General features: G+C 34.9%; 2 protein-coding genes across 4 annotated transcripts in view; both read right to left on the reverse strand.

Moving 5' to 3' along the window:
* Positions 1-30,634: 30,634 nt before the first annotated feature.
* Positions 30,635-171,518, reverse strand: LOC128863944 (ATP-binding cassette sub-family G member 1). The gene is made up of 8 exons (XM_054103373.1): positions 170,817-171,518; positions 88,281-88,486; positions 61,441-61,558; positions 48,279-48,468; positions 34,294-35,172; positions 34,047-34,215; positions 32,243-32,343; positions 30,635-32,169 (listed from the first exon to the last, which is right to left on the reverse strand). Exons 1-8 carry the CDS (start codon positions 170,861-170,863, stop codon positions 31,669-31,671), a joined length of 2,211 nt encoding a protein of 736 aa, XP_053959348.1. The 5' UTR covers positions 170,864-171,518; the 3' UTR covers positions 30,635-31,668.
* Positions 171,519-187,647: 16,129 nt separating this feature from the next.
* The window catches only part of LOC128864957 (ATP-binding cassette sub-family G member 1), a 128,250-nt gene continuing 27,539 nt past the window's right edge, over positions 187,648-288,358 (reverse strand). For 2 of the 3 annotated variants that reach the window (XM_054104768.1, XM_054104769.1), the window contains 6 exons: positions 282,918-283,880; positions 204,946-205,254; positions 200,637-202,009; positions 200,454-200,554; positions 194,199-194,487; positions 187,648-194,120 (listed from right to left, as the gene is read on the reverse strand). In XM_054104768.1, coding sequence (XP_053960743.1) covers positions 193,909-194,120; positions 194,199-194,487; positions 200,454-200,554; positions 200,637-202,009; positions 204,946-205,254; positions 282,918-283,357 — 2,724 coding nt within the window. In that variant the 5' untranslated portion in view covers positions 283,358-283,880 and the 3' untranslated portion in view covers positions 187,648-193,908. Of the gene's footprint in view, positions 194,121-194,198; positions 194,488-200,453; positions 200,555-200,636; positions 202,010-204,945; positions 205,255-210,777; positions 211,690-282,917; positions 283,881-288,358 lie in introns of those variants that run through there. The other variant, XM_054104766.1, reaches the window with a different exon arrangement.

Here is a 288,358-nt window from a genome sequence, read left to right on the forward strand (position 1 = left end):
CGTATGGATGGATATGTAATGGGTGTTTTTTGCAGAAGTGCGGATTGAAAAAAAAAAAATTTTTTCGTTAAATTACAAAACCAATCAATGAAATTAACATTAGTTTGGCTTTATTACCATGTAAATGGTGTGGCATTTAATGCAAATGAATAACACTGGCCGAAAGTATTAAGCGGAAATATTTTAGCAGACATCAGAGTATACTTTCCAATGACTTTCGTTATGCTGAATCCAAATTAGGTGCCAAAATTACTCTGGTTGCTCCATTTTCCGAAATACTTCAATCTGAAAATATAGAATTTTCCAAAAATCGATTTTTTTTTTACAGATTATTATTCTTTATAGTTTTAGGCGTAGTTTTAGTTTTAAATTTTTTTTTCATAAAATGTTAATATAATCCTTCAAGAATATGTCAAAAAAATTTTAGAACGTAATTTAAGTATTTCTTATATTATAGATCATCAACTGTGATGACTTCATTCTTTGCGTTCAAGCGCTGTGATAGGTATAGTTACGTTGTATTCAAACTTTAGACGCGTTTTTCTTAAAACTATATTATATTTTTCGAATTGGCGTACACAATAACTCGAAAAGTTATTGACCGATCTCTCTGAAATTTTGCACACTTTTTTTTATGATATTACTTTCTATGTGAATTTACAAGTTTTCGAAAAGTTTTCCAAAAAATAATTTTTTCGAAGTAAAAATAGTAGGAAAATTCGCCCCAAAATTCATTTTTTTTTTGAAGCATTTTATTCCGCGAATTTTTTTTCCGTTTTTGTTTAATTCATATAGAAATTATGACATTAATAAACAAAAAAATAGTATTGTATTTTTTGTATTCAGGTCACTGACGTCGATGCTATAATGCCCGCCCATTGAGTAGCCCCGCTGCGACCTTCCTGGAAGAATTGAGTGCACATCCGATACTTTAAATTATTAAAATAAAAAAAATGTATTGTATATTAATTTAATGTATAAATAAACTGTATGCCAATTTCGAAAAAAATATATTGACTTATTCATTTTAAATAATTTTAATTAAAATCAGGAAAAATATGGCCGTTTACAGGTATCTGTCCCCTTGAACCAGTTCAATCGGTTCAGTAGAGTGCGAATCCACCGCGTAGACAAAAATATAAAAAGTTATGTTTTTATGTGTTTATACAATTTGGTTGATATGGCTACCTGCGCCTTGTATAGACTATCCAGTCCGCTCATTATTGTACTTATATAATTTTTTCAACATAACCGCCATTACCTTTTGAAACCCTCACTACAGATATCCACATACATACCGCGAAAAAACTATAGCACCGTGAACTTTTGATTAGTCTTGACAACTTTTCTTTTGTTTTTTTTTCGTTTTCTTTATTTTAGTTTTCTTAAATATTTTTCAAGTTGTAATCGTTATTCAATATTTATAAAAGTGTGAGGAATTAAAAAAAATAAAATAAAACAAAAAAAATTTTAATTAATTTAGTATGCAGTTTTATAGCCCATCAAATATTAGCAAAATTAATGCAACTTTGAAATACCTCAAATTTCTAGCTGATTTTTAATGATTTTTATTACCGATGGTGCTGTGCATTTTCTCCATATAAAGGGTGGGTAAATTTTGAGGGCCGATGTTGAATGTAAACCATACCTAAACGTCAAATGTTTTTCTGTATTTGATTTGACTTTTTTCAATTTCAGACTAACTCAATTTGAACAATGGAAAAATACACAATCGAGCAACGCGTTAAAGTTATTCAGGCTTATTATGAAAACGGGCGTTCAAATCAAATGCATATCACACACTTCGTGAAGAAAATCATCTTCAGTGATGAGGAACATTTTCACCTCAGTGGATTCGTCAATAAGCAAAATTGCCGCATTTGGCCGAATGATAATCCAAGAGTTATTGCCGAAAAACCAATGCTCCCACAAAGAGTGACTGTTTGGTGCGGTTTATGGGCCGGCGGCATCATTGGGCCGTATTTTTTCCAAAATGAGGTCGGTCAGGCAATTACTGTGACTAGTGTTCGCTATCGGGAGATGATAAGGAACTTTTTGTGGCCCGAATTGGAAGATATGGATGTGGATGATATGAGGTTTCAACAGGACGGTGCCACTTGTCACACAGCTAACGAAACAATGGCTCTTTTGAGCGAAAAATTTGATGGCCGAATAATCTCACGTCGCGGCGATGTCAATTAGCCGCCAAGATCATGTGATTTGACACCGTTGGACTTCTTTCTTTGGGGTTATTTGAACGAAAAGGTGTACGTCGATAAGCCAGTAACAATTCAAGAGCTAAAGGATGAGAGAATTCGACACATTAACGGCACAGAACCTCAATTATGCCTCAGCGTCATCGAAAATGTGGGCCATCGGAGGGAGGTGTGCCACCAAGGCCGCGGCATCCATTTGGCCGATATTTTGTTCCATACGTAATTCAGCCATACAAATATTATCATAATAAAGAGAAATGACAATAATTTCCTAAAAAAATTGTATTTTATTCAAAATGAACACCGGCTCTTAAAACTTAACCACCCTTTATAAAACAAAATTGAATTCTTCCGGAATGACAGCCTTTGGTCATATACAAATTCGGTTCATCTTCGTTAATCGAATGCTTTTTCTCACCGATAAATATTTTTTTTATAAACAATTTAAGGTCGAAATTTTTAGTCAAATATTCATTTTTTCTTTTGAGAAATCGCCATTTTGTCAAACAAAATTAATTTTTCTTATTCCTTCGATTAATTACTAGATTTAACATTACTTTAACGAAATCTGTTTGATTTTTAATTTCAGAGAATCCAGTACAGAGATATAGGGGTCAACACAAAACGTCTTTTTTAAGAGAAGCTCCCGGAGGTCACCTGTAGCCCCTTTCCAAATCAATATTTTTACTAATACTAAGTCTTAAAATACAGTTAAAAGATAACATAATATGTGTAGAAATTTTTGGAAAATTCGCTTTTTTCGGCCTTCTAACTGTATATAACTGCTTAACTTAGATCCGTCTGTCATTGGAACATAATTTTTCATAGTGTTGTATGGAAACTTGAGCGCTTAGGTGATGTATCCTAATTTGGAAAACCAGAAAGTCTTGAATCAGTTGCCTGTAGTGCTCATCTTGCCAGTAACGCAGGCTCTATCGTACGAATACCCTTTTGTGGCCCTTTGTTGCTCCCTGGAACCATAGGAAATAATGGATACGCATGAATACAACCTCGGTTCGTGAGTCAACAAAAACGTCCAGTTTAGTTTATTCACCACTGACTCAAAAGCGAGTCTGGCCACTATAAGTTCCATCCAAAAAAAAAACACCCGTTATGTAAATGCGTATAACAACGATTTTTAGCCCTGCCCATACATTTTGGGATATTAAAAGATAACCAACTGCGTCAATAATGAGAATTGCCTTGCATGTGTGTTTGTGTGTATCTTCGGGAAGCCAGGTGTAGATTTTCAATATCAACTGTTGAATAGACGTAAACTCTTAACCAAAATCTACAAATGGAAAATAACTAAATAGAACCGGGAACTACCAAAAGGGCTGGATAATTATATGAATATTTTACGTATATGCTAATGTATGTATAGCTGTGTGCATATGTGTGTGTATATTTGTACGACTATTAAATGGGTAGTTATGCAAACCGAATGGATCATTTGATGCAGACATTATTCTCTACGCTTTCCAGTTTTGTGGTCTGAAGTTGAAATGCAAGAATTAAATTCATTCCACTTTATTTTTTAGCATCAGAACATTCGTTTGATTACTACGCTTTACTTACCAATGAATTTGCACTAAAAATAAATATACTGCTTTTATGGGGTATAACCAGAAATTATGCAACACCATAGTTGGAAGCTGATGAGAAGTTGTTCAAGAAGCTGAAATAAAATAGAACAAGGCTCGGAAAGAGTGATAATATAAGCAGTTGCTATCATGGCAAGAATTATATAATATTTCAACGTTTTTTCCACTTTTTATTAGAAATGAATTAAAAAAAAATTAAATAATATGTAAGCATTCGTATTATATTAGGTTGGGGAATAGTTCATAGCGTTTTTATATTTCCTTTTATTGTATATGTATAAAGTTATTCCACCGTTTTTGCTGAAAGTACCAAATATACTCACATGAAAAGGAGCAAAATGGTTAATATGTTTAGTAACATAAAAGTGTTATACAATTGTTTGATGCTATATTCTCCTATTTTCGCAGAAAGGACAAAAAATACCCTTATGCAACAGATGTAGAAAGTTAAAATTAAAGCAAAAAATAAAACTGTTATACACACATGCAAAGGAGGTAGAGAATTATAATATTAAAAAACTGATATGCAGCCCTGATGTGCAAAAAAACCAAATGTAAAAGAGATAGAAGGTTTATATATACAAAACTGGAACTGTTATACACTTATTTTATGTCTTCTATTCGCTCAAAACTGACAAAAAATTTAATATGCAAGGGAGGTAGAGGGTTTATATGTACATGTATACAAAACTGAAACTGTTATACACTTATTTTATGTCGTTTTTTTCTAATCGCTCTGAGCTGACAAAAAATATTAATATGCAAGACAGGTAGCGAGTTCACATGTGCAAAATAAAACTGTTATATAAATTGTTTATACTTCCTTTTTCTATTTTCCTTGAAAATAACAAAACAAAGCCACTTGCATAAGAGGTAAGAGTTAATATATTTAAAAAACGTAAAAATGTTAATCAGCTATTTTGTATTTTATTAATAAATTTTTCCTAAAAGGACAACAAAGAACCAATGCAAAGGAGTTTAAGTGTTCATATGTATATGCAACAAAATAAAATTGTTATATATATAATTGGCACATACACCTTTTTTTGGTGTTTGGCCGAGCTCCTTGTTATACAACTATTTTATACTTTATTTTTCTATGTTTCTTGAAATTACCGAAAACTCTTACATATGTTTATGCATCCATGTTCCCCCTATGCAATATGTTAAAAAAATAAAACTGTTATACAAACATTTTATGATATATTTTCTAGTTTTTCCGAAAAGACAACAAATAACCATATGCAGAGGAAATAGAGGGTTTATATGTATGTGCAAAAAATAAAATAAAACTGTTCTACAACTGTTTTATGTTTTTGTTTTTCTATTTTTCTTGAAAGGGCCAAAAAAAACCATAAGCAAAAGGGCGAGCTGAACAATACATTCAGAAAAATAAAACTGTTATACAACTATATTATGTTTTATTTTACTAGTTTTTACGAAAAGACAACAAGTAACCATATGCAGAGGAAATAAAGGGCTCATAAGTATGCGAAAAAAACTGTTATACAACTATTTTACATATATTTTTTTCTTTGAAATTAAAAAAAGACCTATGTATATGAAAAGGAGGTAAAATTTAATAAAATTGTTATACTCATATGCAAAAGCGGTATATGATTAATATATGAAAAGCACTGTTACCCATATTTTTTATGTTTTATTTTATTTATTTTACGTAAAAAACTAAACTGTCATAACAGCTATTTCATAGCCATATGCAACGGAGATAGAGGCTAACATTTTTAAACAATAAAAGTGCAAAGGAGTGTTAATATGTTCAAAAAAATAAAACTGTTAAACAACCATTTTATGTTTTATTTTTCTATTTTGCTTGAAATTATCAAAACATTGCCATATTCAAAAGAGCGAGGGGGTTAATATGTTAAAAAAAAACTGTTATACAACCGTTTTAGGTTTAATTTTTCTATTTTGCTTGAAATTACAAAAATTGCATATTCAAAGGAGCGAGAGGGTTAATATGTTCAAAAAAAATAAAACTGTTATACAACCGTTTTAGGTTTAATTTTTCTATTTTGCTTGAAATTACCAAAAATTGCATATTCAAAGGAGCTTGGGGGTTAATATGTTCAGAAAAATATAGCTGTTATACAACTGTTTTATATTATATATATTTTTTTTTAAATATCCGTATAGAGCGAAGGCAGTGATTTAATAAGTGATTTAAAAAGAATACTTCTTATGGCTTTCCACCTAAAATTGTACCTCAAGTTTAGGTTTCTTAAATTTTTAGCATAGAAAGACATATTTTTCTTCCAGGAGTGAATAAACTTTGTTAAAGAACAACCAGATGTAAACTTTAAAAATGATGTATCACAGATATGACTAGCAATGCTTTGAATTTTCGTGCGCTCATTCGAGTTTTTGGCTCTTCATGAACCTTAAATTTTTCAGTTGACGGATTGGTACTCCCTTTTAGATCATAAGCAACCCTATTCGTCACATTCTTTTACCAACCTGCTTGGATCATCTCAGTGGCATGAAATCGGTCAGTAAAAATATTAAAACATTTTTGCAAGCTGCATTTTGTGAAAATCTGAAAGTATAAGACATGTACTAATACTTTTCCGGCGAAACAAGAAAAAGGAAGAAATCTATGACTGTTTAAAACGGAGGTACTGCTTTCGAGGAGAAGACTCACGCTAAATAGTTGGCTACCGCTGGCGCTTGACGCATGCATACTTCATATATACACAAATACATACATACATATACATATGTATATTACATATATATAAGCAAGATATCTGAAGCTCGTTTTTAATAGCCACATCTTGCATTTATCTATGCTCTTGCATACCATAAATATCACTATTTAATGGGATACATATATATATATATATATATTATACTTATATATGATATGTAAGTATGTACGCATCTCACAGGCAGGCATATAAACGACTAGAAGTGCTTTTCATGCGAATTAAAGATACAAAATGTATTTCAAATCCATTTTAATCACATTATTATTCTATTTATAGTCAGTTCTTTATCAAGTGCCATTAGCAGCAACATATTCTTTGGTATTGGTTGCAAATATTCCCAGAAAAATATGCGCTATGGCTGAACTTAATGTTGACTTGGAAGGGGAGCATTCGAGTTCTTTCCTGCTTTTTAGTTATTTTCAACTTAAAACCACTTGGGGATAGGCAAGCAATACCTTTAGCTGCTGAACTCAAACTTAACCAGTTCTGTACCGATTTTCTTCTTTGCGTTTTTCCAACATTTTTAATTCTATTTTTACTTCAAGCTACTTCAGGCTGCTACGCTTTTTACGTAGTTATCTACCTTTACTCTTTCACTGCAGCCTTTGGGAATATCTTTTACTTACACACACGCACACACACACCCATGTAGGTATTAAAGACGTTCACATAACAGTCCCGAAACTCGTTCACCCATTACAATTGCCTCTGCGTCGTCTTCCTTGCATTTGTTTTTATTCCTCCACATTCAAGCACTAATGGGCATACACACTACACACTCGATCATTTATAGGCAGCCATGTATGTAGGTATGGGTATATGGCTCAGCACGTCATTTGTATTCAATGCGTTAGCGACAGTGGTCGAAGTTTTGGTTTTTTCTTGTTGGTTGTTTTTTTTCTTTGTATTTCGTTTCTCTTTTCTTCCACATGTAAACAATTACTGACCTACGCCAACATTTTGCTTTCTTGACAAATCGACTTTAACAATACAACAACTAGCACTGGTTAGTCGAAACTTGAACTCCGTGGCGCATATTTTTAGCGGCTTATTTTTTTATTTTGATTTTGGTGTTTCGGCATCTTTACATACTTATTTTCTTTCTTTTTGGTTGCACTTTTTAAATATCATTGAATGATATTCGAGTAAAAAGTAAAAAAACAGATATAAATGTATATTCATATGCGTAAATATTACAATTAATGCAATCGTAATACAATCACCAAAATTATTTCATATGCTCGCTAGACTATTTCACTTACTATACAAATATTATACAAAAATTACGAAGCACCATAGTTAAAGAAAATTTTGGGTTTGAAAATGTTTTTTTGTTTCATTGATAAGTGCATCGTAAAGTAAGGCAAATCTTTTCCTTCTGCATATTGAAGAATAATACCAACTATGTCTGGAGAATCACGAGCGATTTCAATATTTTACGTGCCATGCCCATGCCCAGCTGTGGCTTTGCTGATTCTATTTATAACTGTTAGGAATGAGACATTAAGAGCTTTTTAGTCTCTTTTAGAAAATGCCTAGAGTATTAACGGTAAGGTTTTAAGGGGCGTGATATCGAAACACAAAAAATTTTCTATCTGCATGACACCCTAATAACCTTTCTATATTTTATCTTATATGGAATATTATTTTACAAAAAACACTTACTTACGTTTTTTTTACAAGTTCTGTATAGAAAAAAGTGAGTATCGCTAAGGCTAAAGGGAACGCCGAAGAAGTAAAACGGATAACTGAGCAGAAAAATAAGGCATTTTTAGACTACAAGACAGGTGAAAGCAAAGAACGTTACATTGAACAAAGAAATGTAACCAATAAAATAATAAGAGAAATAAAAGAGCCGCCAGAGGGAGTCTTCCTGGTCTCATACGCCGACGACTGCACGATAATGGCGTCGGGCAATTACATTGATGGTCTATGCTTCAAGGTAAACGACTACCTCACCAGCCTTTCTCGCTTCTTCACTGCGAGGAATTTACAACTCTCCCCCATTAAATCCACGCCGACTCTTTTCACCACCTGGACAAAGGAGGTCAAGCTACAACTCAAGGTGAAAGTCGATGATACACAAATTACGACGGTTAACAACCCCAAAATATTGGGAGTCACCTTTGACAGCTTGCTCTCTTTCTCAGCGCATACAACCGCTATTGCAACTAAAGTACAGAATCGCAACAAGGTTCTCAAGTCGCTCGCCGGCAGCACTTGGGGCAAAGACAAAGAAATGTTGCTGTCGACTTTTAAAGCAATTGGCCGACCGGTTCTAAACTATGCTGCGCCTATCTGGTCGCCTGGAACCAGTGATTCGCAGTGGACGAAGCTTCAGACCTACCAAAATACTGCATTAGGGACCGCTGCAGGATGTGTTCTGATGTCATCTATACAACATCTACATGATGAGGCCCTAATGCTGCCTATTAAGGAGCATAACAAATTGCTCAGTAAGCAGTTTCTGCTAGGGTGTTACCGCAGGCCTTGCAGACACCTGCTCGAGCCTGAGCCACCTCCCAGGCACATCAGGAGGCATCTCTTCAGCTACGCGGACGAGATCTCAGACAAAACCAACATACAGCTACTGGATCGGACAGTGTACAGACAGGTCATGAACGACATTCATCGGGAGACTTTCACCACCTTCTTAAGCTCCCGACCTCCGAATGTAGTTATCGGAGTCCAACCACGACCAATCGCAGACGAAGAGCTCCAACTTCCCAGAGAGTCCCACGTAACCTTGGCACAATTACCTTCTGGATACTGTAGCAGGTTAAACTCCTACTTATCCAGAATCGACCCCGACATTCTAAACATATGTCCGGCATGTGAAGGCACAACGCCCGACACTAACCACCTTTTCACAAGCCCCATTAAACCCACTCATCTAACCCCTCTCCCCTAACCCAACCCATCGAAACAGTTATTTTCCTGGGCCTACCGCTAGAGGAGCTAGACGAAGACGACCGGTGATTACGCTACACTGACAGGGCAAAGGTAGTGCTACAACAACAACAACAAGAAATAAAAGAATCGTACTGGGAAATTTTTACGAAGTCCATGGAAAGTGATATGTATGGTACTCAAAGGAAGGTATGGAAATTGTTAAGAAACCAGAAGATAGAAGTGAATGAAACAATAAAAATGCACCCAATACAAATTTTTAAATGGGAATCATACTGTAAAGAGTTATACGAAAATGACACCACATTTTTTGATTATGAATCTAGAGATGTATATATAACTACTACGGAAGTTGAACTTGCAATAAAAATGCTCAAGAATAGAAAATTCCCTGGCCCTGACGGTATTGCAAATGAAATGCTTAAATATGATGGAGAGTACCTTCATCAAGAGATTGCACATCTCTTCAACATTGTATTGAGAAATGAAAAAAATACCGCAAGAGTGGAAATCAAGCGTTATGATACCAATTTAAAAAAAAGGCAAGAAAGATGATCCACAGAATTATCGCGGTATAACCTTGAAAAGATCGGTTCAAAAGCTTTTCACTAAGATTTTGTTGTCGCAACTCCGTCCGTACTTACAAGTAAATAGGAGCAGCAAGGCTTTCGTCAAAATAGGTCCACAACGGATGGTACATATATTTATTTTACAACGAATTATGGAAAAGTCAATCGAGTTCGATAATCCTGCTTTTATGTGTTTTGTTGATCTTAAAAAAGCGTTTGATCGCGTCAAACTTGAGGATGTACTGCAAATATTAAAAGAAAGGAAGGCGGCTCGACAAATCGTACAAGTTGAACTCAATACCACGTGCTCAACAAAAATAATGGTAAATGGTAAATATACCAAAAGTATAAATTGCGCTACCGGAATACAGCAAAGTGACTTAAGGCCTTAAGTCCACAACTTTTCAATCTTATTATGGATAAAATTATCTCAGATGTAAGGATATTAGCTGGATTCAAAATGAACAATGAAAACATATTAATAATATGTTTTGCAGTCGACTCTGTTTTGGTAGCTGATTGCTAAGATAATCTTCAAAGGCTTTTGCATCGCTTTGTTATAACTTGCTAAAAATACAATATGGAAGTTTCAACTGAAAAAACTAAAACTTTAGTAATATCAAAGGAACCTAAAAGATGCGAGTTGGAGATTGACCGCCATATGATAAAACAAGTAATGCAATTTAAATATTTGGGTGTAGATGTATCTAGCAATCGAGATATAATAACAGAGGTGCGAGAGAAATGCGCAAACGGTGCACGGATATCAGGGTGCCTGCAAGAAATCGTGTGGAAAAACAAGTACAAGTCGATTTGTCGGGAGGCAAAAAAATCGCCCATTGCTCTGTGAAAATCATATTCTAGGGATCAAAATAAGAAACTTTGCCGAAGGAACCATACTTCTAAAACGAATTCTGATGTCCCCCAATTTGGGTCGAACTTTTTAGTTTCTTATCTCATGTAAAGGCCAAAATTGGTGATATTTTGAAGTGATTGTATGGGGAACCCCCCAGGGGAGTTCCAGGGGGCGTGCCACTGGCATGGGTGGATCGGTCGTCAAAAGTTAGTGGGGGTCGGTCATACATTTGGATTCGATTGGAGCACTCTAAATGGGTCAAAGTGGGGTTTTTCGTTCGACCCAAATTGGGGGACAACAGAATTCGTTTTAGAGGTATGGATCCTTCGGCGAAGTTTCTTATTTTGATCTCTAGAATACGATTTTCACAGAGTAATGAGCGATTTTTAAATCTACCCGCCCTAAAGTACATGAACATGGAAAGTAAAACACGAATCTATAAAACCATTGTAAGGCCGATATTGACTTATGGAATAAAAGCTCGTGCAGAAAACATGAAAACGAAACAACTGCTGCGGACTACTGAAATGCATGCATTTGGGGTCATAGCTGGGTAAACTAGACTAGACCATATAAGGAACGAGGAGATAAGAACACAGACAGGGGTGACCGACATTATAAAATTCATAAGAGCCAGAAGACGAGCATGGAACGAATATGTGACAAGAGTTCGAGATGGGATACCAGAAGGAAGAAGACGAACAGGAAGAAGAAAAAACAGGCAAAGCCTGTAATAAAAGATAAAGAAGAAAAGGAATAATTTAATTAGAACACTGGCTACTAGGCCGTTCAGTGCTTCAGGGTTTTGTTCAGTAATTTTTACAGTATTACTTAGATGTTCATTACAGTTCATTTAATTTTGCTTTAATGCCAGTTTATTTCTCTGGTTTAAAGTAACAGTAGAACCCTCAAATATAATATAAGAAAGAATTTATGTACCTTTCTTTACTTTTTTTATGGTTTTACTATATGTTGTAAGTGTATGAACTGAAATAAAATAAAAAACAACTTTTTTGGGGGGAAAAATATTTTTTCAACTTAATTTTTAGTGTAAATTTATTAAGTTTAAGCGCATTTTTTGAGCGCCAAAAACGCATATTGACTCCAATTGATGCGATTGAGCCGAGCATTGCGCTAGAAGCGGCCGCAATACGCGGAGAGGCATGAAAAAGTGATTCTACAGCATAACAACGCTCGGCCTCACGTTACCAAACCCGTTAAAACCTACCTGGCAACACTGAAATGGAAAGTGCTACTCCACCCGCCATTTTCTCCAGATATTGCGCCGCCCGATCATCACCTGTTCCGATCGATGGCACATGGTCTAGCTGACCACCAGTTCCATTCATATGAAGACATCAAAAAATGGCGTGATTCGTGGATAGCCTCAAAAGATGAACAGTTTTACCGCGACGGTATACGAGATCTACCAGAAAGATGGAAAAAGTAGTAGCCAGCGATGGTCAATACTTTCAATGATTCACTACGGACGAAGGACCAATGGGAATAATCCAAAAAATTTATCCAGATCATTGCAGCAACTTTAAGTGTCGGTACACACAAAAGCTTGTCCAAGATATCGTAAACGAACAAGAGCAAGAAGAAGTTATACTGAAAGAACATTTAAGAGACCATAGAAACGCAATGGAAAACAATGATGAACAAAATCAAACGATTAATAACCAACTGCACAGTATGCAAGGAAAGCAAATACGAAAGGCACCCTAACAACCCAAAAATAGCAGCAACCCCATTGCCAACCTTCCCAGGACACACAATCCATATAGACATCTTTTTAACAGAAGGGAAGAGAGTTATGACTGCATTAGATAAATTTTCAAACAGGAAAATGACAACATTGGTATTGTAAAGCCTTCTCTTTGAAATAAAGTACCTCTAGCTTCTGTAAGCACACCGGTATAGCCAAAACCTTTGTTCGTAATACAATTATTTTTGTTTTTGCCGCCAAGAGCTATACAAAGTGTCAGCTCATTTCGCATTCTCAGTCAAAAAGCTTATATCAAAGTATAGCAACCCACTGTTGGACCAACCGCTTTGGTAGGTAGGTAGGGTAGGCCTGGCAGGAACTTATTACTTACTGTATGGGATCCCTCTTAAACTAGCTTTTATAAACAAGCTTAAATTAGTTAATCCATCCCTCTTATACGCATAGATCTTGAGCCAAGCCTCTTCTATTTGGAAATTGCATTTTCTAATGTGGAATTTCAATTAAAAGTAAGTCCGTTGAAGCTGTGGCAAAATAGTTACGCACATTCTGAAGGTGCCGACAGAAGAATAATTCCAGCATAGTTTCGAACAATGACAGATTCACATGGAGTATTTTAGGTAATGATAACTCTTAATGCTGGTAAATGCCAGCACATGTCATTCAGTAGACGCAAAGTTAAGATTGATTTCGATTACAAGTTGGGCACTACCAACCTCAAAAAAATTTATGAAAAGAAAGACTTGGTGGCCATATTAACATCGAAAAGTCGTTTTCTAAACATATAGACTTTATGATTACCAAGTCTAGATCTATGCTTGCCTTTGTAATAAGGAATTCAAGGGAGAATCCCCGCTGAGGAATTTGTATTTTTCTCTTGTGAGATCAAACCTCGCATATTGCAGCATTATTTGGGATATAGAATGAATGGGTTCATTAGAAATGCGAACAAAAATTTCATCGGTAATGTTTAAAAGGGACATAGTTACGAACCATATCAAATGTCACTTCTTCCTGGAGCTAATACTTTTTGATTGTCCCACTCGTAACCTTAGACTCAGCAATATGTTCCATTTACCTTATCACAAGACCAATTTTAGTCGAAGACTAAAAACTTAATCTGGAGATACACTTTTTGAATTATGACTAATGTATCTCACAGTATTGTTTACCATATATTATATTTAAGCTGTAGTATTAGTAATCTATTTGAGTGGTGCTTTAATTGATGAAAGAATGAATAAGTTAATACAGCGAAAAGTTGGTTACGGCATATGGTATTTGAGGACGCGCATACATGTGACAATAATTCCCCGAAACCATTATTTTTCTTTTTGATCTTTTTCAGATAGACGGACTACAACTACTTAGATAGGAGGACTACAACCTAATCCAAGAAATCATGCAATTATAGTCACTATATATGCAAATCACACCGATTTAGAAATATTTAATTTTCTTGAGTGCCCCCGTTCATTCGTTCATGAGGTTCGTCGTGAATTTGAAACATCACTCGGCAATGAATTTGTTGCAAAACGCAAAAGCAATAGAGACGATCTGGCACTGTCTGAACTGCAAAATTTATTCACCAAGTGCATGCGAAAAGTGGCGTGGAACCTTAAAAATCGATGAGAACCTTTGCGAGAGAGCTTAATGTTTCTGAGGGTCTCATTCGCCCAGTTGTCCTTAAAGACCTCCGATATAAATTTGACGTAATGCGCTGAAAACATTTTTTTTAATATCAAATTTATTACTACGCACGAGGTATTTTCAAAAAGTATCGCGAATATTGTGTTTTTTTCAAAAATTATTTATTTATTAATTAATATCTATTTTGTAAAATCCCCATGAAATATTATGGACTTGTGCCAACGTTTTTTCCAATCTTCGAAGTACTTCAAAAAAATAATTTTTTTTTATCTTGTTCTGCTTCTCCTTCGATTCCGTCTTTATCTCGTCAATCGAAGCGTAGCGTCGTCTTTTCATGGGCCTCTTCAGTTTCGGGAATAAGAAAAAGTCACAGGGGGCCAGATCTGGGGAATACGATGGCTGTGGTATTATTAGTGTGTTGTTTTTGGCCAAAAAGTCGCGCACAAGCAACAATGTGTGAGCAGTGGCGTTATCGTGATGCAAGAGCCAATTTTTGTTCCACAAATCCGGGCGTTTCTGGCGGATTGCATCGCGCAAATTACGCATAACTTGCAGGTAATATTCCTCATTGACCGTTTTACCCTGTGGCAAGAACTCATGATGCACAACGCCCAAGCAATCGAAGGAAACGGTAAGCAAAACTTTTACATTCGACCGAACTTGGCGCGCTTTTTTCGGTCTTGGTTCGTGCGGCAGCTTCCATTGAGATGATTGAGCTTTGGTTTCCACGTCAGAACCATAAATACGTAACCAGTTATGACCCTCTGGAGCAAATTTGGGTCGTCACGGACAGAGTCTAACATCTCATTAGCAATGTTCATGCGATGCTGCTTTTGTCTCATGCCCAAATCATTGAAAAAAATCGAATGGCAAGAGAAAATCGATATGCCTAGGTCCTCAGCAACTTCTCTAACGGTGATTCGACGGTTGGTCAATACCATATTCTTCACTTCAACATTTTTTTCGTCTGTTGTTGAAGTGCTAGGGCGTCCGGCACGCTTTTCATCGTTCGCATCTTCTCGGCCTTCTGAGAACATTTTGTACCACCGATAAACGTTGCTTTGGCCCAAAGTAGCTTTTTCGTATGACGCAGTCAACATTCGGAATGCATCCGCGCACTTAATTTCGTTTTTCACACAAATTTTGAAACAGTTTCTTTGATCCGCAAGCAAAGCAGCTGTCAACAAGTAACTGAACATTCAAAATGGCCGAACTCGTCGGCATGAGTGAGAGACTTGAGTACCAACATATCGCCGCAAAAAAATCGAAATTCGCGATGCTTTTTGAACACACCTCGTATGTGGCGTAGTTGATCGTGGAACCAATAAGCATACTCAAAACACCATTTATTTTCTGAACACTGCAATTCATACCGTTATAGTCAATATGAATAAGGGCTTTTGATTCGAGCGTGCAATCGTTTCTGAGTCCAGATCGAGGAGGTTATTGCAGCTAATGGGAGTTTTATTGAATGATTTGTATAGGGTTATTCAATAGGTGCGCTTCAACTTTTTTCCAATAGGGAGGACGAACGACGCAATATTTTTTATTTTTCGCTTGTCATTTGTAAACTTCATTAGTATACATTTCATCATGGAACGCTACACACTTGAGCAACGATTGCAAATCGTGCAAATTTTTTATGAAAATAATCGTTCTGTTGCTGCTACTTTAAGAGCATTACGGCCATTTTACGGCCCATTTAACAAGCCGTCCCGTTTTGGGGTTATGTGAAGTCATTGGTCTACAGTAACAAGACGGCGACGATTTGTGAGCTCAGAGCCACTATTGAACGCGAAATTGCTGGAATTTCGGCCGATTTATGCAAAAGAGTGGTCGGAAATCGGGTTCAACGATTGGACTTCGTAAAACGTGCACGCGGAGGTCATGCAAAAGAAATCGAATTTCATACTTAAATGTATATGTTCAAACTCAATAATAAAAAAAAAATTAGTTAAAAAAGTCAAACCGTTTGTGTTTTATTCAAAAAAGTTCAAAAGTTGAAACGCTCTTACTGAAAAACCCTATATGTAGAATATAGTAAGTTAATATTGTGTGTAAGTTGTCCTCAAATACCGTACGCACCCTGTATAGGGAACGAATTATACGTAAATATGAATTTACGGGAATAAAATCAAATGCCTTACATCTCCAGTCTAGTTACTCAAAAGTTACACCTCGTGTGCGCAATGAATTTCCAGTTGAAACTTTGTTCACTGATTGGCCCAATAAAAAGTAAAAAGTAGTCAATTATAAGAACCTTTGAAATCTGTCTCACTTTATGACAGCCAATTTGCAAGTTGAAAGCTGTCAGAGAAGAGCCACTAATATTTAATTATAAATAATTAAGTAGATAAAGTGAATTAAATTGTTAGAAAATGTGAGTGAGTGCATTTATAATCGCTAGAAAGTACAATAAAGCAATAATTGAATATTATTAGAAATTGCTTCCACCAATTGAAAGTAATACCGCACGCCTCTAATGCGATTTCGCATCTATAAATTAAATGTAATTGGCACGGAGAATTCATTTTATTCTATTTCACAGTAATAAAAGGTTTGTGAAAAAATGCGAACCACCTGCACGGAGTCGCTGAATAAAACTGCATACTACAAACTCCATTCTAAAAAAAACCAGAACGTTTTATATTTGGAAATAGCCAGTGTATTTCTGTGGCACAGATTTTTTATCAATCAAAATATTCGCCTTCTTTTGCGATACAAATTTCATAGGTAACTAAGTTATCGAATGAGCTTTCTTTGCCCTTTTTAGAGATGTTAGGTAGGATGATGATGGTGGGCGATTCCATGGATTCATGATGCCAAATTCAGTTTTGGGAGTACTAAGTAGTCGCTGGCAGACACATTTCAAAGTGGCTGGTGTCGAGAAGCATTACGCAGAAATTGTACAGCTTTTTAGCCTAAAACTACCCGAAATACGGACTTGAGGCAGTTCACTGAGCAAAAACCAATGCAAAAGGTGATAAGAGGTCGTAAATCGCGATGGGTCAGAAAGGACAAAGAAAGCTTAATTAGAGCACCGTTGGAATGGAACCCTCAAGGATACAGACGACCCGGCCTTCCGCGAAATACCTAGAGGCGTTCTAACATTCGCGGCCTCGGTAGTCGGGCACTAGCCTGCCATCTGAGAGATTGTGGGTTCGAATCCACATAAAGCACGGTCCTCGCACTCTTCCTACTTCCCTTGTTTCTAAAAAAAGTTTCATTCCTCAACCCCAAAAACCTTATCCTTCTAATCCTTATTCCCGCACAGAAAGTCAGCGCATTACTTGCATTGTGACCGCTAAAAGAAGCAAAAACCAAAGAAAAGTACACATTTACACATTGCATCAGTGGCGCCAGAAAGAGGAAGTGGGCAATCACGGTAATAGCGCAGACACACCAATATTTTGCGAAGTCCTCTACCATCTGTGCGATCCTTCTGCCAGAAAAATGTGACACACAGATTTCGCTCCTAAGCAACGACAGGTGGACATTCCCACCATTTAGGATTGGTAGCGGCAGGCTAATCACCCAACCTATCAGAAAGCAAAATAGATTAACGAAACCCACACAAGACTGAGTCTTGTCGAGGCCCTATGCTCCCGAGTAGAGTTAACAAGAAAAAAAAAAAACCCAAACGTGGGATGTCGCTAAGAGAACAGTAGTTAATATAATAAGATATAAATGTTTTGTGAAGCCCTATTTTCCCAAGTGGAGCAATGAACAAATTTAAAAAAAGTAGTTGCAGGGAGTCAGGTCAGGTGAATACTCATAAGTGTGGGCCAATGAGGCTATCTGCTAGTCTCTCTACAAACATCTTATTTTTGTTAAGTGATAAAGGTATGCAGCGACTGCTTACTCTGGCGGCACATATTTTTTCAAACACAATTCCCTTAGAATACTAAAAATAAATAAGCAAATTTTTCACTCCTGACTTTTCTTGAAGAACATACAGCATCTAGACGCATAGTTTCGGACTCATATTCACAAATCCATGTGTTACCATCAGTAACGATCATTTTCAGAAATTTTAAGTCCTTACATCAGCATCATTAATTCCTTTTGCCCCGAATGAAAGATACGACCTCCACAAAAGGTTTCCATCGAGTACGGCCCTTCGCAATGACTTTAATTTCCTTAAATTACTTTACTATTCCCTTTTCAAGCGTTCTCTTCCATGTGCATCTACGCAGACCTTGCCGTCAGGGTCTTAACAATCCCATTTAACGATGTTCTTATAAAGCTCAACTACTATAGATCGATTTTCCGCTTGTCTGTCAGCTGATGTGTCACAAAATTTGAATAGCGCTTAGGAAAACCTAAAGGCTCGGCATGCTTGAAACACTTTTCGGAGATATCTTCAATTTCTTTCCAGATATTTTCGTAGACGATTTCTTATATTTCTTGTGCTTAATGAAATCACTCACTGCCCATGCTTTCTGGTGATAATCCACTTTGCGGCTGGCCTGGACTTTCATTGTCACTAAGCGTTTCACTAATCGACTGAAGATTTTCCGACGGGATAAAGAATTTTTGCCATTTACTTTTTGAAGCATTTGTCACATCTCATTAAAAGATTGAAATGTAATTATGAACACCTGAACATTTTAACATTTTCCAAGCACTTATAGGCCGTCTCAATATGTATATGTACTATCTAACTTTGGTGAAAACCAGACAGTGTCAGAGAACCTACTATTGCCATCCAAGATATATGTACATGAAAGAAGATGCACACAGTAGATTGTCCTTGATGCCTATGGAGACTATAAGACGTCCCCATGGAGTGTGGTTCATAATTAATCCTATCAGGGCTCATAGCCCACTCTTTCTTTGTTTAAGAAGAAATTTCGCTACTAACCTTTCGGACCTTTTCAGCCAGGGCCTTGTGAATTACTATAACAACAACAGCAATCTTTTCAATCGGAATACTATTACTACAACAATTAAAAATAACAACAACAATCTTTTCAACCGGACTACTGTTACCAGAACAGCCACGGGATGCTCCTTGATGCCTCCCCTGAAACACTTTCACAACGAAGTTGCCATGACCTCGATTAAGGAGAATAGTAAGCTGCTCAGCAAACAATTCCTGACAGGGTATCCTATCCGGGGTATACCGTAGAAATCACCTTTGCAGGCATTTGCTAGAGCTCGAGCCACCTCCCAGCTAAGTCTGGAGGCATCTCTTTGGCTCCACCGATGAGATCCAAGATCAAACACGACTGCAACTACTGGATGGGACAGTGTACAGACAGATATTAAACGACATTCACGGCAGTTTCTTACTACCTTCCTAAGCTCCCGATCCCCGAATGCCAATAAGGGCGAAGAGCTGCAGCTGCCGCATGAGATCCGCGTAATTTTGACTCAAATTTTAGCAGGTTAAACTTCAACCTATCCAGAATCGACTGAATATACGTCTGGCATCTGAATGCACTGCACACGATACAAACCAACTATTCACATGCCCTCTTAAACCCATTCACCTAACATCTATCTCCCTCAGACCCCAGTCCGTAGAAGCAGCATGTTTTCTGGGTCTACCGTTAGTTGAGTTAGACGATGGTGATCGGTGACTACACCACACTGGCAGGGCTTAATGAACTGCTACAACAACAAGAACAACAACCTTTTCAGGGAATACTTTGATGATTTGCAGGTGAGTGTAGCCACCTTTATTAGCTTTATTAATGTCAGCTTTGATGTACCCGATTGTTTTCACTATGCTTGGCTCTAAAGTTGCCTCTGATCCAATTGAACGTTCGCCAATTCATCTGCCAGTACCCACGGCTGCCGGTTTTGCGCTAGCGGAACGACCCGGAACAATTCGGCCAAGGAGTGTCATTCCAGCAGCGCTCCCCGTACATATGTATATGGGGAATGTTTATGCTGCTACAACAACAACAACAACAACAATCACCCACATAAGTTCAAACTCATTCCACCTTTCAAAGGAGTTTAGCCTTAACTTGTCTTCCTGGACTATTTTCGAAGTCGTGCGAGTGGTTTCTAAGCTCCAATGGATTTTGACTTACTTATTTTCGGAAAGATGTTACAATAACTGAAGTTATTTACATTAGAATCGCATACTTCGAATACAGAATAAAAACAGTTCGAAGGGAAAATAAAAAAAAACGCTCTCAGTTCCTTAGATTTAAAACAATTTTTTTTATTTTGTTCGGATAGAGGGTATTCTTACGTACCCAACACCTGTATGAAATATAATATTAGTATGCCCTGATATCAGTCCACAGACCCTGCGTACTCTTTATTAATTTATGAGTCACTCGCTAATTGCATTCGAACTACAAAGTAACAAGTTGTCAGTTCGTACTTTGCACTCGCTCGATTTCGTGTGCATTCTGTTGCCCAACATTTCTATGGCGGAGCATCAGCAATTCGTGCGGATGCCAAGTTGTACTTAGGCACTTCTAAGTAATTGTAACTGATTGTTAAAGGATAGGTAGCACTGCTGCATATACACATTTACCCAAATACATATTCGTATGCATGCGTGTATGTGTGTATGTATAACACACAATCTTTGCTGCAGGCATTTGTGATGAATAATTCTATTTGAAATGGAAAGATCAAATCAAGGTTATGCGGCTCACATACATTTCAGAGCATTTGAGTAGTTCGACTAGTTGAATTACATGAAACAAAGAAAGGGCTGAAGGGGAAAAAAAGCTAGTCTTTCTTCTAATAAATTCATAATACACTGCGCTATATAACTATGGTACTGGCACTCATTAACAAGTTTTGACAATTTATTCGCTTCGTATTAAATTTTAATAATTTTTTTATAAAAATGTAGTTTATTCTCCAACAAAAATTTTAAAAGAATTACATTTATGTGGCTACAAATTTATCACTTACGTTTTCAATTAACTTTTAAGAACTGAGTATTTTCCTGTGCAATGAAATTAAGATTTAATTACTCTCATACCAAAGCCAGGTAAGCCTCCAGATATGATTTCCTCCTATTGGCCAATAAGTCTAGTACCTGTGTTATCAAGAGCTTTTGAAATACTTTTCTTAATTATTATTATTGCACAGAAGAAACTAATTCCCACACACCAGTTTGGATTTCGTCCACACCATTCGACCATTGAGCAGGTCAATTCTGTCTATAGTTTCGCTAGAGAAACGCAAAAAGACAGAATACTGCTCATTTGTCTTTTTAGGCATAACAGACAGGTACATATGCGTGCGATACGGTTGTAATGGTCAAAACTGATCTTGCCTCTATTGCTTCATCTCTACTGAAGCATAACCTCGACAAAGTCAGTACCTGGTTGAATAAGTCGCGTATAAAAGCCAACCAAACCAAATCAGTACAGACAACTTTCACGCTCCGTAAAGACTCGTGCCCTTCGGTAACTTTAAGGGGGGAGCCTGGTTTATGAGGTCTAAAAATTGCATCTCTTTGCGATTTTTGTTTTTTAAGGAAAAAATTAATTTAGCACTGCAAAGCTTTTTCTATCTCTTAATGAACATTTAAAAAGTATAAAAAATTTTTGTACTGGTTAAAATAAGTTGAAAAAATGTTTAACATAGAAATTAGTAGAGCACTGCAACGCTGGAGTTTCCAACTGGCGTACAAGATACACCTCGTAATTATTATCTAAAGCAAAAAATTCAAATGGATTTCTAATTATCATGATTTTTTATTCTAGATGAACTAAGAAAACTGAGAGAAATTCCAAAATTTCAACTTTTTGGAGGTTTTAAAGAAAAAAATGTATTTCTATAAAAAAAAAATTCACTTCAACTTGGTATAAAAATATTGAAACATTTTTTTTAATCTATTTTATTAGTTCAAATAGAAGAGAATTTAATACTGAAGGGAACAAGCTATGATTCATTTCAAAAGGTTCATTAGTTTTTTTTCATTCATGTACACCAATTCAAAGAAATCATAAAAATGAAAAGTCGAGAAAAGAAGATAAAGTTTGTACTATAGCTGTCCGGTCACAGCGTAACTACCTAATGCTCGCCTACCTTTGGCTTTGTATCTACGGAAATATTGAGAATTAGGCTCTGTAACTTTGTGTGAATATTCTGAAATATATTAGGAATCGCTTAAAACGAAAAAAAAAAAATTGATTTTTTTGACCTTATAAACCAGGCTCCCCCCTTAAATCACTGGCAAATACCTCAAACTGATCAGGCAAACTACCTGGGTATTCAACTCGCGAGAAGGGTAACATGGCTGCCACATACATACATATATACATGAAGCGTAAGCAACTGGGCTTAAAATATGGCTCACTTAACTGGAAATGGGAAGCAATGGTCTATCAAGGACTGGCATGCTAAAAAAGAAGAAGATTATAAATTTTTATTTTGTATCATATATTTTTAATTTAAATTATTTATATTTTCATAAAAAAAAAAAAAATTAAATTAAATGAGAAACAAGTAAATTATAAAAAATGCTAGTAAGTCCTTGTGCTGCAGTTATATTATAAAGCGCAGTGCATGTGCTGAACTCCTGACTATTGAGTTTTGTAGGAAGTCTTTATTAAGCTGGCGACTCTGTGTTACATTTTTTCATAAATGCTCGGTTTAAAACTGAATCTGAGTGCGATATCTGAAGCAAGTTTCAGCTTTGCTGCTCTCATTGCATACTCTTAGGCGCACTACTCATTCTTACATAATAGGACTATGAATAAGTTCGTTTCGGTTTTACAACAGATGGCGTAACTTGATTATTATTCCATCGATCCACATTTCCAAACATTCATTGGAGAGCTACTGTCGTAAGGCACAAACGTCAGTATAAGTTTTTTATTTGAAGCGTAAACAACAATATTTTTACCACACTTGAAAATGTCGAATTTCGTGCCAAATAATGTGTTTTTGCGGGGAATTCTTCTTCATTATTTTAATATGAAGAAAAAAGCAGCCGAAAGTCATCGTATCTTGGTGGAAGTTTATGGTGAGCATGCTCTATCTGAGCGAACGTGCCAGAAGTGGTTTGCACGCTTTAAAAGTGGTGATTTTGGCTTGGAAGACGAAGAACGCGAGGGTGCGCCGCCAAAGTTCATGGATACCGAATTGGAGGAATTGCTCGATCAAGATCCGGCTCAAACGCAAGAAGAGGTTGCAAAAACTTTGGGAGTTGATCAATCAACCATTTCCAAACGTTTAAAAGCCATGGGAATGATCCGAAAGGTAGGCCATTGGGTGCCGTATGAATTGAAGCCAAGAGACGTTGAACGCCGTTTTATGGCATGCGAACAACTGCTTCAACGGCACAAAAGAAAGGGTTTTTTGCATCGAATTGTGACTGGCGATGAAAAGTGGGTCCATTACGACAATCCAAAACGTCGGGCAACGTATGGATACCCTGGCCATGCTTCAACATCGACGTCGGCGCAGAATATTCATGGCCTGAAGGTTATGCTGTGTATCTGGTGGGACCAGCTGGGTGTTGTGTATTATGAGCTACTGAAACCGAATGAAACGATTACGGGGGATGTCTACCGACGACAATTGATGCGTTTGAGCCGAGCACTGCGAGAAAAACGGCCGCAATACGCCGATAGACACGACAAAGTTATTTTGCAACATGACAATGCTCGGCCACATGTTGCACAAGTGGTCAAAACATACTTAGAAACGCTCAAATGGGATGTCCTACCCCACCCGCCGTATAGTCCAGACCTTGCGCCATCCGATTACTATCTCTTCCGATCGATGCAACATGGCCTGGCTGACCAGCACTTCCGTAATTACGATGAAGTCAAAAAATGGATCGATTCGTGGATTGCGGCAAAACCGACCGAATTTTTCACAAAGGGAATCCGTGAATTGCCAGAAAGATGGGAAAAAGTAGTAGTAAGCGATGGACAATATTTTGAATATTAAATTTGTAACCATTTTACGTCAATAAAGTTTCAAATTTCGAAAAAAACCGCACGAACTTATTCATAGTCCTATTATTTGCGATAACTTAAGTGGCCCATAGACAGAGTGATTTATCGAGCAGCTGATTGAAAATCAGTTGGTTACAAAAGTGCACCGCTTTTGGTTGGTAAACTATATTTTAATCGGCAGGATTTAGTTGACAAAAAAGTGTAATAAAAAATAATAATTTTCAGCGCAAGTTTATCAATTTGTCGCAATGCCTATAAAATACGATAATAAATATATTTAGACCTCACAGGAAAGTAGGGACACTGAAACTTAGAAAATATTGTGAATGCCGGTACTCAAAACCATAATCTCCCAGGCATTATCCGATGAAAGGGAGACATTTTCAGAAGACTAAAAGGTCGTTCGTAGGCGCATTCCTAGCGGCCGTAAGATAAGCTAAAATTTGCTTCAAAATATTAGTCTATTTAGTGTAATTTGTAATATATTTTTGAATATTTATATAAAGAAGGTAGTATATTTTACAAAGAAAACTGCTAGAAATCTTTATTTACGCATTCAACGATTTAATGTTAAATTCGCGCCTTTTTGTTTAGATATGTACGAACTGTGTTTTGTAAATCGTATGATCTGTAGAATTTGTCTGTATATTCATTAAAGTCCAGAGACATAGTCTTTTATGACCGGTAAGGTAAATTTTTAATACAAATTTGTCCATTCGTATACGCCAATTCTACTAGGTTAGGCTAGGTTATGGCGGTAGTCGGTCTGTACGACCAACTTATTTAGTGCGTAAAGGTCCGTTGTGATACCACTGTGCGACACGAGAACCTCATATATTTTTCTTCGTGGTGGCTCTTATGAAGCGCAGGATTGGTCCCATCCCAACCTAGAAAACCTGCTCCGAGTTTAGCTAAGGCTAGATAATTGCAAAGGATGTGCTAAACTGTTTCTTCCTCATCTCAACAACTTTTATAATATTCATGGAAGAAAACTCGTGGTCCCGATGAATGCCAGCGAAATAACCAATAACCGGTTATAAAGGGTGGTTAAGTTTCAAGGGCCGGTGTTGATTTTGAATAAAATACAATTTTTTCACGAAATTATTGTCATTTCTCTTTATTATGATAATTATGATTATTAGTATGGCTCAATTACGTATAGAACAAAATATTGGCCAAATAGCCACCGCGGCCTTGGCGGCACACCTCCCTCCGATGGTCCAAATTTTCGATGACGCTGAGGCATAATTGAGGTTCTATATCGTTAATGTGCCGAATTATCTCATCCTTTAGCTCTTGAATTGTTGCTGGCTTATCGAATAACCGCAAAGAAAGAAGTCCAACGGTGTCAAATCACATGATCTTGGCGGCCAATTGACATCGCGGCACCAATGATGCCGCCGGCCCATAAACCGCACCGAACAGTCACTCTTTGTGGGTGCATTGGTTTTTCGGCAATAACTCTTGGATTGTCATTCGCCCAAATGCGGAAATTCTGCTTATTGACGAATCCACTGAGGTGAAAATGTACCTCATCACTGAAGATGATTTTCTTCACGAAGCGATAAGCATTTTGATTTGAACGCCCGTTTTCATAATAAGCCTGAATAACTTTAACGCGTTGCTCGATTGTGTATCTTTCCATGGTTCAAATTGAATTAGTCTGAAATTAAAAAAACGTCAAATAAAATGCAGAAAAAAACTTGACGTCTAGGTGTGGTTTACATTCAACATCGGCTCTTGAAATTTAACCACCCTTTATAAGCCGCGACTATCGAGACACCCTCTCTTTAAAGGCTAAGCAGTTACTTTGCCATTTTCTTATTTATTTGCGGCCATAGTAGTAATTAGTAGTTAGCAGTTACTCATGTGCTTTCATCCCTCCGGAACTTATCGGTCTTTTAGATAATGTTATTTTTAATGTGCCCGTAGCCATAGGCATCCCAATGGTACTTCTAGCACTTCTATCAGTTGAAGGGTAGTAACTTCCCTGGCTAGCGCATCGGCTTTACAATTTCCCTCAATGTGTATGTGCTCCAGAACCCAAATAAGGCTGGCCTTTACTTTACTTATAGATACGTAAATTCTACTAAAGGAATATGCAAAAAAATTGCTTGCCGGAGTCACCTATTTTGTATCAGTACAATTGAGAACCTAGCCGTTGCAGGCCATCTCAGCGGCTCTTTCATTATTATGAATACAATGGTGCCCCGGCATCCAAGGTAACACTTCACTGACTAGCGTGCACTGCTTTGCGAAGTAAGTTTTACCAAACCAAGATATCCTTTTCCTACCTGGCTATAGTTCGCTAGCCGCCCAAATTAGTTCGTAGCTGCAAGGCTCGCGACGTCTGTCGTTCTGGGCGATAAGATACGCATACGTATAGTAAAATAATGCCGTTTTCATTCCCAGACATTAGGGCCCATTAGCGATGAAGTCTTATCTTCCTTATAAAGTAAACTTATAATTATTTTTTGATTTCATGAAAATGTTTTCTTGTATTAAATAAAGTCTTAGTTTTTATAACGATCAACGTATTTATTTTCTTCACTACGCACTCCAATACCTCTCGTCCTCAGCAGTGTAAAATACAACTAATGCTGATTCGGCCACTTCAGCATTGCTGTCACTTCAGCATTACCTGTACGTATATGGGAAAAGTTTATTTTGCTACAATAACAATTACCACAGGAGCAACAACGATAAAAATAACAACATTATAAACAACAACAACAACAATAAAGCACCAGCAACAACATTAAAACCAACAACAATATCAACAGCAAAACCAATAACAACAACAAATTCATCAAAACAAAACCGACACCAACAAAAGTGACAACAACAAAAAACAACAACAACAAATTCTATTGCTGCCTTCTTTTCTAGCATGGTAAGCCAAGATTCTTCCACGACAACTTCTTCAATATTTTTTCAGCCAGTCTCACTGCTATTTTTGCCTGACGCCTTTTAGAATAAAATGTAGACTCCTTAAGCAAAGTTGAACTCTTTTGAATACGATTTAACTATTTATGTATTGCCAGCTCTCGCTAGTCTTAATTTGAGTTTTTGGTCATCTAGAGATCACCGGAGGCAATGTAGCCGCTTAGACAGGCTGATGACTTCAAAGGAGAATTAGATTCGCTCCCTAGCCGTTGTTACAACAACATGAACATTTACGATAAATGCTTTGGGGAATGCAGTTGGAGTGACAGTCCTTGAGCTGATATAAATCCGGGTCGTTCCGGAAACCTATAACCGGCTGTCGTGGGAAAGACGAAGTCCTCCCTCTTCTACTTAGCTGGCTTCCTGCGTTCGGCTACAAAGTTGTCAAAGTTAAACAGACCGAAGAGAACATACGACTTCTTAGCGAAGCTTAATACTGACCTTGCGACCGTTCCACCGACAGGCGATCCGACATTACGATACCACGGGTATACTCGTTTGTGGGGATGGGAATGAAGAGTAGAGAGTTAAGCACCTCTTATTGAGGAAATTAGAGTTTAAATATAATTCTTGTCTAGCCACATCCTACACACTTTCCCAATTTTATTAACTGGGCAGTTGTTATTAAACTAAAAAATAAAAAAGAATTATAATTGGCGCTTACACTTCTGTTAGGTATTTGGCTGAGCTGGCTGTGTCTTGATGTTGTTCCATAAAAATGTAGGGACCTATAGTTTCAAGTCGACTCTGAACGGCAAATATTTTTATGAGGAGCTTTTTCAAGGCAGAAACACATTTGAAGGCTTGCCATTGCCTGTAGAGTGGCGTTCACTATTTGAAAACATTTTTCTATAATGTTTGCTGTTTCATGCACGGAGATTTGAACCAACGTATTCCCAAATGGTAGTCACACACCAACCCATTCGGCTAAGGTAGCCGCCGTAACAACACCTCAAATAATTATTTTTCAAATGAATGTCCGAATGTTGGGCATACAGGCTGTATAGTCAGATCAGCACTCATTTCTAAGCAACAGGCTTTCGCTACATTAAGCCTCGTCAGATCATTGAATAGATTGGGGATAGCTTGATTGCTTAAAACTATAATGCGAGCTAAAACCAGATTTGGTTGTTAGATTGCCGTACGTTCTCGCCATTTCTACGCTGCTTGAGATTTCGTTAATAACTTTACCAAACATCTGAACTCTTTGTTGGATATTCTTTTTAAAATTTTCGGTTAGACACCCGTATCTGGCATTTTTCGTCCTGTTCGATGGTCCTTTTTAAAAGATTATATAAAGGGTGGTTAAATTTCAAGAGCCGATATTGAATGTGAACCACACCTAAACGTCAAGTTTTTTCGGCATTTTATTTAACATTTTTCAATTTCAGACTAACTCAATTTGAACCATGGAAAGATACACAATCGAGCAGCGCGTTAAAGTTATTCAGGCTTTTTATGAAAACGGGCATTCAAATCAAAATGCATATCGCGCACTTCGTGATTTTTTAGGTCAATTTAATCGTCTAAGTGTGCGTACAATCGGAAAAATTGTGCAAAAGTCTGAGCACACCGGGTCTGTAGGAGATGTAAAAACATCAGTGCATGCTCGTACAGCTCGTACTGCAGGAAATATTGCTGCTGTTCGCAATAGTGTGGTTGAAGAGCCGTCCACCTCAACTCGTCGTCGTGCCCAACAATTGCACCTCTCACGCTCGTCGTTGATGAACATTATGCATAAAGACAAGAACTAAAACCTCTTGACCATTTCAAGCGTCGTCAATTGTCAGAATGGTGGCAGGAAATGGCAACAGTGAATGACCAATTTTCGAAGAAAATCATCTTCAGTGATGAGGCACATTTTCACCTCAGTGGATTCGGCAATAAGCAGAATTGCCGCATTTGGGCGAATGATAATCCAAGAGTAATTGCCGAAAAACCAATGCACCCACAAAGAGTGACTGTTTGGTGCGGTTTATGGGCCGGCGGCATCATTGGGCCGTATTTTTTCCAAAATGAGGCCGGTCAGGCAGTTACTGTGAATAGTGTCGCTATCGTGAGATGATAACGAACTTTTTATGGCCCGAATTGGAAGATATGGATGTGGACGATATGTGGTTTCAATAGGACGGTGCCACTTCTCACACAGCTAACGAAACAATGGCTCTGTTGCGCGAAAAATTTGATGGCCGAATAATCTCACGTCGCGGCGATGTCAATTGGCCGCCAAGGTCATGTGATTTGACACCGTTAGACTCCTTTCTTTGGGGTTATTTGAACGAAAAGGTGTACGTCGATAAACCAGCAACAATTCAAGAGCTAAAGGATGATTTAATTCGGCACATTAACGGCATAGAACCTCAATTATGCCTCAGCGTCATCGAACCATTTGAACCATCGGATGGAGGTGTGCTGCTGAGGCCACGGCGGCCATTTTGCCGATATTTTGTTCCTTGAGTTATTGAGCCATACCAATATTATCATAATAAGGAAAACCTGCAATAATTTCTTAAAAAAATTGTATTTTATTCAAAACCCTTACCGGCCTTTGAAACTTAACCACCCTCTACATAATTGGCGCGTACACCCGTTTTGGGTGCTTGGCTGAGCTCCTCCTCCTATTTGTGGCGTGCATAAATCGATAAACAATTCAATTTTAGGAAGCTACCTGAAAGCTCAAGTCGTTAACTATAATACAAATTTGTTTAAGGGGTTATACGCAGTTATGACTTTCAAAAAAATCGATTTTTTATTGCATTTTTGTAATGTACATATATTCAAAAGTATACGCACGAAATTTGAAGTAGATCTAAGCAATACTTTCGGAGTTATACCTAAATATGTAGAGATGCCTCGGCACGTTTTAAGGTAGGTATTGAAACTTTAAACGTGTTTTTTTCAAAACAGCATTTTTCAAGTCGGTGTACACGATATCTCGAAAACGGCTTGTTTGATCGGTCAACCGTTTTAACTCAATCTTTAAAGATACATTTTCTAGTAATTAGTCGTTCCTTTTGTAAATCTGATACTTATTTTCCATTTTATAATCAATTTACGGCCAAATTTTAACGTAAAAATCGAAATGATATCTTTTAAAAGCTTCCCTTTTTTTGAAAATTCACTATTTTGATTAGCCGAACGATTAATTACTAGATAATCTAATATATTAACAAAATTTGTTTGGTTTTTTGATTTCAGATAATCCAATCCTGAGTTACGATGTACACCGTAAATCGTCGTTTTTTAAAGGAGGTTCCAGAAATCGCCTGCAGCGCGCTCTATAATCAACATTTTCATAAATAAAAAATTTTGTTACGTTCTTGAAGGATGCTTTTATAACCGTCAAAAATTTTCAAATTAAAATATTCTGAAGTTTCTTCAGGATAAATCCTTGACAACCCGTCTTTTATTTGCTTCATAACTGCGTATAACCCCTTAAATGCACGCCCAAAGTCGAAAAAGCCAGTCTTTCCAGATCCAGGGTAAATTTACCACCTTACTTTCTTGTGCAGGTGAATGAAAACGACTGAAAAACTCTTTTTTGTTTCCACAAAATATATATAATTTTCTTTTTAATAAACAATACTCGTACTACACAAAAATTCCACATATTTTTAATTGCTTGTAAAGCTCTTTAGTTCCTATAAATACTCTTAATATGTATGATTAAATATATCTATCACAAAACACCATTTATAAAAAAGTACGCAGTAGAATACCTCGTAAATGAGCTGGCAACAGATTTTGATACATTTTATATTTCAGTTTTCCTAGGCAAATCTCATTTACCAATTAAATACCAATTTTCCTGCTGTTTTAATTGGAATAAATATTTCGTGTCGCATTAAGTTTTTTTTACAAGTGTATATATTTGTCATTAATAGTAAATATTCAAAAAATTACAAAAAATATGTCTCCAAAAGTGTATTCAGCACATCAATAAAAAGTGATTTTTCTAACAAATTTTTGTTCAACTTTCTTTTTAGCTTACAAAAGCAGCCAATTAAATTATTTACATTAACTTTGTTTTTGTAATTATTAAATATTACTTTTGATTTTGGTCTGTGTTGCCATTTGATATCAGCAACTTTGAATCGTTTTTCGTTTGTGTGTTGTTATATTTGTGTAAATATATACAAAGTATTCATTGCTTATTCTATGATATATGGTTTAGTTTCGACTCCAACAATTGTTCATTATTTTGTGTTTAAGATTTTATAAAAAATTGGCGTATTGGCATTGGGGATGCATTTGAAACGTTTTGTTCCAAGTACTTATGCTCCCTTACAATTTGTGTGTGCTGCTGACCAAATATTTTTGTCAATTATAATCGTTTAACCCATTCCACGCAGCTAGTAAAGTTTAACCTAATTTATGCTTATAAAATTGTACATACTCGTACAACAAAATACATCACTTTTCGTTTACATACATTTTATCACTTATTAAAATAGTGTGGAAATAAAAACATTTTGCCGAGGATTTCAAATGCTTAAAAAATATTCCAAGCATAAGAAATCATAGCAGCAACGGAGAAAAACGAAAAAGAAACCTAAAACTCTCAAGCATTTATCGTGTTGTCCTCAGCTTCCAGCGCAAGAAGAGATACGCTGAAACACGTAAAACCACAAAGATCACGATCAGCGCAACAATGTCGAGTGTGAAGTTGGCATCGACCATATCCAATTCCTCCAACGTGGTGAGCGGCGACTTGAAGTGACAGTAGGTCTGGAAGCACTTTAGCTTCTCACGGCCATAACCATAAGTGGCCAGAGCGGTGCCTTCGAAACCGTAACGGATGTAGGAGAGGTAAGTGATCCAACGCAAATAGATGGGTATCGCATCGAAGGAAACGAAGAAACCGGAAAAGAGCAGGAAGGGCACAGACATGACGGGCGCCAAGAAGACACCGTTTTGCACATTCATAGCCGCACCAACAACAAGACCCACCGACTGAGCAACGAATGCAATCATCAGGCAAGCGGCCAAGAACATAGCATAGCGGAACAGCTCCCACGGTTGAGAAGTGAAATAGTAAACGATGCTCACATAGACGACGCAGAATATTGCCTAAGAGGAGGAAAAGAGGGGGTTATGTTTACTTTTGAAATGCTGGAAGTTAATTGAAATGCGTGAAACTTACTTGAAAGGGCAGATCAGCAACAGAAATGGCCAGATAGTAGGACTTGAGCGAATACCAACGATTGAAGTTCTCCTTAAGCAGCACCGGCATTTCAAGAGGGACTGCAGGTGAGAAATAGGTAGCGGTTGAAAAGAAATATGCATTAATATATTTTGAAGAAAAAAGTGACGGCCATGTGCACAGATCACTCGCATAAATTATACAATAATATAAAATTAAGGGGTTGTATACAGTAAGAATTTTCAAAAAATTTATTTTTTTTTAAGAATATATTTTTAGAATTTTCAAAAAAATAATTTTTTTTTAAGAATATATTTTTCGAATATTTAAGAATACACACAGAAAATTTAATATCGTTCCGATGAATATTTTCAAAGTTACATGCACGATTGAAAAGGCATTTCAGAGTGCTTGAAAGTGCAAGACAAACTTTAAGGGGGTATTCTAGTCTAGAAATTTGAAAAAATCGAAAATTTTTTTTTTTCAAAATTTGATAGTTTAACTATTCAAAAATATTTCCCTAAAAGGATTTTTCAAAATTCGAATTATTTTCGAAGCTACAACTATTTTAGTGACGCGACAGCTGGACTGGTTTGAGCGGTCGGCGAACTTTAAACGTGTTTTTCTCGAAACTACTTCTTTCGATACGGTCGGCACGATATCTCAAGTTCTAATCAACCGATTTGCTTGAAATTTGTCATGAATATTCCTTAAATATATCTCTATCGTATGAAGCTCGAAAAACTGGAAATTTCAATTTTTTAATATGTGTAAACAATTCGAGAAAGCTTAAAAATAAGAGAAAAATCGATCTCAATTTTTTGAGTAGCCGCCATTTTATGGAACAATTTTTTTCCGTTTTTTCTGGTTCATACGATAATGACATTCATATTAATTAAGAATTTGTATTTTTTGTTTTTCAGATGACCACAAGGGTAGAAATCGTGACGACGGGGACACTACCTTTTTTCCCCCCCTTCCACTTCAAGGACGCATAACTCCATGAAAATTCATTTTTTTTTCCAAATTTATTTTGTGTGCTCCTAATATATGAATAAATAAATGATAAAAAAATGTATCGTAAAAATATCAATAGCTTTTTTTTTATTCATCGTCAAAAAATGCTCGAAATTCGGGCCTCTAGACTAGAATACCACCTTAAACGCGTTTTTCTCAAAATGGCGCCCTCAGAGCCGGTGATCAACATTACTCGAAAAGAGCTAGGCCGATTAGTCTCAAATTTTAACACGAGCTTCTTCAATATATTTTTTAGTAGTTAATCGAAGATTTTTTCTCATCAATAAATATTTTTTTATAAAAAATTTAAGGCCGAAATTTTGGTCAAAAAACGATTTTTTTTTGAGAAACCGCCATTTTGTCATTTGTTGTCAAAAAAAAATTATTTTGTTTATTCCTTTGATTAATTACTAGATTTGACATTACTTCCATGGTTTGGTTTTTTAACTTCAGAGGATTCAAGTTCAGAGATATAGAGGTCAACGCAAAACGTCTTTTTAGAGAGAAGCTTCCGGAGATCCTTTCCAAATAAATATTTTTACTAATACTAAGTCTTAAAATACAGTTAAAAGATAGCATAATATGTGTACAAATGTTTAGATCAATAAATTTAAAAGTTTTCTCAGAAAAAACTCTGGAAAACTCTCTTTTTGCGGCCTTCTAACTGTATATAACTCCTTAAATTGAAAAAAAAAATATCATAATTTCTTTTAATTATATTTTAATTTTTGTGCATAATTTGCCCACATGCCAATCACGCAGAGGCTGAACGCCCATAGCTACTCACATGACAGAATCGTTATGGTCATCGAGGTGTACATCAAGAACAACATATTGAAGAACAGGAAACCCAGGTTACTCAAAACTTTAGCGCCATCATTGCCAATGTCGTAGTAGAGTGCGCCGATAAGGAAGCCAACCAGCAGATGAGCAAATAAACGCAAATACATAAGAGTCTGCAAAGAACAAACGTGCAAAAAACACCAACACCATTAGTATATGCCTGAAAGTATGCAATGTCAGTGCGCACTCACCCAATCACGATAACTGAAGAGCAACGTACGACGCAGCACTACCCAGAACTGATGGAACTGCGATGTCGGATAACGTTCGGGCGAAGTGATTTCCTCCGACAACAATGCCGTTGTGCAATTATCCGCCTTCTCCACATCGATCATCGCATCACCCTTCTCATTCGTGCTCACCACAGGTACAACAGCACCGGTGGTGGTGCCTGTCGCCGCTGTGGTCGTCGACACATTCGAATTCTTCACAATATCATTGACCAGATTACCATTCAAAATACCGTTATTGAGCGTCAGATTCTCTTCATATTTGCCGCTGGTCGTATTCGTCGAGCTCGCATTCTTATCCAATATCGCCTTCAAATTGTGCACCTTCACCAAATCATTACGCATTTTCAGGCCTTCATAGTCGGCGACAGTGCGTATGTCCTTCTTGCCATTGTCGATTGCGTCGACCAATTTGCGTGTGTGATCGCCATGCTCACCGCAAGCCACCTCAATTACATAACTCGCCGGATTGTGATAGCTGGGACATTCCAAGCCGAGCGTTGACAAGAATGGTACCAGTTGTTTGGTGCTGCCCTGGTAAACACACTGACCATCGGCTAGAGTGTAGAGTTGATCGAACATCTCGAAGAGACGCGCGGACGGCTGATGAATAGTGCAAATGATGGTACGACCGCCAGCCGCTAACATCTTGAGCAAGTGTATGCATTGGAAGCAAGTCGAACTGTCTAGGCCTGAAGTGGGCTCGTCGAAGAACATAATCGGTGGGTTGCTGACAAGTTCTAGAGCGATGGACAGACGTTTCTTTTGGCCGCCGGACAGATTGCGTGTTAGGGTGTTGCGGTGTTCGCTCAAGCTGAGTGTGAGTAGAATGTCATCGATCTGGAAGGCAGACGAAGAAGGAAATGAGAGGGAGTCGTACCATTTTTTTTACTGAAATTAAGTGCTTATAAATCTATATTTGGTGTATGGAGAGGATTAGTAAAAATAATGCGTGATTAGATAGATGTTCGACTTAATGCCAAATTAAGGTGCGGTGCTGTTTTTGGGTCAGCGATGATCCAGTTTAAGTAGGTAGGTAGGTCTGATGGCTGCCAATATGACACACTCAGACCTGTCCTACGTCCGTTGTGATGCTACTGAAACTTCTTCCTTACACTGTGGGGTCCCTTTTGAATCATTCTGCGGGTTTTGTAAACGAGCTTAACTTCGTTAGTTTAAGATGCGCTGTTTCTGCTACATCTGTCAAAAATGCGTGTAAAGCCTTCATCTAATTAATCCTTCACATTCTTCATTAAGGAGATGTCTTATAGTTGACCCAGTTTTAACTTTTTTCAGTAAATGTGCGAGAGGGACCTTCAGTTTCAAGCCGACTCCGAAAGGCAGATATATTTATGAGGAGCTTTTTCATGGCAGAAATACACTCATAGGTTTTGCCATTGCCTGCCGAGGGGCGATGGCTATTAGAAAAAACTTTTTCTTAGTTTTGGTGTTCCACCGAGATTCGAACCTACGTTCTCTCTGTGAATTCCGAATGGTAGCCACACACCAACCCATTCGGCTACGGCGGCCGCGAGATTGCCCATCGATAATGGGCCAAATTTTCCATTCAATAGAGGTTAGTATAGTGAAAGGGTTTGAGAGAAAGATTCAGCGGAAGATTTTTGTACCTTTGCATGTTGGCGACGGCGAGTATCGTAGGTGATGAAACAATGAGCTGTATGAGCTTTACGACGACATAGACATAGCGCAGCGAATAAAGATCCAGCGGCTACGTTGGTTGGGTCATGTCGTCCGAATGGATACAAACGCTCCGGCTCTTAAAGTATTCGCTGCGGTACCAGCTGGTGGTAGCAGAGGAAGAGGAAGGCCTCGTTTGCGTTGGAAAGATCAGGTGATGTGTCCCACGCCAACGCCGGTTAGAACGAGAAAAAACGACATATTTAAACTCGGTCAAAATCGCGTAAGCGGTTATCGCGCCATTCAAGAAGAAGAGGAATGAATAGAGGATGGTGGACGAAGTTCATCAAGACCACGGAAAACTCTTTATGCCATTTTGTGTGAGGTAATTTCGCGGTTTATGGGCCAATGGCGCTGTATCTGCTTTTAAATACATTAACAATGTCGAAATTTAATATTATATTTAAACTGAAGGCTTGCGGCATGTACTATAGGGGGCACTGAAACTAATTCGAAATATTTGTGATTACATCAAAGATCATTCCAGCTGTCGCCTACGGCTATAGTAAAGATTGAAGAAAGGCAAAATTTCCATTAGCCGGACTTCCCAAACCTTTCGCAGCACAAAGTGCCGCTTAGAGGTAACACTGGTTATTATAATGGAAACTGGCGAAATTGATATAATTTTTAACCCTTTCATGCCCAACAATTACAGGTATCAAATACTATTATAGGATATTAATTACAACTAGTCAATTACATTTCGTTTTTGCAAAAATTATACAGCAGTCTCAGCAGAAAGCAGCTGTAAGCTGTCCCACGTTAACAACCAATCACTTACTGCTTCGTGGTAATTTAATGGCTTTGAACAGTCTAAGTATATACGCCAAGCAATCAATAAATTTTGTAAAAAAACAAAAATAAGAAAAAAATTCCCATGAGAAATTGTGCAATGCATGCAGTAGCTTATATTTAATTTTCGTGTTTCTACAATTTTATTTAATTTTCATATAATTGATTTAAATTGAGTTTCTCATGGAGTGAGCTCCATATGGAAGCCTCTTCCAAGCACATTTTCAATTCAGCATATTTGCGACAAGGAACGTCCATATATGGGAGGTAAACGTGGCACCTAGACACCACCACAAGACATCTCGTAAAGCGTCAAAATTAGCAAGTTTTTGTCGATGTACAGGTAAGCTATAAAAACACCCCACACCAATTTCTGACACATTTCTTTTTTTTTCATTTTAGAGGTAAATCATTTATTTTGTAATGTCGAAAATTCACGTTCTTCGGAAGTTAGGAATAGCCATTGACTAATTTGCCCAACAGCTTAGTTCGACTACAAATTTTATGCCTGTAAGAAAAATCAAATACAATTCCACTTTCACTGAAGTTATGCGCTATCCATACAGAAGCTTGCAGGATAATTAGGAACCATCCAAAACAACTATCGGAAGCAGGTATTTTTTCAGATAGTCAAGCAGTCATCTTAGCTTTAAAGTCACCTACTATATAACCAATTCAAAAATCGTCAGACAATGGAAAGAAGAACTTAATGCTTTAGCGTGCAAATCATCACTCTCATCGACAGACACTCTTATCTGCGTGCCTGGCCATAGGAATATAAGGAAACAGTATTTCACTATCTGTGTGAGTGCCTTAGTCTGGTGCTCTACGACATAGAATGCTGGGGGAATTATCGAAGGATAATTTGAAAGAAATTGTAGAAAAGCAAATAGACGACATAAGCAGATTCATAGTCAAATCAAGATGTTTCGACTAATAAAAAGTAGTGGCTCTACAAGTGGTGTATCAAAATGGCATCTTTTGTGCTAATTTGGTCTGGGCTGTGCCACTCAGACAACACCACCTTCCAGGCAGACAACTGGACAGACACGCATAGCTACATCAATTATTCCCACCGTTGGTCACATTTAGGTGTACACTACATCTTCGAAGTACCAGAAATAGGTTAACCAAACCATTGACTAATAATACTAAGCATTCAAATCTCTTACATCGCCTTCAAGGTAGGATCCTTACGAAAGCATAATCACATCTAAGCACGCCATTGAGTTATTCAATCATAAAAATATTTTTCAAAGGCATTTTACGGAATTGACTTTAGTTTTTGTCAAGACTTTGCATATATGCACGAGTATATTGATATTCTATCAACGGAAATCGGGTATCCTGAAGTAAAAGGTTTAATTTGGGAAAGAGAAAATAGTCGGTTGGAGCCATATTAGATGAATATGGTGAAAGTGGGTCCTTGATCAGAGAATTGCATTCACCATGATGACCTTAAGAAAACGGTGTGTTTTTCTTCCCCAAATGTGACTTTATCCGGCGGTAAAATATATCTTTATTCCTAAGTGAGTCTAGTGAGTCCCCTGCAGAGGCCTCCTCCCTGCTACAAAATCACTTACACACTTTGGAAACTTGGCTCAATAAATGGAAAACTAATATTAATCATGAAAAGTCTATTCATGTTACATTTACACTAAGAAGAGAACAATGCCCTCCAGTGTATTTAAATGGTCATCAAATTCCTACTAGCGACACAGTCAAGTACTTGGGAATGCATCTTGATCGACGCCTCATTTGGAAAAATCATATTAAAGCTAAGCATCAACAGCTTAAAAATAAAACCAAAAGAATGTACTGGCTACTTGGTGGCAAATCTCAACTTAGTCTAGAAAACAAGGTTAGATTGTATAAAGCTATATTGAAGCCTATATGGATCTACGGTATACAGCTTTGGGGAACTGCTAGTAAGTCCAATGTGGAGATTTTGCAACGCTACCAGTCAAAGACCTTGCGAACACTTGTTAATGCACCTTGGTTTATCACAAACGAAGCCATACACATGGATCTAGGTATTCCATTTGTTAAGAGAGAAGTCTCAGTATATTCTAAGAGATACATTGAAAGATTGCCAAATCATGTAAACACAAATGCTATTTGCTTGTTGGACACAACCAATGAAATTAGACGATTAAAGCGCAATCATGTCACTTGCCATTCCTTTAAATTTGTCAATTTAATAATAATAATAAAAAAACAAAAACAAAAAAAAAACAAAAAAAAAAGAGCTAAATATGAAATTGTTAAAATGCTCCATTAAATTTTAAAATTCTAATATAAGTTATACATGAAGTAAGTTATACAATTTTCGAGTAAAAATTAAATCTAATAACATAAAATATGCATAAGAATTGTAAAAAGAAAAAATTCTATAGTTTTCTATGTAGTTTTGCACCAGTGTAAATACTATGCTGTCATTAGGTAATAAGATCTCTTTTGCTGAATATCTGTATTCTAAGATAGATTGCAAATAAAGTATTTCCATTAAAAAAAAAAAAATTCCTAAGGCTGCCTTACCTGACAGTTTTCACAGTTTTTCTTATACCAGTTTTCTTAGAGCTGATCAACAGTCTCTGACAATCTTAAGAATGCCTCTGAGGTTTTGACTATATTCATCTTAAAGAAGTGAACTATCGCATAATAAACTGTATTGTTCTCGTAATTAATATTTATTCTCTCCGAGCAGTTCACGAAAAAGGTCTAACGAAATCAAGCCATGGCTAAGTGGTATCGGAAAAAAACGACTTATAAGATATTTACCGAACTTTGTGTGCAAAATGATGGGCTATGTGACATGGCGTGCCATTCAGTTGTTGTTCTTGTAGCAGCATAAACATTCTCAATGCAATTACGAAGAGTGTTGCTGAAGTGACAGTCGTTGGTCGGGTATTAATTCGAGTCGTTCCGGTAACGTAGAGCCGACTGCCGTGGGAACGTTAATTTAAAGTTCACTCAAACTCATGACTTCAATCTGAGCTGATTTAAATCTCAAAACCATTAAGCCCCGACAATATTATTATTTATTCTCCTGTCCGAAATTCAAAGAACAATCAAAGAAAATCATAGATGATTTTATTTTTTTGATGATTTCCGATCCTTTTTTGTGCAGAATGTACATACGCCTGTATTCACTCCTATTATGTGCCACGAATTACCTAGTTTTAACTATTTTTAATTTTTTTATTATTATAATTTTTTGGTTTTTTTGTCGTGAAACAAAAACCAAGTAAGTCAAAGCTCCGAACTTTGTACAAAAGTCGGAAAAAATTCGAAAGTCTTTTATTGGAGGTTGAATTAGTTTTAAAGGCGACACACAGATGGCGCTATTTATCACTTTATCGCATTGGCAATACTGAATATATATTCATGACAAAGCCTCATCCCTAGGCTTTGTTTATCAGTATCTGTCATTTCGCTGAAGTATAAACAACGCAGTGTTTTCGTGCTCCAAGTATGTCAACTTTCGTGCCGTCGAAACGCAATTTGCGGGAAGCTTTGCTTTTCTGCTTCAATTTGAAAAAAAATACAGCCCAAGCCCGTGAATTGCTGCAGGAGGCCTACCCAGACCATACTCCGTCGATTTCAACATGTGAGTACTGGTTTCGACGATTCAAAAGTGGTGATTTTCACACCGAAGACAAGGAGCGTCTTGGCCAGCCCAAAAAGTTCGAGGACGCGGAATTGGGGGAATTGGTAAACGAGGACTCGTGCCAAACCCAAGAAGAGCTTGCTGAATCATTAGGCGTTGATAAATCAACCGTTTGCAAGCGTCTAAAAGCGATGGGAATGATCCAAAAGCAAGGACATTGGGTCCCGTACGAGTTGAAGCTGCGCGACGTCGAACGGCGATTTTTTACGTGCGAATTGCTGATCGAGCGACAAAATCGGAAGGGTTTTTTGCATCGGGTGATGACTGGCGACGAAAAATGGATCCACTACGATAACCCAAAACGCAAAAAATCATGGGGTTTGCCCGGCCACGCATCAACGTCGACGGCCAAGCAGAATATTCACGGCAAGAAAATCATGCTCTGCATTTGGTGGGATCAGGTCGGCGTCGTATATTTTGAGCTGCTCCAACCGGGCGAAACAATCACGGGGGATCGTTACCGACTGCAATTGATGCGTTTAAGCCGGGTATTGGAAGAAAAACGGCCGGAAACGGTAAAAAGGCACGACAAGGTTATTTTGCAACATGACAACGCTCGGCCGCATGTTGCTCAACCTGTCAAAAAATACCTTGGAACGCTTGGCTGGGAAGTGTTACCCCACCCGCTGTATAGTCCAAACATAGCTCCCTCCGATTATCATTTGTTCCGGCATATGAGTCTCGATTTGGCGGACCAGCGGTTCTCCTCGTACGAGGCTACCAAAATATGGGTTGAGTCATGGATAGCCAAGCAGCGGCCAGAATTTTGGAGAAACGACATCCGGAAATTGCCCGAAAGATGGCCAATACTTCGAATAAAATATTTTGTACCGTTTTTTCACAATAAAGCCCCAAATCTTCGAAAAAAACCTTTAAAACTAATTCAACCTCCAATATATGGAAGAAAATGTTTAACACCTCAAGTAAAAAATTGTGGAAAATCAACGCGAATCATGAACTACCTAAAGCTTGGTTGGTTAGAATGGCGATTCATCTAGAATCCAACTAGCACTTAAAGCTTACTCGTTCCTATATTTATATTGAATGGGCTATGAAAATTATGTACATATCCAGAAAATTTCTAAAAATTTTGAAAAAAAGTTGCATATTTTAATCAATTATCTTTTGAAATATATTAAATCTTTTTTTTTAATTTTGTGCCACGTTTAGAGCTTTGAATTATATGGTTGTTATTGTAGAATGCACTATCTCTCACTCTCTCTCTCTCTATTAGCTTCACAGTCTGTGGTGGATCATAGCTTCATCAACAATGCACTGTGCTTCCATAAAACATAAAAGAACTTAAATACAAAAAAAAACAAAAATTAATGTTTGATAATTCATCGTGCTCCAATTATTTTGTAGACAGTTGTAGGTCTGTATCTATCGCGATTCAGTTGAGTTCTAGCACAAATAACCATTATTCGAAAGAAGTTAAAAAGAAGCTCAGCGCAGTAGTGAAGAGGGATACACAAATTAGCATATTAATCTATAAGACCGCCAGCGCCGAATGGGTTGGCGGGAGAATACCACAATGGGTACAATAATAAGGGGACGCCGATCGTGCTACCGCTACTTTGCTCTCAGCGAATTCGACAGAACCGCTGAATGTGTAACGTCGCACTCGTCTCTTGTGTGTTACTCCTATCTTGTTTGTGTAATTTCTTCTTCTTTTTTCATTCTAGTTCGCATTTTCACAACTCTCTCATGCAACTGCTCCGAAGGTGACATCACGCACTCTCTGATGGACGTAATCTTGTCTCTCTCATTCTTGCGTGACTACCATTCGGTAGTGCCCAGGTTCGAGAAGCCCCGCATGAAACTCCTAATGATGGAAAAAGTTTTGTCTAATAGCGGTCGCCTCTCGGCATACAATGGGAAACATTCGCGTGTAATTCTGCCATGAATAAGTTCCTCATAGAAAATCTTCTGCCGTTCGGAGATGGCATACACTGTAGGTCACTCCATTTGTGAAGAACAAACATCAAGAAGACGCACAGCACAAATAGGAGGAGGAGGAGCTCGGACAAACACCCAAAAAGGGTTTAAGCGCCAATTTCATATACATATATCTATGAGTATATATGTATACATATATGATCTAATAAGGAAATGTATGTAATTTTGCTCCATTAACTACATTGTTTTATATATTTTGTACGTGATCTTCCTATTCTGAGAATTCAGTATTTATCCAAGCCAATCTGATTGCCATCTTATCATACAAATATTGTCATCAAGCCGCAGTCGTCGCAAGCCGTCGACATTATAATTAAATTTTTTTTCGAAAAAAAAAAAAAAATCATAAGCGCGTGCTATTCACAAAATTGCATGTACATGAAAATAGTCACGCAAAAGCTTTAAGAAAAATAATGATTAATGCAAAGCCTAAAAAGACAAGAAAAAATATAATAAAAATAAATTTATTGCTTTGACTTGCAGGTAATACGTTGATTGATTCAGAATTGATCATAATACACGTCTGCTCTCAAAAATATTATAGCTCACAAAAATTTTAAAATACATACATACATACATACATCTTTCGCAACAGGCCTTTAATGAGGAAATATGTGGATAAGCAGAGAATGTTCATGGGTATTCTCACACGTTACTGCAGATTGGCTAGCAATCTGCACAGGATTTGGATATGTTCGACTGACTTCGGTCGAATGCGATGCTATAGCGCGAAGAAGCATAAGATATCTCGGCCGAAAGGAAGGCACAAACGGTCAGTAGAACCCACCTCTATCTTAGGTTTATTAAAAGAACCTGGTTTGGGTGAGGTGCTGTGATAAGCAGAGGGCACAAAGGACTGTGTCGTAGTGTAAATCTCAGTTTTATGCATCTCATTTATTTATTCAGCAAATATGCAAATCGGTCTAGTGCGCGTGTACACTCTTTTACCAGATATTTGTACAAAAATAATTAAAAATCTCGGATAAACGAAGAAGCGAATTGGTATAACTGTGATTGAAAGAGCGATAGACTCATTTGGGCTGACTTTTACGATTTTTGCAATGAAAATTATAGGCAACGCTATGTAATTGCGTGCGTAGGTAAAATATAAAAAAAAGATGTAAAACTTTCTAAAAAGAGTATCGAATACTTTACACCCAGTGCACTTTATAGAGAAATATTGAATTTTTTAGCTTTTCAAGAATATCAAAGAAACGACTCGAAATGCATAGAACTCATACGACAGTGGATAGAAATTCTAGGACAGAGGCAGGCAAAACAATGTATACTTCTTTCTATAAGAGCGTCAAGTAACAGCATCTTAGCATTTTAGGTCCACGAGAGCAGAGCAGTTGAGAAGAAAGTGCTGAGATGATTCCACCTCATTCCCCAGACAGCTTTTGAAGAAAATACTTGAAGCAATTCCAAGTCTCACCGCACGGACTCCTAACAGATAATGATCGGTAAGGATACCCCTTCGAGATAATTCGAGAGCTGCGGCTTTGTTAAAAGTTCCCTCGATCTAAGGGGAACTAGAGGGATCCCGCGACTTTTCACATAGCCGCTGAGTTTACGTGAGGCACATCTTTCAAGGAAAGGGCACAGATTCTCATGGTCTATTCTCAAGCACCTCATTTGGCGGTGAAACCGTTTCGTTGGTCCCCTGTCTAGCCAGCTCATCAGCCCAGCAGTTGAGTTGACTCGTAAATTCATTGGTGATACAGAACAGAAAGCCTAAAGGAGTGCTAAAATACATTAGAAACCTCTAATTATAGGCCCGCAGTCAAGCACAGCATTATGACCCAATAAAATTAACTAAGAGGGAATATAAAATACGTGAAACTCTTTACATAGAAATACAGACAGCTCGGATAGGCATCTGTTACCCACAAACCTGAAATGTAAACGGAAAATCAGCTGCTTGAGTGAATTGAGTTAAGCGCTTAGTGGAAATAGGCTATAATTTTTCTCTCTATAAAATCACTTGACAAAGGGTATCTACCTAGCTGTGCATTTTATAAGCTATTAAAAATAAAGCTTTAAATTCTTTATTGGCAAAAAGGTTAAATGCCGCATCGCATTGGCTGGCGGTGCGCTGGGTATAAAAACCAAGATTCTGACTGACTCCAATTAAAAACGCGTGGGGACGCAGGAACGCGTCATCAAACGCCATAAGCAACGCGCTCAAGCAAGCGTGTTCAAAATAATCGTAAATATTTTTATTCCTATTTTAAGTGTGAGAACTGGTTTTTGTTTTTTTTTTACTTAGTAACCGGACAAGTATAAAAGCATGCAAACTTGCGACAAAGGCAGCGCGGAATAAATGTGAATAATTTATATAATCGTTTAGTTGTTTAAGATATGCCAAAATCAAATTCGTCGATTTGCAAAACCAAGCAAAAAAATATAATAATAATATTACGAAAAAAACCATGCAAATACGAAATGTTTAGTATGCAAAATGCTGGAGGCAATTCGGCAAAAAAAAAAAATCGAATTAAAAACGAACTTTGGCCGGTAAATTGATTTTTTTTTATTTCATGTTCGAAATGGAGGAAGCGGAAATCTTAGCAGACGGAAACTTCTAGCAAAATATTTATAAAAAATTGTCGTAAGTAGAATGAATTTGCAGAATTTCAAAGGCTAATAAAAATATTAATTTCAAATATAATATAATAAATACATATCGATGTATGTATGTATTCTAGACAGAGAGTATTTTTAAAGTATATTCTCGTTTATGCTTTTGGAGTATACCAGACACTTCTTTCATGCTGGCCGGAAGTAAATGAAGTGACCGCAAAGCAGTGCTTTTCTGCTAGAGAGGCTTCCTTATTAATAGCAGCTGAGCTCTTCCTTGTCATGGGATAACACACCATCAAGTAGGAACTTAGAAACAAAGAGGTAAGCTTAAGAGCCGTGGGCTAGAACGTCCAAGTCTTCCCCTCTTTTTTCTTGATTGGCGCGATAACCCCTTACGTGATTTTGGCAGAGCTTAACAAAGCGCGCTGGTCATTTCCTTCTCGTGTTAACCGGCGCCAATTGGAAACACCAAATGAAACCAAGCCCTTTTTCACCTGATCTTTCCAACGCAGAGAAGCTCTTCCCCTTCTTCTGCTACGCCCAGCTGGTCGTAGAATACTTTCAGAGTCGGAGCGTTTGTATCCATTCGGACGGCATAACACAGGACAAGCTCTTACTGGGGGGGCATAATCAAACGAGTTTCGGGCAACTTATAACCGTGAGAACCAACTGAGAATGTTCACGGTCATTTGCACAGATCACTAAAAATTTCCCAATTATTTGTATAGGCTTGGTATATAGTTTACTAACTCTTGTCTTTTCTTCGGTAATCCAAACTCTTTGGGAATTACTCCTTCTCGAATGTGATGCTACAGCAGGAGGAAGAATAAGATATCTCGACCGGATGTGGTCCAACTCAGCTGTATCTTAATTTGTGATGAGTAAAGGGCACAAAGACCGTTAGATCGGCGTTCACAAGACAACTGCGTAACTGGAGTGACCAGCATTTAAATCCGGCTAAGGACTGCGCTTCAGCAGCAATCCCCGTATATGTGTGGGGAATATTTATGCTGCTACAATAACACAAACAACAACACCCACAACAAAAACAACAAGCACACCATCAAAAATCACGCCAAAAGCAACAACCACTCCAACAACAAAAACAACAACTACAACTGTTTAGTCGAAGTGCAAGCCTCATTTTCATTCATTCTCACTCATGTATTTTTCCCCAACAGCGCAAGGAAATTGTTATGTTTTTGAATACTTAAGTATACAACTTTATCTACTCTTAATTCAGGGGAGAGTAAAAATGATTAATTTAATTTTTAATTTTTATTTAATAGGACTATGAATAAGTTCGTGCGGTTTTACAACAGATGGCGTAACTTGATTATTATTCCATCGATCCACATTTCCAAACATTCATTGGAGAGCTACTGTCGTAAGGCCCAAACGTCAGTATAAGTTTTTTATTTGAAGCGTAAACAACAATATTTTTACCACACTTGAAAATGTCGAATTTCGTGCCAAATAATGTGTTTTTGCGGGGAATTCTTCTTCATTATTTTAATATGAAGAAAAAAGCAGCCGAAAGTCATCGTATCTTGGTGGAAGTTTATGGTGAGCATGCTCTATCTGAGCGAACGTGCCAGAAGTGGTTTGCACGCTTTAAAAGTGGTGATTTTGGCTTGGAAGACGAAGAACGCGAGGGTGCGCCGCCAAAGTTCATGGATACCGAATTGGAGGAATTGCTCGATCAAGATCCGGCTCAAACGCAAGAAGAGGTTGCAAAAACTTTGGGAGTTGATCAATCAACCATTTCCAAACGTTTAAAAGCCATGGGAATGATCCGAAAGGTAGGCCATTGGGTGCCGTATGAATTGAAGCCAAGAGACGTTGAACGCCGTTTTATGGCATGCGAACAACTGCTTCAACGGCACAAAAGAAAGGGTTTTTTGCATCGAATTGTGACTGGCGATGAAAAGTGGGTCCATTACGACAATCCAAAACGTCGGGCAACGTATGGATACCCTGGCCATGCTTCAACATCGACGTCGGCGCAGAATATTCATGGCCTGAAGGTTATGCTGTGTATCTGGTGGGACCAGCTGGGTGTTGTGTATTATGAGCTACTGAAACCGAATGAAACGATTACGGGGGATGTCTACCGACGACAATTGATGCGTTTGAGCCGAGCACTGCGAGAAAAACGGCCGCAATACGCCGATAGACACGACAAAGTTATTTTGCAACATGACAATGCTCGGCCACATGTTGCACAAGTGGTCAAAACATACTTAGAAACGCTCAAATGGGATGTCCTACCCCACCCGCTGTATAGTCCAGACCTTGCGCCATCCGATTACTATCTCTTCCGATCGATGCAACATGGCCTGGCTGACCAGCACTTCCGTAATTACGATGAAGTCAAAAAATGGATCGATTCGTGGATTGCGGCAAAACCGACCGAATTTTTCACAAAGGGAATCCGTGAATTGCCAGAAAGATGGGAAAAAGTAGTAGTAAGCGATGGACAATATTTTGAATATTAAATTTGTAACCATTTTACGTCAATAAAGTTTCAAATTTCGAAAAAAACCGCACGAACTTATTCATAGTCCTATTATATATTTTTTTTATATTTTTCATTTTTTTTAATTAAATTTTTTTTTATTGTGGTTTTTATGTTTTATTTTATATTTTTATTTTATTTAATTTAATTTTTTTTTAATTTTTTTTTTAATTTTTTTATTTTTAATTTTTTATTTTTAAGTTTTATTTTTAATTTTTTTATTTTTAAGTTTTTTTTAAATTTTTTTATTTTTAATTTTTTTATTTTTAATATTTTTTATTTTTTTTTAATTTTTAATTTTAAATTTTTTATATTTTTTTATTTTCAATTTTTTTTATTTTTTTATTTTTGTTTTTAATTTTTTTTATTTTTTTATTTTTTTCTTATTTTTTAATTTTTTTTTTATTTTTTTTTCTTATTTTGTTTATTTAAAAAAAAAAAATTTTTTAATTTTTTTTGTATTTTTTATTGTTTATTTTTTATTGTAATATTTTTTATTTTAATTTTGAATTTTTTTATTTATTATTCTATAATTTTTTTATTAGGTTTTATTTCCTTTTTTTAATTTATTTTTTTATTTTTTATTTTTAAATTTATTTTTTATTTTATCATTTTGTTATTTTAATTTTTTATTTTTGTATATCTTTTTTTTAATTTTTTTTTATTAGGTTTTATTTCCTTTTGTTTTAATTTATTTTTTATTTAATTTTTTAATTCTCTACCTACCATTGAGTTCTTTTCCGCTTTTGTAAATTTCCTGCTCAGTTTCAAGTTCGTGGCCACAGTCATTGCCTCCTGGACGGTTAAATTGCCGTGCAATTGATTATCCTGCATAATGTAAGCGGATAATTTACGGAAAATGCTCAGATTACGTTCGCGTCCATTCATCGTGACGACACCTTCGATGTTTGTGGTTCTAAAGAAAGTAAAGAGACAATTTATTACAAATGGGAAAATAATGGTATTTTTCTTGCTAGATGTGTTTTATATGTATGTATGTGCACACGTAAATATAACACTATATATGTGTGAGTGTATTTGAGAAATCCGCACAAGCTAAGATTTATAACTAAACACTTTGCATACATAAGTAGTTTAAAATTGTTATTTTGTCTATTAATAAATCAATTGGTAAGAGCAATAAATATTTCTAAGCACATTTGTCAACATAACACGTGCTTATGGGTAACTACATACATACGTCTGTGTGTAATTAGTTTCGACAGAGGCGATTAAATGTTGCAGGAATTTAAATGCATGTCTTATTGCATATCATTTTCGGATAGGTCACGTTTTAAAATGGAATCTGCATAAAAAATTGTCTGTAGTGCAAATAATCATGACAGGTGAATTTAAAAGCCTAAAAGTGTTCAGAACTCGATCTAATTAATAATTGTTAAACTAAGCATTTTAGGCGAGTAGAGTAAATTGGTATTTTTATTTAGAATTAAGTGGGAAATGTTTTTTAGTCAGTTTTAAGTTTCCAACTCAGTTTTAATTGTTCTTAAAGTAATAAAAGGCAGAATTTCTCGAAAGTTCTTGTGTTGAAATTGCTTTGAGTGATTTTTATAAATTTTTAAAATACCCATAAAAACGATCTCATTACATCATTCGATAGAGTATTAAATGTGAGTTAATAAATGATGTTACAGAAAACTCTAAAGTTAAGAAAAATCAATCGATGCTTGTAAGGATAAGAAGAAAAAGAGTGAAAAGAACAGATATATCCCAAAATGGATCTCTGATACTACTTGATAGCATCATTCAGTGCAGAAATTAACTCAAAAGGCAACTCATCAGCGATGGCTGCCTACAGAGAGGCGGCGAAGCAAGTAAAGAAATCGGGCAGAAACGTTAAGAGAAAGTTCATTGAACAATATAAGTCAGCTTTACCGCACAGTTGGCCGCTTAGCCAACCAGCAGAGTAGTAGTAACCGATAGTAGTAGGAGTGACTAGCCAATCAGAGATGTGAAGGGTGTTTTACTGACCTCCAATCATGGCTAGATCCGTAGATGGACAGAACATTTTGAAGCAATTAGCAGCATTGCTCTTAGCAGTGAATCTAGCTTGAATCGAGTAGTAAAATAACAACATCCTGCCATAGTCTAGCGGAGATCACGGATGCCATCAAGAAGCTGAAGCTCAACAAAGCCGCGAGCGAAGTCGGCATACAGCCAGAACTATTGATCGCCAACTCGCAAATTTCAGCTGAAATTCTTCATCCCCACATCACGGTCGGCTGGGACAGTGTAAAGATGCTTCAGTCGCAAGGCGATTTAAGTGACTGCGGCAATTGGCAAGGAATAACTCTGCTCAACGCTAACTATTTACAAAATTCTAGCCACGTTCATACAAAATATACTCCAATGTATCGAACGCTCCTTAAGGGACGAACAAGCTGGAATTGGAAATACCCCAAAATGATCAGGACGTTGATCTTAGACGATTGAGCCGAGTTCATCTCTTTCAACGCAAACTAGTCCCCAGTTCTATATATATATATATATATACATATATAACTAACATAATCTCAGTTTTTTGTCCGCCCATCTGCTGATTCTGTCAAGTTCGCTGAGAGCCGGATAACGGTCTGTTATTCGTCACACCTCCTTAATTCTTTTCACCACGAGTGTGGCCAATATCAGACCGTTAGCCGGCTCTCGGGGTATTTGGAAGAAACAGTTGATTGGTTCATGTAACCGGGGACATGACAGAGGTTGGCCTACGAAAAACTGAGAGCGTTGAAAAAAACCAGCACAGTCTACGTTCAGGTTGCTTCGTTGTCGTCTGAACAACAACAGGATGGGCGAGTGTGTGAAATGAGCGGGCAAAATTCTGCTGAGGAGCTGAGGGAGAGGAAGGCCTCTGAACAAGGACTGGGCTTCATTTGGTGTCACCAATTGGCGCCGGTTAGAACAAGAAAGAAACGACTGGCGCACTTTGTTAAACTCGGTCAAAATCGCGACTGCGGTTATCGCGCCACCCAAACAGAAGAAGGTTACCATAAAGGCCCATGGTGTTTGTCTGCGCAAAATTGCGTCACCGAGGCTTAGTGCACTAGAAACGCCTAGTTTACTGAGGCGGCAGCCCTTGGTCGGGAAGAACCCGAGTAATTCCGGTACGTAGAACCGGCTGCCATGGGAATGCAGAATTCACTACCTAAGTCGTATTTCTTTATGTCTTGAAGTCATACAGATCTCTTGAATACTCCAAGCTGCTTTTATATTCCTGAATTTTGCAGTTTTACAAAAAAAAAGTGGTTCACCAGAAATTTGAAACGTATTCGCCGATGGGAGGTTCACGCGTTTCGGAAGTGTTGAATAAAGTCTATTGTTGGCTAATTTTTCCAGCGCCCACAGATATCACATGCAGAATCTGGCGGTTATATGACCAATACTTAGTCTGGTGCCGAATACTAAGTAGAGAAGAGTTCTATGGGAGATGAAGAGTTCTGTGCAAAATACACCGCTTTCCGTTCGTATCTTTGAATCATAGGTGTGCACACTCTTTGGAATTTCCGAAATGTTACGTGTGAATTTTATAAATGTATGCATGTGTGAGCTTATATAAATAAGATGTATTTTTATGGTAAACATTTCATGTTTTTATTTGGAGGCACGTGTCGTTTATGCCACTCCAGATCCAGAGCGCAGCCACTGAGAGAAATGTTCTTAAAATACATATGCATACTTATTCACATGTATAGTACATGCATGTGTGCGTGCGTGCGTGCATATATTAACAATGCACTTATTTCTCCGCAATTCTTTGTTCGAAGCTCATCTCTTCATATAAAATATTATCAACATTTCATGCGTCTTACTTCCAAGAGGTAAATTTTTTCTTTCATTTTCCTCTTACAATCCAATTTACACAATCTTTGCGTTATTTTACTCATTCCAGCACAATTCAAGTTGAAAATTTCACGCTAACAAGAAGAACAATGCAGACATAAACAAATTTGCTGGAAATGTTATTTTTGAGGTCAGAGAAAGTCGCTGCTTACGGTGTAAAAAAAATGTAAAAAGCGGCAAGAAAAAAATAGATGCAGATCTCGCATTGCTTTTATTTTGGATGCTGTTAGTTTTGCTAATATATATAAGAGCAAAAAAATAAATCATATTTTTCTATTAGAAAATGATACCCATATTTCGATTTACCCTGTAATTCTACAGAATTGTATTTATGTATGTGTGTATATTGCTTTTAATTTCTGCAAAGTGCTCTGATTTAATCAGCAAAAGGTGACTGGGTAAAGGTGAAGCACGTTGCAAAAACAAAAACAATAATAAAATAAGCACTGCGCGTTAAAAATTCTAATTTAGTATGAACTTTTTTAGTTGTTGTTTTATTTTGTGCACTTTGCTTATTGTGGCTGTTGGCAACTGGTGCTAGAGGGAGGGAATACGCAATTCCGTACGTTTATAAACTTTTTTTATGCATTTTTTGTTCGTTTTTTAATAAAAATAAAAAAGAAAAGACAAGAAATTAATAAAAATAAAAAAGAAATTATGAGGAAGAAATATCAAAATGAGAAAAAAATTCTCAATAAAACCAGTATTTAAAAAAAAATTGAAATTACATTTTTTTACGAAAATAAAAACACGAGTTTTCATAAAAAAAATGCTGTTTAATCGCGGAGCAATGTTGCTCGTCTGAGAAGCCGTAGAGGTTCTACTTGTGGTGAAGTAGAGACCGTGGGAGCTAAGTGCATCAGATTGCGGGAGAAACATGCGGCCACAAATCTTATGGACCACTCTCTAAGCGTCTCAAGATCTGAGCAGATCTTAAAGGGGGCATCATCCGTCGCTCTGATTACAGCTAACCCATGGATGATATAATTTCCAGGATTGCTCTTTTACTATGTTGAAAAAGAAAATTGCGAAGGGAACTTCGGCAGCCACGATTCAAGAAGCAACTTTAAGATGGGAAAGAACCAGCTCATGAAGGATCGCAAAAATCATGCTACGCAAACACAATGTCAGGTTACAAGCTATATATTATCTCTTCCCAGGAAAGAGTGTAAACTTGTAGTGAGGCTACTGACGGGACACTGTCTTACTCCATCGTACGCGGCCAAACTGAAGCTAGTGCAGAATGAGACATGGACAACATGTAACGAAGTCAAGGCAAAAGGAACTCTGGAATACCTACTCTGCCACTGACCTGCACTTAGCAAAGTACGAATAAACTGCTTGGGTTTTGCATCATTTTCAACATTAGAAAGTATGCAGTTTAAAAAATTAGCAGCCTACTTAAATTAGCCAAACTGTGTATTAAAGAAAAAATATAAAAATAAAATTTTCCATACTAACACTTAGTATCACGATATATCAATTTCTGGCCTATGTATGATCTAGAGCATCAACCAAGTTTAACCTAACCTAACTTTTGACTGCCACGTCACAGGCGATTCGGCAGTCGAATTCTGCACGATCATTTCACATATATTCACACACTCGTCCAATCAGCCGTTGTTCGGAGGGTAACAAAGTATGATTGGTTGATTTCTTTCGTATATCACTAACACAATCTCTGTTTTTGTGTAAAAACATCGCAAGTGATGTCAGCCCATCAGCGGATTTTGTTAAATTCGTTCAGAGACGAATAACGGTCTGTTAAAGAGCTCACCTTTAAACTCTTTTCATCATGCCTCTAACCGATGTGGAGTTTGGCTGTAGGCGCCTTTGGCAAACGCAGCAGGAGTAAATTTTAGGTTCACGGTTAGGCTATTGCCAGCACTAAGGAAAAGTATTGGGAACAGTTTTGCTGCATGGAGCTGCTCCAGTGACGATAAGCGAGGAGTGAGGTTCAGCGCAATAGACAAGGCTAGTTCACTGGAGCGGCAGCTCTTCGACGGGAAAAACCAGAGTCAATCCGTTACGTAGAACCGCCTGCCATGGAAATAACTGTTCGTAACTACTAATTAGACTATGACAAGACTTCAAGATTAGTAAATAGACTATAGTTTATAGTAATAAAATTTGTATACGCCATATGTGGGCTGTGTGCCACTGCACGCAATGCTCCCTGCAATACTTACTAAGATACAAAGGAAGTGAAGTATCGATATATGCCAAGAATGATAACAACTGAATTGCGCCCTTCATAGAGTGCAGTTGCATGGGAGAGTTGTGAAAATGCGAATGAGATTGCAATAAGAAGAAATTGCACAAACAACACACGAAAAAATTGCACAAGTGCGACATCACACACACAGCAATTCTGTCAAATTACCTGAGAGCAAAGTAGCCTTAACACGATTGGCGCCGCCTTAGTCCCGATTTATGCAGGGAAACATTTGGAAAGGAAAAAATGTATTCATGGAAGAAGAACGAACGGGGAAGAGAGAGGGGATTTTGTTTCCCATGCTGGCGACACTCTTTGTGCTCTTATTCGTATTTTGAATATTAAAGAAGAAATTGTGTCTCTCTGTATTGTATTGCGGGACTTATTATTCACTCCATTGTGGATATAATCTATACTCAAATGACCAGCCGGAGGCTCAAAGCGTGCCATCTCAATGATGAATTATGCTATCAAGCGAGAGAGCATGGATTTTATCTTACTCATTCATCGAAACCATAAACCAAACATTAGAAGAAGAGCAAAACTTAGTTCTACGAGCTTTTCAACGTTTACTTTGTTTTTTTGTATTGTATTTTAATTTCGGAAAATTTGGATCTTTGTTGACTTGCTTCATGCGCTCATTAGCAAATTCTAGCTGCCGTCGCCACATAAATATGTATTACATGGGTTCAAAATAGTTACATATGTATGTGCGTATGTGTGTGCAATATAATAAATATTAATTTTTTCATAATTTTTACAAATATTATTATCAGTGTAGCAAAATTTTCCAGTAGACTTACAGCAATAAATAGTTGAATAAATAAGCAAACAGCAAAAATGTAAGTGTCATTTAACAAACAAGTTTAAAGTCCAAACTGACCATTGTTTTTGTTTTTTTAGCGTGACATGAGCTGAAAACGCGTACTACGCAAACAAAGGCAAAGTGAGTTTGGAATGTAAGAATACACACACACACATGCACAACTAAATACGATTTATTGCATTTGGAAAAGAAGCATTCTTGACTGCTCGAGCAGCGGAATCAGCAGTAGCTGGCCTTGCTGGAAGAACGTCATAACTCAAAAAATCGAAAATTGGAGAAAAATGGCTTCAAAATTTTCAATCCACTATGCCTCCCCCAGTAAAAGTAAAGAAAAGTTTGCATCTAATAAGATACAAGTAATTTTCATAGATACCGCGACTAATTTTTTCAACAACATAAAAGTAGAGCTGGTGGCCATTTTCTGCATACTTATCTAAACATTTTTTTTTTTTTTTTTTTGGATTATGACAGTCTTGCAAATGCCTACAAATGCCCGATATGCACATATTTTATAAACCAAATATAGAATAAAGCCGAGTCATGGGCAAACAAAAGGCAAAGCTAGACTTGTAGAGACTAAAGTGAATTACAAATTATGTGAACGCTTTTGCTTATAAATATGCATGCATGCATGTATGTGTAAGTGTGTGTGCTTTTGTGTTTGCATAAAATTCTTGTTATCACTTAATGAATCGACCGGCAATAATAGAAATATTCAACTGTTGGCAGACATGACGGGCAAGAAACAGTAAGGAGGTCGAATATATTTAATTGGATGAGAGAATATATTACACAAGTAAAGGGTCTTTCGAAAGTAATGCCTAGATGTTAGTAGTGTATAGGAGATCAACGATGACAAATCAAACGCAGAAAGTGGCAATGGATAGTTCACACGCTTAGAAAACCACCCGATAGCATCACGAGAATAGCACTGGACTGGAACCCGCAATGGAGCAGAGGTCGTGGTCGGCCAAAGATAACTTGGCGAAGGTCGATGTTGCGTGAGCTAGCAGGTGCCGATGTCACATGGGATGGGGCAAAAAAAACAAAAGCCCAGAACCGTGTTCGATGGAAAAGTCTTGTCGAGGCTCTATGCTCCCGACGGAGTGAATAAGGCTATAAAAAATATTATATATACGAAATTAGTCGATCTTTAAGAAGAAAAAATCGGACAATTCGTGATTTGTTTGGTGAAAATAATCGTTCGAATAAGTCGATGATTCAAAGACTGCTGAAAAAATTTCAAGAAACTGTTTCTGCGAAGATAAGAAAAAGCACTGGGAGACCAAAAACTGAACGTTCTGTTCAAAGTATTGCTGCTGTAGTGCAAAGTGTTGCTGAACAACCTTCAACAGCTATAACTCGGCGTTCTTGACGGTCTCGAAAATGAGGCATTAATGAATCGACTTTTTGATTACCTCACCTGTAGACGCACCCATGGCTGACATTTACTTAGATGATGTAATTTTTCACATAAAATTATTAAGCGCCCTATTTTGAATCAAGATGGTGAAACCTAAAGGAATATGAATTTTTACATGTTCTACTTTAAAACAGCATCTAGACGCGTCTTTTGAAAGACTTTTTATATATACATTTTGCTTTTTTTAATTTTTAACTTTTTTTAATTTTGGTGGACTCTTCAGAGTCACAATAAAACCTAATTTAAATTTTTTTTAATAGAATACAGGGTATACTTTTTTGGACAGTTGTGAAGGAAAACTGAGCGAGGAGATTAAATAATACCGATCTGTAAACATTTTATGACGAATTTACGGAAATTTTTCATGCGGATTCTAGGGTAATTTTCAAAGTATTGGCAGCACAAAATCCTCACATTTGTGCAATGTTGAATGAAACTGAAAAAGATCCAAACAGATCAACTGCTGGCGTCATCACAGGTGTTATAACAGTCACTGAACTATGGGCACATTGGCCAGTAGAATGGGTATACTTGCCAGTGACTTCTGCAGAAGCTGTGGAGATGACGAAGAAATTGAGTCGGTACAACACCTCCTCTGTGAATGTCCTGCTCTTCAAAGAAGCCCTACCAAATATTTTGGCGATTATTTCTTTGAGGACCTGGGAAATTTACAAAATGTCTCACTGGAGGGATTAGTTGCCTTCTTAAAAGATTTAAGTGGTTTAAGCAACTTAGTTAAAGGATGGAAATCAAATGCAGCTATCACAATGGGGCTTAGGGCAAGACTTAGACAAGACTCTCTGTCTTAGACAAGCAACTTCTCTAACTTAACCAAACTAAAGCTAATGGAATGAATAAAAACGTGTGAAGAAGCCTGGCGCTTTATTTATAGTTCTGAAAAGAAGCGCTAATCGATACTGTGAAAGAATCCTTTTCCATTCCATTTGAATGAGTAAATCCAAATTGAAGGTAGTGACGATTATTTTTTACGATATTCATGGGATTGTGCACTTTCACTAGGCTTCTGAAGCTTAAATTTTTAGAGCACATTACTACTCATAAAGATGAAACCTGTATTCGCGGGACCAAGAGTCAAGTGTGTTGAAGCTCTTAAAGGGTATGCGGCAGGCACCCTAAGGGGACTTGTAAAACTTGCAGCGCTTGTTTGGAACAATCGAAGCTTAGAATGAAGCATTGTAGTGATAAAAAAAGTAAATATGTTTTTGTTTGTAATTTATTTATCATTTATTTTATTATTATTAGAAAGTTTGAAATTAAAAAAAAATTAATATTTTTTATCATCAGTCTTATTACTCATAACTCATATCGTGCAATATAAAATTCATATGGCTCACAATTTTTCTAATTAACCCAGCTTGATGCCATATGGTAAAGCACCTCAGATTATATAACCGCCACCGCATATCATCTCCCACTGGACCAAATACGTCGAAACAATTAAATCAGATAGACGATTACGATCTACAACGCACTGGCAGTGCTTGATGCACCACAATGACAACAACAACAGCAACCATAGTGCAATTAATAAACGAGGAAAACATGGCTGTTGTTGCAGTTGTAGCCGGATATAAATCCGGCTCGTTCCGGCAACGTAGAACTGACAGTCGTGGGAACGAGGAAAGTAGAGCCTCCCCTTGGGCTTAAGTCGTTTTAGTTCCGAAATAAGTACCATTTTTCTATTGTGTTATATATAGGGTCCGCCATATAACTTTACGGAATTAAAAATGCTATAAAAAAGAAACTACTCAATATTTTTCCAAACTGTTTTTTTTATTTTAAAGTACAATCCTTCCGGTTAATGATGGACCACAACTTCATTCATATGGCTGCCTCGGCTACCATACCAAGGTCTTTACGCAAAATTCGTCTCAATGATGTCTCCGAAATGTCCAATTGTTAAGAACGACGATGAACTGATGTTCCTGGTGATTCATGAACACTCTCGGCCACAGCAGCAATATTTTCGGGTGTACGCGCGGATTTTGGTCGGCCACGCGTTGGTTTGTCAATAAGCAACCCAGTTTCTCTTACTTTTTCGCAAAGTAACGCACATACGCTTCATTCGGTGCTTTTCTTCTTCCCATTGCCGTACGTAATTTTCGTACACATTCTGCAACATTACCATGATTTTCAAAGCAATGTCGCAATATTTCCCAGCTTTTTTGAGCGTATACACAACCATTTTCGTTCAGCGGAAGAATAAAACTAATTTTCTGTCAAATCAGATGACAGCTAAGTGTTACCATTCTTCAATTAATACCTAGTTCAAATCCGTAAAGATAGATGGAGGGCCCCGTACAAGTGTCGGTATTTTCTTGCGAAATTAAAGGTTTCTGAGCGAATGAATCTTTTCGAATAACCTTCTTGCAACCGAACGACTCCTCTTAGTGGTTTACGACGATGGTGAACCAACGTTTTCTCAAATAACATAAAAAAATAGTACAAAAAATAAAAAATAGAAAAAAAAGAAAAACTATAAATTATAACTAAATTATAAATTATAAAATTATAAGTACCATATTTCTGTTCTCTTCCATATCAGTGTCGGTATTTTTGCGAAATTTACCTATTTTTCTATTTCATTTTGGGCGCAAAAGTTTCTGCCGAACATTTTTTTCAAATAACCTTTGTGCATCTAAACTCTGTTTAGTAAATTTTCCACGTTAGTGTACCAACACCTTCTCAAAAAAAAAAAAAAATAATAATCATAAAAAACAATAATAATAAAAAAAAAAAATTTTTTTTTTTAATTATAAAAAAAATCGAAGAAATGTTACCGATTAGTGCACTCTTTGCTCGTCACCCTTAACATACATTATTCATTATGGAACTTTGTCTAAGCCTCGTGGTAATTTTCTAAAATAATAATCAAGCTGTTTGTTGCTAATTACTTGACTGACTGATTTTCATTCTAGAATAATTTCCTATAATTAAAAAGTTAAAGTTTTCCTAGTTAAAGGGTATAAACGTGAAAAAATTGACTTTCAAATAAATAAAATAAAAATTTCCTATCAACTTAACGAGGGCTAACAGAATTGACCTGAATTGAAGTTGTCGCTGCTAATTAGTTGAGTAGCTTTTTTACATTCAAGCGCTTGAAAAGTACTTCTACGCGCATAAGTTGGCTCTGGAAAAATTGTAATTGCTTCGCGCACTGACAACTCGTGCAGTGCTTGAATTTGACCGATGGACTTTTAGACCGCTGCTTATCAGCTCATAAAAACAAAGAAAAAAAAGAACCAAGTCATAATTATATACATACATACAATACATTCCTCAGTATATAATTATTTGCAAACACCCATCGCTTTGATGAAAACAGCTGTTGTATGCCTGCCTTTGTGGTGGTCACCAAATCAATTTTATTTTACTTAAAAAATGGAATGCGAATTGGTCAGCCATAAGAACGTATGCACGTGTGTATGTTGCCACACGTAGCTTGTTGTTGTTATCTATTCTTCGATTACCTACGTATTGGCGTGGACTCGATTACCTACGAGTATTTTTTTCCTAATCGTATGGAAACATGGCATTAATATACTGCTCTTTTATGGCTTGCACAAGGCTAAGTTAAATGAATTTATTGGCACTGGCAAGCCAGGCGGTCGGTTAGCTTTCTTCCCTTTGCTTGATAATCAACCGGCAGGGGCAGGCGACGATTTATGTTGGCAATTTTTTTACAGCGTCGCAACAAAGTTTCTTTCACTTAACAGCGAAAAAGTTTTTAGCGGCATTCTTAGATTTTACTGCGCCAAATGTCTTTGCTTTACGCCGGTGAGGTTATAAAAGCTGGAAACTTAAAACATTTTTGTTTTTGTTAAAATTATATTAGAATGCTGGAATATTGAGTCATTTCATAATTATTTATTGGTATTACTTTGAACCTTTCGAAAGCGCACTAAAGAAATATCTTACCTCAAAATAGTCGGCGGTTAACTAATTCAAATACTCATTGGAACGAATCGTAAATTTCGAATTGTTCCAGATAAATAAACCGGATATTAGATTTTTTCCTAGAAAATGCTTGAAAAGAATGGGATTAGAAAAGGGCAGATTACTACTGCAGTACCAATTGAAGGAAGTCTTCAAAAATGGCATTAAACATACAAAAATGTCAGTACCACTGGATAAACGCCCGCCTATCTGTCAGGTGTCTGACAGCTTGATGATACCACAACAAATTTTTGTCATACTAAGTGACAGTCACAGTTTTGGCGGCCGTCGTAGTTGAGTGGTTAAGGCGTAATTACCACCAATTGCTGCCAGATACCTACTGGGAGCATGAAACACTCGTTCCCACGAGAGTCGGTTCTACGTTGTCGGAACGACCGGGATTTATATATATCCGGCCAAGAACTGTCACTCTAGCAGCATTCCAACAAACATTTATGAGGACTGATTATGTTGTTACAACAACAATACAAATCACATAAAACATGAATTGAGAAAAAATTCCAATAGCGATGGCAAGCAATGTGCAGTAACTGTAAAAAATGAGAGAGTAACTTTTTTGTTTTTTGTCGGCACAAACTAGCAAAAGTACAGCACTTGGACCACATTTAGGCTGTTCTGCTGCACTCGGGTTCCCTTTTGAATTTTTTTTAAATCTACCTGAGCTCCGAAGAATCTGAGTAGATCTTGTGACGCCACTTTTTAATACATCAGTGCCAAAGACCACAAGCGTGATTCGAGCGAATGCCGGGTAGACGCACAGAAAGTGGTTCGCCGTCTCATCCTTCTTTCCACATGCTGGGCGGGGTTCCCTGTATGAGATGCCTACCTTTTCCATGTGCTTCGCCCATAGAAAGTGGCCTGTCATCAGTCAAACCACCCATCTGCAGTCCCTTCTGCTTAATAACAGGAGGATTTGCGGCAGTCGGTCGGACATGACAGGTAACATCAGTTTTGTCCAAGACTAACTTAGAAGTACTTCAGTACTGCTGACAGATATTTTTAGTGGGCACTGTAGACTCGGTAAATGGGCGAATGATTTATGTAGCTGTTGCGTTAGGGATGTGGAAACTTGGTAAATAGTACAAAAACAAGAAAGAAAACCAAACATTCCTTTAAATTTTTTATGTTAGAAAACTTAAGCGAAAATTTGGGGAAGAGTTTCAAAAATCCTTCGGTAAGAGTATATTCGCTATTCTTAAAAATGTGGAAAATTTTAGTGGCCTGTAGGACATTTTTGACCCCAATTAAGGCCGCAGAAACGGAAATCTATCAGGTAATATAAAATAAAATATTACCCTACAGGACCTTAAAAAATTGTATTTTATTTCTCGCGAAAAAGTGAACCGAAAGCAAGCAATTTTTTACTTGTATTATTTTGAATAAAAAAAAATTAATAATAATACTAAAAATAAGCTGAAGCTAACAGATTTTTGTTTTAAATCATCGAACGCTCTACTACTAATTTGTATGGCTATACATTTGTTTTGTTATATTTTTGTCAAAGTATTTTTTACAAAAATTTTATGACAGAAATTTGTTAGTTCTGCTAACCAAAAATGACTGACTTCTAAAACTTAATTTTAAAACTTACTTGTAGCCGGAGAGTATATTGAGCAAGGTACTTTTCCCAGCACCGGATGGTCCCATAATAGCTGTAAGCTCGCCGGAGCGCAAGCGACCACTGACGCCTTTGAGTATAGTTTTGGCATCTGAAATTGTCAAAAAGAAAATAATTTTTTTTAAAGGCTCCATTCCACTTTTGACTCAATTAAAATTAAAGAATTTACTGGTAATTGAAAATAGTATTTACAACAACAAGTTTATATATCTATTTCTTCAGATATTTGACACATAAGACAGTGAAACGCCATTTTTTTTATAATAAATGCGTTACTGCAAAATGTAAGGAAAGTTTAGATGATAGGCTTTTTAAAGAGTTTGTCTGAAAAAATAACAAAAGTTGACTGTAGTGCTCAGTATGAAAGAGGCTGTCCAATCTAAACCCCATTGCCTCTAAAGTGTTCCGATTCTGGCATCATTCGATGGAATAATCCGCGAACAAAAGCAATAAATTATTTTTTAGTTTAAGTAAGGAGGAAATAAATAATTTTGGTAATACTGTAACATTTTTTTTTTTCATTACAAACAGTATAAATTTTCTCGACGCAAGGAATTTTGAGTACATCGCGCATTTCGAGCGGTGATACAAAAGGGTTGAGCCACCCATACTGGTAATGAAGCAACCCAGATTTTCGAGAATATTTCAAGGTTTTACTTGCATAGCAAAGAAGATACTTGACGCGGCTAAGAAAATGAGGCAGCATCTAAGAACAAGCGCCGTGAAAAGTAAATTAAGGAAGTGGGTGAGAATTTGAGGTCATTTAGTTTTATTAATAGATAATCTTGTGCTTGATCAAAGCTTTTTATTTCTTTTAAATTAACAATATGACGGCCTCAGGAAATATTTTTCAGATTTTCGTGAAAAAAAAACCGACAATTAATTGTTTAAAAAAATCGAAATTGTGAAAAAAAATCTTTCGATCCGGCACAAGTTTTTTATGTTTTTCAAAAGCAGTATAAACTTTATTGAAACCTACCAAACTTAAAAATCGCTTGGTTACAGTGATCACCAGTTCAAAAAAAGTAGTTTTGAAAAAAAAACGCTCTAAAATTTTGCTATCGATTGCCGATTTGCCCGAGCGTCCTTTGTTAATGGTTGAATGACTCGAAAAGTATTTGTCGGATTCACTTCAAATTTTCATGAAATATTTTTAAGATATTATACTTTAAGAAAATGCAAAAAAAATATTATTTTTGAAAATTCTGACTATCCTGACTTACTCCTTATAACAAATAAAAAAGTTTAAATTATTAAGGTTTTTTGCTTTAGTCACGTATTTCTATATTTTTTCCTTCTTATGAAAATATATTTGAGCCCACAATCCGCTTAAGGGCTATTTATTTAATTAAAGTATTATACCTTTTTCATAGCTAAAGAGCCATTCTAGTTTTGGAAATAATATGCAGAAATAATTTGTATACAATGCAAATTTTTTTAATGATGTGAAAAATCGTAGATTCAAAAATTTATCAGGTAGATAGTTGGAACTGTCAGGGCTTGGCTCAAATCTTATTGATGAGTTTTATTGACCAAAAATAGAAAAAAAACGGACCCTTGGACTAACATTTGAAAAAGAAAAGCAAGCGTACAACAAAAACAAATTATTTTTAAATAATTTTTAAAATTTCAAACTTTTTAGTCGGAATTTCTGAAAAAATTCAAGTATGCAATTTTATAGCTCATTAAATTTCGGTGCAGTAAAGTGCAAGTTTCAAGTAGGATAAAAATCACACTGATTTTTGAGCATTTTTTCCAGTCGCGGTCTTGTGATTTTTTTTGCATTTAACGCCTACTCCAAATTTTTTTTGGGTATGGAAGAAAACACTCAACACCGTCAGCAGAAAAATTGTCAAAAATCAACGCAATTTTCGAACCATTTGAAATTTGCACTTTTTATAAAAAAATTTAAAGGTCTATAAAACTGCATATCCGAAATTTTTCTAAAAGTTCTGAGTAAAAATTTTGAAATTTTTGTGAAGATGTACCGAATTTTAACAAATTTTATACAAAGTTTGAAACTTAGCTTTATATGTTTCTTGTTGTAAAAGGAAATGTATTTCTATACAAAAATAATTAAAATTATAAAATAAATAGTTAAAACATCCCAATATGTGGTAGTGTACGCTTTCTTTGTATGTTGACTGTGTACATACATAGGTTAGGTTAGGTTAGCCTGGTAGGCAATAAGCCACGCATATGTAGACCTTTTGGCCCCTAGCGACTCCACATGGAGACCGACCTCTATGAATACTGAAAGTAGACATCATGTGGAATGTCAGCGCTTTTGGCGAATCTAAGCAGAGCTGAGAGATCTGCTTTTGAGACGTCCTCCAGACCCTCAAACAATGGGGCTCCCAGGCATTTTAAACGCGTTTTTAATAATGCCGGACAAACGCACAGAAGGTGTTCTAAAGTTTCCTCAACATCCTCTCCGCATTTCATGTATTTCTCCGTGTTAGCAATCCCTATCCTGTAAGCATGTGCAGCCAATAGATTATGACCTGTTAGCAAACCTATAATAGTTCTGCAATTCTTTCGCGAGAGCGTAAGTACGAATTGAGTCAGTTTTTTGACGTTAGTTCTACACATAACTTTTGCTGTTTTGCATGTGGTTAGATAAGTCCACCTAGCTTCCTCTAGTTTTTTCATGTAGTCATCCATTTCGTTGTATATCTACTATTTCGTTCCCCATAATGGCTTTGTGACCGGGTACCCAATAGATATGCAGCCAACTGTATGCGGCTAGCCTTTCTATGGCCTTCCTGCTCCGTTGAACATTTTTGGACTTAATAAAATATGAGCTTATTGCTTTTATTGCTGCTAGAATGTCCACGTATATATTAATTGTTGAGTTCTTTCTTGTTCTTGTGTAGGCTAGCTCCGCGGCTTTCCCACAGCTAAAATTTCCGCTTGGAAAATACTGCTGTGGTCTGGCTACTTGATAGGCTCCTTATCCCTAGTTTTAAGCAGTAAATGCCCGCTCCCACTCCGTCTCAAGTTTTAGAGATGTGAAAAGTCCTATATGTATGTGGAATATAATTTTGAAATTTTTTTAGATATACGATTGGAATTTTAGAACCCCAAAAAAAAAACAAATGTAGCTATAGCGCGAAAAATCTTCTTACCAATAGAAATTACTTATGACGCTCTACGTGCATATACTTGAGTCAGTTCATGCATCGAATGGCAGATTAAACAAATTGCGCAAAATCGCCTTTTGAGTACATTATTAAGCGATTCGAGATCGATATATTTAGCCAGCTGTGGCATTATTAACAAAATTTGAATCATCAGCTATGATTTCTTTGTGTGGCAAATTCTTAATATAAACTTTTCTAACCTCTCTTTACTTTTGCATTGCAGTCTTTTTCCAGTCTTCCACTCTTCTTTGCGGCTGCTTTCGCAAGTGTTAATTAAATGCCTTCAGCGCCGAATGCATGCGTATTGCATGTCTATTTTTATGCACAAAGGTCCGTCCATATGTACGTGAGCAAGTCTGTCCCATGGTATGTATGCGGCGATCGTTAACCCCAGTGACCATTGGCTTTTAACAATTTCGTGCTGCTCAATTAATTGTGGCTTTTGATTTCGATTGAACTAGCAGAATGTGGCACAACTAAATACATACACATAAACTGCGTTTGCTTGCATATTCTCGTTATGTATGTGTGTGAGTATGTAAAATTTGCTGAAAATTTAAATTAAAATTAAATGAGGTGACTATTTCGCAAACGCTCGGTAAGCAATTTTTAATGTCGGTCACAAAAGTAGAACATTCATACTTTTACCAACTTTTTTTGTTTGTCTTTTTTTGTCAACAAATTCTTGTGTAGTTATAAGCTGATTATCGCCTTTTAATTAAACTATACATAAATTCGTGGCTATAGATTAAGTAATTTATGACCTATTTGCCACCCGGCAACTCTCTATACGCACACATATAAGGAGATACTAAGTAATTGCATGCGATTAGAGTGGAATTGTTGGTTGGCACATTTTACTGCTCCTACTTAAATAAAAATATTTGTTGCAGATATAATCCGATTTAGTAATGATTATATTGAAGTGTCATTATCAAAATATTAACTTACACTTGGCTCAAAAAATAAGCCCTGACCGAATCAAGGTTGCATTTTCAGCAGAAGTGCATTGACCTTAGAGTAGAAAAAATAGACAGAGTAGAAAAAATAACAAGTCTTCTTGCGAAAAGCAATGCATTCAATGTGCGAAAAAAAAATGTTTTTCATGCATTGTATTTTAGGGTTTAATAGTAGATTAAAGTAGATTTTTAAAAAATCTTACAAAATACTTTTATATTTCTACAGTGATGATCTAAATTAACTATCATAGAGTAGACGAGATATATGGTTGAAGTATATGAGCCTGAATCTTCTGTGATATATTTAGTATAAATATTAAAATACGTCTGCGCTACCTATGAATATTCATCAGTAGAAGAGAAAATTTGCTTCATCCTCTATCGTGCAGAGAAATCCACTGGTGGGATTCCGGTGAAATTCGAACTAGTAAAACTAGTAAGGGCTTCTTTTTTTCCATATAAGTATAAGAATACTCGTATTTACTCGTACGTAAGCCAATATTCGAAAAAATCACGAGGCTCGAATCGAACTAGCAACATATAATATAGTATGTATGGTACTGCTGTATAAACCGAAGTCATCGCACGACATCAGTATTATGCAAGGATGATAGATTTCCATGTTTGCTATTTAGCTATGGTGAAAAAAAGTTAGGGGAAACTTTGTTGGGAGATTCTGCAGCCGAATTCATATCACACGTATTCACACACTCGTCCAGTCAGTCGTTGCTCAGATGGCAACGAAGTGTTGTCATTGGTTGATTTTTTTTCGTACATCACTGACACCATCTCTGTTTTTTCGTAAGTAAACCGCTTCATGACCTAAGTTACGTCAGCCCATCAGCTGATTCTATCAAACTCGCTCATAGCCGAATAATGGACTGCTACGTAGCACATCTCTAAAAATCTGTTCACCATGATTATTATGGGCGAAGAACGCCTACATCTATGCTTTAATGCCCAAAGTACAGAAAATAAGAAGGTATACAACACTGAGGGCGACGTTCGGGCGAATGCATACAGTATGGGCAAGTTTGCAAATCTCGAGGCGTACTAAACTGCGAATATTCAGCGCGTGTGTGTTAAAGCTGTATTGTTGTAAGGAAGTGACACATGGCTGGTCTCCAACACCATCGCACAGAGGCTACCATCTTTCGTCAACAAATGCCTCCGCATCATCTGTAGAATATTCTGGCAGAACACCTATGGAGATAAACCAATGAGGAACCCATCCTATAGCAATCAAACGTAGAATGTGGCGATGGATATGTCATACGCTCAGAAAACAACCAGATAGCAACACGAGAATGACACTAGACCGTAACCCGCAATGGAGCAGAGGTCGCGGTCAGCCAAAGATCACTTGGCGAAGGTCGATGTTGCGCGAACTAGCAGATGCCGGGGCAAAAGAAAAGCTCAGGACCGTGTACGATGGAAGAGTCTTGACGAGGATTTATAAAATAAAAAATAAAAAAAATACTAATACGCCCCGTCCTTGCATATGAGGCAGAAATATGGACCTTGAAAACAAATGCGATTCATCATTTCCTGTGCTTCGAAAGCGGGGTCAAAAGGAAAATATATGGTCCGATTAAAACAGTTGACCGCCTTCGCTACAATCATGAAATTGAAGAAATTCTTCAAAGATAAACTGCAATACGTTTTATCAAAGCCCACAGTGCATGCCGAAAGAGCGAAATACTAGGAAAGGTTTTATTTTAACATCCATTGGAGGAAGAAAAAGAGGGCTCCCACGAAAGAGGGATTGTTAGATGACGTCGAATCAGATGTTAAGGAAATGAACGTGCACAACTGGATAGAATGAAGTGGCGAAAATTTTTGATGAAGCTATGGTCCACTACGGACTGTGATGCTAAGAAGAAGAAGTAGTAAAGGATTTACAGCAATACCCGTAAGGTATTTCGCATAAAACTCTAAGCTTTCATTGGGTTAAAACAACGATGTACAAAATGCATGGGTGTGGCCAACTTATTAGTGGAATAATAACTGTAAAAATCCTTGGAAACATGAATCCCTTCATTAATATGAATTTGTAAGTGAGCGATAGATTTTCTGAAGAACCGTAAAAAGGCGTTTTTTTGTGTTCACTTCAAACCAACGTTAAGGGTAAAAAAAAATTTTTTTCTCAAAACCATTGCCCCATTTATTGTGGGGTTATTAGTTGCTGAGATATTAACGATCAAAGATAAAATGTTTTTTTTTTTTCGAAAAATGCGGATATCTCAGAGAGAAATGATCGAAGCGAGTATTCAAAAAAAGCAAATTGAAGCTAAATAATCAAGCTAGTTGACTGTATGGCTAGTTTTAGTCGGAAAATATTTTCCAAGCCCGTGCAATCGAAAAAAAGGAAAAAATTTCGAAAATTTGTGTGGCGCTCTTTAACTGACGATTACAAAATAACTGTTAAGTAAAAAAAAATGTTTGCTCAAAACTAGAAATTTAAAGCTTCAAATTGCTTTTTGTCGGAACTCTGTGCGACCATTTTTCACCGAGATACAGCTTGTCAAAAATAACTAAGAAATTTAGGAAATTTTTCTGTTCCCTTAATTTTTGAGAGAAGTGTATTATCCTTCAGTCAGAACCTTAATAGCCGATCCATACCAAAGTGCCGATTATGATTCGCTCTCCGGCGGTGCTTATGCTATACATAACAATAAAGGCTCGATTCGATCTCGTTGTAGTCCTACACAAATTTTTGTGTGAATGAAATCGAACTTCGAATGGCATGACTCCTGATGTGAGTGATACAACGCTACAAAAAAAAACCAGAGTTCAGGTATTCCACGCACTTCCACTTAAATGAAAATTCATGTGAAAAAAGTTATCAGATTTTAAGTGTTCAAACCCAACTGGGTTGTCTATTCGATGCTATGAATGCGCCAAAATGCATTTGAGTCACGTAAATCACACACACACATAGATGGAAGTTTAGCCGCAAAAGTTCAATCACATTTTCCAAAATCGGTTGTAGTTTTTTGTTGATAAAATGTATAACATTTGCACGAATTTCCGGATATTTATTTCGACGCCGCTGGTAGCTGGTACCTTAAGCGCTGCTAGTTTGTGCCGGACCTTGAGTGGGGTTGATGATGTCGTCACATCGGTCATATCGTGACGTGCTGGCAGCCACATAACACACATGACATTTTTTTATTTATTTCCAACAACAACAAATAGAATATTTACGAGCACTTTTTATGCCAGCGTTGCATGCGATTTTCTCACCAAGTAGTTGATCAGGTAATTAAATGGCTTATTGACTAAAAATAGCTACAAATGCATGTATGTATATGTATGTATGTATGTAACTATTTACGAGTATGCTAATTATGAACTATACCATCCATATGCGAAAAATAAACAAATATTCGTACGAGTGTGTGGTTGGTTGTTTGTGTGTACTAAGTTTCGGCTTAGTGCGTGCCGTGCATTTCTATGGCAAAATTGATTTCAATTTCTTTCACTCTCATTTGTGTGTGCGGCGTCACTATATGCGCGTCACCAACAAACACCGGTCAATTTAAGTGAATTCGTAAGTGTTATGAAAATGTGCTACGGGTAAAAAAAAATTAAAAAAAAAATAAATAAAAAATAAAAAATTTTATGCATGAACGTGTTATGTGTTTTTATTTATGGCTGTTACCAAGTGCACAGCTGTGGTGACTCTGTCTGTGACATTTGCTTTGGTAATTTAGATTTGAACAGTCTAACTTGGGTCACGCTTTTTCACGCCTACTAGATGTTATTTGAAAAAATTATTACTAAAAAAACAGCATTTACCTAAAAAGGCAGATAAGTGTAAAGTACGCGCAGTGAGGTGTTAGGTTTTTATGACTACGTGCGGAAGTTTAAGGGAGAAGGTCTATGCGCCTTTTGTGGGTTAACTATCAAGTACGAACCTCTGAAATTATTTTTATTTTAAAATTTATTACATTTTCCCAATAATATAAGTAAAGATAGTATAAGTTTATTTAATAATAATTTTTAGAGGTCACTTAGGCCTTAAATTTTTTTCTTCTTAATTTCTGATTAATTTCCTGATATTTGTCGGAATTTTGTATGCATAAAAAGGAACCGACTACCCTAAAATTTGGCTTAGTTGAAAAGTTCTGATACCTTTATTGTAATAAGGAGTATATCCACAAAGGTTATGTGAGCGATTTCAGTTATTCAAATATTTTTGACATTATCGTCAATTCTTCTAAAAATTTGCCTATTTGTGGGTTTGAGTATAATTAAAAATAAACTGAAGAAATTTTGAATAATATTTAATAAGTTTTTAGACTTACTCAATGTTAAAAATTGTAGTAGAAAATTTTTTAAAGTAAAATATCAGCGATGTGTTTTTTGAAATTTGCTGATATATTGTTAAAAAAAAAATTCTACCCGAAAATTTTTAGCTAAAAAATATAATTTTTCCCCAAGAATTTTTTCCTAACATATACTATCAAAAAAATTGTTGTCTTGAATATTTAAAGCTAAAACATATTGTATAATTTTTCCCTTATACCTTTTTAAAAAAAATTTTGGTAAAATATAATTTATATCAAAAGGCTTTTTCCCAAAAATTGTTAACTTAAATAAAGAATCTTTCAAAAGACACGCCTAGATATTGCTTTCAAGAAAATAAAAAATACTTTTTATTTTATTTTTTAGAATAAAAACACTTTGTATGAAGTAAAAAAAATATACTAAAGAAGCAATTTATTACATAAAAATAATACAAAATTTATTACAAAAAATAAAAAAAATATTCAAGAAATATACCTACTAAAAAAATATAATTTTCCCCAAGCAGAAAACATACTTGTTTAAAGAATTATTTTAGTGAAAGCAGATAGTCTTTTTAAAATATTTTCACTAAAACATATAATTTTTCTCAAGAAGATAAAATATACTTTTTTAAAGAAATTTTGGTAAAATATAATATAAAATATTTTGGTAAAATTTTTAAATAAAACATCCACTTTTTTCCAACAAGAAAAAGCACATTTAAAAAAAAAAATATTTAAAAAGTTGTCAACCGAAATAGAGGGTCTTTCGAACGACGTGCTTAGATGTTGTTTTAAAAGAAAATAAAACACATATTTTTACATTTTTTTTTAAATTTTTTAGAATAAAAAATGACTTTGTATTCATTTATAAATTAAAAAGTAAATATTCATAAATAAAACTTTTTTTTAAATATACTAAAAAAAAATTATTTTTCCCAAATAATGAAAGATACCTTGTTTAAAGATTTATTTTGGTAAAATTAGGTAGTTTTAAAAAAAAAGGCTTCCCGTAAATTTTTTATTAAAACATATAAGTTTCTCCCAAGAAGATAAAATATACCTTTTTAAAGAAATTTTTGGTGAACTATAATTTAAAAAAAGTTTCTTCCCAAAATTCCCAACCAAAATAAAGGGTAGATGTGAATAAAAAATTAAATACATATTTTTATACAATAATTAAAAAAAAAATTTTTTGTAGAATAAAAAACACTTTATATGAAGTTTTTTTAATAAAATATACTAAAAAAATATAATATTGTAATTTTTTTCTCAAGAAAACATGTATTTAAAAAATAAAAATATTTTGGTAAAATATTCTTTTAAAAAAATGTCTTTCCGAAAATTTTTAACTAAAACATATAATTTTTTCCCAAGAAGATAAAATATATCCTTTTAAGAAAAATTTGGTAAAACATTTCTAAAATTGTCATCTACAATAAAGGGTATCTCAAAAGATGCGCCTAGATGTTGCTTTAAAATAAAATTGAGTATATACTTTTAAAATTTTGTGTTTCATTTTTTGGAATAAAAAACACTTGGTATGAAGATTTTTTTTAAATGAAACATACTAACAATATGTTTGTTTTAAATTTCCTCAAGAAAAAATAAAAAAAATTGTTGGAAGAAAAATTTTGGAAAAGAAGTTTTTTGTTGAGAATTTTTTGCGAGATTTTGTTGTTGAGAATTTTAAAAAGTTGGAAAATTTTTGAATGAAAAAAAAAAAATTGTTGAAAATTTTTTATTAGTTTTTTACTATTTTTTTCCGATTTTTAGGAAACAAACTTTTTTGTCAAATTTTGTGTGAAATTCCCTATTGCTGAGAATGCTCGTAAATGGAAATAGGAGTTTCTAGTCAACATCTTCACGACATAGTGCAATGTTTTCATTGGACCGAGCTGCACGAGTGTGTTCGGACAGTTCTCTTTTTCTGCGTTTGGGCTTATCCTTTTGCCTAAAATGTCTTCAATTTCCTTTTTTTGTGGGATCACTGTACAGCGAGCAGATGCGCGAAAAGGTGACTAAGAAATTCAGGTCAGTTCCGAGCCGTTTCTCTGGAACTTTTTTAATAGACACAAATTAAAAAAAAAAAACTTTTAATAGACAAAAATTAAAAAAAAAAAATTTTTGATAGACAAAAATTAAAAAATGTGACTTAAAAATGCACGTCAGTTCCGAGCCGTTTCCCAGAAAAAAAAAAAACTTTTAACAGACAAAAATTAAAAAAAAACTAATTTTCAGTAGGCAAAAATTAAAAAAAAAAAAATTTTAATAGACAAAAATTAAAAAAAAAATAAAAAAAAGCAAATTTTTAATAGACAAAAATTAAAAACAAAAACTAAATTTTAATAGACAAAAATTAAAAAAAAAATTGTTGAATAGACAAAAATTAAGAAAGAAAACATTTTTAATAGACAAAAAAATTTAATTTTTTTTAATAGATTCAGATAAAAAGAAAAATGTTTTAATAAACTGCTACATACATACACAAAGATATGCAAATATTGAAAACAAAATGAAAACAATGGAATTTGAACAATCAAAAAACTTTATGCATCAACTGAAACGACATATTTTGCTGTGGCGTACCAAACATGGCATGTGGTGTTTTTCCCCTCTTTGAATTAATCACGAGAAATATCTAGCAACAAATAATCTATGATATTTATTTTGTTTATACTAAACAAATATTCTAATGTTGGCAAAGCTGTCATTCAAAACCTTTCACCATTCACCTTCAAAAGTGTAAATCGATAAACGTTGATAAGATAAAAGGTTCAGAAAGAATAGCAGCAGGTTAAGGCGCCATCAGACGCAGCAAAGAAAATTTGTTTACCAAGTCGGTTATAATCAGAAATTTCGGAAAGCAATTGCTGGAGCAGTCCACTATGAATGTAAACTACACTTTGACAGTAACTTTTACATCCAAAAATAGACTTTTTGGTTTTACCATTTTGCTGCTCACACTGCGATAACAAACACTTTTCAGCAGTACTTTTTGCAAAAGTTCGATCGCACATTTTACGATTCCTCATCTGTTACCAAAGGCATTTATTTTCCTCTTAAAAAAAAACGGGTATAATACAAAAGATAAAAGGAAAGTTTGTTTAGGTGGAAAACTATTTATAGCATGGCTTAGGAGCTTTGGAGGCAGAAAATTGCGAATATTGTAAAAAGATGAATTGACTTAATTATGTGAACACAAGTGTATGTATGTGCGCTGATTTTTATTCCCTAAACTATTTAGTGGCTTTACATTTTTTCTTTTATCAATTACATTGCTAATCACCGATAAGATAACACAATTTATATGGTGTAATTTTTTATATATTTTCCATAACTATGCGTCATGAAAAATGTGGTTAAGGGCGAGCAATTTTTGACTAAAAATTTACCAGCACAATCAAAAAAAGAGACATATTTGAAAAAACGGAAGTTCATTAAAATATTTAACAATAAAATTTGCATATTTTTAATGCCTACTCCTACTCCTGCACATCTGTTCTTCTAACTATTGGAATGCGTCGCGTGTTCGTTAATTAAAACAATTGAATAAAGGCAATCATGAATATTCGAAAATACAAGCATTTAGTAGCAGATACGAAACAAAAGAAACAATTTAGAAACACCAAACGAATGCAAGGCATATCTGGCAATAAATAGAGGTAGACAAACACTTTTGAAAACTATGCGAATAGCGAATAAAAAAAAAAAATACAAAAAACAAAAACCAAATCAAAACAGACCGCAACCACTTAGAGCCATTCAAGATGCGGAAGCACAATGCGTTGAATTCCGATATCAAATAGCCAACATTTAATTTGACTTGGCAAATTGGAATGCTAAGCAGCTAAGTAAACATAAAAAATGAAGACAAAAACAAAAGAAAAAACGCGCTGAGATTGAAGAGACTGTGTGCACACGCAGGGTGAATTTGGCAATAATTGTTGCTTCGAACGTCAAACAGAAACAAACAAAAAAAACCAAAAAAAAACTTGCTGAGTTTCGGAGCCAGACAAATTATTTATGCGATTTTTGGTAGCGCCGCAGACAAGTAAAAATTGCAAAGCCGGTGCTCGTTTGTTTTGGGTGTGAAATTCGCCTGCCGGTAGTGTCGATTCCTTCCTTTCCAATCAAATGTGCGCAAGTTGCGGGCGTGTGCGGATATAAATTTTGCATATGTACGTATATGTGTGTGTGCATGTGTATTTGGTTAACCTTTCGCTCGCGATATGGCGAGTGCCGCTGGCAGTTTGCAACAGGCCGATGATCAATTGCTATGCGCTGGGTTGAAGTGATGGCGAATAGTGATGGCTGGCAATATGCGCAGAAATGTTTAGATTTGACAGATTTTTTGGTGTGTTCTTAAGTGATAGTTAGGAATTTCATATGTAAATAAATTATTAAATAATTTGTGTAATATTTTTTTTTGTTTTTATTAATTTATTTGCGTCTATGAGCAGATTTGGTACGAACATTTGAACTTATACAGATACGTACAAAGTAAATTAATGAGATGCTCAATTAAAATTTGAGATGAGATCATTATTAGATTGAATTTCAATAAAATTAAAGTTTTTAAATATATTTATTTTTATTTTTATTTTTTTTCCTCGAGACAAACATAATTAGCATATTTCCAATAAATTCAAATAAGAATTTTCTGCAAAAGCTATTTAATTTAATTTTTCGTGTTTAAATATTGTTTATTAAATTTTTTAAAGTATAGTTGAGTCTACAACAACAACCATGTAACTCAAACTCCAAACTTTGCACAACATTTACAAAAAATTATTGAATTTAATTTAAACCTCCGAGTGTATTTCTGCCATGAAAAAGCTCCTCATAAAAATATCTGCCGTTCGGAGTCGGCTTGAAACTGTAGGCCCCTCCATTTGTGGAACAACATCAAGACGCACACCACAAATAGGAGGAGGAGCTCGGCCAATCACCTAACAGAAGTGTACGCGCCAATTATTTATTTATTTTTTTTTTAAGTTTATTGAATTAAAAAAATGTATTAAATTAAAAAAAAAATTATTAAATTAAGAAAAATTTATTAAATTTAAAAAAAATTTATTAAGTTTGAAAAAATATATTAAATTAAAAAACAAATATTAAATTAAAAAAAATTTATTAAGTTTGAAAAAATCTATTAAATTAAAAAAAATGCCATAAAAATGATAAATTATCTGTATAGAAAACTTAAAGGTATGTAGTCTTATCGTAGCAATTTTATTACAATAAAGTTTAAGTTTGAAGTTGCTCAAAAATGGCGTTGAATTTTGATTTTTTTTTTATACAATATTGAGATTTTTCTTTCATATAAATCAGAAGCTCGGAAGCCTTTTGTATGGATGAAAATGTTCAACACCTCAGCGAAAAAAATTGTCAAAAATCAACCCAATGTTCGAGCCACTTTAACTCGCACATTGTGCCACTTAAGTGGGCTATAAAACTGCATACTAGAATTTTTCAAAATATTCTGAAAAAAAGTTGGAAATTTTAAAGAATTTTTTTTTTAGTTTGTAAAATTTTTATGAATTTCGTGCTAAGTATGGAGCTTCGAATTTTATAGTTTTTGCTGTAGAATGCACTATACTTTTATATAAAAAAATATTTAATATGTAAAGAAATAGTTAAAACCTCACTGGTGTATGCATTAAAATTGCAAATTTCGTACTGACCACATTTATAATTGCCAACATTCAACCTGTGATTTCTAAGACTCTAGAAATTCGATTGATATTGCATTTTGAAGGTTTTTTTTCTACTATTAATTCCAAAAAAAAAAAATTTTTTAATTCGTATATCAGCTGTAATTTTTGTAGTAAAACCCCTCAGAAGCGTTGTGAAATTTTTTTGTACCATAAACCAGTTTGATATGCGCCTGAAGTTGTAAAATTTTTTATTTTGATTTCGTGCATATTAAATATTATATTATATTCACTTTTCCTCTATTTCCTTTGCCCGAAACAGTCCTGTCAGCTTCTTCAAGACCCGCTAGCGGCCCTTCAGTCTACAGCTTCGACTGACTTGGCACTCAACTCTTCTTCTCTTTATTTCGATTTTTAGTTTGGGAAACAGACAGAGGTTGCACGGCGACAGATTCGGTGAATGAGGTGGTTGATGGTTTAACTGTGAGTTGCTGCATTTGACTAAAAATCGCTTGGCAGACAATGCGAAATGAGCTGTCACTTTGTCTTGCTCTATTATAAAACTAAATACTTTCCCGACGAAAAATAAAACGACAACGACTCAAATGTAAACTATCTTTTGATTACTGAATAAACTCACTAGTTAAGCGGTAGGTAAAATACTTAACTGAAAAGTTGTACTGGGACTACCACAAGCAAACAATAACCGTTCGTTGATATAAACAGGCTTAGATTACTGAAGCACTTGATCAATCAAACTTCGATACCGAATTTCTACTGGGATGATACCGAAGAGAATATTCTAGTCATATGTTCAAAGCCGACTTTTGCATCATAGGCATATATATTAGAAGGCATCGTCTAAGCTCTCTAAGTATTGAAAAACGTACAACCCTCTTTGTACTTCACAACCTACCAACAGGCCTTGAACTACATTCACGGAAATCCAACTGAGCATCCTAAAACTCCTAAATACTCACACAAACTCAGGCGGCCGCCGTAGCCGAATGAGTTTTTGCGAGATATACCAGCAGGGTTCAATAGCGGCGTTCCGGCTCTACATTACCGGAACTACTAGGATTTAAAACCGGTCATGGACTGTCACTCCAGAAGCGTTCTGCTAGAAACGCAACCATCCACTACGGATATTAAGCAGCAAAAAATGTTTCCTTATAATCAAAAGATGTTTAGGAAACTCTCCCTAAGGATAAACTGAGACTGCTCACGGACATTCTCACAGATCATTGCAGATTGCGCAGTTAACTGCACAGGCTTGGGATATGGTCAACTGTCGCTTGTCTATACTGCAACCACCAATCCACAGAGACCCCAATATATCTTCTCCTTGCATGTGACGCTATAGCGCGGCGAAGATTGAGATATCTCGGCCAGATCCAGCTAGAAATACATATACGCTTAGTCAAACCCAGCTCTATCTTAAGTTTAATAAGGGAATAGAGGGCACAAAAAATCATGAAGTCGAAACCTCAAATTTTATTCTATTCTATTCTAAGCTTTCACATCATACTCAGACATACTCAGCATTGGACCTTTGATCCCCACTAAGGATTACCATAATGAGCTTTTGACTTAAATTTGCTGGGCAATGCCTAAAATCTAAGTTACCCATACATACACACTAAATATTAGTATATGTATGTGTGTAAATATTGGACTCAGAAAGAAATAAATTGAAATCAACTAAGCGGCTAAATATAATATTTGCTATTCATTACAGAAGATAAAAAAATATATAAGAAATTAAAAAAATAAATATAAAAAATTAGAATTAAATAAAAAAATTAAACAAAATAAAAAAAAAATAATATAATATAGAAGAAAAAAATAAAATAAAACAAAAAATAAAAGATATATAAAAAAAATAAAAAAATTTATAAAAAAAAATAAAAATGCTAGACTTGCCATTGAAAACTTTGAATTAAATAAAAATTTACTTACGCTATAAAATAGTGCTTTTAAGCTTCAGCCTTTCATTGAGGCATAAAACCGTTTTAATTATTTAATTTCAAGCCATAACTGCAACAAGACATTTTAAGTGAGTATTTAAAAATTTTAATTTATAAGCTCACCAGCTGTTACAGAGGCCATCAAAATTTGCAGTAATAGCTTAAACGCATTTTACAAAAAATTTCAGTGTTAATAATTTTGTAAGCTTGAAAAAAGTGGTTCAAACCATATAAAAAAATGTAGCGAGAAATCAAGGTTGTGCTGCATAAAGTAAAAATAAAACAAACAAAAAGAATGACCGCGTTGCGCCAAAAATTACCAATACGGCACGGTTCTAAGCTGCCGATTGCAGAAATAAAGGCAATCAGCAGCGGTGCGCGTAAATCGGCGTCTGTGCTTGAAGTGCATAATCGGTTGTTAGATGCCCGCTGGCGCACTACATGCACACTTACAGAGGATTTTCTTGCCTCATTCAACCGCTCACTGATTTTGGTGTGCACCTACAATTTGGCACGCCACAGCACCGCAACACCGTCAGTTTACGTGCTCAACTGGAAAATCTACAAACGAAGCACATTGCCTACGTCAAGGCCGCTAAGTTTTTGCTATTATTGTTGAAATTCATATATGTCTGCGCATATATGTACATACATATGCGTATATCACCCTCTATTCCCATTAAACCCGAACTTTTTTATAAAAAAGACTTGTTTGTGATCAATTTTTTTTTATTTTTTACTAATCAAAATATTCGTCTGCTACTTTGAAAACAATTTCGCATGATTTTCTTTTCAGAAATATTGTTTAGAATGGTGGTTATAGCGGATTTTATTCGATTCATGACCTTTTGATTTTATCGCCACATGAAGTTTTGGAATAGATAATAGTCACAGGGTGCCATAAATCAGTAAAATGCCTTGAATTATATAAAGAAATAATTTGCCTTTTCAACAGAAATTTATTCACAGCTCTTGATTGATAGATGCCTCGATGCATTCTTGTCGTTTGTTAGCTGGCGTGGCACAAATCTTGGACTAAGCTTATGAAACTCTATGGATTAGATCAAAATGCGATAAAAAATTGTGTCAGGAAACCCCAGTTACACTTTCTTATGTCTTTCATTTCTTATTATCTGTAATCTTCAATGAAATCAAGGGTGATAATCCACTCTATGGGTGACCTGGCTTTTTATCATCAATACTTGCTTTTCTAACCGACTGAAATGGCTTGTGTTGCTCCTAAATTTCTGCATGGGATAAACAGTCATTACCATCAGGTTTTTGATTTCGGATTTCGCATGTTTCAGTAAAAGATTTACCAAGTAATACTCATTTTTCGATCAAAGTACAAAACGACCAGCAAAGTTTAGACAATAAATAATATGGGCTTACATCTGCAAGGTGGCGCAAAATTAATTCTCCAGTTTGGTTTGGAATTACTTTTTTACTAAATAAAAAAAAATAGTTTTGAGTGATGGAAATTTTTATTTCGACCCTTATGCGCCCCACTGCTTGTCTGTTTGTATACTGCGGCTGTCTTGAGTGTCAAATATGCTTGACTTGCGACGCCATTTGAAAAAATTATTAATTTTCCGATTGGGTGATTAATTTTGTGCCACCTTACGCTTACTTATTTTTTATTTTTTTGTTTTTTTTTTTATTTATTTTATTTTGTTTTTTTATTTGAGATGCACGCCATTTGCAAAAATTATATAAATCTTTCGATAGGGTGATTTCTTTGCGCCATCTTACTTTTACTTATTTATTTTATATTATATGTTTCTTTTGTATTTATTTAATTTATTTTTTTTATTTATTAATTTTTTGATTTTGATTTTATTCTTTTTATTTATTTATTTATTTACATTTTTACAATAGTTTTTGTTTTTTTGTTTATTCATTTATTTTTTTTTTATATATTTTTTTTATATTTTTACTTATTGACTTATTTTTTATTTATTTATTTTATATTTGTTTTTATTTAAGATGCAAAAATTATAAACCTTCCGATGGGGTAAGTAATTTTGCGTCACCTTACTTTTAATTATTTATTTTATATTTTATTTATTTATTTTATATTTTCGTTTGTTTTTATTTAGTTTTTTTTAATTTTTCCTTTTTTTAATTTTTTGTATTGTATTTTTTTATTTATTCATTTTTGTGTTTAGTTTTTGTTTTTTTGTATTTATTTATTAATTTTTTTTTATTTTTTTAGTTTTTTTTTTTGCATTTATTTTTTTAAAATTAATTTTTTAACTTTTTTAAATTTTTTTTATATATTTCTTTTTATTTCATTTTTTTATTTTTTATACTATATATTTTTATTATATATTAAATTTTATTATATATCTTTTTTATGAAAAGTTTCGGTTTTTTTTGAATAGACGATGTACGTAAGAGCAAATACATTTCTTGTTGGTTTTAGCAACTTTGTGTTTTCCATACATATTCATATTATTGTTGTAATTTTCAAGTTTCTATTTCGAAATGCGTTTATGATGCACGCAGCAATTTTCATACAGCCACGCAGCCAAGCTGAAGACTCAAAACGCGAAGCACGAGTATCTATGTTTGTTTTTTGGTAATTTTTTTTGTTGTGTTTTTTGGTAATTTTTTTCATTTTATTTAAAGTAAGTAATTGCAAAGATCTTACAACTATTTGAAAGAAAAAAGGTGGGCTTAAGCAACACTTTGTCGTTTTGCATTTACTTGGTAATTTTGTGGCATAAATCTTCAAATGTTTTGCAGATAATGCACAACTGGCTGTGTTGGCTTGAATGCTAAATGAAACTTGTGTTGACGGCAAATAATGACAAAAGTAGTTTAGTATTTTTGGCGATAGATATTTGTTGTTAAATGTATGTTTTGTTGTTGCCCGAAATCCAAGTCATGGTCATATATTCTGTTAATTAAATTTGTAGTTAGTGAGTGCGGTTGTAAAAAATGTGCTGGCTGTCGTAGTAGCATAGAATTACGCTAATTAATGGTTGGGTAATTGGGTGAATATACGCAAGCTCCGAGCTTTGCTCCGACAACAGTCGGTTCTATGTTACCGAAACGACCCGGATTTCTGTCCGCCTGGTGAATACCGTCCTGGGGAATAAATTATCGAAAATTAACGAGAATTTTAAGCCACTTTAAACTTGCACTTTTAAATACCCAATTTTTTAATTTTGATGTTTGATTTTTTTTTTATTTTGATTTTTGAGTTTTTTTTTTAATTTTGATTTTTTACTTTTTTTTAATTCTGATTTTTCAGTTTTTTTTTTAATTTGGTTTTTGACTTTTTTTAAATTTTGATTTTTGATTTTTTTTCATTTTGATTTTTGATTTTTTATTATTTTAATTTTGATTTTTGAGTTTCTTTTTTTTAATTCTGCGCTTTAGAGAAATTTTGAGGAAAATCTGCCGAGTTTTTATAATTCTTGTACAAATGAACTATATTCCTTAGAGAAAAAATTAAAAAAAAAGGTTTTAATAAAAATAATTGTAATAAATAAAATTTAATGAACATTTTTTTTAATAAAATAAAATTTAATAAAGGGATTTAATAAAACAAAATTTAAATAAAAAAATGTATATATATACATATATAAAAAATCGCATTGCACGTCTCCTTAGATATGCTTGTATCTATGCACATTTTTGTTTGTTAACGGAATTGCTAGCGAAAATCCACATTCCAAACAAAATTAATTTGTTGTAATTTATATAAGTGCCGAGTTTATAAATTTTGTAGGTTTAATTCAAACTGACGCCAAGATTAATTATTGAATCTGCATAATAAGTACTGTTATGTTTGTTTTCTTAACTTGACCCAAAGGCGTTGCTAAACTTGCTGGTTATATTAAAGTTTTTTGGAATACCTCTTTTAATGCTTTTTTTGTTGTTTTTTCTTTGTTTTTTGTTTAAACAGGTTTTAAATCGATGTAAAAATGCAGAATACTGACTTAATTGAAGAGTGAAGAATTTCAAGAATTTACACGATAATGAATTAATTTATCATAATTTTTTTGGTAAAAGCGGGTAAGACAGAGGTGTAGCAAAAATTAAAAAATGTATGCTCGAAGTTACTTTTGTTATCATACAACTCAGGGCAAGTAAGTTCATGGGTATTAGAACTAAAAAGTAAAAATTAAAAGTGAAGTATTCAATAGTCAATCAAAAATTTGTTTGCGTAAATTACTCAGTTCATGGAGCGCTTAGCTAGAGCGTAAAATTCTCCATATGTTCGTCCTGTTTCCTTTTTTCAGAAAAAATCACTCATAAAACGAATATGGTGAGAAAAGATATTGATTAAACCAAGACGAATTTGGTACAAGTGGCGGCATCTGCATATATCGCACCCTAAATACAAAAGGGGCACAACTCAAAATTTTTCACACTCGAGCTTGACTTGTTTACAGTAGCACAGAAAACAAACTATGTGACATATCACGCTGAAATTTGCCATGTAAGCTTATAACAGTCCTACCAAAAAACAAAAAATTTATTTTTGCCATATGTCATCCGCCGACCCTTTTATTGATAACGTCTCGTTCATATTTGAGCAGAAGGTATGTAAATGAAAAAATTATATTAAGTGAGTTATAGAAAAGAAACTAAAAGGTTCGACCCAAATTGGGGGACATCAGAATTCGTTTTAGAGGTATGGTTCCTTCGGCAAAGTTTCTTATTTTGATCCCTAGAATATGATTTTCACAGAGCAATGGGCGATTTTTTTGCCTTCCCACAAATCGACCCGGCCTACACTGTATGGGGAATGAGTATACCGATATATTAACCACACTATGTCCAATTTTTAGGTAGGTTTGATGCAAGTTCATTTAGCCGATTAGAATCGATGGCGTTCTATGACATTATCGATATAAAGCTAAAGAGATACGGCAGAACGTCAAAGCGGTTAGCCGAAAGGTAATGGTAATAAGCTAATCGAATGGAAATGAAGATAAATGATGTATGTAAAACCAGACACATTTGGTGTAGTTATGCGTATGTAGTGAAGGGTTTGCCGTGGGGTTTTCACTTGCCTTTAAGCTTAAAAATAGACACACGCCAATTTATCGCTCAACAAGTCACATCAGAAGCATTAAAGCCAAGCCAAAAATACTGATGATTTGTTTTACTATTTTTAAATGAATCTTGATCATGAATCTTCTTGAATAATTTCAGGCTAAAGGGCAATTTATGTTATACTTTTGAAAACATTCAGCGCATTTACTTATTCCGGTCTCACTCACCTTATGCCATTCTTGACACTTTAATTAAAGCAGTCTTTCTCAGTATTTTCCATCAAAAGTACATATATACTTGCACATACATACATTTGTATAGATATACGCTTCTAATTCCAATTAAATGCTGGCAATTGACAAGTATCGCTTGCTTTCAAAGCGTTTCATGCAAGGAATTATTAATCTATCGCAATTCATTATATTCCAAAACACTTAATTGACGCATTACAACATTTATTTATATCGCTTCGTAATTATTTCTGTAAAAAAAAAACTGAGTACAAAGTCGAAAGTGCAAGATTCTGCGTTCCAATAAAATTAAACAACAAAAACAGAAACTGATTTTAAGTGCAATGTGATTGGTGTAAGCACTTCGACAAAAGTACGTGTATAGGTTTAAATAGATATCATAAGGATTCATACTATATACACACATACATATATCAATCGAAAATCTTATCAGAGGTTCAATCAAGGTGGTTCTCCAAGATTGGCACAAGCAATCGTAAGCAATCGGTGCTTATTATATTTCTATAAACGTCCCAATAATGGCGCTTGCTACTCCTGTATCATACTCATCAGCATTTCCCCCGCTTTGGAGAACAAATTCATTCATGGAGTACATAGCATTCATTTGAAGCTTATTTTTAATTATAATTATAAAGAGTAGATAATAAAAATAATAAATCATTTTTGTGACTTATAAGTCACACAAAATAAGTCACTTTTGTCTACCCTTTTAGCTTTTCAATTAACACCTGAATTGGGAGCACTCAACTGCAACACTTGCAGCGGAGAAATGCTAGCCGCATTTCACAAGCTCAGGGGCATGAGTAAGTAGGTACATACATACATATGTGTGTGCGTGTACATATACAAATGAACAACAGCGTTCAATGGACTCTTGCTGCTGTGTGTTCGTTTAGTTAAAAAAAGGCAATTATGTTAAGGTGTGGCATTCGCACAAAGGAGGCTCCAATATGAATGTATTGGGTAAGGGGAGACGTAAATGAAGGAAATACGAGCTGGAACGTAACACAAGAATATTGGAACAAAGCTGCTTACAAAACTTAGCAATACTGAATATCTTTATATGCACATATCTACATATGTACATTTTTTCTTCGCATCCCCTAAAAAATGCGGTAACATTTTTTCTATAGCCTCAAAATTTCGATAATAAATTACCGATATATGCATACAATCAAGCCATATAAGTACCACAATTGGCCCGTACATTCTTCGTTAGCTTCTCCTCCAGTTCTCGGCATAATATTTTGAAGGCACGAAGCTCCACATAATAGCAAAAGCAATAATGATTTGTGCGAAACTTGCAGTGGTGTGCATAAAGCTGTTGTTAGCTAAGGTTAAAATCATAAAACGAAGTTCGAAAAAAAACAAGTCTGTTTTTCATTTGCTCACCCTCATTAATTAGGTTTCTAATGCGGAAATTTCAAATTATCAGCTCTTTGTTGACCCCATTGACATGTGCTTTATTATCAACTCTTTAGATTACTTGTAATATTTTGCATAAGGCACAATACAAATGTGTTAAATGTTTAATAATGACATAAAAGTAGTTATTTTACTATTTTTACAGACGTTATGCACAAACGTATTTGATTGCAAATCACAATTTACAGCGAGTAATGCGCATGCAATCTTGAGGTTAAATTGCAACAGTATATATTATAAATTGGAAAAAAAAGAAAAAAAATTGAACGGAATACACATTTTGCAAAAAGTATTAAATAAACCTCTAATTAGAAATAAAAAATAAAAAAATTATTCACGTCTGGCTTACATTTGCAGAGTTGTTGTATTTCAGGAAGGTTGTTTAGAGGTTGAGCTGGCTCATGAAACTTCTTGATGTACAAACAACTATACATACATACGTTAGTGCGCAAATGTTATCAATTTTTCACACCAAGCGCTTAAAAATAAGTTTTTATTAGTTTGCAATAGTTTCAGTTCCAGTTTTAATTAATTAGGCTGGCTAAGGGGAGGGAGGAACTCATACTTTATTTAATTGTGTTCAGTTAAAGGAGGTTAGGTATGCCATTGAGGAGAGGAATAGAAAGGGGGACGGACTTCGTATGTTGTGGAGTAGCTACTTTACTACCTAGAAGACTGATTGAATAGAGAGAGAGAGAGAGAGAGAGAGAGTAGTAATCAAATAAACACCTAGGCATAATTGTAATACATTGGAACTACCAGGCAGGGCTTAGGAGTATACATATCAATCCAACTATTAGTTTCATAAGTTTTGTGAGAGTGAGTAATTATGATATGAGTGAGTCATTATCATTTAACAATTTAAAAAAAAAGCTTGATCGCCTAGATGACCTAAGCTGCCACACCTAGGGAGCTTTTAGTTCCTACGAAGTTGGCTTAGCTGGGAATCTCAATTGCGTATTTGTTTTTCTCGAACTGAGTCGGAACTACACAAATTATTACCGCACTCTCTGCGATTCTTCACCCATTTGAGCATTGGAAATGCAAGAAAATTAGCTATTACAAATTGTTTTCCAAAATATTTTGAATATTTTAAAGGTTTTAGAAATATGACTAGAATTTATATCGGCCCCAAAACTCTGGGTCCAATTAAAGCAGTTTTTCACCATTAATTGGCATGAGTTTAGCGGTCCTCATATTCATTACAGTCGCCCTTCGGCAGGCAATAAACAATCCGCGAGTGTATTTCTGCCATGAATGAGTGTATTCCCTATTCGTGGAACAACATCAAGAAGCACACCACAAAAAGGGGGAGAGCACGGCTAAACACATAAAAAGAGGATGTATGTAGGTATTAAATTTATAGCGGTATTCAACATTTCTCCCTTCAGAAAATTATGCGGAAGAACTGTAACAACTATTAAGCGAAAGGTTGCGTTATTAGAAAAAATAAGCTTGCTTGCACCTGAAATCAGCTACAAAAGCTATAATATCAATGGATCAGAGCTTTGATAACTTTTCGAATCAACGACCTCCCCATACTTCGCCACTTTTTAACTGAGCGGAGCTTTACTATATAGTCTTTATAAAATCTGACGAACCACACCTAAACGTCAACGACACCGTTGGACTTCTATCTTTTGGGTTATTTGAAAGAAAATGTGTACGTCGATAAGCCAGCAACAATTCAATAGCTAAAGGATGAGATAATTCGGAACATTAACGTCATAGAACCTCAATTATGCCTCAGCGTCATCGAAAACTTGGACCATCGGATGGAGGTGTGCCGCCGAGGCCGCGGCAGCCATTTGGCCGATATTTTGTTCCATACGTAATTAAGCCATACCAATATTAGCATAAGAAAGAGAAATGACAATAACTTCCTATAAAAATGTATTTTATTCAAAATCAACACTGGCCCTTGAAACTTAACCACACTTTACAAAGCAAGGTTTAAAAGTTGGAATTAGTATTTCGGCTAACAGGGTTGGTGGTTGCCTTTGAAAGCTTAAACTATGCGAGCAGCGTCTGGTCGTATATTTGCATAAAGCCATCAATGAAAATAGATTTTGCTTTTCAACAAAAAAAAAAAAAAATTTAGAAAAATATAAAAAAAAAATAAAGTAATAAATAATAATAAAAAAAATAAAAATTCAGAAAAAAATTAAAAAAAGTACAAAAAAAAAAGAGAATATAAAGAAAAAGAAAAATAAAATAAAATAAATAATAAAAAAATTAAAAACAAATTTATTTAAAAATGAAAAAAAAAATTAAAATAAAAAAAGAAATAAAAAAGTAATATATATATTACAAACAACTAAAAAAGAAATATTAAAAAAATATCAGAAAAATATAAAAAAAATTAAAGCTTTAAAAAAGTATACAAACAATTAAAGAAAAATATTAAAAAAATATCAAAAAATATAAAAAAAATATCCAAAAATTTTAAGCTTTGTTCATATATTTTATTGCAGAAAAATATTTTAAGTATGCGTTTTCAGGCAAAGCAGGGGAAACCATCATACTCTTAATTTTTTTGGGAGACATTCGAGAAATCAAAAGAGCAATTCACAATTACATGCGAATGACCTGCCATCACGCCATTAGATAATTATGTTGGCACATATATGTATGTATATACACATGTATTGTTATTGTTTTACTATGATAATTTGCACATTCAAGACTGCCTAGTTGTGTCCACCTAATTTTGAACTGCCCTAATATTTTTTAGGAAAAACATTTATTTTGCTTTTTGGTTTCCACAAAATAATCCTTATTTTCTCTGCAAAAACGCACTTTTTATTCTGAAAATTTTCTCAATTATATTTTAATTGAATTCAGCAAGAAGCCAATAAGGCAGGCATAAGAGAAACTGTGCGATCAGTAAACGCAGCGGACTGCTAAAAAGTAATAATTTGCGCGTACCCTTCTGTTAGCTGTTTAGCCAAGCTCCCCTCCTGTTGGCGGAGTGCATCTCGAAGTTGTTCGACAAATGGTTTTTATCTATCGTTTCTTTGAAACTTCGCTGTGAAAGTTACTTATGACGCAGAAAGAGTATTTTATTTTAGGTTAATTTAAATCAAATCAATTTTTATTATGAAATCACATATCTCCGAATTTGATGAAACTATACCAAACCTACTAAAATTAAATGTATTTTTGTTGTACTAAAATCATAAACTTTCCATTGAAGAAAAAGTGGATTTACATACATTAAACCTCTATCAAAATAAGCGTATCAAATATTGGCGCGATATTTATGGCAAACAAACTAATGTGAATGAATAATTCGTCGTAACGAAGTATAATACAAAAAAAAGAATAAAAATAAATAAACAAAGGAAAAAACCAAACACACGTGGGGATGTTGACAGATAACAACAACAGCAGCAGCAGAGCATACGCCAATTAGAATATAAATTTATAAGCAAGAATAACCAGTACAAATGAATTATAATTATTGCACTGGGGAAATATCACTGCTAAAATACTGGGTGCCCCTTTAGGCAAGTTGGATTTGTTGCTTTGGATTTGTTTGAAAGTAAAAAGCTGTTTGCTAATTTCTCCAAAATTGCTCTTCTCATTTAACCCAAAATCGTGCAAATGTGCGCACTTTTAATTGTATTTAATGAATTATCAAAGTTGTGCTCTAAATCGAATAAAATAATTTTGCAACTGTCAAAAATTTGAAAATATTCTCCTACTTTCCCAAGCGGCTTCAAAATGTGTAACTCATGTAAATGTAGCTTTAAGTTTAAATAAGTAAATATTTCTGAATTGGAAGGAGAACACAAGGGGTCCTAAAGTGCGACTAAGCAGTTACTATGTGCCAAAATCTTCTTTTCCCCTTCGCCAAAGTGAGCACCTTAAAGGGTCCCTATGTAACAGGTTTTTGTCTTATGTAGAAATTCTCACATAAATTTTGGATTTTTTCCTCTAAGTATCAAAATATATGAGCTTATTTCGCTTCATTTGCACTGGCATGCAGAGCATTCTTCATGAAAAAAGCATTTCTAATACTCATCTAGCTGCTCGAAGGTGTGTAGTAGTGTGCAATATTTATTTCTTTGTTCAATCTCTGTGTCAAGTGGTTTAGTACTTACTGCTACGATTGCCTTCCTTTACGCGATATGTAAGATCGTGGAATGCCAAGTCCACCGCAGGTCGTTTGGGCAAATGTTGCAGGGTTTTCGGTTGGGCCGGCACGATTTGTGTCTTCAGAATACCGACTGGAGCAACAGCGCCAGCTACATTGCTGCTGCTTTGTGGACCGCTACCGCCAGCTGGCACAATGACCACTCCGCCATGCCTATTGTCGTGGAGTAGATTTTTAGTGACACTGTCTTGTTCAACCATTTTTGTTTTTGATTTATTTAGCCTCGTTCAATGCAAAAATATTATAAAACGATCTGCGAAGGCATTAAAATGCGCAAGAAAAATGTACACATTCAGGTTCTAAGTTTCTAGCACTTGAGGTTTATGTACTTATACACATACAACACACACACGCGCATGCATTTAAGTCGCTTTACTAGTTTTTAATCTTCATACAAGGCGCCTGCTCGTTTGGAGTGATTATTTTCATTTACGTATTACTTTTTGATCAATCACTATAGGGTTTCGCTTTTGCAAACAAACAAAAAAAGCATAATTTCCAATTGAGATTTTTACTTATTTAACAAATTTCACTACTCTGCCATTTTTCTACACTCTATGCGTTGCACTTCAATTCCCCTACTACGCGACTCTCCTTTAATAAATAACATCAAATATTGTACCGGCGGCAGTTTTACACCGCTACGCTTTTGTTTGCGCTCTCAATCTGGCAGTCGCAGCAGCAACAACTTTTTAGATTTTCTCCTCTTAAGTAAATTAAAAACAAAATGTTCTTTCCACCTTTGCGGTGCGATCGCGACTAATTCGAAAACCAAATTGGACCCAGTACAAAAGGCAACATACAAAGGCAGTCAGTTAGCACGATACGAAAGCAAATGCAACAAATAAAGCAATGACTTGACTTTAATAAAACCACAATACCAAACGAAAAAGCAGAAAAACATAAATGATGAATAAATGAACACAGCTACAAATGCGTCTACACTCGGCTTGCGATGACAGCATGTCGTCTCACAAAAATACCAACAACGTCGTAAATGCCAATAAAATAATAAAAGGAAAATAAAAACGAAAAAAAAAACATAAACAGTATTATATTTTTTATGTATTTCTTGCTTTACTTTGCTACGCTCACGAAATTGCAAGTTTTGTACTCTCTCGAAATATATTACACTCGCGCAAACTTTGCTGCTCGCCTTTTCACCGATAGAGTAGTTGAAGGGGTGTTTGCTCAGCACTAAATTTCCGCATGAGTTCCAATGCTGTGCTGTATGTCTTCGTCGATATGTTTTTAAGTGTATTCGTGAGCGTGGCCGTTACTGTCTCTCGCAAGAAATTATATGCACAATTAAAATTGTTTTTATTTGCAAACAAATTTAATTGAAAAGAGACGTTTGCTTCATCATTTGAATTATAAGCGTTTTTTAATTAAAGGAGAGGAGAAAATCTGTAATGCATCAATAAATCTACCACGTTTTTCGCAAACCCAGCATTTCTCGATTTCGCTACACAAACAATTAAATGAACCTTTACACTGCCTGGAATAATTACGAATCAGATTGGAAGAAATATTTAAAAAACTTAACAAAAAATATTAAAATACATAAGTTTCTTATTTCTTTGCTTAATAGAAGCGTACCATCTCGTTACAAATAGATTTTCCTGCTGGGACGCTCAGAAAATAGGAGTATAACCAACCCATACTCACAAAGCCAAAAATGTAGCTATAACAAAGAGAACACCTTCGGCGTCTAGTATACATTTCCAGCTGTGTATTCTAATTTCTTATTCTTCTATTGCGTTGGCAACTCTAACTTGTGTATGCTTTTATGTGTACGAGTGCTGTCTGCATTTCGCCTGTTTTTTACACTGTTGCATTTGCTTTTGTTTCCTATTTTCATTTTCATTTTTGTTTTTGCTATTATTTACAGGCATTCAGTTTATTGCTCTCTGCTTGATTGGGAACCTCAAACGCACCCATTTGCTGCGTTTTCTGTTTACGATCTCAATTCTAAAACACTACAGGGGGTGCTTCTACATATTCTGTGTGGATGAGTTAATTTTTCTGCTTAAGTAAGTTGCGTTTTAGTAAGTAGGTAGTTTGAGATAATAGAGACCAGTTTATCAGTGCACGTCTGTTTTCCCATTAAGCTAATAATGTTTTCTTTTCTTAAAAAAATAGTCCACTAATTAAAAAACCTTCATTAGGAAAATATGGTCTTATGCCTGTGACGATGTTGCGTATGTCTTATGAGAATAGAACAAGAAAAATTTAACACCTTCACAAATTAACTATTATATAGATATTTTTTAATATTTTTAATAATATATGCAAAGTGGCGCAAAATTGATTTTGAGCGATGAAAATATCTTTATTTCGATCTTTACACACTCCACTGCTTGTCTGCTTGTATACTGTAATTGTCTAGTTCACAAGTGTCATATATATTTGACGTACGGCGCTGTTTGAAAAAATTATAAATCTTTCGACACAGTAATTAATTTTGCGCCACCTTGTATATACTGCGACCTGACGGTATTTGAGGGCATGCATATATGTATGTGGCTATAACTTCCCAAAACTGTTGTTTTTCTTTTTGCTCTTCTTCAGATAAGACAGAGAGGACTACAACTTAACTCAAGAAATCAAGAGACATGCAGCTATCGTTCATATTTGTGCAAATCACACCGATTTGGAAATCTCTAATTTTCTTAATTGCGCCCACTCATTCGTTCATAAGGTTCGGCGTGATTTGGAAGCATCAGGCGGCGATGCAGAATCTGTTACAAAACCCAAAAAAAAAAGAAATGAGAAATATACTGACACTGTCCAATCTACAGAATTTATTCAACAAATGCAAGAGTTCTATGACGAGGACTCTTCAAAATAAATGAGATCCCTTGCGAGGGAGCTTAGTGTTTCTGAGGGTCTTGTCCGTCGAGTTGTGCAAGAATACCTCACGTATAAACCTTATCTTACGCGTCGCAGGCAGTTAATGGGGGAGCAAACTCGAGAACAGCGAGTTATCCCATCAAAACGCGTTCTAAAGAAGATTAAACAACATGAAGTGCCTAAGATGTTATGTTTTTTTTTTCTGATGGAAGACATTTTGACCAAGACCAAACGACCAACCGCAGAAATGATCATAATGACTGATGGCAATTTTGGGTCATGTTGCAACTGCACCACTAAAGGAACTTAAAACAGTCAAGTGATACACAACATTTTTTCCTGCTACAAACTTTCGTTGAATTATGGAAAACCAGGGCAAGCGATTCATCCTTCACCAAGACAACGCGAGCTCTCACGTCTCGGCTCACATAAGACAGTATTTGAGCACTCAAAGGATCGAAATAAAGGATCTTTAGTCTTACAGCCCTGATATGACACCTAATGGTTTCTTTTTGCTCCCGAGCTTGAAAAATAAAATGCGAATTCAACGTTTGTGAAAGCTTGAAGAAGCTGTTGAAATCTTTAAACTGCTCATTTTGGAGGTGCCTGCTTCTGAGTGGCAGAAGTACTTTGAACATTGGTTCAAGCGAAGGCAGCAGTTTGTTCGTTTCCGAGCAGAATAATTCGAAAAACAATAAAGCCACTTTCATTATTATTTTACTGTATTTTCATTATTGAATGTAACACATGGGCTGACAAGTCGCGTCCTAATACATAGATGACACTGGTTTTATTACTTTCACCTCTTTTACTAGTACTAACCTTAAAAAGAAAGCTGTTCTCATGATATTCTATTAATTAGTTCGTGAGTTATTGTGCTAAGAGTGACGCCACTTTTGCTATTTTCAAAATAATGGAAAAAAAGAATTTCGTGTTTTAATGTTAGACTGCATTTTGATGGGGCAAAATGCCGCTAAAACGAAGCAATGGCTTGAAATATTGTAAAACGATCGTCTGCTGACGGATGCTCAACGCAGTGGAGGCGCTAAAAACACATCAGACCAGAAAACATCAAGCAAATCCACAAAAACGTTTTGAATGATCGAAAGGTGAAGTTGCGTGAGTTAGCTGACATCGTAAATATATCAAAAGAACGAATTATATTGCATGGATATTTAAGTATGAGAAAACTCTGTTCAAAATGGGTGCCGCGTTTGCTCACTGTTGACCAAAAACAGGACAACGCACCGTGTCAGAAGTCAATCAAAAAAAAAAAACTACATGAATTGAACTTCGAATTCCTCTCAGCGTATTTGCCAGCTTTGGCTCTCAGCAACTACTGGCTGTTCGTAGACCTAGAAAAAATGCTCGCCGATAAATTCGCTAGAATGAAGAGGTTATCGCTCAAACTGAGGCTTAGTCACGGTAGGTTTGGTTATGCAAATGTTATAAGTACATAATAAATAAATAAGAGCATTTAAGTTGAGGAAGATTGTGTTAAAAAAAATGTTTAATTTAAAAATTCACATTTTTTATTTAAGCTTTCTTACTTTTAAAGTAACCTGTAGTACTATGGGTGTACATTAAGGTGGGTCATCAAAAAATAAAAAATACGCGAAATCAAAATCATCTCCGTATATCTTTGCAAGAAATTATTTTTCATTTTTCCCCAACTTAATTATTTAGTTGCAGCTAAATTTGCAGAGAGAGATACTGACAGCGAACAAATTCTTAATAAAAAATGTTAACCAAACTAAATTCAAATAATGCGTACCAGGTAAATTTAACTCTTAACGATGCTTGCAGGAAATGTAAAGAGCCGGGTACAAAATAAACCCTGGATCATGTTGTTGTTGTATCAGCATAAACAATCCCCATACATACATGGGAAATGTTGCTGAAGTGACAGTCCTTGGCCCGATATAAATCCGGGTCGATGCGGTTACGTATAACCGACTGTCGTGGAAACGAAAGCATCTCCTATGCTGCTGGCCGGCTCTCTCAAAATCTAACCTGGGTGCTCTTAGTTTTGCGTCACTGAGCTGGAGCTTGGCCGGCACCTAGAATTCGCGAACAGTACGCGCATCTTGAGCGGGGCTATGAAAACATGTCCTACTGATGCATTGGGTGCGCTCCTGAACATACCACCGCTTCCAATCTTGATTTGGGGGATACGAAAGGACATTTAAAGATCTTAGAAGACTTCCTACATAGCCCCATTCTTCATAGGGATGATATACTATCATCCAAACCAATACTCTTCAGGAACTTCCAAGTTATAATTAATGAACGCACAGACTGGAGACCTAATTCTATCACTTTTAAACCTGGCTCCCAGCTATGGTTTACTGATGGGTCCAAATTGGAAAATGGTAGAACAGGGGCAGGAATCAGTGGGCCTAAATTCAAAAAATCGATTCCGATGGGACTCTGCCCAACAATATTCCAAGCAGAAATACATATGTGTGCGAGAATGGCTTAGCAGGAAAATGAGAGGTACTCACATCTACATACTTTCAGATAGCCAAGCGGCTCTAAAAGCCCTTCTATCAACAACTATCACCTCTAAATTGGTAAATGATTGCCTAAACCTTCTCAACACGTTAGGAAACCTCAACATAGTAACACTAGGCTGGATTCCGGGACATGAAGGACATTAGGGAAATGAAATGGCTGATGACCTTGCAAAACAAGGAGCAAATATGCAACTTACTGATCCTGAGCCTTTCTGTGGACTCACAAAAAGCCACATTAACGAATTCCTTAGGAAATGGGGAGAAAGAAAATTTGCTTCACACTGGCTAAACTGTGCCGGTCAGCGTCAAGCCAAACTATTCCCAAGTCCCAACAAAGGAATATCTGACAAACTTCTCTCACTAAACAGAGTAGATCTGCGTCTTTTAACAGGATATCTTACAGGTCACTGTAGCCTGAGGTATCATCTAAATAATATTGGTCTATCTGAGACCAATGTCTGCCGCTTTTGCGAAATGAACATAGAAAGCTCAGAACATGTGCTTTGTGAATGTCCTGCGTTGGGCAGACAAAGACTTCATCACCTTGGTGGTATCGTAGTATCTCCATGCAATCTTTGGAACAACAAACCTAAAATTGTGCTAAAATTTTTAAAAAGCCTAAAACTCTAGGGTTACAAAAATAGGCCTTTCACATTAGATCAGCTCTGGTCGCAGTGCGTAATGGCCTTCTAATAATAATAATAATCTTGAGCGATTCATATTTTCGCTAAAAATATGACTCTAATCTGGTATAGCTTTGGAGCAAAATGGTCGCTGCGTGGCTTTGGCCAGCCAATAAAACATAACCTAACTTGAATAAAAATAAAATTAAAAAAAAAAAACTACAACAACTCATAGCATATTTTAATGTAAATAATTAAAGCAAGATATAGCAAGATATAGTAGTTTATTGATATCTTGTGACTTTTTTTATATTTTTTATAATTTACGATTTTTTGTCCAACCCAGTTCTCGTGATTCCTGCATTAACAATTTATTGCTCTCAATATTTCGTTAGATTATTTTTAAAGAGTTTTGTTGCAAATCTCCTAACCTCAAATTTCTCTAAAGTTGACGCCATTTACAGGAAATCAATTTTGCAATAAATGTTTTTTCCATAAAAAAGTTCATCTTTATAGGTGCTTACAAATATTGAATATTCATTACTCTGTTCGAAGCCAAAATCACTTGATGGGAGTCATAAAATATACCCAGTTTTATGATTTGTGTGCATAAATATGAATATTTTTTCTTTGTATGCAGGATGGGGCATCTTAATGTAAATATGTATGTTTGTTTGTACATTAAAGTGAATCGTAATGCCAGTGGATGCTGAACCTGACCTACAGATGCAAATGCAGTGGGTGAAAATTATGAAATATTATAATAAAGCAACTACGTAAACACAAACGGTAGAGTACATCTAAATGCATACACCCACATACATATGTACATAGATACCCATGCATATATACATAGATACCCATACATATATGCATAGACACCCATACATATATGCATAGATACCCTTACATATATACATAGATACCCATACATATATGCATAGATACCCTTGCATATATACATAGATACCCATACATATATGCATAGATACCCATGCATATATACATAAATACCCATACATATATACATACATATCCATACATATATGCATAGATACCCATGCATATATACATGCCATATATCATGTGTATGTTATCAGCTCAAGTTTTACTACCGTAAGTATTATTTTATTGTTCGCTTAACCCCAACGTCGGCTATACTCATGCCCAGTTTGTGTATGTGTGTGCATATAAACGTATATAAAGGGTCATTATTTTGAGCGAATATCTATGAGAAAACAAACTAACTCTAACTGTTTGCTGAATTTTGTCAACTTTTCAGATTTTTCTTTGTCGGTTACTACATTTATTACTTTTTAATTGTGTCTGTGTGTGAGTGTAAGTTATTATAAATTTCACGAAATCGCAATCCGTTTTAATCCAATAATTATGTAAGTCTTCTTAAAAGCACCCTTTATTTATGGTTCAACACAATTACCGCGTAATCGCTTTTTATTGTGTCAGCTGCTAGACATTTCCGGCTTGCACAAAGTTCACGCAATCAAAAACATGCAAGGCAATGCAAATGCATAATTACTAAAAAGCGCTTATGCAACACGGCAAAGCGCAAATGTGTTGGTATAGTTGCTAATCGGCGCACTCTTGCAGTCTCGAATGCATGCTTAGAACTTAATAACATTTTTAACACACTTTTATTAGGTAGGGTTGTATGTATGTATGTATGTATGTATGTATGTATGTATGTATGTATGTAACGGAATCTTTGAGCTTAATTTTCACTGGCTTCTAAAAATCTGATCGACTTGGAATTTTGCACACCTATCAAGGACCGATGACAATGTAATAATTTGATAAAAGTTTTCCATTATCCTTATTAGGATTGCCAGGATTCATATTTTCCCTTTTTACCTGTGGACAAAAAGTAAGGTGAATTTGGTTGTAAAATGAATAATCTTTATTTATTCTTGTAAATCAATTTCATCCCCTTCAAAATAATCCCCTCTCGATGAAATACACTTATGACAACAATTTTTCCAATCCGTGAAACATGCCAAATAGTCCATTTCCGGTATAGCCATCAGCACCTTCTTCGATTCAGCTTTTATCTCCTCAATCGACTCGAAATGCGTTCCCCGGAGTGGTCTCTTGATTTAACTCTAATTTCAATTATTCTATTTGTATCTTAATTTTTGTTATAATTCTGTTCTGAGGTAGTTGACTATGACTGATCGTTTGATTTGCTATTACTTTATTATAGGTCTCTTTGTCATTATTTATTACTTTTTATACTTTTTAGTTCGATTGGCAATAAAAGCGTGTTTTTTAGTTTTTTTTAAACTATTTTTTTATTTATAATAATTTTTTTGCTTTGATCTTTTAAGTAGAGTTTTAAGAATTTTTTTCATGCTTTAAGGGGACTTTTAAGAATCGCGAATTTGAATTTTGAATTTTTAACTGCGTTAAATAACTGTTACACTATGACTTATTGACAAGTTTTGCGTATTTTTGTTTTTTTTTGTAATTTAATTTTAATAAATTTTTTATGAAATTACAGTTCATTCTCCGTCAAAAACAATATAAATTATGTTGTAGTTACAAGCTTTCGGCGGATCTAAACAAAAAATTCAGAAAAATTTCATCACAATTTCCGACTTTTTGAGAAAAATTAATTAATTTTTTGAGACAAATTTCATAGTCCATTGAATTTTGTATAAGAAGGAAAACTAAAAGCAAAAAAATGTTCAAGAATGAATGCGATTTTTGAGCTACTTTAACTTTGCACTTAGGTGGGCTACACCCCTGCATACTCAACTGTTTTTATTTTTCAATCCTGAAATTTTTTGAATTTTGTTTGTTTTTAATTTTCACAAAGACAGAAACTTGGATTTATGTATGTATATGTGTTTTTTGTAGTAGAATTATCTTGAATGCATGAATGAAGTTGAGGTCTAACGCTCGACTTCATGGTATTTTGTGCCTCTCTACTTATGAGAGCACCTCATCCAAACCCCTTATTAATCTTAAGATCTTATTAAACTTAAGACAGAGCTGGTTTGGTTTGGGCATACATGCCTTTCATCTGGCTACATGCGGGCGAGATGTCTTAACCTTCTCACACTATGGCGCTGCCTTCAAAGAGAAAGTGTATTGGAGTTTCCGGGGACTAGTCGCAGAAACGACAGGAGTCAGTGGACCATATCACAAGCCTATGCAGATGACTGTCCAGCCCGCAAAGTCTTCTGAAAATGCCCATGATCATTCTGAATTTATTTTACGGAGGGTTATGAGTTGCTCAAACCTATTTTTTATTATACTCCCCGAGTAAGGACTTCGTCTGGTGTAGACCAATAGTTCGGTGGCATCTCTTAGCCAGCTCTTAATAGCAAGCATTGGGCTCTATGTTGCCTCATAGCAAGAAAGGGCTCGAGTCCTATTAGTAACGAGGTCGCAGGCTCTTTAGCTTTAACACATCCACTACTTCGTTCCCAGTTATACCCCGTGTGTCCTGGGATCCATATGATGTGGATGCGATGGTGCGTTGCTAACTATTCAATTTCTCGATGCATTCAAGAACCAGTGGGGGCTTAATCTCACAGGATGACAGTGTCTTAAGTGCCGCCTGAACAACGCTCATAACGGCAGTTCGTACATTCCGGAGGTTTCTATCTAAGTTGATCTCTGCACATAGACCGATTACATATACTTCCGCTTGGAAGATGCTCCAAAAACTATCCATCGGCACATATATTCCAACGCCTATGCCTTCTGGTACCTTCGAGCTGTCTGTATACCTCTGCAGGGTACACACTTGGAGTTTCTTTTCAAGTGCAGGTTGTACTGGAGTTTACTTTATCATCCAGTTCAATGCTGAACTTCTTCTCAAATTTAATAATTTTACTGATATCATCCATGGATAGCTGGGCAAGTGGGAGCTGCAGGCTCAGCGAATCTACGCTCTTAAATGACATTACTTTTCCTTTACCCAAATTTGCCTCACGGTACGCTTGGTTGTTCGAGATGTCAGCTCGAGCATCACCTCCATCGCAGTTATAGGACAGGTTCGCATCGCCCCCGTGATGCACACGCATGTTAAGCGATGAAGCTTAGTACTGACTGCTGCTCACACTGTCGGAAGAGCGGTCCTCGATACCCACGCTACCGCTCCATATGTTATCAGCGGCCTAATTATCTTGATGCACATCCATCTAGGGATTCTTGGGCTACAGCCACAGAATTTTCCTGCTGACCGTTTGCAGATCATGAGAGTCTTCTTTGGCATGGAAAAGGTTGCGTCAGCATGCTTTTTCCAGTTAAGTTTGGCGCCCGGGACAAGGCCAAGATACTTTACTTCGTCGAGCAATCCTATAACAACCCGTCCATGTTGATTTCCCTCGTTTCTGGTTTAATGAATTTAATATATCTTAAAAAATTTGTAAAAATATTTGAGAATGAAAAATAAGTTGTCAAAACACGTCAATTAGTTTCGGTGCTATAGTTTTTTCACTTAGTTTATATGAATATGAGTTTTAATATTATTTCGAAGTATTTTGTTTTAAAATAATGGTTTTGGAAGTCTCTTAACTCCAATCAGACAGGTTCAAAGAAGTCTATTAAAGTGAGCGTGATATCTGTGGATTGTAACCCCAACTTTATTTTTAAATTTCGTCGTTTACGAAATTTTAGTTATTTGCACGTGCAATCAATGGGAACCTAAGAAACTTCTCTCAATTTGGCGACATAAAAAGACCAGTGAATAGATGGAGAAGAATAGTTGCATAGTTAAAAATCTTAACTTTCAAAATTTTTTGCATTCATATCGATAAAAGTTTCCATTTCTGATGCAGAGAACGAAAGCGTATTTGGTAACAAATATATGTAAATTTAAAGATAATTGTGATTAAATAAATATTTATTTAAATATACATGGTGGCGCAAATTTAAACATTCAATTTGGGTTTTAAATAACTTTTTTACCAAATATAAAAGAAAACCGATTTTGAGTGATGGTCAACTCGCTCCTGTTTGTTGTTGTCGTCGTTGTTGCTATTGTTGTTTTTGCAGTTGTTGTTACTACTATATACTACTACTACTACAGTTGTTGTTGTTGTTGTTGTCCTTGTTGTTGTTTTTGTCACTACTGCTGTTGTTACTACTACTACTACAGTTGTTGTTGTTGTTGCCGTTGTTGTTGTTTTTATCACTACTGCTGTTGTTACTACTACTGTTTGTGTTGTTGTTGCTGCTGCTGCAACTATGGTTTTTATTGTTGTTGTTACTACTACAACTACTACTATTGTTGTTGTTGTTGTTGTTGTTGTTGTTGCTACTGTTTCTATAGTTTTTACTAGTACTACTACTACGGTTATTGTTTTTGTTGTTGTTGTTATTTTTATTATTATTGTTTTTGTAATTGTTGTTGTTGTAGTTGTCTATTTGTCTCCTGCAGCTGCTTAGTTCAGAAGTGTAATATGATTGATGTACGACACCATTTGCAAAAATTATAACTCTTCCAATAGGGTGATTAATTTTGCGCCACCTTGTATATGCTAGGGACACATTAACACTTAATTCCACTTCAAATTGGCAAAAGATCTGCTACACCTGCGCATCAACATAACAGTAAGATCGATTACATTAATTTTTCCCCCCTTTTTATGACACAAAAACTTGTTTTTAGTTTAAATTTTGCAATTCAAAAATAATGCAGAAGAGCATGCACGTGCATACATACATACATTCATACTACTATAAATACGTGTGTTTTTGAGAAAATCGTGGCAACGATTAACCTTGGCAGTGAACCCGATCAAAAATAGCGGGTTTTGTCTGTTGCATCAAAATAACTTAAAATCACAACAATAAAAGACAACCAAAAATAAAATGGGCAAAGCGTTGTTGTTGAGTAAGGGGCAAAATTCGACGAAGTCGAGTAAATAAAATATGAAAAAAAATGCACAAAGATTCAATAAATATTTCGCCGGTAAATGGCAGCAGCTGAAATACATACAGGAATTACATACATATTTGTGTTTGTATTTGTATTTGTGTTGCAGGTAAACAATACTTAGCATACTCGTTTGTAGGTATGAAGAATTGTTGTAAAATAAAGAGTATTGCTAAGTTATGCAAGAAATTGAATATCTCAATCGGCTAGGCTTTCAAAATTTTCAACAAATTTATTCTTTTTCTATTTCTATTTCTATTATCTTCTATTTTCTCGCTAAACTATTGATTTGGCAGTACTCGTAATTTCGATTTTTAAAAATATTAATTGATTTATATGTTTATGTTTCTGCCAACATTTCCTTGACCTTTATACATAATACATACATACATACATATGTACATACATGACAATAATACTATAATTTGTTCTACATTGAACCTATCTATCTGCGTCTACAAGTGGCTATAGCTTCTTAAGCTTTTTTCTATAGGAGCGTTGATAACTCGAGAGTATTATCAATTTCTTTTGTCAATGTGAATGTACTTTTCTGCTGATAAGCAGCTCAATGATAATGTGAAAGAATATTACATTTACGTTCGATTTTCGATTTTTGAATTTTGTGTATGTATCTGTTTCACGCCGTTTTTGATTGACGAAAACCAACAACGAACCACTTATTGCTAATTAACTTTATATTCATAGTATGTAGTAAGTTTTAGTAGCTTCAAACTAGTGAAAAGCTGATAGCCGATTAGGTGACAGTACTTGTTCCCACAATATTCGTTGCTACGTTGCCGGAAATACTTCGATTTATTTCTGGCTTAACTATTATAAGGGGATTTAGCACTAAAACCTGAATGATCTATTCTGCACCTTTAAGGGGACAGATACCTGTAAAATTAAAAAAAAAAAATTTTTTTTCATAAAATGTTAATATAATCCTTTAAGAATATGTCTTAAAATTTTTAGCACGTAAATTTAAGTATTTGTTATGAAGGGTGGTTAAATTTCAAGAGCCGATGTTGAATGTGAACCACAACTAAACGTCAAGCTTTTTCCTACATTTAATTCGACATTTTTTAATTTCAGACCAACTAAATTTGAACCATGTTAAGATACACAATCGAGCAACGCGTTAAAGTTATTCAGGCTTATTATGAAAACGGGCGTTCAAATCAAAATACATATCGCACACTTCGTGATTTTTTCGGTCAATTTAATCGTCCAAATGTGCGTACAATCGGAAAAATTGTGCAAAAGTTTGAGCAAATCGGGTCTGTAGGAGATGGGAAAACATCAGTGCATGCTCGCTGCTGTTCGCGATAGTGTAGTTGAAGAGCCGTCCACCTCAACTCGTCGTCGTGCCCAACAATTGCACCTCTCACGCTCGTTCTTGATAAACATTATGCATAAAGACTTGCATTTACACGCTTACAAGGTGCAATTGACTCAAGAACTAAAACCTCTTGACCCTTTGAAGCGTCGTCAATGGTCAGAATGATGACAGGAAATGGCAACAGCGAATGACCAATTTTCAAAGAAAATCTTCTTCAGTGATTAGGTACATTTTCACCTCAGTGGATTCGTCAATAAGCAGAATTTCCGCATTTGGGCGAATGATAATCCAAGAATGATTGCCGAAAAACCAATGCACCCACAAAGAGTGACTGTTTGGTGAGGTTTATGGGCCGTATTTTTTCCTAATAAGGTCGGTCAGGCAGTTACTGTGAATAGTGTTCGCTATCGTGAGGTGATAACGAACTTTTTTTTCCAGATTTGTTGGAAAAAGCAGTCACAAATTGGAGTGGTCGAATGGACCATGTAACTCGTATCCGCCGTGCACATATACCGGATTTCATATTCAGAAAAGAAATGTCATGAAATTATCTACGATTATTATCTAATAAAAAAAAAGTATTTGAAAAATATTTCTATTTTGTATTCATTTTAGGTATTCAAGCTGTTATTAAACTGATTACTGTTATGATTCAAAGTTCGTTGAAAGAGAGAAATTGTGAAATTTTTATTCACAACTTTTATTTTGCTCCTTCAAAACTGAGCAGATTTTTTTGTTTCACCTTCTTTTAGTCGAAACGCGGTGCGGCGTGCATAGCATTGAACTCCCAGCACCATAATTCTTCTGTTTTACACAAAGTGTTCGGAGAAAGCAACAAAGTGTATAGTTTGAAACTAGTTGCCTAAGTCTAGTCTTGACTAGTCTCCACTTCTTACTACCGGGTTGACTTTACTTACATATAATGTATGCATATTGAGTTGTCATTAACTGCTATTCACTAAAATTTTATACATTTATGGTGCTAAATTTGATAAGTTTCGTACCTTTCACACAGCTCATATTCACGCTAGGTTGGACTTTGAACAACAAAATTCTATCGGTAATGTTTGCTGGTTGATAAAAATCATTAGAGAACTCATTTAATAATGTACATATGTATGTACTTATATGTATGAATGCATGTACATATACAAACACATACGTACATCAACATTTTATTGTATGACGGTCTTTTTTTCGAGCATTTGCCTAATGTTTTACGACTAAGTGGATAATTATCGACAATCCTTATTATAGTAATTAGCGATGTATGAAAGGTGTTCGCGAAATTTGGTTGGCGTCGAGTCGAAAGTTCATATTTTTATATTGATAACTATTGACTATTATTTATTGATTGGCAAAGGCGGGAACTTCAGTGGTTTTATGAACAGAAACATTCGTTAGTGCTTTCTCAGTTGTTTCTTGTCAAAGAGGTTAGTGACAAATTGACGTTCATGACAAATTTACAATCCAGTTGGATAATAATGAATTAACTTAAAATAAGCCCAGTATTTGCTCGCCTCCTGCCTAATCTACACGGCACTGATTTGGGGTAGTTCAATAAATAGAAGAGTTAAATGTGGAAAGAAATAATGAGACATCAATTTTTCAGAAGCCTTTCAATCAATATTTTCTTAGCAGCAGAGGGGATAGTAGTTTATTTTTGTGGTTCTGGATAAATCAAATCATATTTTCAATTCATACTTAAGGTGGCCTGAAAAATTATATTTGTGGTCCGATTGGATTAATGCTTTGGATATATTTTAACTATCATCTTCATCATCGGTTCCTGTTTCTCCCACTGGAGAATAGGGTCTTTAGTAAAACACTTCCAGCTGGATCTAATTTCTTCAAGAAACTTGATTTCGTTCCAAGTTTTTCTTGAACTTTCCACTTTCTTCTGATCCGATTTCCTCCAAAACATTTTTGGACGGCTAACCTTGAGAACAACTTGTGGATTTCAAACCAGCACTTCATGACAGATTTCATTTGCGTACTTGCATATTTTAACTATAATTGAAAATCAGATTTGTACTTCTACCTCGTCTTATTTTATACCCTCTACTCAGCACAGTAACTCATCCAAACACAATTCCCTTAATAAACCTAAGATATAGTTGGGTTGGGCTAAGCGTGCGTGACTTTCTATCGGTCGCATGCCTTAACCTTCCTCGCGCTATAGCGTCGCATTCGAGAAGCAGGTGTGTTAGAATTTCCTGCGACTGGTCGCAGAAAAAACTGGAGCCAGCTTACCATATTCCAAAATCTCTCACAAAACAGTCGACAACCTCCAAGGTAGCCGCACATTTTTTAACGATATGGCTGAGAGATTTCTCCTAAAGGTAACATGGGTTCCTTGCCATCGCAACATTGAGGGTAACTGTAGAGCCGATGAGCCGCCGAGACTCGGCACCAAATTGAGCGCTGAGTATATAGACAATGACATAGAGATACCCTTACAAACATGTAAGCTACTCATCCTTGAAGAAATCGTAAGGAAAGCAAACGAAAGATGGCGTAATGAAGCCACCTGCAAAATCGCCCGTCAACTATAGCCGATTCTCAATGTTAAACGCACAGAATCTCTGCTAAGCAAAATAAGCACAGTCTTAGTACACTGATCTCAGTCATAACGGGCCATGACTAATAGGTAGACATGCCCAATGAATGGGTGTGCAAACACATGACTTCTGTAGAAGTTGTCTAGATGAGGAAGAGGAGGAGACGGTGTCAGTTTGTGCCATTGTACCCTCTATCCAGACGTAGAGTTCTGATCTAGAGTTCAGTTCTGCAGAAATCAGAGATATTCTAAATTTTTTTACAAAGTAAACCCTGGTTTTAGCAGAGAGAGATGCCAAGCGGCATCACAATGGGCTATGAGTCTGAGTGTGTGCCACAGGACAACTGCTTCAACCTAACCTAACCTTACCATAACCCAAGACTGTGCAGATGAGCACGCAATATGCTGCGATCTGTGAGAATGTCCGTGAGTATTCTCAGTTGATCCTTCCGGAGGGTTATGAGTTGTCTGAACCTCTTTTGATTATACCCTTCTAGTAAGGACTTCGCCTGGCATAGCTCCATAATTTGGTACCAGCTCAGGTCTTTTAGCCTTAGCTCTTCACTTCTAAGTTTCTCCTTGATGGCGTGTTATCAGATAGCAAGGAAGTGCTCAGGTCTTATTAATAACGACGCTGCAACCTTTATAAACAATGCAACCACTATTTAGTTTCCAGTTATAGCCTTGTGTCGTGGGACACATATGGGCCGGATGCGATTGTGCATTCCTAGGAAGTTGAATTTCTCGATGAACTGGAGGATTGCTACTAGCCTACATTTGTTTTTTTGTTTTTGTTGTGTTGCTACACTCTTCATTTGAACATATGGGAAGTTTCATTTCAATCTGCCAATTCATTCTTTGTTTACAAGCCATTTCGTATCGACGTGTCACAGTATTTTCTACAATGGGAAAAATCAAGCATCGTGCTTTGTGGAAAGTTTAAAAGCTAAGGAAATTTAAGAACGAATGTTGAAAGTGTAGAAGCACTTTTCGCCAGCAATTAGTACAGTAGAATAATGGGCTGCTGAATTTAAAGTTGATCGTATAAGCCCTGAAGACAATCCACTTCAAGGAAGTCCAAAACCTGCAGTAACACGAGAAACCGTAGAAAAAATACAGGACATCGTATTGGAAAATCGTCGAGAGACTGAAAGAGATTTGGTGGAAGCTCTAGGCATCTCATTGGGCAGTTGAAGCAATATTTTGACGGAAGTATTTCGTTTCAGAAAGCCGGTTGCCGCATTCGCTAGCAATGGAACGAAAGTCGCATTCGAATGCGACTTGGGTCTATCACTATAACTCTAAATCCAAACAAGAAGCTAAAGAGTGGTATGAACCGGGTTCTTCGGCTCCAAAATGAGTTCGTGTCTAGAAAAGGGCCAGGAAGTTGTTAGCAACAGTTTTTTTGGGTTGCGAAAGAAATTTTGTTTGTGGATTTCTTGAAATCAGGTGAAACAAGAAATTCTGAATATTATTGTAACCCTTTAGATCAGCTGAAAGAAAAGATTTGTGAAAAATGACACAGTTTGCAAACGAAAAAAATCATTTTCATCAGGACAATGCAGCGCCGAATGTCTAAAATTCATGAATCAAAGTTCGAATTGTTGAAGCATCGTCTTTCATCTGTTTCCAGACCCAGAAAATGCATGCGTGGAAAGCGTTTTTCATCAAACGATGAGGACCAGTTAGACACATTTATCAGGGGTGCAAATGTAATCAGTTACGTCACAGCACAAAGGATTCATTGATACGATCACATTTTACGAATGAGCAACGATAGAATTCTAATAAGGATCTTCGATACAAATCCACAAGGCGACAGAAGAAGAGGCCGATGACATCCGATCAGAGAGAGAGAGATGACATCGAAGGCGACTTTGGAGCTATGGGCATATCTGATGTCAAACGAAAAGCTGATGACCGAGTGACGTGGAGACGAATTGTAGCGGAAGCAATGGTTCACCACGAACTGTGGTGCTGTGATGATGATGACGATGATGAGGAGGTCATAACAGCTGTGGAATCGTCTTTTGCAGCTCTTCCAGATGCTTACTTCAGGGATGGAATTTCCGAATTAGAATCTCGCAGGAAAAAGTGTATTGATGTTCAGTGAGACTGTACTGAATAATAGAGTTTATTTCAAACCATTAAACTATTTTTTTCTTAACGAACCGCAAAACTTATTGAACAACTCAGAAGTGTTTCATAATCGAGTACCTACTACGCCAGGCCATAAACCACGTAATTACACTTGACAACCCCTCGCCCTAATTATTACTGTTTTTCTCAAAGTTCTATCGCTGAGTATAATAAGCGAAAGTAATATTATATATTTATACATATGTATATTAAAATACATAGATTTGTAACTGTATTGCAAGCACCCAATTTATCATACTTTATTGATCGCTTGTAGTGAAATTGCCTTTTAATTGCTGAAGGCGCTGCTGTAAATGCTTCGTAGGGCGTATTTTCAATATTTCACAATGATTCCCATGTAAAGTATGTATATATATTAAATATATTTATCATATATATATAGCTATACTCGTATATATTTGCTTACATATGTAGCCATTTACACGCTCACAAGCTTCACATGACTAATTTTTTCTAGGCTGCCTTTTTCAACGCCCGAGCATTCACTGATAGTCGATAGTCCTATACTCACGAGAATGTGCTTGTTGAAATGAAATAATTAAGCTTGAAAAGCGGAATTAAACTTTGAACGCTGCGTTGCATTTGCCTGTGTGTGTGTGTGTGTGTGTGTGTGTGTGTGTGGTCAACTACGTTTCGAAATCCAAGTCTTGCAAGTAAATACTCATACAAAATATTGCCCATGACTGCCTGAATCGTAGCGTTTGATTCACTCCACATGAATTTCTTTGTTTTTATAAAGTACGAACATATGTAGATATGTATGTATGTCTGTATGTATTTAAGCTGGAAATATAATATTTTATTTTATTCCTTATCGCTGCAGCGGCCAAAGCAAAAGAGTGCGATAAAATATTTCCATATTGCGACTGTTGAAACTCAGGGCTGAAATTTGAGCTAATTTCTAATTGAATTATGCGATAGTGGTGCACTAACTACTCGAAAGTGATGTTGACATATTTTTTTAATTTTCAAATGGTCACTTAATTATCACAATAAGATACTTGAACTGAATTTGTAAAATTTTTCTTATACATATATTTTTTAAATGTTTTCAAACAATTTTTCGGTTCCATGGAAGGTATCTCTAAAAGGCACCTCCGAAGGTACTCAGAAATTGCCATTGCTGCCATCCAACTCGTTTAAATTTTTGATATTCATAATATTTTCTGATTAGCGATGGTTAGAACTACTAAACATGCTTTCAATGCTTTGATTCCCAGAACTTTGAAAGTATTTAAATCGCTTTCAAGTTGTATCGGCCTAGATTTTTCTTCAACAAAGAACCACTTCAAACTGTTACTAAATGAAGTGTTTACCTAAATTTTAAGTATTCTCTAATACTCTTTCTCTCTAAATTAGAAGAAAGTTTACCTTTTAAAGTATAAATTATAAGTTCAATTTATTTTTTATTGAATTATTTAACATTAATCAGTTTTTTATAGACTTTAAGAAATACTGCACTTTTTAAATTATTAAATGAGTAAATAAATAAGCGAAGCTCATACGGCTTTGCAGAATGACGTTGAGCAACACCAGCTCCGTTAAGGTAGGAAATAACCTCTCCGTGCCATTCAATACCGTTCGAGGTTTCAGACATGGCGATCCACTGTTATGCAACCTCTTTAACTTCGTGATAGAAGGGATGCTTCGGAAAGCAGGTGTTCATCGAAAAGGCACTATTTTCTACAAATGTGTCCAGCTCTTTGCGTACGCCGATGACATTGACATTATCGGCCGCTGTAAGCGAGATGTCACCGCAGCATTTTCTGCTATCAAGAAGGAACCATCACGAGTGGGTCTGGCGGTGAACGAGGGTAAAACGAAGTATATGCTGTCTACAACGCGGAACACATGGCGTGTAGAACGCACGTCATTGCGGACAACTATTCCTTCGAAGTTGTGTCAGAATTTATTTATCTTGGCACCGCCGTTAACAGCAACAACGATATCAGCCTGGAGATCAAAAGGAGAATCACTCTTGCTAATAGGTGTTACTATGGTCTAAGTAGGCAATTGAGTAGTCGAGCCCTCTCTCGCATGACCAAACTGACACTTTACAAGACGCTCATCATACCCGTGTTGCTTTATGGCGCAGAGGCATGGGTAGTGTCACAAAGCGATGCAGCCGCTCTTGGGGTGTTCGAGAGAAAAGTTCTTCCTAAGATCTTCGGCCCTGTGCACATTGGCGAAGACTACCGTTCAAGAATGAACCACGAGCTGTATGAGCTCTACGCCGACATTGACGTAGTTCAACGCATCGCCATCCAAAGCCTGCGTTGGCTAGGGCATGTTGTGCGTATGCATGAAGAAGCTCCAGCAAAGAAGGTGTACGAGGGCGAAGTCCAAGGGAGCCGACGCAGAGGAAGGCCATTGCTCCGGTGGAAAGACCAGGTGGAGGAAACCCTATGCTTGGTGTACAGAATTGGAGAACGCGCGCGCGGAGCAGAGGCGCCTGGAGAGAGATAGTGAGGTCGGCCGTAACTCGGTAACGGCTTGTTATGGCCACCTAAGTAAGTAAATAAATAAATTGTTGAGATATTGGGCTTTTGAATAGAAGCATAACAATTTGAAATTCCGATCAATTTAAAAATCAGATTTTTATGATCAGTGATGCGACATTAAACTGCCTTCCGTTAAACTTCCGCGCAATGCGAAAAAAAGACTGAGCACTTTAGGTAAGGACAGACTACAGCCGCGGTAAAGTCCTGATTAACATGTTGTAGCTTCCCGGACAGGTGGACTATGCAGTCCTGCCTATACTTGCCATTACAACGTTCACGTCCCTCCTACCCTCGAAGGAAGAGTGGGAACTAGACGAGGTAAGACAGGGCGAGTTAATTCTTGTATACAAAGATGGCTGAAAGCGCGAGGGCAGGGTGGGCGGAGGTGTATACTCCGAACATCTGGGTATCTCCTACAGTTTTCAGCTCCTCGACTATTGTAGTGTCTTTCAGGTACAGTGTCATGCGATACTTGGATATGATATCTGCATTTTCACTGATAACCAGGCAGCGATAAAATCCCTCAGAAAGTAGTCGACAACCTCTAAGGTAGTCATGAAATGCCGCACATTTGATGGTAACATGGGCTCCTGGCCATTGCGAGATTGAGGGGAAGTGCAGAATGAACTAGCGGAAATCGGTACAAAATTGACTGATGAGTACATAGACAATGATATAGACCTTTGCTAACATGTAAACTACTTATCTTTGAGGAAATTGTAAGAGCAGCGAATGAAAAATGGCGTAATGAGGCCAATTGCAGGATTGCCCAATAGCTGTGACTGACTCTCAATGTTAAACGCACGGAACTTCTACTAAGACGAGATAACACAGTTTTAGCACACTGATTTTAGTTATAACGGGACATTGCCTAATCGGTTGACAAGCCCATAGAATGGGAATGCAAACGGAGGACTTGTGCAGAAGTTGTCTAGAGGAGAAAGAGGAAGAGATGATCCCGCACCTACTGTGCCACTGTCTCGCTCTATCCAGCCGTAGACTCACCATTTTGGGTAGACAATCCTTTAATGAATTGAAAGATCTGAGCTCTGTTGAAATCAAGGATCTTAATAAAATTTTTGAAAAGTACACACTGATTTTATGAAAGATAAGGACAAGTTTCCCATACACCATCATTAGGGTGTCCCAGGCTACAAGGGGGAATTTTTTTTTCGGAATTTCAATACGCATACCCTTTATTTTTTTTCCATTTGACTCTAAAAACTTAAATATAAAATATTATTGAGATCGGATGCCATTAACCCGTGCCGACTTGATGTCAAACTTTAAGATTACAAGTTAGTATGAAAGCTATAGGCTCACAATAGAGAAAAGTTTAATTGAATATTTAGATTAAGTAAATAAGTAAAAATAAAACACATATTTCGTATTTATTTTCTTTTTATTATAAAAAGGACATCAATCATCGAATTTTCTATTCAAAGTTTGCTTTTTACAGTCGGGATATACCTGTCTGTGTTCTTGTACGCAACGTAATAAAAATTGTTTTTGCTCCTCTTGAACAGTGATCAAACCATGGAAGTCTTGCATTAATTTAACCGCTCTTTCTGCCGTATCATTAACTGCTTTCAGTCCTAGCAGCTTCTTTTTAGCCTGTAGAAACGAATCATCATTTGACCACGAAGAGGGGCACTTGTTCAGAAAACTGTCGTCAATCTGGAGTCGATTAAACAGGAACTTGCTTTCGACAGAGACGATGTCATCAATGTTTTTCTCTGAAAATAAAACAGATAGATCAGTTATCAAATATACCTATTAGCAAACTTAGTAAAAGAATAAAATCAAAGCTTAATTAACGTACCAAAAAGTGGGCCACAGAGTTCTTCTTTGGATGCAATGTAACGTTTATTGTGGACTGTTGGGTTTTCTCTAGTTAAGTTAGCAATCACTTTTACTTTAGTTTCTATATCGACATCATCATCAAATAAAGCCAGAATAGATACTTCATCTGTCAAATACCACAAATGCTGGCAAAACTTCTGCAAAGCTGCTTTTGAAATGCTTTTGTCTATTGTTTCTTAATTTTTCAGGGCCTTCAAAAAACACAAATCCTGATACGGCGCCTTTACTGCCAAAATACATTGGAGCCAGGGTTTTACGTAGGATGTCACGATTAACAGACATACGTCCAACAGAGCTGCCTTATCCTTGTTTGAAATTCTGAATTGAGAGCTAAGTAACGATATTTTTAATAAATAAATGGCTCTCGCCATCCATCAAGCCTGGTGCATAGCACCTGGAGGCCGAATCTTAAATTCCTTCGCTGAATCTCCGCCATGAAATATAATTGAAAGCTCAATTAATTCGCGATAGGCATCTCAAACGATTTCTTTGGTTAATTCAGTTTTGTACAATTTTAGCAGTTTGTCAATTTCCGAAACATTAAAACAAGATAGCTTTTCTGTACAGCTTTGCATTTTCTCGGGATCGCCTTTAAGTAAACGTGATGACGGCAAGCAAAAATAAGCATTTCTCTACCCAGTTTTTTTTCGAGAAGCACATATGCTCCATTTATGTGGCCTGTGTTAGAAGCAGTAGTATCACAACAGAGAATCTGCACTTTGTCTTAAAGGTTCCAGTTCATAATAGCATCCCAAACTGCGTCTGCCTGTTCCCTTCCTGTCGAGCTATCCAATTTCGGAACAGCAATAATTTGTTCTTTATTATCGTATGTAATAACTACCGGTAGGCGTTCTTCTTTACTTTTACGTGAATCTACAACTGGCAACAGTTTTCCGTCCCAGTGGACAGTTACCGTGTCCGGGACCTTGTTTTGAAAATCAATTTTTACAGCTTCAGCCCGTTCTTTTCGCATTTCCGTACGAACTCTATGGATAGAGGACTTGCTTATAGGGAATTCATCCGTATTGTGCCCCAGAGCCTCAATAGTAGCTTCAATTATAAAGACAGAATCCCTCACACTTAACTGACACCTGTCTAATGCGGCAACTAACTTGGGAGTTATGATATTCTTCCGCATAGAAGTTTTATCGGGCTGAGAGGAGGCTTCTCCTGCGCTGGGACTATTTTCTTCTAATTCTATTATTTCAGGATCAGAAGATGACTTTTCTAGTGGTGGTTCGCAAGTTGATGTTGATGGTGCTAAGGATGAAAAATTTTTAGCATGTTGCTTTTCCTCCTCGATGATTCTAAGGCGCGTCCTTTCCTCTAAGTGACCGGGCCGACCGGGTTCTCTTTGGCGCTGCAAGAAGATCTTATCTTCATTTATTTTAATCGATTGAAGAGCATTGGCATGTGCGATGTCAAACAAATTGTTTAAGTTTGAAACAAACTCCTGTCGACGCTGTTCAAACACTTCTTTAGTTTTTTTCGCATTTTTTTGCAATTCTCTCCAAACTTGGTATAAGTTAACTATTTTCTTAACACAGCTAGATATTGATCTGGTCGGTATACGTGCCTTTTCCCAATAAATAATACACTCACGAATTGTGAGATTTGCACTTTCATTGACACTTAAGTTCACTTCACGAATATTATAGAACAAAACTGCCAGTACTTGCCCGTTAGAGGGAAGTTTAGAACCGGTAATTTGATGTTTTACGCCCCCTATTAAAAATATCTCCTTTTTGGAACTTCGTAACTCCACTGACATGTTGACTACACGAAAAACCCGCGATTACTAATAAAACAAACAAGTAATTACACGCAATCAATCCGACAGTTCGCGCGCGCCGTACTATACAAGTACCGTTAGGTTTCTGCGCAACTCGGCACGGGTTGCCGTGATTCTAAATAGACGAAACTTTATTTTTAGATGTTTTGAGACCATTCAAACAAAATAAGAGGGTATGCGTTAAAAAAAAACACTTTAATTTTTTTGGGACACCCTAACCATCATGGACAATCGTTTCAACCTAACCTGACATATTGTCGGCAAATGTCAAACTATTCAAAGCTTTTATTTCTAACACAATGGAATTCCCGATTTTCTCTGACAATTGTATCTACAGTTAACTATAAAATACTGGTAACAGTTAACTATACATTCCGGGGCCGCCGTACCCGTATGAATTCGTGCGTGACTAACATTCGGAGGCGCGCACCTTCGGATCTCCGTTCATGAAACACCAAATATTAGAAAAAGTTTTTCCTCGGCAGATAACGGCAAAACTCCGATTGAATTTTTGCTATGAAAAGGCTTACCATTTGCCGTTCAGAATCGGCATAAAGCTGTAGCTCCCTGCATTTGTGGAACAACATCAAGACGCACGCCACAAATAGGAACAGGAGCTTAGTCAAAACCCAGCCACCGAAAAAGGGGGTTAGCGCCTTTTGGTTGGTTGGTTGGAAAACAGAGAGCTATTTCGATGAAGAAAGAATACACTAGGATATCCTTTCCCGCACTATTCTCATCAGACATAACACTACCTAGGTAGGTCAAATCTTCAATCTGTTCAATTTCTTTGCCATGAAGCACAAAATTGTTATCATTTTTGGAGTGCATTTTTATTGATTTTGTTTCGCCGCGGAGAGCGTGGAACTTTGCTTGCATGTCAGAGTGCCTCACTGATAATAAGCAAATGCCAAGCATTAAGCATAAGCGAGTTGTTCTTGATGCTCTATGAAGTTCCAGCAGATAACTCATCTCTTATCGTCTACGGAATCGTGTAGGATGTCATCAATAACAATCAGAAAGAGGATCGGTGAAAGTAAACATTTTTGTCGAACACTTGCGCTGGGTGTGCTGCTGTCTGAGAGCTCGCCGTTCTGGATTATTCTCACATTTGAGAAGCTATCAGCTTCTCAGAACACCTCTACACCTGAGCGCCTCCTGAGTGCTATAGTTATTTTATAGTTTATAAGTATGCCATACTGTGTAATTTGTGTAAAGCTATATTAATTTTTATTAAAAAATTACATCAGGCAAACTTCATAATTTGTTGGTTGCTGCTTAACTGAACCATACATTTTGCATTGACTTTGGCATTTACCACGTACTACAGGCAAGTACATTTAACTATTTGTCCTAATAGGTCTATTTATAAGTTCGTGCGGTTTTACAACAGATGGCGTAACTTGATTATTATTCCATCGATCCACATTTCCAAACATTCATTGGAGAGCTACTGTCGTAAGGCACAAACGTCAGTATAAGTTTTTTATTTGAAGCGTAAACAACAATATTTTTACCACACTTGAAAATGTCGAATTTCGTGCCAAATAATGTGTTTTTGCGGGGAATTCTTCTTCATTATTTTAATATGAAGAAAAAAGCAGCCGAAAGTCATCGTATCTTGGTGGAAGTTTATGGTGAGCATGCTCTATCTGAGCGAACGTGCCAGAAGTGGTTTGCACGCTTTAAAAGTGGTGATTTTGGCTTGGAAGACGAAGAACGCGAGGGTGCGCCGCCAAAGTTCATGGATACCGAATTGGAGGAATTGCTCGATCAAGATCCGGCTCAAACGCAAGAAGAGGTTGCAAAAACTTTGGGAGTTGATCAATCAACCATTTCCAAACGTTTAAAAGCCATGGGAATGATCCGAAAGGTAGGCCATTGGGTGCCGTATGAATTGAAGCCAAGAGACGTTGAACGCCGTTTTATGGCATGCGAACAACTGCTTCAACGGCACAAAAGAAAGGGTTTTTTGCATCGAATTGTGACTGGCGATGAAAAGTGGGTCCATTACGACAATCCAAAACGTCGGGCAACGTATGGATACCCTGGCCATGCTTCAACATCGACGTCGGCGCAGAATATTCATGGCCTGAAGGTTATGCTGTGTATCTGGTGGGACCAGCTGGGTGTTGTGTATTATGAGCTACTGAAACCGAATGAAACGATTACGGGGGATGTCTACCGACGACAATTGATGCGTTTGAGCCGAGCACTGCGAGAAAAACGGCCGCAATACGCCGATAGACACGACAAAGTTATTTTGCAACATGACAATGCTCGGCCACATGTTGCACAAGTGGTCAAAACATACTTAGAAACGCTCAAATGGGATGTCCTACCCCACCCGCCGTATAGTCCAGACCTTGCGCCATCCGATTACTATCTCTTCCGATCGATGCAACATGGCCTGGCTGACCAGCACTTCCGTAATTACGATGAAGTCAAAAAATGGATCGATTCGTGGATTGCGGCAAAACCGACCGAATTTTTCACAAAGGGAATCCGTGAATTGCCAGAAAGATGGGAAAAAGTAGTAGTAAGCGATGGACAATATTTTGAATATTAAATTTGTAACCATTTTACGTCAATAAAGTTTCAAATTTCGAAAAAAAACCGCACGAACTTATTCATAGTCCTATTACAATTTCAGTCAGTTTCTAGAAGCATCTAAGCAAAATTACAAACTTGTATTATTATTTAACTTTTTTGTTTTGGCTTTTATGGCGTTTATTTTGGCACAGTTTTTGGTTTTTCATTGCCTACAGCCAGCCAAATTGGCAATTGTTGCTGACATTAACCCACACAGGCACAAGAACACATACATACACCGGCATTTTGGCTCAAACACTTACTAGGTATATACACATACAAATGTACAGTAGCGAGCAGAAGTGAGTGTATTTTATTTATTTTTGTTTTAACATTTACAAAGTTTTTTGAGTAAAATGTTTTTTTTTTTAATTTTTACGAAAGAAAAATAATGTAATGTTTTTCAAGTTAAACATTTTTTATATATTTTTTAATTTTTTTTATTTATTATTTTAATAATTATGTTCATTCTCTAACTAAAACGATATAGATGAATGTTTCAAGCTTTAATTTTTTTTTTTTAATTCAACTAATTTTCATCTAAAATCTGAATTTTTAGAAAAATTTCGAGTATGCAGTTTTACAACCCATTGAATTTTGATACAGTGAGAATTTTAAGCAGCTAAAAAATTGCATGAACTTTTATTATTTTTTTAACAGCGTTTTGTGCTTTACATAATAAAGTGGAAATTTTAAATGGTTATAAAATTGCATAAATTTTAATAATTTTTCTGACAATTTTTTACACCTCAATCCTAAAAACGGCGAATTTTTGTGGAAGAAAATGTCCAAAAACGTGTGGAAAAAATTAAAAAGCATCAACTCCAGTTTCTCTAAATTTCATTTGCTTTATGGAAAATGCTGTAAGAGCTGCAAATAAGGGGGGAAAAATTAAATCAACGCGATTTTTCAGGCGCTTAAAACTTGCACTTAACCTCAACATTCATTATTTTATAAAACTGCATTGTCGAAATTTTTCTAAAAACCTAGTTTTAAAACTATAAATTTTATGTAAAAATTTGTTGAATTTTTAAAACTTTTTTTTTAAGTTTATACTATAATTCAATGTACTATAAAACCATACTCGAAATTTTTCTAAAAATTCATTTTGAAACTTTTTTGATGAAAATTTGTTTTTATAAAGTTTGGAAGTTTGATATGTGTAAAAATAATAATAGAAAAAACTTTAACTCGAACAACATTGTAAATCTTAAAAGTAAAAAACTTAAAGAATTTTAATTTAAAAAAATTTAAACCATAAAGTTAAAATACTTAAAAAATTTTAACTCAAAAAACATTTTAAATCTTAAAATTAAAAAACTTAAAAAACTTTAACACAAAAAAAATTGTAAATTTTAAAATTAAAAATAAAAAAGAAAAAATTCTCCTCAAAATCATTGTTAATCTTAAAATTAAAATAATTGAAAACTTTAACTCAAAGAAAATTGTAAATCTTAAAATGAAAAACTTAAAAATTTTAACTCAAAAAAATTGCAAATTTTAAATTAAAAAATTATAATAAAATTTAACTCAAAAACATTGTTAATCTTAAAATTAAAATAATTCAAAATATTAACTCAAAAAACATTGTAAATCTTAAAATTAAAAAACTTAAAAGATTTTAACTCAAACAAAAAATTGTAAATTTTAAAATTAAAAATAAAAAAGAAAAAATTCTCCTCAAAATCATTGTTAATCTTAAAATTAAAATAATTGAAAACTTTAACTCAAAGAAAATTGTAAATCTTAAAATGAAAAACTTAAAAATTTTAACTCAAAAAAATTGCAAATTTTAAATTAAAAAATTATAATAAAATTTAACTCAAAAACATTGTTAATCTTAAAATTAAAATAATTCAAAATATTAACTCAAAAAACATTGTAAATCTTAAAATTAAAAAACTTAAAAAATTTTAACTCAAACAAAAAATTGTAAATTTTAAAATTCAAAAATTAAAAAAAATTTAACTCACTTACATTGTTAATCTAAAAATTATTAAAATAATTGAAAATTTTAGCTAAAAAAATTTTAAGTTTTTAAATTAAAAGATTAAAAAAAAATTACTCAAAAAACAATTGTTAATCTTAAAATTAAAATAATTGTAAATTTAAATTAAAAAATTTAAAAAAAATTTTGACTCAAAAAACATTTTAAATCTTAAAATTAAAAAACTTAAAAAATTTTAACTAAAAAGACATTGTAAATGTTAAAATAAAAAAAAAATAAAAATGTTAACTCAAAAACATCACAAACGCTAAAAAACGCATTATTCGCTCAGTTTTGCTCGCTACTGTATGTTGTGCGTCCAAGCCATTAAAGCATAGCACAGAAGGGTACGGGTATTCATCCAACTGCGTGTGAAATTTAAGTCAAGCAAAGCAATTGGCAATGTAATTGTTATTGTAATTATTAATGGTAATTGTTGTTGCATATCTTTTTTAAATACCTTACATATATTTAAAGTACTATAAAGTCATATTTGATATTATAACTTTTATGAAAATGTTTTTATAAGCCTTGGAAATGATGACAGACAGACGACTGCGCATGGGGGGGGTACGTGGGAATGGACGGAGTGATGGGCATGCAATTTGATAGAAGTGCCATTATGGGTAAGGAAAATGCCTGCTTGTGCTGATGAGCCACAATGCCATTGTCAGCGCAATGGATTATAAGCACGCATGCTACCAAAGGAATGCGTATGTGTGTGTGTACGGACTTTTTATTGTGTGTGTGTGTGTATATTTATTTATTTCAAGCTTTTATTTACTGGTATGTATGTATGCACGCCGTGGTCGAATGGGCTTGTGCGTGAAAACAATTTGTTGAGTTTCGGTTCAAAGCTCAATCTGGACAAAAAATTTTGGAATCAAAGTATAGAAAACGTGTCTGTGTACAAAATAATATGGAAACACTAGAAGGTGCGCGAGCTGCCTCCCTTTCCGCTAACAGATCTGGGCTAGACAATTTCAACACATGGAAACTTAATTGTTTTATATTTATTTTTATCGACTTCACTTGGTTTTTTGTGTATAAACAATTTTCGGAGGATTGTTTTGAAAGTTCTGTGACTCTTGTTTTAAAGTTGGTGAATTTTCATAGTCGAGTTTCATTAGACGAAAGAGCTGAGCATTGTAGCTTATTTTTTTTCATTTTTCCGTAGCCGAATGGGTTGTTGCATGGCTACCATTCGGGAGTGGGAAGATTCGAATCTCCGTGCAGGAAACAGCAAACACGTTTTTTTCTAATAGCGGTCGCACCTCGGCAGACAATGGTAAACTTTCGAGTGTGTTTCTGCTAGGAAAATGTTCCTAATAAAAACCATTGGCCGTTCGGAGACGGCTTGAAGCTGTAGGCCCTTCCATTTGTGGCGCAACCTCAAGACACATTCCACTAATAAGAGGAAGAGCTCGGCCAAGCACCCAAACAGAAGTGTAAGCGCCAATATATTTTTTTTTAATTACAGGCGCCATTCGCTAGACAACGGTAAGCCTATGAGTGTATTGCTGCGATGAAATATCTTCTCTTAAAAAGTCATCTGCCATTCGGAGGTAGCATATAAATTTATTCTTTAATTTTGGAGTAAAAAACAATTTTTCCAAATATGTCCTTCGGTCTCTCAACTTTATTGATCCCGTGCCAGCATATTCGGCATTCTTAGTCATACTTTAGATAAAATTTGTGGGAGATTCGGCAAGTCGAAGCACTCAGTCTGGAAGACTATTGCACTAAACCCGGATAGAGTACAGTGGAAAGAATAGCGAGACAAGATGGATCCAGTGTGGATATTAAGGCGGAAACATTTGAGGTCACTCTTCCGCACAGTTTTTAGCTTCATTGATGAATCTTAAGAGATCCGGAAGAAAAAGAGTATGAACTTAAGCCATGCTTAGTATATCGCACCCCAATAGCCAAGGTCTGACTCTAGAAAACGCCGGACGGCTACAGTGAAAATGCTCTGCAGTGTCTTCATTTTCACGATAGGATAGGCACACTGAGTCTCCAAAGATTCCCATGGGAGCTATATGCTGACCAGAGGTGTTGGGCCCTGTGATTACACCGATAGGATAGGCACACTGAGTCTCCAAAGATTCCCATGGGAGCTATATGCTGACCAGAGGTGTTGGGCCCTGTGATTACACCGATAGGATAGGCACACTGAGTCTCCAAAGATTCCCATGGGAGCTATATGCTGACCAGAGGTGTTGGGCCCTGTGATTACACCCACCAGTACTCCAGGTCCTTCCTACTGAGTTTTAGAATATATCGCTAATTTCCTGTTTAGTTCACTTACAAAGAACTGGACAACTCCGCAGGAGCCCAAATCAGACCAACGCCTTCTGTGGGGAGACCTCATTAAGTTGTCAATCCATAGTTGAGCTGATGCAGAATTGACACCTAGAAAGGTTTCAGGACCCCGTGGTATGCTTGCAAAGTCTTCATTAGACAGTTTATCGGCCAACTCGTTCTCTGTAAATAAAACAAACTTTGTTGTGTTTTGCAACACTGTTCAGTTTTGTCTTACATTTATCGATTACGTTCGAAGAGCAGCGTGGATTAGAAAAGGCTCTCAGTGCAGCTTAACTGCTAGTTATACTTACATATCTACTTATATATATTTTATATTACAGTACTAATGTGCGTCTCAATATATTTGCTTATGAATTATGAAGTTACAAGCTTCTTGTGTATTTAGTTCATCAGAAAGCATTTAACTAAAACAAAGTGCGAAAATTGCGTTCAGTTGCAAAACTAGCGATGGAATAATAGATGAGGTAGGTACTGCGTACTTTATACTTCTGAATGTGTGCAGACGTGCAACAGCGTACTAATTTCTATTGAATATTCGAGTTTATTTTATTTATTATTTATACTACAAGGAGGCGCAAATAAAGTTACAGAAAATGCGATAAAACGGGCACCAATGTGTAGCAACACTGCCGGTTGCCACTTGACGGATGTCATCTTTTCAATTTAACAGAAAAATTTGTAAAGGTTCGAATAAAAATTTTCATCACTCAAAATATTTTTTTGATTTAGTAATAAAGTGATTCAAAAACAAAATTGGCTGATAAATTTTGCTTTTGCGTATTTACTACTATATTAAAAGTATTATAAGTGCAGTAAGTGTTAAAATATAGGGTTTCACAATAGATATATCTAACAATTTGCAGAGCCCAATCGTACAAATTTTGGTGCTCCGAACGACTTCACTGCAAGGTTAATTTGTTTTCGTAAGTAAGAAAGTTGAGTAAGCCTAGATTTTAATACAAATTTCGCCACAGTGTAGACTGTAAGAGTCTTAATTCAAGTGCACGGCACTGAATTTCTGTGAATAGACGGAAGAGGGTCATTTTGAGATGAATCACTTATGGCCAAAGATTTTCAATACAGCACTAGAATATTCAAGATGTAATTTTAACGGTAAGAAATCAAATAGATTAACGTAACCAACGCAAGAAAATGCCTTGTCGAGGCCCTATGCTCGCGAGACAAGTGAACAAGAAATGAGCAAAAAATTTTAAGAGTGATCAGGGAATTTTTAAAGCGAAAAAACGTGAAATTTCGCGGCTAGGAAATTCCACCCCACCAAAACTCCAATTTTTAAGGCTGGTTACACACTCACCCTTGTTTTTATATATTCTTTTATAAAAAATCACGACCACCATGTGGGAGCATCGTAACACTAATCACAATAAAATCTTAAATTTGAATGAAAAATAAAAAACCAAATTGCGTAAGTAAGTACAAATAAAAATTGTTATACTCCTATTGAAGAACCCCTCAGGCATGAAAATGCGAGTGCGTAATTCACAGAGTGCGAAAGACAAATAAAGAGGAATAATTAGCAGGCTGTCAGGCATATGCTTTCGTTGGTAATTTTCCTTAAGTTTTGCTTGCTTGCAACTTTTTAATAACTTTATGAGCAAATAAGTTGCGAGTAGCTATGAACGAGCAAGGAAGTTTGGAAGAAATGCGACGTTTGTGTTGGAAAAATATTTCTATATTCTCAAGTTGCCCAGTAAAAGGACTCTAAAAGGCATACAAACGCACATATTTATATACATTTTCTGTGAAAATTGGTTTATTTGTAGGCTTGAGTATTATAAGAAGTCAAAGGAAAAAATGCTGGTAAAAAGATTTTGCTATTTAGAAATTTATTCAATGTTGAAAATGGAATTTAGAGTACAGAGTATAGAGTTTTCCAAGCTAAGATATCTTCGCACTTTTAGTTTTGATATTTTTCTTATTTGTTAGGATAATATATAATTCTTAAAATAAATTTGTTGTCTAAAAAAATAATGTTTTTTTCCTTCAAGAGTATAGAGTTTATCAAAGTGATATACCATTGTTTCTTTTTAACATTTTTATATATATATTTTTTAATTGTTTTGGTTAAAATATACTTATTAAAACCAATTTTTTTTTCAAGAATGTTTTTTTATTTTTACGAGTATAGAGTTTTTCAAAGTGATATATCTCCGTTCCGTTTCTATTTTAAAATTTTTATAATTTTTTTAAGATAAAGTGAAAACAGAAAAAAGGTGAAAAGCAAGGCTCAATAAAATTAAATTTTTTTAAAAACATTTTTAATTTTTACTTATTTTGTATAAAATATACTTATTAAAAGCAAATTTTTTTTCAAAATTTTTTTTTCAAATTTTTTTTTCAAGAATGTTTGTTTTTCTTTTTAAGAGTATATAGTTATATATATCTTTATATGTATCTTCGTTTCTTTTTTGAAATTTTTATAAGTTTTTTTATTGCAATTTTTTAGAATAAAATATACTACTTAAAAAAATGTTTCTCTCAAAAATATTTTTTGTTTCTTAAAGAGTAAAGTGTTTTTCAAAGTGATATATCTTCATTTCTGTTTTGCAATTTTATAATCTTTTTAATTCTTTTTTAAATTTAGGATAAAATATTCATCTTAAAATAGATATTTTGTCCAAAAAATACATTTTTTTCTTAAGGAGTATAGAGTTTCTCAAAATGATATATCTTCGTTTCTTTTTTAAATTTTTTATAATTTCTTTAAGATAAAGTAAAAAACAAAAAAAGTGAAAAACAATGTTCAATAAAATTTAATGTTTTTAAAAATATTTTTCATTTTTAATTTTTTTGAATAAAATATATGTACTTATTAAAACCAAATTTCTTTTTTTAAAAATTTTTTTTGAAATTTTTTTTTTAAATTTATTTTGAAAATTTTTTTTTTCAAGTAATTTTTTCAAAATTTTTTTTTTTCAAGAATTTTTTTTTTCTTTTTAAGAGTACTAAGCTTTTCAAAGATATATATCTTAGTTTCTTTTTTTAAATTTTTATATATTTTTTTTGTTGCATTTTTTTGGAATAAAATATACTTCTTAAAAAATGGTTTTCTCAAAAATATTTTTTGTGTTTCTTAAAGCGTAAAGAGTTTTTCAGAATGTTATATCTTTGTTTCTTTTTTTAAAGTTTTTATAATTGATTTAAGATAAAGCACGAACAAAAAAAGTGAAAAACAATGTTCAATAGAATAAAATTTTTAAACAATTTTTTGCAATGTGTTTTGTAAAAATTTTGATGAAAAAAATTCTGGTTTAAAAAAATTTTTTTCAAATGTATTTGGTAAAAATTTTGACCAAAACAAATTTCTTTAAACGTATTTTTAATATGTTAAAGGGAAACGAAGATATTCCACTTTAAAAAATTTCAATTTTATAAAAAAAATTCAAAATTTTTTCAGTTTACCACTTATTACAATCAAGCCTACAAATAAACCAAATTTAAGAAAAATTTACGAAACTGTTCAAAATACTTGGATAACTTGACATGGAATCGCTTCGAAAGCAAGCCTGCAGAGGTCAAAAAAGCAGTAAAAAAGAATTTCTTGTGATAGTTTCTTAGTAGTCGAAGCAGGTTCTTCAATCTTACTATGAAAAACAGGGCATGCCCGTTGGAAGAGTACAAGATGCTCTACATTAGGGTGAACTGAAAAACGGCTCCTTCTCGAAACGCTTTATGTCATGACTTGTGTTGAGCAGCGATACATTATAATGTGACGCCATATGTTGACAAAGATACCATTTTTGCCACGACGGTTCTGCGTTACCGGAACGACCCGAGAACAGTCATACCAGTATTATTAAAAAGTTTTGAGATACATTTTTGTATGCTGTTGCAACAACAACAGCAACAACGATTTTTTTAACGTTCTTGTTGTGACCTCCTATGTATGGGAAACTTGGCCAAAGCTGTTAACAAAAATAGTTATCATTATTCGTATACTATCGTGTGTTTGAGGCATTGAAAGGCTAGTGTGGGTTGAAGTCACGACGTGCCCATTACATAGCACAGAACCACGGTGTATGTATGTATGTCACTAACACATATGCATAAATATTCTTCACAGAAATGTGCTGCAGTACCTTGGAAATTTAAGCTTAAATGAGCAGATGATATGCGTACGTGGCTGCTTGACTACGTATTTTGCCCACAGCTCATCTATATTTACTTCTTACGAGCTGCATGTGAACATAAAAATGGATAAACAAAAACAAGAATTCACATTTTGCAAATGACAGTGCACGTACACACCTCACTTAAGTAATTCTGCGAAGCAATTCTTTCACAACTTTTTCTCATTTAAAGTTTAGTTTTCGATTCTTAAGCAGATATGCAAATTTCGGTTGACTAAACTGAAAATGGTGAGCGCAGTAGAATAAGCAATATGAATGAATGAAAAAGTTGCCGGCTTTGCCTACACTGTGGCGTAACGGCAACTAAACTTTTCACGGAAATTCGAAGGTAAATGAGATTAAAATTAATTCGAGAATTTTGTTGCAGAAATTAGAAAAAAACTATATTAGTTTCTTGAATACTACGTTAGCTTAGAATTTTTGCTGGTAAGTGAAATAACTTAAAGCTGAAACAAAATTTGAAATTTCAACAACTAAATATTAGCTCCACGGCCCGTTCATTTATACACTGCGTTAAATAACTACAGGAAATGGAGCTTATTGAGAAGTTTTCACAATTTATTTGTTTCTTAATTAATTTGAACAAATTTAAAAAAAAAAATATAATTCATTCGTCTTTTTTGAGCAGATTTCACTAAAATCTGGCTAGAAAGTTTTGTCAGCGAACATTGATGTATAGAGATAGTTCAGTCCTGACTCGTTCCTCATTTTGGAAAGGAACAAACCCATTTTTATAGACTAAATTTTAATATGAAAAAATGCAAATTTGCAATAGTATCTTAAATTTTCGTTTATTTTTGATCATTTTTTCTCTTTGACGGTGTTTCACATTTTCCCCATACAAAAAAAGTTATATGAAAGAAAATTCACCTAACAGTCAGCGAAAAAAAATTGCCAAAAATCAATGCGATTTTTCAGCTACTTAAAACTAACACTTTATTAGACCCAAATTTATTGGGCTCCAAAATTAAATACTTAAAAATTTTCTAGAAATTCTGATTAAAAAGATTGAAATTTCTATTTGAAATTTACATTTAAATAGCTTTAGTAAAAGAGTGACCTATATTTTTATAAAAATATAGTTTAGTTAATAAGTAAGCGAATTTTGCTATTATCGAAAGGAATGACGATGCGTTAATAGTGCTACAAGTTTACTTACTGCCTTACATAGTTTTATGCCCGCAACTGTATTGCATTAATATGTCTTCTTTTATCTTTAAAAAGCTTATAACCTAAGTTGCTCCCAAAGTGCTATATTTATTATAAAAAGCTTTCTAATGATAATAATTTCGGCAAAATGCACCGATTTACCCTCTGACGGGTGCTGATTGCCTTCAGTTGATGTATTTAATCTAACCTAAGCAACGCAAGCTTTTTTTATTTTATATTTTTTTTTGTAACTATTTATGTATTAATTACACTGTGCCTGAATTTTCAACCTCGTTTTAAGCACAGCCTTTGAAATTGGATCTCAGTTTATGGGGACCTTATAAATTCAATGGTGTCCCCCATTTTCCCAAATCGACTCCAGCTTCGAGTACTTGAAAATTTGCTTAAAATTTAAGCAAAAGCGCTGAAGACATACTTAAAAAAAATGGAATGGAAAGCTTTATCTCAACAACCGCATTCCTCAGACGTTGCTCTTTCCGACTGTATTTTAGGTATTGATGATACCTAATCTGGCAGGCTGATCAGCCTGATCGCGTTCATGAAGAAGTCAAAAAAAAAAAAAAAAGAATTGATTAATGTATCGGCTCAAATATCGGGGAGTTCTGCTGGTGTAAAATTCATACGCTACTTGAAAGATGTCAGAAAGTAGTGCAAACGACAGACAGTAGTTCGAAACGAAAATACGGGAATGGAGTATATACAGTAGGTTCTGTTTTTATGCGGTAGATACGTTCCGCAAGAAACAGCATAAAAAAAAAACAGCATAAAAAAAGCTACTAGTTCTATAGTAAAACTATAGATACGTTTCAAATGCTAAAACCGCATAAATCTGAAATAATGTAATAAAATCGCATAAAAAAGGTCACTAGTCCCATATTATAACTACAGATACGTTCCATAGACCGCATGAATCTGAAATAATTAAAAAAAATCGCATAAACAAAATATTGTATTTTTGAAAATTATATCTTTATTTAAGAAATGTCAGAATCGAAAAATAAATTTAAGTCAGAAATAGAATCAGACAATACCCACATGTTGCGCGTTCGTTTAGGATTTGGCGTAAAATCACTTTCGTCACTTTAGGAAATGTACACGTCTGATCTAGATAGTTTTGCAGGCGGTTCCATACTTGTAGGGCTAGCATTTCTGATGTAATCTGTGATGAGTTTTTGCTTAGCTGGTTTAGAATCTTGTTTATATGTACAATTCCCGATAGGTCGACATGCATTTTGTAATTTAAAAAAAAACCGCACTATTTCAAAACCGCATGAAAAAAGCCGCATAAAAACAGAACCTACTGTAGTTTAGAGTATCGAGGTTTTCGAAGTGATAATCTTTGCATCTTTAAATTTAAAAGTCTTTTTTTTATTTTTTTTTGGATAAAATATACTTTTTAAAATGAATTTTTCGTCCAAACAAAATAAAATTTTTTTTCTTAAAGAGTGTAAAGTTTTTCAAAGCGATTTATCTTGTTTTTTGTTTTCAAAAAATTGTTACAATGTTTTTTTATTTTTTAGGATAAAATATACTTCTTAAAAAACCTTCTTTTCAATATTTTTTCTTAAAAAGTATAGAGTTTTTCAAAGTGGTATACATTCGTTTCTTATTTAAACCTTTTATAGGTTTTTTTAATTTTTTTGGATAAAATGTGGTTCTTAAAAAATTTTTTTTCAAAAATGTGTTTTGCTTATTAAAGAGTAAAAAGTAAGGAGTAATATCTGTTCTGAAATTTTTATAATCTTTTTTTTAATTTTTTAGGATACAATATACTCCTTAAAATTTTTTTTTTTTTAATTTTTTTTTCTTAAAGAATTAAGAGTTTATCAAAGTGTACTTTGAAGCGTAAAAATGTAATTACTTTTTGAAATACAGCTTTAAATTTGCAAAAACAAAAATATTTTGAAATATATTCAATGTTGAAAATATAGCTAAGAATATATAGTTTCTCAAAGTGATATAAGTAGTATGTATATTCCGGGCTACAACGCAATATCAAAAATATTAAAATTTTAATATTTTTATCATTTTAACTCAAAAATTTAACATTTTTACCATTTAACTCATTTTTTTAACTTACAGTTACTCAAAATTTTAACATTTTTTAACATTTAACTCATTTTTTTAGCTTATATTATCTCAAAAAAAAAGTTAAAAATTTTGAATTGGGTCGATTTAGTCCACCCCTAAATTATAGTTACTCGTAGTTAATATTTTTAAGATATTAAAGATATCTATTTTTGATGTACTAGTAATCAATATTTAGGTTGGTACAGTTAAAATTTTGAGTTGGGTCGATGTCTATTAAGTGAAAAAATGTTAAAATATTGATTACAAAATATTTAAAGTAATCTATTCAAAAAAAAATAAAAAAAAAAGTTAAAAATTTTGTGTTGGGTCGATTATTATTGATTGATAATTTTAAATATTTATTACAAAATATTTAAAGTAATCTATTCAAAAAAAAAAAAAAAAAACAAAAAAGGATACATTTATTTTTTAATGAATATCATAATTAAATAAAAAAAAAAGTTAAAAATTTTGAGTTGGGTCGATTATTATTGATTGATAATTTTAAATATTGATTACAAAATATTTAAAGTAATCTATTCAAAAAAAAATAAAAAAAAAAGTTAAAAATTTTGAGTTGGGTCGATTATTATTGATTGATAATTTTAAATATTTATTACAAAATATTTAAAGTAATCTATTCAAAAAAAAATAAAAAAAAAAGTTAAAAATTTTGAGTTGGGTCGATTATTATTGATTGATAATTTTAAATATTTATTATAAAATATTTAAAGTAATCTATTCAAAAAAAAATAAAAAAAAAAGTTAAAAATTTTGAGTTGGGTCGATTATTATTGATTGATAATTTTAAATATTTATTACAAAATATTTAAAGTAATCTATTCAAAAAAAAATAAAAAAAAAAGTTAAAAATTTTGAGTTGGGTCGATTATTATTGATTGATAATTTTAAATATTTATTACAAAATATTTAAAGTAATCTATTCAAAAAAAAATAAAAAAAAAAGTTAAAAATTTTGAGTTGGGTCGATTATTATTGATTGATAATTTTAAATATTTATTACAAAATATTTAAAGTAATCTATTCAAAAAAAAATAAAAAAAAAAGTTAAAAATTTTGAGTTGGGTCGATTATTATTGATTGATAATTTTAAATATTTATTACAAAATATTTAAAGTAATCTATTCAAAAAAAAAAAAACAAAAAAGGATACATTTATTTTTTAAAGTACCTTTCAAAAAAAACGACGAACTCCTCAAAACAAGAGTCTTTGAGTCAGATTTGAACTTGCAACAAAATTATTGTTATAATTCCAACTGCTTAACCAACTCATCTAAACATCATATTCTGAAGTAATGTAATTACAGCTGAGTAGTATGCAAAGCAAGCAATGCTGATCTTATCAACATTGCTCACAATCTATAAATAGAATAAGCATAAGCACAAACCAAAAAAAATGAAATACTGTTGAATACGAGTCACAAACTGCAAGATAAGCATAATATTTGATAAGCTTTTATACATCAACACATGTTTCGACTCTGTCGAAACCGTTTGACTTTGTCAAACATGGTTACAAGTGCAGTATGTATTTAGCGTTAGAAGAGGGTGGACGCAAAAAAAAATTGAAACTTCAAATTTGAACTCTTTGAAGTTCAAATTTATAAAATTTACCCAATATTAGTTCATAATTTAAATCTCTTATTAAATATGTTATTGGATTAGATGGATAAATTTTACTAATATAAAATATTTCTCGAGTCCAATTATTTTTATATTTGTTTTCAAATTGTTTTTTATGTGATTGAATTCTTACTTTTTCTCCAATTTTAAAAACTGGTTTTTCTAAATTGTTTCTATTAATTTTAAAACAATTATCAAAAATTAATTGTTCATTTTTTTCATTTACTTCACATGGTTTCATACCAATAGTTCTATGTACATCTTTGTAATTATATTCATATAATATTTTATCAATTACATCAATCCAATTAGTATTTTTCTGAATTTCAAATCGTATTTTTAGTTTTTCATTAATGGTTCTATTAAATCTTTCTACAATTGATGATTTCTTTTCACTAAATGTTTGATACATGTTAATATTGTATTTATCTAAAACTTCTTGGAAATGTTTATTTAAAAATTCTTTACCAGAATCTGTATGAAGTAATTTTGGTGCACAACCTGCTTTTTTAATAATATTTAAAAATGCTTCAGAAGTTGTTTTTCCATCTTTCTTTTTTAATGGTTCTATATAAGCAAATTTAGAAAATGTATCAATTACATTAAGCATATATTTGTATCCTCTATTAATTCTAACATTAACTGTTGTCATAATTAGTAAATCTGCTGCCCACCATTGATGGATTATATAAATATAGAAAAATATTAGATATAGTTTTTGATGAAAAAAATGAAAAATATAAAGATTTCCAAAATAACTGGATATAATAAAAAATAAAAATCTTATTCAAACAAAAATTCAAACATTTTTTTATATTGTAAAGAAAAATTCAAACATTTTTTTATATCTACCATCATTTGTTTCTTGTTCTTTATCTATTACTAAAAATCCAAACTGTTCTTTCCAACATTGAATACACATATTTTTTAAAATATCATAATCAATATCATTACAATGATCATTAAATATGTGTTTCAGATTAGTCTTGTCTTGTTTAAATAAAATTATATAGTTTGCATTATCTCTTATCAATTGTTTAGGAATTTTTGAATATGTTTGACATAAATAAAAACAAGAAATGTTATTGTGTCTACCATAAGCAAAATAATTGGAAATATTATCTTGTTGTTCTGTAGAGATATCATCAAATATTATTACAGAATATTGTTTAATATTTTCAGGTGTTGGTAGAGATTGAATTGATAAACATTTTATATCTTTAGATTCCAAATCATTTTTAACACACAATTTATTGAATTGAATTATCATATCTTCCAAAAATTTATATTTTTCTTGATAGCAAGTTTTTGAACAAATTATTATATCAGAATAATAAATCTTTGATAATATATTTAATAATACATTTGTTTTTCCGCAATTACTTGGTCCACAAATAATTGCTCTAATAATATTCGGAAATATTTCATTTAATCTTTTTATTGGTTTATGAGTATCAAAATTTTGAATAGTTAATTTAATTTTATTATCTAATTTAGTAACTTTTAAATGACCATCCATAATTTAGAATTTTAGATAAATTTTTTTAATCTATTAATATAATTAATTACATATTTATTTCAATTAATTTTTAGTTAATTTTAATTTTATAAAAATTTAAAAAAACAAGTCAAACATGCATCACTTGATTTGTTAGTGGATTATATGAATAACTATCATCACTAATAATTAAACAGTGAACGACTGTATTTGATGGAAAATCTTCTGTCCATTTAAATTCAATTTTAATATCAATAGCAGCCTCTTTAATTACCTCATTCTGTTTAGATGTATCAATGCATATTATTGGATATTCTTTTAAAAATGTATCACAATTAACTATTGGTAAATTATTTATACTAGAACCATAATATGAATTTTTAAAATCTAGAAACATATTATATAATGTATCAAATTTATTTTGATTAATAGATAGTTGCATATCATAGTTTGGATATCTATTTGTATTTAATTTAACTACAACATTTTCTAAATTACAATGGTCAAATTTACTATTGTCTTCATAATTATTCTGATTTCTTGATGTTTGAAATGCAATAAGAAAATATCTAGGTTTAGCACTAGATGATGTTATATTCCAGGTATAAGTCTTTACAGCTGGAATTGCAGTAGTACAATAGTATCTCCAATTTCTAAAATACATTTGAAAGTTTGTATTATTTGAAATTTTTTTATTAATTTCATGATCAACTTCAACTGAAAATTTAACATGAGGCATTCTCCATATAATTTGATTAATATCAATAGAAAAAGTATGATCACTTAAACTATTATCAATAATTAAACAATTTGTATCATCATTTGATCTTATTAATTCTAATTTTTGATTAATTCTAAAAATGAAATTTTTGTAATCATCAAAAAACCCAATTAATATACATAATGGAATGCTAACAGAAAAATAACCTTTCTTATTACAAACACTACCTTTATTTACAATTTGCCAACCAGCATTATTTAATGATAAATCATTAGAAAATGATGCTAAGCCTTTAATTGTTGTTGTTATTCCAGGATTTTCAATTTTATCAATTTCAACTGAATTAATAAAATATGTAATTTTACTAAACAGATTTATTATACCATTATTCACAAAATTTATTTTATCAGGATTAAGTTTATCTAATATTTTACCATCTTTATCTTTAGCAATAATTTGACCTCTAATATTAAGTAAACTTTTTGATGGTAACGTTTTAATGTCTTGATTATTAATATTTATTTCTATTGGTCTTCCATATTCATTTAATAGTGTAGAATTAGATGGCAAATGTTCATAAAAGTCATAAGATTCGATACCTTTTTCTTCTTTCATTTATTTAACTAAAAAATATTATTAAAAATTTACTAATATGTTTTGACTAGGTCGAAACCTATGTTTAAAATAATTGTAGTCTTGTATTTAATTGTCTTATCAAATTATAAAAAAACATTATTAATAGAATAATAATTAGTACCATTGAAATGTATTCATTTTGCATTATTTTATCTATTCCATTTGAAATAATAAAATCTATTTTTGATAATTGATTATTTTTATCAAAATTGTTTTTACAATTATTCATTTAATGCAATAGAAAAAATCCTAAATATTTTTAATATTTTTTTTTTTGTTAATCTTTTTACATTCATTTTCAATTACCCTTTTTTGTGTATCTAAATATATTGCATAAAATATAAGAATTGCAATTACAATAAAAATTACAATAGAAATTAATTTTAATAAAGACGGATCCATTATGACACATCTACATCCTCCATTATATTTATTATTAGCATCAATTATGTATAACTGTGATATACAATCATTTTGATATGGAATAATATTAACACAAGTATTCATTTATTAACAATATTTTTTTTTTTTATTTCATTTTACTTACACTTTTCAATAAATCATTGAGTTTTTGTGTTGTAATTTTTTTATTTACTAGTCCAATCTTCATTGTTTTAGATTCTTCAATAGCTTTTTGTCTTTTAATAAAATTGTTCTTATATTTTTCAGCTAATGCAGCGTTTTTATTTTCAATGCTATTTATAAGGTTATTATGTTCTGATTCAAGAATATCATAATTTACTTGTAACTCATACATATCATCATTTAATTTGCCAATAATTTCTTCATAACTCATTAAACTAAATTCTAATATAGCTTTCTCATTTAATAATTCATTTACTAATATTTTATTTGATTCTGAATGTAATTCAATATTATAATCTTTAATATTTTTAACACTTTTCATAATACAAACAGCATATTCATGCCATACATGATCATTATTTTTAAGTGCATCATTTAAACATTGAACAAAACCACTTCTATTATTAAACTGAGACTTATGTTGCCTAATAAATTCTTGTGTTTGTTTAACCTCTTTTTCTATTTCTTCTTTATTTAATAGTTTTATACTAGATCCTCTTAATTTCAAGATAGGCACATCAGTATTTGTTTTAAATTCTTCAATTGTATGTATATTCGACATTTATTATAATAAAAATTTTTAATATTTTTTTATATTGAAACACTAAGAAAAATATAATTATTTTAAAAAATTTTTTCATAAATAAATTAAAATGAATAAAATGTATAAGAATATAACTAATTTATACAATCATCCAAGCCCTTCTACTAAAACTGTTTCACCACTTGTATCACTACAAGGGAAAACAAAAAGTTTTAGAAATTCAAAAAATATTCATATTCCAAAAAATGCTAATGAACTTAAACAAATTAGAGAAAGAAATTTAGCTATTAATTATTTAGAACAAGCTAGTACTTCAAAATTAACTAAAGTAAAATTTTGCGAACAAAATCATATTTCACGCGATTCTCTTAATAATGGACTTAAATTACTTGGTATTGAAATTATTGGCAAAAACACTAAAAATGAAGACAATTCTCGACAATTCTCGACAAAAGAAGACAATTCTCGACAATTCTCGACAAATGAATACAATTCTCGACAGACTAAATCAAATAGTTTAACAGAGGAACTTTTAAAGAATGTAACTAAAATAAATAAGAAAAATAAAAACGAATTGTCTAATATTAATAAAAAAGTTGATGATGATATTTCAAGTTTACCTTCAGTTCATGATTAATAATTATCCAAATAAATAAATAAATACATCACATTTTCTATTATAATAAATGGTGCGATATTATGGTAGTGGTATTATAAATAATCTTATAAATAATCTTCCATTTGAATTACATTCTCCAGGATATAATTATTTAGGACCTGGTACTAATCTTGAATTAAAACTTGAAAAAGATATACATCCAATTAATAAATTAGATGAAGCAGCTAAAGAACATGATATTGCATATTCTAAAAGTAACGATATAAAGAAAAGACATGAAGCTGATAAAATTTTAGAAGATAAAGCATGGTCAAGAGTTTCAGCAAAAGATGCTAGTTTATCAGAAAAAGTAAATGCATATTTAACTACTAATGCTATGAAATTTAAAAGAAAAATGGGTATGGGTTTAACAACTCACAATTCATTAACTGAAGAATTGATAAATGTTGACTCTGTTAACGGTTCACAAAGTGAACATAATACAAATGAAAATGAAATTAATTTTATTCCAAAATGTGGACGATATATTAAATATCCAATATCTCTAAATGAGGATCAACAAAAACAAGTTTATGATGCTATGAAAAATAAAACAGATATTACTATAAAATTAGAACCAATTCAATTACAAAGAACTAAAGAAAGTGTAATGAATGAAACATATTTACCATTAACTAGAAAACAAATTAATTCAATAAAAAAACATTTAGATAATAATAAAACTACTTTTAAAATTTTTATATTAAAATTATCTATGTCTCAGTTACAAAGTTTTAATAATGAAAAAATTGGTGGATTTTTACCAGCACTATTACCATTTATTCCAGCAATAGGAGCTGCAGTTACTGCAGGAACAACATTATATAGAGCATATAATGATAAAAAAACTAACGATAAATTATTAGAAGAAAAAATACGTCATAATAAAGCATTAGAAGAAAAAAATATAAAATCTGGTAATGGTATGTTACTTAAAAAATCTGGTAATGGTATGTTACTTAAAAAAAATTTGATTTTGAATTAATTCCAATTAAACCATTAAGTAATTATGATTTAAAAAAATATGCTAGAAAATTTAATATAGCAAATTTTAGGGGTGTATTCATGAAAGATAGATTACCAGAAAAGATAAAAGATAAAGAATGTGGAATAATAAATTTAGATAATAATGATGGTAATGGTACACACTGGGTAGCATATAAAAAATATAATAATCATATTTTTTACTATGATTCCTTTGCTATAAATAAATTACCAATATTAATAGAAAAATATTTCAAAACTAATGAAAATACTGTAATTTTTAATAATAATATTGATCAAGAAATAAATGAAATAATTTGTGGTCATCTATGTTTAAAATTTTTACTTAATTAAATAATGCCGACTATATCATTAGATGGAAATACTTCAATAATTTCATGTAATTTTGATGAACCAATAATTTTAGATAATAAACATATTTCAACAGAGTCAAATGAAGTTAAACATGATTTTGAAATGTGTTTGCTTAATTTTTCTACTTATAATTCTATACCGAACATATCTGAAAAATTAAAAAATAATATTTTACATTATGTTGACTCTGTCATTGGTTCACAAAGTGAACATATTTTCGAAGGAAATGATTCACAAGATAATTTACATACAATTAACAGTGTTAACAAAAAAATTACATTTCCAACTGGTTCATATGAAATAAATGATATAAACAATTTTATAAAAGAGAAAATAAAGGGTATTACTATTAAACCAAATATGACAACATTAAAAGTTGAAATTAAAAGTAATTATATTATTGATTTTACACAAAAAAATTCCATAGCTTCATTACTAGGATTTAGTGAACAAATTATTCAACCTAATACATTAGTATCATCTGATTTACCAGTAAATATTATGAATGTTAATTCTATTAGAATAAAATGTAATATTGTAGGAGGTAGTTATGAAAATAATAAACAAACAAATATTATTCATGAATTTTTTATTAATGATAAACCTGGTGAAAAAATAAATGAAATACCTAAAAATTTAATATACTATCCAGTAAATACAAATACTATTAGAAATATAACTATTTATATTGTTGATCAGGATAATAATTTAATTGATTTTAGAAAAGAAAAAATTAGTATAAGATTAAATATTAGAAATGTAAATTGATATTTTCGAAGAAAATAGTTAACAAAGTTAACATAAATTTAAAAAAAATATTTGTTAATAAATTGGAAATAATGAGTGAAATTATGTTTTCAAAAGAAACCATTCACGAAGGAAACATACCAAAACAAAGATTATATCATAAAATAATAAATGGTGAAAAAATATGTTTATCTATTATAGATGGTAAAAAAATATGTTTTTCATGCTTAGAAGAAACAACTATTTCTAATTTGAATAAGGGGTATTGTAAAAAATGTTACAATCAAAAATTCGCATATCGTAACTCATTACCAAGTAGAACTACAAGCGTAGAGTGTGAATGTGGTATAAATTATACTCTTCCACATAAACAACGTCATTTAAAATCTCAATTTCATATTAAATATATTAATAATAAAGAAAATAATGAAAAAAATTCTGATAAAAATTAATTTCTAATTAAGTTAAATAAATTTAATTAGTATTTACATCACAATTTAAAGTATTAAAATGTTTGAGGTGCGAAGTTAAATTATTAAAAAAAATTTTTCTATATAAATAAGGAAAAATTAAGTAAAAATATCAACCAAATAAAAATGAATCCATTTAATATTAAAGAATTGAAATCTAAAAATTTAAAAAATTTAAAAAAATATATTAGAGCAAATAAACATATTTTTCAATTGCCAAAATATTGGTACAATAAAAATAAAAATAGTTTATTAAACATAATAAATGTTTTAATAGAAAAGCATAATAATGATGTTATTCAAAATATATTTCAAAATTTTGATGATTATGATTTTGATATTATTGATATTCAAGAAAAACAATTAAATGGTTCATGTTTTAACAATATGGTTGCTGATTTAGAGTTTACAAATAATGAAGAATTTAATATTAAAAGACATTTAGAATTAATAAAAAGAAATTGTTTCAAATATTTTTTCAAAGGTTTTAAAAAATATAGTAATTTTAAAGTGTCTTTAGCAACAGCGGTAAATATTGTGATTATTGATAAAAAAACTAATAAAATTAAAGAAAGTTATGAATATTGGTATAGATCAGAAATACATTATGTTAATAAATTAAACTATACAAAAGAATTTTATTTAATGATAGAGGAAATAAATAATAAATTCTCAGAAAAATGTACAAAAGGATCTACAGCTAGCTTTGTTAGAATAGTAAAAACACATATTAGTAGAGATAAGTCTCAAATTCTTGCTGGATCATATATTCCATTTACTAATAGAAATTGTGTTAATATTAAAAATACTGATAATAAATGTATTTTATATTGTATTTTATATTCTATTCATCAAGATGAAATTGTTAAAGATCCTCAAAGACCAACAAAATATAAAAAATATCTTGAAGATTTAGAAAATGATGATAAATTTAAAAATCTAAATTTAGAATTTCCATTTATAATTAATGAAGAAAATGTTAAAAAATTAGAAGATTATTTTAATATTACCATGAATTTTTATCATTATGATTCAGAAAAAAATGATGATGAATATTACCAAATTCAATTAATGTATAAAAGTAACTCTTTTCATTATTTCGTTAATGGTTTGCCAAAAAAACATGTTAATATTATATATATAGAAGAAAATATTACAGAAGAAACATACAAATCTCACTTTGTACTACTTAAAAATTTATCTGGATTTTTAAGTGGTAAAATTCATCATCAGCATGAACATCTACATATTTGTAATAAATGTTTTAAACATTTTGAAAAATCTGATAAATTAGAAGAACATATAAAAACATGTTATTTATTAAAAGATGATAATAATATAATACAAAATATAAAGTTACCTAAAGAGGGTGAAAATATTTTAAAATATAAATCTAATGGTGCAGAATTATTTCATCCATATACTTTATATGCTGATTTTGAATGTACTTTGGAAAAAATTAATAAAAAAAAATCTGACAAATGTAAAAATACAATATTACTTCATGAACACATTCCAAATAGTTATGGTATTTATAACACTTATAACAAACAATATATTTCAAAGAATACTTCTAATAGAAAAGTGTTATTGAAATCATTCTTAGATAATTTAATAAAATATGCTAAAGATTATTATGAAGTAAGAAAATTGAATAATATAATTCAGGATAAAGAATCGATATTAAAGTTTGATAATACTAACAATTGTGAAATTTGTGATATTCCATTTTCTGAAGAAAATAAAAAATGTTGGGATCATGACCATACAACTGGTAAATATAGAATGGCTTTATGTAATAAATGTAATCTAAAGTTAAAGATGCCAAAATTTTTACCAATTATTATTCATAATTTAAAAGGTTATGATTCAAAATTATTTCTAAAATATTTAGATGAATTTCATCCTGAAACTGAAACTAGTGTTCTAGCAACGAGTACTGAAAAATTTAAACAAATTAAAAAACCAGTTATTGTAGGTGAAACTAAATATTTAAAATGTAAAAATGAAAAATGTAAATATCAATATAATTTAAAGACAAGAAACACTTGTCGTAATTGTAATTCAACAGATTTAGAATTATATACAGTTGTCGAAAAAATAGAATTAAGATTTATAGATTCAATGGAATTTATAAATACTTCATTAGATAAAGCTGTTAAAAATTTATTAGATGTTAATGATATATATTGTGTAACATGTAAGAAAATAAGAAAAATGGATTATGTATCTTATAAAGTTAGTAAAAATACTGAGAATAAAATATATGCTTGTAGTATTTGTTCAGTTTGTAATACTAAAAATATAAAACCTATTAATTTTGATCATTTAGAAAACTTTAATAATATTTTTAAAAATCTATCATTAAAAAATAAATGTTATTTACTTAGAAAAGGTGTATATCCATATGAATTTATTGATGATTATAAAAAATTAAGTATAACAGAATTTCCAAATCTTGAAAATTTTAATTCATCATTAAATGGAAATATTAATATTAACGATTATAAATTTGCAAATAAATTTTGGAAACATTTTAATTGTAAAACATTTAGAGACTATCATAACTGGTATTTGAAATTAGATGTTATACTTTTAAGTGATGTATTTGATAATTTTAGAAAAGAATGTTTTAAAAATTATAATTTAGATCCTATACATTATATAAGTTCACCACATTTAAGTAATTCATCTGCTTTAAAATTAACCAAACAAAAATTAGAATTATTAACAGATCAAGATATGTATGAATTTTATGAAAGTGGAACTAGAGGTGGAATATCACAAATTGCACATAACTATGCTAAAGCTAATAATTGTTATTATTACATTTCCGAAGGAAACGGTTCACAGAGTGAACATATTGACCATGTCAACGGTTACCGAAAGGAACATGTTGACTCTGTCAACGTTTCACAGAGTGAACATGTTGACTCTGTCAACGGTTCACAGAGTGAACATGTTGACTCTGTCAACGGTTCACAGAGTGAACATGCTGATATTGTAGAACAAGTTTATAAATTAAGTAAAGAGGAAGCTTCTCTTAAAGGTATATACGATTCTAAAAAATTAACAAGTTATATTTTATATTTAGATGCAAATAATTTATATGGATGGGCCATGTCACAAAAATTAAGTGTTGGTAATCATGAATGGTTAAATGAAGATGAAATTAAATATTTTTGTAATGTTGATAATATTTTAAATAAAGATTTTGATGATAATAATATTGGATATACATTAGAAGTTGATATAAGTATTCCTCCGGAATTACACAACTTTTATAATGATTATGCTCCAGCACCTCATCATTATGTTCCACAATTTGAAGATTTATCACCAAATCAAACAGACTTAATTAATAAAGGGATTGGTAGTAAACCAAATGATAAAATTAAAAAATTAATGTGTACGTTGTTACCAAAGAAAAATTATATAATTGATATAAGATTATTAAAAGAATATTTAAATAATGGTGTAATTTTAACTAAAATTCATAGAGGTATTAAATGTAGACAAGAAGCATGGTTAAAAAATTATATTGAAAAAAATACAACACTTAGAAAAGAAGCTAAAAACGATTTTGAAAAAGATTTTTTCAAACTTATGAATAATAGTGTATATGGTAAGCAAATGGAAAATGTTAGAAATAGACTTAATGTTAGAATAGTTAAAACTGAAAAAATTATGAGAAAACTAATAAGTAGAAATACATATCAATCAAGAAAAATAATAGATCATAATATGTGTGTAGTGTTTGGTAAAAATACAAATATTAAATTAAATAAACCTATCTTTGGAGGTCAAAATATTTTAGATTTATCAAAATTATTAATGTTTAAAATGTATGTACAACTTAAAACTAAATATGGTAATAGAATGAAATTATTAGGAACAGATACTGATTCATTTATTCTTTATTTTGAAGGTAAACATATTGATGATGATTTTGATATTTATTCTGAAATGAAAGATGATCTAGATAATTATGATACCAGTGATTATATAGATAATTTTCCAATTGAAGATTTAAAATCTAATATTAATAAAAAAGTACCAGGAAAATTTAAAGATGAATATAATGGAATACCAATTAGAGAATTTTGTGGACTTAGAAGTAAAATGTATGCATTTAAGACCGATGTTTGTGATAAAAAAGTTTGTAAAGGAATAAAGAAAAATAATATTAAAAAGTTAACAATTGAAGATTATAAGAATTGTTTAATTAATTTAAAAAATAAAAATGAAACTGTTCATAATATTAGATCATATGATAATAAACTATATACTACAGAAGAGAATAAAATAGGATTGTCACCCTATGATGATAAGTTTTATTTCAATAAAAAGTTGAATAATAATGATAACGATAAGTTAAATAAGACTTACAAATTACCCTGGGGACATTATGAAATAGGAAATGTAGGTAACTAAAACGAACCCCTCCTATTTACTATACATTAAATTATTAATTATATTAGATTAAGTTTTTTTTTTTAATTTCAAATGAAATATGATGTGAACATATTTCAACGATGTTGAATATTTGAATTTTTATTTTGATTTATTATTTTTGTTTATCATTTATATATGTATGAATTTTTTAAATTATTTTTGAATTATATTTGTTTCAATTTGTAGTTTACTTTCTTCAATATCTGTTTCACTTTCTTCAATATTTAATTGTTTTATATATTCATCTACTTGAATACTTTTATCAATCTTATTATTAGTTTCATCATTTTGTTTAGTAATATTATTTTGATTAATATTGTCTTTATTTTGTAAAACTAAATCTTTAAGATAATTATCAATTAAAATTTGTTTTTCCGAATAACTATCCAATTGTTTTTCTAAACTGTTTTTAAAATTTTCAATATTTGTTTCTATAAAATCTACTTGTTTAGTTATGTTAATAATATCTTGATTTAAATTATTTTCTAATTGTTCTATTTCTTTATATACAACACCAAAAGCTACCACATTATCTTTTTCTTGTTTTTCAACTTCTTTTTGAAGTAGTTGATTTAATTCCATTAATTTACTAATAATATCTTTCATTTGATCACTATTTGAACGAATTTCTTCAACTTCATTTTCTAATGATATTATTCTATTAAGAGAATATTCATTAGATGAATTTATTTCTGAAAAAGATTTTTGTCCAAACTTATCAATTCCCATTTATTAGAAAAAAATTTTTTAATTTATTTAAATTTATATGTAATTTAATTAAACAGTTAATACGTTTCCTTCGGAGAGAGTCAACATATTTTCTTCTCTTAGTTCCTCAATAATATTCATAATTTCATTATGTATTTCTGGACTATCATTTCCTGCATTATACTCGCCTATCAACAAATTTAATCTATCTTTTAATTCATTAATATCATTCCAATAAACACGTTCACATTGTGAACGATTCGCAAAACGAACATATTCAGTAGGTAAACTAGTTTTAATTTTAAAATTTTGTAATGATTTTGAAAGATTATTTTTTGAATTTAAACCAGATCCTACTTTTTCTTTTATAATTTTATTTTTAATCAATATTGGTCTAATAAAATTCATATATTTATTTCCAACGCTAGATTTAATACGTTTAGAACTTTTGTCATTATTTTGCATGTAAGCATATGTTGATAATATAATTTCTTCATAATTTTGTAAATCATTATTTGTTACAGCTGTTGATGGTTCTTTTAAAGTTATTAATTCCCATAACCCTTTTGTTCCATTATAAGTTTTATTATTTAAAATAATATCATTATTACTAATTTTTACTTCAGTATTACCAATCCATAAATCTTTTCCATCTTCAGATCTTAGACCAAAAATATTGTCACATAATTTCATATCAGAATTATTTAAATTTAAATATTTCATTGCCATATTTCCAATTTTGTCTGAAATAAATTGTACTGGTGTAGATAACGTTTCATTTGCACTACGCAAAAGAGCGTCTTTTGATGTTGATGGAGTTAACTGTTCGCTTCGTGAACATGTGCTAGTTGTTGGTGTACTTTCAACTAATTTTTGTTTGTTTGTTTTTCTAATTGGTGATAGTTGCTTTTCGTTAAATTCATTAGTTTGTAAATTCACATTATTGTCAAACGGTTTCGACTCCGTTGAAACATATTCACTTTGTGAATGTCCATCTATTGTTTTTTTATATGATTGATTTAAATCTACTATTAAATTTTTAAAGCTATCATTTAAATTGTGAACATTAATAACTGATTGATTTAATGGTTGAATAATTGCTTGAAGATCTTCATTAATTTTTTCTTGTTTTATTACTTTGTTTAAATTAAATTGTTGAAGTTTATTTTTTAAGTCTTTTTGTGTTTTAATATATTCTTTTAAAACTTTATCTGATATCATTGTTATTTAATTAAAATAAATTTTAAATATTTTTGAAATGGATAAAGATGAATTTATTGATACTAAAAATAATGATTTTAAAATAGCAAAAGAGTTGCATAAACCAGTAAGAAAAAATTTTGAAAGAAGAAAAATTATTACTAAAGGCATAAATGAACTGTGGGCAGCAGATTTACTAATTATGACAACAGTTAATGTTAGAATTAATAGAGGATACAAATATATGCTTAATGTAATTGATACATTTTCTAAATTTGCTTATATAGAACCATTAAAAAAGAAAGATGGAAAAACAACTTCTGAAGCATTTTTAAATATTATTAAAAAAGCAGGTTGTGCACCAAAATTACTTCATACAGATTCTGGTAAAGAATTTTTAAATAAACATTTCCAAGAAGTTTTAGATAAATACAATATTAACATGTATCAAACATTTAGTGAAAAGAAATCATCAATTGTAGAAAGATTTAATAGAACCATTAATGAAAAACTAAAAATACGATTTGAAATTCAGAAAAATACTAATTGGATTGATGTAATTGATAAAATATTATATGAATATAATTACAAAGATGTACATAGAACTATTGGTATGAAACCATGTGAAGTAAATGAAAAAAATGAACAATTAATTTTTGATAATTGTTTTAAAATTAATAGAAACAATTTAGAAAAACCAGTTTTTAAAATTGGAGAAAAAGTAAGAATTCAATCACATAAAAAACAATTTGAAAACAAATATAAAAATAATTGGACTCGAGAAATATTTTATATTAGTAAAATTTATCCATCTAATCCAATAACATATTTAATAAGAGATTTAAATTATGAACTAATATTGGGTAAATTTTATAAATTTGAACTTCAAAGAGTTCAAATTTGAAGTTTCAATTTTTTTTTGCGTCCACCCTCTTCTAACGCTAAATACATACTGCACTTGTAACCATGTTTGACAAAGTCAAACGGTTTCGACAGAGTCGAAACATGTGTTGATGTATAAAAGCTTATCAAATATTATGCTTATCTTGCAGTTTGTGACTCGTATTCAACAGTATTTCATTTTTTTTGGTTTGTGCTTATGCTTATTCTATTTATAGATTGTGAGCAATGTTGATAAGATCAGCATTGCTTGCTTTGCATACTACTCAGCTGTAATTACATTACTTCAGAATATGATGTTTAGATGAGTTGGTTAAGCAGTTGGAATTATAACAATAATTTTGTTGCAAGTTCAAATCTGACTCAAAGACTCTTGTTTTGAGGAGTTCGTCGTTTTTTTTGAAAGGTACTTTAAAAAATAAATGTATCCTTTTTTGTTTTTTTTTTTTTGAATAGATTACTTTAAATATTTTGTAATAAATATTTAAAATTATCAATCAATAATAATCGACCCAACTCAAAATTTTTAACTTTTTTTTTTATTTTTTTTTGAATAGATTACTTTAAATATTTTGTAATAAATATTTAAAATTATCAATCAATAATAATCGACCCAACTCAAAATTTTTAACTTTTTTTTTTATTTTTTTTTGAATAGATTACTTTAAATATTTTGTAATAAATATTTAAAATTATCAATCAATAATAATCGACCCAACTCAAAATTTTTAACTTTTTTTTTTATTTTTTTTTGAATAGATTACTTTAAATATTTTGTAATAAATATTTAAAATTATCAATCAATAATAATCGACCCAACTCAAAATTTTTAACTTTTTTTTTTATTTTTTTTTGAATAGATTACTTTAAATATTTTGTAATAAATATTTAAAATTATCAATCAATAATAATCGACCCAACTCAAAATTTTTAACTTTTTTTTTTATTTTTTTTTGAATAGATTACTTTAAATATTTTGTAATAAATATTTAAAATTATCAATCAATAATAATCGACCCAACTCAAAATTTTTAACTTTTTTTTTTATTTTTTTTTGAATAGATTACTTTAAATATTTTGTAATCAATATTTAAAATTATCAATCAATAATAATCGACCCAACTCAAAATTTTTAACTTTTTTTTTTATTTAATTATGATATTCATTAAAAAATAAATGTATCCTTTTTTGTTTTTTTTTTTTTTTTTTGAATAGATTACTTTAAATATTTTGTAATAAATATTTAAAATTATCAATCAATAATAATCGACCCAACACAAAATTTTTAACTTTTTTTTTTATTTTTTTTTGAATAGATTACTTTAAATATTTTGTAATCAATATTTTAACATTTTTTCACTTAATAGACATCGACCCAACTCAAAATTTTAACTGTACCAACCTAAATATTGATTACTAGTACATCAAAAATAGATATCTTTAATATCTTAAAAATATTAACTACGAGTAACTATAATTTAGGGGTGGACTAAATCGACCCAATTCAAAATTTTTAACTTTTTTTTTGAGATAATATAAGCTAAAAAAATGAGTTAAATGTTAAAAAATGTTAAAATTTTGAGTAACTGTAAGTTAAAAAAATGAGTTAAATGGTAAAAATGTTAAATTTTTGAGTTAAAATGATAAAAATATTAAAATTTTAATATTTTTGATATTGCGTTGTAGCCCGGAATATACATACTACTGATATATCTTCGTTTCTTTTTAAATTTTAAATTAAAAAAAATAAATTTTGTTTCTTAAAAAAATTAGTTTTTAAATATATTTTTTTTTAATGTTAAGAAGAAGCGAAGACATTTCACTTTAGAAAAGCGTACCAAATTTTTAGCATTGAACTAATAAACTCAATTTTGTAAAAAATTTTCAAATTTTTTTCAGTGTACTCTTTATTATATTAAAGCCTACAAATTCCGATGCCATTCCGATGTCTCGAGAATGAGTAAAATTCGTTCTCTCAAACTGGGGGATATTTGCAGATTTACCAAAGAATCTGGAAAATTGTTACCTAAGCCTAGCTATATTTATCTCTGTCCCTATTATATTCTATCTCTTTCTCTCTGTCTCTTCTCTCCTTTCCTCCTTGACTATCAACCCTTTTACTTCCCAGAGCTTCGAGTACAGTGGGCTTTTTGGTCTGAGTGTTTTAGTAGTTACTAAATTTCTCGGTGCCAGGAAGACTCGAAATCTCTATTTCAAGCCAATTGTCAGGAAAACTTAGGAGAATGCGTAAAATACTTAGATAACTTGACTTGGAATCGCTCTACAGCAAGAGTGTGAAGTTCACCAATACATACAGTAAAAAACCTAAAGTTTTAAGGAAAAATCATGGAAAAAAGAGGTTGTCTGTAAAGTCGGTTTACTGAAGATAGTTTAACGTGACAACGTCCTAAGAAAATACTGATGGAATGGTTGCATTTTTCAAAAGAAAATTTTAATTTGATTTATTTGATAGATATTTTGTATGGATATGAGAAGGAGGTAAATGGAATCGCAATGGAGTAGGTCAATTTACATTTACACAAACGTGAAAAATGACGAAACATTTATCAAATTCATGAAAGATATGTTCAGTTTCGATTGTGCATCAGACGTTAATAAGTCAACAACACTAAGAGGCACCATCATCGATTTGACTTTTTCAAGACTCATTACTCTCGAAACACTCTCTTTCATTTCCTACTTTTTCTATCATCGCCCTATTCTCAACAGAGAAATGGTTCATTACCATGCACACAGGAAGAAGGCATATGCAAATACAAATATGTGAATTTATATACATATGCGCATATACCTACATACATATATATGCTCACTCAAGTAGGAGAGAGCCAGATGTCGAACGTTGCCGAACGCAGGGGCCGATTGTGCCTCTTTGAATGTTCGTTCCGCGCTCTCGCTTGCAGTTCAAACAAGGTAACGAGACATGAGCAAGATAAAGACGCATTTTTGGTGCGTGCAGCCGGCTACATCGAATTATAAGTTGTATTACGTCAAAATGAACAGGCTTTGCTAGTAACTTCAAGCTTTCTCTTTATTAAACTCGTTCCCCTGGCAGTCGGTTCTGTGTTACCGGAACGACCCGGATTTGCTATATATCCGGCCAAGGATTGTCACTCGAGCAGCACTCCCCAGTACATGTATGGGAAATGTTTTTGCTGCTACAATAACAACAACATTAAACTAAAATTTAATGGGCTATAGAACCGCATACCAAAAAATTGTTTCCAGAAATTCTAATTAAATCGTAAAATTACGATGAAAATTTCTGGAAATTTTTAAAATTTGTGTATTAAGTTTGAAAATGAGACTTATGTATATGGTTGTTGTTGGAAAAATAGTTATACTTTTACACAAAACTGATAAAATTATATAAAAGAGAACTGGTCAAAAGTTTGAGCAGCTCTTGTTGCTCGTGGGTTGCAAATACTTATGTGCGTAAATTTTCAGACCTTTGCTGCTGTCCTAATACAATTTCTTGCGTTAATTTTTGCACTAATTGTATACGTATGTATATATGTATGTACATGTAATCATGCGCGCTCTGTTTTTGCGTTTTGTTTCATCTTATCTTGCAGTTGCTTTCATGTTTGCTTTTCGCTACCTTAACTGTTGCTCAAAGCACATGAATGGGGTGCAAACATGCAAACATTTGAATATCCACATTCTTACTATCATAAATGTATACATCCATACATATATGTATGTGTATTTGTAGCCCTTACAGAGCAATTTTGATTTCATAATTTTCATTGTTTTTTTTAAGTGTCACAAACGCCAGTTACAAAACGGAATGTAATGCCAATGTAAAAGCAAATAGCTGCTAGTCATGAAACGCAAATATGTATGTATGTGTGTATGTGTGAAGTTGTATCCCTGCGGGGAAAATACCAGTTGCGCACTAGAATACCACCAGTTCACTTTTCAGCTCAACCAGCTCGTGTTCTAAAGGGTGGTTAAATTTTAAAGGCCGATGTTGAATGTAAACCACACCTAAACGTCAAGTTTTTTTCTGCACTTAATTTGACATTTTTCAATCTCAGCCATACCAATATTATCATAATAAAGACAAATGACAATAATATCCTAAAAACATTGTATTTTATTCAAAATCAACACCGGCTCTTGAAACTTAACCACCCTTTATATTTTTCATTTTTACGAAATGTTAATTGTCCGACCATGCATCAGCAAAATACTAGTGGAAATACCAGTGCGTACTAGCCAAAATAAAATTTTTTTAAATCGACTCCAAAATGGTTCTAAAATAACAAGTTTTAAGCGAGTTGAAATATAAAAAAACGTCCATTTCATTCCAACGTTTTAAGATATTCCATTTCATATTAAAAGTGTAAACAAAATATTTTTTCTTAAAATTAAATGAAACTGCATGTAGGTATAATACTGGGCTAAATACTCAAAAATTGCTTCAAACTTACACAAAAATAAGTTCTAAAATAATTACAACAAATCCTTAAACAAAAAAAAAAAAAACTAAAAAGAAATAAAACTTAAAGTATTTACCTTAATAATAATATTTTATGTGCTCGGTTGCTACGCGGTTTTTTATGAGACAATAAAATAGCTTTAGGTAATTGTGAAAAAATATAATTAGCTGTGGTAAAAATTTGTATTAATTTTTTTATTTAGATAAATTTAATCTATGAAAATACAAGTTTCTTACAGACTGTAGGCTAATAATTAGCAATTGAAAAGAGAGGAACAAAAATGGACAGTGAGAGCACAGTTCTCCTGGCTTCTAAGGTCTTAAGGCTTATTAGAAGGCGTTGGTTCAGAAAAATTTAAAGACCAGAAAAATTTATAAACAGAAATGTAATCAAATAAAATTAAAAAAATAAAACAAAAAAAATATTTATTATTTAACGAATCCAGTTTGCCTTCTTCAATGAATTATTTAATAAACTGTTGGAGAATGAACTCCGCTTTATATTTTCAAAAATTAATTTGCAACTAACTTCAAGTTTGACAATACGAATAAGAAGCACAAAACGTGTCGCCATTACGGGAAACAAAAATTCTTCTCTATTCCCGTTAATCCTTCTCCACCGAGCAAAATTTTTCCCTTAAAAATGTTTTTTCTGGTCTATGTTCCTCACCGGAACTATAGGAATTTGTGATGATAATGAAATGTTTCTCAGTGTAAATCAGGACTAACAAAGCTTAATGTTGAATCAAATTTAACACCAAAATGACTATTAAATGGGAAATTTGATGAAAAAATAATGTCCATTCCTTTTGTGCCATCAAAAGTTTGTAACCAAGTTTTGGATATACTACTGTACCGAGCCAACAAAACATTATGAATTTTTGCAAAAGTGATTTTGAAGCATTTCTTAATATTCAAAGAAAAATTATTCTTAACATACCAGAGCAGCGAATTATCAACATAAGACTGAAGTTTATGCACGCCATTCAGTTATTTGATAAAAATGTTTAACATACAGTATAAAATATTCCCTGAGGAACGCCGGACGAAGCTAAAAAAGATCTAGAAAGAGCGCTATCAATAGTGGCAAAACATCGCTTGTTAGAGGGATAGGATTTAACCCATTGAATGAAAACCGAATGAATTCCACAGCAAGCTAATTTACTAATTGAGATAGAATGAGACACCGTATCCTAAGCTTTCGAAAAATACACTCGAAGTGTAACCAACTTCAGACCGCTCGCGCAGCCGATGCACATCAGCATCAGCTGTCTGTTAGTTAACTAAATGATACTCCAGAGTATTGTTTACAAGCGCCCGGAAGCATTTTGCCAAGAATAAATACGAAAAAAGAAAATCAATATCAGAAATGGATTTCAAACGTAATAGTGTGCTTGCATTATATTTGATTGGTTGTTCATGAGCTCGAGTACCTTAAAGTAAATAAAGTTTTTGTTTATCGCACCATTACTCGTTATAACGATACTGGTAGCATCGCGAAACGTCATGGAGGTGGTCATCAAAAGACTGCAACGTCACGTGAAATGGTTCAAAAAGTGAATAAGCGTCTTGTACGAAATCGCCGACGAAGTGCCAATCAAATGACAAAGAAAAAATCTGACCGTAGCTTCCGCCGCATACTGAAAAATGATCTCAAAGTCAAGCCTTACAAGATCCAAAAGGCACATGATCTCACACCAAAGCAACAGCCAGTCAGACTTGAGAGAGCGAAGGAGTTGCTTTGCTTGGCTGAAGGCGGTCAATTTCCGAGCATTGTATTTTCTGACAAGAACATTTTTCAAATTGTATAATTCGTAAACTTCCAAAACGATAGGGTTTATTTGACCAATCGTTCATACGAGAATTTAAGTCATCGATTGGTCACCCGAAGGCCGCACCCGCCGCAGGTAATGTTTGGGCCGCTGTAACCGCAGTCAGGCGCTTTCCAATCGATTTCATCGAGCCTGGCGTCAAGATAAATGCGAAATGTTATCGGGGAAGTATTATGGAGGTTGCTTTGAAGCTCTGAGCAGACAAGCATTTCGGTGGCAGACCGTGGACGTTTCAACAGGTCTCGGAACCGTCTCTCAAAGCCCGGGTGAACCCAGAATGGCTAAAAAACAACGTTTCGAACTTCATAACGTTCACACAATGGCTCTTAAATTCTCCGGACGCGAATTCGATGGATTACTTTCCCTGGGCCCCGTGGGAGAGCAAAGACCAAACTAATAGATTCACCAGTCTCGAGGCGCTGGAAAAAGCTATTGTCTGCGAGTTGGACAAAATACCTGTAAGTTACATTCGGGCAGCCTGCGACTCGTTTCTGGACCGTCTCAGGGCCATAGTCAAGGCGAAAGGTGGTCATATCGAGCAGCAGTAAATTGATTTTTAATTTTGTATTATTTTCACAGAGTTTTTACTTTGAATTGAATAAAGGTAATTTTCCAAACCTTCTTAATTGGTTACACTTCGATTGTCGGACCCTATATATTGCAGCTGTTCTATTTCAGAAGTGTCAAATATGATTGCATACGACACCATTTGCAAAAATTATAAATCTTCTGGTAGGGTGATTAATTTTGCTCCACCTGGTATATAATGCTCTTAGCATCGCGATGCAGTAGTGCGCCCATAAACTTAACTTTCGTATAAAAAAGAATTACAAATTGATAACTATACTACGGGTATTATTCTAGTCAATGACACACTAATATGATTTCTTCTCATAAATTCCAGTAGCAGAACTGGACTGTGTCTATACTTCCTTGGCATTTTCCTGCAGGGATGTTGCTATACGCGCTAACATTATTTCGTAGGCATTTTCTAAACTGACTTTAGTTGGCCCGCACCTCACTTTCCCCGTTGCGCTTGAGTGCAACTGGTGCTCGCATTTTTGTTTTGTTTTTGCTGTTTTGTGCTTCATTTTCATTTTCGCATGTCTCCTTTGGGTTGTACTTTGCGTGCTTTGAAGGAAAACATTGTTTTCATGCTATGTACTTACACATTTGTACAAATGTATATATGTTTGTATTCATAATTTCTGCACAATGGGTACGCGAAAATGAGGTCTTTGCCTCGCTTTTGTGGATAAACAACTAAAATTAATAATAAAGAAGGCTAGAAATAAGGTAGATTTTAGAGCTATGCTTTCAGGAATTTTTTGTTCGAAATTACTGTAGAAAACTCTTAAGTACCAAAAACAAAATTTTAGCGTCTTATTATAATTTTTTACGGAAACATAGCTAGCAATTAAGATGAAAAGCAGCACTAAAAGAAATGGTTTTTTAAGCTATTTTCTGTCAAGAATAGAAACGCTTTGAGGTTTCAAGGCTACTTCAGCCTTATGAGGGGTTAGCAAATATATAATATTAAGAATCTCAAAGTAAAATCTTCGACCGACGCACAGTGGTCGGAAAGATGATGTTTGACGTGGAAAACATTTTTTTTTATGAAATTGTAATTGAATAGCTCGTAATAAGTCATTCTTATTCAATAATTGAGCCACTTTTTCAAGTAATATATGCCAACTATGGATAAAAGTAGTTAACGGTTGTTTTAGAAGGATGTTGATATTATATTTTTATAAAGGATTTTCCAATAAAAGGTGTTATTTTGATAAAAAAATCAATGGTTTCATTACTTGTGTGGCACGTAGCGCCGTCTTGTTGAAAATAAATGTTGTCCAGATCAATACCATCCAATTCCGGCCATAAAAAATCGTTAATCATATCTCGATAGCGCAATCCATTCACACTAACTGTTGCTCCAGCTTCATTTTTTCGAAAAAGTAAGGTCCAATGACTCCGTCGGACCATAAACCGCACCGAACAGTAACACGTTGAGGATAGAAAGGCTTTTCGACAATAACTCTTGGATTTTCTGAGCCCCAGATCCGACAATTTTGCTTGTTGACGAAGTTACCGAGGTGGAAATGGGTCTCATCACTCAAGATGATTTTTCGATGGAATTCCGGATCATTTTCATGCATTTCAACGACCCAATCGGCAAAGACATGACGTTGTTGATGATCGGCCGGCTTGAGTTCTTATGTTAACTCTATTTTATAAGCCTTAAGACCCGAATATTTATGCAAAATACAGTGTAATGACGTTTGGGGAATGCCTAATTCCAAAGAACGGCAAGGAATGGACAAACCTGGGTTTTCTTCAACACTTTCGGCTACAACAGTAATATTTTCGGCTGTTCCTGAGCGACCTGCACGGGTTTTATTCTTCACATCACTAACTTGTTCCAACAGTTAAAATTTTTTCACCAATTCTGTATTGCTGTCCGACAAGGTGCTTCACGATGACCCAAAAATGTTCGAGTTTTACGAACCGTCTCTGCCAAACTGTCACCATTTTTATAGTGAATTTTAATAATTTCAATGCGTTGTTTAAGCGCAGTTCCCACTTGTCAAATATCAAAAACTGACAGCTTCAAAAGTGACATCTATTTACCAAAATAGCGGGCTATTCAAAATAACACCAGTTATTGAAAAATCCTTTATTTGTAATAAAAAAATATAAACAAATTAGAACTATAACCAACGAGTTCAAAACTGATTATTTGCCATTTGTTGAATTATTTGCAGGCAAAGTTGTTTAATTCAACGAATTTCGCAACGATGAGATTGGCAATAAGAGGTTTTGTTTTCTATTTGAAGATATCTCACGTTAAAAGAAAAAAATTCTGTGATTCCAGGGATTTTTTTGATAGATTACGCGAGACTACTGTCAAACAAATACATAATTTCTTTCAGTATTCATTGACATTTCATCATAGAAAGACTTACACGCCTCAACAACGTTTACAAATCGTACAATGGCGGTACGAAAAGCGACGCTCGCGATAGGGCCCATTTTTGGCTTATTATTGGGCTGAAGAACATCTCGAACCCATTCTAGCACAGCCATTACATCCATTGAAAACATTGATTTGACCTATAAGCTGGAGTAATCACCGGCCCACATTTCTTGAAAGGCGAGGCTGGAGCCCATTTTACTATGTAATGCGAACACTATCGCGTCATGATAAATGACGTTTTGATGCCGGAAATTGAAGCCGTGATCTGCACAACATTTGGTTCCAACACGACGCTACTTGCCATGCAGCCCATGAAACAATTGATTTATCTCTCGTCTCGGGCCAGTGGATTGGCCACCAGGTTCGTGTAACATTACAATTTTGGGCTTCTATGTGGGGATGGATGTAAAGTCTAAATGCTTTGTGAATAAATCAGCTTCGATTAAAGCATTGGAAACCAACATTGCTAAAGTTATTCACGGGATACCGACCGAAGCCCTCCAGCAGGTCATTTAAAATTGGTGTTTACGGATGGTCGAAGTACGGCGCAGTTGCGGCCAACATTTGAAAAGGATTATCTTTGAAAAATAAGTGTCATAAATGGTTCTTTATTTCAATTTGAAATCCGATATCTCTAAATTGATCTGCCTTTATATGATCTTAGTGTCACGGCTGTAAAAGCCTACCTGATATGACCATCCCTGCTGTCAATTACCTAACACATTCAGTCGGTTTCAAGTTACCGTAATGACCTGGAATTCAATATATCTGGTCAAGAACTGCACCTCCATCAGCACCATTCGCCAAATATTTATGGAGAATTTTTAGGCTGCGATATCCACCTAACTTTTTGTTTGCTTGCATTATTGCTCATATTCTTTAATAACCTTGAATTATTGTGAAATTCGCTTACAGTTTTTCGTTTTTCATTTCAGATTTTGAGCAAAGATTAGTTAAGAATAAAATTAATAAAACAATAAAATTTAAAAAAGGAAGTAGTTTTGCATGTAATTACGAAATAGCATTTTAAAAAGTAATCTTTTCTTACTTCTCAAATAGCCCAGAACTTCTGATAAAATAATTATGTGAACAGTAAAAGTTCGTTTCAAAAACGTTTTGTTGGTAAGTGATTTGCTCAATGTATTTTATTGGGTATGGGAATAACTTGCTGCCCTTTCTTAGCCAAAGCTACGACTTATTTCAACAATTAAATAATAAAGAGTTTTCCAACAGGAGGTGTTATTTTGATATTCAAAGAAAAATTCTATGGATGTTTATTTCATTATAAAGAGGAAGGTATGCCATTAAAGTGAGTCGACCCTGGGCTGTTGCCGTATACCTTCTCTTTCACGTGGCCCCAAAGGATAAAGTCACAGGATGTTAAATCACCGAGATGGTGGCCAATTGTGATCACCTCTTCGAGAAATAACTCTCGTAAGAAGTGAACCGCTCTCCCATAAGGGCTGACTGCATTAATCGGAACAAATGGCAATCCGAAGGTGTAAAAGCGGGGGAATACGGCGGGAGTAGCAAGATTACCCAGTCATGCAGCAAAATCAGTTAGTCCTGTCTACTGCCCCATTCCGGCCGCTTTTCTTTGAGATCGCAATTCATACGCATTAGCTGCATTCGGTAACAACCGCCAGCGATGGTTTCAGATAGTCCAAGCGGTTCATAATAGATGACACCCTTCTGATCCCACCAGATGGACAACATAACCTTTGAAGCATGAATTTTATTTTCGCTGTCGATGGACTTGGTTCACATGGCAGGCTCCAACTTTTTCGATGCTTAGGGTTATGGGTTAGGGCCGGTGTTTTTTTTTTTAACTAAATACAATTTTTTTAGGAAATTATTGTCATTTCTCTCAATTATGATAATATTGGTATGGCTCAATTACGAATGGAACAAAATATTGGCCAAATGGCTGCCGCGATCTCGGCGGTACACCTCCATCCGATGGTCCAAATTTTCGGCATAATTGAAGTTCTATGCCGTTAATGTGTCGAATTATCTCATCCTTTAGCTCTTAAATTGTTACTGGCTTATCGACGTACACCTTTTCTTTCAAATAACCCCAAAGAAAGAAGTCCAACGGTGTCAAATCACATGATCTTGGCGGCCAATTGACATCGCCGCGACGTGAGATTATTCGGCCATCAAATTTTTCGCGCAAAAGAGCCATTGTTTCGTTAGCTGTGTGACAAGTGGCACCGTCCTGTTGAAACCACATATCGTCCACATCCATATCTTCCAATTCGGGCCACAAAAAGTTCGTTATCATCTTACGATAGCGAACACTATTCACAGTAACTGCCTGACCGACCTCATTTTGGAAAAAATACGGCCCAATTATGCCGCCGGCCCATAAACCGCACCAAACAGTCACTCTTTGTGGGTGCATTGGTTTTTCGGCAATCACTATTGGATTATCATTCGCTCAAATGCGGCAATTCTGCTTATTGACGAATCCACTGAGGTGAAAATGTGCCTCATCACTGAATCACGAAGTGCGCGATATGCATTTTGATTTGAATGCCCGTTTTCATAATAAGCCTGAATAACTTTCACGCGTTGCTCGATTGTGTATCTTAACATGGTTCAAATTTAGTTGGTCTGAAATTAAAAAATGTCAAACGAAATGCAGAAAAAAACTTGACGTTTAAGTGTGGTTCATATTCAACATCGGCCCTTGAAATTTACAATATACGCACAAGCACTAGCCGGGAAGCGGAAATAAGCGCCAAAAAGTAGACACAAAAAAAAACGCCAAAAAAATTGGGACCAAAAAACTCCCCAAATAGTAGGCACCAAGGCAATATAACGCCAAAAAGTAGGCACCAAAGATATATTTCCTACAAGTTTGCACCAACAAATAAGCGCTAAAAAGAAGGCAGTGTTATTTCTCACTAGAAATTAGCAACCACAAGGAAAAACTCAGGAAAAATAGCCTAATAATAATATTAGCTCCCTCTCTCCTTTTCCTCTACGTTGTATCGTTTTTCTCTCTCGCGGAACGAAAATGCCGAAAGCGTTGCATGGCCTCGAAATTTTACTCTCCATTCTCGCTCGTCCATCGACGCCTAAGAAATTTCACCTCAAAAATGCGTTACTGTTTGTCAAACTGCAAATTAAAAAAAATTTGCAATAAATAATTAGCTCTTACACACTTTTTGGTTGTTTGTCCGAGTTCCTCCTCCATTCGGAGGTTTGTCACTGCCTGCCGAGTAGCGCGCGCTATTAGAAAAAACTTTATCTATCATTTTGCTGTTTCGTGTACGGAGATTCGAACCTACGTTGTTTCAAATGATAGTCACGCACCAGTCTATTCGGCTACTGCAGCTTGAACACCTTCCAAAATGCATTCCACAAACTGAATTGGAACTGAATCACTTGAATACTCATCTCCACTCGCAAACACGGCACTTCTGACAATGTTTTCTTTTTAGGGAAGTAGCTGCTCCTAAAACTTGATGCATTATTTTAATATATTACATGCATATCTACTCGTAAGCGACTTTTATGTAATTAACAAGTACAAATATATGCGCAAATAATTAAATAAAAACATTTATATGTCTTGTTTGTAGCCTGCTTTAAAAAATGTGGACAGCCTTCAATAGCTAATTTCGTACTACTTATTTCACGACTGTATCCGAACTAGTCCCAAACGGATATATGATGGCGTATTTGGGGTTTGAGTCTTGAATCAGTAGCGCCACCGTACAAGTTGTGACAGTGAAAGCCGAGAAAAATTTCCACAACAATTAAAAACCTGCAGCGCGATATAGAACTATGTGGTTTTTCGTTGAAAAAAAAGAAAAAAAATTGAGGTTAAAATGAAAAACCGCTTAAGTCACTTAATCATACATCACGGAGATCCATATGTTTGAAAATATAACCAATTGTTCAATAAGTTTGTATAATTGTTCAGCAAATTATGGTGGCAGAAATGTTAACTTACGACATTTAAGTGTTTAACCTGTTCTGAACTAATAGAATTTAATTTGTGACTTAAGTAAGTAAGTAAATATTTGATATTTCATATTTATTGAGAAATAAGGGCTAAAATCTGTCTTTTAAAAAATAAATAAATTATTAAAAGAAAACTGATATCTACTTCAGGTTGTTTTTGATCATTAAGCTAGACAATTTTTCACATAATTCCAGGAATTCATTTTAATTTATTATGAGGAAGCAACAAAAATGAAAAACAAATTCTATCATTTTTAGGAAAATAGTTTCCTATAAAATATATTGAAATAAATTTATAATAGGTCTATTTATAAGTTCGTGCGGTTTTACAACAGATGGCGTAACTTGATTATTATTCCATCGATCCACATTTCCAAACATTCATTGGAGAGCTACTGTCGTAAGGCACAAACGTCAGTATAAGTTTTTTATTTGAAGAGTAAACAACAATATTTTTACCACACTTGAAAATGTCGAATTTCGTGCCAAATAATGTGTTTTTGCGGGGAATTCTTCTTCATTATTTTAATATGAAGAAAAAAGCAGCCGAAAGTCATCGTATCTTGGTGGAAGTTTATGGTGAGCATGCTCTATCTGAGCGAACGTGCCAGAAGTGGTTTGCACGCTTTAAAAGTGGTGATTTTGGCTTGGAAGACGAAGAACGCGAGGGTGCGCCGCCAAAGTTCATGGATACCGAATTGGAGGAATTGCTCGATCAAGATCCGGCTCAAACGCAAGAAGAGGTTGCAAAAACTTTGGGAGTTGATCAATCAACCATTTCCAAACGTTTAAAAGCCATGGGAATGATCCGAAAGGTAGGCCATTGGGTGCCGTATGAATTGAAGCCAAGAGACGTTGAACGCCGTTTTATGGCATGCGAACAACTGCTTCAACGGCACAAAAGAAAGGGTTTTTTGCATCGAATTGTGACTGGCGATGAAAAGTGGGTCCATTACGACAATCCAAAACGTCGGGCAACGTATGGATACCCTGGCCATGCTTCAACATCGACGTCGGCGCAGAATATTCATGGCCTGAAGGTTATGCTGTGTATCTGGTGGGACCAGCTGGGTGTTGTGTATTATGAGCTACTGAAACCGAATGAAACGATTACGGGGGATGTCTACCGACGACAATTGATGCGTTTGAGCCGAGCACTGCGAGAAAAACGGCCGCAATACGCCGATAGACACGACAAAGTTATTTTGCAACATGACAATGCTCGGCCACATGTTGCACAAGTGGTCAAAACATACTTAGAAACGCTCAAATGGGATGTCCTACCCCACCCGCCGTATAGTCCAGACCTTGCGCCATCCGATTACTATCTCTTCCGATCGATGCAACATGGCCTGGCTGACCAGCACTTCCGTAATTACGATGAAGTCAAAAAATGGATCGATTCGTGGATTGCGGCAAAACCGACCGAATTTTTCACAAAGGGAATCCGTGAATTGCCAGAAAGATGGGAAAAAGTAGTAGTAAGCGATGGACAATATTTTGAATATTAAATTTGTAACCATTTTACGTCAATAAAGTTTCAAATTTCGAAAAAAAACCGCACGAACTTATTCATAGTCCTATTACGTTTTTAATTTGGATGATAGGCAAGAAAATCAGGCCAATTCTAAATGCCTGCAAAAGTTTTCTCTACGAAAATTTCATTTTTATGAAGAAGAAAAACCATGGAACTTTAAATTCTCGAGAAGAAAATTTTGCCTTGAAAAATTCGCGTGACAAATCAGCAGTTGTTTTTTTTTATATCCTTCGTTCAGGCATAGGTGTGTCACAGCTGATGGAAGCTTTATACAAAAATTTCTTGATGCCTGTCCACAGAATAAGGGAACGTACATTTCATCGAAGTTGTTGAGACAATAATTTTTGTTGTCAAAGGTAACGCCCTTCATATGGCTTGTCAGGGATCGGATAAGATGCTGATCGGTCGATGCAAGGTTCGGTAAATCCGGAGAATACGGCGGATGCTGACGGACCTCCCATTTGAGCCCTTGAAGTGCGGCTTTAACGACTTGTGCAACAAGGGACCTGGCGTTGTCGTGAAGGAGTATGGTTTGAGTCGAATAGCCTTATTCATGCTATGTAGCTGGGCAATCTAGAGCTCCTTGTTGACCGAGGTACTCTTTTCGAGCATTTTCCAGTGCACCATACGAGGGGTGCCTTTTATATGTCGGGATTAGAGAAAAAAAAAACAAATTTTAATCATCGAAAATTACTTTATTGTTTTTCCAAATATTCTCCATGAAGATCTATACACTTTTGCATGCGTTTGATACCAATTGTCGAAGCACTTTTGCCACTCTGAATGAGGTACCTCCAAAACATGCATTCTGAATGCCACAACCGCTTCTTCAGGTGTCGAAAAACGTTGACCTCTCAGTTTGTTTTTTACGTACGGGAATAAAAAGAAGCCATTCGGTGCCAAGTCAGGACTATACGGCAAATGACCCATTAATTCGATGTTTTGAGTGCTCAAAAATACAGTTGTTTGAGCCGATGTGTGAGAGCTCGCATTGTCCTGGTGAAGAGTGATCCGTCTTTGGCGATTGGTTTTCTTAATTTCTTGGAAGACAATTGGCAAACAAATGGTTGTGTATCACTCAGAATTTACTGTTCTGCGTTGTTCTAGTGGTACGGTTGCGACATGTACAGTTTTTCCGAAAAAACAGGCGACCATTTGCTTGGAAGTGCTTCGTGCGCGAACAACTTTTGTTGGATTTGGCTCATCTTGAAACACCCATACAGTCGACTGCTGTTTACTTTCGGGCTCATACGCATAAATCCATGATTCATCACCTGTCACGATATCATAGACGTGCTTCGAAGCCCCGCGATCGTATTTTTTGTATTTTTTGAGCATTTCCTTCGACCAATCGACACGAGCCTTTTTTTGAGCGATTGGCAAATTGTGTGGGATCCAACGCGAACAAATTTTTTTGACAGTCAAATGTTCTCACTAATGCCTAAGATTGTCTCAATCTCACGATAGGTCACATGACGATCTTGCAATATCAGTTCGCGCACAGCATCAATGTTTTCGGAACAACAACTGATTTTGGACGACTTTCACGAAATTCGTCTTGGAGTGAACTACGACCACGATTGAATTCACCATACCATCAATAAACACTGGTCCTTCATGGAGCTTCAACGCCAAAAAATGAATTAAGTTCATCCATGCAATGTTGCTGAGTTAATCCACGTCGAAAGTTGTAAAAAATAATCGCACGAAAATGTTCAGGATTTAATTCCATTTTTGGACCGAGATGAATCTTTTAAGTTACTGTAAACAACACAAATAGCGCTGGTATTTCAAAACGTTCTGAGTACGTAAAAGCCAAAAAATGTCAAACTTTGCGATAAAGCTGTCAGTTGCCAGATTGCAACACCAGGGTTGCCAAATCCCGAAATATAAAAGGCACTTCTCGTACTCTCCCAATCCCAACAAATATATATCTTGATCTTCTTTGGTTGAAGATCCGGCTTTATGCTTTGGCGTATCTTCCGGAGCCACCCACTTCTTTCTTTGCTTCACATTAATGTATATGCACCATTTCTTATCTGCCGTGACGATTCGGTATAAAAAGCGCTGTTTATGACCGCCAGTTGCTCGATGGCGAGCAAGATGCTGAGAACCAATTTCAAGGCAACTTTCTTGGTTTTTTTCATTGAGACTGTCCCAATTTTTCGATAAATCCCATTGAATAAAGGTGATTGAGAATCGTTTTGCGATCGCAGCTCATTTTTCCCCGCCAATTCACGACTGATTTGGCGACCGTTCTTCTTCAAAGGTGATTTGAGACGTTTTTCATCAAATTCAGAAGGCCTACCGCTGCGGGACGTGTCATCGACGCCAAAGTCGCCATTTTTGAACTTTGCAAACCATTTTCGTGCTGTAGACTCATCTATGATACCTTCTCCATACATGTCGCAAATGTCCCGGGCTGCTTCGGCAGCTGTTTGACCTCGATGAAAAGCAAAGAAGAGCAGGTATCGAAAATGCTGATTTTTGCCTCCTGGGTATTCCATTTCTAAGCCGCAAAACTAATAAAAAATTAAATAACTCAGAAATTCTATTAATATATATTAGTTTTGTAGAGCAGAAAGACTTCTATCGAATGAATGCTTACCCTTTGGCAAAAGAGAAACAAATCGTTGTAAAACAAGAGAAAATATAAAAACGCTATGAACTTATTCCCCAACCGAATAAAAATATTCTTGCAGAAAAAATTGAAATCAAAGGTAAAAAACTACAACTTTTTTGAAGAATTGAACATAGAATCTCGTCAATGTCACACAAATAATCTACTTTACTACCTATTGCGATCGCGTCATCGGCCAAAGGCAAGTGTCAGTGTTTTTGTTTTTTTGCAGTGAACTGACCAAAACGGGACCAGTTCAGAATTCGTTCCGAAGTTCTGCATAGGAACTCAATTGGCGCTTGGCGTAGTACACTTCGCCGTGTAAAAGTAAACAATTAAAAACATTCCGATGATATACTTGAGAGTGAGAACCGTACCCACATAGTGTGTTTTGTTGTAGGATATATTTTCAGGAGCGGAATATTGGACTCAATTGCGCCGGCCAATCAAACAGTCTGAAATTGTTTGTTGTTTCTTTTGCTCAGTAGTATTGTGATGCGTATTATCTGTATGTGTGTATGTATGTAAGCATGCAATAATACGACAGTAGTTTAGAGATCACGGTTGCAATTAAATACAATTAAATGAATATCTATTAAAATAAAGAAAATAAAGCGCTTAGAACGGAACATATAGAGTAATTATTTGTAATCACAGAAAAAGTAAATAAGTACACAGCGTTGGCTGACAGTTTAATTGATTTATTTTCTTATTAAATTTCTTTTCTAAACACCGAGAAACAATTAAAATAGTCACAGGGCTTATAAATTCACTTACATTGTACAATGAGCTTAACTGCACAAACTGCTTAACAAATTGAAGTCAATGTGCACTTAAATAAATAAAAATTACAATAAAAAAAAAAATAACAATAAAAAACACTATTTAAAAAAAAAATAGAATAAAAAAATCACAATTAAGGATAAATGCTTCAAATTTTTCCTATTTTACCTTGTGCGCTGGCTTACATAGGAAAGTATTTAGGTTTGGCAGCCGCCGTAACCGAATTGGTTGCTGCCTGACTAACCATCCGGTAGTGCACGGCTTGGAAACTTCGTGTGGGCATTAAAAACCAAATGACAGAAACAGTTTTTTCTAATAGCGGTCGCCCCTCAACAGGCAATGGCAATACTCCGAGTGCATTGCTGTCTAGAAAAAAGCTCCACATAACAAAATCAACTACTTTTCGGCGTCAGCGTAATATTCTATGTTTCTCCACTTGTGGAACAACATCAAGACGCACATCACAATTAGGAGAAATAGCTCGGCCATGCTCCCAAAAAAGGGGTGTGTGCGCCCCAATTATGTATTACGTGGTAAGATTGTCTTTCTTGCTATTATTCGGTTAACAGGTTTGGAAGATGTTTTTGCGCAGATAAATTTAGAAGACTGTGCAATGCAATTAAATTCAAATATTCAAGAAACCTGAATTTTATGCAGTTAAGAAGAAATTTGGTGCAATTATTTTGAATCTACAATAAAGTGTTGGAGCCATTAATCCATTAACCACCACCATACAACACATAAAGATAAGTGCCACTTAGGAGTCATTGAATATCACCTTAGCATCGATATTTTTACTTGTTTCTGGTATTGGAACAATTGAATTCAAACAAGCGTTCGACAGCATCCATAGACAATCCATGTTCGAGCTTAATATCAACAGCGGTGTAAAATAAGGTGATGTTCTTTCAACACCCATCTTCAACCAAGTTTTTTTGCATTATGCTGTTGGAAGCTTCACGGGGTGGAAACCCCTTTGACTATAGCATACGCGTTCGAAATAGCTATTGTCGCCCGTAGTCGACGCTACCTAGACGATATCTTCCTTAGGATAGAAAAAACTGCGAGATTGTTGGACTGGCAATAACCATAAACCAAATCAAACATATGAGGATCTCAAAAGTGAAATGGAAAGGGTCTGGCGTCATTGACATCGAAGACTTCAGCTTTGAAATCCTGCCCAAATTTACATATCTCGGCGTACTAATAAGTAACGACAACAGCATGCAGGACTGCATATCTGACAAGGCGACAATGGCGGCAAATCCTACAAACTACGCTAAAATAAATCTTATAAAATCAAGATCTCTCTCTCTCTCTCGTAGGTGCAAACTCGCTATTTATAAATCGTTCATTCGACGCGTGTTGGCCTACGGTGCAGAAATTTGGTGCATGAATCTTGCAGACGAGGAACGGCAAAGAATATTTGAGCGCAAAATATTGCGTAAAGTTTTTGGCTCAATACGCGAAGAAGATGTCGAGCACATAATCAGGCACAATAAAGAGCGGCTAAGTCATTGCGAAGATGGCGAAGATTTTGTAAGATTTATCAAGTTGGACACGCATCAGTTGGGCAGGTCACATCACCTGCATGAATGACGGTAGGCCACAAAAACTTCTGCTAGACTATAATTATCTATGTTCAAGACCCGTGTCAGACCAATAATAACTTGGCTGGATAACCTCACCGAAGACATGAAACAATTAGGCACTGAATCGTGTGGAATGGAGGAAGATTGCTGGGGCAGCTAAAGCCCGCCCGGGCTGTAACACTAAAAGATGATGATAATGGTAATATGTAGAACAAAGTATTGAGTACTGAACAAATATTGGTAAAAAATTGTATTGAAGTATCGATTAAATAATTTATTATTATTTATTATTATTATTAATTCTTTCTGTAAATTAATTTTTGTATGCTTTGTTTGAATTTTACAACAATTACCAATTAACAAATTCAATTTTTTATTACTCCAGGCAAAAATGCCGGATTTATATCCGGCGAAGGACTATCACTTTAGCAGCATTCTACGTACATGTATGAGGAATGTTTAAGCGACAACAACAACAAATATGATAAATACTTGTATATATTTTTTCCAATTATATCAACGACATACTGGTGCCGCTTTTATAGCCTAAGTGACCGTTAGGGACGGTACTTTCGAATAAAAAAAGTCAACATTGGTACAAAAATCATTCGTTTCTAACTCAATGCTATTAACGTTTTGTAGAAAAGTTTGAAGAGACTGTGTCACATCCACGCAATCCTAGCGGAATGTAGTCCATGTTAAGACAACTACTAAAGATGATTTTAATAAACGATGAGGCAATATCCCGTGATTTCTGCAATTCCACAAGATAGATACCGTCTAGTCCAGGTGATTTATAAGGACTAAAAGTGTTGATAGCCCATTTAATCTTTGCGTTTGTCACTAATAGACTTCTTAAGTTGGATTGCCTTTCATGATGAGCAGAATCGTTTTGTTCCACCGGCTAGTTTCCTGGGAAGTATGTGTCTAGTAGAAGACCTAATGATTCCTCACTTGACGTAGTCCATGTATTCCCTTGACCTTGTAGATAGCCTAGGTTACATGGCGGCTTTGAAAGAATTTTTCTTAATCTTGCCTCTTCTGAAGTTTCATTAATTTCTTTGCAATAATTTTGCCAGGATTCACGTAGCGCAATTCTGACTGCTTTCTTATACTTTTTCAATTCGGCCTTATAAGCTTGCCAGTCCTCTGACCTTCTCGTGGCCTTGGCGAGATTAAATAATGTTCTATGGTATTTTTGTAGACTTTTTTAGACTTTCCTCTGGGCCTGACAGCTAGCTGATAAAGAGATATTCATTGCTTTAGTTACCTGATTAACCAATTTATCCAGCTCCCCACTTGTAGTGGGATCTTTGGGGACTATCTTTGGCAGTAAAGTTTTTAGTTTATTATTGTAAACTCCGCAGTCGGTTTTTTGTATATTTCTAAACTTACCGACTTGAGGGGATCTAATGTCGATTTCAAATTCGATGTATCGATGGTCTGAGAACGAATTTGCGTTTGAAACGCGCCATCTCTCAACGTAGTTGGAAAACATGTCGGAAGCCAGGGTGATATCCAGAACTTCCTCTCTATTAATTGTGACAAAGCTCGGCTCTGAGCCTAAATTCAACACACTAATTTTGCTTTCTAAAATAAAGTCAAGTAAAGACACACCTCTAGCGTTAGTATCGCTACTCCCCCACAGTGTGTTATGTGCATTTACGTCGCAGGAGACAACCAGGTGTTTCTTCTTCAGAGCTGCCTGTTTCACGAGCACCCGAACCTCTTCCGGCGGGGCGTCTTTTTCATGGGCCATATAGGCGGAGGCTAGCCAAGAGCCGGTTTTCCCAAGCTCGATGCTTGCCACCAACAAGTCGCCGTTACTGAGCTGTGGAAGCAAAAAAATATTGATATTATTTCTAGCTAGAATGCAGCTGCGGATCTTGCCTGTGTTTTGTACGGCAATTAGTTTGAAGCCCTTCACTCCGAGTCCACAGATTTTGTTGCCGCATATCCATGGCTCTTGAATGAGGGCTACGTCAGTAAAGGTAGGTGTGAAATGGAAAATTTTGGCTGTATGCTTCAGAATGTTGACAAATTACAACTACAATTCGTAAAGGAACAGTTTAAGCTCCCAAGCTGTTCGTCTACTTATGCAATTTATTTAGATATTATATCTAAAAAAACTCTTTGCATATGAAACCTTGAGGCTCCCACGTCTCCTGACAAAAGTAGATTTAAAAAGAAATGTTTTCGGGGCTGAGGTTTTACATCAGGCTTACAATTTGACGAAGCGTTGCTAGAAAAATGCAAGGGGCAGTAAAAAGTGAAATATTTCCTAATTGTATTAACACTACTAATAGGCAAAAAACGTGGAATGGAGCACTAAACTTTACGGATAAAATATATGAAGAACCGGACCATAGTGCAGGTTGTTGTTGTTGTTGTAGCAGTACCTTTGCCCTGTCAATGTAGCGTAATCACCGGCCGTCTACGTCTAGCTCATCTAATGGTAGGCCCAGAAAACTAGCTGTTTCGACGGGTTGGGTCCAGAGGGAGAGGGGTGTTAGATGAGTGGGTTTAATGGGGCATGTGAAAAGGTGGTTAGTGTCGTGCGGAGTGCCTTCATATGCCTGACATATGTTTAATATGTCGGGGGCGATTCTGGATAAGTAGGAGTTTAACCTGCTACAGTATCCAGAAGGTAATTGTGCCAAGGTTTCGTGGGACTCTCTGGGAAGTTGGAGCGCTTCGTTTGTGATTGGTGGTTGGTTGGACTCCGATAACGGCATTCGGAGGTCGGGAGCTTAAGAAGGTGGTGAGAGTCTCCCGATGAATGTCGTTTATGACCTGTCCGATCCAGTAGCTGTCTGTCTATTTTGTCTAGGATCTCGTTGGCGTAGTTGAGGAAATGTCTCCTGATGTGCCTGCGAGGTGGCTCAGGCTCAGGCTGAAGCCTGCGGTAGAACCCTAGCAGAAACTGCTTACTGAGCAATTTGTTATTCTCCTTAACAGGCAGCATAAGTGCCTCATCGTGTAGGTGTTGAATCGGTGACATCATAAGACATCCTGTCGCGGTCCTTAATGCAGTGTTTTGGCAGGTCTGAAGCTTCGTCCACTGCGAATCACTGGTTCCAGGCGACCAGACAGGCGCAGCATAGTTTAGAACCGGTCGGCCTATTGCTTTAAAAGTCGACAGCAACATTTCCTTGTCTTCACCCCAAGTGCTGACGGCAAGCGACTTGAGGACCTTGTTGCGATTCTGTACTTTAGTTGCAATAGCGGTTGTAGCTTGACCTCCTTTGTCCAGGTGGTGAAAAGGCTCGCCGTGGATTTAGTGGGGGAGAGTTGTAAGTTCCTCGCAGTGAAGAAGCGAGAAAGGCCGGCGAGATAGTCGTTTACCTAGGAGCATAGGTCATCAATGTCTTTGCCCGACGCCATTATTTTATTTTCCTCTGTTCAGATGTTTGGTCTCGAAATATTACCAACGAATGACGACCACTCAGGTACTTCGCGGTCCACCTCTTCAGCCCTGGCGGGAGTGTCGACTGTTAAATGTCATCTAGTAGCGTGGCGTGGCTGACTGTATCGAAAGCTTTTTTTTGATCCAACGCCACTAGGACAGTCCTCTCGCAGGGGCGGTTTTGGTTGAGTCCGCGGTTTACCTGGGTGTTAATGAAGGTGAGTGCCATGGTGGTGCTATGTACTCTTCGGAAACTATGCTGGTGTTAGACTGGGGTCGGGTGTTTCGTAAAGAGTGGGAGTAGAAGGGCTTCAAGACTCTTCACTACTGGGGAAAGGGGGGTTATCGGGCGATAAGAGTCCCCTTGGTTGGCGGGTTTCCCAGGCTTCAGTAGAGGGAGCACTCTCCCTAATTTCTACTTATCAGACTTGCCATAGTGCAGGTCTAAGTTATTTGTTACTGGTAAAATTTTAAGTTGATACCTTTGATTAGTTTTTGTTGATACCTTTGATTCGCCAGCGCGGAAAAGAATGTATTTTGATAAAAAGTGACGATTAAAATTTTCGTTCCTATTCATCTTTCGTTCGACGCTCATCACTTCACATTGTATACTTTCTATTAAGCTTAAAACGTTGAACAAGATACTCTTTAGATGGTAAATGAATTTTTCAAGCAAAAGCCTCCCTCAAAGGATGATAAATGATATTGTAAATAATTTTGTAAGATTTTTCGTTAAAAATAAATAAATCTATCTATTGTTCGACAACGCTAGAGCCTTGCCGCTATTTGGCTTTTCCGCGCTATGGTATCACCATTGTCTCACATGGCAGTCAAGGTGTTAAGTTCGCTATACTGTATGCGATGTGGTTTTGTGAGACACCGCGAACCAGCTGCGAGTCAGTTTTATCATTTTTATAATTTTTTATTAATAATCGTTTTATTGGAATCGTTTGATAGATATCTGAGTCGTTTGACTACAAAAACGCACAAATTTATGGTATTGCCCAAATTTTTTGTGAAACCAACCCAAAAATAATTTGCATGCAAGGAAGTCTGTGGCCTGATTTCACAGCAAACTTTATTATCACAGGTCCTCAAATTTGTCCACGCTCATTCTGAGAATAAAAGCAGGTTGATTATATAACATGAAATAGAACAAATTTTTAGCAGATGCTTATTAGATTTATTTTTGCGTTTAATATTCCGGATTTACTTCAATTAGTCTCAATTTACATATTTATCTTGGCGGTTAACAGCAACAACGATATCGGCCTGGAGATAGAACGGAGGATCACTCATGCTAATAGGTGTTACTATGGGCTAAGTAAGCAATTGAGTAGTCGAGCCCTCTCTCGCATGACCAAACTGACACTTTACAAGACGCTCATCATACCCGTGTTGTTTTATGGCGTAGAGGCATGGGTAGTGTCACAAAGCGATGCAGCCGCTCTTCGGGTGTTCGAGAGAAAAGTTCTTCATAAGATCTTCGGTCCTGTGCGCGTTGTACGAGCTCTACGCCGACATTGACGTAGTTCAACGCATCGCCATCCAACGCCTGCGTTGGCTTGGGCATGTCGTGCGTATGGATGAAGAAGCTCCAGCAAAGAAGGTGTACGAGGGCGAAGTCCAAGGGAGCCGACGCAGAGGAAGACCATTGCTCCGGTGGAAAGACCAGGTGGAGGAAACCCTATGCTCGCTTGGTGTACAGAATAGGAGAAGACGCGCGCGGAGCAGAGGCGCCTGGAGAGAGCTAGTGAGGTCGGCCGTAACTCGGTAACGGGTTATTATGGCCACCTAAGTAAGTAAGTAAGTAAGTCTCTTTGCTTAAATCTTATCTTAATCTTAGATACTGTGAAGGTGAAATGGTTGCAGTGCCAGTATGGCAGTCTGACACTCCTCTAGTAGCACTGAAGCGCCGTTTTGCTTTAGATATTGTAAAGACATTCAATATTTTGGTAATCACTTTTCGATTTAAGAAAAACTCTAAGAGCCGGATGATGGAACCCACTACTTAAGTGTGGATATGTGTAATTTATCTGAAAGTATTACCCCAAAAACTCAGTCGAAAGTACTTCTGTGAATTTTCGTTGGGTTATCCGGAAAGTAATTGTCCATTTTACATATAGACGGCGTTGATAATTGTTTTGACTCTAGACTATTGTATTTATTTTAAATTTTTCCCTTTACAGTTATTAGCTCTCGCGTTTAGCTTGCTTTAGACAAAAAGTGCGCGTAATTTTGTTTATATTTATTTGTTTGGCGTCAATTTTAATATGGAGCCCACAAAAGAGCACTTTCGTCATATTTTACATTATTATTTCCATAAAGGAAAAAGCGCAGAGAAGGTTGCAAGGTGATAAAGCCTTAAAAGAAAGGCAGTGTCGAAATTGGTTTATCAAATTCCGTTCTGGAGATTTTTTACTTAAAGATAAGCCACGTTCAGGTCGGCCAAATGATACCGATGAAGGCGTTATCAAGGCTTTAATCGAATTGGGTGGTCATGTAACTTTGCGTGAGATTGGAGAGAAGTTCAATATACCAAAAGCAACCGTTCATGAGCATATAGAGAGTCTTGGACTGGTAAAAAAGCTTGATATTTGGGTACCACATGAATTGAAAGAAATTCATTTAACAAACCAAATCAACGCTTGTGCATCTTAACGCAATGAAGTCGATCCGTTTTTAAAGCGGATTATCACTGGTGATGAAAAATGGGTTGTTTACAATAACATCAATCGAAAACGATCATGGTCCAAGCGTGATGAAGCGCCACAAACCACTTCAAAGGCTGATATTCACCAAAAGAAGATTATGCTGACAGTTTGGTGGGACTGGAAGGGTGTGGTATATTTTGAGCTGCTTCAGAGGAATCAAACGATTAACTCGAATTTCTCCTGCCAACAATTGGACAAATTGAATACAGCCATCCACGAGAAGCAACCAGAATTGATCAATCGTAAAGGTTTCATATTTCATCAGGACAACGCTAGACCGCATACATCTTTGGTCACTCGCCAAAAACTGAGATAACTTGGCTGGGAACTTTTGATTCATCCAACATACAGCGCGGACCTTGCGCCGTCAGACTACCATTTGTTTCGGTTTTTGTAGAACTCCTTAAATGGTAAAACTTTCGGCACTGACGAGGCTCTAAAATCGCACTTGGTAGCTCTTGGAGCAAATATTGAAAATTAAAAACAAAAAAAAAATTTTAAAAAGTATTGTAGGTTTACTTTATGTTATTTTGCGTTATATTCTATATAAGTATAAAGGGTTTTCCCATAAGAGGCCTTATTCCCGTAAAAGATCAAGGGTTTTGTTGCTTGCGTGTCACATAACGCCGTCTTGTTGAAAATAAACGTTGTTCAGATCCATTCCATCCAATGCCGGCCATAAAAATCGTTAATCGATAGCGCAATCCATTCACAATAACTGTTGCTCCAGCTTCATTTTCCAAAAAGTAAGGTCCGATGACTCCGTCGGACCATAAACCGCACCAAACAGTAACACGTTGAGGATAGAGAGGCTTTTTGACAAAAACTCTTGGATTTTCGGAACCCCAGATCCGACAATTTTGCTTGTTGACGAAGCCATCGAGGTAGAAATGGGTCTCATCACTCAAGATGATTTTTCGATGGAATTCCGGATCATTTTCATGCATTTCAACGACCCAATCAGCAAAGACACGACGTTTTTTGATGATCGGCCGGCTTGAGTTCTTGTGTTAACTGGACTTTATCAGCCTTAAGACCCAAATCTTTATGCAAAATACGCTGCAATGACGTTTGTGGAATGCCTAATTCCCAAGAACGACGAGGAATAAAAAAACCTGGGTTTTCTCCTACACTTTTTGCTACAACAGCAATATTTTCGGCTATTCTTGAGCGACGTGCACGGGTTTTATTCTTCACATCACTAACTTGTCCCAACAGCTCGAATTCGTTCACCAATTGCGGTATTGCGCTCCGACAAGGTGCTTCACGAAGACCCAAAAATGTTCGAGTTTTACGAACCGTCTCTGCCAAACTTTCACCATTTTTATAGTGAATTCTAATAATTTTAATGCGTTGTTTTAGCGCAGTTTCTATTTGTCAAATATCAAAAAATGACAGCTGCAAAAGTGACATCTACCAAAATAGCGGGCTATTCAAAATAACACCTGCTATTGGAAAACCCTTTTGGTGCTTACACCTTATTTGAGTGTTCGGTCGACCTCCTTATTGACCAATTAAATTAACTTTTGCCTCTCTTTACCTTCTTTTCATATCGTTAAAAATAATTGGACAAACCAGAAACATTTTTCCACCAGATCAATTTCTGTGAAGAAAACCCTTTCAAAACAGTCTTGGCAGCTGATTGCAATTTCGCAGCTAATCTGCCATATGTGAATGGGTAGAATAATTTTTGTGGATTTATTACTAATCACTGCATACTTTTACTACGTACTTTTACTCCTTTGCGACCCGCCCTTATCGTAAAACCTTATATACAGGTATACCTTACATTTTTTTTTCTAATTCAGTTGCACGCTCCAGCCCATCCTCTATAAATCACCAAAGCTACGCCCTATTTCCACACTTAACACGAATAGATTCTACCCACTTAATTTCGCATAAAACCATTTTTAAAAGCAGTGAATTTTCTGCGAAGACTTCGCGCACTGAAGAAGAAATTCAAAGAATGCGAACACTTTTGCATTGAACGAGCACAAGTCCCTCTTTTCACATACAATGTAAATCATCAAACACCCACTTGACCTCAACTTACCGGTTATTTTTCTCGATGAGATTCAAGGCGTAATCATCGCGTTCCATTTCAAACAGTCAGCACGTTCAAGTAAGTATCACGAAACTAGTACTTCACGAAAAGTACGCGCACTTACAAATGTGTTTGAGTAGAGAAAAATTTGTATTTGGAAAATGTCGCTTGGGAGGGGTCAATAACTCAGCCGAAGAACAAATGGCACACACATCGATGCACACGCAGCGCAAGGTCTTTGTTGGCGTGGACAAGCAGTGAAAAATGCGCTTTTAAGTTTAGAGAAAAGAGCACACGAGCACAAAAATATGTGTACTCGTCTGTGTGAATGTGTGAGTGTAATTTGCACAACCGAAGAGCGGCAAAATAACAAAACAAAAAAAAAATGTAATGAAAAACTAGTTTGTTAGATAAATCTGAAGCTTATCGTATGCGGTCATGCAACAAGTGGCAAGTACCGCCGCCTTGATTGCCAGTGAAAAAGACGATTGCAAAGAGAAAAGTTGAAAAATAATAATATAAAAAAACTCTTTTCTTCATTCGTTCGTAATTACGTATTAGTATATTTTTCACATCTTTTTTGGCGCGGAATGTATGACTTGCTTTGGTTTACTTTTACTATTTTTTTTGTTTGTATCTTCAATTTGAAATGTGCACATCAAGGTACGAAAAAACAATAAAACAAATGACCACTGAAAAATGGCTAATGGCTTAGCGCAACACACCAACCCGGGAAACTGATGTCGACCGACTGAAACTGCAACTCGATGGAAATCGTGCATTGAGCGTAATTTTGCACATTGCACTTTCCTCTGGCAATGGCCGCCGTGGATTCGTGTGTATGTATGCATGCACAACTATTCGTCTGAGTTGGAGCAAATTTGAATTGGCTACGATAGCTGGTGCGTAGGAAACTTTTAGCAGAGCAGCGAGAAAAATAAGATAAATGTAAGATACAGGGTGACGCAATAAGAGAGACTTGCTCCCTTTTTCAAATAAAGAACAACAAAATTTGTTGAAATGATTTTTTAGTGCAAAGCATTTGGTCTAAAGCAAAGTACTAAGTTCGCATTCGAGGTGGATTGGCTGTCAAAACCCATACAAATTGCATTGTGGTTAAATATGCGTGAAATTTCGTATGCAGTGTTAATCAATTCACGCCATGAAAACACTGCCCAATATACCAGCAACATGTTTTTTCACCTATTCGAAATGCACTTGCCATTTAAAATTGAGCGAAAACTATTATCCTTAAGGCGTTAAATGTTCACCTTAAGATCTCTTCCAACACAGAATGTGCATCCCAAAACTTTCCATGACTTTTTGGCACAGTTCATGCAGTATTTTTTTATAACCCGTTTGATTTTGTTCTTCAGCTTTGAAATCGTCTCAGATCTTTCGACATAGAAAATATCTTTCGCCAACGCTTCAATTCTTCTTGTGCGATTTCGAAAATCCTTTAGCCCCAGTACAATGGACGCAGAGGGCAGATAGTCCTGCGGACTTCACGCCATTAAATTTCCCAACATGTATGTAGCTGTGCCTACCGGTCCTTGGACGATCGGCACTCACGTAGAAAAGCTGGTTTTACCATTTAATCGCCATTGCTTAAGGTGTGGAGACCTCACAGGGAAAAGGACTCCTGATTACTTTCTCTGTAAATGTTCGGGTTGGGCAGTCAGATGATTAAAGTCACTGGGTGCACCTTTCTTCGATAGCCTGAGGCAGTGCTGTAATCTAAATCCCACCAACCTTCTTCTTTACATCAAAAGCTCTACTTGGCTGTAGATATCTGCCCGTTGGAGATCTCTCACTACTCGGGGAGAGCCATTCTAGCATTTCAACCATTTCACCTATCTACCTATATACATATGTACATACCTTTCACGTAGCGCCTGAGAAAGAATTTGAATTGTGTCGAATCACAAGATTTCGACGGCCATTGAACTTCTTTATTTGGCTAGAAAATGTACCCTGTGAATTTCGTTCGCTATAGAGCCATTCTTTCATGTGCTGTGTGGCAAGTGCCACCGTCCTTTTGAAACTACATTTTTTCCAATGTTGTCATCTAATGATGCCATCTAATTCATAACATAAAAAGTTTGCCAACGGCATAGTTGTCGAAGAAGAACGACCCGATGACTACACACAAGGGTGGGCCGATTTAAAAATCGCTCCTTGCTCTGTGAAAATCGTATTCTAGGGATCAAAATAAGAAACTTTGCCGAAGGAAAACCTCTAAAACGAATTCTGATGTCCCCCAATTTGGGTCGAACGAAAAATCCCACTTTAACCCATCTAGAGTGCTCCAATCGAGTCCAAATGTATGACCAACCCCCACTAACTTTGGACGGCCAATCCACCTATGCCTGTGGCACACCCCTGGAACTCTCCTGGGGGTTCCCCATACAATCATTTCAAAATATCACCATTTTTGGCCTTTAGATGAGAAAAGAAACTAAAAAGTTGTTATTTAGAAGTTGTTGAACTTTCATTCAGTATTCAAAAAAAGCCAAACATGAAAAAAAAATTATTAAAATTCAAGATTATTTTCATATTCAGCTTTAAAACAGTATAGAATAGCAGAATAGACTAGTATTTAGTATGCACCTGCCTTAGTAATAAGCGTATCATCTTTCTTTCTCATTCCTTCTATGAGGGATAAGGATGACGGAGTTTAAAACAGTGTATTTTTCCAGACAGCGAAGTTTCTTCCATTAGCCTTCGATTTCGACTTCCAAGGGTGATCAATTTAGAGGTATCGGATTTTAAATTGAAATAAAACAATACAAATTCAAATTGATTGGGCAATTTTTACTGTTTTTGTTTAGAACCATTTGTGACATGCATTTTCTAAAGATAATCCATTTCAAATGTAAGCCGCAACGGCGCCGTAATTTGGCCATCCGTAAACACCAATTTTGATTGTCTCCCTGGAGGACTTCGGTCGGAATTTCGTGAATAACTTTAGTAATGTTGGCTTCCAATACCTCAATGGAAGCTGGTTTATACACAAAATATTTATTTATGTTCGGCCGAGCTCCTCCTCCTATTTGTGGCGTGCGTCTTGATGTTGTTTCACAAATGGAGGGACCTACAGTTTCAAGCCGACTCCGAACGGCATATATTTTTATGAGGAGCCTTTTCATGGCAGAAATACACTCGGAGGTTTGCCATTGCCTGCTGAGGGACGACCGCTATTTGAAAAATGTTTTTCTTTAATTTTGGTGTTTCACCGAGATTCTCTGTGAATTCCGTATGGTAGTTACGCACCAACTCATTCGGCTACGGCGGCCGCCTACATAACCACACAAATAAAAATCCAAAGGTGTGATATCATACGAACTTGGTGGCCACTCCACTGGTCCAAGACGAGAAATAAATTGCTCACCGAAACGACGACACAGTAAATCCATTGTTTTATGGCGGCATGGCAAGTAGCGCCGTCTTATTGAAACCAAGATTGATGGGAAGATTACGAGCTTCAATTTCCGGTATCAAAAAGTTGTTTATCATGGCGCAATAGCGTTCGCCATTCACTGTTACATTGGCGCCAGCCTCGTCTTTGAAGATATATGGGCCGATGATTCCTCCAGTCCATCGGCCCCACCAAACGGTTATTTTCAATGGATGTAATGGTTTTAAGTTGCTCTTCAGCCCAAAATATGGAACTATTGCTTATTGACTAAGCCATTAACCCAAAAATGGGTATCCTCCCAGAGCACAAAATATTGGTATGAGCGCGTGATGAACACTTTTCATGGAGCGTCGATTTTCGTTATTCAATTGTAAGTATGTACTTGGTATAACAGTAGTCACCCGTGTTCTGATAAAAAAAAAAACGCTATTGGAAAAAGTACCTGTAATCTGATCACCCGTTGTATGTGATAAATCCACGGAAATGGTTAAGTTAAAAATATAAATAATTAAGTACCATTCATAAAATAATATAAAATTATTCTTTGGTTTAAATCGACTTATATTCTATATTTTACTACCTTTTCAAAAATAGTATAAACTTGTGCTCCTTTTTCCCTTACTTCCAAATTGCATCAATGGATTAAGTAGCATCCAAAGTCAGTGGTCAAACTTATATATAAAAGGTTGTTTGTAAAATTGTATTGACCAGTGAAAATGCCTTTATCGTCACTTTGAAGTGGTCAGTAAGTTACAGATTAGTTGAGAAAACGGCTCTAATTCTATTAAATTTCAAGTAATTCTCATTGGAATATTGGAGCTCAACTACACGTAAGAATAGTTGAATAAAAATGATTTAATGCATGGCGTAGCTGCCCGGCAACAACGGCGGCTATTGAAAGTAATTTGAAGAGGCTATGTATACCTATAAATGATCGCCAAGGTCGTGCTAAGTGTTTTATCATACAAAATGACTATCGCGATTTCAATTTCTCGTTATTTCCTTGGGTTTGCTCCTTTTTTTAACCACCCTAGTATGGACATGAGCAAAACGAAAAGGAATCAGACAAATCGGTCAAGCCGTTCGCGAGTTTTTGTGAGAATAACGCGCGGCAAAGGAGGATGGAGGAGGATGGTTCCATGTGTAGAAGTCCACGCAAGTGGGGAAAGTTACTGATCGCCATTCACTTGGGAATGGCCAGGACGATTCTTCTGCATATGGTTCAAGCAGCTCACAACGGCCGGGATTAGCCCACGTATCCTCTGGGTAGCTTCCGAACATCCGTTCGGAAGTGAGCTAACGTGAGAAGGCGAAACATTCCAGGATAGCTGGTTGTGCGTTGGGTTTGGGACCCGCCACTTAAAAATCGCCCCCAATGAAAAGTGTAAAAAAGCCTCGGATGTGACCTCCCTATACTGATGACGAACCCTGCAAACGAACTAAGGATTATGATTTGAGGGCATGCACCTGGAATGTCCGGTCCCTTAATGGGGAAGGTGCCTCTGCCCGGCTGGTTGATGTCCTCGTGAGAGTAAAGGCTGACATCACTGCCATCCAAGAGATGCGATGGACGGGGCAAGGAAAGAAAACCATAGGACCTTGCGACGTCTACTACAGCTGCCATGTAAAGGAGCGCAAATTCGGTGTCGGATTTGTTGTGGGAGAGAGACTTCGTCGCCAAGTACTGTCGTTCACTCCGGTGGACGAGCGTCTCGCAACAATCCGCATCAAAGCCCGTTTTTTCAACATATCGCTAATTTGCGCCCACGCCCCGACGGAAGAGAAGGACGATGCGACCAAAGATTCCTTCTATGAGCGCCTGGAACGTTCCTATGAGCGCTGCCCCCGCCACGACATAAAAATCGTGCTTGGCGACTTCAACGCCAGGGTGGGCAAGGAGGGAATTTTTGGTCCCACAGTCGGAAAATTCAGCCTGCACAACGAAACATCCGGCAACGGACAGAGGCTGATCGACTTCGCCGGGGCCCGAAACATGGTAGTCTGTAGCACCAGATTCCAGCATAAGAAGATTCACCAAGCCACCTGGCTGTCTCCTGATCGAAAAACACGAAACCAGATCGATCATGTTGTGATAGATGGAAGACACGCTCCTAGTGTATTAGATGTACGTACGATCCGAGGACCCAACATCGACTCGGATCACTACCTTGTTGCAGCCAAACTGCGCACACGCCTCTGTGCAGCAAAAAACGTGCATCTACCTACGCAAAGAATGTTCGACATCGAAAAGCTGCAATCACAACAGACAGCCAGAAGATTCGCCACTCGACTCTCACTCCTGCTCTCAGAGAGCACTGCCCAACAAACCGGCATGCATGAGCAATGGAGCAACATTTCTCGTTCTCTACGTACCGCCGCCGAAGAAGAAATCGGATTCCGGCGAGCCCGAAAAAACAATTGGTACGACGAGGAATGTCATGCTGCCGCAGAAAGAAAGGATGCCGCCTATAGAGCTACGCTGCGATCGGGCGCAACGCGAGCCATGTGGGATCGCTACAGAGAGCTGAAAAAGGAAGAGAGACGTATTATCCGACAGAAGAAACGAGAGGCCGAAATACGTGAGTGCGAGGAGCTTGAGATGCTGGCCAGCAGGAACAACGCCCGAAAATTCTATCAGAAAATTCGGCGGCTTACAGAAGGTTTTAAGACCGGGGCGTTTTCCTGTAAGAACAAAGACGGCGAACTGGTGACTGACATCCAGAGCGATCTTAAATTATGGAGGGAAGACTTCTCGAGCCTGTTAAACAGTGACAGCTGCGCAGACCGCTACCCGATCATGACGAGGTGAGAATAGCGATAACGCGGCTAAAGAACAACAAAGCCGCGGGCGCCGACGGACTGCCGGCTGAGCTATTCAAACATGGCGGCGAGGAGCTGGTAAGATGCATGCATCAGCTCCTACGCAAAGTATGGTCGGATGAAAGCATGCCTGCCGATTGGAATTTAAGTGTGCTCCGCCCAATCCATAAGAAGGGCGATCCTGCAATTTGTGCCAATTACCGCGGGATTAGTCTTCTAAATATCGCCTATAAGGTTCTAGCGAGCGTATTGTGTGAAAGGCTGAAGCCCACCGTCAACCAACTGATTGGACCTTATCAGTGTGGCTTCAGACCTGGAAAGTCCACCATCGACCAAATATTCTCAATACGCCAAATCTTGGAAAAGACCCATGAAAGGAGAATCGACACACACCATCTTTTCGTCGACTTCAAAGCTGCATTCGACAGTACGGAAAGGAGTTACCTGTATGCCGCGATGTCTGAATTTGGTATCCCCGCAAAACTAATACGGCTATGCACGATGACGTTGCTCAACACCAGAAGCGCCGTCAGAATTGGGAAGGACCTCTCCGAGCCGTTTGATACCAAACGAGGTTTCAGACAGGGTGACTCGCTGTCGTGTGACTTCTTTAACCTGATGTTGGAGAGCATCGTACGAGCCGCAGAACTTAATCGCTCAGGCACAATATTTTATAAGAGCGTACAATTGTTGGCGTATGCCGATGATATTGACATCATTGGCCTTAACAACCGCGCTGTTAGTTCTGCCTTCTTCAAACTGGATAAAGAGGCAAAGCGAATGGGTCTGGTGGTGAACGAGGACAAAACGAAGTACCTCCTGTCTTCAAACAAACAGTCGGCGCACTCGCGTATCGGAACCCACGTCACTGTAGACAGTTATAATTTCGAGGTTGTAAAAGACTTCGTCTATTTAGGAACCAGCATTAACACCGATAACAATGTCAGCCTTGAAATCCAACGTATAATCTCTCTTGCCAACAGGTGCTACTTCGGACTAAGTAGGCAACTGAGCAGTAAAGTCCTCTCTCGACGAACAAAACTAACACTCTACAAGACTCTCATCATCCCGTCCTAACGTATGGCGCAGAAGCGTGGACGATGACAACATCCGATGAAGCGACGCTTGGAGTGTTCGAGAGAAAGATTCTGCGTAAGATTTTTGGACCTTTGCACGTTGGCAACGGCGAATATCGCAGACGATGGAACGATGATCTGTATGAGCTTTACGACGACATAGACATAGCGCAGCGAATAAAGATCCAGCGGCTACGTTGGCTGGGTCATGTCGTCCGAATGGATACAAACGCTCCGGCTTTGAAAGTATTCGATGCGGTACCAGCTGGTGGTAGCAGAGGAAGAGGGCGAACTCCTCTGCGTTGGAAAGATCAGGTGGAGAAGGACTTGGCTTCACTTGGTGTGTCCAACTGGCGCCAGTTAGCACGAGAAAGAAACGACTGGCGCGCTTTGTTAAACTCGGCCAAAATCGCGTAACCGGTTATAGCGCCAATTAAGAAGAAGAGAACGCGCGGCAAAGGTTGTTACAATAGATGAATTTTTATGGAGGTATTTCTGCAAACAAAATTAAATTTCGTTAATTCAATAATAATCTAAATACGAGTATGAAACAAACATAACAAAATGCAAAGCATTGTCTGCTTTATATTGAATTGTCTACAGTTTTACAACAAGCAAGTAAGCACCTCTCTACTAACACTAATACATGCACATGTACCATCCGCAGCGCTTTTACTGCAAAAGCTCTACGCGGCTAAGCTATCTCATATAAACATACATATGTGAGTGCATAGTCACTAGCGGAAGTCAGTATGCAAACTTGGTCGAACACAGGGTGCATAAGAGACGAATATTTTCTCGAAAGCAATAAACTGTTCTTACTTTTTAAAATACAGTAGGTGTACAAAATAAGTTGTCACTAAAGGCGTACAAATACTGCAAAAGAGCATAGAAAATGAATGAATGAGATTTTATTGAAATATTTTTTGAGCTAAGAAACTAAAAGTTGTAAAATTTGGTTAAAGAAGTTATTAGCGTTACATTTAATTAAAAAAAAAAATTATTCCATAGGAAAGGAAGGAATTGGCCCCCATTACTATATAAAAAAGAATATACAAAAAAGTTCCTGTACTAAGTTATTTAAATAAAATATATATAAATGTGATACAACGTTTTTTATTCGACAATGGCTAAATTTCTTATTCCAAGTATTTTAAATTAGCTGTATTAATCTAGAAAAAATTTATGTAATTTAATGCCCCTTGTTTTAAAATTTGACTAAGCACTTCAAACAAAAAAAAAAAAAAATTTGCAACTTTTATGAGATCTGAATACAAACCACAATAATTTGGCTCTTATCCCGTCACCAGTCAAAGAAAAAAACTCAAAATGTGTTTTCTTCAAAAATATAATCAGACCTTCTTCATTAGGGGTGTAATTCGCTTTTTCTATTTAAAAAAGATAGAAATCTTTGCATCATTCGATGTGACTGATTGTCAAAACCAACAAAAAGAGTCAGATGGTAAACAGAAAATAGTAGCTGGGTATTATGCGTGGTTTGATAAAGCAAAATCTTCGAAAAAGTTCAGATTTGTGGAAAAAAGAGAGGCTCTTGATTTTTGCTCTATGATAATTCATAAGGTTATCATTGTGAATGAAATTTTTATCAAGAACTGAACAAATATAATCGAACAACCATCGAATTCACCTGGCATGGCATGGCTGACTTTTTGTCCTTCTAAAACTAATTATTACTTCTAGGCACATTTTTGCAATAGATAGAAGACACAAAACTGAAATCCCGTTGAGAACTGAAGTCGATTCCGGAAGAGGCCTTTGGAAAATTTTGATTGCATTATTGCTTGGTATTTTCTCGGAAGGGAGCTAAATTTTTTTGTGTTTTTGCGGATGAGGAAGTTTAAAATTCCTTAAGCTGCCGGTCGCAGCAATGGTATGTCCGGACACTAAAAAATTCCCCCTCCTTTGGAACCGTCACCCACTCTGGAACCGCTTTCGCATTACTTCAAGGTGGCGTTACATCTTCCTCACTACAAGGTATGTGCTTCTGTACCTGTGTCCAGGTCGTGTTTTTCCATCCGGAGACTTTTTTCCGCGAAACCACTGATGATTTCCCACGTTTTCTCGCTGCTTCACATCTTGTATATTACATTTTCAGTGGTTATATGGCTGACTGCATTCTCTAGCGTTCGACGTTCTTGTTCCCAACGCCTGTATTCGAAAAAGGTGTGTTCACCGTCGTTTTCGGCTGCGTCCCCGTATATGTACGCATCTCCCTATTTTGAACAAGTGTTTCTGGAAATACCCGTACCTCGAAAGCATTTATATTGGTCGAGCTCCTCCTCCTATTTGTGGTGTGCGTCTTGATGTTGTTCCACAAATGGTGGGCCCTACAGTTTCAAGCCGACTCCGAACGGCAGATATTTTTATGAGAGATTTTACACTCGGAGGTTTGTCATTGCCTGCCGAGGGGCGACCGCTCTTAGAAAAATGTTTTTTGTAATTTTGTTTTACCGAGATTCGAACCAACGTTCTCTCTGTCAATTCCGAATGGTAATCACGCACCAACCCATTCGGCTACGGCAGCCGCCCAGCAGAAGCATCAGGGTTGCATAAAAATTGACTTCACCGAAGTTCCTGCTGTACCATTTAGTGACGTCTTTTATTAGCCTGGCCGTCGATCTGCAGCACGCTTCGTTTCTCCAGCGGTCTTGTCACAATCTTAGCGTTTCATTCTTTTTTGCCCGCTGTTAGGTTTCTTACACCTTCTTCCATCCTCTCGTTGTTTGGCGCCCACATTCTTTCCTCTCGTAGGCTAGTAAATCTATCGGTATTGAACCGCTTATCATTTAAACAGCCGGACCTTATACAGACACAACTCTCAGAGCTGCCGTCCGTTGTACCGAAGCTAGAAGCTTACATCGGTGCTTTACCTTTAGCGCATTTGCCCACACTTCAGTTCCGTATAAGAGAACGGAGTGCGTGGTAGCCATAATTATTTCCCGTTTCCCTTAGGCTGATCTCCCTATGTTTGCTATCAGTCTACTGAGTAGGGATGCCATCTTACCGGCTTTCTCTGTTGCGTGTTTTCCTTTTGAGCCAGAATGTTAGTCTCGGATCTAGTCTCATGCCTAAGTATTTTAGGAATTTTCTTAAGGCTAGCGCACTTGAGCAAGTTTGCATGCTAACTTGTAAGGGGATGTTCTTCTTGTGCTAGAAGTATTAAGCTCCGTTTTCTCTGTAGCTAATTTGAGGCCATGTGAATCAAGCCGCGCTTGTGTCTATATATGACTGGGTTAAGCTTTCAATGAGCTTCTTCTTGAGTTTCGTGCCGCGATGACTGCGGCGATATCGTCTGTGTGTTCAATTAGAAAGGACTATCGGGCATTTCTATATTGAATATCTCATCGTAGCTAATATTCCACTGGTCGGGACTAAGAATTGTTGATCCTTTTTTCGCTCCTGCTGTGACGTCTATACATCGATATCCCTCTGGGGTGTGAAAATGGCAAGAATTCCTCATTATGAACCGTAGGTATGCCGGAATTTAGAACCTTAGCTCCAAGGCGGCTAATATGTCCGTCCATGCACATGGTCTGCATTGAAGGCAATACAGTTTGAATAATGAATATTGTTTGGTATATTGACTGATATCCGGTACTTACAGGTAGCGGTAACTCAACATCCGCAATCAAAGATCGCGTCAACGCCGCAAATAGAGCGTACTATTCACACCTTAGTTTATTCGGGTCTCGTCTTTTATCTAGATCTAAGAAGCTGACCATGTATAAAACTCTTATACGACCAATTTTGACATATGGGTGCGAGGTGTGGACTATGAAAATTAATGACAGTGCGCTTATTGCTGACTTCGAAAGGAAACTTTTAAGGAAAGTGTTCGGACCCATTAAAAATGAAGATGGCAGCTACAGAATTAGGTACAACTCGGAATTGAACGAACTTATCCAAGACGAGACAGCTGTGCGTTTTGTAAAGTCGCAGCGTATGCGGCGGCTAGGTCACGTGCCCGTATGCCTGCTGAATCCGCTGTAAGGAAAGCCATGACTGGAAAGATAATTGGTGCGAAGGCGAAGGAAAGACCGAGAAACTGATGGATAGACGCAGTAGGAAGCGATCTCACGCAAGCGATAGAACTCTTTGGAGGAGTTTTGTGAAGGAAGCTTTGACGCGCCCCGCGTTGTAATGCTGTGAATGATGATGATCCGACGAAAACTGATTTTTTCCCCTTGTTCATTCCTTTCGGGAGCATAGGGCCTCGACAAGACTTAGTCTTAGCTGGGTTTCGTTAAACTATTTTGATTTCTGACAGGGTCATTAATCTAATTTGGGGTTAATCTATTTTGATTGCTGACGTCGCCAATTTTTATAAACCAAAATCATAAAATAACCTCAGTGTATGTAAATAAAAGTCCAGTAATATATTTATTTGAATATTTATATTTGAACTTAAAGGCATTTGTATAAGAAAAAATCAATTATAAATATTTAATAAATTACATGTAATACATACATACGCACTTGACCCTCGGCATATTTACAATACACACCTTTCACCTTTCAAAGTCTCAGAATGTCAGTTGTTTGGTTGCTTCAAAAAGCCATTGGTGATTACATAAAAATTAATTCATACATATATACAAATATTAAATTTTCCTCAATTGCTCTGTATGTATGTTCCTGCTCTTCGTAATAGTAGTTTTCTTTTAGATTTGCATTGTACAATAATAATAATTTATTTTCTGGTGCAATTGGAATACATCCACTTACATGCATTTCCACTTAATGTATTAACTTGGTTTTTGTTTTTGTAAACGTCTAAGAATCTACTGAGTGAATGACGCTAATATGTATGACAATTGATTATACTGTTCTATAGAATTACTTGGTAATTTTGCTAAAACCCATGATGCGGAAAACTCATTGCAGCCGGCACTTACTCACAGAAAAGCAATTATTGCGCAGCTGTGATGCCCTTTTCTTGCATTCCCTTAATTATAGAATGCCATACTTTTACGTAGATTATGCCATGTATATTTACTTATATATATTAAACCAATGTTTAAACATTTTTAACATCTTCCTGCTTAAATTTGTAATCAGTTCAAGTTATTTATGAATGAGTTTTTGTTTTTTTATGCCGATACAAAACTGCGACCACAATGAATATATAATATTTATTTCAAAAATCCAACTTGCTTAGGTTATGGGTATGCGCTGTAATGTCTAGCAAAAAGACAAAAATTAAAAACCAAAAAAAAATACATGCGAACTTCATGTGAATATGTTTGTTAACAAAAAATAACTGTAGTTTCTCTTTTGAATATCAATTTAATGCACTCACTCTCATACTACCGAGCATATTTACAAATCATGTAAATGTAACAGTGACTTACGCTGTTAACTATTAATGTACGCAGATAAGTATCATATTTAGGGCAAAACTATAGTCTTCTGTTTGTTTATGAGTCAAATTAGGTTTTCAAATTTGATTTTGAATTTTTATTTTCAAAATTAAAGCCAACATTCGCGCTAAAACCAACATTTTGGTAAGGTTACTGGCATGCGTTCAAACAAGCAGTATGCAATGTAAATTGATAGCTCCAGTTAAGATGCTCATGTTAAAATGCTCTTTATAACAGCACTGCATTAGCAACCCGTGTAGCATTAACTGTATTAAGCGAGCTGTTACACTAATAAATATAAGTTCCTATCGTTCCGTTAAGGAGCAAATGGCCGTAAAATAAGATTACAATAAGATTGTAATTACAATAAAATTGTAAATATTCCATTATTTATATTATTAAATAAAGTTGTATTTTCGAAATTTAAATCTGCTAAAACCAAATTTCATGCCAAATTAAAACTTTCTTCGCATACGTACAAAAGTGAGACATGCAATGTTAATGTATAGTGTCTGCTCAGATACTCCTCATAACAGAACTTCGCTCGTACCTACGACTGTTGGATCTACATTACCGGAATGACCTGGATTTACAGTATGCGAAATTCGTATTAGTACACCCCCTTATAAATAAAAAAAACCACGTATATTTTCAAATTAATTTTAAAACAAATGCTTGAAACCGTTTTATTTTATAGATAATTAACTAAAATAAGGCCAAATAACAAAACGGCTCACAAAGTGTATTGAATTGCAAAAAGAAATAAGAAAGAAAAAAATTAAGCAAAATTCGTATCAGTACACATGTATTTTTAATGATTTAAAGAGTAAATAAAAGATAGTTCAGAAAATTAATAATTTGTAGGATACCCTCGTTGCCTTAGAACACCAGACAATCTCTTCGGCATAGATTCCACCAATTTTTTTGTGAGATTTGGAGAAATCTTCTTCCACTCTGATTTGAGGACTTTTTTTAAATGTTCTCGGTTCCTTATTTGATGATGTTTCAGTTGCTTTTTGAAAATCGACCATACATTTTCTATGGGATTAATATCCGGGCTTTGTAGTGGTGTTTTGAGATAATTTGGACAGTTATAAAGGATCCATAACCTTGTATCCAACGCCGTGTGCTTAGGGTCGTTATCTTGTTGGAATATAAATTTTTTTTTGCAACCCAATTTTTTGGCACTTTTGCGTAGATTCTTCTTTAAAATATCAATATATTGCCTCGCAGTCATAATTCCATCAATAAAATGCAACTTTCCTACTCCGTTTGCCCCGAAACATCCCCATACCATCAGAGAACCACCACTCTCTCCAAATTGTTATGCGTCCAACGCACATTTTTATATTAAATTTACACTCGTCCGAAAAAATTACCCTTTTCCAAAACCGCATATTTTTGTTTAAATATTGCTTGGCGAATATAACCCGCTTTCTTCTATTGACTGAGCTTACATACGGTTTTCTAACCGCAGTTCTGCTTCTAAATCCCAATTTTTTTTACATAATTGCTCACTGTTTGAGGTGTAACTTTGATAGAAAAGTATTTTTCTAGTTCTGCAGCTAGTGAAACTCCACTGATCTTTTCTGATAAGGCGTTTCAAATAAGTCTTGTGCCTCTGTCCAAGCTTTGCCCTGTTCACATTTCGAAGCTTTTTGTCAATCCATCCACTGTCTCAATAAATTTTGACTACGTTTTGTATTGTAGACACACTTTTCTGCAATGTTCTCGCAATTTCGCGTAAAGGCTTTCCGTTTTTGTTCATATTTATTATTAATGTCCTAGTTTCGTTTGACATTGGCGACATTGCAAACTAACTCCGCGAACTTCAACAAATGGCTACTAAAACGCAACTGCCCAAGGTTAAACATTGAATGTTTAACACAATCGTTTCGAAAATAACGGTAAATACCAACAAATTGATTACAAATTCAACGCATACTAAGTGTACTAATACGAATTTTGCCTGCAGTAGAAATAGCTACACTGCTACTAAAGCTATTTTTTTCAATTCTATTCAAATGTTTCGGAGTTTTTGTTATTATTCTATTTTTTTATGAATTATATAATACCGCACTACGATTGAAATCAATTGCTTTAAAGTAAATTTGAAAATATACGTGGTATTTTTATTTGTAAGAGGGTGTACTAATACGAACTTTGCATACTGTACATACGGTCTAAGGCTGTCATTCCAACAGCATTCCCCGTTACATGTACATAATGTTTATGCTGCTACAACAGCAACAAAGGAACTACGTTCATGTAAGTTTCTCTAATATAAGCACTTACATTAACAGAGGAGCTGTATTGAAGTGAAAAATACTATGTAACCTTTGTTAAAGCAAAGCTGATAACTTAACAGAGCAATTTTAATACCAGAAAAGTCACATATAATAGTTGCTATTTTTTTCATGTCAGCATATCTTAATGCAAAACCAATAACTTAACAGAGCTATTTTAATACCACAAAAGTCGCACATATATATTGTTATTTTTTGAATGTTAATGGAAACTGATAACAGAATTATTTTAATATCAGAAATGGAACACATAAATGTTGTAATTTTTTGACTGTTAATGCAAAACGGATAACTTAACAGAGTTATTTTTTGAATGTTAACATATCTTAATGCAAAAACCGTTCATTTAACAGAACTATTTAAATATCAAATATGTGAGACATAAATGTTGTTATTCTTCGAGTGTTGGCATTAAAAATGATTCAGTGAAGTATTGCCTTGCTTGCCTTTGAGCGCATTTCATATCAGCGCACATTCACATCCAGATTTTAAAACTGCTGTATGTAAATATAAATCTGTATATAACAGAAACAGAAATCACTAACACTGTTATATTTTATTTCTTATCGAATTGATCGAATTGGGACTTGTACACCGTTGAGATGAAAAGTTTGCCATTTTAGCTTTGTTAAAATTAAAAACCAAAAACTGTTCAAAGTAAAACTATTGGGAAGAAAAGTTTGCCAACTTAGCTTTGCTAAAATTTTATAACCAAAAATTGTTCAAAGTAGAATTTTTGCCTGACTGAGCTAAAATTTTATAACTAGAAATTTTTCCAATCACACCTCATATCAGCAACTAACATTTTTCGCCTTAGCAGCATCTTCTTGTGCTACTTTTTATAGTAGCCACAAACACTTAAACCCGTTTAACTTGGCAACTTATGCAGTTTTTCCAAAGCGAATTTAAAATTTTTTATTGCTATACTGCATTTATTATCACTATTTTTTACCTTTTTGCTAACTTAAAATTAAAACTCCTTCATTTGCCTTTCACTTATTTCTTACTTTTCTGCTAACTTACAATAAATTTAAAACTCCTTCATTTGTCTTTTACGATATTTTTTTTAATTTGTCTTTACCCAATCGTCCTTACTTAAAATTCGTGTTTTCTGCTCCACAATCTATCGTTACTTCTTATTTATCTTACATACATACATACGTGCATTTTTCAACTGCTTGCAGATTTCAATATTCTTCAACAACACTTAACCTAAAAAGGACTACAAAAATATACTACTTAATTTCGAAAACAGTTCATTATACTCGTCCATGCATACATAAATACATATTTAGATGTATGCATGCCTTTCATACTTTGGTCAATCAACCATCAACAGATCAATCACATTCAATCATCAGCGAGTGATTTTGTAAGGTAATAAACCTGGATAAATAAATGAAAAAAAAAAAATTTTTTTAAAAATATGTTTAATGTTTAACGTCGATTTAAACTACTTTTGCTCAATTTCTAGATTCCTTAATCTGAAAACTTAAGTTTAAAATCTAGAAAAATCACAAGAAATTGAAATTTTTCGATTATTTTTTTTTTAGCTTTGCGTTTAGTACTAAAGCTATTGCGTCTCTTAACTCAGTTTTGCTGTTGATTATAAGAAATGAAAAAAATGTAATGCATTTTTTTCAATTTGCAATGCATTTTCAATCAAATTATGCTCTAGGTTTCGCTGATATATCACAATTTCATGGGCTTGCCTCAAGTCCCGACCCCATAACCATCAGTCCTGATAATCTTAAATGCATAAATACAAATATTTACACAGCTATATTGCCATGTGTGAAAATACCAATTAGTTCTTTAAAATAGCCCAATTAGTTTTTTTTTTTTTTTTTTTTTTTTTTTTGTTTTTTATTGCAATTTACAAAATATGTTGATTAGATCTTTTGTGACAGTTATTGCAGTTTTGATGAAGCAAATTGGGCTTATTGGATACATTTTTACTTATAATTTTGTGATACATACATATGGATATTGACTTATTTGGAACTGGTTGTAGAATTGTTTTTTTTTTTCTTTTTTTTTTTGTGTGTTTACAAAATATTTCTAATGTTCCCATTTTTTAACACTTCCTGGTAGTAAGTGGCATGCATGCGAGCTTCGCTTATTGCATATTACATTTTATAAAATTATGATTTTGAAATTTGCTACTTTTCCTACGCCACATTCCCTAAACCATCTATTTCGAACGTCAGAAACATTGGCGTGAGCGCAAAATATCCGCAGCCTTCGGGTATAGCTGCCGCTTAACAGGCTGTTAACGAATTGCCTGCTTTACACTTGTATGTACTCCCTAGAAATATGCAATAAGTAATTGCGAGAAACTTTCCTTTCACACGAAAATGTGACTGGCAATCGAGAAACATTTCATGGGGTAAGTCAAAATGCCTTTCCAAGCTGAACATTTTGTTGCATCTCCCAAAAATCGCTGTGATTTTATTTTAAAATACTGCTGGTTGTATATTTTTATGGATGCACTTCCCTCTTTTTAGCTGCAAGCTAATTTTTTTCGGATTTTATGGCTTAGACGCAAAACGAAAAGTGGAACTTAAAAACTTATAACTGGCACAGAAATGCTTTAGTGTATATTTTTTAATATATGGACGGAGGAGAATATATTTTGTGTGCGCTAAACTTTTAATAGTGCGCCAATTAATAGGTTTTAACTGGCTTTTTTGCAGTCGTGGGATTTATTAATTAATTTTTTTTCACAAGTAGGCATAATTTTTCTTAAGGTGTATTTGGTTAGTGGATGGGAAAAAGGAGAGAAAAACAACGTCGATATAACTGAGTAGAAAATATTTATCTGAAAACTTCTTCATAGACTATTTTTTATTACCAAATTGTTTCTGTAGAAGCTTTCGAGGATAATTTTTAGTTATCCCGAGAAAAATTTCTCCAGTACAACACTGAAATTTGATGATTTCTGTGGAAATTTGCATAAGTGTGAGAAGGCTTTCAATGCAAATGTAAGAACTTTGTTATGCAATCAAAACAATTAAATTAAAAATTATATTAATAGGAGCTTTGTATCTCTCTCTGGCCTAAGCGCACCACCGTTGGCTTCATCGGCTGCTCTACGCCAAGCTTAGATTAGGTTAGGTTAGGTTATGCTGGTAGTCGGCCTGTACGACCTACTCACTTAGAGCTTAAAGGTCCATTGTGATACCACTGTGCGACACGGAAACCTGATTTACTTTTCTTCGAGGAACCATTTTGTGGCTCTTATGAAGCGCAGGATTGGTCCCATCCCCACGCCAGATAGTTTCGCAAGAGAATTGAAAAAATATTTACCTAGAAAACCTGTTCTGATTTTAGCCAAGGCTGGTCAATTCCAAAGAAAATACTCAATTGCTTCTTCCTCATCTCTACAACTTCTACGAAAACTCCTAGTCTCAAGGAATGCCAGCCAAATTGCCAAAGACCGGCTGTACAAGCCACGACCTACGAGATATCCTCTCTGGAAGGACTAAGCAGTTTCTTTGTATTTTTCTTGTGCTCTACACTTAACTCTTAGCATTTTGTATTGCCTGCCGCCTTAACTATGGACCACATACCAGGTATATACCTATGAAATGAGACTTTCAGCTTTTAGTCCATAGATGTCGCTAGGAGTATTTTTAAACCTTCCCAAATGTCTTGTTGTTTTCGTCTGTCATCTGTAAACAATATTCAGTTCATTGTTTGTTACGTTTCATACAACAATGCATTTTTGTCACTCTTAAAAATGTCGAATCTCGTTCCTTCAAACTACGATTAGCGGACATCGAAAAATCACTTGTGAAATGCTGCTCTCCCGGTTGAAAAGGAAGTCTTTTTTGCATCAAATCGTTACGGGTGATGAAAAATTAGTGTATTTCTCCAATCCCAAGCGTAAACGATCGTATGGTCCGCCCGGCCAGAAGCCAAAAACAACGTTCAAACCAATTCGCTTCGGCCGCAAGGCAATGCTGTTTGTTTTCGGGAATCAGCGTGGTATGATTTGGTACGAGCTATTAAAGCCAGGTGAAACAGTTGACGGTGCACGCTACCAACGACAATTGACCGATTTGAACAGCGCTATACACCGAAAACGCCCAGAATATGCCGATCGGCGTCACAAAGTAATTTTTCTTGATGATTTTCTTGATGACAGTGCACCGCCACATCAAACAAGATCGACCCGGGAATTGGTGGAGACGTACAATTAAGAACCGCTGGTGCATGCGGCTCACTCACCAGACTTGGCGCCTTCCGATTATCATTTTTTTGCATCGATGGGCCACGCACTTTCCGAGCAACGCTTCAATTCTCACGAAGAAGCCAAAAATGGCTCGATGATTGGTTTGCGGCCAAAGACGGCCAATTTTTTTTGACGCGGCATCCACAAATTGCCTGAGAGATGGAAAAACTGTGTCGCTAGCAATGGCTATTATTTTGAAGACTAAATTTGTAACCATTTTTTGTTAATAAACGTATAACAAGGCCATGCAACGTTTTTTAGCATTTTCGTTCCGCGAGAGAGAAAAAAGATATAACGTAGAGGAAAAGGAGAGAGAAAGTGCTATACCTTATTTATATCTTAGATACTCTTTAGGGCTATTCACGCCTCCCTTTTGTGCGGTCTTTCGCCTTTTCCCCCACTCCTACGCTATTGCTCTAGTCTAAGTCGTACGTCGTAACTCGTATTGTAGGAGGAAGAGAGAACCACGTATACGTTATATACAAGGCGTTAGAATATAACAGAGAGAGAAAGAGAGTGACGCGTTAACGTAGAGCACTAACGCCATATTACTATAGTAGAGCGAAAGAAAGCAACATATTGTTAGAATAGGCGCATGCGCGTGCCTTGCCTATGCATGTCTAACACTATACGATATGTGTACGCACGGCTCTATTTGTAAATTTTATCTTTTTGTATGCTCTGAAAATGTTATGAATTTATTTAGATACATATTCTTTCTCTCTCTCTCATTCTCCCTCGGGTCTCTCTCTCTCTCATTCTCCCTCGGGTCCATCTCTCTCTCTCTCATTCTCCCTCGCGTCTCTTTCCTCTTTCTTTGTCTGCCTTGAAACTTTCACTTGTGTTATGTGTACTACGCTACACTCACTTTTTTTGTTTTCTTTGATGGTTTTGCGGTGCTATCCACATATAAACCAAAAAGTCGTCCAGCCATTGGAACTTTACTTGATAGTTGTTTTGAATAAGCTATACTTCTTTTAATAAAAATTTATGAAAATTAAAAAAAAATCGAAAGAAAAGTAGTCAAAAGGTTCAAAATATTGCGAGTCTATTATTTTGTCCGTAAGTGTATTCATAAACATAAAGAGTCTTTCAAAAGGGACGCCTAGACGGTACCCTTTCTGTGTCATCTTTGACATTTGTCAAGATTGCGCGAAAGAACAAAGTGCTAAAGTTTTTGAAACTTATTATGAAAATGGTAATTTTTTTGTTGAAATTAACCGTCCGAATGGCTCGACAAAAACTGAATGTATTCATCAGCAAGCAAAATTGCCACATCTAGCGAGAAGAAAACCTTCGAGTAGTTTTAGAAAAAATCATTAAATCCACTAAAATGTAATGTTTCGATAATATAATCTATATTTAGATGCTTTATTTTAAAGCAACATCTAAACGAGTCTTTTGAAATACCCTTTACGTTACAAATGTTTGATTCTGCACTTTTTTCAAATATTTGCTATTTTATACACGTAATAAAGTTTTTAAATTTAATAAAATAAAAAAATATCTACTACTTATTCCCTATATTTTGTTCAACAAATACTCTTTCACAGTAATCTGGGCAACACTTTTTTGGGCTGAAATTCTACAGGAAAGATTAATGGATACTTTTGTACTAAAACAAAAAATAGGCGTTCGAAGATGGAACTGGACTATAGGAGATATAGCAGGACCTTTTGTTACTATAGAATAGTTTTTGATACACATTTTTTTATAACTCTTTAGTGGTGACTCGGCATTTTTGTTCAATAAATTCTCTTTCACAGGAATTTGGGCACCACTTTTTTGAAGTGCAATTCAGCGGGAAAGATTAATGGAAATTTTTCTATTAAAAAAGGAGGCATTAGATGAGGAAATGTAACTATAAAATTACCCTGGCTTGAAAAATAATCTTTTAAGCTTTTCTAACAGCGACTCCAGTCGCATGGAAATAAGCGACACGTCCTTAGTGATCCAAAAAGTGGTGAAATACTTAGGTATTCAACTTGACTGTAGGCTTACTTTCTGGGCCCAGATACGGCATGCGGCTACCAAAGCAGCAAAGGTCACGGGTATGCTAAGTAGATTAATGGCAAACATCGGTGGACCAACACAGAGCAAAAGAAAGCTAATTATGGCGGCCACAAGCTTGATTCTCCTGTACGGCAGCGACATATGGGGAATTGTGCTAAATTGCAAAGCGAAGCGCAAGGCACTGGAGGCCGTGCAACGAGCAGCTGCACTTAGAGTTGTCTCAGCCTACCGCACTGTCTCAGGCGCAGAAATTTTCGTGATCAGCGGGCAGATACCCGTCGACCTCATGGTCCGGGAACGAATGGAAGAAGAAGAAGAACGTCATCACTAGCTTTTCAGAACGGAGATGCCAAACCATGCTGCAGTGGCAAAGCCGATGGGACACTGAACCGAGTGACAGATGTGCGACGAAACTTATTCCATCAATTGACAAATGGGTCCAAAGGAACTTCGGTGAAGTGAACTACTTCTTAACTCAGTTCCTCTCGGGCCACGGATACTTCCGGAGATACCTATATCGCTTGGGCAAGGTAACCGATTCCAAGTGCATATACTGCGAAGCGCTGAGCGATGACGCTGAACACGCGTTGTTTACTTGTAACAGATGGCTCGCGGAAAGAAATGCTCTGAGGGAGCAGATTGGTGACATCGCACCGAGCAACATAATCAGCAAAATGCTCGAACGCGAGGACAGCGGGAACGCGGTAAAGAAATTCATCGAGAACGGACTACGGAAAAAAGAAAAATTGACTTCGGCACAGTGCAACAAAGCGGAACCGCACTGATAGAGAGACAAGAAGACGAGCTTATAGAAAGCCATGAAAGCTGGCTACAAATATGGTGGACCCAGACGTGGGTGAATGAATAGAATTGGTTCTTTATGGATGCCGTTCTGAGCCCTCCAGAAGTGATATAGAAAGCAGTTCCGGGAAGGGTGTCTCCCCAGAAGGAGAGAAGGGATCGTTTTAGTGGCCGCACCGCACGACGCAGTAGACGACGGTCGCTGTAAGTGCGAAGGCATTTTGAACCCTACTTCACCCACCAAAAAAAAAAGAAAAGTAAAGCATTGGTGGCACTGGAAACTAAAGGGCGTAGAAAAGTAGTGTGTGATATTATCAGTGTTGTTGTAATTAAAAATTATTCATATGTTTTGAAGTTTCTTTGGTTTGTTGACATTTTACTGGATATTTAAATTCTAGCGAGCTTTGCAATGCTTAGTTTATTTTCTTCATACTTTTAATGGCTATTTATTTTAAATTTTACTGCTTTCCATTTGATTTGTTTGATTTGAGTGCTATTTTCCTTTGATAATAATGTTGCTTTGTATGACTTTCAATATCTTAGATGTTTTATTTAATATTTATTATTTAATATTTTCTATAATATTATATTTGAAGCTATTTACGCGCTAATCTAAGAAATATACCAACATTTTCCCATACAAAAGAGTCTTCGGTGTAACAAAAATACAAGTAAAATAAAAATTAAAAGAAAAACCTAAAGCACCGTATGCGAACATGCATCTTAACAATACAATTACATTAGTTTCAGTATAATTATTAAATTACATGGTCACTATGCGTAAAAATTCTACATTATTTAAACATATGTATGTACTCGTATTTATATATGTAAATTCAAGACCCTAAATAATATCAATTTTCTCATAGAAAATACATTAAACGTACGATTTCAAATAAACTGAAATCAGCGTGGAATGCCCTTGGAACTGTCTTGCCGACTGTCTACTTACAAATACATACAACTTACATACATATAAAAACATAATATAATTACATAGTACAGCTACAGCTACAGCTACAGCTACAGCTACTGGTTGTGCCTGCTGCTTAGCGTATGAGGTGCAGCTTCCAGCGCAGCACAAAGTACGCAATAACGCGCAGCGCTATGAAAGTACCCAGCAGGGCTACCGCATCAATCCAATACTCAGCTTGGTCCATCGACATCTCCTCCAAGAACTTCTTGGGACTGCGGAAGTGACAGTACATTTCATGGCACTCCATTTTGGCGCGATCCATGCCATAAATGGATACCATGGCGCCTGGTTTTAGTAAACAAATAAGCAAATAATTAGTATAAACATTTCCATATGCTGCAGAGAAAATAAATAAATACGCACCTTCAAATCCATAGCGCACGTAACTGACGTACGTCACCCACTGCAGATAGCCGGGTATAGTGTCGAAGTTGACAAAGAAGCCCGAGAACAGAATGGTTGGTATTGTAGTGACCGGACCGAGAAAAACGCCCGCTTCGATATTCATGCCAGCACCAATGAGTAAGCCCAGCGACTGCGCCACCAACGAAGTTAGCACACAAATGAAGACAAACATCGAGATGCGCAACCATTCCATAGGTTGCGAGGTCAAGTAGTAGACCACAATCACGTAGACACTTGAGAAGAATATCTGCGTGAAGATAATTTGAGAGTGAAATAGTTGTGCCTTACTAGTAAGATTTATGTAAGAAGGCCACAAGAAAAAAAAAGGTAATTGTTTTTTCTATTAAAATCAAATTAAACAAAAATTATTTTAATTTAAAAAAATTAAAATTAAAATTAATTAATTTAAAAAAAATTTTACTTAAATAATTTTTTTTAGATAAAAATAAAAAAAAAATATATTAAAAAAAATTATTTTAATTTAAAATTAAATAAAAATTAAATTAAATTAAGAAAAAATTAAAATTAAAATAAAATAATTTTAATTTTAAACTATTTTAGTTTTAAAAAAATTACAGTTAAAATAAATTGAAAATTTAAATTAAAATAATTTTTTTTTAATTACAAAAAAAAATTAAATAAAAAAAAATTTAATTTAAATTTTTTTGAAAAATAAAGAGAAAAAAAATTTAATTAATATAAAATATTTGTTTTAAATAAAAAATAAAAAATAAATAATTTAACTTTAATTTTTTAAATTTAAGAAAATTAATTTTAATTCTAATTTTATTATATTTTAATTTTACTTTAATTTTAATATTTTTAATTAATTAAATTAATGCATTTTTTTTAATTTTAATTTTAATTTTTTTAATCTCAAAGTTAAAAAATGCTTTTTTTTAAATCAAAATAAAATAATTTTTTTTTTATTAAAATAAATTAATAAATTTAGAAAAATTAAAATATAAATAAATAAATGAAAAAAAAAATTAAAATTAAAATAAATAGTAAAGATATTAAAATTAATTTTTAAATAAAATTAAAAAAAATCATTCTTATTTTAAGCTATTTTAAATTTAAAAAAATTAAAAATTTAAATAAAAATATTTTTTTCTAATTAAAAAAAAAAATTAATTAAAAAAAAATTAATTTTGATCTTTTTAAAATATTTAAAATAAAAACAAAACAATTTTAATTAAAATAATATACATTTTACTAAATAAAAAAAAATTATTCTAATTTTAATTTTTTAAATTTAAAAAAATTAATTTCAATTTGAACTTTTTAAATTTTAATTTTAGTTTAATTTTAATTTTTTTTTAATTTATTAAATTAATTAAGTGTTTTTAATTTGAATTTGAATTTCTTAAATTTTAAAATGAAAATTAAATTAAAATGTTTTTTAAATCAAAATAAATACATTTTCTTTTATTAAAATAAAATAATAAATTTAAAAACTAATTAGAATCAAAATAAATTAATTATAAAGAAAATTTAATTTAAACAATTTTTTTTTAAATAAAAATAAAAAATATGTATTAAAAAATTGTGTTTATTTAAACTATTTTAGTTTAAAAAAATTAGAATTAAAATAAATTAAAAATGTACATTAAAATAGTTTTGTTTAATTAGAAAAAAAAAGTTAAATTAGAAAAAACAAGTTATTTAAATTTTTTTTTATTTAAAATTGAAATAAATCAAAAAAAATTTTTAATTAAAATACATTTTTTTAAATAAATTTTTTTAAATACAAAAAATTGTTTTAATTTTAATTTTTTAATTTAAAAATATTAATTTTGTTTTTTTTAATTAAAAATTTTTTTTATTTTTAATTTCAGTTTAATTTTACTTTTTTAATGAATAAAGTTAATTAATTTTTTTTAATTTGAATTAAAATTTTTAAAATTATAATTAAATTAAAATGTTTTTTAATCAAAACTAAATTAAATTTTTTTTATTAAAATAATTGGAAAAAAATTCTAATTATTTCATAAAAATCGCAAATAAAAATGAGAAGTTGCATGCTATGCCGCTTTACTCTTTGAAAGCATTTTTTGACAAGTCACTTTTGAAAACACCAAAATATATCGCTCATTAAATTTAATAGTGTCATAATAAACTTTTTTTTTCAGATAATTAGGCACAAATTACCACAAGCTCTTCTTTCAACATAAATAAAAATTTCACGGCGTTATTTATTCTTAATAGCTTAGCCAGATAGTGGTGTTAATCAGGATTAACGACCTAATTTGAAATTAAAGGCTAATAATGTGGATTAAAAAAAATTTCGAAATTTTCTTTTTTTTTATTGTGTACAAAGTTTGAAATTAGAAGAAATAAAAACTAAAAAAAAATAAATAAATAAATTGGTAATGTTTTTATTGGAATTAGTCAGCAAAAATATTTAGATTTACGTGAGCAGCACCGATTTGAAAATGCCTCCAAAAATCGATTTTTTATTAACAAAATCATTTTCAAAAATTGCAAATAAATAAAAAAAACAAATATTAAAATGGTGAACATTCGTTACATGGAAGAAATTACACCACCAACAAAAGAAAAGACAGAAAATGCATAGCACCGTCAAACAAAAAATAAAAATCAACGTGAATTTCAAGCCACGTTAATCAGGCACAATATTATAATGAAATAATATTACGAAAAAAACGGCATTCCATAAATTAAAAAAAAAAATTAAAAAAATTTCACAATTTTTCGAAATTTTCGTAAAAATGTGTAATTTTTTTAATTTTGTACAAAGTTTGAAATTGTCTGTTGCTTGGTTTTTGTTGCACCACAGACTATATTTTTACATTAAATAAAAAAATTCAATCAAAAAACAAAATGTTAAGGCTCTTTTCTGGTCTAGAATTTCGAAAAAATCGATTTTTTTTTCACGATGGTTTACCTATACTTTCAAAAATATACTTGCAAATTTTTATATTGAAATTCGTTGTAGGTTAGACGTTACAGTCTTTTAAAACTCCGGTTGGGAGTACGACACCCAGGTATAAGCGCGTGAACCGTGTTTTTCTCGAAACTATGTTTATCGAGTTGGCGTTGGCGATTTCTCAAAAAGTATTGAACCGATTGATTTGGATTTTTAATATGTTATTGAGTACACTTGTGACTCTCGCGGGTAGCATAATTATAATTTTATAATCAATTTTTCTATTTTTTTTAATAGTGAGAACCTGCAAAAAATCCTTTTTTTTGTTTTTCCAATAAACAGATAGAATATCTTCAAAAAAAATTTTTTTTTGTAAATCTGCTACCCACCATAGCGACACATCTCCTGATGAATAATCGACCGCATTTTTTTTTCAGACGTACCTGAGCAGACCAATCAGTTATGCGAGTGGCATGTGTTACGTCAGGGAGAGCGATTTTTTATTATTGTTATTGAAAAAAATATTTTTTTTTGTAAATAAAGAAATGCTCTAAATAATAATATCATAATAAAAATGATTTTCAATTGACACCGATTGTTTTTTCTCAATTTTCAACGCCTTCAATTTTCACGTCTCTAGACCAGACCAGGTGCCTTGGTTGGTTGGTTGGTTGGTTTAAGGGTGACCCCGTATCGGAGTGCCACATAAACCGCAAGTTGAGTCCGATGTGTTGCCGTAGAGTTCATTATATTGTATGATTTCCTCACCTAACCGAGATTTTTATTATCGATTTTGGTCAAAGATATTAATTCGTTTCGAGAATTTGGTGAGATATTCGATTTTCAGGTCCGAGAGTACTGAAAGATTGTCAATTTTTGGAGAGCCTAGAAGAGCGAGTCGACTTCTGGTTAAACCGGGACAACTGCACAGCAAATGCCTGCTCGATACTTCCTCATCTTCGTCCTCGCAGTATCTGCACAGGTCGTTTTGAGGAACCACGAGCCAATGTGCATGAGTGCCCAAAAGGCAGTGGCCGGTGCTAAGAGATACTATATGCCTTAGTTTGTGTTTCGAAAGACATATAAGAGTTTTTGTCTGTTTCAGATTGTAAGATGGCCAGATTTGTCTGATCGTAACGCAAGTAGTTTCCACTCGCCACCTCCGATCAGCAATGCTGTGAAATTAGCAATGATGTGAAATTCTCGATCAATGATCATTTTACATGTTGAGAACGGAATGTGGATTGTGGCTAAGTTACTAACATTTGATTGCGCAGCTCCAGATCTTGCGAGCTCATCAGCTTTGCAGTTATCTTCGAATCCACTGTGACCCGGTATCCAGATAACTTGGACAAAATTCTGAACACTTATTTCGTTAAGAGATAAGAGACAGGATCGAACCACATCTGAGTGGGTATAAGAGGAGCTGAGTGCTCGAACGGCCGCTTGACTGTCAGTGAAAAAGCGGATATCCTCTAGTGATATTCTCTTTTCTAAGAGAGTTTTCGCAGCATACCAGATAGCGTATACTTCCGATTGGAATACACTACAGTAGTCGGGTAGTCTAAATGATAGATTGATGTGAGGGGAATTGGAAAAGATTCCAAATCCCACTTTACCGTCTTGTTTTGAACCATCTGTATATATAATCAGAGGGCCATCGATTTCGGTAAGCTTTGCCTTCCTTTCTTCCCTAGTTGGGAGTGAACAGGAGAATAGCAAGGGTGGTGATGGAAGAGTTACATGATAGTCTATGTCGGAAGAGATAACAGTGTTCCTGTTCAGTATGGCCGAATGGCCAAGATACTTATACAAGTGGTTTGGATTCGATCAATTGTTGCTACTCTACACCGTTTTTCGAGTGCTGCCCAGGTGCCTTAATAAAACAATTTATAAAACAAAGGAATAAATAGCCAAAATTGCCGCGCTCTTCCCCACTTATTATTGTGAATACAGATGTATAAACTGTTAAAAAATAATTATTTTCAAATAATCGCTTCAGATGAATGAAGAGTTGAAGATTAAAAGATCTGCATAAAAATGTTTAAAAATTTTAACAACGGAATTTTGGTTATATTTTTCACTTTTTTGGAAGATATTTTGAAAGAGAACTTAAATAACTCAGCAAAACTTCGAATTTTGATAACTTTGGAAATGTATTTTCTCCTCTTTTTAATTTCTAGCAAAATTAACCCATGCATGTGATCAACTTTTTTAACGCAAATATCAGCCGGGGCGCTGAATTCCGTCAGCTAAATTTCCAACATTTTAGGCTCCTAATGTGCCAAAGGTTATCCACTACCCAATTTTTTTTCGCAAATATCAGAATAAAAATTTGTATGCCGACCTTTTGAGCGTAAACTCTTCCAACATCTGAAAGAAGTTTTGACGAAATTTGTAAAAATTTTTATGCACACCTGTTAATCTTAAGCTTTTATATCATCAGAGCTGATTTTTCAGATTTTTGATTACATTTTTGACGTTTTCTGGGAAATAGGTTTAAAGCAAACGTTAATAATCCAGCCAAATTTTTAGGAATTCATATTTCGAATGGAGCACTCGAAATATATTTATTCATCAATTTTTTCTCTTCGAAAATTAACCTATTCACGACCAAATTTTTTTTCGCAAATATCAGAAAAAAAAATCTGTATGCCGACCTTTGAGCTTAAACTCAGCTATTATTTGAGGCGACATTTAAAAAAAATTATTGATGAAATTTTTAAATATTTTTATGCATTTTAAACTTTTCTATCATCTGAGTTGATTTTTGGATGTTTTAGGTGATATTTTTGACTTTCTTTATGGGAAATAAAAAATAAATAAAAATAAGCAAAGGTGAAAAACGTGGCTAAATTTTTAATAATTTAGACTCTTGAAGTACCACAATTTCATTTCTTCGAAAATTAACCCATTCACGATCCAATTTTTTCGCAAATATTGGAATACAAATTTGTATGCCGATCTTTGAGCTTAAGCTCTGCTATCATCTGAGGCGACATTTAAAAAAAAATATTGATGCAACTTTTAATCATTTTTATGCATATCTTTTAATCTTAAACTCATCTCTTATCTAATGTGACATTTTGGAAAATAGTCATATTTTCATCTTAATTTTGAACATATTTTTATTTATCGAAAAATCGATTTTTGAAGGTATTTTCTAATCGGCGCAGCTCACATAAATCTTATTACTTTTCCGAAATATTTCAGCTAAAGTCTTCAAGTATAACATATTTTATAATATTTGTGGATAAACAGTAATTTTTTTTCGGCGTGGAGCCCTAATAAACATTCACTTACACCTAAGTCACATTGCATACCTGAAAGGGCAAATCCGCCATAGTTTTTGCAAAGTAAAATGCCTTCAGCGAATACCAGTAATTGAGATGCTCTCGCACAAATACCGACATTTCAGTGGGAACTGCAAGTACAAAAACAATTTAATTACAATGCCATAAAACGAATTGTTGCCCTAAGACCTTCACGTTCATCAATTTACTTACAAGTCAAAATGGTCGGCATCATTGCTGTAAACATCGTGAAGAGCGTTGTAAAGAAAATACATCCCGCATTGCTCATGACCTTCGACGCTTCATTGCCCACATCATAGTAGATCATGCCAATGATGGCGCCAACAATGACGTGCGAAGCCAAACGCATGTGGGTCAGCATGCGATCGCGCATGATCGTCACAAAGGAACGCTTTAACAGTATACAAAACTGTGTCCAACCACTGGTGGGGAAGCCCGAGCTGTTGGGCAGCGTAATGACACTTTCGTGCGAGTCCAGCAGTGAGGTCGTGCAACCGGCGGCAACTGCCTTATCGGCGACTCCTGCATGTGCACTTTGACCGCTTTTCGAATTCAAGCTACAGCTGTCTTCATGTCCACTATAAGTCAGCCCAATACTGGTATTTCCATTGCCATTATTGCCATGTGGAATGTTCAAGTTGATGACGGTGCAGTCGGATTGCTGTGATTGTTGCGTCTCCAATGTCGGTTGATTGTTTTCACTCGAGTCCGATTTGGCGATCAGGCCAATGGTCATTTCGCCCATTTTACATTTTTCATTCTCATGAGTGAGCGTTGTGGTCGCTGTTAGCGTTGCATTGGTGGCATTTGTTGTGCTATTGGAATTGTTGCAACCATTATCACGTTTGGCAATGTCATTTGCAATACAACGCACGTCCGACAAATCCAAGCCATAGTCCTTTTGACTGTACTTCTTGCATTTGCCTTCCTTGACCGCCGCCAATAGCTTTTGCACGGATTCGCCATACTCGCCGCTGGCTACCTCCAGCACATAGTCGGCCGGATTGTGATATGAAGGGCAATTGTAGCCGAGCGACGAGAGAAATGGCACCAGACCTCGCACACGCCCTTGATACATACACTGGCCCTCGGCGAGCATGTACAAGTGATCAAATTTTTCAAAGAGACGCGCCGACGGCTGGTGAATGGTGCAAACGATAGTGCGGCCGCCACGTGCCAACGACTTGAGCAAAGAAATCAGCTGGAAACATGTTGAACTATCCAAACCGGATGTGGGTTCGTCAAAGAACATCACAGGCGGATTATTAACCAACTCGAGCGCTATGGATAGGCGTTTACGTTGGCCACCCGAGAGGTTGCAGGTCTTCGTATTGCAGGATTCCTTCAGACCAATCGTGTCAAGTATCTCCTGGACTACAACTCTCTTCGCAGCCAAATTCATATCTTTACCCAGCTTCAGATTGGCTGAGATCATCATCGATTCATGTACCGTGAGATTCCCAATAAGTATGTCGTCTTGCATAATGTAACAGGAAAGCTTACGAAAGCGACGCAGATTGCGTTCCTTGCCATTGATCAGCACCGAACCGCTCAACTGTGATGTTCTGGAAGAAGAAGTAAAAGTAAAGTAAAGTAAAGTGAAATAAAAATAGTGAGGAGGGAAAGAAAATCAAGCAATGTTGCTTGGAGTATCAGGTTTAAAACGAAACCATATGAGAGTTTGAGATGAAAAATGTGGTGCAAGGGTACAAGAGAAAAAGTATAAAAAAATCCCAAAAAAAGCGCATGAACTTAAAATTGGAAAGAACGAAGAATTTTGTTATGATCGAATGCGATACGACTTTTCTTGGTTACTTAGACCGGTCTGCGCAGGTCAGTGCAAAATACTGCTTCAGTGAAGCGAGGTCTATTTGCAAATGGATCGAAGCTTCGCTGCATTAGGAAGCGATACTTTTCACTCATTCCCTGTACGTATTTGAATATAATTCGAAAAGTTATGGGAGTCTTAATATACAATTTTGAAGAATTACTCAGCATTGTTTCAGCTGTTAATGACAAAAATAAGAAAAAAATCTAAGAAAGGGTGATTTTCGAAAATGACAAAAAACATTTTTGTTTCCAAAAATTTTTAATAAAAAATTTTGCAAAACAAAGTTTGGTTTAGAAAATATAGTTAATCCTAAAAATTTAAATTTATAAAAATGTTCAAAAGAACCTAAGATATTTCACTTAAAATTAAAAAAAATTCCAAAAAAATTTCTAAATTTCCGAAAAGTTTAAATTTATAATAATGTTTATAAGAACCTAAGATACTTCACTTAAAAGGATTCTACCAAATTTTCCAGAAGAATGTTTTGTTTAAGAAAAATACAATTTATCCTAAAAATATATATTAATTCTATAAAAATGTTCAAAAGAACTTGAGATATTTCAATTAAAAAAACTTTAAATTAAAAAAAAGCTTCCAAAAATTTTAACTAAAAAAAAAAGAATAAATATTCTCCAAATTTTGTTTTTCTAAAAAAATTTGTTTTTCCAAAATTTTTTTTTTAAGAAAAGAATTTATTTTAAAAGTTTAAATTTGTAAAAATGTTCTAAAGAACCTGAGATACTTCACTTAAAAGAACTCTACCAAAATAAAAAACATAAAAAATTTTTCTATTACACTTAAACGAATTTAAATTTAAAAAAATATATTTTTTCCAAAAAGTTTAAATACAAAAAAAAAAATGTTTAAAAAGTTTTAGCACAAAAGTAAATAGTTTTGCAAAAAAAAGTTTTTTATTAGAAAAATACAATTTATCCTAAAAGTTCAAAATTTGTAAAAATGTTCAAAAGAGCATAAGATGTTTCACTTAAAATAATTCTACTAAAATTTTTCAAAACAATTTTTTTGCAATTTATTGCATTTTTATTGCACTTAAACGAATTTAAATTAAAAAAATAAATTTTTTTTCCAAACATTTTTAGCACAAAAAAAATTCCAATAAGTTTTAACACAACATTTAAAAATTTTCCAAAACAAAATTTGTTTTTTAGAAAAATACAATTAAACCTAAAATTTAAAATTTTTTAAAATGTTCAGAAATTGCACTTAAAAGAACTCTATCAAAATTTTCAACATTTAAAAAATCTCAAAGCCACCACCATTTGAAGCTCGAAATGCAGCTATTTTTAATTTGCAGTTTTCACCTCAGTGATGGGAGATTTTAACCATTTTGAAGGTCGGTATGCAGCTGTTTTGAATTTGGTTCAAAGAAATAAGAATTTATTTAAAAATTCGTGGTGTTTAAAATCTGAAACCTGTGCATCCAAACTTTCTTTTTCTTGACAACATTAATGGACAGTTAGATAGGTTATGTATTTCGGAAGAGTGTGGATCAGTCAAGCTATTAGCCTGGAATCGAAAGTAGGAAAGAAAAAGAAGAAAAGAATACCAAGCGTAACGTGATGTGAATTGGTAAATTACTGTAATGAATATTCTCACTGTCATTGAATGAATCCGATCACTTTTCTGACTGTTTCTGTGGGAACTTTTTATTTCTACGCCTTGAACATACCAGGATAAGGCATTGATAGTTGCGTAAGGTTGGATGAACTATCATATAATGCATACTAAGCACATTCAATTGTAAAAATCTAATCACACAATATAGCCAATTCACCGAAATTGACCCCATTCACAAGGTGGATCTCAACTTTTACTAAGATGTTGAACTGCCAAAGCACAGCTCGTCGTTGTCAATAAATCACTTCACATAAAAAATATACACACAAATAAAAAAGGCAACAATGGGATTGAATTGCTTTGTCTCCGTTTATCTTCAAAGCAGCCTCATTTTATATAATATAATATAAAGTGTCGTTTACAAACGCAAGAACAAATCGAGGCAATAAAAGGATATGCTAAATGGGCTGCGAATGTTCGTACAGTCAAACATTGGCATGTGTGCTCATATACGAATATCAACCCACTCCATGGGTAGTCAACTGCCATCAGAACAAATCAGAAAACATTCAAAGAATGCAAAATGTGAAATGGCGAAAGGCAAATAAAGGATAAATAGCGCAATACAACAATTTTACGAGCACTGCTGAAGGCGCGAAACAACTTGATTATGAGTTACAGAAAGAGGGGGAACAAATTGACACATCTTCCACTTTATGCCTTAACTAATGTGAGCTACAAAAGTCGCACAAGGAAGGAAGCCATAAAGGCAAAACATAAGAAAAAAAAATTCAAATCCAATAAGCGCACTTGGCACACTGTCGTCCTGGCCAACTGTGCACTTTTCTTACATATTTTTCTATCCCAAAGTTAGCGCAGCGTTCATAATTACTTGCGGCTTATTGGATTTGGCAAACTTAAGTAGTCTTACAAACCCTAACGTGGCCACAGGGACTTGGTTACCGCTTGCTCATTTATTCTTTTCATACGCAAGTATTTCAAACTTTTAGTTTCTCCATTTCTTTACATTCGAATGTTTCCTGAAAATGTGTGTGCAAGTGCTATGCGTGTTATTAGGCGAGTATTACTTACTTGTAGCCAGCTAGAATATTCATAAGTGTGCTCTTGCCTGCACCCGACGGCCCCATGATGGCGGTGAGTTCTCCATTGCGAAACTTGCCCGAAACACTTTTGAGTATAGTTTTCAAACCACGCCGTCGTCCTTCTGGCACTGAGTAGGAAATTTCCGTGAATTCAATATCGACAGGTGGCCGTTGTGGCAGGTGTGATAGCGTGACGGTTCCCTTCTTCTGGTCGTTTGGACTGCAGTTGTTTTTGATTTTCGGTGCGAGTATGTGATTTTGACCGGAAATGCCGCCATTGCAAAGATTGTTTTGTGAACTGCGAATGACAGAGAGAAGAAAAGAATTTGCGGTTTTAGTGACGCACCTTTATTTTGTTTGTGTTGTATAAAATTATTACTATAGTATTGGTGGGTTGGGTGAAATGTGTAACTTTCTTAAATTGAATAAAGCAAAAATAATCAAGAATTATGTCATCCCTGCAGCGGTTCTCGAAGAGGCAACATCTGCGCTGTTGACTAATTTCTGTAATTTCTGTAAGTATAGGTTCTAACAAGAAAACAGATTTGTTTTATATACTTCGTGTAAGGCGTTGGAAAATTACTCAAAAAAAAATTAAAAAATTAAAATTATTGAAACAAAAATATTTTATAAAAAAATTGAAATTATTAAAAAATATTATACAAAAAAATTAAAACTATTAAAAAAAATTTTTTTTTATAATAATTAATAGTTTTTACATAAAAAAAATGAAAATTATTAAAAAAAATGAACAGCATTACAAACAAAAATTTGTGTATATAATAATTAACATTTTTAAAATAAAAAATAAAAAATTTATGTATAATAGTTAATTTTTCTTTAATATGTATTTGTTTTTTTTTATTTCAATTAAATGTATAAGTACATTAAGGGTTTTCCAATAAGAGTTTTTTATATTCAAAGAAAAATGCTATTTTGTTATAAAAATGATCGGATGTTTATTTCATTATAACGAAGAAGGTACGCCGTTAATAGTGGAAAATAACATCAGGCAAATGAAATGAAATTTTCCATAACCGAATTGCAAAGTGACTGCCCTATGTCCTCGATAGCCTCACGAACTCCATCTTCGAGGTCTTTAATCGACCCAGGGCTGTTGGCGTAGACCTTCTCTTTCACGTGGCCCCAAAGAAAAAGTCACAAGGTGTTAAATCTCAAGATCGCGGTGGCCAATTATAATGACCTCTTCGAGAGATAACACGGTCCGGAAACTTTTCCCGTAACATATCAATGGTTTCGTTGTTTGTGTGGGACGTAGCGCCATCAAATTCCGGCCATACAAAATCGTTAATCATCTCTCGATAGCGATAGATAACACCTGTTATTGGAAAACCCTCTTAAACTTGTCTACTAATGAATAATAAAAATAAAAGTACAAACAAAATTTTACATTTCTTAAATTCCAAAATTAAAATTTTTTCAGCAAAGAAATAATTTTTTTGTAATTTCTTTTAACTTATTTGCTCACAAATTTTTGGGTTATATTCAGACTTTTCCCTCTGAAGACTGAAAATAAAATATCTAAATTTCAAATTTTTTAAATCTAATTTCAACAGATCATTAAATATTTTTTATAACACATTTTTTTAAATTTATTAAATTTTATTTCAAAAAAATATTATATAATAGGACTATGAATAAGTTCGTGCGGTTTTTTTTCGAAATTTGAAACTTTATTGACGTAAAATGGTTACAAATTTAATATTCAAAATATTGTCCATCGCGTACTACTACTTTTTCCCATCTTTCTGGCAATTCACGGATTCCCTTTGTGAAAAATTCGGTCGGTTTTGCCGCAATCCACGAATCGATCCATTTTTTGACTTCATCGTAATTACGGAAGTGCTGGTCAGCCAGGCCATGTTGCATCGATCGGAAGAGATAGTAATCGGATGGCGCAAGGTCTGGACTATACGGCGGGTGGGGTAGGACATCCCATTTGAGCGTTTCTAAGTATGTTTTGACCACTTGTGCAACATGTGGCCGAGCATTGTCATGTTGCAAAATAACTTTGTCGTGTCTATCGGCGTATTGCGGCCGTTTTTCTCGCAGTGCTCGGCTCAAACGCATCAATTGTCGTCGGTAGACATCCCCCGTAATCGTTTCATTCGGTTTCAGTAGCTCATAATACACAACACCCAGCTGGTCCCACCAGATACACAGCATAACCTTCAGGCCATGAATATTCTGCGCCGACGTCGATGTTGAAGCATGGCCAGGGTATCCATACGTTGCCCGACGTTTTGGATTGTCGTAATGGACCCACTTTTCATCGCCAGTCACAATTCGATGCAAAAAACCCTTTCTTTTGTGCCGTTGAAGCAGTTGTTCGCATGCCATAAAACGGCGTTCAACGTCTCTTGGCTTCAATTCATACGGCACCCAATGGCCTACCTTTCGGATCATTCCCATGGCTTTTAAACGTTTGGAAATGGTTGATTGATCAACTCCCAAAGTTTTTGCAACCTCTTCTTGCGTTTGAGCCGGATCTTGATCGAGCAATTCCTCCAATTCGGTATCCATGAACTTTGGCGGCGCACCCTCGCGTTCTTCGTCTTCCAAGCCAAAATCACCACTTTTAAAGCGTGCAAACCACTTCTGGCACGTTCGCTCAGATAGAGCATGCTCACCATAAACTTCCACCAAGATACGATGACTTTCGGCTGCTTTTTTCTTCATATTAAAATAATGAAGAAGAATTCCCCGCAAAAACACATTATTTGGCACGAAATTCGACATTTTCAAGTGTGGTAAAAATATTGTTGTTTACGCTTCAAATAAAAAACTTATACTGACGTTTGTTCCTTACGACAGTAGCTCTCCAATGAATGTTTGGAAATGTGGATCGATGGAATAATAATCAAGTTACGCCATCTGTTGTAAAACCGCACGAACTTATAAATAGACCTATTAATTTTTTAGTTATTTAAGAATGTTTACCTAATAATTTTTAGATTTTTCTTCAAAATACGAAAAACAAAAATCTAATTAAATGAGTACTTAAATTTTATAAAATTAAATTTAAATTAAAAAGTAAAAATTTTTTGAAAACATTTTTCTTTTTAATTTTTATTAAAATACAATATTTTATTGAAAATTTTTTGTGAAAAAATTTTTTTCTTGTTAATTTTTATTACATTTTATATACATACTCGTATATTCTGTTTTTGTTTCAGTAAAATCTTACTTCTTTAAAAAAATTTACTACTTTTTAGTCTCGCTCTGAATACTAGAATTCAAAATCTAGGCAAAATAGTATTTTTACTTTTTATAAAATTTGATGCCAAATAAAAACGTAAAAACTAAAAATCTTAAAAAATATGTTTAAGCAAATATTATTTTTTTTAACCCTACTTTGGGCACCTTTTTCAAAATCTTTGGTTGGGCACCCGAGTCTGGCCTTTTTCGTCCTGGTCGAGGAATTAAATTTTAGGAAGATTCCTATAAACTCAAGTCGTTAGGTATAATAGAAATATGTTAAATTCACGGCCAAAGTCGAAAAAGTCTGGCCAGACCAAGGTGCCTAACGGAGGGTTAACTAGCTGAAAATTTTGGCTCGTAAAACTAAAAGCAAAAATTTAAGCCAAAAGCATTTTTAAATTTTAGAAATTTTAATTTTAAATGAACTCAAACGATTTTATAAAATTCTTTTTTTTTTAACTATAGAATTTAATGTTATAAACATTTTTTTTATATTGCGTGAAAACTGGTTTAAAAATTTTCACTACGTTCTAAGCTGCTTTTCTTATTACTAAAAACTAAATTTTAAGCCAATTGGTACTTTTAAATTTTAAAAACTTTAATTTCGACTGAACTTTAAAAAAGTTCATAAGTTTATATATTTTTTAAATTAGTGTGAAAATTTTAACTAATTTTAAGCTCCGTTTCTTAATACTAAAAACAAAAATCTAAAAAAATATTCCATTCATTTCTAAAATTCAATTTCATTGAAATATTAATATATTTTTTAGAAAACTAGTAGAAATTAAAAAAACATTTAGTTAGAATTTGTAAGCTTCTTAAAAAAATTTAATATCAAACAATTTTTTTTTATTTATAAAATTTAATTTCATACAAATATAGTATTTTTTTGAAAACTTCTTTAAACATTTTGACTAATTTTAAGCTTCCTTTCTTAATACTAAAAACAAAAATCTAATCCAAGTGATCAGTTTTTGGTTTAGATTTTTGTTTTTAGTATTAAGAAAAGAAGCTTAAAATTAATTAAAATTTATGAATTGGTTTAGATTTTTGTTTTTAGTATTAAAAAAAGAAGAAGAAGAAAATTAGTCAAAATATTCTTAGTAATCCCAAACTTTATAAAACTTAATTTCAAGAGGACTTTAAAATTTGTTTACAAAAAAGAAAATTTTGTTATAAAATTTAATTTCATACAAATATAATATTTTTTTGCAAACTGGTTCAAAAATTTTTACTATGAATACTACAACCCAATAATCCTGACGTAATGTACACTAATTTTTAAATTTTATAAACTTTAATTCCAATTTAACGTTAAAGGCTTGAAAAAAATTACTTTCCTAATTTTACGAACATTAGTTGATTTTTTATTAAATATTCTTTTAACTCCCTCGTTAAAAATTGTTTGCTAGTTTCCGGACTTCTAACTCAGATTACTAAAATGAAAAATTTAAGCAAAATGGTATTTTTAAAATCCTATTTCAAACTAAATTGGATTTAAATAAAACAACTCAAAAGTCAATTTTTCCTGAAAACCAGTTTTTTTAGATATTTTAAATATAATTTTTAATGCAATTTGTTTTCAATAACATATTTTTATTTTGTATGGACATATAGGTAAAATCAAATTTTATAAAATTAAAAAATAGGTACTATTTTTCCTGGATTGTTTTTGATCAAGAAATCTAAAAAATAGCATACACTAAGAACTTTCAGAAAACAGTTATTTGAAATTAAGTTTTACAAAACGTAAAAAATATAATTTTGCCAGTTGCTTATCCTGAATGAGGTTGGTTTTAGCTTTTAAAGGAAGAAGGCTAAAAGACGAAAGCTTTTGTTTCGTAATACTAAAAGCAAAAATCTAAACTAAAGGCATTCCTAAATTCTTTTATATAATTTTTTTTTTTGGAAATGAACTTAAAAAATGTTATAAAAAAAAAATGTTTTCGAAATTTTTATCAAAATTTGTTTAGTAAAAGTTAGGCATAATTTTTGAAAACTTCGGTTTTTTAAACTGTGTACTAAAAGTTAGGCATTTTAAAAAACTCGCTTTTTTTAAACAGAACTTAAAAAATTTTATCGAAATTTTTATCAAAATTTGTTTAGTAAAAGTTAGGCATAATTTTTGAAAACTTCGTTTTTTTTAAACTGAACTTAAAAATTTTATTGCGATTTTTATCAAAACTTGTTTACTAAAAGTTAGGCATAATTTTTGAAAAACTCGGTTTTTTTTAAACTGAACTTAAAAAATTGTATCGAAATTTTTATCAAAATTTGTTTACTAAAAGTTAGGCATAATTTTTGAAAAACTCGTTTTTTGTAAATTAAACTTAAAAAAATTTACGGACATTTTTATCAAAATTGGTTTACTAAAGTCAGGCATAATTTTTGAAAAACTCGGTTTTTTATCGATCTGCAGAAATTAGGCAACTGGGCTGAATAGGCTGTGCAATAGAATGAAAATAGTCACTAAAAAAACTTGAATTTGCGCAATGCACTTATTCTTCATATATTCACAGCTATGGCTAAATACTTTTTCCTATAAAAAAGCTCGTTTCATTTCTTTTAAATTCAATCTTTAAAAATATTATTTGCCTACTTTATTGGTTTCAACCAGGCCGCCATTGTAGCAGCCAACTCCTGACGCAGTTGACCTGAATTTTGCCACTGTTGCTGATGCTGCTGTTGCCGCTGGTGTTGTAACGCACTTATACAACCATTCTTAGTAAGTTTTGTTTGCACGAAACAGGATAATGGTCGTGCGCGTCGTTCATTCGATTTGTTGTTGCAATCGTGCAACATATCCGCATAGGCTTCCACATATTCGGAATGGCGCCGGTGTACCGCAAAATTGTCCACGAAGCCCGAGTTGCGTATGCCACCATCAGCATCGACAACAATCTGCACTGCGCCTGGCTGCGCCACACCACTCTGAACAATGCCTTTGCCACTGCCATTCCGATGGCAATTTAGGACGAGTTGACTGCCACTGTCTGTGCTGCTGCAACGCGTCAACAGCTGCGGCTGGGAGGTTGTTAAATTATCTAAAATACTGCAACCGGATGTGTGCGACATTTTAAATGGTGCAAGGCAATTGATTTACTTTTTCTTTTATTCGATTTAGTTGAATTTTTTCTTTTTATATTGGAAACTTAGAAAAATTTTGTGCGCGTAGTTTCATGTATTTTGTTACATTGTTGGCGATTGTACGCAAGGAAGCGTACCGACTTTTGTTTGTTTTTGATATGATTTTAAATTCACGAAAGTGACACTTGGGGTATAACTTGCTTTTATTTTGTGGAGGAGCCTCCTTGCACGGTTTATTTTTGTACGAAATAAGTTCTTATACTTTTTATGCTTTTCACACCAATCATTGTTCGTTTTGCTCTTAAGTTTTTATCACTTTAAATGAAGGATATTGCCGTATATTATAATCGTTGACCCTTTATTTAAGACACATATTTTTTTAAGCCTTTAAAATTTAATTTGCCGCTTGGCCAGAACATTCAACTTGCGTCCATCAACAAACACTGAACTCTGTTCGCCATCTCAACTATGTTTACACTTAAAGTTTTGCTATTCTTCTTTGGCTGCCAAGTACATTGTTCTGTGCGCTTCAAACTTAAATGCCGTCTGCTGCCTACTGCCTACTGCCTACTGCCTTGGCTAGGCCGCGCGTTGTATGAGTGAATGCCTGCTAGAATGTGTGGCCGTTTGCTAAAGTGAATCTTCTTGACTGTGTGAATGTGTGGTGATGTGGTCGTGTAGTGGTGAGGTGGCAGGGCGTCAGTTGGATGGCATGGCACATAGCCTGTTAGTGACTTTGAATGGCTTGTAATGATACGCCGGCGAATCTCGTCATGTCTTGAGATTCTGCTCAGCCTCAGTTAAGTGCGCATAACGAAATGTTGCTGATGATGTTCTTGACAGTTTTGGCGTTAGCCGGTATGTCGATGATAACGTCATGATTAAGAATGCAAGAATATACAAATGTAACCATGTTGAGCAGTAGCTGATGATAATTATGCTATTGATGCAGCTAAAGTAGAGCTTCGACTAATAAACTTGCTTTACTCACTGACTATCCCAGATTTGAGCGGATTTGCTTTCATAATTATAAATTTTTACGCTGTATGCTTCTACTTTTGCTGCATTACGCACATTTCCATATCATTTAATGGACCCCAGTGCACATGTGAATGGCCGGCAATCAACATGCATTTTTACACATACATACACAGTTATTTATCTATCTGCATGTGAGATACATACGCACGTATGTAGCTCAAGTGTTTTGTGTTTGATACAACTGTAAAAAAAGGAGGTTATCAATTCGCTGTGATAATTGGCGCCTTTGATTCGCCACTTCTCCGCTCTCAATATCTAGGCTCTGCTCATTTGACGAAAACCGTGTATGTGAAAGCAACAACAAAGTTATTGAGTAAGGAGAGTTTCATTAGATCACATTTACTCGTATACATGGATACTTTTGTTGCTTTAACTTTCCAAATGCTCTCTTTATGTTCCCGTTGTGTTCACAGTCCTTGCAATTGTTATTTTTTATCATACAGCCAAAAACAATATTGAGGAATACAAGAAGACAGAGGATCTTCACAGAGTACGAACATCAGAAGTAACGAGTTGAAGCAACAAATATTTCCCTATATGAACGCCCTCTTAGTAATAATACTCATTAACACTTCCTGTTTTCCTGTAAGAACAAAGACGGTGATCTGGTGACTGACGTACAGAGCAATCTTAAATTATGGAGGGAACACTTCTCGAACCTGTTAAACAGTGACAGCTGCGCATGTCATAGAGAAAGTGAAGATCCCGATACCCCAATCGTTGACGACGGAATTATCGTTCCGTTACCCGACCATGACGAGGTGAGAATAGCAATATCACGGCTAAAGAACAACAAAGCCGCGGGCGCCGACGGACTGCCGGCTGAGCTATTCAAATATGGCGGCGAGGAGCTGGTAAGGTGCATGCATCAGCTCCTATGCAAAATATGGTCGGATGAAAGCATGCCTGCCGATTGGAATTTAAGTGTGCTCTGCCCAATCCATAAGAAGGGCGATCCTGCAATTTGTGCCAATTACCGCGGGATTAGTCTTCTAAATATCGCCTATAAGGTTCTAGCGAGCGTATTGTGTGAAAGGCTGAAGCCCACCGTCAACCAACTGATTGGACCTTATCAGTGTGGCTTCAGACCTGGAAAGTCTACCATCGACCAAATATTCACAATACGCCAAATCTTGGAAAAGACCCATGAAAGGAGAATCGACACACACCATCTTTTCGTCGACTTCAAAGCTGCATTCGACAGTACGGAAAGGAGTTACCTGTATGCCGCTATGTCTGAATTTGGTATCCCCGCAAAACTAATACGGCTATGTAAGATGACGTTGCTCAACACCAGCAGCGCCGTCAGAATTGGGAAGGACCTCTCCGAGCCGTTTGATACCAAACGAGGTTTCAGACAGGGTGACTCGCTGTCGTGTGACTTCTTTAACCTGATGTTGGAGAGCATCGTACGAGCCGCAGAACTTAATCGCTCAGGCACAATATTTTATAAGAGCGTACAATTGTTGGCGTATGCCGATGATATTGATATCATCGGCCTTAACAACCGCGCTGTTAGTTCTGCCTTCTCCAAACTGGATAAAGAGGCAAAGCGAATGGGTTTGGTGGTGAACGAGGACAAAACGAAGTACCTCCTGTCTTCAAACAAACAGTCGGCGCACTCGCGTATCGGCACTCACGTCACTGTAGACAGTTATAATTTCGAGGTTGTAAAAGACTTCGTTTATTTAGGAACCAGCATTAACACCGATAACAATGTCAGCCTTGAAATCCAACGTAGAATCTCTCTTGCCAACAAGTGCTACTTTGGACTAAGTAGGCAACTGAGCAGTAAAGTCCTCTCTCGACGAACAAAACTAACACTCTACAAGACTCTCATCATGCCCGTCCTAACGTATGGCGCAGAAGCGTGGACGATGACAACATCCGATGAAGCGACGCTTGGAGTGTTCGAGAGAAAGATTCTGCGTAAGATTTTTGGACCTTTGCACGTTGGCAACGGCGAATATCGCAGGCGATGGAACGATGAGCTGTATGAGCTTTACGGCGACATAGACATAGCGCAGCGAATAAAGATCCAGCGGCTTCGTTGGCTGGGTCATGTCGTCCGAATGGATACAAACGCTCCGGCTTTGAAAGTATTCGATGCGGTACCAGCTGGTGGTAGCAGAGGAAGAGGAAGGCCTCCTCTGCGTTGGAAAGATCAGGTGGAGAAGGACTTGGCTTCACTTGGTGTGTCCAACTGGCGCCGGTTAGCACGAGAAAGAAACGACTGGCGCGCTTTGTTAAGCTCGGCCAAAATCGCGTAAGCGGTTATCGCGCCAATTAAGAAGAAGAAGTGCTTCTAGGCAAATGCAATTTTTGGCAGTTCTTTTTCAGCGCTGCCAAGAGATATTTTTATTTATACCGGTTGCTTCATCTATTCACCACTTGGTAACGTTTGGCGAATATAAAGTGAGCGTTCAAGAATGTTAGCAATAAGATTGCGCCCATCAGATAGTGCGTAACGTCACTTTTGCCAAGTTTTGCTACTTTTAAGGTTATACAAGAATATTAAATGTCCCTCTCTTTCAACTCTTCTTAAGATTGAAAACCGTTTTACACATTTTAAACAGCGTTTGAATTTACTGAATATTAAATGTCCCTCTTTCAACTCTTCTTAAGATTGAAAACCTTTTTACACATTTTAAAAAGCGTTTGAATTTCTTGAATGCGAATTAAAACCATAGAGGTATAATTGTTTCTTCCGGACCTCAATCCTTAGTGGGACATAGGGCATCAAGAGGTGTATTCATAGCAAAATTAAGCAACAAAATACCAGAAAATATTGAAGAGACCATAACGACATTTTTACAAAAAGAGTACCTTATCTTGTTACATAACCTCAAATTTAGCAAATAAGTCGCTCTCTTAACAATAAACTCATAAATTAAATTGTACATAACTATAACTCATTTATTTAAAAAAATGCACGTTTTAAAGACAATTTGTCACGCATACAAAGTTCTTTAAGTGATGCAATAAAAATTTGGTGTTTTATTTTCTTTAAATGGACATTTTAGTGCGCTTTTATATCCAAAGCTAGGCAACACTGCCACTACCAGAAAGTTCGGCGGCTTACAGAAGGTTTTAAGACCGGGGCGTTTTCCTGTAAGAACAAAGACGGCGAACTGGTGACTGACGTACAGAGCAATCTTAAATTATGGAGGGAACACTTCTCGAACTTATTAAACAGTGACAGCTGCGCATGTCACCGAGAAAGTGAAGATCCCGATACCCCAATCGTTGACGACGGAATTGTCGTTCCGCTACCCGATCATGACGAGGTGAGAATAGCGATAACGCGGCTAAAAAACAACAAAGCCGCGGGCGCCGACAGACTGCCGGGTGAGCTATTCAAACATGGCGGCGAGGAGCTGGTAAGGTGCATGCATCAGCTTCTATGCAAAATATGGTCGGATGAAAGCATGCCTGCCGATTGGAATTTAAGTGTACTCTGCCCAATCCATAAGAAGGGCGATCCTGCAATTTGTGCCAATTACCGCGGGATTAGTCTTCTAAATATCGCCTATAAGGTTCTAGCGAGCGTATTGTGTGAAAGGCTGAAGCCCACCGTCAACCAACTGATTGGGCCTTATCAGTGTGGCTTCAGACCTGGAAGGTCTACCATCGACCAAATATTCTCAATACGCCAAATCTTGGAAAAGACCCATGAAAGGAGAATCGACACACACCATCTTTTCGTCGACTTCAAAGCTGCATTCGACAGTACGGAAAGGAGTTACCTGTATGCCGCGATGTCTGAATTTGGTATCCCCGCAAAACTAATACGGCTATGTAAGATGACGTTGCTCAACACCAGCAGCGCCGTCAGAATTGGGAAGGACCTCTCCGAGCCGTTTGATACCAAACGAGGTTTCAGACAGGGTGACTCGCTGTCGTGTGACTTCTTTAACCTGATGTTGGAGAGCATCGTACGAGCCGCAGAACTTAATCGCTCAGGCACAATTTTTTATAAGAGCGTACAATTGCTGGCGTATGCCGATGATATTGACATCATCGGCCTTAACAACCGCGCTGTTAGTTCTGCCTTCTCCAAACTGGACAAAGAGGCAAAGCGAATGGGTCTGGTGGTGAACGAGGACAAAACGAAGTACCTCCTGTCTTCAAACAAACAGTCGGCGCACTCGCGTATCGGCACCCACGCCACTGTAGACAGTTATAATTTCGAGGTTGTAAAAGACTTCGTCTATTTAGGAACCAGCATTAACACCGATAACAATGTCAGCCTTGAAATCCAACGTAGAATCTCTCTTGCCAACAAATGCTACTTTGGACTAAGTAGGCAACTGAGCAGTAAAGTCCTCTCTCGACGAACAAAACTAACACTCTACAAGACTCTCATCATGCCCGTCCTAACGTATGGCGCAGAAGCGTGGACGATGACAACATCCGATGAAGCGACGCTTGGAGTGTTCGAGAGAAAGATTCTGCGTAAGATTTTTGGACCTTTGCACGTTGGCAATGGCGAATATCGCAGACGATGGAACGATGAGCTGTATGAGCTTTACGACGACATAGATATAGCGCAGCGAATAAAGATCCAGCGGCTACGTTGGCTGGGTCATGTCGTCCGAATGGATACAAACGCTCCGGCTTTGAAAGTATTCGATGCGGTACCAGCTGGTGGTAGCAGAGGAAGGGGGCGGCCTCCTCTGCGTTGGAAAGATCAGGTGGAGAAGGACTTGGCTTCACTTGGTGTGTCCAACTGGCGCCGGTTAGCACGAGAAAGAAACGACTGGCGCGCTTTGCTAAACTCGGCCAAAATCGCGTAAGCGGTTATAGCGCCAATTAAGAAGAAGAAGGCAACACTGCAGTAACGAGAGAGAGATTTGACTGCTGAAAGCATAAGAACACCAACAACGACTGCAATCGCGCGCAATGCGACCAGATGTTAAAAAAAGTAAAGCTAAATACAACTGAGTGAGTTATTGAACTAATTTAAGAAAAATGTATATTTTACAACTTTATAAACATTACATTTAAATTAGAATAGGCTAGAAAAATTGTCACGAAGAAAAAACTAAAACTCAGAGACTAAATAACAAACAAAAAAAATGCTAAATCAAGTTACGAAAATGGTAATCTGGCTATACTGGTGCTAAAACGACGTAACTCATTGCCAAATTCGCTACCACGATAGGCGCCATCTCATTATTCTTTCCATCATGGTGAGTGTTATATTGATAAACTCACCATATATTAATACAATTTTACTATTTTTTTTTAATTAATTTAAGTTTCTTTCTTTTTATGTATAAAAATATATTTCATTCAATTAGAAAAACCAAACACAATCATGTTTTAAACTTTGTGCAACATTTTTAAGCATTCGAAAAATTTCCATCACCATAAATAAATACAGACGTTTTATATAGCATTTTAAAAAAAAAATTTGGGTAGGCAGTTTTGAAGTCAATTTAGTTTTGGTGTAAAAAAGTGTAAATTGAAGTTGCTCGAGTTTCTCGTTGGCTTTGGATAACTTTTCTCTTTGACCACGTTGCGCGTACACCTTAGGTGTTTGGGTCCTATTTTGTAGCGTGCGTCTTGATGTTGTGCTACAAATGGAGGGACCTACAGTTTCAAGCTGATTCCGAACGGCAGTTATTTTTTATGAGGAGCTTTTTGATGACAGAAAACCACTCGGTTCTTTGCCATTGTTTGCCGACAAGCGTCCACTATGAGAAAAACTTTTTCCATCATTTGGTGTTTCATGCACGGCGATTCGAATCTATGCACTTCCGAATGGTAGTCATGCATATCAAACTATTCGGCAACGGAGGCCGTTATGGTATAAAAAGTGTAAATTTGTGATAACTTTTCTCTTTGATCTTTATGCAGATTTTCTCCACATGATGAATGCTCGAGATTTTTTAATATACTGAGAAAATACGCAACATCTACTCCAAAAAAAAAATTATCAAAAATCAACGAAAATTTGTAACCACTTCAATGAATGCATGACATTTTTTTTAAGTGAAGAAAATGCGCTACTGTGTCTGGGCGAAAAAAGCTAGTAAAGCTAGGTTGCACTTTTTTCCTGAGAGGGGTTTTATTAAGACACGCATATGCACTCAGTTGATTGTATGTAGTGCCTCAACTTTGACACCTCATGGGTGTGCGCTGCCGTGTTAATGCCCCAGTTCCAAATATTGCCATAAATAGTACGCGTCATTCTTTCAATTGAAAAAAAAACTGTGCCAACTTAAGAGGAAGAGTAAATAAACAGTTAGTATTTTTGAACAGTGGCGATGAGAGTAGGCTTGAATTTTTAGATTTCGCTATTGTGTGATATTAAAAAAGGAAGAAAGTACAAAAAAAACTTTATGCTGAAGCCCATTTTTCAAAACTTGAGCTCGACACATAACTACTAACTAGGACTAAATATAGGATTAAAAATAACAAATTCGTACATACATTAATTTAAAAAAAATTTGTTAACAAAGTTCCAGCTCCGAAAAGCAATAGACTCTCATATTGCACCTACAGAGCTCTCAGAAGAGCAGTATAAAACGCGGAAGACCTCTAAGAAGATGGATTATTGATATCCAGGAATACCCACGACCAATAAGTACTAGAAGGAGCGATGCAATGAACCGAGACATATGGAGAGATATTGTAATGGAAGCACTGGCTCACTAAGCATTACTGACACATCAGCACTAGCACCAATGCTAAATCTGTACCCGAAAGAATAAAAATCTAGGACTTAGCGGTTACTCAGCGTAATATAGCTATCGACCTAACCATCCAATCGACAATATTATTTAATATAATAGGACTATGAATAAGTTCGTGCGGTTTTTTTTTCGAAATTTGAAACTTTATTGACGTAAAATGGTTACAAATTTAATATTCAAAATATTGTCCATCGCTTACTACTACTTTTTCCCATCTTTCTGGCAATTCACGGATTCCCTTTGTGAAAAATTCGGTCGGTTTTGCCGCAATCCACGAATCGATCCATTTTTTGACTTCATCGTAATTACGGAAGTGCTGGTCAGCCAGGCCATGTTGCATCGATCGGAAGAGATAGTAATCGGATGGCGCAAGGTCTGGACTATACGGCGGGTGGGGTAGGACATCCCATTTGAGCGTTTCTAAGTATGTTTTGACCACTTGTGCAACATGTGGCCGAGCATTGTCATGTTGCAAAATAACTTTGTCGTGTCTATCGGCGTATTGCGGCCGTTTTTCTCGCAGTGCTCGGCTCAAACGCATCAATTGTCGTCGGTAGACATCCCCCGTAATCGTTTCATTCGGTTTCAGTAGCTCATAATACACAACACCCAGCTGGTCCCACCAGATACACAGCATAACCTTCAGGCCATGAATATTCTGCGCCGACGTCGATGTTGAAGCATGGCCAGGGTATCCATACGTTGCCCGACGTTTTGGATTGTCGTAATGGACCCACTTTTCATCGCCAGTCACAATTCGATGCAAAAAACCCTTTCTTTTGTGCCGTTGAAGCAGTTGTTCGCATGCCATAAAACGGCGTTCAACGTCTCTTGGCTTCAATTCATACGGCACCCAATGGCCTACCTTTCGGATCATTCCCATGGCTTTTAAACGTTTGGAAATGGTTGATTGATCAACTCCCAAAGTTTTTGCAACCTCTTCTTGCGTTTGAGCCGGATCTTGATCGAGCAATTCCTCCAATTCGGTATCCATGAACTTTGGCGGCGCACCCTCGCGTTCTTCGTCTTCCAAGCCAAAATCACCACTTTTAAAGCGTGCAACCCACTTCTGGCACGTTCGCTCAGATAGAGCATGCTCACCATAAACTTCCACCAAGATACGATGACTTTCGGCTGCTTTTTTCTTCATATTAAAATAATGAAGAAAAATTCCCCGCAAAAACACATTATTTGGCACGAAGTTCGACATTTTCAAGTGTGGTAAAAATATTGTTGTTTACGCTTCAAATAAAAAACTTATACTGACGTTTGTGCCTTACGACAGTAGCTCTCCAATGAATGTTTGGAAATGTGGATCGATGGAATAATAATCAAGTTACGCCATCTGTTGTAAAACCGAAACGAACTTATTCATAGTCCTATTAATATATGAAGACTTAACGGCAACTTGGACTATGAAGGTACCGCCGGCTTGCCTGAAAAATAGCTCAAACGTGATATTAGAGAAGAGTCTAATGGAAGCAATAACTTTGATTTAATCACCATGCTCGCAACTGCTTCCCACACGAATCTAAAATAACTGAATTATCGGCAGCTGGTCTACCTTGTCTTGAGTTTCATCGTCAACAGTTGCGAAATCTTTCAAAGGCTAGATGATCACTTTAGCCAAAACAGAGAAGTGTTCGCAGCCAAGCTTGCTTGATTGAAGCGATAACCGCTTAAATGATTTTGGCCGATCTAATCGAAGTGCACCAGTCAAGGGGAACCAAGTCCTTCCTGGTCTTTCCATCACAAAGGGCATCTTCCTATTGCTGTGCTACTACAGGCTGTGCTACTGCAGGTAACGCATCAAATACTTTTAGTGCTGGAGCGTTTGTATCCATTCGGACGATTTGCAGTAATTAGCGGAAACGCAGGATTGATTTCCTGCACTATGACTATGCCACCATCGTCCATCGTCTGTTCAAGTGAAAGTGCCCAAAAATCTTCCAAAGACTACGAATATTTCTCTCTAAAGGCCGGCTCATCGGATGTTATCACCGTGAAAGCTTCTGCACCATGCAATAGGCTGGCATCATGAGTGACTTAAAAAGGGTGATTTTTGTTTATCGAGTGAGAACTTTTGACTGAATTCTCTACTCAGTCTAAAGTAGAAATTGTTGGCAAGAATTATTCTTCATTGGACTTCAAGGCTGACATTGTTAGTGGCGTTAGTGCTGGTTTCCAAATAAAGGAACTCTCTTACTATTACAAATTATAACTGTCAACAGTGACGGGTGGGTGTCGATTTGCGAGCCGACGATTGCTTATTAGCTAATAGGAGGTAGTTCGTTTTGTTTCGCAGCCGAATTAACCAGTTTTGAATCTTAATTGACGGCTAGGAAATCATTAAACCAGTAGTAGCTGCACTAACTAATTCGATATGTATAGTATACGACAATATGCGGCCAAGCTCTTCTTCTTGATTGGCGCGAGAGGATGGTACCGTGTGTAGAAGTCTACGGAAGTGGGTTAAGTCCCTGATTGCCATTCACTTGGGAATGACCAGAAGGATTCTTACCCATAAAGCCCAAGCAGCTCACAACTTCCGGGCTTCGCCCAAGTATCGTCTGAGTAGCTTCCGAACATCCGTTTGAGGGCGAGTTAATGTGAGAAGGCGAAGCATCCCAAAGTATCTGGTTGTGCGCTGGGCCTGGGACCCGCCACGTAAAAATCCTTCCCCAAATAAAAGAACAGGTTAAAGTTACATGGCATAAACGAGAATGAGAGAGCCAACGTATTACACATCTACCTTCGAGCCCAGGCACCAGTTCTGGTCCCTATAAAATCAGTTTAGATTAGCCAATTTTACTTAACCTCTACTAAAACTCTGAAAATTTGTTCATAATTTGTTTTCCAAGTCCAAGTTTTAATGAAAGCTTTGAAAATTGCAATTAGGAATTCATTTGACAAAACTTGAAAAAAAAATTTTTGGAATGCTTTCAAAATTGCTGGATATTGAATCGCGCCGAGTCTGAATTACCTCAAAATTATATTGTATTGCCTTTTGACACCGCCTCTGGAATTTAAGTGCAAAGATATGATGTCGTCAAATACAAATAAACACAATTTTTCAACTATTAATGAAAAAATGTGAATAAACGAACAAATAAACTCTCGACTTTTTTATTACTTTTATTTCTCTTTGTACCGTTTGAACAGTTCACTTTCATGTTCGTTTGAGTGCAAATTCATATGTATATGTGTATGTATGTATGCACGAATTACCTGTAGATAAATCGATTGGTGCTGGACTCGAATTTGACTAATGAATTTGCAACCAGCAGTGGTCGGAGTATTTTTGTTTTCACTGCAAGTAACAGGGGAAAATTTATTTATATTTCTACCAAAGTGGCGAAGCGTTAGTCATCAATCAGTCATAAAATAATCGTAGGAGTGATTTTTTGATTCAAATATCAAATCGTACGTAAATTATAAAGAACGCAAAAATGTCTGGAAAACGGACATCGTTTGAAGGGACTCAGTCGGTCTATTAAAAAAAATAAAATAAATAATTGGCGTGTACACTTCTGTTAGGTGTTTGGCCGAGCTCCTCCTCCTATTTGTGGTGTGCGTCTTGATGTTGTTCCACAAATGGAGGGACCTACAGTTTCAAGCCGACTCCGAACGGCAGATATTTTTATGAGGAGCTTTTTCATGGCAGAAATACACTCGGAGGTTTGCCATTGCCTGCCGAGGGGCGACCGCTATTAGAAAAATGTTTTTATTAATTTTGCCTTCACCGAGATTCGAACCAACGACCTCTCTGTGAATTCCGAATGGTAATCACACACCAACCCATTCGGCTACGGCGGCCGCCATAGTCGGTCTATTATAGCTATAAAAAACAGAAAAAAGTGTACACCAGTTATCAGAAATGTTTTATTTAACCCGACAAACTATTTTTAACCTAATAAATCGTGCAAAAAATTAAAATAGGTTGGAGCCAAAATCTGAAAGTAGAAGAGCGCAGAAAATATCTGAACACTCCGAATAAGCTGTGTTGGGAAAAGTAATCGCAAACCCGCAGATTTTGACAAGACCTCTTGCTGATAAGCTGAGATGAATGTAGGGCCGTTTCTCAGTCCGCCAAGTTTTGTTAAAGCACAATTATACTTCATAAGTTGTTCGAAAGAAGCTTTTGCTCTCTGCACAGCATATTGAAAAACGGTTATTTTTTACTAAAATGGACTCAGCTCAACCAGATGGCTACTGGGATGATATGATATTCTGAGATGATATTAAAATCATGCTGAATTACAACGATGGACCCAATAGAGTGTGGATGCAGCCACTGGAAAGCCGGAATTTTATACCGACAGTGAAATTTGGCAAACTTTGGCTGCTTGGTTAACAACAAACCGCAGTTTAAATTCTACCAGAACTCCGACCAACCATATAAAACTAATACGGTCAGAATGTGGCTACTTTTTATTGCAGTAAAGTGTTGGATACACCAGGCCAAAGCCCGGATATTAAACTAATAGAAAATTCGTGGACATGTTTAAAGAAAAAGTTGAAAAAAAAAACTCTCATAAGATCGACCAGAGTTCAAAAGCGTTATTTTCGAGGAATGCCTTAAGATACCGCAGGACCATTATGTTTAAAAATTGATTAATTTTATAAGAAGCCCTATAAGATATTATAGATGCTCGTGGTAGTCTACAAAGTACTGATTCACATTTCATTTTCTAAAACATATAACCTAAAGCTACTAATTTATTCTTCTCCTTGATTGGCGTGGTAACCGCTTGAGCGATTTTGCGGAGTTTCTTCCGTCGTTTTTTTTCCTGCTAACCTGCGACAGTTAGAAACATTAAGGGAAGCCAAGAGCCGGAGCGTTTGTATCCATTCGGACGACATGACCCAGCCTACGTAGCCGCTGGATCTTTATTCGCTGCGCTATGTCTATGTCGACGTAAAGCTCATACAGCGTATTGTTTCACCGCCTACTATACTCGCGGTCGCCAACGTGTAAAGGCCCAAAAATCTTGCGCAGAATCTTTCTCTCCAATACTCCAAGGGACTCCTCATCATCGAAATATCTCCATTTTCTACTATTGGCTTATTATATTATAATAAAAAAAAAAAAAAATAGCAATAGGTTGAAAGAAAACCATGAAAAAACAGACAAAACGCTTCCTTCATAAACTGTGCCGTTTTGCAAGAAATTTACTTAAAACTCTTTATCTATGATCCATGTTTTTGTTCTCCATCAGTTTATGAGACATAAATCTAGGATTGAGCTAACGAAGACCTAAAGACTAAGATATCAGTTTTCTAAGAAGCTCCTAATTTCATTGCAATTTTTTTTCACAGATATTTTTAATGAAATTACGCATTTTGTAGATGTTCTCTTGGGACAATCATGAGAACCTGTGAAGGAACTGGGCTTTCATCGCCTTTGAACGTTTCTTTATACCATTTAAACCACTTGCGCCACTCACAAATTTGCATTCAGGACAAGGAATTATTACTTCCAGTTTCTTGAAGTATTTCTTGAGTTTACTAAGTTTAACACAAAATCCGATCGCAGGTCTTTGTTTGAAGCTAATTTGAAGACTGCCGAACAAAACATTTTCATCCAAATTTTATATTTAGTTATTTACTGTATTACGAGGTGTATTACTATACCGAATGCAACATTTTTTCAAAAGAGAAGTTCTTCATATTTATTTTTAAAGCGCCCCTTATAATTATGTAGAAAAACCGTTATAAAAATGTGTCTGCTACAGTTAGCACACAAAAATACTGAAATCGAATGTCGCCTACAAGGAACTAAAAAAAATGTTTTCTCATTAGAGTGAGCGTTGAAGGGGAATCAAAGTCTTCTGCCGCTTTGAACTTTTGTTAATCGTGTTTTCTTTAATGTAAAAACATATTTGCCCTCGGAACTCCACATGAATACTGCAAACTTCGAATTTCACTCGACTAATCAAAAACAGACTAGTTGAGAACTAAATGCGAAATACCACTTTTACTCACTAGCTCCAGTTTCCCCTACTGGTTATGTAGCCATACACACACACGCACATGCATGGGTTAGGGGCTCATGCGAGCATGAACTGTAATTAAATTGATAGCATGGAATCGCGTTGTCTGCCAGCTGCATACTTATAGACATTGTTGTTACTTGCAATTACGTACTCTTACAAACATACATACATACACACAAGTAGGTATGCATGCGGGTATGTGGTGTGGGTGTGCCAGCATGTACGAATACTTGGAACGTTTTGTCGGCGCTTCGTAAAGATATTAATTGAATTAACAACATGATGCTGTGAGTTGTGTGCGCGAAAATTACAACAACACCAACAAATACAATAAATGCACAATTGCATTCACGAATTAATGAAGATGGACAAGTGTTTCACAGTCTTTGTCCTCATGCGATGCGCCTGTTGCTGAGTATTAAAAGGGAAATCATTGCAAAAGAAACAAAAAGAAAGGAAAATAATATAAAAAATAATTCTAGGAGTATAAGGTTACAAACTTTGTTGCAGACTTTGCGGGTGTGGGTGGAACTTTGTGGCAGTTGCACTCTTTTCGATGTTGCCACACTGCGATATTGCTATATATGTATATAGGTACATACTTTTAAGAGAATTATTTATTTATATATTTTGTGTTAATTTTAGTGGCATTTTGGGGAATTGCTTTAGCAAATATGTTTAAAAGTTCAATAGAGAACAAAGAAAAAAAAAATCAATGAGTAAAAATAAAAAATTAGTTAATGAAAAAAAAAATTAAATAAATAGTAGATAGTAAAAAGTTATTAGGTGCGCTACTAAGTTTCCGCTGTTTGTCACTAGATGCCGCCAGTCGATTCTAACATAACCTAAACGTCATAAACCAAGCATAGACATATGGTAAACAAACTGTTTCGACAAATTAGTGATTTTGTTTTGGTACCATACGAGTATACTTTTGATTTTGAGAAAATGCCTGATTTTCTGCCGCATAACCAAAATTTGCGGGAAGTATTGATTTTCCTCTTTCATTCGAAAAAAAACGGCGGCTGAAGCGCATCGAGAGCTACAAAAAGTTTATGGAGATGCTGCTTTAAGTGAAACAACGTGCCCAGATTGGTTCCGTCGCTTCAAAGACGGTGATTATAATGTTGACGACCGTGCGCGTGAAGGAAGGCCAAAAACCTTCGAAGACGCTGAATTGGAGGCATTGCTCAATGAGGATTCGTGTCAAACGCAAGAAGAGCTTTCTTCAGTATTACGAGTTACCCGCCAATCCATTTCCAAGCGATTGCATGCTTAGGGAATGATTCAGAAACAGGGGCTTGGGCGCCTTAAAACCAAGGGATGTTGAACCTCGTTTTTTCGCCTGTGAACAACTGCTGCAGTGGCAAAAAAGGCAATAAAGGAAAAGGTTTTATTCATCGCATCGTGATGAAAAATGGATTCATTATAGCAATCCATAGAAAAGAAAGTCATGGGGACTGCCCGGTCATGCTTCTATGTCGTTGCCTCGGCGGAATAATCACGCTGCGAAGGTTATGCTATGTATCATATTTCACTCCGGATTCATTTCTACCCGTAAGTCGGCATATTTAGATTTTTTAGTGCGATGCACCACGAATTCATTCCGGAAGGAGAAATGCTCAATAAACTACAATAATTTTTGGGGTATCTGCCTAAGAGCATCGTCAAAGAAAAAAATTGTTTCGGGGACTCTATATCGTTGATTCTGCACGTCGACAACCTATCTTGGCTTACAGCAGACATTGAATGAGTTTAAAATAATAAAAGAAGTTTAAAAATACAAAAAAAAAACCATAGCTGTTAGCCATCAGTCACTCTGATTTTACCTCGTTCGATTTTTCCATTCCTCGAAACTGAAATTAATTCGCCGTATACTCGTTTTGAGTCTATTCATTCTATATAAAATAAACACACTGGCAGACGAAAGCTGAAACTAAAATTAAGAACCTAAGCTGAAGAATTGCAAAGTCAAAAAAAAAAAAAAATATACACAGCTACTCACTTCCATCAATAGTCCGCAATTCCACTTCTTTTTAATCATAAATTCAAATTTTTGATCTAAAAATATTTTGAGGGGATTCAGGTGCCATAAGAAATATATCTAGCTGGCAGCTCTACTCTTAAACTTCGATATTCAGCCACTTCAAGTTTTTCATAAACTATTCTCAACAAAGTTTATGTGAAGGTGTCCCTGCCTGGTAGTTTAAATGTTGTTCTGATGGCAGTTGCCGCAAAATAGCAATAATACTTCATTGTTCACTGAAGTGCATACACATTCACGCACACATACACCCATACCAGTTTCTGCAGAGTTTCTGGGTTGCATAGAGTGTAGCGCACCAGAATAATTTGATAAAAATATGAACAAGTTTTCTTACAAATAGTTCCTCTACACACTTCGGTCGCCATAGTCGCCTGTGTTTGTGTATCGCAAGCTTTTTTGAAGTACGTGGGTTCGATGTGAAAATGCACTTTATGCATGCAAAAACTGTCTATCTATTGCAGGCAAGGAGCAGAAAGCTGACATATTGCAAGTTTAGCTATTTGCGTATTTATATTCTTTCCAGTTAGTTCAATTCGTAAGGAAGAAGTTATTTAGAAGTTTGCCACGTAAGTCATTGATCAGCAATGCATTCGCGGAGAGTTTCACATTGCAGCAGTCGACTTGGATATCAGCAGTAAACAGCTGCTTGTACAATCACAAATTTGGTTTTGAAATGATAACTAAGTATATTTTGCCCTCGAATTGAAACATTCCTCAAGCCACTTTCTATTTCGCCTTTCGCAAGCTACCGCCGACTTTACGGCGCTCACTTCTCGCACTTTAGATGACTAAGCTTCACAAATCCATAGGAAACTATTCATATTATCTACCAATAATTTAGTTGCCGATGGAAGGAGAAGTATGTCAAAGACCTTCACAAGCCGTACCGAAGCAAAACCAAAACCACTCGGGTTCCCTTTTTAATTTTTTTTTAAATCTACCCGGCTTCCGAAGAAATCTGTGTAGATCTTGTGGTGCCAAGGCTGGGCAAACGCACAGAGAGTGGTCCGCCATCTCATCCTCCTCCCCACATGCTGGGCAGAGTGCACTGTCTGAGATGCCCACCTTTTCCATGTGCTTTGCTCATAGAAAGTGGCCCATCATCAGTCCCACCAGCTGCCTAGAGTAACTCGTTTGCTAACCGTGGCTTAGATGGCTGCAGAAGGGAATGGCAGAACGAACTCCGGGCCAAGGAAGTTGGCCGCAGAGCACATTCTGGCTATATAAATACTTAAGTACTTTCTTTCCGATAGATTATTAATAAGTCCTAAGATGGTCCAAGCGATAGGCAAAATAAAGTACCGCCTGATATCAAACTGTCGGTCACGTCAGTATTGACAGTTATGATATCGAGGTTGTAAGAGACTTCGTGTATCTAGGAACAAGCATTAACACCAATAATAGTGTCAGCCTTGAAATCCAACGGATAATCTCAATTGTCCACAAGTGCTACTTTGGACTACGTAGGCAATTTTGTAGTAAAGTCCTCTCTCGAGGAACAAAACTAACACTCCACAAGGCTCTCATCATACCTGCCTTATCGTATGGCGCAGAAGCGTGGACGATGGCAACATCCGATCAGGCGTTACTTGGAGTGTTTGAGAGAAAGATTATAAGTACCATAAGCGACGGAACAATAAGCTGTTTGAGCTTTACAATGGTATAGACATAATGCAGCGATAAAAATCCAAAGTCTCCGTGAGCTAGGTCATGTCATCCCAATGGATTCATGGCTCTGAAAGTTTCCGATTCGGTACCAGTTGGTGTTAGCAGAGAAAGGGGAAAGTCTCGTCTCTGTGGGTAAAATCAGGTCGGACTCGGCTTAACTTGGTGTGTCCAACTGGCTTCGGTTAGCTTAGTTAAGCTCGTCAGTTAAGATGGTCAACGCCTCGCTATAAGGTGTTGGTTTCAGAGCTCTAGCTCGCAAACCCTCCGAATAGCACCTACAAGTCACACTAGTGAAACTTTCGCTTGCTAGTCCGAATGGATACAAACGCTCCGGCTCTAAAAATATTCGATGCGGTACCAGCTGGTGGAAGCGCAGAAAGAGGAAGGCCTCCTTTGCGTTGGGAAGGTCAAATGGGGAAGAACTTGCCTTCACTTGATGTGTTCAATTGGCACAGGTTAGTTTTAAGCTCGGTTATGGTATCGTAAGTGGTTATCGCGCCAACGAAGAAGAAGAAGAAGATGGTAAGTGCCTCTCTAAATGGTTCGCTCAGTTCTATGAGTGTTTCGAGCCGGAACTCCACCGATTGCCAGGTCACCATATAGCGCCTACAGGTCACCGACATTTTTAGCACCAGCTGAGAAGAGTTGGCGACACGGATTCAATGGTCAGTGGATAGTTGTGAACTGAGGTGTGGCCTATGTGGTCACCACCAATACATACAACTACTACTTATCTTCCGGAGTAGCAACTGGCTCAGCAACAACGAGTCGCTTGAACGCATGGCCACTACTTTTACTGTGTGATGCTCTGCTAACCGATATCGGAATGTCTATCTAATAGGATTAGCAGGTATGTAACTGCCCCAATCTGACTTCCCTAGGCCTCGGCACCCAAAAAAGCACTAGAAACATTTCCATTGGTACTATCCTGCAGTCAGCTCTCATTATCCGCTGTTGACCTGAAGCCACTAGTACCGATCGTGCTGTGATCGCCCAATCAGAGTAAACAAAGTTGTGGAGATATTTCGGCGATTAACTACTAGGCTGTTAAATCGGTTAGAGGAACTACGATGTCTAAATTAAGAAGTAAAGCATTTCTACATATTTTGTAAGTTTTATTATAATTTAGAAGCTTTTTGTGCATATCTAAAGTATTTTGCAATCACCAGTAGTCACTGCAAAAGTGGCTAAAAATTTATTTCGTGCGTACTTTTCGAATTTATGACCTAGCTAACAATTCATTTAAATCAAATTTAAATCGACTTTATTAATTGATTTTATATGATTTGCATATCAGTTCAATGAATTATCGGTCTGTAAGCTAATTTCTGGAGAATGACGTGAATGTATGACGTAAATTCTATAGATTCTTGAAATAAATACTTTAGAACTTTACGAGTGGGGATGTGAGGAGCTTTAGAAAAAAAAAAGATCTTAGTTCATACATAATAGTTCAACACATGTCCATATCTGAGTAAAAACGTATTTTTTATGAGCAGAATATTTATACTTGTATACAACAACAAGCACATAAATGGCACGCAATGTGAATGCCCGCCTTTGGTTTCCTATCAAATATTTAAAGGATTTAAAATTATTTCCATTAATTCCAACATTGTGTAGTTTTTGCAGCTGCTTGTTGTTGCTGTTATGCTTCAGGAAACTTATCCAGTGCTGGCCATCTTCCTGCATAGGATTAGCAGAGATACAAAAAAAAGGGGAAAAGCAAAAGAAGGTAAACAAGTTTTTGAATTCATTTTTGTTGAAGAAGGCTTAGAATTTCCCTCTTTAAAGAAGGCAAATAAAATATTTTTTGCTCTTCTAAGCTGTCACGCGTTTTGTGTCGCATAATATATGAATAAAAAACGAATAAGTAATGCAAAACCACAGATGAAATCCAGGCGCTGGCAGTGAAAAGTTTTGTACGCAGGAAAAAGTGAAAACTTATTGTGAAGCTCAGATAAGGGTTAGATTTTACATTCTTAACTCTTTTGTCCCGAGCACCAGCAACACATTAAATACCTGTATCTTTAAATGACTCTCGGATGCTTTAAAATTATACTGCATGACAACTCTGAATATTGCTGAAAAGTAGATAAAAGTCCCTAGGTAGTAAAAGTTTAACAGCTAATCTCTTTTTCTGTCCTCGTTTGGTAATGGAAGTATCTGCATGACCATCCATTTCTTTGAGTGAGCTCAAACTACAGCAGAAGTTAGACCTCAGTACCTTTCAAAGTCATGTTTAAAAACGTGTAGGCTTCACTCAGGAAGAATTGATTCCGTATACACCTTCAATGCGGTATTTAGAGTCAAAAGCAAGAATGGAAATCCAGCATCGCATAAAATGAGGCTGCAATTTAGTCTCTACAGTTTTAGTTACGCTGAATTTGTAATCATATTTGGATAGTGAGATTTGAGAAGGGTTATTTCTGTGCTCCACATTCAATATAGAATCATGTGTTCCCCCGTAAAGGGCAGTTTCTGCACCAGCCTAAGCCTTAGGACGCTCTCTGCCATTCTTATTATAAATATTATGAATAGAGCAGCTTCAGTGCCTCAAGCGAAGCCCAGTGGCCATAGTTTCCGAATCTTTAATGTGGAGTTAGCTTCAAGGACTCTTTATCTTTCTTCTACTACATACAGATTAAGTTTTTACAGTTGACGACTGTCGGTTTTTTGTTACAGGAATGACCACGATTTACATTTGGCCAAGACTGTCACTCCAGTAGGATTCCTTAAATATTTTTGAAGATTATTTATGCTGCTGCAATAACAACAACAATAGTTTTTACAGGGACCCAAAATAACAGTTATCATATTTTTCAAAAATTAAAAAATACAACAACAGTTTTTTAGGGACCCAAAATAAGAGTTAACGTATGACTTTTAGTTTGGGGAAAAATAAATCGATTATTTTTTTGGTAGATGGATGTAGTGATGGATATCTAGTAAAGCATCAATCAAACCAATTCAAATGTATGCTCGTTGTCAAGATGACATTTCACATTAAAACAATTATTTTTTGTTTGTTCCATTCAGTTGTGAGTTACGGGGTGTTAACAGCGGAAGTCAACAAAAAGAAAATTCGGTATTTTTTTCAGTTTTTGGTTTTTTATAAAGGCGAGAATGCAAGCCAGTCTGCTGAAATTGTGAATGGTGTTTATGGTGCCAACACTGTAACAGAAAATTGCGTGCGATTTTGGTTTCGTTTTCCGTTCAGACATTTTTGATGTTAAAGAAAATGTTGATACTGTTGAAAATATGGATAAAATCGAAGTTGGCAGATATGTTAGTAGGCGTAGCATCGCCCAAAAACTAAAAAAGTCAGGAACAAAATATTGTTGTAGACAAAAATTTCGATGTACTTGAAGTAACCAGGACCTCCTCTATAAGAATTGTGCACGCATTTTATTTTTCTAACTTTTTTTCTAACTTCTTAAAAATTGACTATTATTTTTTCTCGCAAAAATAAAAAAATTTTCTGAATAACAAAAAATTCTTAAGTCCAATTTAAATAAATTTGACACCAATCGATTCGTCTTAAATTCTCCAAAAGTTTTCTCTTTTCCCCCTTTCTCCATACAAAAGTTGATATAACTTTTCTATTTTAATACAAATTAAGAGTAGTAAATCTCATCAAAATCAGAATAAAATTTTGAATATTTTTCTTCAACGACTAAAATTCGAGTTTGTAAAATCGGACAATAAATATGTTTTTCGAAAGATTATAAAAAAAGCTAAAGATTATAAAAAAATAACATAAAAATTCACTGAAATTACCAACTGCTCTCATTTGTTGCTACTCCGCATTAGCGCAACATAAAATGTTTCACAACATGTTGCTAAGAAAGCAGTTCCGACGCCGCCGCCAACATAAACTATATCAAAGCTTGATTTTCTCACTGTCGCATAGACGAAGGTAACTTGAGCATGTAGTGCACATACATACATACATACATGTTTATGTTTAAACACAATTAGCATTTGGAGAGAAATGTTTGTTTTTGTTTTTGCTGCTCACCAAAACACTTAATGATGACCGTGAAAAAGATTGAATGAAAACAAATATGCGCTGAGGAGAACAAAAACTAAATGGCAGGAATTAAGATAGACATCAAAAGAGAAAACCAATGAAATAGCAAGACAACAAGTTTTTAGGGGAAAAAGAGGAGAAACAGAGAGAAAAAAATAAAATAAATAAAATAAGAAAAACAAAGTTAAAACTCGATCTCAGGTTGATTCCACCTGGTGTTGTCGTGTCGCTGATGGTGGCATCTTTGAACAGCTACTGTTTTGATTTTCATTTTTGTTTGGTTGACACTCTTCTGCCTATTTGTCTTCCTCGTTGGATTTGCAGTGCGCATGGCTTAGAATTCTTTTTTGTGCTTTTGGATTTTGGTTTGCTTTTGCGCTAGGAACATTTTAAAAACGAGTTCCCCTGGCAGGTAGCCAAACAAGTTTTGGGTAATAAAAATATGAATGTATGGACATGTGTCCATTTGTGGGTAGGTAAAGCATAGTTGTGGTTTTATTTTATTTCATTTTGTGAGGCTTGGCATATGTTTATATGTGTGTTTAGTTGAAACAAAAATAATAATACAAAGTAAACAAAAATTTGCATATTTTTTGTTTGAATATATTTTGTGCTTTGAAAGCTCTGGTGAAAATTTCTAACGATTGCATAGTTAAATAATAAAAATTGTGTTACTGTGACACATACACTAATTTCTAATAGTTTGTTCAAAGATTTGCAAGGAATGAGAAATCGAGCGTGCAAAGTGATATTTCACTTTAAGGAAATGCTGCGAAAAATAAATAAAAGAAATCTATAGAAATTTGGATTAATAGCAAAAGCGAATTAGACAAAATTATGTAGAGAATAATAAACAAATATGATATTTTATTTTTTTATTAAATTTAAAAAAATATCTCTTTCATCCAAAAATATATTTATTTTTTATTTTATATAATTTCTTTTATTAATTTATTAAAATATTATATTTTATATTATATAAATACAGAAATTTGGATAAATAACAAAAGCGAATTAAACAAAATTATGTAGAATATAATATAGTAAACATATATCATATTTTCTTTTTTTAATAAATTAAAAAAAATATCATTTTTTTTAAAAAATGTATATGTTCTTTAATTAATTTATTAAAAATATTATATTTCTCGTTTTTATTAATATATTAAAAATATTATATTTCATTTTTTTCATTTATTTATTAAAAATATAAAATTTTTTTTTATTTATTTTTTTAAAAACATTATACTTTATTTTTATTTATTTATGTAATAAAAATATTTTTTTTTTATTAAATAATCTAATAATTCGATTTCATTAAAATAATCACATTTTTTTATTAATTCATCATATTTTATTCTTCTTATTAATTTATTTAAAATTTCATATTTATTTTTTTTATTAATTTATTAAAAATATTATACTTTATTTTTATTATTAAATAATCTAATAATTCGTTTTTATTAAAATAATCTAATTTTTTTATTAATTTAACATATTTTATTCTTCTTATTAATTTATTTAAAATATCATATTTTATTTTTTTTTTAAGTTTATTAAAAAATTTATATTCTGTTTTTATTTATTTATTAAAAATATTTTATTTTATTTTTTTTTATTAAATAATCTAATAATTAAGTTTTATTTAAATAATCTAATTTATATTTTTGTAAATATTTTTATCATAAATTGGCTTAGCAAAATATTCTAAGCTCATTTTTCATTTGGATTAGTTTACAGAGTTAAAACAACAAAACAAATCATCAGCTGTTCGTGAAACATGCAAGGCTTTGCACATTTTGCGATTTTGCCCTTTGTTTGTATCTCTTTTCTCTTCGAAGACGATTGCTGTCGAAATCTCAGAAATTTTGCGTAATTTTCTCTGGCTTTATCGCTTCCAGTTTTCCATATTATTATAAAATGTGTCAATACAATTTTTTACATATTGACCCAGTTTCTTCAAGCTAACAAAATTTATCTTATTCTTTCCTTTCTCAGATTTTGTTATAATTTTACACATTTATTTGCTGCAATACCATAACTGGGACAACGATATCGGGTGGAGAAATGCAAGAAAACAGCTGTTTTCTAACATCAGCACTTGCGCTTTGCCACACGGCCGCTCTCCCTCTCCCTCTCGCTCTCTTAGTATTTGCGCTCATAAGCTGAATTATCGTCTCTTCAGCTGCGCTCTTTTATCACCAGGTTTTGGGTGGTATCTACAAGATACACAATTATTGTTACTTTCCTTTCATTTTTGCAATCATTTTCTGTACTCACTTCTCCTACTTGTTCGCCTTTGTTCTCTATTTATTTCTAAGTTTTTTTCTTTGTTTTTATTTGAGTCCGTTTTATTTGGCTTATTTTATGTCTTTTTTCTGAGCTCAGCGGTGCTGCTTCTCACACGCCTTCCTTTTGCTGCCGCTATCGTTGCGTTAAGTTGCTGCCACTATAGTAATTTTCTTTTTGTTTTTTCTCTTTTCTTTTTTGTTGCCTTTGTTGGCATTGTTGTTTGTGTTTCGACACGATTTCTGAGTGCATGTGTACTTAAAAATTCGCTCGCTCGGTGCACATGTACCCGGTTGGCATGCTATGGCGGTGGACTTTGGCAGCGTTAAACACTACGAATTCTGACTAATGTGAACGAACTGCGGTAGGAGTGAGTGTTCACGTGTATATACATATACATATGTGTCTATGTATCGTCCTTCTACGTACTTTTGTATAATAAATATTATGGCTGTACTGAGAGATCGTCAGACGGTTGGTTGGTTGAAGGGGTTGCGAATGTTAATTCGATATTCAAACAATTCGTATCATAATGGGTATGTGTATGCATGTGTGTAAATTAGGGTGATCAGCCGGGTTTCCAACAGGGCTTTCGGTATTCCGAAATGTGCATTGAAAATGTATGGGACATAAATTATTTTGTAAAAAACGAAGCAAATACAGTAAACAGGTGATTTCTCTTTGCAGTCACCCAACTATCTGAAAGGGTACTGTTAAGTATCGAATGAACCACAATTCTATACAAGAACCATACTTGAATAATTTATTCTACTAAGAGCTGTTGGTAATACAATTTTTATTTTATTAAATTTAAATGTGATATTGAGGTACGATGCAGCGTACGACCTTAGTTCCGGCAAATCTTCAATTTTATATTTTTTCATTTGAAAACCCAGGGCGTTGGTGCCAATTACATATGCGGGCTGTTTGTCTGAAATTATTTACTTATTTCTTTAATCATGTCTAGTTTTTACTATTGGCACTTGAGTTTTAGGTACCAAATAAATATGAAATTAATTATATAATATATCACACGAAAAAAAAAATTATTTTACTTTAACTTTATGTAGTACAGATTGAAAGAATGTAAATAAAGCACATAGAATTGATAAAGATTTGCAAATAAAAAATATAACAGTCTGGGAGAACTCTCTCATCAATCTCGTACATTTATGAACTTATCTACCACGAAATTAATTGCTCTCTTTAATTTTTTCTTATTTCTTTGGGATTAGGATAAATTTAAAACCAAAAATATTTAGAAAAATTTAAACTGAGATATAATTTCTATGTATCGGAGCATAAGCATCATAGATTGTTCTGTTGAGGCCAACAAAAAAACTTAAAAATTACGAAAATGTCTGCATGGAATATTAAAATTTATTCGCTAAAAAAGAAAAGGGCAATCAATCTGGTCGGAAATAGGATAAAAATTACCAAAATAGGCAAGATGCTCTTTTCTGTTAAGGATAATAAGCGAATTAATCGGCACTGTGATTCGTACAAAGAATCAGCTAAGAAAAGTTAAAAGAGCGCTGCCCAAAACGAACAAAGACCTACTGGGCTCTTCCTATCGGTTTATGTGGTTGACATGATAAGACCTCCGTATAAAACTGCGTATTTAAATTTTGCATAAAAAACAGAGAAAACAATATTTTTTAAGTGGAAAAGCGAAATTAGAAGAGTGGCGTTTAATAAATGCAAGCATGGTTAAAGAATTGAAAAAAAAAATAAAAATAAATAAATAATGAAACTTAAATGCGTAGTGAAATTCAAACTATTATCAAAATACACTTTTAAGCCTTTAATATTTTTCAACCTTCTTAAGGAATATGTCCCCAGAGGTTTCAATATCAGGAAATAAATTGCTTTGCGACCCTTTTTGAAGAAATAGTCGGCCAATTATAAAAGTTGTAAAATTCTAATTGCAGCATCGATGAGTTTTTGAAACTTTTATTTCAAAATAAATTTTGGGACCTCAGCATAAATATAGAAGAAATTTAGCTGAAGAAAAGCAAGTAGAAATTAGTGTTTTTTCAGCTCTACGACAATAACAAATTTAAGTGTTCACACTGTCGTGAAAGAGTTCCTACCTCATCTGCGGTACAGAATTGTCATGAAAATATAATGTTATTAATATTATGGGACAAACTTGCTCTGAAATTAAGTGCAAACCGAAGATAATAGCTACATCAATGATGTATTTTTTTCAATTCGTCTAACCACGCCTATCGAAAGACAGAATGAGAGATTACAAAACGGATCGACAGCGTTTGTTCAGCGTTTTAGTATAATTTTCCATAGAGTACGATGTTTAGGTGATGCACTAGTTTACAAAAAAAAATATATATTCGAAACTCATTTTATTATGTACTTCTTACAATATAAATTGAAAAATTTCGAATTTCGCAAAAAACAAAAAAAAAAAAAATACTGAACTATAGAAATATCTTGAAAGTTTTGAACAAAAATGAAACAATGCCTTATTTTGAAATACCTTAATTTGATATGCATACAAAATGTTTTAATCAATTAACGTATTCTCCAGATATTTGAATTCTTTACTCTTAATAAAAAAATTTTTATTTTTTTTTGTACTTTTAATTATAATACAATAAATAATTTGGTTTGCAAAATTGGGCCGATCAGCCTAAGGTAAATAAATACTAAATGCATACTCGTACAAAGCAGCTAAATAACCAAGAGAACAACAATGTAATGGCTCTGCACTAGCGCTTTATGAAAGAGTGCTCTGGCCTTTGTGTGACGCTAGACACGCTTCTACAGACACATTATACATACATATATAGTATTTATAAACATCAAGGTATTCATATGTATGTATGTATGGATGTATGCCAAAATAAATTGCGCTGAAGCAGTTTGTGCAGCTTTGTTTGTATTTATCAACACGGCAGGAAAATCTGAGTGAGGGAGAAAAAGTTTTGGTGCTGCAATAATCATTATTTCGGCAAAAGGCGCCATGGAGTGATTAATAAGGTAGCGGCGATCGTAGTACCGCTATTTCGCTCTCAGCGAATCGGAAAGAATCGCTGTATGTGTGATGTCGTACTTGTGCAATTGATTCGGGTGTTGATAAGGTAATTTCTTCTTCTTGCAATTCTGTTCGCATTTTCACATCTCTCTTTTCAGACACTCCATGTTAGCCTCTATATCAAAAGGCTGGAAGAGAACACTACATCCATAGAAAAAATGAAGTGTACTGGCTCTCATCGACTTTTTTTACTAGCTCGGAACTAGAAAAAAAATAAATGCAGTAAAGCACAATTCGATATATCGAATTAGTTCGTTATTCAGTGTAGAAAATATCTGTGTAAAACTTCCTAGTTGCTTCTGAGAAAAAACGCATGAATGCAAATCAGCCCAAATTTACAAGAAACTTTTCAATTCAGTATTTGGTAGAAAATTTCCCTACAGGGCATACTCTCAGATATGAGCAATTTACGCCGCTATATCTGCTGTTTAGGCTAGTCCGTTGCTTATTGGGGCGATATTGCCACATACATACATACAAGCATATAGAAGAAACAAAGATCAGCAAACGGCAGCAGATTCATGTGATGCGTCATAAAGCCTCTGGTTCGTTAATGTTTGTTTTATTGTTATTGCACATTTTTTTATTGACTCACTTTCGACTGGCAAGTTCCAAAGTTCGATGCCGTGAAATATTTGCGCATATATGTATGTATAAATGCATGTGTGTCCGATGAGGAAATACGCCTCTTGATTGTGTATGGCTGCATGAAAGTGTTTATAAAAATAAAAAAATTTAAAAAATAAAAATTGAAATAAAAAAATATTCCAAGCGGTTAATTGCTATTTTTAATTTTATTTGTTTCTCATTTAATTGCATTTCTAGCTTCCTCAGTTGATGCCATTGGATGTGCTATAAAATATAAAAGGTAGAATTCGATCTGTTTGACTGCTTTTGTTAATATCTTCTGCCTGCACATTTTGTATTTGCTTTGTTTTCAATTATATTTTTCTTGTGATTGGAGATTCAACAACAGGCGTGCTAAGAGTTTCGGCTCCAAATGGAAGATGAATAAAAATATACATATTTGAATGTGAATTCAATAAACTAAATTCGTAAATAAACTAAATTCTTAGCTTTAGGGAGCATCAATAGCAAATTTTTAATGTGAGTTTCCGGATCTGACTAATAATACACTTTGACTATTGCTTTAAAGCTCTATGGGAAGTCAAAGAGCTTAATTTATGAACTATATTACTTTCGATTAAGATGGCTAGGCTATACCTCGAGAATAGACCCACAAGAACTCAACGAAAAATAATTGACAACGAAAGCAAGAGGCAGACCAAAATCATATTGGATTGACGAATTAGAAGACGACATGGGGCAAACTCAAGGACAACAACTGGAAGCAATCAACCAAAGATTGGAGCAAATGGAGGCATTTTGTGCACTAGGCCAAAGCTCACAACGCTGTACAGGGCTGTAGGGCCAAATGACGATGATGATGACTTGAGAGATCACAATTATCTACTAGCTAATAACAAAAAAAATCATTCCAACAATATTTCTATTTTATATTATCAATTTAAGTTCTATAGCTGTTAAAAAACACCAGAGGTAAAAAAATGAAATGAAAAAAGTGTTAGAAAAGACAAATTTAAGTCACTAAATATGAAAATAAGTTTCGTTTACTTTTCCAAAAAACGTTTTCGAGTTATAGGAAAAGAAACTCCAGAAAAGGCTCTAAAATTAACCTCTTTTTGCGTTGATATACATATATTATATAAAAATAATAATAATTGCCGCGTTAGGTGTTTGGCCGCTCTCCTCTTCTTATTTGTGGAGTGCGTCTTCAATTTGTTCCACAAATAGGGGGACCTAACGTTTTAAGCCGACTCCGAATCGGAGATTTTTTTATGAAGAGCGACCGCTATTAGAAACAACTTTTTCTTCATTTTGTTGGTTTGCCATTGCCTGCCGAGAGCCGATCGCTATTGATTGATTCTTCATTTGGGTGTTTCATGCTCGGAGATTCGAGCCTACGTAGCCCGAATAGTAGTCTCGCACCAATCCATTCGGCTACGGAGGCCAGCTTTTTGACTTACAGACATTTAAATTTTAAGGGGTTATTCACAGTTATGAAGCAAATAAAAGACGGGTTGTCAAGGATTTATCCTGAAGAAACTTCAGAATATTTTAATTTGAAAATTTTTGGCGGTTATAAAAGCATCCTTCAAGAACGTAACAAAATTTTTTATTTATGAAAATGTTGATTATAGAGCGCGCTGCAGGCGATTTCTGGAACCTCCTTTAAAAAAAGACGATTTACGGTGTACATCGTAACTCAGGATTGGATTATCTGAAATCAAAAAACCAAACAAATTTTGTTAATATATTAGATTATCTAGTAATTAATCGTTCGGCTAATCAAAATAGTGAATTTTCACAAAATGGCAGCTTTTAAAAGAAATTATTTCGATTTGACGTTAAAATTTGGCCGTAAATTGATTATAAAATGGAAAATAAGTATCAGATTTACAAAAGGAACGATTAATTACTAGAAAATGTATCTTTAAAGATTGAGTTAAAACGGTTGACCGATCAAACAAGCCGTTTTCGAGATATCGTGTACACCGACTTGAAAAATGCCGTTTTGAAAAAAACACGGTTAAAGTTTCAATACCTACCTTAAAACGTGCCGAGGCATCTCTACATATTTAGGTATAACTCCGAAAGTATTGCTTAGATCTACTTCAAATTTCGTGCGTATACTTTTGAATATATGTACATTACAAAAATGCAATAAAAAATCGATTTTTTTGAAAGTCATAACTGCGTATAACCCCTTAAATTAAAAGCAGATTTTCACGATTTTTCCAAACATTTTTTATTCTTATTCATTACTTTTGGTTGAGAAATTGTTTAAAAAAAATATTTGCATTAGAGACAATTTTATTACCAAGTTGCGAAGCTTAAGAGCTCTCATATGGGCCAGAAAATGTAAAAGTTATAATAAATTATTATAAGTAAAAGCAGGGAGTTTACATTTTTGCCGCATTCACTCTTTGCAACCGGAGAAATGATAAGAAGTGGAAAGTTATTTGGCAGATTTTCAACTGAAAGAGTGAAAGTGGCGGAAATTGAAATATCGTAGCTGCTTTTGCCTACTCAAGGGCTCATCCCTACTAATTACCACTCAGCCAGAAAGAACTCTCATGAAAGGGAGTTACCTTGAACGGCTGACTAGCCCATTCTTAAGTTATGACGACATTTTCAAAAAGATACATCAAAGAACCTGTATCAAATTTTGTGTGAAAAACGAAATTAAGTGCGCGGATGCATTCCGAATGTTGACTGTGTCTTATGGACAAGCTACTTTGGACCAAAGCAACTTCAACAACAGACGAAAAAATTGATGAAGTGAAGAAAATGGTATTGACCAATCGTTGAATCACCGTTAGAGAAGTTGCTGAGGGCCTAGACATATCGATTGGCTCGTGTCATTCGATTTTTTTCAATGATTTGGGCTTGAGACGGGTCGCCGCAAAGTTCGTACCAAATCTGCGCAATTTCGGCCAAAAACAGCATCGCATGAACATTGCTAATGAGATGTTGGACTCTGTCCGCGACGACCCAAATTTGCTCCAGAGGGTCATAACTGGTGAGGAATCGTCGGTTTATGCTTATGACGTGGAAACCAAAGCTCAATCGTCTCAATGGAAGCTGCCGTCCGAACTAAGACCGAAAAAAGCGCGCCAAGTTCGGTCGAAGGAAAAAGTTTTGCTTACCGTTTTGTTCAATTGCAGGGGCGTTGTGCATCAGGAGTTCTTGCCACAGGGTAAAACGGTCAATAAGAAATATTACCTGCAAGTTATGCGCAATTTGCGTGAAAAAATCCACCAGAAACGCCCAGTTTTGTGGAAGAACAAAAATTGGCTCTTGCATCACGATAACGCCACTGCTGACATATCGTTGCTTGTGCGCGACTTTTTGACCAAAAACAACGCACTATGTAATGATGCCACAGCCACCGTATTTCCCAGATCTGGCCCCCTGTGACTTTTTCTTGTTCCCGAAACTGAAGAGGTCCATGAAAGGACGACGCTACGCTACGATTGACGAGATAAAGGCGGCATCGAAGCAGAAGCTGAACGAGATAAAAAAAATGATTTTGTGAAGTGCTTCGAAGATTGGAAAAAACGTTGGCACAAGTGCATAAAATTTCATGGGGATTACTTTGAAGAGGACAAAATAGAAAATTCACGATTCTTTTTGAACACACCTCGTACATATACAGTGAAGGACTTAAGTCTGCATACGGGAGCAAAAGTACTTGTTTCCCAGAAGCTATACAATAACTGAAAAAACTCTTGATCTGGTTTTTTCGGAATTCATATTTATTCATAAATTAAAAAAAATTGAATAACTTCACTTGCTTTATAATAAAGCGATATTGTGTGGCATACGCTAACTATACTAAGAAGCTTAACCAGTAGGCGGCTATACAATTTTTTACCTAGGAGTTAGTTTACTTAGCGACAGCTCAGATTAGAGCTCTATAGAGTAGAATTTGACTTACTGTTAAATTAAATTAATTATATTGTTAAAGCGAAGCTCACCATTATTTGGCATCATTTTTGATACGAGTAAGCATGTCTGGGCATTCAATAATAGGACGCATGCCACATATAGGAAGAGGAGCTCGGCCGAGCACCTAAGTGTACGCACCAATTAATTTTTTTTATGCCTGTGCATTTCATGCTTTTTCAATTGCAATTTATAGGTGAGTCTTTTAGTGCATCAATCATTATTATTTTTAACAGCTACTGTCTTCCTGTTGCTTATCTGCATTGCGTCGGTTAAAAATAAGTTTTTAATTTCATAGATAACTCACTTATAAACAAAATATTTCTTTCAATTAGCTCAGATAGTTCAGGTCCATGCGATGTTATCATTCTTTGGAAGTCAATAATGTTGGTAGTCCAAGATAAAAGGAACCAAAGAGTTATCAAGAAGGTCAACTGGTATATAAAGAATGTTCTCTGGGCGCTATACGCTATTTGTGTGAGAAAATTAGTTGAAAAATACCAGATTTGTGAAAAAAGAATTAATGGACTTTATAAAACGACAATGCACTATCGCGCAAAGCTATTACTATCAGCGAATTTCTGATCAATAACTCCACAAATATTGTCGAAAAACTACTGCATGCAACTGATAAGGCTTGGGCTGACATTTTTTCCCTTTCAAAATTCAAATTACCACTTTTAAGGTAAACGTATGCAGGTCGTAGGGAACATAAACAGGGAAGGTCCTAGCAAGAACTGATGACAGTTCCGAAAAATCTGTTTCAAAAATGTTTATAATTCGCGCTTACATCCTCTGTGGGTGGCTTGGCTGATATCCTCTTATTATTTGTGGTTTTCTTCTTGTCGACGCAGTTCACAAATAGGAGGAGAAGCTCGGCCAAACACAGAACATAAAGAGTACGCGCCAAATATACAATATATTTATTTATTCTTGATGGTTTTGCACAAATGAAGGACCTACAGTTTTATGCCGCCTCCGTACAGCAGATATTTTATATGAGTATTTTTGTCATGGCAGAAATACACTGGGAGTCTTGCATTGCCTACCATCGCTATTAGAAACCACGTTTCATAAGTGTATTGTTTCGGAAGAGATTTGCTTTGTAGACGAAAAAATTAATTTCATTTCATAATAAAATATTTTATAAAAAATAATTATTTCATTGACTAATTTTCAGTAAATTTTGATAAAATTCAGATTATTGCTAGATATAAATTTTTCCCACATCACAAACTATGTTGCTTGCGAAAGCCCCTCGAAAAATATTGCGCTGCTATCCATTATCATCCACCACCACTTGTAATTTGACGTTTTCAAAATTCTTTTTTGCACTTTCAAATTCTTCATTTTTCACACCGAAATCGGACCATCTGTATACCTTGAAGTAAGCGGAGTCGCCCCATTGAATGCTCGCTGTAAGCCTCTGTATCTGTCCAGAAGAGTTCGTTGGGATACACTTGCTGCATTTTTCAGTCGCAAGTCTGGCCAAGTCATAAGCTTGAACATAATTAGCAAAGGAGAAAAAATTCGTTTTTTTTTTGGGGAATTTTTTTTTTTTTTGTAGCTAACAATTTTGAGAAGAAGTGTTTTTTTAAATTCTATTTTACCACAAAATTTATTTTTAAATGTATTTTTTTTCTCGTCGGTCAAAAATTACATATTTTAGTGACAAATTTTTTGGAAGAAAATTTTTTTTAAACGTGTATTTTATCTTCATTGGAAAAATGATATTTTTTGCTTAAATATTTTTTTTGGGAAGATACTAAACATTTTTTGTTTGTTTAAAAAAATATTAAAAAATAAGTATATTTTATTAAACATTTTTTGTTTTAAGTATTGTATATTTTATCTTCTTTGGAAAAATTATATTTTTTTTGTTAAATATTTTTTTGGGGAAGAAAAAGAAACCAAAAATTTTTGGGGGAAAAATTGTTTAATAAAAAATATTAAAAAAAAAAATTATATTTTATTAAACAATGTTTTTTAAAACGCATATTTTATGTTTGGAAAAATGTTTTTTTTCTGTCAAATATTTTATTGATGAAGAAACTATACATTTTTGGGGAAAAATGGTTTAATAAAAGCTATTAAAAAGTAAGTAAATTTCATTAAACAATTTTTTGTTTTAAAGTACATTTTATCTCCTTGGGATAACATTTACTTTTTTAGTTAACAATTTTTTGGAAGACATTTTTAAGTATATTTTATCTTCTTTGGAAAAATGATAATTTTTGATTAAACATTTTTGGGGAAAAACTGTTTAATAAAAAATATTAAAAAAAAGTATATTTTATTAAGCAATTTTTTTTTAATTATATTTTATCTTCTTGGGATAACATTTAAATGTTTAGTTAAACATTTTTAGAAATACATTTTTTTAAGTATCTATATCTGTTTATTTTTTTTTGAGATTGTTTTTTAAGTACATTTTTTTTTTAAGATAAAGGATACTTAAACAAATTTTCTTAAAAAAAAAATATGTTTTGTTTGAAAATTTTGGGGAACAAACTTTTTGGAAAGATAATATTTTATCTGCTTTGGAAAAATTATATTTTTCAGTTAAACATTTTTGGAAATATATTTTTGTAAAAAGGATATTTTAGTAAATTTTTTTTTATACATCTTCTTGAGGAAAAATTGTATTATATTTTTCAGTTAAAAATATTTGGTTAGCACTTTTTTTTAAACAATATTTCACGAAAATTTTTTTAAAGTAATATTTAAAAATATTTAAATATTTTTAACTTTTTAGAATATTTTATCTTCTTTGAAAAAATTTTATTTTTTAGTGGAACATGTTTGGGAAGAACCTTTCTTAAAAAAAAATATTTTATCTTCTTCAGAAAAATTATGTTATATTTTTCAGTTAAAAATGTTTGGGTAGAAATTTTGTTTTTTAAATTTCATAAAAAAAATGAAAATTTTCATGAAAACATTTTTTTTTTTGTAATATATTTAGTTTTACTTTTTCACACTGTACCAAATATTTTGTTTTTTTTGAAAGTTTACTTTATCTTCTTGGGGAAAAATTATATTTTTTAGTTGAACATTTTTGGGAAGAAATTTAAAAAACAAATTTTGTTCCTTCTTCTGCGAAACTCGAAACTTCTTAACTAGCAGAGGTTAAAATCATAAAAGCTTTTGGTGGCTGGTACAGATTGAAAATTCATGATCTTCTAACTAGCGGCATCTCTGACTGAACTCCGGTTACTTCTTGCTTTCTTTGGTGCCCAACTGGTAAAATACTAACAGTTTGGTAGACAACCCAATAAATTTATTGTGCTTCATTCCGAAAATTTTGTACCCCTAAATTTTGATCGAAGAACGCGTTGTTTTTTGACGCCAATGAGACTGTCGCCATATGGCGCACAGTTAAGCAAAATAAAAGGTAGCCGAGTGCAGTACAATGGACTTAATTGTGTCTGAGTGGTGCTGTACTTGCTAGTCTGTTCCGACAAAAAAAAAGAAAAAAAAAAAACAGAATCAAAATAGAAGAGATATTCAACATGTTTCAGAGCACTCGTTTGCGTCTATTTGACTTCCAAAATTAGGATGGTTTAAACAAAAAGGTTTTCTTGATATAAATAAATAAATAATCAAATACAATAAATAAATAATCAAATACAATAAATAAATAATCAAATACAATAAATAAATATTCAAATACAATAAATAAATAATCAAATACAATAAATAAATTAATAAGTAAATAAATAAAAATTTGTATTCTTTAATATTTATAAATGGGCGTCTTTTAAGGGTAGCATCAAAAAAAAATTAAATACTATTTTTTCGAAATAAAGCGTAGGGAATAATTTCTTGAACATTTGGGAAGAGATATTAGAGGAGGCTGTTGAATAATAAATATCTGTAAACATTTTATTTTATTTTACTACATTATAAAATTTACCGAAAAGTGCATTATTTCCATTGAACAAATTTAGGGAGTAACAAAAAACAAAAAAATAAAAATTAAAATTCCCATGGTTGCATCTACGGGAGTGGCATCTTAAAAAAAATTAAAAATTAATTAAAAAAAAAAAATTAAAAATTAAAAATTAATTAAAAAAAAAAATTTTTTATTAAATTTTTTTTTGGGCCCCCCTACTATATCACTATGCATAGGTATCAGTGAGCTTTGACAAAACCATTTAATTGGACTTTACTTTTATAATATACAATAATATTTCTTATTAATTGCTGGGTTTCACTGCAAAATTTAATCTATTACTCATTCAAAGCTACAACTTAAAAGTCCATGTCAATTAAATGTGAATTGAATTACTCAAGTTTTCTGAGAAATATCAGCATTTATTGCGCTGAAAGTAAAAACATCTAAAGACAAATAAGTTGCTTTTTTAAAAGTCCTCAGATTTAATTATTTCCCTTCATTTTATTTTTTATTTTTATTTCTCATTTTATTTTAATTTTTTATTATTATTATTATTGTTTTTATTGCCTTCATTTTCTTTGCGCTCTCCGAATTATGTTAAATGCATCAAGTGCCCACACGCCAGTAAGCCGTATATGTGCGCGTGTATGTTGGTGTGTTGAATCCATTTCCGCAACAGATACGGAATAGCTCATACTGGATGTATTCAAACAAATTCGGTTTATTACTTAACTTAAATTTGATTTATATTAAATTGATTAAAAGCGTATTTATACGCAGCTACACGTGCCGCAGAATTATTGTGCATAATTTTTTTTTATTACTGCTGTCATGAAGCGGCTGAGCGGCTATCAATAAAAACCAAAGAAGAAAAGTTCAGTAAATGGCAAAGCGATTATGAAATGTAGCCAAATTCATTAATATAAAAATGCATGTCTGTTTGTTTGCAGTTCTGAGCCATTCATATGATTGCAATGAAATTTTAGTATGTTTTTCAGTTATGAGTTCTTTCGCTTTCGCTAGGTGGTGCTAGAGTCGAGATATTTTTAAAATTGTAAATTGGGATCGGATTTCAAATTCAGAAAATGTGTTAGTTATACTATGAAAAGGAATATTTAAGATGCCAATAGCGTAGATATAGCTATGAAGTGCGACTTTTAGAAGCAAAAGAGAAAGCACTCCTCCTCAGCGTTCTACCCTCGTTTTCTAATGCAGAGCTTTTCACTTATGACAACAAATCGGAGTAGCCATAGCATTCCTTCGCGTCAGAATTGTTTCTATTTTGTATGCTTTGTCGGAAAAATTTTAATTTGTATGCATGAATGTAAATAATCGCATGTAAAATTCGAACACCGTAACTTATCTGGAGGGAGATTAACATATAAAAAATCGCACGTCTGTACTTATGATCCTAAAATGAAACGCTAATCCGTGAACCAGAAATTTTATAAATTTTTTTTGTAATTTTTTGGTATTTCATACCCTTAAAATTTTTTTTCGGAAAAAATTATATTTTTTAGTCACACATTTTTGCTTAAGAAATCATTTTTGTTTAATTATATTTTGCCAAAAAATTTGTTTAAAAAGTATATTTTCTTGACCAAAAATTATATTTTTTAGTTAAACATTTTTGAGAAGACATTTTTTTATTGTAAATAGTATATTTTACTAAAAAAATTTTCAAAAAGTATATTTGTATATTAAAAAATTTGCTTAAAATGAATTCTATTTGTTAATTAAAAATTTTTGAGAAGAAAACTTTTTCAAAAAATATATTTTGCTAAACAATTTTTTTACAAAGTACATTTTATTTTCTTGGAGAAAAATTTCATTTTTTTTACTTAAAAAGAAACCAAAACTTTTACACTTTCGTTTGTAATTTTTTAGGATAAATTATAATATATATTGTAATTAGTATAAAATATTTTTCGGAAAAATATGATATGTTTAGTTAAAAATTTTTGCTTTAGAAATCGTTTTTGTATAAATATATTTTATCAAAGAATTAGTTTTAAAAATATGTTACATCTTCTGGAGGAAAATTTATATTTTTTAGTTAAACATTTTTGGGTATAAACTTCTTTTTTAAACAATGTTTCTTCAAAATTTTTTTTTAAAGTACCAAAGAGTACCACCGCTGTGTGTGTGTCCTTTTGCCCCTACTTTGGCTAGTTGCTATTGATGAAGTTCTGATAACGCTAAATAAGGGTGGGGTTAAGGTAGTAGCATACGCCGATGACGTGTTCCTAATGGTATCGGGACCGTTTACCTTAGTCAAGGCTGAGATCTTGGAAAGGTCACTGGCTGTACTCAGCCGCTGGGCTACCACTTGCGGTCTCCGAGTCAACTTTGACAAAACAGAGCTGGTGCTATTTACCAGAAAATATAAACCTCCACCCTTTTGACTTCCCAAATTAAACAACCACGTTACCCCGCACTTGACTATAAGCTCAAGTGGAAGCTACACATTGAAAATCGGGTAAAGAAGGCCACAATAGCCTCTACTTCTACAAAACCTGGTTTGGTGGCAAGCTCTTTGGAAAACCTATAATATCACTAAACTGGGGTGCAAAGGACTGCATGCATTGGCATCACAATTGGCCTCAGAAAGTCTTTGGGACTCCTCGCCATTCAATTTCCAAACTCGTAGCTGTGTTTACCGGCCACTGGACGATCGGCACACACGCGGAAAAGTTAGGGTTACCATTTAACCCGCATTGCGGAAGCCCTGGGGGGGCCTTTCAGAGAAAGAGACTGTTGATCACTTTCTCTGTAAATATCCTGGTTTGGTAGCTAGACGATTAAGGCTGAGTGCTCCTTTCTTCGACAGCCTGGGGCAGTGCGCCAACCTAAATCTCATAAATTTTCTCCATTATGTCAACAGCTCTGGCTGGCTTTAGATATCTGCCTGTTGGAGGACTCATAGTTGTATCAAAACGGCGCTTTAGTGCTACTTGAGGAGTGCCAGACTGGCACTTCAACCATTTCACGTACCTACCAAAGACCTTATTTAACCCATCTATATTTTGTCAAACATTTTTTCAGAAAATATATTTCATCTTTTTTAAGAAAAAAACTATATTTTTCAGTTAAAAATTTGGGTGTAAATTTGTTTTTTAAATAATATTTCAACAAATAAATTTTTTAATATTTAATTTTATCCTTCTGCATTCTACCAAAAATTTTCTTTATAGTTTTTTTGATAAAAAAATATATTTTTAGTAAACAATTTTTTAAAAAGTATTTTTCACCAAAAGTTTTTTTTTAAGTATATTTTATTTAAATTTTTGGGGAAAACTACATTTTTATTTAAACATTTTTTGAAAGACATTTTGTTTTAAAACCTCTAAAAAAATTTTTTTACATTGAATAAATCTGAAAATTTTTAGCATTTACAAAAAAAATTTAGTTGACTTGTTATTATCCTCGATCTTAAAAATAGACCTGAGATACCCAACTTTTCCATGTGCTTCACCCACAGAAAGTGGCCCGTCATCAGTCCAACCAGCCGTCTGCACTCGATCTACTTTATGACAGAAGGGTTTGCGACAGTCGATCGGACATGACAGGTAACATCAGTTTAGTCCATCTGCAGCCTCTCTCAGCCAGCGAAGCTCGCTTGTGGGTGGTAGTTACCCATTTGCTCACCGTGGGGCAAAGAAGTTGGCCTCAGAGCCTATCTAAGCTAAGGAGTCAGAGGTCTCGTTACCCGCGATACTCACATGTCCCGGGACCTATGTTAGCAACAGGCTATTATGTCTACCGACATAGTTCTGCCTGGATTACAGTTACAGATTTACGGTTTTCCACAACAAAGTTCATCGCTTCTTGAACCGCATACACCTCCGCTTGAAAGACAGATGCATGCATTCCAAGAGCAAAGCGCAGTTTTGTCCCGCTGGATTCCACGTATACCCCAGAGCCGGAATCATTCTCGGTCCTGGAGCCATCCGTAAAAATGCGAGCACAGTGTTTGCCGGGCTCATTTTCAGAGTTTGACCACAACTAAGCCTCTGGCAGCACTACACTATATCTCTTTTCAAATACGACTCTTGATGGCATGGAGTCAAGGGGCATGAGGAGAGTCGTCGGATCGATGTCCATGCCTTCTCTGTTTTCCAATGCCGGACAGGGGCCGTACCAGTTCCTATTGTGTTTCAGCCTGCAGATGGCCTTCAAGGCCCTCCTTAGATGAAAGCATCAAGTGGTGGCAAACCAATCAGAGCATCTAATGCCGGGCCTGAAGTAGTCGGGAAAGCTGCGGTGCACCAGATGGCCACAGTGCGTTGTAGTCTCGATAAGGTCCTCCTGACTCCCACGAGAGAGAGTCTATTTATCCAGACCATTGATGCCTAGGTGATAATAGGTCTTATCATAGCCATGTAGATCCATAGGATCTCGCTAGGAGAAAGACCCCACGTTTTCCCAAAGACACCCTTGCACTGCCAAAAAGCTGTCAATGCTTTGGATGTCTTTGTTTTAACGTGTGATTTCCAAAGAAGTTTACTATCGAGGATTACTCCAAGGTATTAATTTTTCTTTGGATAGCTGGATTGTGACTTCTTTTAGCTTGGGCGGAACGAGTCCATCTAGCTTCCTCCTTCTGGTGAAGAGGACAATACCAGTCTTGGTGGGATTTGCTGATAGCCCATTCCGCATACGCTTGTGCGTAGACTCCCGAATCGTTTAAGGTGGTGAGTGGAGGATCGATTATCATGCACCAGAGTAATGGAGACAGCACACCGCCTTGGGGGCAACTTCTATTAACGCCGGATGACACCAGCAGATCTTCCTTTGCTCGCACCGATACGATTCTTTGAGCTAGCATGGAACGAATCCAATTCACTAGCACCCGGTCTACGCCGTGCCTACTAGCAGAGCTACACATACTGTCAAAAGTTGCATTATCAAACGCCCCTCTATGTCTAAAAAGATGCCCATAGTATATTCCCTCCTGTCGATGGCCAGCTCTACCCTAGCAACAAGGTTTTGCAGTGCCGACTCGCACGATTTTCCACTTTGATAGGCATGCTGAAATGGAGACAGAGGGTGAGCGACTTCTGACCTATGCGCAATTCCACCAGCCGTTCGAGACTTTTCAGCATGAAAGAGATCATGCTGATGGGTCTAAAGCATTTGGGGCTGGTGTAGTCGTCTCTTCCAACCTTTGGGATGAAAGCGACCCTCACCATCCTCCAAGAGCATGGTATGTAGGCCAGTGCCAGGCATGCCGAGAAGATTTTCTTCAGCGTGGCAGGCCGCCAAAAGATTTGATGGCAAATCGAATGGCGGCCTCATTCACCACAGATCTGGCAACGAACCAGTCATGCCGAGAAGGTGTAACAGCTCTGACAAACGCCTCTATCAATAAGGGCTGTTGCCGGCTGACGCTTATCTTATTACCAGATACATGATTTATTAATGCTATGTTTTTATTTTTGTAAAGTAAGGCAATTGACTAGCCAAAACCAAAAATGATTGAAAATCATCATTTTTTCGGGTCTCTGACTATCCTTAACCCCTTAGTTCATATTCTGGATATTTGGCAAAAACTGGCTCAGCTGAATAAGGGGTACGGATTCTAGTAGTATTTTACCAAAAAAACTACAAGGAACCTACCTTTGGGGAAGCCTACTACTAAGTCCACTTTCGTTTCGGGGGCTGTTCGAAAAAATTAGAAAATATAAAGAAGAAAATCTACTTTTCCCATATAAAATATGCCGAAAACTCCAAAAGATTTTATGTGTGGCTTAAATTTGCTTCTTACATGAACAAACTCTACGTGGCATACTACTATATTACTTGCAGATCCTTTCGAATTATTTGCTTACGTACCACATCTTTTCTCCTTCAGTAGCAAGCAACTCATGCCCGTTATTAGCTCGTTAGCTATAAAGGCCGTAAATTTTATTTCCTTTGCTATTTTTTGTTGTTTTCTAATTTCTAAGGCATTTACAATTCAAATGCACTCAAATGTATTCTAAATTCCTTTGCAAATTTCAATTTTTATTCGCAAGCATTCGGTCACATTTTGCCCAAGCACACTCATCTGCACCCTGCACCTGTCCAAACATGTTACACATACATATGCAAATATATCACATGTGCTATATTTCATTGCATCATCAACTGAACAATTAAAACACACATACACACGTAGGCAAATCCCCTAACAGTGTAATAATACAATAATTTTATTAGCAGAGTATGATGACCTGTTTTTGTGCTGCATACATACATACACACTGCCATAAGCTCACTCGTTCACTACTCTTTCTCACAATTTCGATACACTCGCACAGTAGCTGCGCGGTTACATGAACTTCCGCTTAAGTGAGCATACGAAATAGAGAATAAGAAAATTCAAACTCATGAATAGATGGCAAAGGATGAACACAAACTATCTTGAATGCAATATTTTCAATGAATTTTATCGAGTCGTGTTATTTTTAAATATTTTCTTTCGTAGCGAGTGGTTTTGCTTACTACCAAGTTCAAAGTGGGGAATCGAAATGGGTCTTCTTTGGAAATATTGAATTCCATAGATGTTCTCATTTGTTTTTGGGCGTGGGGTGTAAAAGCATTTACAGAACTCATCATGAGACGAATTGTCTCTACTGCGCTTGTGGAAAATAGGATTATAGACAATTTGGCATGAGTAAGTAGCCTTTTGGGTGACTACCATGCGGAAGTGCGTAGGTTCGAACCTCCAAATATATAATATAAACATTGAATGTCGTGCCATCGGCAAAGTTAACACAAAGTTGTACGAAAGCTAAGAAACTTTCCTATAGTAGTGAATTAATGAAGACAATTTAAAAGAAAATCAAATCAAAAGAAAAAAAAATTATTAATTTCAAGTGAATTTCAATGCCGACGAGGAATAAGATTTTGAAAAATACTCCTTAAAAAATGCCAAGTTTGTCGAATAACTTATGAATTGCCGCATAACTAAAGCTACAATGCAGATCGAAATTTCATTTGCATGCTGCTTTTTTCTAAACTGTGGTTAGAAAACCGAACAATAAAAAAATGGCCAGAAAAACCTATAAGTCGCAGTCCAGTTTTCTGGCATGTAAAAATGCTTTAAGTAAATAAAAATTATGGTCCCTGAAACCAAAGGCCTAAGCTACTAATGTAATTAATTTTAAGTAAAACAAATTGTATTATAGGTTTTTATGATTTAATAAATAAAATATAAAACCTTGAAAATAATAAATGTGAAACTTTGATGATTCAAAAATGTAAAAAAATTTAACAAATTTTAATTTTGAAAATTGTAGTCATTTTAATAGTGCCATAAATAGCGGTAATCATTTTTACAAAATTGCTTCGAAAAACAAGTAAATCTCCATATTTATCCCGGTATGTGTGTTCGTAGTTCTTTCTATGCGAGTTGATAATTTTTTGTGCACTAATGCTGTATACCTGGATGATTTTTAGCTTTAACTGGATGACACAGGTTGCACCGACACCGAAATATTTATAAAAATCGTACTTGAAGCACGACTTGTTTCATAATAGTTAAATAATATACTTATACACTGGTCCCATAAAAATAATTATGTTTGTACAAAATCCACTTGCTAGGTGGCGCTATAGCCAAGATATTTAAGGGGGGAGCCTGCCTTAGAGGCTTCAAAAAATCGATTTCTTCGTGGATTTTTTTGGGAAAGAAAGAAATATTTGATTGAAACGAAACTTTCTGGTTTTATTGTTATATATTTCAACAGTCTTTTAAAATTTTTTCATTAAAATATATGTCATATTATGCCTGGTACAAGCATTTTTCGCAATTTTCATCTGAAACCAAAAACCCAAAAAGTCTTTATTAAACCAGTCTTTGTTAAACCAAGAAAATTAAACAAAAAGTGAGAAATTCAAACATTTTTCGCTAATAAAAAAAAATTATTTTTAATTATTTTTAATTTTTTTTTTTGATTTTAGATTTTTAATTCACTTTAGATTGTTTAAAAAGTGGGTTAATCATAACTTTCTTAAGGTTTTTTAGGTTCACCCAGAAATAATTTAATTCCGAATACAATCAATGTTATCTCGTTTCGATAGAACGTTTAACTTTTTCCTTATCTTTCCCGCTAATTTGGAAAAATCGTTAAAATAAAAAACCGAGAAATCGCCATTCGAGCGATCCGGCCGCTCGTATACCTGCTCGACGTTTGCTCACAATTTCTTCTGTAACTCCGAAAATATTTTTAATTTGCTTCTGAAATTTTGAGGGCACATTCTTGGATAGTTTGGAAAGACATTTATGCAAAAAAAGATATTGATTTTTTGAAGTCTCTAAAGCAGGCTCTCCCCTTAAGTGAAAATAAAGAATTTAGAAAAAAGTGTTATTCTATGTAATAAAAAATGTATTCAGGTAAAATAAAAATTATTCCATTGAGCAAAGCATACATACATACATTCCATGAGCGTATTGAATTTCGACTGTGGAAAATTACCGAAACCTGTATATTATTACAATTAACCTATTATGTCACTATCAGCACTCGATTTTTGCGTTAAGAAAGAAGCGGCTTGTGGCGGTTTTAGTTCATTAATACTTTATTTTATTTCAATAAGTTATGTTTAATATATAGTAGATATAACGCACACAACAGGCAGAAATAAAAAAAATAAAAAATAGGACAAAGTATAAAAATAAATAAAATTACAATAAATCAAAATAAAATGAAGTAAAATCAAATAAAAATAAAACAATATAAAATTACATTCCATTAATACTTTTTTTGGGGCTTTTCAACCTACTCGAAAGCCATTTGTGCGAATTTCGCCCCGAACATATTCGGCGTGCTTTTTTTGCCTTGTTAATATAAGTACCGTTTGCAATTTCAACGATCTGTCAGTTTTCGCTAATTTCTAAATGACGTGGCATCTGTAATTACGTGTGAAAAAAATTTGCTGACTGTTGTGTGGAGTTCTCACGGTGTGAACTGAGTACTGCTTTTTCGTGAGATTCATATGAAATTTCACGCATATTTCACGGCAATGCAATTTGTACGGATTTTGACAGCCATTTCAGGTGAAACGTGAACTTAATAAATATTATGCTTTAGAGGTCACAAAATAACCTTGCTATGGCGGTCTGGGTTTTAGTTAGTGGAATAATAATAAAAAAAATTTTTAAGTGCAACAATATATATTTTTTTATAATTCAGCGGTTGCATTCGTCCGAAAGTATAGTATGTTAAGAATATACTGTGAAATTTTCGTGCGGAAATTCGTAATATTATCGCTTCTACAACCTATTAATTAGGTAGAGAGCGATCTGCGTGCTCCTGTACCTCAAACTTTAAGCTCGTTTTTCTTGAAACTACTTGTTCCGGCACGGGCTGCGTGATAACTCATACAGTTTTCAATATTTTTTTATGCGGTTTTTTTAAATATTCTTTTCGCGTATTTTTGGCTCTGTTGGACGTATGTAACCCCTTAGCTCTTAATTTTTCTCTCTTTTATATGAACAAATTGATTCGGCTCACACCTTTTGTCTGACTTAGTTCACATAAGCGTGCGGTTACTGCACTCGATTCTTTGTTGTTGTTCCTTTACTGACATATCAAGTTATCCCTGATACTTTGTTTAGATTTTTGTGACCGTTGTGGTTTTATTATTTGCACTTGCGACGCTTTTGTTGCCGTTTTTTCGCTACTTCTTTATGGGCTGTTATTTTATGTGCGCTCTCAGTCTCGTCCAATTGCTTGTGTTTACAGTCGGATGGAGGCATTGTATTTGTGCCTGGTTGTTATTGTTATTAGCAAAGGCAATTTGCTGAATCGTTTGCTGTTATTGTTTGCTTTTGTTATTTTTCTGATACACAGTTCATTTACTTATAAACATACATATGTATGTATTTGTTTGTTTTGATTTGACCTGTAAGTATCGATTTCATTGACTCTTGAAAAGCGCCTTTGCGGCTTTTCGTTTTTATTTGTTTAATGGCGCCTGTGAAATGCTGTTAATTACCTGGCAAACTGCATAGTTTTTTTAAGAATGGGTTTGATAGCTTATATTGGGATCCTATTTGGGTGTGGGAAAACTAGGAGTTTTCAAAGGTTTTAGGCAAAATTGAAAAAAAAAATAAATAAAAAAATAAAAATAAAAAAAAATCCCAAAACAGGAAGTTATAAATTTAGATCACTTAGGCTACTGTAAAATATTTGCGGGTCTATTGGTTGCTCTAGCGAGTTTTTTACATCTCCACTTCTCATTGCGCAGTTTTGGTGCCATAAATTGCAATCCACACTAAAATGAGAGTAAAGGGACAGTTAAATGCAAATGGATGCCCTTTAGTGGCCGAGAAATTCACGCTTAGCCTGCATTTCTGCAGCCTTCATATTTATAGGTCTACCAGGATATGAGAAAGCAGACAACCGCGTGAGATGAGGGTCTGAGGTAGGATTTAGAGAGTCGAAAGTAAAGGAGAAGTTTGAAGTTATCGAAACGGCATTTTGATATACGGCTACTCACTAAATTACTAAGGGTGCACTGAATTATTGACAAAATAGAGATGAGCAAAAGTAGAATCCATGAATTCTGGCGTGAATAGTTTACCAGACAGTCTATCTGAAGTGGCCGATTGAATTTATCAAAAGGACTAGAATGGTTCAAAGAAATGTTGGAATAAGATTGGGGATATATTTCCTGGGCGCTGGAATTGGATTCTATGGCCGTCGACCGAACTCTTTATTTATTATTATTATTTTTTTATTAATTGACTATACGAAAAATAACAATTTATTATTTTGTTTTACAATAAAGGGAGCACTAGCTGCAAGAACTTACGGCTCACTTTCTATTTTTATTTTAAATTTATTTTACCTAATCTAATCTCAATCTATCGGCCGTCGTAGCCGAATGGGTTGGTGCTACCATTCGGAATTCACAGAGAGAACGTTGGTTCGAATCTCGGTGAAACACTAAAATTATGAAAAACATTTTTCTAATAGCGGTCGCCCCTCGGCAGGCAATGACAAGCCTCCGAGTGTATTTCTGCCATGAAAAGGCTCCTCATAAGAACATCTGCCTTTCGGAGTCGGCTTGAAACTGTAGGCCCTCCATTTGTGGACGAAAATCAAGACGCAGGCCACAAATAGAAGGAGGAGCTCGGCCAAACACCCAAAAAGGGTGTACGCACCAATTATATAGTGCGACCCATGTTCAATTCGGGCTACGCTTCTCTACTGATATCTGGGATGACAGGCTAGTGCACTTACGCTAGACTACCTTCGGCGAAATTTTCTGGGAGACAACCTCTTTCATAATTAGGAGCGCTCTTCCGTGTTAAGTAGCCACTGCTGGACAGTGATACTAGTAGCAAATTTTTCGAGGCATTAAGCCGACAATTTTCGTACTGAGCTTTGGTTTTTGAGTTTGAGTTTTTACTTCGGTTCCAAGTTGAATTCATAACAAAATATATAAAAAAAAAATCGAGTGACATTTTTTCCCTACATTTCAAACTACAATTAAGTCTAAAGAATTTTTTAAAGAAAATTTGAAAAATATCTTCTAATAGTAAAAGCTTTACATTTTTACATTTTTTAAGGATAATTTGAAAAATATTTTCTAACAATAATTGTTTTACATTAAAAAAAATTTTAAAATATCTTTTTTAAAGAAAATTTGAAAAATATTTTCTAACAATAATAGTTTTAAATAAAAAAAAAAAAATTTTTAAATATCATTTTTAAAGAAAATTTGAAAAGTAAAGAAAAAAATTAAAAAAAGATACCAAAAAAATACGGTTAGACGCGAAGTGAAACCTTCCGTAAAACAAACTGAGAGAGAATGAGACGAAAGCAGCATTAGGAGCGGGATAATTATAGGTTTATTATAATATTGCTATAAAGTTCATATTTTATTTTCTTCATTTTATTATTATTCATCCTCAATGTTTTCAATTTCAACAAATGATACGAGTGACTTATGATAGCTAAAATATGATACAAATGCTTTGGTTTCGATGTTGTCAACATATATTTGAAATACCGCGTCAATTGTTGTTTCTGATCGTGTTGTCGATTCAGTGCGATTGTTACACAGTTCTGAATTGAATGTTGTATTGAGAAAGTCAATTAAAGGAACCGCTGTGTCCAATGCAAAATTTACGTTAAAATCGCCACTCAAAATCATTGGAACTTTATCGTAATCTTTTCTAAGTATCCGCGATACTTCTGGTATATACTTTAATAAATTTTCGTGAATGAATTCCGTGATGTTATTTATTGATTGATTCGATGAAATATAAATTGCCACAATTAAAACTGTTTTTCCATTGCTCAATCTGGTTTCGCACGCACATATTTCTCCCACTTTAGAGAGCTGAATAGACAGTGATTCTAGTTGCTGTGCATTCAGATCTATCTGTAGAGTTACAATACGAGCACCGTCATTTTGATTGTGGTATATTGCAACACCGCCTGCAATTGCGGTAAATATTTAAAAATGAAAATATTTACGAATATAAAAATACGGACGCAATACAGCACACGCGGTTGCTATTATGAGCGTCGTAACGCGTATATTACACAGACGTACTAACATACACACAAACATTCGTAGGACGCTTGAACTAAACACCAAAGCAAGTAATAGGCAGTGTAGTATACATACTACAATACTCACTATACTAGCGTGGCTCAGCAGTACGCAGCCACAGACATACATATACGTATATCAACATATAACGCTTCGTAGTGTCGCTTTTTCGTTTCATCGAGTCTCAAATCACTCCCAACGATTCTAAAGAAGTTTTCACTTCAATATCTTCAAATCTGTTCTAACAAAAACAGTTTTAAATTGTTTAAGAAAATTTGAAAAATATCTTGGAACCCTAAATTTTAAATTTACGCTTTGTCGGCTCACTTACTAAAACATCAGATGCGCGCCTGCTAAGTGACCGTATTTCTCCTCAAACGTTTCACACTACCGTAGGATTAAACTTTTTCATTTATTTATTTCATGCTTTTTATTTATGCTTCATTGTTGACCCTGACTTTCTTCTCACATCCAGTAAATGCCATTGACGTCGCATTAAAACGGAACTCCTAAATTTCTTATGGCACACAAAATGCGCTAAAAGTCGCCCACATGCCACAATGACGACTTTGGTAAATAAATAATAGGGAAAACTGGAAGTTGAATTATGACGCTTACGCCAACCACTGTGACGCGCTGCTGTGTGTGTGTACGACACAAATGTCAACATATTTTATCACCTACCACACAACAAAATTCACATATCCTCAATTACCGAGCTGCTTGTGAATTTGAAAACATGACTGCCTCAAGTGATGTACGCGCAATACAAGAATTAATCAACAAAGGAGCAGAATTTAAATTGATCACACTTCACACTGTCATGGACTAGGTTCGTTTGCTTTAGTAAATCATTTTCTCACTTTTACTTCAAAGTTCGTAAAGGATATGATTGTGGGATGTAGAGGATACGTGAGTGCGAACATGAGCGCATAATCGTGCACATGTGGCCAATTTGATAGAACTCAAGACTAATTCCAATAGACTCAGAGAGCCAGCCCAATGCGAGGCAAGCCGCCTTGCTGGCAACGAAAGGAGTTTAATTGACATTAATTTGGTAGATTGAGTGCGATAGTCAAGTGATGGACGACCACTGCCGGGCGGCGGTCGACCAGTTACATACTTGAGTGAGAGCTTAAGTATTCAATTAATTATAGATGTTTGGTGTACAAAAATATATTTGTGTGCGTGCAAGACATATGCGAAGGCGTCCAAGCATTGCAGTCATATCCCTTTGCAGCTGCATGGGCTGAGTTCGTGTGAGCCACCTCGTATTGTGAGAGTGGCGTGTGTATTATTAACTGAAGGTAGGTCTATTATAGTAGAGGATTCAGCGAACGAAGGAAAAGAGGAAGAAGAAGAAAATAAGAAGGAAATATAAATATAAAAATATAAAATGTCAATCAATATATCTATGGCGCACATGCCACGCATGAATACCGCTTTCCTTCATCCAACCCAGTTGTATTGGTTCGCACAGGCATTTGTATAGTCTTGTCAATGTACTCGTATTATATTATTTATTGCATACTTGTACTTGTGTCTGTGTGTGTGCTCAGATTTCATTCAGTCTCCTTGTCTACTGGATTTCATTGTCAATAACGTCATCAACAGTCCTTTTATGTGTGTATTATTGCTATTACCATTTCGCAACCAGTGTATTTGTGAATCCTCGTTTATTATCCTTTTCGTTCTTTTTATTCACCTCTTGTACCGCGCAAACAACGACAAGTATCTATGCCACTCTCTGTTGCAAGTATTGATTATTGCTGTACGCTTGGAGGTCTTTTGTCCTTTTTGTTGTCTCTTTGTTTGCATTCAGAGTTATTTTTGTTTGCTTCACATTACACTAACTGCACTTTTCAATGATTTTGTTGAATGTCCGAATTAAATACTATCAAAATTTATTTGCCAAACTTATAGACTCTGCTTTAAAGAAATTATCATCGCTCATTTGAGTTATGATACGTGGAAATCTATGTTTTTATACTCATGAAAAGTACGCAAGGCGATTTTTCAAGTATTTGATTACGCTGGTTTATTTGCTCCTCTATTTTTTATGCGGAATTTCGCTGCTGAAATTCCTATACTTTCACAAAATGTGAGCGAAAAATATCTTTTTTTTCTTGTAAGTCACATTTTACCTATGGATCAGCCAATCCCATCGATCGCATAAAGGCCAATATTCTAATAAGTAAATATTTTTGATTTTTCCTTTTTTCTTCCCTAATGGCACATAGGACCTCTACAAATTGTTTCCAACAGTCGTGATCCTTTGCTATGACTCTGACTTCTTTGAAAGATTTCCCTGCAAGCCTTAAGTTCTTTTTCGTGAGTTCTCTTCCAAGTGCACCTAGGGCTTCATTTTTTCTATTGCCAATCGAGTGGTGGCCTGCATATTTCTGTGTGATCCTTTTGAAGATTATGGCCAATGGCTACCTCCAGTTACTCCGGTTACGCGCTACGAGCTTTTGCGATTCTTCTTTGTTTGGTAATTCCCAGGTAGTTGTCTCCATTTTGAATACTGAATCTCATATCGCTAAAGCTACTGCTTGGATCCGTGATATTTACTTTAAGTGATTTAGTTTTTACCCCGTCAATCTTCAGCCCGACTTTCATTGATTCTTACACCGAAACGTCGACCTTCTTCTGCATGTCGGGTACTTTGTTGACAAAATGGTCGCAATCTAGGCCTTCAAGGCGTTGGCTGAAGTTCCATTACCGAAGTAGTAGATTAAATAGTTTTAGAGCCCCAAAAAAAGTCCATTCCTTATAGGGTGAAAAAAGTTATCAAAACTCGTCGAAAATGTTTAGACACTTAAAGTTTGCACTTTATTATACTGAAATTTATAAAATTAAAAAAAAAAATTTGGGATTTGGATGAACATGTTTCGAGTATTTATAAGTTTTTTACAAACTTTCAAATTAGTTATAAATCTTAAAAGTACAAAATGTCTTCTTGGATTCAACAGATCAACTACTACCAGCGTCCTCACAGGTGTTATAACGGGTCACTGCACTATTGTAGAATGGGTGTACCCAGGGCCGTGGAGAGAGTATTCGGGCCCCGGGGGAAACTTGAGATGCGGGCCCCTTCAAATTATGTCTAATTCATATAATTCGAATTACTCTCGAGTCCGGGCCCCTCTGAAAACTCCGGGCCCGGGGTAAAAAGTACCTGATCCTTCTTAGTTTAGTAGTCTTAGAAAAACAACCAAGCTAGCCTAACCTAACCTATACTTGGATTTATATGATTTATGTTGTAGAATGAACTATGCTTTTACAAATAATTTATGAAATTTATAATATTTATTAGTAATTAAACGAAAGAAAAGTAGTCAAAACTGTTCAAAATGTTGTGGTGGGGAAAAAATGGTTAAAATATTATATAATATATGACTGAGCGAATTGAAAGTTTAAGACGAGTGCAATAAAATGCCACGAAAAATATTTTCTTAGAGCTTTTTAACCCGTTAGCGCCCACTTGAAAGATGGTTGGGACCCTTACTTTAAGAAATATCTTTAAAAAAATTATATAAGAAAGAAATTAAAAAATAATAAAACGTAAAAAAAACTCCAAATTCGTTAGAGAACACGAAAAATTTGATTAGGGGACTTCTCAGGCAAAAGCTTCATGTATACATCGTAAAAGTCGCTTAAAAAATTAAGAAAATATCTGTGACAATCTAATCTACGTTATATCTATATCTGCCCGCCATAGGGCCATATTTGAAATAACAAAGGATGGTGAAAAAGTGAATACTTGAAAAGAGAACAAAAATGAGTTGAATACGCGAGAAAAATGTTTCTTACTTAAGACTACTTTCAATTGGACTAAATCTTTTTACAATTGACATTAAAATTTCAACTATAGAGAAAATTGAGTTTCGACCCTTGCTTATGTTCTTCAGTAAGTAATGAAAAACACCACAGAGCAAGCATTAAGGGGTTATACGCAGTTATGAAGCAAATAAAAGACGGGTTGTCAAGGATTTATCCTGAAGAAACTTCAGAATATTTTAATTTGAAAATTTTTGGCGGTTATAAAAGCATCCTTCAAGAACGTAACAAAATTTTTTATTTATGAAAATGTTGATTATAGAGCGCGCTGCAGGCGATTTCTGGAACCTCCTTTAAAAAAAGACGATTTACGGTGTACATCGTAACTCAAGATTGCATTATCTGAAATCAAAAAACCAAACAAATTTTGTTAATATATTAGATTATCTAGTAATTAATCGTTCGGCTAATCAAAATAGTGAATTTTCACAAAATGGCAGCTTTTAAAAGAAATGATTTCGATTTTTACGTTAAAATTTGGCCGTAAATTGATTATGAAATGGAAAATAAGTATCAGATTTACAAAAGGAACGATTAATTACTAGGAAATGTATCTTTAAAGATTGAGTTAAAACGATTGACCGATCAAACAAGCCGTTTTCGAGATATCGTGTACACCGACTTGAAAAATGCCGTTTGAAAAAAACACGTTTAAAGTTTCAATACCTCTGTCAACCTATCTTAAAACGTGCCGAGGCATCTCTACATATTTAGGTATAGCTCCGAAAGTATTGCTTAGATCTACTTCAAATTTCGTGCGTATACTTTTGAATATATGTACACTACAAAAATGCAATAAAAAAATCGATTTTTTTGAAAGTCATAACTGCGTATAACCCCTTAAGAAAGACATAACACCTATTTAACGAAACTCTTGCCTAGAAAAACAATTATTCATGAGTGGAATAATCTATCAAACAAGACGGAGGAGCAATGAAAATCAATCAATCGTCAGATTGGGAGGACATTCTGAAAGCGAAAAACAAAAAAAAATAAAAACAAAAAAAAAAAACAAAAAAAAAAAAAAGGTAAAATCAAATGCATGTCTCCTGGCCCTACAGTTAGATGAGCTAGACGATGCTCAGGGCCTGCACTAGTAGGGCCTAGTGGACTAATGCAACAACAAAAACCCATGTACAATACACATTTTCTATTTTGACTTAGTTGAATTTTAAGCATTGGTATATAAAGAGAATTATAGTAAAAATTTGTGACACACAATTTTGTGGTGTGCAAAAGCATGAAACCTTTGAGACCCATGAAATGAAATTCAGACATAAACTCTCAAATCACCATTACCTTTCTTTGTATCCCCACAACTAAAGTTGGGCACGTGGTTTCTCATACCGGTATATCATACTAATGGGAAAGAAGTGGAAATCAGACGTAAAGTTTAAAATCACAGATACGCTCATATTCTTTGGTATCCTATCTATTAGAAGTCATTGGGAGAAATTTTCATTTCTATTTTATTTAAAAAGCAAACATTTTTTAACTTTTTTTTTTTAATTTTTACGATTACATTGCACAACACAAAAAAAAATTAAAAAAAAAATTAACAAATAAACATAATTTTTTTTAATCTTAAAAAAAGATAAAATGAAAATATAATTTTTTTTTATTTTAAAAATTAATCAATTAAAAGAACATTAAAAATTAATTAAAAGAAAACAAAAAAACGCAAATATAATTTTTTTTATTTTAAAAATTAAAAATTAATTAATTAAAAGAATAATAAAAAATAATTAATCTATTTTATTTAAAAAACGAGCATTTTTAAACATTTATTTTTATTTTTTACGACTACATTGCACAACACAAAAAAAAAAAATTAAAAAGATTTAAAAAATTAACATAATTTTTTTTAGTCTTAAAAAAAAAGAAAATGAAAATATAACTTTTTTTATTTTAAAAATTCATTAATGAAAAGAATAATAAAAATTAATTAAAAGAAAACGAAAAACTGGAAATATAATTCTTTTTATTTTAAAAATTAAAAGTTAATTAATTAAAAGGATGGTTGGTTGGTTGGTTTAAGGGTGACCCCGCATCGGAGTGCCACATGGACCGCGAGTTGGGTCCGTTGTGTTGCCCTAGAGCTCATTATGTTATATGATTTCCCCACCTAACCGAGATTTTTATTGTAGATTTTGGTCAAAGATAAAGGATAATAAAAAATAATTAAAAAAAACAAAAGAATGAAAATACATTTTTTTTTATTTTAAAAATTAAAAATTAATTGATTAAAAAATAAAAAAAATTATAATAAAAAAGAATGAAAATATAATTTTTTTTATTTATAAATTAAAAATTAATTAATTAAAAGAATAATAAAAATTAATAAAAAATATATAATAAATAAATTAACAAATAATTAAAGGATAATAAAAATTATTAAAAAAAACAAAAAAATGAAAATATAATTAAAAAAAAAGCAAAAACGGAAAATGAAAATTTAATTTTTTTTTACTTTTTAATTTTTAAAATAAAAACAAAATTATTTTAATTTTTTTATTTTTAAAATAAATTTTTATTATACCTTTAATTAAAAAGTTATATAATTTTTTTTTTTGAATTTTTTTTATTTTAAAAAATTATATATCTTAGTTGTTTTTTTATTAATTAATTTAATATTATATTTTTTTAAATTTTTAAATTTTTTTTTGTGTCGTGCAGTGTAATCGTAGTAGTGATTATCAATCACTCTCCATTGTATATCGCCTGTTCTTAGCAATTATTCTCTATTTCATAATTTTAAAGTAGTTATATTCATTAAATTAATTTACCGGAACAGGTTCTCTTAATTGTATTTAGTTATCGGCGCAGTAATTATTACCACGCAGCTGCCAACTGCGTGGCATGGACTGTTTAAACAGGAAATCTGAGTTTGAAGCCATTTAGTTCATATTGATTTTTATTCAAGCAAAAAATACCTGCAGTAAACTTTCATTATAATGAACAGCCTGGAAAGAAAAAAAGCTAGCAATTCCGTTACAGCCTGTCATAAAGTATAACGAAGCTATTTAGCTGTCACTACAGTCAGCGCTCAGCCAAGCGCTACCGTTGCTTTGCACATGAAAGCACTCATACGACACGTCGTACCCAGAGCACAGGCACAGCGCACTTTCCACTCAGCCATTGAACGATATAGGTATATAAAGGCAGGCAGGCAGGCATTCTACACATGTAGAGGCAAGCAGCAAAGGGAGCGAGCTGACCGGCAAGTTGTTTAGTGGCATTAATTAAAGGTATTCTCACTCAACCTTTAAACTTCTTCTTCACTTTGCATAGCTCGCAGAACTCTGCTTTGCTGTGCCTTTTTGTTTGTCTGTTATGTAATTAAGCTTTTAACTTTTCGCTCACACACATTTAATATTTCTTTCACTTTAATAAATTTTGCACTTTTGCGCTTCCTACAATTTCTATTTCGGTCTGCATCGGGTGCGCCAACAACAAACAACAACGAAATCCGTTGTACTTTTGCATTTTCAAGTACGCGCGCACTTGTCGACCGGTAATAAAATTTCCGAAAACATTATTGTTTCTAGAAGTTTGCTCAGAATAGCAACAACAATGTAGTTAGTATATTCTTTGGCTACTTTTAGAAAAATCGAAATTCCGAAATGGTCGAAGCTTTCGTGTTCATGAATATTTCGAATTATGCACGAGTTGGCGGCTCGACGTAGACTGAAAGTGGCGCACAAATGTGTGGCGGCTCAACGTTTGGCAAGCAGACTAACTGACTAGCAATTTGACAAGCTTGCGTGGCCGGCTGGGGTGAAGAACGGACTGGGGCGGGCAGGGTGATTAAAGTAAATACCAATCGGTAAATGTAGTAGCAATGCATGCGATGGCTGTGTAAGTGAAAAGAGGAAACGTGAAGGAGGAGTAGAGGCATTTGTTGGCAGCGCTGCCAAGAAATCAGCCGACATAAGCAAGCGTGCATACATAAATACATATATTCACACATACATTAAAATAAATGTGCATACACAGGAACTTTCGATTTTTGTTGCTTTACCGATTTTTTCTTTTCCCATTTTTATTTTCAATAACATTTTCGCTGTGTTACTGTTGTCCTTTTGGGCTTCATACTACCACAGCGTCACGGCATGCACTTTTTGTGCTATTACTTGCGTGTCTGGTTAACAACTCGCCAGCTTGGCACGCCCTACTCCCAGCCATTATAACCCACATAGCTGAACTATTAGCTATGTATGCAGCTAGCCTAGCCTGTTAGCCTACTTACTTGTACATGGCAGCTGGCTGGCTGGCACAGGTGTTTCATGTGCGCGCGTGTGTTGCTATCTAGGGCGTGGGACGTTCGGCTGGTGAGGTTAGAGTGCGCCAAAAATTAACTACTAGCAAGGAAAGTATGAGCTGCTATACATACATACTAGGACGGGTCGATTTAAATATCGCTCATTGCTCTGTGAAAATCGTATTCTAGGGATCGAAATAAGAAACGTTGCCGAAGGAACCATACCTCTAAAACGAATTCTGATGTCCCCCAATTTGGGTCGAACTTTTGGGTAGGGGCAAATTTTGAAAAATTCCACTTTGACCCATTTAGAGTGCTCCAATCGAGTTCAAATGTATGACCGACCCCCACTAACTTTGGACGGCCGATCCACCCATGCCAGTGGCACACCCCCTGGAACTCCCCTGGGGGGTTCCCGATACAATCATTTCAAAATATCACCATTTTTGGCCTTTACATGAAAAAATCAGCTAAATGACTATGTTTTTTCTTTATTGTTATTTATTTATAATAATATTTATTATTTATTTACAATAATAACAATTTTTTCTCTTAAGAAATTTATAGAAAAGTAACTAAAAAGTTCGACCCAAATTAGGGGACATCAGAATTCGTTTTAGTGGTATGGTTCCTTCGGCAAAGTTTCCTCACAAATCGACCCGGCCTAATACATACATACATACATACGAACACATACTAATGTAATTCGAGACAGCGCTAACGAATATCCTTACTATAGACTATTCGTACATCTGCATGCATGTATGTGTGCCGCTTTGCATAATCACATACAAACGTGTGCGGCTTCCGTAAGTTCGTGTTGTATTTTAGGTCAGTTTTTCGTTGGTTAAGGCAGTCGTTGTTTTTTTTTCGTTGGTTAATTGGAACGTTGTTATGTACTTCATTTTGCTGATGAGTTGGTATTTTCCACCACACTGCACTTTGTAAGCTGCTACAGTTTTTATATTTTATATAGCATTTTGTGGTGGCGTACTGCCCCCAATATGACTAAACAGGTGTGCAAAACACGTGAATTAGTTTTTGTTTATTACAAAATTTGGTTCAACAACTCGGCGCTTGATGTAATCGACCCATATTCTCTAGTGTAGGGGCTCATATTTTTTAGTGACTATGAAGTGTAGCCATTTTTATGATTTTTTTTTTGTTTTTGGGCCATGTGGGGGTGCCACGAAAACTTCGCACAATTTTTATGCAGTAATCAATTCACAGATACGGTACTTTTGCGCGGAAATTGTACAGTAGCACGTGAAAATGGCACTCATACTACAGTTTCCGCGTAGATTGAGCATTTTCGCATTTGCTCCTCATGCGAAGATACTCCGACGTACCAATCTCGCAAAAATCGGTACTGCGAATGGATTCGTCATGAGAGTCGATATTATTGATGCATGTAATCGATAGAAAATTAGTGGTCTACATTTCCGCTAGTTTTCGTACATAAGAATATGAGGCAACTATGGGGCACTAAGAGCTTATCTCAACTGTAGTCTTTGGTGCTCAGGTCACTTTAATCTGCGAAAGATTCATGGGCGCTGCTTGAAAGAGGTGAGTGCTATGGCAGGTATTAGTATTTTAGTTATTTAGTTATTAGTAATTTTGTTGCTATCGCGCACCTTCTTTGGCCGCAAAGTGCCGAAACAAATGCTTTCCAATGTTGTCTACTTCTCGCTTCGGTCTTAATTTGAGCCCAATGACAGTCATTCGTCAATTAGTCAAAAAAATTCTTCATAAACGCTACGTCGCCAAGATCCTTTAGGTTGTCCGTTGCTAAGCGATTCTTGTGGGTTCCAGTCTAGCGCCATTCTACTTGGCGGTTACTGAATTACGGAACGTGTTGCCAATCCAATTCCATTTGCGCTTTCGTATTCCAATACCAATTGGTTTTTGTCTGCTTTTGGTACGCGTTGTCAGCTGTTCCAAGAGAAAACCAGATCTTTTTGAGGCTTACAAAAGCTGCTATGGCTTCTTTGGTTCTCGCATCGATACCGTCTTTTCTTCCATCGTCCAACGTAATTTCGCTTCACAGATAGGCTATCAATGGGTTCTCCGTAAATTGTGACCCTTCATGACAGTTTCTTTGTCTTCCCCCTATTCACCACCACCTTGCGTTACTGCCATACGCCAATTAAGCGTATACTATATATTTTTAGTTTAGCGGTCTCGGTAGTCTAGCGTTAGTGCCTTCCATCCCAGAAGTTTTGGGTGCAAATCCCACGTAAAGCACGGTCCTCGCACTTTTCCAAATTTACCTACTTTCGTAGTTTCTAAAAGCAACAGAAAAAAAACAAAAAAATCACTTTCCTCAACCGCAAAACCTTATCCGTCCATCCTTACTCTCGCATTATTTGCATTGTGGCTGCTAAAACAAGCAAAAAACAAAGAAAAAGTCACAGTTACACATTGCATCAGTGGCGCCAGCAAAAGGAAGCGAGCAATCGCGGTAATAGCGCATCTGTGCGATGCTTCTGCCAGAAAAATATGAAACAGAGATGGAGCTCCAAGCAGTAAGAAGGCGTTGTTGCTAAGCAACGACAGGTCAGAAATCAAAATAGATTAACGAAACCAACGCCAGACTGAGTCTTGTCGAGGCCCTTTTCTCCCGAGTGGATTGAATAAGGAAAGAAATGGCCGTCACTGTGTTACAACAAAATTTAGTGCGCGATAAAATTGTATACTAAAATTTTTTTCTTAAAAGTTTGATATTTTGATGCATTTTTTCTTTAGTTTTTAAAAAATGTGTACAAAGATTTAAGTTATAATTTAATTTTCAAAACCAAATTTGATGATTATTTTTGCGCCACTTTGTACTAAAATATAATTTGCCTTCGTTTAGTAAAAAATGTATTCAAAGAGAAAAATTGGGTGATTAATTTTGCGCCACCCTGTACTAAAAAAATAATACCGCTTTATTTAGGGAGAAATTTATTCAAAAATAAATGGCATGAATAAATAGCAAAGAAATAATATGATAAAAAATTCTTATGTAATAAAATTAGGTAAAAAATAATATCTAAAATAGTTAATGGCTATGCAATTAATATAAAATAATGTAATTTTTTCTATTATCGATGGTTGGCTGGTTGGTTTAAGTGGTGATTCTTCCAGAACCCAACCAGCGCTTCCTCACCATTTTGTTGCCACATCCACATTAGCAACTTGTTTAACGGTTATTTGCAGCATGACTATATGTGCCGTTTAAGAACCTTATTAGGTTGTTGACGTCTAAGCCAAACAGTTGTTCGAGGTTCTCGAGCAGCGGTTGGCCCAGGGTTAACATTCTGTCCTTCCATAGGGCAGCGCATTCACAGAAGAAATGGAAGATTGTCTCCTTTTTCTCCGGTTGTTTGCAACTATGACAGTATGTATTGTGAGGAATGCCTATTTTGGCGGCTTGTTCTCCGATAGACCAAAAGCCAGTTATGATTGCCGTTAGTCTCCAGGCGTCCGTCGTTTCATGTTTATCAATGTTGACGATTGCTTAAGGTTGTAAGTGGGTCATAACGCTCTGCTAAATTAGCAATTCGTCTGGCCTTTCCATCTACAATCCGCGATTCGGAGGAATTTTGGTGAAATTGCACTATTGACTGCACCTAATGGTGTGAATACCGATTCGTTATTCATGGCAGATCCCCTTCTTGCCAGTTCATCTGTTTTTTCATTACCTTCAATGCTCTGATGTCCCGGGAGCCAGATTAAGGTAACTTTGTGGTTTTCGCTCGAGGCTAGTCCTGCTTTGTTCCACCAGTTTAGAGGTTGTTGTCGCCAAATCCAGTGGCTGAATTGCAGCTTGCTATCCGAAAGAATAGCGATATTGCCCTTAAAAGAGGGGTCTGCGATTAGAAGCCTATAAGCTTCCCCAATTGCCAGTACTTCCGCCTGAAAGACACTGCAAGCATTAGGAAGACGCACAGATTTTCCAATTTTAAGTCTATGAGAATACCAGCTCCAACACCGCAGTCCATTTTACTGCCATCTGTATTGACTGTAGTGTCGAAATTGTTTAGTGAGAATCCCTTATTCCATTCTTCCTTAGATGAAATAAGAGTGGCAAAATTCCTATTGAATGTAACCGTCGGGACGATGTAGTCAGTCCTCTTCGCGGTATACTGGGTTTGTCGCAGTAATAGACTGGCATGGCCATGAGTTTTTTCCTTCCAGCGACCCGCTTCATTTAACCTAAATGCACTCATTGTTGCCATCTTCTTGATATGTAGATCTACCAGAATAACGTGTGTCAGTGTATTGAGAGCCTCCCTAGGACATGGTCTGATTGCACCGCATGTTATTGCATAGACTGATCTTTGTATTCTGCCGAGTAATTTGTTGTTGTATTCTTCTCCAGAGCTTTCCATCTATCCACCGAGCCATACGTTAAAATGGGTCGTATAACCGCCTTATACAGCCATAATGTATGCTTGGGTTGGAGACCCCATCTTCTTCCCTGCATACTTTTACAGGAATATAAAGCGATTTCTGCTTTCTTTACCGGTTTTTTAATGTTTAATTTCAAGCTAAGTTTGGAGTCCAGAATTACCCTAAGTACTTTGGACTGGTTGAAAGTGAGAGAGTAAAAATTCGTACCTTACATCTGGTCGTAATTTTCAATGAATATTAATACAATTTTCCACCCCTAAGTCTATTAACGCCCGTTGCATAGCATCAGTGCTAACGTTATTAAATGCGCCTTCTATGTCAAGAAAATCTGTCATGGTGTACTGTTTGCTTACTAGAGACCCCTCTATTGTTCGGATTAGCTCATGAAGCGCTGTCTCCGTCGATTTGCCTTTGAGGTAAGCATGTTGTGCAATTGATATACTAGAGCTCTCCAGCGAGCTTCTAATGTGTATGTCTAAAAGCCGTTCAAATGTTTTTAAAAGGAGGGACGATTGACTAATTGGCCTAAAGTCCTTCGCTGATTCATGCCCCCCTCTGCCTACCTTTGGTGTGAAGACGACTCTAACAGGTTTCCGGCTATTAGGAATATAACCTAGGTTTAGGCACGCTTTGAAAATTTCCATTAGCCATGGTAGAATCGATACGACGTAATAAATTTCCACTCTATTAAGCATGACCTTATGTTCCACAGGGAACTCTAGGAAATTATGAAGTGTGGTTTTAGCAGTAATTTTAAATTTTCACCAAGTTACAAAAAACAAATTTTTATTTGTGACAAAAGGATATCGTAAAATATCGAAAAAATCGTAAGGCCAACTAAATTTCTTATATTTTTATTATCAGTTTAGGGCTAACAATTTATGTTTTTAAAATGTAAACTTTTAATGATAGTTAAATGTTTTAAAAATATTCAGAAATAAGCACACATTTCACGAAGCTTGAATTAATTATTAAATCTAGTAAAATCTATGGAACGATAAAAGTATAAGACCTATGTTATTATTTATAAAATAAACAAATGTAATTTTTGAGGTTAGTTTATAATTTGGGGCTTAGTAATTTGTGTTGGATCCTTCTTAGATTATAACTTTTTGAAATCCTCGAAGCGGCGACGTGGTTAAGTTTTTCATAATATTTTGATAAATTTTTGACTATCCGACAATAATCGCACTTCTAAGGTTCTTACCGCTATCAAACTGTCTTCCATTTTTAAAAACTGATTGCGAAAGTATTGCTCTTACATTTTTCATTGGATTGAGATCAAGGCTACAGTCAGCCCATTCTAAAATTTGTATTTTTTTCGCTGCCAAAAATTCTTTTGTTACTTTGGAAGCATGAACGGCTACGTTGCCATGTTGAAAATTTCATACCTCATCAAAATTATCATCAGAAAAAGTAATAGGTATTTTGTCTAGAAGTTCTATATACTTGACGCTATTGACATTTTTGTAGATATGAAACATATAGGCATTTTGCCTTTGACACTAATGGCGGCCCAAACCATGACAGATATCTCTCAGAAATTAGAACCCATTCTCTCCTTCTTTTTCATCCGTTTGACATGCCAATACATTTGGTATTCATCTGATGTGTTCAGATTGAATTTTTTTGCATCGGAAAAAATTACTCTTTCGCATTAATCTTCCCGAAATTGGTACTTTTCCGCAACTGCAAATCCAGTCTGTTTACGTCACGCGGTTAACTAAGGTTTAGGTACTCGTTTTACATATTCCAGACTAAATTCCGCTTGCACAGTAGAATAAATTTAGATTTTTGAAGATTGCGGGCAAACACTTACATTGACGACGTTTGAGGCACTCAATTTTTCTGATGAATATTTTTGTGGAATATTTTAGTTCTCTTTTTCTTTAAAAGGACTTTTGAAACTTTTCTTAAAAAGTGGGTCGAATTCACCTGTAAAACCGTGAATTAGTGGGTTAAGATGTTATACAAAAACTGTGGTCAAACTCAGAAAATGAGTCCGGCAAACACTGTTTTCGCATTTTCACGGATGGCTTCAGGACCGATCACGGCTCCGGCTCTGGAGTCTACGTGGAATCCAGCGGGGCAAAACTGGAATGCATGCATTTGTGTTTCAAGCGGAGGTGTATGCAGTTCAAGACGCGATGAACTTTGTTGTAGGTAGAGAGGCAGATCTATATGTGCCTGCGCTCATGGCCTTAGAAAGCCTCCCAACCACTTCAAAGGTAGTCGAGTTCTGTAAATCCAGACTGAACTATGTCGGTAGACATAATAGCCTGCTGCTAACATGGGTCCCGGGACACGTGGGTATTGCGGGAAATGAGATCTCTGACTCTTTAGCCAGACTGGGCTCTGAGGCCAACTTTTTCGGCCCGGAGCCCGTTCCGCCCCTCCCTTCTGCAGCCATCAAACCCATGGTTAGCAAACGGGTTACTCTACCCCACAAGTGAGCTTGGCAGATTGAGAGAGGCTGCAGCTGTCGCAATTCCTCCTGCTACTAAGCAGAGGGAACTGTAGGAGGCTGGTTGGACTAATGGCGGACCATTTTCTATGGGCAAAGCACATGGAAAAGGTAGGCATCTCAGACAGTGCACTCTTTCCAGCATGTAGAGAGGAGGATGATACGGCGGACCACTTTTTGTGCGTCTGCCCGGCTTTCGCTCGAATCAGGCTTGAGGTCTTTGGTACTGATGTGTTAAGAAGGGACCATCGTGGCTCCTTGGCACCACAAGATCTACTCAGATTTCTCCGAAGGTCGAGTAGGTTTAAAGAAAATTGAAAAGGGAACCCGAGTGCAGTACAATGCATTTAATTGTGTCTGAGTGCTGTACTTGCTAGTCAGTGCTGACAAAAAAAAAAATTACTTTGTTCTACAAAAGTATTCTGCTGATTATTATATTTCAGGATTTCATGGTTGATTTTCTGTTCATTGTAATTTGAGTTGCTCTCCTCATTTAATTATTGTAGATTTCTATCAAATCGTCTCGACCGAGGGATGTAGCTATAAGCTACCTCTAATACAGTGACAATATATCAAAGTTTCTATACTAATTTTGTTTGAAACTAGCGTACATTTATATTTAAGCTTCAAAAGTAAAAATTAAATTGAAAAGTATAAGTGGCCACCCAGCTCAATCAGTGAATAAATTCGAGTGAAAAGATACATACATACATATTTTTGGATACCAGTGTATTAATACATTTTTACAAACAAACAAAACACACAAAAAAAAAACAGAAAATGCGTTCATAAATCATAACTGTATTCGTATAAATTTATTAGGGTGCATACACACATACATACATATATACATATATAAGCACACATTAAAATGACTTCAGAAAAACTTTTAGCTAAGGAATGCCTTTACATGTGACTATTTTTAGCAAATCACACACCTAAAAATGTCTACCAATTTTTCATATTTCTGCCATTCCCTCCTTTCTTCATATTTCTTCTTCTTCTATTTCAGTAATTTCAGCTGAATACTGCAAAGCCTTCTCGTTCACCCACTTGACTTTCGAACTTTAGATGAACTAAACCAGTGGAAAGTTATGCACACATGCACACATATATATAAATATATATATTATATGTACATATGTATAACTGATAGACATACGAGTATATGTACGTACATACCCGTACTGTAGAAAATTGTCGAGTTATTGAGTTCCTTCTTGCTGATAAATTTTGAGAAAGCACCCCTGTGCTGCACCATAAAGTGTGCTTTTACAAGGTGCTATAAATCCGATTTGGTCTAATCTTTTAATCAAATTTAAGTTGTGAAAAAATTTATATATTATTGCATATTCGAGTTTGCTACATTTTTTCACGTGGCGGCTTAATGATCAAATAACCAGCATATCAGCAAAAAGCGAAGGTTCGAGAGCGATATCAGCAATGGATTGCTATTCTTCTTTGTATTGGCACAGTAACTGCCTAAACGAGCCGAGTTAAAGAAAGCGCGGTTATGAGTATGTTTGTGCTGCTACAACAACAACAACGAAACGAATTTTGCTACTACTTCTTAACTTTTATTTTTATTATTCTTATTTAGGTATTAAAACGAAATTTACAGAGCACGCAGTAGAAAAAGTATCGATATCGATCATCTGAAACTGTTGTAAAAGGCCGATATTCAACCAAAAAAAAAAAAATAAAGGTTGCATGATCAGGGTTGGGAATAGGGCACTAACTAATTAAGGGGTTAGGGGTAGTCAGAATTTTCAAAACATTGGACTAAATTTCTTTTGTTTTTACATTTTCTTTAAGTATAATATCTGAAAAATATTGTTTGAAGTGAATCCGACAAATACTTTTCGAGTTATTCAACTATTAACAAAGGGCGCTCGGGCGCTTCGGATATCGATAACAAAACTTTAAATGCGTTTTTCTCAAAACTGCTTGGTAGCTTTTAATAAAATGTATACTGCTTTTGAAAAACATAAAAAACTCGTGCCTGATCGAAGAATTTTTTTTTTTTCAAAAATTTCGATTTTTTTTAAACAAAAATTCTGAATAATATTTCCTGACGTAGTAATTTTTAAAAAAACAAATCTTCGACCGGGCATAAGATTATCTATTAATTAAACTTATTTTTGTTGTCCCTTTGACTTTAGATGAATCTCCAAGGACTTGTGATGATCACCGCCAGGGACTTCTGGAGAAACGGGCTCCACTCAAACAGCGATAACTTTTACAATTATTAATTTTCTTTTAAGTTTTACTAAAGTCAAGTCGAAATATGATGTATCAATGCTATTTTTTTATTTTTGTAAAATAAAGCAATTGACTAGCAACAAAAAAAATTATTGAAAATCATAATTTTTACGGGCCTCTGACTACTCCTAACCTTAATGCAATTAGCGGATAGTTACCAGGTAGATACTTATGAAATGAGACTTTCAGCTATTAGTCCATAGATGTCGCTAGGAATATTTTTAAACCTTCCCCAAAGTCTTGTTTTTTCGTCTTTTTTGCATTGAATCGTTACGGGTGATGAAAAATGGGTGTATTTCTCCAATCTCAAGCGTAAACGATCGTTTCGGCTGCAAGGCAATGCTGTGTGTTTTCTGGGATCAGCGTGGTATGATTTGGTACGAGCTATTAAAACCAGGTGAAACAGTTGACGGTGCACGCTACCAAAGACAATTGACCGATTTGAACAGCGCTATACACCGAAAACGCCCAGAATATGCCGATCGGCGTTACAAAGTAATTTTTCTTGATGATTTTCTTGATGACAATGCACCGCCACATCGAACAAGAGCGATTCGGGAATTGGTGGAGACGTACGATTGAGAACCGCTGGTGACTTGGCGCCTTCCGATTATCATTTGTTTGCATCGATGGGCCACGCACTTTCCGAGCAGCGCTTCAATTCTCACGAAGAAGCCAAAAAATGGCTCGATGATTGGTTTGCGACCAAAGACGGCCAACTTTTTTTGGCGCGGCATCCACAAATTACCTGAGAGATGGAAAAACTGTGTAGCTAGCGATGGCTATTATTTTGAAGATTGAATTTGTAACCATTTTTGTTAATAAACATTTAAAATTGAAAAAAAATGTCTCATTTCATAGGTATCTACCTGGTAAAAGAAAGCTGAAGATTTAATGATACTGAAACCCTTATTTTGAAGCCATTAAAAAATGCCCCATCCTGCTAGACGTTATGCAGGGCATGAGGGCGCAAACTCGTCCAAAAATGTGTTTTTGTTTTGGTTTTACACTACAATCGAGCGTCGACTTCAACCTATTCAGCTGATGTTGCTCCGGTTCACATTTTTCCTTTTTTCAGAACTCTAATTACCAATTCGTAGTTTTGAGTCGACAGAAGATGTGCTAGAAAATATTCAATAGTGAAAACATTCCCACCTTTTTTATGGCAAACTACGCAAACATTTTATGAAATTCAATAATTCGAAAAATAGAGGAAAAGTATCAGGTGCCCCTTTAATCAAAGAATTATTACAAATTTTGATAGAGAAAATGTGTTCCTCAAAAAAGTGCTTCGACGTTTTCTATTAGAAGGTAACAGCAGTTTTGTTAAATTTTGGAATAATAGGGTTTTGGGTTTCAAGATCAAACATTTTGTTGCGGACGGTGTTGGCTGTTTCGAGCATTAATTATATGAAGTAATAAGATTGGCATAAGACCGCCAGCAAAAAAAAAAAAAACAAAAAAAGATTCAAAAATCACCGTAATTTTCGAGCTGCTTGAAACTTACATTTTATTATGCAATGGGCTACAAAACAACATTCTTTGATTAAAAAGTGTGAAATTTTAACATTTCTTTAATTTGCATATTTTTTTAGTATCGATTTCGTATCGTATTCTGCAAAGAGCTCCCCATCAAACTCAAATTCAGGTTACCGGATCACTGCAGTGTGTTCCAAGCAGAGGTGGCCGCAATCTAAGAAGCAGCTGACTGGCTACTTACTTGCGTAGAAACTGTTTAGAAGGTAAATATTTACTCCGATAGCCAAGCAGCGATTAGGGCCCTAGGCTCTATTATGGTGCACTCGAAACTGGTCAGGGAATGCCTGATCTCCCTTTCGATTGCATCAGAACTTTTCGACAAACGGATAATCTGGGTACCTGGTCATAGTGGCATTGCTTGAAACTGCGAAGCCGACGAGCTGGCCAGACAAGGGACCTGTGAGGTAGTGCGCCCGCGAAAGGAGAATCGGGATCCCCTTGACAACCTGCGCTCTACTCCAGGAAGGATGGGCTTTGCACCAATTCAGCGAGCGCTGGGCAAGTACACGAACGTGTAAGGTCACGAAATCCTTCTGGCCACGTTTAGATAGGAGGCGTTCGAGTTATATTCAGAGGATGATAAAATCTCAGCTCTCAAATTTTGTGGGCATCCTCACTGGGCACTGTTCGCGAGGTATACATGCCGTGAGACTCGGAATTCGAGTCCTTTTTGCGTCAGCTGTATGGAGGATGAGGTGGAATCAGCACCTGCTACTTAGCTGCCCGCTCTCGCGGGACTAAGACTTAAGCATCTTGGTTCTGACTTCTTCTCTGCGCCTGCTGGTATAGCTGGTCTTCATATCAAAAATATGATGAACTTCATCAGCAGTATAAAACGGCTAACACAACCACAATTTAGTCACCGTTCATAGTCCATAAATACTCAACCCTCCCCGCCGCTCTCCTTTTCGTCCTTCCGTTTTTTCCTTCACCTCTTCTTCCCTCTTGCAATGGTATCACAAAAGATGAACCAAACTTCTTTCGTCGAAGTGGGCCCACTCTCTGGGTAACCACTACAACATAACCTAACCTAGTATCGTTTTTGTAGGAGAATGAGCTAAATTTTGGTAAACAACTTATTTATATTAAATAAGAAGTACTCCCTGAACTGTAGCTTGAGCGACTCCTGAAATTCGCGTATCTTGAGTGATGTACATATAAAAACGAAAAAATGGAATCTGATCTAGTATCGCTATGGGCCAAAATGGTCTTCGTCTAGAGATCATCTTCAATCGCTACCAAATGAATTAGCCTCTACTCTCATGTCTTAATTACGTGTCCTTTTTAAGGTTGAGCGGAAAACAGCGATTCAGCTTTTCCAAGAATTACCTATAAAATGTTAAATTTGTTTACTAGAAAGGATATTTCATAGGAAATATATCTTTCATACTCAAATCAATGTATCTTTTAAAGGAATTAAAATATTTATAAAAGGTCTTCTATGAATTATACAATAAGTATAAAATAAACAAAAAAAAGTTAATAAATAAAGATAATAAATTTAAAAAAATATAAAAATGTAGATGATCGTAGTGTCCTGGAGAGGCGCGATTGCTTGCTTACAATTTTCGACACTGTTACACTCTGCAGACTAGCGGAGCTTCTCATAAAATGAAAATCAGAGCAACTCAGAAATTGTTTCTCATTGGTTCAGATTTTCTCTACAGTGCAGTAATGTTTTTAAACTTACGGAAATGTGTTTTTATGCAAAATACCACAATACTTGTGGCTAAGTTGAGTATGTGAAACTTTGCGTTGTGCATGCATGGCTGCACAAGCGACTGAAAATGCGTCAGTGGTAAAGGAAGAAAATGCAGCAGTTTGCCACAAATCCACAGAGAATTGCTAAGTGTAATTATAATAAATGTTGGGATCATGGTTATTAGCATGAATGCCTTTGGCAAAGCAGGGGTAGATTTCTGCAGCTGTATGTGCACACAGATGTATTTTTGTATTAGTTGCAATACTCTGAAAGATATTGAAGAAATTGCAATTTTTATTGTAATATTACCATAATCGCTGTCGGTTGCTTTTGCGTATCAGAAAATAATAAGTGTTAGTCAATAACAAGTGGCAACTACTTACTTTACATTGAAAGCTCAAGTTTCAAAAGGCACTCGGTGTGGCACGAGTAAAATGCACTCACTTTGGATGGCCATAAAAGTGTCGTCCACTCAAATGCTGATTGTTTCAATCACTTTAGAATGTACGCAGGAAGGGAAAGGAATTACATATATTTAATGTAAATACTTCAAAATAAATCTCATTCAATAACATTTAATTAACACCAAACGAAATTGGTTGGCGTATCGGAAATTAGCTAACAGAATTCAATTAGTGGGCAAAGGGTAGGGTAAAAAGTCATAGTAGAAGGATGATAATGTTTTGATATAGCAACAGCTGTGTGAGCGATTTGAAAAATCTGTCATTGCCAGTGGATGGTAATCGTACCGAGAACGTTTTCGAATATGAGTGCTATATGTGTCGTTTAATAAAAGCTTAAAGCTTTTAATGATTCAAAATTATTAATTTACGAATTATTGACCCATTAATATTGATTATAAGATTAAGTTCATATCGACAAAAAAATTTGCGACCTCGATGTTGGATTAAGGTATAATTTTGGTTGTAGCTGTTCAAAAATTAAGTCTGTTCGACTTTTGAAACCTTACATGATCTGAGTTCAGGTCAGCGTAAGCCAGGTTGATTTCTATCTTTAATAAATTTGACTGAGTCTTGCCATAAATGCTGTGACAAATTTTACAATGCATGCAGCGAGAAAAAATTCGCAGAAGTTCCTTTATTTTTTCTTTTGTTCTTATACATTTTCTACTCATAAATTATACTCCGTTTCGTGCCAAATTTCGTTTTTTAACAATGGAGTGGGGAGCTATGGAAAATCGCATAGCAGTGATCGGATTACAAAAAGTGGTAAAAGTGCAAGTGAGATTTACGAATTGCTGATAAAACTTAAAATTTCCAGAATGTTTGCTTACCGTACGATCGATCGTTTTTCCGAACGTCTGAAGTGACAGACGAAAAAAGAAGTGGTCGTCCTTGCGTGGTTCGAACCAATGCAGCCATGCAAGCCGTTGGAGAAACGATTCGCGAAAATCCCCATAGAAAGCAGAAAATCATGCCCAGGGAAATGAATGTAACGAAGACGATCCATTTCAAGACTAATTAGAGATTATCGCCACATGAAAGCTTCCGGCACTCAACTGGTCACTTTTTGACAACGCGCTTGAAGAAAATTAGGCTCGACAGATGCAAGTGGTGACACTCGATCAACGGCCATGAAAATATTCTATCCACAGTTGAGAAAATTTTCACTGTTGAAGAAGTTTTATTAATAAGTAATACGACAAAGACTATGCTAAAACTTCTTAAGACGCAAAAAAAGCTTGTTTAACGGGTTCAGCGTGGCCACCATTTAGCCTCCGTAGTGGCTTGGTGGGGAGTGTCGGGTAAAGGCGTTATATCTCTTCATTTCTGTGAAAAGGTGGTTAAGACCGCGGCAAAAGTGTACCAAGAGGATGTCTTAGAAGGCGTGGTGAAGCACTTGAGCAATACTCTCTTCAATGAAGAGCGCTAGATCTTCTAGCACGATTCTGCCCTAGTTCATGAGGCAAAAACCACTCAGCAGTGGCTAAAAAATAATAGTCTATGAAATCAGGAAGAAACCGCTTAAGATTGGCCGTGTGTAAGTCCAGGTTTGAATCCATTGCACTACAGTTTGCGCTCAGAATTGGATAACGTGGCCTGTCAAAGACCTCACAGAAATTTGGAGAGTCTCAAACAATCTTTGGATCGAGCAGCGACGTCAATATGCATGAAAGCCGTGCGTGCTGCAGTAGCTGAATGGCCTAATCGTTTGTGTAAAATGAAATGGTGACCATTTCGAATGAAAATTAAATTTTGTTTTTTAAATTTATATGATTAAATAAAACTAACTTGATTAAAAAAGGATTATAATTTCATAGTTTTAATGAACTTGACTTGTAACAGCACTTATGGCAGGACTAAGTTAATATAAAAAGGCAAATGCAAAACATGAAAAAAATTTCATATATAAAAAACCGCAAAAAAATTAATAAAAAAATATTTAATGACAATAAATCATTAAAAAAAAAAAATTAATTAAAAAAAAATAAAAAAATAGTTTCCAAGAAAAATTTTTTTTAAGTATATTTTTAACTTACAAATGAAACCAAAATTTATAAAAACTTTTAAATTTAAAAATCTGCGGTTCATTTTTGACTTTAAAAACTTCCTCATAAAAGTTTTCGATCTTGAAGAATCTCAAGTATATTATTTTTTTTTTCAAAATTTTTTCACCTTACTTCTTATTATACTTAAGCCTATAAATAAACAAATTTTCAAAACAAAAAAAATTATGAAATGTGATCAATGTGAACCACTTGGTGTGGAATCGCTATATGCTCTCTCCCTGCACACACACACACACAGCTGGATATACCTGAAAATAATCTCTACAAGGCACCTGAACATCAAATAAGTTATTATATAATATTATTATAATCTTCCATTACAAAAGTGCTTAGCAAACTACTTAGTTTTGTTCTAACCAAAGGAAAAAACTGAGTACTTTATATATCTTTTTTTTTCTTAAAACAATTTTATATGCGTAAGTAAAAAACATGTCTACATTACCCTAAAAAGGGTATAATTTTTGTGCTTAGAATATAATTACAGTTGACTAAAACCTGCTCATTCATCTCATCCCCAACTCTTCAAAGCGTAAAATTCTCAGTCTTGTACGGAATCCAACCACATACCGGCAAACATATCTATATATACAAAAATATGTATGCTCATCTAGTAAATAATTGGGTATGTAAAGAGTTTTTCCCTCTTTAAATAAAAACACTAAATCTTGATGCTGCATGAAGGACAGACACATTTAGTTTATGCCTGGAAATAATTAAATAAAAATTGAGTTGCCACACTTCACCCACTCATACGCATTCTTTACGAATGCATGAATAAAACTTTTCTTATCATTCGGTCATTTCTAAATAAAACTGTAAATTGCTGAAAAATACTGTTATGCTACTCACTTATAACTCAGAGCGCCATTCTTCAAGTAGTTGCCAACGATATTTGTATTGTTGCTAAAGGGCAGTAGTGTAAGTTGTTGCTGTGTTGGTGTTTGCTTTTGCTGCGGTGACTGCTGCTGCTGTTGCGGTAGTTGTATTTGTAACGTTGTTGGCGGTGTTAGTTGCGACATTCCTATGCTTAACTGAGTATCTGCATTTAAATTGACATTGGTTGTGGTGGCTACCGCCGCTGTTGTTGCGTTCAGCGCAACTGTGGCTGCATTGGTGGCGCTGGTGGGTGTGGTAGTGGGTGAGACGTATTGCTTCTGGTAGGCAACAGCAGCTGTGGCTAAGCCATTGCCCCCACTTACGCCCACTACCGCAGCTGTTTGTGGCACAATAATCGCACTGTCGGCCAGTTCCTTCAACACCAGCGGCGCATTTAATTTATCTTCATTCATTTTTTATAAGCGAAAATTGTTCTACTAGGCAAGTGGGTAAGATTTTTTTAGTTTGTTAGTTTGTGGCTAAAGTAGTAAATGTTTATGAGGGTGGAAGTTATAGTTGTTGTTGTTTTTTTTTTCTTAATACTACTATGGGATTTGCTATGCTCTTTGGCTATGTTGATTGGAGCGTGCGGCTTCCTCTCTCTACTCCTTCGCTAGTTACCTAGCCAGTTGGGAATATGCGACTGTTTGCATTGTAAGAAGATTTTACATGGCACTAAATGACTTTTATATAGAATATGGTTTATTCAATTTAATTGTGATTTTTTTCGTAGCACAAGTACACTTCAGTTTCCTTGCTGTCCGCAGCACTTTTGTGGAGTAAATCTGATTTGGAGTGCCTGGCGCGCTGCGGAAAGCCGTTTTGCATATCCTACTAAATTTGTTTACGACTTTTTTTAGATTTTATTCAGTTGGCTTAAATTCGCTGCTTTACATAGTTATGAATTACACTTTTCACTATTGAGAAAGTTGAATTCTGAAATAAGAAATAGAAAAGAAAATAATTAGTTTTATGTGGAATGTAGAATATTTGTTATATAAAACTTTGACCGTTTTCGAGTTTACACTAAAAAAAATGTAGCCAGCCGATTCAGTTAAAACTCACAATATAAGTTTGTTTTCAAGCTAATTATATCGGTGGCGCTGGTGGCTGGCGCAGATTTACCTCAAATTCGAAATGTGTTATACATGGGCTGAAAAGTCCCGGGCTTAACACATAGATGACACCTATTTTTCAGTTAGTCTAACCTTAAAAACATAGCTGTTAAAATTTCATGATATTCTATTTATTAGTTCGTGAGTTATTGTGCCAAGAGTGACGCTGGTTTTGTTATTTTTAAAACAATGGATCAAAAAGAATTTCGTGTTTTAATTTTACCCTGCTTCTTGATGGGGAAAAATAGCATTCAAGCAAAGCAATGGCTTGCAAAGTGTTATGAGAGCTCCGCTCCTTCAGAAACAACAATAAAACGAAGGTTTGCTGACTTCAAAAGTGGCCATAGAGACGCCATTGATGCACAACACAGTGCACGTCCAAATGCGGCGGTAATACCAGAAACCATCAAAACAATTCACAAAATCGTTTTGAATGATCGAAAAGTGAAGTTGCGTGAGTTAGCTAACATCGTCAATATATCAAAGGAACGTCTTGGCTTTATAATGTACGACCATTTAACTATGAGAAAGCTCTGTTCAAAGTGGGTGATGCGTTTGCTCACTATTGACCAAAAACAAGAACGTGTTTGGCCATATTTGAGCGTCATGAATTGAACTTCGAATTGCTCCCATATCCCCCGTATTCGCCCACAGCAACTACTGGCTGTTAGCAGGCCTAAGAAAATACTCGCCGGTAAAAAATTTCGTTCGAATGAAGAGGTTTTCGCTGAAACTGAGGCTATTCGATATTTGGAAGCAAAAGAAAAATCGTTCTACAAAAGTGGTATTGAAATGTTAGAGCGGTTCTGGAATGATTGCGGTGTTATTGATGGAAATTACGTTGATGAATTTGAACACAAAAAAACGTAACGGGTGGGCCATATATCGTTTGCTTTTTGAACCACCTATTTTTTGAGAATGGTAAAACAAATGACATGTCAAATGTGTTCATAATTTACTTAAAGGTTTGACATTTACGAATCCAATGCGTTTTCGGTTCACTCAATGGGTAGAAAATCGTTTGACCGAAGATGAGCATTTTTACCGAAAAATCATCTTTTCTGATGAAGCTCATTTTCACATCGGTGGCTAGGTCAATAAACAAAATTGTCAGATTTGGGGCTCAGAAAATCCACACGTTACTGTAGAGAAGTAAATGCATCCACAACGAGTCACTGTTCGGTGCGGTTTTTGGTCTGGCGGCATCATCGGGCCATTTTTTTTCGAAAATGACCGAGGAGTCGCGGTTAGAGTAAATGGCGAGCGTTACCGTGACATGCTCAACGAGCTTTTGTTTCCAAAAATTGAGGAGGATGACATGGACGACATTTGGTTTCAACAGGACGGTGCAACTTGTCACACTGCCGAACTTTTAGCTACCGTTTTTGAAAACCGGATAATCAGCCGAAATTCATTCAAATGCTAAATTTCAGCAAAACACTTTTGTAGAATCGGTAGATTTTATTTTTTTTACAATAATTAAATTTAAAATTAATTTTTTTCAATTAAATTTAAAAATTAATTTTTTTTAATTAAATTTAAGTTTAAAAAAAGATTCTCCTAATAAAAATTCTGTATAACGATTTCACCGTTTACCCATTTACCCAATTTATAGTTTTTGTGAAATTGATGTATTTTTAGCAATCCTTGTGACAACGCTGTTTTTTATTTCGATTTTGATCGAATCATAAATCGATTTTTTTTTCATTTTCGTATTTGACTTCACCTATTAACCCATTTTTGTAAGAGATGACAGATCGACGAAAAAGGAATCTTATTATGAAAAGCTTAATAGTTCTATTATTCAGACTTTCCTCTACCGAGTAGCATAAGCAGCTTACCATATTTGCAAACTATAGAATTTCGATAGAATTAAAAGTGATACCATATTTGAGTATGATGCCCATTTAATCGAAGATAAGGCCCACAAAGAAATATTACTCCTATTCTGTGATTCATACGAATGACCTCAGAAGATATTTTTTAGCTGTGATTCTGTTATCTGGCTTATTCGTTATGCCTACATTATTTTCAATTATTTTCTTATATTTACTATTATTTTTCCATAAATTACTCATTGTGTATTTCCAAGAAGTTGATAAGCAACCCTGGCCACTAATAATTCTACTCATTATGACCACATAAAGTGGCATTAATGGCATTAGCCAAGGTCACAAAATACATTTAAGCGCCAGGCATAGTAGAAGCAGCAAGGGGGAAGATAAAAAGGCAAGAAAGCGTAAAAGAATTTCTCGCAGCCTGGGTTTCATGTATCAGTGTTTTTTTATTTTTATTTTGGTGCCACACAAATGCCGCTTTATCAAGCAAATTAATCATTTATTCCCTAATAAATAAGTTGAAGTGGATTAAGTAAAGAATGCCCGACAGTTATGTCAACACACACTATAACAGATGCTGGGCTATCTCTCATCAATGCCGTGCACAAGAGGAAGGAATTAGGGAAGCATTAGAAAAATTAGCCTTTCGGCTTTAGGTTAGGTAATGTCGAATGTGATATAGTGAATAAATATTAAGTAGAAAATTTAAATATAGTAAATAAATACTAACCATTTCCTTACGTATAAGACACAAAAAAAAAAATGCCATCTTAAGCATAACTCACCCTGTACCTACTGAAGAAAGATATTGAATGGATAGGGGATTAGCGAAAAATATCAAATCATAATTGATAACCCGCAAGAGCTGTTATACGCACATTGCGTAGAAACAAAAACAAAAATATGTGCATGAAATTAATCTCTCTCATTTGTTCACATAACAGCGATTAGAAGCAACGGACGTAGTCGCAAAGGCTTGTGTTTGGTTATCGATAGTTAGTACGGAATGTGTGGGTCAACTGCATTGGCATCAAATTTAGAAAGTGCGATTTTTTCATGCTTCTTTAGAGATAATTGAAGAGTTCCATGCTCATAAAAAAACTTGTAATTTTGTGGCAGAAAACTGCCGGGTTCTTTTTTTATATGAAAAATTCTGTATATCGAAAATTCTTCATTCTACGAGTACAAACCTAATAGTTGACTTTCTGTATGCTAATAAACCACATGCGGCCCTCTCTGAGCTATACTAGTCTGCAGGGTTTATAACCATCCATTATTTATTGGTTGACTGATTATTATTGACTCCAATGCGCCTCCCAGGCAGTGAACTCGTTGCTATTCGTCAGCAAGAGCCCACACTAGCTATTAAGCTAAGCAAAGAAAAACACTGTGGAGATTAATAAATATTTTTTATATGAACTGAAAAGTCACGGGCAAGGAAAACACGAAAACAAAAATCTCCTTTACTTAAGTCAATTCAATCGAATTTTAATTCTAATAAAATATGATATCTTAAACAGCATCTTTCGTTCTTACAAGTGATTCGATAGTCCATTTCACTACTATAAATAAATGGGAAATATCTAAAAGGGGTGAGAGAAAGAGATATCCTGATCGTCAATGGGATTGGTTCAAAGGTTTGGACAATCTTCATTTGCATGGAAAAATAAAATTTAGGTCTTGTGGGTGATTGGGCAAGTCCAAGCACTTAGTCAGGAAACCATTGTTCTACAACCGAATGGATTTCAGTAGAAATAATAGAGAGATAGGAAAGATAAAATGTGGGTGGTTAGACGGAAAACTTAGTTTGAGGTCAATCGTCTACAAATCTCTTGGATTCATTGATGAATCTAAGAGATCCGGAAGAGGAAGTGTATGAACTTTATCCATACTCATTGTATCGCAACTCAATATCCTAAGTCTGATTCTAAAAAACGCCGGACAGCTACAGAAAAATCCTATGCAGTTTTGTCATCCTTTAGACAGGATAGGCATATCGGGCTGTCGACGACCCCATGGCAGCTATACGCTGGCCAAATGCGTTGTGCCGGGTGTTTACACGACCAATACTCTCAGATCCTTTCAGCTGAGTTTCAGAGAAAGGTCGCTATTTTCCTGTTTGGTTTTTTCACAAAGCACTTGTCTATTCTGCACGAGTTCAACCCAGGCCGACGACCTCTATGGATAGACCTCATGAAGTCGTCAATCCATAGTTGAATCGATGCAGAATTGACACCATAGGAAAAGGGCTCAGGGCCTAGTGGCATACTTGCAGAGCTTGCATTAGCCAGTTTATTAGCTAATTCGTTCCTTGTAATACCACAGTGCCCAGGCACCCGAATACGACTAACTTTGATTTGTTTTGCAACACTGTTCAGTTCTGTCTTACATTCACCGACTAACCTCGAAGAGCAGCGTGGGTTAGCAAGGGCTTTCAGTGCAGCTCAAGATGGCACAGACT

Source organism: Anastrepha ludens, chromosome 5 (assembly GCF_028408465.1).
Source record: "Anastrepha ludens isolate Willacy chromosome 5, idAnaLude1.1, whole genome shotgun sequence".
NCBI classification, from domain to species: domain Eukaryota; kingdom Metazoa; phylum Arthropoda; class Insecta; order Diptera; family Tephritidae; genus Anastrepha; species Anastrepha ludens.

What these genes read in the sequence shown, in the direction of transcription:
- LOC128863944 (XM_054103373.1), bottom strand. Translation starts at nt 170,863, where the DNA reads ATGGAACGCGATGATTACGCCTTGAATCTCATCGAGAAAAATAACCG. An exon ending in AAAGGAAGGCAATCGTAGCA is followed by an intron (nt 61,559 to 88,280) that starts GTAAGTACTAAA and finishes TGACAATTTCAG; the next exon opens with ATGCCAAAACTATACTCAAA. An exon ending in GACCATAACGATTCTGTCAT is followed by an intron (nt 32,344 to 34,046) that starts GTGAGTAGCTAT and finishes TCTCACCTGCAG; the next exon opens with TCCCTCTTGAAATGCCGGTG.